General features: G+C 48.9%; 7 protein-coding genes across 16 annotated transcripts; 4 read left to right on the top strand and 3 right to left on the bottom strand.

The window, feature by feature from the left end:
* Positions 1–42,955: 42,955 nt before the first annotated feature.
* Positions 42,956–59,691, top strand: PDRG1 (p53 and DNA damage regulated 1). Of its 3 annotated transcripts, none has more exons than XM_084854551.1 (5): positions 42,956–43,217; positions 46,059–46,134; positions 56,501–56,575; positions 57,649–57,729; positions 59,171–59,691. In XM_084854551.1, the coding sequence occupies exons 1-5, from the start codon at positions 43,131–43,133 to the stop codon at positions 59,251–59,253; spliced, it is 402 nt and encodes a 133-aa protein (XP_084710677.1). In that variant the 5' UTR covers positions 42,956–43,130; the 3' UTR covers positions 59,254–59,691. The 3 variants fall into 3 exon arrangements, with proteins under 3 accessions (XP_084710677.1, XP_084710676.1, XP_084710678.1); XM_084854550.1 differs by having other exon boundaries at positions 57,646–57,729; XM_084854552.1 differs by lacking the exon at positions 56,501–56,575.
* Positions 59,692–61,075: 1,384 nt separating this feature from the next.
* Positions 61,076–102,060, bottom strand: TTLL9 (tubulin tyrosine ligase like 9). Of its 4 annotated transcripts, none has more exons than XM_084854544.1 (14): positions 101,955–102,060; positions 98,822–98,868; positions 95,908–96,000; positions 88,975–89,086; positions 87,557–87,742; positions 76,786–76,926; positions 75,202–75,292; positions 73,938–73,978; positions 73,751–73,838; positions 72,212–72,270; positions 69,188–69,384; positions 63,961–64,074; positions 62,569–62,690; positions 61,076–61,940 (listed from the first exon to the last, which is right to left on the bottom strand). In XM_084854544.1, exons 1-14 carry the CDS (start codon positions 101,967–101,969, stop codon positions 61,870–61,872), a joined length of 1,377 nt encoding a protein of 458 aa, XP_084710670.1. In that variant the 5' UTR covers positions 101,970–102,060; the 3' UTR covers positions 61,076–61,869. The 4 variants fall into 4 exon arrangements, with proteins under 4 accessions (XP_084710670.1, XP_084710671.1, XP_084710673.1 ...); XM_084854545.1 differs by having other exon boundaries at positions 76,858–76,926; XM_084854547.1 differs by lacking the exon at positions 62,569–62,690 and having other exon boundaries at positions 61,367–61,940; positions 76,858–76,926.
* A 63-nt stretch (positions 102,061–102,123) lies between these two features.
* Positions 102,124–134,875, top strand: DUSP15 (dual specificity phosphatase 15). 2 transcript variants are annotated; one of them, XM_084854548.1, is made up of 10 exons: positions 102,124–102,278; positions 103,259–103,326; positions 106,305–106,341; positions 107,636–108,714; positions 113,739–113,772; positions 118,186–118,268; positions 121,224–121,273; positions 124,968–125,042; positions 127,651–127,825; positions 131,937–134,875. In XM_084854548.1, the coding sequence occupies exons 4-10, from the start codon at positions 108,694–108,696 to the stop codon at positions 132,150–132,152; spliced, it is 654 nt and encodes a 217-aa protein (XP_084710674.1). In that variant the 5' UTR covers positions 102,124–102,278; positions 103,259–103,326; positions 106,305–106,341; positions 107,636–108,693; the 3' UTR covers positions 132,153–134,875. The 2 variants fall into 2 exon arrangements, with proteins under 2 accessions (XP_084710674.1, XP_084710675.1); XM_084854549.1 differs by having other exon boundaries at positions 102,140–102,243.
* A 6,554-nt stretch (positions 134,876–141,429) lies between these two features.
* On the top strand, positions 141,430–160,303 carry LOC146349049 (interferon regulatory factor 4-like). Its single transcript, XM_084854542.1, has 8 exons — positions 141,430–141,925; positions 142,218–142,407; positions 146,192–146,271; positions 150,884–150,998; positions 152,754–152,870; positions 155,098–155,493; positions 158,005–158,123; positions 159,175–160,303. Exons 1-8 carry the CDS (start codon positions 141,752–141,754, stop codon positions 159,310–159,312), a joined length of 1,329 nt encoding a protein of 442 aa, XP_084710668.1. The 5' UTR covers positions 141,430–141,751; the 3' UTR covers positions 159,313–160,303.
* Positions 160,304–164,209: 3,906 nt separating this feature from the next.
* Positions 164,210–166,710, top strand: FOXS1 (forkhead box S1). The gene has a single exon (XM_084854543.1). It carries the CDS (start codon positions 164,372–164,374, stop codon positions 165,815–165,817), a length of 1,446 nt encoding a protein of 481 aa, XP_084710669.1. The 5' UTR covers positions 164,210–164,371; the 3' UTR covers positions 165,818–166,710.
* Positions 166,711–190,874: 24,164 nt separating this feature from the next.
* MYLK2 (myosin light chain kinase 2) lies at positions 190,875–227,308 on the bottom strand. Its single transcript, XM_084848441.1, has 12 exons — positions 226,627–227,308; positions 220,796–221,307; positions 217,048–217,436; positions 210,182–210,287; positions 209,714–209,807; positions 207,896–208,005; positions 202,200–202,341; positions 200,737–200,807; positions 200,389–200,517; positions 198,383–198,535; positions 195,657–195,789; positions 190,875–193,993 (listed from the first exon to the last, which is right to left on the bottom strand). Exons 2-12 carry the CDS (start codon positions 221,203–221,205, stop codon positions 193,913–193,915), a joined length of 1,818 nt encoding a protein of 605 aa, XP_084704567.1. The 5' UTR covers positions 221,206–221,307; positions 226,627–227,308; the 3' UTR covers positions 190,875–193,912.
* Positions 227,309–239,408: 12,100 nt separating this feature from the next.
* TPX2 (TPX2 microtubule nucleation factor) lies at positions 239,409–278,521 on the bottom strand. Of its 4 annotated transcripts, XM_084854538.1 has the most exons (18): positions 278,466–278,521; positions 262,489–262,546; positions 262,212–262,366; positions 260,601–260,720; positions 259,372–259,504; positions 256,917–257,045; positions 255,197–255,289; positions 254,747–254,880; positions 253,028–253,182; positions 252,106–252,277; positions 250,779–250,932; positions 249,999–250,218; positions 248,888–248,992; positions 248,207–248,383; positions 244,092–244,238; positions 242,764–242,875; positions 241,228–241,394; positions 239,421–240,111 (listed from the first exon to the last, which is right to left on the bottom strand). In XM_084854538.1, the coding sequence occupies exons 3-18, from the start codon at positions 262,306–262,308 to the stop codon at positions 240,001–240,003; spliced, it is 2,226 nt and encodes a 741-aa protein (XP_084710664.1). In that variant the 5' UTR covers positions 262,309–262,366; positions 262,489–262,546; positions 278,466–278,521; the 3' UTR covers positions 239,421–240,000. The 4 variants fall into 4 exon arrangements, with proteins under 4 accessions (XP_084710663.1, XP_084710664.1, XP_084710666.1 ...); XM_084854537.1 differs by lacking the exon at positions 262,489–262,546 and having other exon boundaries at positions 239,409–240,111; XM_084854539.1 differs by lacking the exon at positions 262,489–262,546 and having other exon boundaries at positions 239,427–240,111; positions 250,779–250,917.
* Between the last annotated feature and the right edge of the window lie 6,017 nt (positions 278,522–284,538).

Here is a 284,538-nt window from a genome sequence, read left to right as displayed (position 1 = left end):
CATTTTTCTTCACCTCAGCATTTCCCACTGCCTCATCTTGCTGTTGCTCTTCAAGCTTCTGGTCTGCCCTTTGCTGCTGTAGTTCCCCCATTCTGTCCAAGAACTCTTCGTGTTCTCTTATTCCCCGGAGGGTCAACAGTCGCCGCTCCAGTCCACTTACTTTTTCCTCCAGCAGCGTGATCAACTTGCACTTGTTGCAGGTGTAGGCCATGTTGTTCTCAGGCAAGAAAACAAACATTGCACACACCTTGCAGGTCACCACCACTGGAGAGTCTTGTCCTTCCATAGCCTCTTTTCCCTTTTTGTGTCTAGCTTTGTGATTGTTCTAGACTAGCCTGTGCCTGCTCCTCTACTCAGTAGAGGTTAAAAGCAGAGTCCCACCGGTGTGAAAGTGTGTGTTACAAGACAAATAAATGGAAAAAAGTTAGTTAAAATAAAAAATAAAAATAATTTTAAAAAATGTTAGGGGCCTCCCCCTTGACCTCCCCTGCCGAACTCCCCTGGCCAACTCCTGTTTGCTCCCCCTGCTCGCTCGCTCTGCTCGCTCGCTCTCTGGGAGCTTGCCTGCCTCTGTAGTCCCTGGACCAGCTGGAGCAGCTTGCTCTGCTCTGCTCTGCTCAGCTGGGAGGCGGGAAACAAGATTCATCTGGCAGTATCTGTTCTTGACAAATCTATGTTGGCTTCAAGTAATCACTGCATTGTTTTCAAGGTGGTTACACATGGATTGCTTTATCATCTGCTCCAGAATTTTCCCAGGGATTGATGTCAGACTGACTGTTCTATAGTTCCAGGTTCCTCCCTTTTGCCCTTTTTGAAGACAGGGACAACATTAGCCCTCCTCCAGTCATCTGGCACTTCCCCCGTCCTCCTTGATTTCTCAAAGAGAATAGACAGCGGTTCTGAGAGTTCTTCTGTCAGCTCCTTTATTACTCTAGGATGCAGTTCATCTGGCCCTGGAGATCTGAACTCATTCCAAGTAATTAGGTATTCCTTGACCATATACCTATCCATCTCAAGTTGCAATCCCGCCCCTGCAGCCTGTACTTCGCCTTTGCCAGGGGGGTCATAGACCCTCTTTTGGGAGAAGACTGAGCCAAAGTAGGAATTGAGCACCTCTGCCTTCTCCTTGTCATCTGTTATAATTTTGCCATCCTTATTTAATAGTTGAACCACCATTACTTTCCTCTGCCTTTTACTATGCACATATCTGAAGAAAGCCTTTTTGTTACTTTTAGCCTCCCTTGCTAACCTCAGCTCGTTCTCAGCTTTAGCCTTCCTGACGCCATCCCTGCAATTCTGTGCTACCAGTCTGGACTCTTCCTTTGTAACTTGGCCTTCCTTCCCCTTCCTGTATGTGTCCTTTTTTGTATTCAGGTAATCTCTAAGCTTCTTGTGAAGCTACATTGGCTTCTTCTGTTGTTTTCTGCCTTTTTTTCTTGTTGGAATGTTTTGTAATTGTGCCTTGAGAATTTCCTTTTTTAAAAATTCCCACCCATCTTGGACTCCTTTTCTCGTTAGAGTCGCTTGCCATGGAACCTTACTTATCACTGTTCTGAGTTTATTAAAATGGGCTTTCCTAAAATCCAGGGTACGCCTTTGGCTACACTCAGCTTTTGCTTCCTTCAGAAGCAAGAACTCAAGGATAACATCGTCACTTTCCCCCAGAGTTCCCATAACTGCTACTTTATCCACTTAGTCTCTCTGTTGGTTAGGATCAAATCAAGGATAGCCAATCCTCTAGTTCCTTCCCCCACTTTCTGTAGGAGGAAGTTATCAGCAACACAAGTCAGGAATTTCTTGGAGGGGCCATGTTTTGCAGAATTGTCTCCCAACAAATATCAGGGAAAATGAAGTCCTCCATTGCTACTATCTCATGCTTCCTTGAAACATTGGCAATTTGCTTTTCAAAAGTTTCATCCTCGTCTTCTCCTTGATTGGTTGGCCAGTAATAGACTCCGACCACCATGTTCCTTTTATTCTTTGCTCCATTTATTTTAACCCAGATGCTCTCGATGGGGCTGCCAAGCTCATCCTCCTGTATTTCTGTGCAGATATATGCATTTTTTACATATAGTGCAACTCCACCTCCCTTTCTGTTCCTCCTGTTCTTTTTGAGTAAGAGAGGCTCTCCCCACCCTTTCTCCTTTCCCCTGAAAGTCCGAATGCACCTGCATTTCAGGAGCAAGCCTCATTGACCACAATGGGAGTTACATCCGAGTAGCTTGCGCTGGGAAAGGGGGGAGGAGAACCCAAAGAAGGGAAACCAGACCCCATTTTAACCCAATCTGTATAAGGAAGGGTCAAAATAGTTACTTCCTAAGGCAATAAACCAAACAAAGGAGAATGAGAGCCTCCAACTGGGCTTTAAACTGTGCCATGTCAATTGAGGGGGATCTCTGTAAGTTCTGATATGGGCATTCAGAGGGCAAGCCTCATTCAGCACAAGGGGAGCTACTTCTGAGGAGACACAAATGGGTTTGTTGTGGGAAAGACAGCAGTAAACACAAAGATGGAAACCAGCCCCCATTTTAACCTGCAGGATTTTTATAATGAAGGGTCGAAGTACTTTCTTCCTAAGGCAATGAACCAAACAAAGGAGAATTAGAGCCTAGAGATGCACTGTGCCTTGTCAATTGAGGGGGTTCTTTGTAAGTTCTGTGGGCATTCAGAGGGCAAGCCTCATTCAGCACAATGGGAGGAAACACCACTTGACCTGGGTCACGGTGAAAGGCCTGGGCAGGGCTAGCATACCGGAGGTCAATGCAGGGGTTGGGGCACACAGCAACTATACCAGGAAGAACCTGAATGGAGGAAAAGAATCAGACTTAAAGCAGCCTCAGGAAATCCTGTTTTTCCCTGATAAGCTCTGGGGTGGCTGCTGGATGGCTACAACGTCATGTATCCCTAATGTCCCCAACATGCAGCCGGCTCGAAGTAAATTGCTGGTGGAAACATCCCCTGGTTGGTGCCCTACAGACATTTTGGACTCGGCCTCAGCCAGCATTGCCAATGGTCAGGAATGCTGGGATTTCTAATCCAAAACATTTTAATTATTTATTTTTATATTCATTTATATTTGTTTGCCACCTTCCTGAAGCAAACCAAGGCAGTTTATAAAAAATTCACAAGATAAAACAATCAAATAAAAACACAATAAACCCCTAAAAGCAGCCTTAACACCCACAGTAACAACAGAAGAAGATGTGTCTAGGCCCTCTTTCGGGATGCAGAGAGAACGGAGACCACGTAACTCCAACGGGAGCGCATTCCAGAGTTTGGGAGCAGTGTGGTATAGTGGTGAGAGTGCTGGACTGGGAGCTGGGAGATAAAGGTTCTAGTCCCCACTCAGCCATGGAAGCTCACTGGGTGGCTTTGGGCCAGTCACAGACTCTCAGCCCAACCCACCTCACAGGGTTGTTGTTGTGAGGATAAAATAGAGAGGAGAAGGATAATGTAAGCCGCCTTGGGTTCCTTGCAAGAGGAAAAAAGGTGGGATATAAATGCAATAAATAAATAAATAAATTGGGAGCAACACCCAGCTTGGGGAAGGCTCATTTAGTGAACCCAGGAACTTGACATACCACATTGTGAACTTTGTTGTTGTTGTTGTTCAGTCGTTCAGTCGTGTCCGACTCTTCGTGACCCCATGGACCATAGCACGCCAGGCCTTCCTGTCCTGCGCTCTTTCCCGGAGCGTGCTCAAGTTCATATTCATTGCATCCGTGATGCTATCTAGCCATCTCATCCTCTGCTGTCCCCTTCTCCTTTTGCCTTCAGTCTTTCCCAGCATCAGGGTCTTTTCCAGGGAGTTTTCTCTTCGCATTAGGTGGCCAAAATATTGGAGCTTCAGCTTCAGTATCTGTCCTTCCAATGAGCACTCAGGGTTGATTTCCTTTAGGATGGACTGATTTGACCTCCTTGCAGTCCAGGGGACTCGTAAGAGTCTTCTCCAGCACCACAGTTCGAAAGCATCAATTCTTCGGCGCTCAGCCTTCCTTATAGTCCAGCTCTCACAGCCATACATTACTACTGGGAAAACCATAGCTTTGATTAGACGGACCTTTGTCGGCAAGGTGATGTCTCTGCTTCTTACTATGCTGTCTAGGTTTGCCATAGCTTTCCTCCCAAGGAGCAAGTGTCTTTTAGTTTCATGGCTACAGTCACCGTCTGCGGTGATCTTGGAGCCCAAGAAAGTAAAATCTGTCAATGCTTCCATTTCTTCCCCTTCTATATGCCAGGAAGTGATGGGGCCAGATGCCATGATCTTAGTTTTTGTAATGTTGAGTTTCAAACCAGCTTTTGCACTCTCCTCTTTCACCCTCAACAAGAGGCTCTTGAGATCCTCTTCGCTTTCTGCCATTAGGGTGGTATCGTCTGCATATCGGAGGTTGTTGATAATTCTCCCAGCAATCTTAATTCCGACCTCTGATTCATCCAACCTGGCATTTCTCATGAAGTACTCTGCATATAAGTTAAATAAGCAGGGTGACAATATGCAGCCTTGTCGTACTCCTTTCCCAATTTTGAACCAATCGGTTGTTCCATGTCTGGTTCTGACTGTTGCTTCTTGACCCTCGTACAGGTTTCTCAGGAGACAGGTAAGGTGGTCTGGTACTCCCATCACTTTAAGAATTTGCCACAGTTTGTTGTGATCCACACAATCAAAGGCTTTAGCGTAGTCAATGAAGCAGAAATAGACGTTTTTCTGGAATTCTCTTGCTTTCTCCATGATGCAACGAATGTTGGCGATTTGATCTCTAGTTCCTCTGCCTCTTCTAAACCCAGCTTGTACTTCCGGTAGTTCTCGGTTCGCATACTGCTGAAGCCTAGCTTGTAGGATTTTGAGCATCACCTTGCTGGCATGTGAAATGAGCGCAATTGTGCGGTAGTTTGAACACTCTTTGGCGTTGCCCTTCTTTGGAATTGGAATGTAAACTGACCTTTTCCAGTCTTGTGGCCACTGTTGAGTGTTCCAGATTTGTTGGCATATTGAATGCAGCACTTTAACAGCATCATCTTTTAGGATTTTAAATAGCTCGGCTGGAATACTGTCATCTCCGCTAGCTTTGTTGTTACTAATGCTTCCTAAGGCCCACTTGACTTCACTCTCTAGGATGTCCGGCTCAAGTTCAGTGACCGCACTATCATGGCTATCAGGGACATTCAGATCTTTCCTGTATAGTTCTTCTGTGTATTCTTGCCACCTCTTCTTAATCTCATCTGCTTCTGTTAGGTCCCTGCCTTCTTTGTCCTTTATCATGCCCGTCTTTGCACAAAACGTTCCCTTGAGATCTCCAATTTTCTTGAATTGATCTCTAGTCTTTCCTATTCTGTTGTTTTCCTTGATTTCTTTGCATTGTTCATTTAAGAAGGCCTTCTTGTCTCTCCTTGCTATTCTCTGGAACTCTGCATTCAGTTGGGTATATCTTCCCCTTTCTCCCTTGCTTTTCGCTTCCCTTCTTTCGTGAGCTACTTGTAAAGCCTCATCAGACAGCCACTTTGCTTTCTTGCATTTCTTTTTCTTTGGGATGGATTTCGTTGCTGCCTCCTGAACAATGTTACGGACCTCCGTCCATAGTTCCTCAGGCACTCTGTCTATCAGGACTAATCCCTGAAATCTATTCCTCACCTCCACTGTATATTCATCAGGGATATGATTTAGGTCATACCTGAACAGTTTAGTGGTTTTCCCGACGTTCTTCAATTTAAGCCGAAATTTTGCAAGAAGCAGCTCATGATCTGAGCCACAGTCAGCTCCAGGTCTTGTTTTGACTGACTGTATGGAGCTTCTCCATCTTTGGCTGCAAAGGACATAATCAATCTGATTTCGATATTGACCATCTGGTGACGTCCATGTGTAGAGTCGCCTCTTGTGCTGTTGGAAAAGAGTGTTTGCTATGATCAGCATGTTCTCTTGGCAAAACTCTATTAGCTTTTGTCCTGCTTCATTTTGTACACCAAGGCCATGCCTGCCTGTTATCCCGGTGATTTCTTGACTTCCTACTTTAGCATTCCAATCCCCTATGATGAAGAGGACATCTTTTTTTGGTGTTAGTTCTAGAAGGTGTTGTAGGTCTTCATAGAACCGATCAACCTCAGCTTCTTCGGCCTCAGTGGTTGGGGCATAGACTTGAATTACTGTGATGTTGAATGGTTTGCCTTGGATTCGTACTGAGATCATTCTATCATTTTTAAGATTGTACCCCAATACTGCTTTTCCCACCCTTTTATTGACTATGAGTGCTACCCCATTTCTTCTAAGGGATTCTTGCCCACAATAGTAGATATGATGGTCACCTGAATTAAATTCGCCCATGCCTGTCCATTTTAGTTCGCTGATTCCCAAGATGTCGATGTTCAATCTTGCCATCTCATGTTTGACCACCTCCAGCTTACCTTGATTCATTGATCTGACATTCCAGGTTCCTAAACAATATTGTTCTTTACAGCATCGGATTTTCTTTTCACCACCAGACACATCCACAGTTGAGTGTCCTTTCGGCTTTGGCCCAGCCGCTTCACTCTTTCTGGCACTACTTGGAAATACCCTCTGCTCTTCCCCAGTAGCATATTGGACACCTTCCAACCTGAGGGGCTCATCTTCCGGCGTCATCTCTTTTAGCCTTGTGATACGTTCCATGGGGTTTTCTTGGCAAGAATACTGGAGTGGGTTGCCATTTCCTTCTCCAGTGGACCACATTTTGTCAGAACTCTCTGCCATGACCTGTCCGTCTTGGGTGGCCCTGCACGGCATAGCTTATGGCTTCACTGAGTTACGCAAGCCCCTTCGCCACAACAAGGCAGTGATCCATGAAGGGGCATTGTGAACTTGGGTCGATCCTAATCTTTTCACTGTGCTGAGCTTGTGCATTTTGTTATACTCAATGGACTTATGTCACTCCCTGATTTTAACCTATTAGAAATAAGCAAAGCCCAGACAATTCTCTGCAGTGTGCATTTGTGATTTTATTTTGGCTACGAGTCCTGAGCAGCCCTAATTATTCTGCCCTCCTCGGTGTTATTCTAGAGGCATATGCTTTTGTTTCCCCATTCCTGGGTATGTGAATCAGTTAGTGTGGCAGGAGCTGTCAGGATCAAATGCTTCCCCCTACCACCACCACCTTCATAATGCAAGATGTTATTAGGGGTGAGTAATAAGAAATGACAAAGTGTTATCAGCTTGACATCAGTGTGTGTGTGTGTGTGTGATCTCCAAGTGTGAAGCGTGTGTTTTGGGCTGCTGACCACCAGCATTAACCAGCCAAACGCCCATCCTGATGGCAAGCAGCATGTGCATGTGGAGAAAGGGCACTGCCTACTCCAGCCTTCAGCATCTTGGTGCCCTCCAGGCATTTGTTGTTGTTGTTCAGTCGTTCAGTCGTGTCTGACTCTTCGTGACCCCATGGACCATAGCACGCCAGGCCTTCCTGTCCTCCGCTCTCTCCCGGAGCGTGCTCAAGTTCATATTCATTGCATCGGTGATGCTATCCAGCCATCTCATCCTCTGCCGTCCCCTTCTCCTTTTGCCTTCAGTCTTTCCCAGCATCAGGGTCTTTTCCAGTGAGTTTTCTCTTCACATTAGGTGGCCAAAATATTGGAGCTTCAGCTTCAGTATCTGTCCTTCCAATGAGCACTCAGGGTTGATTTCCTTTAGGATGGACTGATTTGACCTCCTTGCAGTCCAGGGGACTCGTAACAGTCTTCTCCAGCACCACAGTTCGAAAGCATCAATTCTTCGGCGCTCAGCCTTCCTTATAGTCCAGCTCTCACAGCCATACGTTACTACTGGGAAAACCATAGCTTTGATTAGACGGACCTTTGTCGGCAAGGTGATGTCTCTGCTTCTTACTATGCTGTCTAGGTTTGCCATAGCTTTCCTTCCAAGGAGCAAGCGTCTTTTAATTTCATGGCTACAGTCACCGTCTGCGGTGATCTTGGAGCCCAAGAAAATAAAATCTGTCACTGCTTCCATTCCTTCCCCTTCTATATGCCAGGAAGTGATGGGGCCACATGCCATGATCTTCGTTTTTGTAATGTTGAGTTTCAAACCAGCTTTTGCACTCTCCTCTTTCACCCTCAACAAGAGGCTCTTGAGATCCTCTTCGCTTTCTGCCATTAGGGTGGTATCGTCTGCATATCTGAGGTTGTTGATAATTCTCCCAGCAATCTTAATTCCGACCTGTGATTCATCCAACCCGGCGTTTCTCATGATGTACTCTGCATATAACTTAAATAAGCAGGGCGACAATATGCAGCCTTGTCGTACTCCTTTCCCAATTTTGAACCAATTGGTTGTTCCATGTCTAGTTCTTCCTGTTGCTGCTTGACCCTCGTACAGATTTCTCAGGAGACAGGTAAGGTTGTCTGGTACTCCCATCTCTTTAAGAATTTGCCACAGTTTGTTCTGATCCACACAATCAAAAGGCTTTAGCGTAGTCAATGAAGCAGAAATAGACATTTTTCTTGAATTCTCTTGCTTTCTCCATGATCCAGCGAATGTTGGTGATTTGATCTCTAGTTCCTCTGCCTCTTCGAAACCCAGCTTGTACTTCTGGTAGTTCTCGGTTCACATACTGCTGAAGCCTAGCTTGTAGGATTTTGAGCATCACTTTGCTGGCATGTGAAATGAGCGCAATTGTACGGTAGTTTGAACACTCTTTGGCATTGGCCTTCTTTGGAATTGGAATGTAAACTGACCTTTTCCAGTCTTGTGGCCACTGTTGAGTGTTCCAAATTTGTTGGCATATTGAGTGCAGCTCTTTAACAGCATCATCTTTTAGGATTTTAAATAGCTCAGCTGGATACTGTCATCTCCGCTAGCTTTGTTGTTAGTAATGCTTCCTAAGGCCCACTTGACTTCACTCTCTAGGATGTCCGGCTCAAGTTCAGTGACTGCACTATCATGGCTATCAGGGACATTCAGATCTTTCCTGTATAGTTCTTCTGTGTATTCTTGCCACCTCTTCTTAATCTCATCTGCTTCTGTTAGGTCCCTGCCTTCTTTGTCCTTTATCATGCCCGTCTTTGCACAAAACGTTCCCTTGAGATCTCCGATTTTCTTGAAGAGATCTCTAGTCTTTCCCATTCTGTTGTTTTCCTTGATTTCTTTGCATTGTTTATTTAAGAAGGCCTTCTTGTCTCTCCTTGCTATTCTCTGGAACTCTGCATTCAGTTGGATATATCTTCCCCTTTCTCCCTTGCTTTTCGCTTCCCTTCTTTCGTGAGCTACTTGTAAAGCCTCATCAGAAAGCCACTTTGCTTTCTTGCATTTCTTTTTCTTTGGGATGGATTGAGTTGCTGCCTCCTGAACAATGTTACGGACTTCCGTCCATAGTTCCTCAGGTACTCTATCTATCAGGTCTAATCCCTGAAATCTATTCCTCACCTCCACTGTATATTCATAAGGGATATGATTGAGGTCATACCTGAATGGTTTAGTGGTTTTCCCTACATTCTTCAATTTAAGCCGAACCCTCCAGGCATCCTGGACTACAATTCCCAGGATCTCCCAGCCCCCTTTACTTCTCCTGGGAACAGTAAAGAAATGCACCCTTGGGCTGACAGCTAAACCTGCCTCTGCTGTGCACCAGACTCTGTGGCAAAAGGCAGCTGTAATATTCTTTTTCAGCAACCGGATGTACGGGGAGAAGCTTTTGAGTTGTTGTTGTTGTTGGTCAGGGGTGGGGAACCTCTTCCAGTCCAAGGGCCAAAATCTGTCTTGGAGAAGCTCTCGGCGGCTGCATTTCAGTGGTGGGCAGAGCCAAAGGCAAAGCAGCAGGTTCCAAAGAACCAAAAACACCAGCCTAGTCGAGCTTCGAGCTCTGACTGCCAATAACGAAGCCTTAGGAGAAGGCTTTCAACCTCTAAGCATGGAGGAAAATGGCACATATGCTGGGAAGCCACCAAATGATTGGTGGCTGAGGGAAAGGGGGTGTGGTGATCAGGGGAACGGAGGAGGGGCAGATTTGGCCCTAGGACTGAGGTCCCCCCCCCAATGACAGACAATTCAGAGTCAGAAAGTCTTGCTGACCTACTCCAAATCACCTATAGATCTACCAGTAGATCCTCACCTACCTTCTGCCTACCCTGGCACTAGAAGGTGCTGTGGCCACTACCAGGACCCCTACATGTCAATCACAGGCAATTCCCAGCTTCTAGTTTCCTTCTAGCATAGCAAGAAATAGAACCCAGCAGGACAGGGCAATGCGTGAAGCATTTTATTTATTTATTTACAATATTTATATACCGCTCTGTATCTAGAACAGATTTTGAAGCAGTGAACACAAGAGATAAAACAGTAAAAGGGCAAAAAGATTAAAACACCAGATTAAAAGTATGATATTTTAAAAACAGAATACCAATAAAAACTGTGACTGATCAATTAAGGAACACCTCCTGGAACAGTGCTGTTTTCAGGAGGTGCCGGAAATAGCACAGCGTTGGTGACTGCCTGACCTCCAGGGGCAGGGAATTCCAAAGAAAGGGGGCCACCACACTGAAGGCTCTTCTCCTGGTGGACTCCAGCTGGGCCATGCATCCATGTGGAACTACCAGGAACAAGCCCTCCTCAGTGACTGGGCAGGTTGGGAAGGGAGAAGGTGCTCTCTCAGTGGATTTACCTCTGAAGAGACCTGCATAGGATTGTGCTGTAAGAGAACCCAGGGGTCCCCAGTTCAAATTTCACATCAGCCTGAGCTTGTTAAACTGCCGAGCTTGAATACAGAATCTCTAGCGGTGCTTCTCCTCTGCAAAGCGGCATGGGGGAGGGTATGATTTGCAGTTGAAAAGGATTGGGAGGGAGGGAGAAGCATGCTTAACCCCTTCTTCACCAGTTGCTTTCCCCCTGTAATTGTGCCCTCTCCTACCCACCCAGGTTCGGTCACAAGGTATGAATGTGATGTGGATTGCTGACAAGAATTCATTGGGCCAGTTCGCAAGTCACCTCTGAGGGGATCTGTGCATATTTAATGTATTTTTTTTTAACTTTCGGGGAGATTTGTACAAATTTGCTAATTACTGTGAGTAAGCACAGTTGCTACTGCAAATTTATGCAAATTTCCCCAAATGTTTTTTTAAAAAAGAAGTTAAATTTGTGCAAATCTCCCCTAAAGTGAAAAAAATAATGTTAAATATGTGCAAGCCTCCCCCCAAGGTGGGGAAAAATAATGGTATATCTGTGCAAATCTCCCTGAAGGTAAAAACAAAAACAACATTAAATATGGAAATCTCCCCAAAGGGTTCGGACATTGCAACAAGCACCCTGAAACAAAAAAGGGTGACAACCCACCGTGGGTTGTCGTGCCATGTGAGCAAGATCATTGTGCTTCATAGGAGTGTTATTCATTATAACTATGGGTTGTTGTTGTTCAGTCGTTCAGTCGTGTCCGACTCTTCGTGACCCCATGGACTGTAGCACGCCAGGCCTTCCTGTCCTGCGCTCTCTCCCGGAGCGTGCTCAAGTTCATATTCATTGCATCCGTGATGCTATCTAGCCATCTCAGCCCCTGCCGTCCCCTTCTCCTTTTGCCTTCAGTCTTTCCCAGCATCAGGGTCTTTTCCAGAGAGTTTTCTCTTCGCATTAGGTGGCCAAAATATTTGAGCTTCAGCTTCAGTATCTGTCCTTCCAATGAGCACTCAGGGTTGATTTCCTTTAGGACGGACTGATTTGACCTCCTTGCAGTCCAGGGGACTCGTAAGAGTCTTCTCCAGCACCACAGTTCGAAAGCATCAATTCTTCGGCGCTCAGCCTTCCTTATAGTCCAGCTCTCACAGCCATACATTACTACTGGGAAAACCATAGCTTTGATTAGACGGACCTTTGTCGGCAAGGTGATGTCTCTGCTTCTTACTATGCTGTCTAGGTTTGCCATTTGTTCTATATATGCTATGAGCTTTAAGTGCAAAATGTGTTCTTGGAACAGGGCTGGGGAGCTTGTCACAGGTGAGTTGGTTATTTGTTGGAAGTAAACAGTGCATTGTCCCTCATGTGGGGATGTGTCAGGAGCGCCCTGGCAGCCTCTTTCAGTCTATTCCAATAGCTAACTCAAGACACAGACAAAAGGATTCTTTTCAAGGCTGTAGTAAAAATGTAACCTAAAAGCCATTGTATGTGTCTTAAGCAGCACATAGTACTGTAAGAGCTGCGCATGCCTGGAATGAGCAGACAGTAACCCTAAGATAAGGTTGCTAAGCAAACCGCTGGCAACCAATCAAAAGTAACACGCTGGCTAAGGAATGCAAGCTAAGTGATAAAACTGTAGCGCGGAGGTTGCCCAGGGTCGACTCTGCTTTGAGCGTGAGCTCCTTTGTCGAACTGTTTGCAAACAATAAAATCGAGTTGGACCCAGCCTGAAGTTGACTCTCCTCTTTGGGGCAAATTGGACTAGCCTCCAGGGGGCGAAACTAGCATTTTGTGCAACAAACTGGCGAGCCAGCCAGGAGTCCCTTGGACCACCCTGGGGTCAAACGACAGAACTGGCAAAGGTGCCTGTGGGGCGCGCCGGACCGCCTTTGAGGTCTGCCACGGCACCAGAGAACGGGGGTCGGGACACCCAGGAGGTTAAAGGCATGGACTCCATTGATTGAGTCAACCAGGCTGAATGGGTCTGAAGAGACGGCACTAGGGTGTTGGGCAGAGTAAGTACTTGATTTCCCTTCTGTCTTTCTGTTTGAGTTGCCTTCGGAGCGTCTGAGGTTTGTCAGACTCTGTGTAAACGTCTGAGGTTTGTCAGACTCCGTGTAAGTGTCGGAGGTTTGTCAGGCTCCGTGTATGGTTTCAAATAGAGGTAGGCACAATGGAGGCGGGTAGCTCCCGTTTAGAAAGCTCTGCCACTCCCTTGGGATGCATGCTAAAGAACTTTAGCAAAGTCAAGCGTCTGAGGTTTGTCAGACTCCGTGTACTAAGATGTCGAAAGGCAAGCTGGTTACACTCTGTCAATTGGAATGGCCAGCATTTGGAATTAGTTGGCCAGACATAGGATCCTTTGGTGTAAATCTTGTAAATGCTGTATATAAAAATGTGGTGAATAATGGGCAATGGGATCAATTCGCCTATATTGATAGTTGGTTAAATTGGTGCGGAAAGAATCCCCCTTAGTTACAGAAGTGTAAATGTGTAAATGTGTTACTGGCAAAGGACCACAGGGGCAAGAGACCCCGGGTGGTGTCTGAATCAAGTAGTAAGAGATAAATTTGCCTCAGGGAAGGTGAGGTTATCAGCATTTGGATGAGTGCCAACCAAAATCCACTGAAGGTGAGAAAAGGTTGAATATAAAGTTCAGTATTGTAAAGTCATGATGGTATGCTCCGAGGTGAAGCCCAGAGCCCCTGTTCTCCCTGATTCAAGCCCCACAGAAGGAGCTTGAAGACTGGGAGACCCTGCCCAAGGTGCCCTGAGCTCCCCCTGGTCTGATTCGGTCTGTTAGGTTGGGAGGAGAGGTTGTTGGGGGAGGGAGGGGGCCCTCCAGAGACAGTTTGTCTGCCACCGTATCCAAGTTTGTTAGAAGAAGCAAAAGCAGTTAAAAAGGTTGCAACTTCTGAAGAAAGAGATTTGTTTGACGACTTAAAGACTGTGGCAAAATCAAGAAATAAAGACAGAGCAAGTTCTTAAAATATTAGGGTCTGTGTAAGCTTATCTCTGTCAGCCTGCTCAGAGCAGAGCCAAGGGGGACTTGCCTAACCCCCCTTCGCTGTGGCTGGTTTAGCCTTAGCAAGCAGAGAGGCTGGAAGGTGTCTGTGAGGACCTGACAAAAGAGTGAGATTTGCAAAAAAAAAACAAGAAAAGCATCACAGCTGGAAAGCTGAGCAGCACTGCTCTGTTCTTATCTGTGGAGGAATCTAGAAGAGGTGTAAGGTTACACCTTCCCCATTCGAACTGATGAAGAGACACAGAGCTTTTGTTAAAACGCATCCCTTCTTTATGGCCCAAAGCCTTCTTTGTTAGAGGCACTCTGCACATGGACTGGAACTTTGGCCAGTTAAAGACTTGCCGTAAAAAGTACTGTGAGGCTTGTCATAGCCTTAAACTCCCGTTGTTGTAGATTGTGTGTTTGTTTGTGATCAGCTCAGTGTACAGTTTGATTTGTGATTTCAACACTCAGATAAAAAGCTGCATTTGACTGAAAGAACTGGGTATATTTAGCCTTGAGAAGAGAAGACTGAGAGGAGATCTGATAGCACTCTTCAAGTACTTAAAAGGTTGTCCCAGAGAGGAAGGCCAGGATCTCTTCTCAATCATCCCAGAGTGCAGGACACGGAATCATGGGCTCAAGTGACAGGAAGCTGGATTCCAGCTGAACATCAGGAGAAACGTCCTAACTGTTAGAGCAATACGACAATGGAACCAATTACCTGGGGAGGTGGTGGGCTCTCCCACCCTGGAGGCATTCAAGACGAGGCTAGACAGCCATCTGTCAGGGATGCTCTCATTTAGATTCCTGCACTGGGCAAGGGGTTGGACTCGATGGCCTTGTAAGCCCCTTCCAACCCTACTATTCTATGATTCTATGATTTCCAAGGCTTTGATTTCATTTACCCTAATGAAGCATACAGATACAAATTGCTAGAGATTCATAGACTACAAAGGAAACAGCCTTCAAAAAGTTCAAAGAGAAACTACGAAAGTTAGTTTCCCTTTAAAAAGGGGGCAGCAAATTCTCTTAACTTAAGAGGTGAGAGAGAGAGAGTCCCCCACTCTCCCGTGATACTTCTAAGCCCAGCTGTGTTTCTGAAGCCTAAGAAAGTTCCTGCCCCATGTGTTCCAGCTCTTTCTCAAAATCTGAACTGTTCTGACGTTCCATTTGCTCAGAGGCAAACCTGACACTCTGCCAAAACTCATGCAGTATGGAGTTGCCGATGCAAAAATGGTGGCTTGGAACTCTTTCCACATATGAGAACGCCCTTCCCTTGATTTTGATGGGCCCTGACCATGCAGTCAGAGGAGCAGTATAATGGGTAGATCTGCTCCACCATGCCCTACTATACAAAACAAATGTTTTCCAGTCATGGTGTTAGATTTTAATGATATGAAAAAGGTATAAAAGAAGGCAGAAGAAAGTAGCAGACAAAAAGGCTTAAAAAAAGAAAGAAAGCTTATCCCAAATGTGTGTCGTTGAAGATCTAAGCAAGCGAGTCTCTGTCGAAGCAATGGCAAACAGCCTAACTTGCAGAGAAAACAAAGAGTTAAAAATGGTGCATGGCACAGAGAATTTGAAACATGATTTGCAGAACAGGCAAGCCAAAAGATAAGTGTGCCTGTTACAAGAGGGAGGCTATAGTAGCCATAAAAAGGGGTGAAGCCCCCGTATGAAGCTTTAACAAAAATATTACCCACTAGAAGTGGACAATTAAAATAAAAAAGGCTTTTCTTAAATTGAAGCAAGCCTTAATATCACCGCCTGCTTTAGCCTTATCAGACCCCAGATCATGAAGTTTTTAGAGCTATGGTGCACATGAGAGCACATAAAAAAGTGCCATTCCTGGAAAAAGGAAAAGGCAATGCTGGCAGCCACCATGGGCGGAGATATAAACAGCAGCTTGAGAGCACAGAAGTGACCAGAGGGGGGGGGGCAGAAAAGGAAAGGGCCAACCGGGGCTCAATAAATGTGCGTATTGCCGAGAGAAGAGACATTGGAAGAAAGATTGTCCAGAGCTGAAAGAAAAGAGAAAAGAGACTCACCCTGAAGGCTGCCAAATGCTGGCAGGGTCCTCCAGTGGGGGGGAGTCTAGCTGAAGGGCCACCACCCTACGAACAAACGCTCGGGAGAATCCCAAGGTAAAAGTAAGGGTTGGTGGCGAAGACTGTAAAGCCCTAGTAGATACTGGAGCCACATTTTCTATGATCCCTGTGAAGCCCCCCCCTGCAAGAGAAAGTGGAAAGCATGTAACTATAGAAGAAATTAAAGGGAAAAAAAAAAAAACTAAATTGCCCCTGTGTAAGCCCCTCCTCACGAAGACTGGAAATAACATACTGGAACATGCCTTTGTAGTTTCATCTGCATACCTGGTTGCCCTCTTGGGGCGGGACTTGTTAACAAAACTGCAAGCTAAAATCTTCTTCCGTGATAATCAGATTGTAGTACAGCTGCCAGCAATGCAGGGCTCAAATTATCGAATGGCCCTTCAAGCAATCAAGACTGTGTCAGAGGCCAAAGGGACTGAGATTTTAGAGAATGTTAATCCATGTGTGTGGGCAGACAGAACCCCTGCCCAACCAAATGCATAACACAAATTAAAATCTTCTTTAAAAAGGGAGAGCCCTGTGTGCGTGAGGCAGTATCCTCTGAAAAAAGCCACCTGTGCAGGCTTGAAGCCGCTCATTGAGAAGTTCAAAAATTATGGTTAGCTAATAAAGGGATCATCCCCCTTTAGCACCCCGATTTTGAGTGCGCCCGAGGCAGATAGCACCTCCTTCAGGTTGGACCAAGACCTGAGAACAGTGGCTGACTGCCCTTTGTGCCTCAAAAATGATTCAAAGATGTTTGAGCCCCCAGCTCAAATGAGAAGTCGCCCATGCGCTTACTATCCTTTTCAGAGATTTCAAATTGACTTTTCAGAGTTGCCCCAGACTCATGGCTATCGGTACCTGCTAGTAATGATAAAAGCAATTGACTGCACCGCTCAGACAGTAGCCAAAATCCTGTTAAAAAGTAATCCCTAAGCTCTTGTTACCTAAAGAGAGTGAATCAAATCGGGGGGCCCATTTTGTTGGACAAGTGACGCAAGTAGTGGCCCAGGCATAACAAACTAACTAGAAGCTACACCCCCCTTGGAAACCTCAATCTACAAGTCAAGTTGAGAAGATGAACCGCACCTTAAAGACAATGCTCATTAAAATTTGTTTAAAGATTAAGTTGAAAGGCCACAGGCCTTGCCAATCACCTTGACTCGAGTATGGTGCGCCCCCAAGGGAAGTATTAAATTGACACCTTTTAAACGTTCCATAAGTGCCCACCTCGGATATTACCTATGGCTGATAGCTTAAATGTGAATTTAAAAGTAAAAGCTTTAAGATTCAAGGTTATGTTACTGCTTTGCAGTCTGTTTTGTTTTCACAGGTTTGCGACACCGCACCAATCCTGGCCTTTAGATGCTCCAGTGCATAATCTCAATCCCAGCGATTGGGTGCTAATCCAGTCCTAGAAAGATGAACCACCTACCAAGAAGCAGAAGGGTCTGTTTCAGATCCTACTTACCACTCCCATTGCTATGAAAGTCGCCAAAGAAAAGAAGTGGATTCATCACACTGAATAAAGGCATCACCTGCACCAGAGAGGGTCACACTGGAAGCTGACCCACCTGAAGGTCACCGTTGGAATAATGAACCCCTGAAAGGACTCAAGTAGCTCTACAGAAAGAGGGCGCTCTCGTTTCAAGGGTTCCTGATGAACGGAACAAAACTGAGTTCCAAAAGTTCAAAAAAACTGTGTTTTTGTTGTCAACATTCTAGTAGCTAGAACAAGGGCGTCCCAGGCCTCACTTGCTGTTTAGAGAAAACCGTCAATGCCACAGCGATAATAGTTTGCGCCTTTAAGTGCGTAGTCCACCGCGGGACCAAAGAGAGTATAAATTTGAGAAAAGCCTTTTGAGGGGGGAATTGTAGTAAAAATGTAACCTAAAAGCCATTGTATGTGTCTTAAGCAGCACATAGTACTGTAAGAGCTGCGCATGCCTGGAATGAGCAGACAGTAACCCTAAGATAAGGTTGCTAAGCAAACCGCTGGCAACCAATCAAAAGTAACACGCTGGCTAAGGAATGCAAGCTAAGTGATAAAACTGTAGCGCAGAGGTTGCCCAGGGTCGACTCTGCTTTGAGCGTGAGCTCCTTTGTCGAACTGTTTGCAAACAATAAAATCGAGTTGGACCCAGCCTGAAGTTGACTCTCCTCTTTGGGGCAAATTGGACTAGCCTCCAGGGGGCGAAACTAGCATTTTGTGCAACAAGGCTTTAATCCTTTTACAACTTAATGACTCTTTCAGATGCTAATCACCAGCGACTAAGCAAGGAACAACAGAGTAGCCTATGCTCCGAGTAGGCAGTTGATCCCCATTTGAAGGAGAGTCACTTGAAGACCCTGAACTTATGGGCTAGGGAGAGATCCTCCCTCTTTCCCTTGGGTCCTCGGGACGCGACCATTGCTTGCGCGCCAAACGAGCGCTACGCCTCCTTTCTGCGCCCTCCATCACTCGTCGCTCCCTGCGTCTGCGTCGAGCATCCAGCAAGTCCCCCTCCAGCACTCTCTCGCTGCCAGGGTTACTCTCTCTCTCTCAGGAATGCTGGCAGGAGGAATCTCTGCCAGCTGCTGTGCCTGTGAGGGATGAGCGGGCTCCTCTCCCACGGATTGCTGTTCCTCCTCAGAATCAGAACGGCTCTGGGGTTCTTTCAGCTCAGTTTCCAGCCTGACATCATGCACCTTTGTAAGGGTGCTTCTGAAGTTAGCTGTAAGCCTGGCTGCATTAGGGAGAAGCCCTCCTAAGTTTTTGGGCAGGAGCTATGACTGAGTCTGAAGCTCCTGGTTACGTTCAGCTGCATAGATGTATGTTCGAGATGAGGAACTAGAACTAATCTTGGCCAAAATGTTCTAAATAGTAGGATTTTGACCTGGCTGAGCAGAGAGGTCCTGGGAGAACAAGAAGCCTTCGAAACACGATGACTTAAATTCTGCCAACCATGCCTGCCGGACAGATAAATCTGTCAATGATCACTGTTTGGGTGGTTGGTTTGTTTGTTTGTTTATTTATTTTACTACATTTCTATGCTGCCCCATAGCTGAAGCTCTCTGGACAATTTACAAAGGTTAGAGAAGAATAGGACTTTAATTTAAATAAGAAATATGCTAGCCACAATTTCTACTATGTTTCTTATCACCCTAATTGTACTGTATGTAATAATGTGTCTTGCTTGTTTTACCATTCCAAAGTTTTGTTCTTCTCTAATACTGTTTGAGCTGTAAATTTATATATTTTGTAGTACCACTTTCTGTTATTTGGCTTGAGGGGTGTTTCAGAGACCACAACCCATAAATTAATTCTTGAAGCCCAAAACACTCAGCTGGGATTCATAGATCTGTTGCTGAGAGGGGTCTGTCCATATAGCAGCTGTTTTCTGCCTTGGTCAGGTGAGTCACAGACACACCTGTTCAGGTAAGTGAAATAAGCTAGGCAGATGGAGTGGGAACGTTTTATCTGCCATCTCAGTTCCAGACATATAGTTGTGACAGAAACAGGCCTAGGACTTAACTTCTAGAAAAAGAGATCATAGAATAGTAGGGTTGGAAGGGGCCTATAAGACCATCAAGTCCAGCCCCTGCTCTCTGCCAGGGATCGCTCTCTCCAGAGATGCCAGGGATCTCTGGAAATAACACCTTCCCAGGAGTGGATTTGTCCATGGAAGGACTTGTGAGCTTGGCTCTAGTACTGCTCACAAATTCCTGAGCTCAGCATGTGCTCAGAGGCACCCTGTTTCTTAATTATTAGCATATGTCTACTTGCCTGAGCCACTATTTTGCACAGGCAGACCTCAGGGTCCTAGTAAAAAAACAAAGTGAATCCTGCAAGCCTGACATCTGCCCACCCATGCCTGTTCTAGTGGATTAAAGATGACCCAGGGCTGCCCTGAGCTGCTGTTCTGTGGCACATGCGACCCAGAGGCTTTCCCCAGGGTCTGTTGCAAGGCCACAGAGGATGCTGGATGACATCTAAGTCACAGACGGCATGGCATGACCTGACTCCCCCCACCCCACCGAGTCCCCTGCAGTATTGCCCATGATTCCAGGCTGCATTTCCTTTTCCCCATGAAGGTGCAGCCAGGAAAAACTGCAGCAGCATTGGACTGATGTCAAGTAAATGTCCTCATTTCCTATTCATGACTTCCCAATGCATCTGCTGAAATATTTAGACCACCGGTAACACAGTAACCCTGACGTGAACGCTGACTCACCCTCCTCTCTGAAATGTCCAAATTCCAAACAATGACGCTTCCGGGGATCCCATAGAGGCTGGGAGCACTAGCGGAGGGCACAGGGACTCAGCAACACGTGGAATGACGTGGCTTGTCAGCTTCACGTGAGATCTGTTCATTGACTGGGTGGCTGAGGGACAAGGCGCCCCCCTACGGTGGCCCTCGACCTGGGGGAGTAGCTGCTGCCAACCCCTCTTCTAGCACCAATTCTTTGGGCAGCTTTGGGCAAATCATTCTCCTTCAGCCTCAATTTTCCACCTGTAACATGGGAACGCTGCAGCTTAGCCTCACCAAGTTATCACAAGGACGGCCATGATGAAGAGCGGAAGAGCATATTGATATTTGACCCTAGACCACCCTTCCTCAACCTTGTGCCCTCCAGATGTTTTGAACTAAGAACCCCATCAACCTCAGCGTGAATGGCCCATGGTCCGGGATGATGGGAGTGGTAGTCCAAAATATATGGAGGGCAACAGGCTGGGGAAAGCTGCTCCAGACTAGGCCCAGACTATGCATTAGGGGTGGAAAACTTACATGGGCCACCTGGAAACTCTTGGGGGTGCACCCCTCCCTGCTGTCATTGCCATTGCCGTTGCTGAGCCACTGATTTTGCTGCCAAAATTCAGTAGCACCGTGGGGTGAAGCAGCAATTTCCCTTTAACACAAAGCATGGGGGGAGTGCACTCCTTGTTAGGAAGCAAAATTGCGCTCCTGGGAGGCTGCCAGGAGGAAAATTCTGCTCCCCAACAAGGAACGCACTCTGTGTGTGCCTCGTTTTAAAGGAAAATTGCAACGTTCCCCCTTATTTTGGACTTGCTGCTGCTGCTTTTGCAAAAATAAAACTTATATATATATTTTCAAGGGAAAAAGCAGATTTTGAGTGGAGAAATGGTATGAGGGACCAGGTTCTTAACCCTGCCCTCCGTTCTCCAAGAAGACTCTCTTGGTAAAGAGGGTCTTCATCAAGTGAGACCCCCTTAACTGTCAAGGACAAGGACTGAGCCTGGGCCTTTGTGGAGCTCTTCCTGGATGCTTTCTTGCTCACCCTGTTTCCTTAGTGGATGTCTGGCACACTTCCCCTGCTCTCTGTAGATGCTATATGAAACAGCACCACCATCCCCACTCTAAAATAACTTCCTCTGCCCCACATCAGATGGGCTGACTGTCAGCCTTTCGTTACTGAACTTTCCTGCTCAGAACTGAGAATTTCTGTGATACACCTCACAAAAAAAAACAAAAACTCAGGCCGCTGGCCCTGCCTAGGTTGAAAGGATGCCCCCCACCTTGTTTTCACCAGATCTCCTCGATTGCCTCGCTGTTAAAAACAAGCTCAACTTTTTACTGGGCAGCCAGGCTGAGGCTGGCTCTGAGGCACTCCTGCCCTTTCCAGGCCTCCCTGGCTCATTGCTTCCTCCACTGGTGGAAAGAGGCTGTCAGCCCTGGGACAGATTCCCAAGGCATCGCTGAACGATGAGGAAACACTTACTCCAGTTATGGCTTCCTTAAGCAGCTGCCTGGCTTAAGGAAGCAGCCCAGGGTGCCCTGATAAACCATTTCAAAAGCCTGCTCTGACTCCTTTTATCCCCGATATGTGGTCACATGAGTAACATAACAGGAATGCAATGGAGGCTGGTGGCTCCAATGTCCGTGGGGTGGTGGATCCACGCCGGGCTTCAGTCAGAACCAGGCAAAGCTCGACAGGAGCTATGGAAGGTGCAAAGCAAAGCTCCTTGGAGAGCTCCTTTAGAATTCTGACTGAAACTTGGAGTGGAACCACCGCCCCACTGACATCAGAGCCACCGTCTTCCAGTGCAGGAATGGGGTGGGGTGGGGACCAGACCAGTGGATGATGCTTTAAGGAAGGTCACACTAAAGATTCTGGTCTTTCTTCCTGGCCTTCTGGGTTATGCAGATCCATAAACAGAGTGGCTGCTTACGCATTGCCAAAAAAAGAGGAAATGCGTCACCAAAAAAAAGGAGATGAAAGAGGACAGCAATTTGCATAAAATTTGCAGATGCTCATTTAGAGGTACAGCTGCAAATTCTGAAATAATAATTATCACTTAGACAGAAATACAAAACTGGTAACCAGGTGACTGGTGGGCTCTGCTCCTTCTGTTGCCCAAGCGTCGGTGGGCCTCTTCAAGGCCCTTTAGCTCTCTCTCTTGATTTTTCTTTATTTTTAAAGCTGACTTGACAGCCCTCCAGTTAGAGGAGACGACACCTTCAAAATAGGGGACAGATCTCTGGCAGCCCTCCAAGCAGAGGACTGTAAAGTAGGGCACCTGGCCACCCCTGGCTGGACTATAGATCATTTATGTTATTTTGGGAGTCTTTTCAGCATGAGACTATAGCTTCTGCAGTAGTCTAGTAGATGATTCTTGAGTACCAAGCTGACCTTGTTGGTCTGCTTATTCATTTCAGAAGACTGTCCAGTTGCTGGGGGACGTGGGCTAGAGGGTGCTGTTGCACTCATGTCCTGCTTGTGAGTTTCCCACAGGCAGCCAGTTGGCCACTGTTTGAACGGAGGGGTGGATTAGATGGGCCCTTGGTCTGATCCAGCAGGGCTCTTCTTATGTTCTTATATCCTCTGTAAAGAAGGACACCTGGCCACCCTACCTTAAATGGATGCAGCCATTACTTCCTCTTCCAAGTATGCTTTGGTGCAGCCTAGATGTTTTGCACTGCGACAGCAGCTAACCAAAGGAATGTGCAAAGAGCTTCCTAAAAACTGGCACTTCCTGCAGCTGTGACTTCTGCCAATTAATATATTTTCATCATCTCTCCTCTCCCAGTCCATTTGGGAGGGGTAGAGGAAAGGGCTGGCATCAATCCTGACTGAGGAAGAGTTCTGTGAATCTTGAAAGCTATTTTTTTATTATTTTATTGAAGGTGTTTCTATTCTGCCTTTCTGAAACCAAGGAGGTGCAGAAAAATAAAAATTAATAAATAAACGAATCAAATGAAAACAGAGTAAAATGTTAAAGACAACATTAAAAATGATAAGTATTTAAAAAGACATGTTTTGCCCTGCTTCCTGAATGCAGAGAGAGTGGAACCAGTTGCAGCTCCAAAGGCTTGCTAGCTTGCTGATTTTTAAAAACAAACTGCTTTTTGGTCTTTATTTGGTCCTAAAGACTGGATTTCCCCATGTGAGTATTTGGGATGCATACCTAAGGTCCAGGAGTTGGCCTCTCACCCTGGCCAGCCAGGTGCTGCTCCTGGGGGGCTTGTAAGCAGGGTTAGTTACTTACTTACTCCCTCACACACACACACGCACCCTGTTTGCCCATCAGTATTTGGCTTTTCCGCTCTCCCAATACATGCTCTTCGGAACATTATCGTCATCATCATCATCATCAATCTTTTTTCTACACATGCACAAAAATCCAAGATGAATGGTGCAACCTGCAATAGTATACAGTCGGTGTTTGTCATTCACTTTGGTCAAATATGTATTGCAACACCAGTTATCAATTTTTTTTTTCATTTTTTAAAAAGTACTGATACACTCCTTTTCACTCCCAAAGTGGTTTACAAAAAACATTCTTAACTACTAAAAAAATAAAATAAGCTACTAGTCCCTATGGTTACAAAGATCTGTTTGACGGGTGTGGCCAATGCTTGCTGAAATCTCAGATGCCAGAGAGGTGGTTGCAAAAGATTTCTATTAGGTTTGTGTGTGTGTGTAGGGGGGTGTCCCCCACTATACCCCACTTCCAGGACTAGAAAAGACCAAATAAATTATGCAAACTTGCAGACTAAACTATGCAAATTGGCAAAATATATGCAGATTTTAGAATTGAGCTTTCCTTCACACAAAACCTCCGCATTCCCAACCTCCTCAGCACATCAGCAAGGTGTGCAATGCCCACAGCCCTGCCTATAATCCAGATGGTCCTTGCCCCAAGAAAATAACTTCAGGGCTCCAGGCGCTTTGCCGTGGAAGAATGGAAACGTCTGGCAAGTCTAAAGGCTGCCTTTGTCTCCCTTTTCCATTTCCTCCAGAGGGTATATGGTGAGTTTTTCAGCTGATATTTAGAGACACTCCGGATTAGTGAAAAAGTTTTCTTCTGCTGGTAGTTCAGAACTTGTCTTAGAGCAGCTTTTATAAGAAGAAAGTCCAGCACACAGGGGTTCTCTAAGGGTTCTCTTTCCCCAACCTGGTGCCCTCCAGATATTTTGGACTTCAAGTCCTATCAGCCCCAGCCAGCATGGCCAGGAATCCTGGGAGGAGTTGTCCCAAACATCTGGAAGGCACCAGGTTGAGGGAAGCTGCCTTACAGAATCCCTGTGTGCCAGATTTTCCCCTTCTTCGAAATAAAGAAGCTTTCATTCAACAGGAGAGGCCCTTGTCTTCCATTGAAGGGATGGTCTGTTTAAACTAAATAACTTTCTGGCCTGGGCCAGATTAGGGGGTGCTTTGTGTAAGAACTGCCTAAGTGGATCCTTTTTGAATGATTCCATAATGGCACTGCTGGTATGTTGTCTTTGCTTTGGCAAAGAGAACTCAGCATCCTCAGAATCTCAGCAAGTTTCTGGTCCTTATGGAGCGCGAAGAAGGTTTGGGCTGTGCCTGTCAAAATCCTGGAAATTGGCCCAAATGGGAGAATCTCCAGTGGCTTCTTTTTATGTCTCATGAAAGCAGAATTCATGCAAAAGCAAGCAACTGCACAGACGTTTTCCCAGTTTTAAAGGAAATGCACCTTCTGGTGGTGGATGCAAACCGACCGTGCATTCACATTACAGATGCAGAACATGCACAAAGGCACTTTTAGTATCCTGCATGAAAATACCCTGCTCCACGGTCTTCAGATGGCCAAAACTTGTTTCAGCCCAGCAAATAGGAGTAATGGCTCTGCGTGTTCCCGAGGTGGACAGCGAGGTGGTTGGAGAGTCAGACAACAGGATCGTGGCGGAGCTGAGTGGGCCGTCTCAGCTGGAGGGGGGAGCACTCTGTTCTGTACTACTCTGCTATTCGTAGTTCATCAGGGTTAGCTACGCCCGCCCCCACCGCAGACACACACAAGGCCAAGGCTACGGCCCTGTAGCAAACCTAGGAAAGGCCCATGCAGAGTGAAAGAGGCTCCCCGACTCACCCACTGGCTGGAGGAGCTCCAGCCGGCTCCTTGGCCAAGGAGCAGAAGATGACAGGGGGCTACCCCTGGCATCACCGATGGGGCCCTGCCCGGTGTTGTTGTCTGGCCCGTGGGGAGGGGGCCAAGGCAATCTGGCATCCAGAGCTCAAATGGCTCCCCACTCCTGATCTCAGCGATGGGTGCACACCAGCTGTAGTTGTTCTGAAAGGAGTGGAAATCCCTCTGCATGCACCCAGAGGCACTGCTCACCTTGCATTGTTAAATCATTATCAAGATCTAGGACATTAAAAGGGGATCAGGGTTGGAGTCCTCCTTGATCCACTGAAACAGAGATACTCCCGCCCAAGCAAGCAAGGCAGATACTCCCAGTTGCTGGGGAACATGGGCAGGAGGGTGCTTTTGCACTCATCTCCTGCTTGTGGGTTCCTGGTCGACTGATGTCGAGCTGCATCAGTTCCTCTTCTGAAAGGCTCTGACAGTTTAGGGCCACCTTCTCCAGCCTGGCCCCCTCCAGAAGGGTAGGACTGCAACTCCCATCCTCCCTAGCCAGCATGGCCACTGCTGGCTAAGGAGGATGGGAGGTGCAGTCCAACCCTCCTGGAGGGCACGGCTGGGGAAGGCTGGTTTCGGGTGCCGACCCCGAGCACGCGGCTGTGGCGCGACGGGCGGCGGGACACTCCCTTGTGGGCCGGTGGCCCGCTCTGCGCGCCGACCGTCCCGCGGGGAGCCCGCGGAGTCTTCTTGAGGGGCCCCTGCTGCTGCTCCTCCGCACGGCCGCCCCTCTCAGCAGGCGACGCGGAGCGGCCTGAGGCCAGGCAGCAGCAGGAGAGCCAGTGTGGCCGCGGGAGGGGCACGAGGGCGGCGGCTCCCGAGCGGCGTTACGCGGTGAGGCCCGCGAGGCGCTTCAGGGGTGCCACGCTGCCCACCGCAGGGGCGGGCCAGGTGTGGCGGGGCAGCAGGTCCATAGCTGCCACGGAGGGGGCGGCGAGGATGGGGCGGCCCCGGGGATTGGCCCGGGGAGGCAGCTGCTGGCCCGTGACTGGTCGGAGGGGTCCCTGGTGGCGTAGCCCGGCCGTCCTCAACCTGGCCCCCTCCAGGGGTGTTGGACTACAGCTTCCATCAGCCCCAGCCAACGTGGCTGCTGGAAGGGTGGGTCCCAGCAGGGCTAGGGGCAGAGCTGGCGGGGGCCCCGGGGCAGAGCCACAGCTCTCCCCACGCAACACTGTTACAGGCCTGGCAGCGTCAGAGATGCGGGGCGCCGAGGGCTCCTCCGTGCAGCTGCGCAGCCTCCCTTGACCAGGCTGCCCCCCTGCAGTTGGCACACGGGGGCTGGCTAGGGGATGTGAACCGGACGGGCAGTGAAAATGGCAACGGGAGGACATGGGGGGGAGCAACAGGCCCGCAGCAGAGCTGGTCTCACCCCTGCTGCCAAAAGTGCGCTCAAGCTGATCCAAGAAGGGGGCCTCTGGGGCTTGGGGCGAATCCCACCGCCCCTCCCTTCTTTCTAGAAATGTCAAAGGACGTGGCTAGGCAGCGGTTGGCCAAAACCTGCTTATCTGCACCTTCCAGGCTGACCCTCACGGCAACTGCATCCACCGTGGCACAGACGCATGGGGCACAGAAGCATGGAGGCAGCGAAGGGTTTGGTGACCCAGGAACTCACTGCAGACCTGCAGATCTCAGCATGCAGGTCAAGGACGAGCTGTGTGTGCTGCATCAAGACCAAGTCCACGCGAGCACTCTGCCCAAGGCAAGTGAGAGCAGAGCTAAAGAACCACTGGAGCTCATCCACTCCAACCTCTGTGGACCAATGGAGGCGATAACCCCTGGAGGGGCTAAGTACTTCCTCACCTTCATTGATGATTATTCCAGGTTCACAACAGTGTACATCATCAAGCATAAGGATCAAGTACTGAGTAAGCTGAAGGAGTTTGTTGCAGCAACCAAGAAAAAAATTCCAAAAGGCATTGGGCGCCATTCGTACCGACAATGGAGAAGAGTACATCGGAAGAGAGATGGAAGCATATCTTTGTGCCCAAGGCATTGCGCACCAAAAGACAGCTACTCGCCAGAAGAGAATGGCATGGCTGAGAGGCGCAACAGATCACTCCTAATCATGGTAAGGAGCATGCTGTCAGATGCAAATCTACTATTTAAATTCTGGGGAGGGGCAGTATCTATGGCAGCCTACATACAGAACAGGCTGCCATCCGGGGCCACTAGTAAAGTACCTTTCGAGCTGTGGCATAGAGCCAAGCCAAAGGTGGGCCACCTGAGAGTGTTGGAGTGTAAGGCCTGTGCCATGAGGCTGAGGCCAGGTACCTTATCTTGAGATGTAAGCCTCTTATATTGCAAGTAGAGTTTGTTCTTAACCCACCACTTGAGTGTATTTTGCCTACATCCGTGGCTACTGACTGGGGGCTGATTCAGACTTCATTTTGAAGGTGTGTCCTCTATTTGAAGGACTGCCTGGTCCAAGTCCAGGTTAAAGATAACGAACCATCCAAAGGACCTGCTAGACCTTAAACTGCTCACCAACTGCCCCTGGACAGCAGACTGAGTAGGCACACAGGTCCTCTTTTTTGGCGATTTGTAAATGGCCACCTATTCCTCAGACACCCTTCTGGGGGCAACTGAGGGAGGGAGAGGCCACCCCTGGGAGCTAGATGGTGGCCGCTCACCAAGCCGTGTTGTCTTCTCCTTGAGTCAGGATCTGGCCTCCAAGCGTGCGTGTCATGCACACGTGTCCTGTCGAGCCTGGATCCCTGGAATCTGCGGGACAGCTTCTTGCTTGTCCAGTGGAAGCATTTGCCAGGTGTGGCTGCCGGCCAAGTTGGGAGCGGTGTAGGGATCAGCATGGCCGCTTTCAGGCGTGACAAAATGCTAATGCCGAGGCAGTCCTTGAAACATCAGCAGAAGAGCCAGATTTACCATTGGCAGGCCGTCAGCCAGAGAAGGATGGAAACGAGCAGCAATTTGTCCCCATCAGCCCCTCTCCAAAACACCAGCAGTAGGGAAGAAGCTAGGAGCCTGAGTTTTAAGGACAAGAAGAGCAGCCCTAATGCATCACAGGTGAACTAGCCCCATATATTACCATCCTAGACAGTTGGCTGGGGCTAGATGCTACAGAGGAAGTGCGTAATTGCCTCTTGGGCCATTACAGTGCTTGTGCTACTGTCGATCATGATCTAATTGTGTTTTCTGTTAAAAATGCACAAGGGCTTTGGCCACAGTAGTTGCAGAAGGTGATGGGACGAAAGCAAGCAGCAGCTGGCTGGGCTATTGCACACAGTGCTGCTATTTGACGTTCCAATTAGCACCGGTTGTGTCTGAGGTTCTGTACAGAACCCTTTGGAGTGCACAAGCCCCACAGACCTTTGGGGTTTATGAGGAACAAGTGACCTCTGGAGCCATCACATCATCCCCCTTGTGTGATGAAACACAACCCTGAAGCGAAATGTGGGCCCTTTTCCACTCTTTTGGATTTGATCTTACACACAAGACAACCCGTCTTGCTTCTATTTCCAGAGGGAATCCGTGTATTCTATTGCAGAAAAAACATCTTGTGGCACCTTAAAGACTAACAGTTTATTCTGGCATAAGCTTTCCTGCTGCTTGCAAATTCCCAAAGAGGAATCATGAGTCTTTGTCCATCCTTCTGTCACCCCCAACACCATTTTTTCCCAGAAATAAATTTGCCTTTCTAGATGCCAGGCCAAAGGTACATCAAGCCTGCTACCCTGTCTCCAGCCAAAGCCAGCCAGATGCCACTGGCAAACGCCTAAGCATTGTAAGATGCAACTGCCACCTTTGGTTTGGCCATCAGCACAACTTGGGGTAACCAAAGATGTACGACATCTGAATGTGAAGGATTCATTTTTAAATGTATTTTATTTACTAGTAATACTTATATACTGCTTAATGTAATAAAATCTCCAAACAGTTCACATATAAATGTTTAAAACCAGATTTAAATGCACAAAAGAGCAATTCCAACTACAATAAGAATACAAAACAATACAAGGAACAGTAAGATGGAGCTGCATATGATTAACTGCAATTATTCACAAGCCAGAGAAGGCCTGGCTGAACAAGGGCATTTCAGGAGACATTTGAAACTTAGATTTTCTGCCTCCCAAACTGCACGGGGGAGTGTTTTCCAGAGGGCGAGTGCCACCACCAAGAAGGCCTGTCTTCAAGATGTTAGATGGCAACATTCTGTTGGTCGCAGAATGACCAGCAAGTCCTCCTCTGAAGATCTGAAAGATCAGCTGAGTATATCTAGGGGAAGGCGGTGTCAGGAGCGCCCTAGCTGCCCCTTACAATCTCCTCCAATTGCCAACTCAAGACACAGACGATGAGGATTCTTTCCAAGGCTTTATTCCTTTATTACTTAATGACTCTTACAGATACTAATCACTAGCGACTAAGCAAGGAACTGCACTGGGGTAGATAGCAGATTAGCCTAAGCTCCAGGTAAGGCAGTTGGTCCCCATTTGAAGGAGAACCATGGGAAGACCCTGAACTTATGGGCTAGGGAGAGATCCTCCCTCTTACCCTTGGGTCCTCGGGACGCAACCGTTGTTTTAGCGCCAAATGAGCAGAGCGCCTCCTCTCGGCGCCCTCCAGCTGTTGCCGCTCCCTGTGTCTGCACCGAGCATCCAGCAAGCCCCCCTCCAGCGCTCTCTCACTGCCAGGGTCACTCTCTCTCCCAGGCATGCTGGCAGGAGGAATCTCTGCCAGCTGCTGTGCTTGTGAGAGATGAGCGAGCAAACACGGATTGCTGTTCCTCCTCAGAATCGGAACTGCTCTGGGGCTCTATGGGCTCAGTTTCCACCCTGACAGGTGGTCTGCTAGATGCCCTGGTCCTTTTTTGCTCTCATGATGTCAAAGAGCCACTGATAGACCTGTCTTCCATGTGTCTTATTATTGAACCCTTCCTTAGCGACACCTGAGCTAATACCTACTTCATTTGGTGGCAATGAATTACCTGTGCTAATTATGTGCTGTATGAAAGAAGGCTCCCTTTTGATTGCCCTGAACTGCTTGCTGTTCAGTTTTATTGGGTGGCCCCAAGTTTTGAGAGAGAAAACAGCATCAGCATTTCTCTCTCTCTGCACCATATATAATTCAATAAATACTTATCATCCCCCACCCCATCTTTTTTCCTGCACTTATGATCGCGGATAAAGGAAAGGGAGAGTAATTGATTTTGCCCCAATGATCATGTCTGGAAAGGCCATCTGGGGGCAGGCAGGCAGACTGGCCTCCAAATGGTGCTTAGGAGGACTGGTTCCTTCCTTCCCACCTTGCCACCCCGTGTTGTGGTCTGATCTAGGTGCTCAAAAGAAGAAGGAAGGTTAGAAACATGGGTAAGAAAACAGAGAAAGGAAGCACAAGTTACATGGAAAGGATATGAGTAAATGCAGTTACATGTACTTAGCCATTGTTTTAATTGGGGTGAGGACGGATGAGTTACAATTAAATCAAAGACCCCACAGAAGAAGCATGTTGGAACCAAAGAGCTAAGAGAAAGGGAGAGCTGGCTCCTTTTACATCCCCCAGACAATGTCCCTAGACCCTGGATCTCAAGGTAAGGGAATCCCCCCAAACACACATCTTTGTCCCATCTCTTACCTACAATCATCACTCCATGCGGCAGGTATTGGGCATAGGTAGGTAGACATCCAAGAGGACAGTTCAAGAGAGCTGTGGCAGAATCAAGTGTGTAGTCATTCTAAGAGGCAAGGTTAGGTTGCTCTTGCTAGTGAGAACACAGCTGCACAGGAGTGGAACCGGCCCTTGGTGGATCATCTGTGCCAGTCAAATGCACACAAGCAGCAATTTGTCATAATCTCTCCACAATACATTAGCAAAAATAAAGAAAAGAAAAGAAAAGAAAAGCCGTTTTGCACACTGTGTTGCAGCAAAGTGAGTTTGCCAAGAAGTGTACGGGCAAAAGAGAGTCAGCACCAATCTTCTATATATCTGTATCATTCACATGCTTGCAAACATACGTTGTTGCATTCACATGCAATGCATTTAGTATACATCTAAACATAAGAAGAACGTAAGAAAAGCCCTGCTGGTTCAGGCCAAGGGTCCATCTAGTCCAGCATTCTGTTCACACAATGGGCAACCAGCTGCCCACCGGCAACCCACAAGCAAGACATGACTACAGCAGCACCCTCCCGCCCACGTCCCCCAGCAACTAGTGCCTCTGACACTGGAGGTAGCACAGAGCCAGCAGGACTAGAAGTCATTGATAGCCTTCTTCTCCAGGGATTTGTCCAGTCCCCTTTTAAAGCCATCTGAATTGGTGGCCATCACTACATCTTGTGGAAGTGAATTCCATAGTTAAACTATGCACTGTGGGAAGAAGCCCTTCCTTTTCTCTGTCCTGAATCTTCCACAAATCAGCTTCATGGGATGAACCCCTTGGGTTCCAGTATTATGAGAGAGGCAGAAAAATGTCTCCTTATCCACTTTCTCCACACCATGCATAGTTTTGTACACCTCTAATATGTCTCCACTTACCTTTTTTCTAAGCTAAACTGTCCCAACATTGTCTCCACACAGGAGAGTTGTTGCAGCCCTTTGATCATTTGGTTACCCTTATCTTTACCTTTTGCTCTACAATATTCTCTTTAAGGCACAGCGATCAGAACCATACACAGTTTTCCAACGGCGGTTGCACCACAGATTTGTATAAAGGCATTATAATACTGGCAGTTTTATTTTGGTTCCTTTCCTAATGATCCTGAACTTGGGATTTACCTGTTTCGCAGCAGGTGCACACTGGGTTGGTGTTTCCATTCAGCTATCCACAACCAGAAGATCCCTTTTCTTGGTCGGTCACCACCAGCTCAAATCCCTTCTGCTTATAGGTGAAGTTAGGATTTTTGGCCCCAGCATGCAACACTTGCTTACATTAAACTGCATTTTAATGCCCATTTCCCCAGTTTAGAGAGAGCTTGTCCATTTTCATTTCATGCACCCTAAAAATTTGGTGTTGTCAGCAGATGTGGCCACCTCACCTCTCACCCTAACTCCTCATCATTTATGAACAAGTTGAAAAAAGAGCAGACTGTGCTCTAAAGAAGATGGTTCAGGCCAGAGTATGAAATCTGATCTCATCAGTTGCGCTGCTGTCTCCAATGCTCTCTCGATGACGTACCGCTAAACCAAAACCCAAGGAAGCAACCCGGTAATGAGCCCATCTGTCTGACATGGCTGGATTGTTAGAAAGAGCAGACCTCAGTGTGCATCGCCCAGGAGGTGGTGGTGAAGCAGTGGGAATTGCATATGACAAAGCATAAATTATTTACAGATGCAAAGATATGTGGACTGGCAACCAGCTTTGCTCCATGTACCTGCAAAGGGACAACTCTTCTGTTCCAATCCTGTGGATACTTAATTGGGAGTAAGCCCAACTTAACTGCGTGGGACTTACTTCTAAGTAGATGTGCACAGGCTTGTGTGTCAAAGGTTGACCTGGAATAATATTTCTCATGCACACAAGCAAATCACACAACATGAATTATCTTGGGGGATTTGCTGCTGTAAGATGTGGTCATGGCCACTGGCTAAAATAGTTTAAAAGGGGCTTCGATAAGACAAATTCATGGAGGACAGATTCAACAATAAGCAATGAAAGATGGTTGGGATCTCCTCATAGAATAGTAGGGTTGGAAGGGGCCTACAAGACCATCGAGTCCAACCCCCTGCTCAATGCAGGAATCCAAGTCAGAGCATCCCCAACAGTTGACTGTCCAGCCTCATCTTGAATGCCTCCAGTGGGGGAGAGCCCACTACCCCTCTAGTCATTGGTTCCATTGTCGTATTGCTCTAACAGTCAAGAGGTTTTTCCCGATGTTCAGCCGGAATCTGGCTTCCTGTAACTTGAGCCCATTATTCCGTGTCCTGCACTCTGGGATGATCGAGAAGAGATCCTGGCCTTCCTCTCTGTGACAACCTTTCAAGTACTTGAAGAGCGCTATCAGATCTTCCCTCAGTCTTCTCTTCTCAAGGCTAAACATGCCCAGTTCTTTCAGTCTCTCTTCACAGGGCTTTGTTTCCAGTCCCCTGATCATCTTTGTTGCCCTCCTCTGAACGCTCTCCAATGTGTCTGCATCCTTCTTAAAATGTGGTGCCCAGAACTGGACACAGTACTCCAGATGAGGCCTAACTAGTGCTGAGTAGAGGAGAAGTGGTACTTCATGGGATTTGGAAGCTATGTTTCTATTAATGCAGCCCAAAAGAGCATTTGCCTTTTTTGCAGCCACATCACATTGTTGGCTCATATTCAGCTTGTGATCGACAACAATTCCAAGATCTTTCTTGCTTGTAGTGTTGTTGAGCCATGTATTCCCCCATCTTGTAACTGTGCATTGGGTTCCTTTTTCCTAGGTGCAGAACTTGGTATTTATGCCTATTACATTTCATTCTGTTGTTTTCAGCCCAGCGCTCCAGTCTATCCAGATCACTTTGAATTTTGTTTCTGTCTTCCAAAGTATTAGCTATCCCGCCCAATTCTGTGTCATGTGCAAATCTAATCAGCATTCCCTGCACCTCCTCCTCCAAGTCATTCATACAAACGTTGAAGAGCACTGGGCCCAGGACTGAGCCCTGCGGTACCCTGCTGGTTACCTCTCCCCAGTTTGCGAAGATCCCATTGATAAGCACTCTTTGAGTCCGATTCTGTAGCCAACTGTGGATCCACCGGATGGTTGTATCATCTAGCCCACTTTGAGCTAGTTTGCTCATCAGGATATCATGGGGCACTTTGTCGAAAGCTTTGCTGAAGTCGAGGTATACAATGTCTACAGCATTCCCACCGTCCACAAGGGAGGTTACCTGATCAAAAAATGAGATCAAATTCGCCTGGCAGGATTTGCTCTTGACAAATCCATGTTGGCTTCAAGTAATTACTGCATTGTTGTCAAGGTGCTTCCAGATGGATTGCTTTATCATCTGCTCCAGAATTTTCCCAGGGATTGATGTCAGACTGACAGGTCTGTAGTTCCCAGGTTCCTCCTTTTTACCCTTTTTGAAGATAGGGACAACGTTAGCCCTCCTCCAGTCATCTGGCACTTCCCCCGTCCTCCATGACTTCTCAACGAGAATAGACAGCGGTTCTGAGAGTTCTTCTGCCAGTTCCTTTATGACTCTAGGATGCAGTTCATCTGGCCCTGGAGATTTGAACTCAAAGTAATTAGGTGTTCCTTGACCATATGCCTATCGATCTCAAGCTGCAATCCCGCCCCTTCAGCCTGTACTTCGCCTTTGCCAGGGGGGTCATAGACCCTCTTTTGGGAGAAGACTGAGCCAAAGTAGGAATTGAGCACCTCTGCCTTTTCTTTGTCATCTGTTATCGTTTTGCCATCCTTATTTAATAGCTGAACCACCATTTCTTTCCTCTGCCTTTTACTATGCACGTATCTGAAGAAGGCCTTTTTGTTGCTTTTAGCCTCCCTTGCTGACCTCATTTAGGCCATTGAGTCCAACCCTCTGTTTAGTGGAGAAATTCAGTTTAAAGTATCCCTGTCTGATGGCCGTCCAGTCTCTGCTTGGATGCCTCCAGCAGCAGAGAGCCCACCACTTCCCTAGGCAGGTGGCTCCATTGTCTGAGTGCTCTGACTGGTAAGACCGTTCCTGATGTTCAACCAGTTCTTCCTTCCTAAGCCTGTTATTTTGTGTCCTACAGTCTTGGATGATAGAGAACAGATTGTGGCTCTCTTCTGTGTGACAACCCTTTAGGTACTTGTCAAGTACTATCATCATATCCCCCCTCAGTCTTCACTTTTCAAGGCTAAACATACCCAGTTCCTTCCATCTTTCCTTGTAGGACATAGTTTCTAGTCCCCTGATCACCTTTGTGCCGTTCTCTGAATTCGTTCCAATTTATCTGTGTCCTTAAAGTGTGGTGTCCAGAACTGTATATAGTATTCAAGGTGAAATCTGACCAGTGCAGAGTGGAACTATTACTTCCCATGATTTTGAAATTATACTTCTATTGATGCAACCTAAAATTACATTTGCCTTTTTTGGAGCCACATCGCACTGCTGATTTAATTTTTGTGAACCACCCAGAGAGCTTCGGCTAAGGAGCAGTATAGAAATATAATAAATGAAATGACATTCAGCTTGTGATTGACTACAGCTCCAAGATCCTTATGGAACTGGATGCTGCTGCTTGATTCAATAGTCTGGAATAACCTTAGGGTTATGGAAGGCACAGCTTAGAACACGGAAAGTTAGTGCTTGGGCCAGTACATTCATCCTACCTATTTTTGTTCTTCTGTTTGATGTCCTCTTAAGTAAATGGGAGTCAACAAGTTAGATGGAACTACCCATAAGGCAGGCATGCAGTTGGTGGGAAAGCTGTACCCAAAGAATAGAGATGAATGGATCTTTGTCAGACGAGTGGAGCTCTGAGCATCTTGCATCTAACAAGTAGTGTCCCATGACAGTAAATTCTGGGTTCCGTGCTGTCCTTCATCTTGGATGAAAGTGTGAAGAGTATGCTCAATGCACTTCCAGATGATGACACAAAAATGGGAAGAACTGCATAGCCCACAGAGGACAGGAGTAAGATTCGATATTCAAAGGGGACAGTTCCTGTTGCTAACAGGTGTTTAAATATGTTAAACACTCTTCCTACGCCTCATCTTCAGTATCTTGCCTCTTCTCTGACTTTCCTTCTGCATTTTTCGTTAAAATGCAAACAGAAGCCAGCCCTTGGCTCCTGCACCACTCCTGTGACTGCAGCAGGGGTGTAACCTAATTCCTCTGCTCTTCCTTCTGCCCATCGGAGAACCCTTTGTCACTAACACTCCCTTTCAAGACCATGCAGTGGGTCTCCTGTTCTCCTTCCTGATTATTTCCCATGCTTCTGCTTTCATCTTCCCAGGCCCTTTTCTTCTCCTGATGTATTTATTGAGTTGGATGGTGCATGTGGAAACCCAAGGGGATACAGCCATCTATTTTCAGTCTTTTTCCATTTCCTCTTAGTGCTCTTACCCTCTGTCATTTTTCCTCTCAATTTCACTCAAGCCATTCTGCAATTTCAGTGCTAATTCAGTTTTTCTGTTTTGAGTCTGAAGGGCAGCTTTCCCCAAACTGGAGTAACACATCTGGAGGGCACCAGGTTGTGGGGGGCTGGTCTAGGGGGTGGCAACCTATTAACAATGGCCTTGTAGGCCCCTTCCAACCCTACTATACTATTCTATTCTATGAACTCACTGCATGGCAACTGCACCTACATCCAGAAATAGTTGTCCATAGTGCTCAGCCTGTGTGATGCGAAATGTGACTTTTTAAGCACAGGTGGCATTTCAGAGTTCAGTAATGGGCAGGGCAGAGATTTAAGTGGGAATGGATAAAACGTTCAGCAAGAGTTAAAAGCCTGCTCTTGGGTATACTCAAGCTTTACTTTTTTTTGGTGAGTTTTAGGGATTTGTATCCCACCCTTCAATACAGTTCCCAGAGCAGCTTACAAAATTTAAAGCACAACAGCAGTGCAATCCTGTGCATATCTGCTCAGAAGTAAGTCCCATTGAGATTTTGGTATTGCAGCCTAAAACAAATTAAAATCATACAAAATATATTTAAAGCAGTAACTGTACCAATAGCTGTTATGAACACAGGTCAAAGAGGTCAAACAAAGGGTTTTCTGCCTAATAAATAAGCTCATTTAATTGTTTATTACAATTGTCACTACTTTCATTTGAGAACTAGTATGCTGGACTGTGCATTGGACATGGACCAGAGAGACCTGGATTCAAGTCCCTGTCTGGCTCATTAAGCTCATAGGGTGGCCTGGGGCCAATCACAATCTCATGGATGCTAAGTTTTATTTTATTTATTTGTTACATTTATATTCCACCTTTCCTCCAAAGAGCCCAAGGCAGCATACATGATCCTCCTTCTCTCCATATTTTCCTCACAACAACCCTGTGAGGTAGGTTAGGCTGAGAGTCAGCGACTGGCCCAAAGTCATCCAGTGAGCTTCATGGCCAAGTAGGGACTAGAACCTGAATCTCCTGAGTCCCAGTTCAACACTGTAACCACTACACCACACTAGCTCCCTGAATTATGCTCCTAGGAGAAAGGGCGAGGTACCAAGGTAGGACTAAATAGGCCTTTGGTCTGATCCAGCATAGTTCTTTTATGTTGGTATTGTGATTCAGAATTAGTTTAACCACCAGTCATATCCCCAGATGTTGCTCCAGCCTCCAGGTTGAGAATCATTGGCAGCATTATCCTACCAGCAACTGTCCCCCTTCTCTGAGATGGCTTTATCTGTTGCTCCACAGCAGAAATGTTTCCCATTTCTCATCTGGGTCCAAGCTCCAAGCATGCAGAATACTTTTTCATCTGGAGGACTCAGGCCGCAGCTAAAGTCTCTCCTTCCAGCCAAGAAGAGCCTGCAGTCTCCTAATAACTACTGGCTGGCTCTTTGGCAGGGACAAATCTCTGAGAAGCCACAATTTCTCACCGTTATTGCTTTTGTGCATTTAGCAGATGCTGCTCATGAACCAAGCGCCCCTGTTTAATTACATTAACGTAATTTAGGACTTCATGCAGCAGAGTTGCCAGTTCATCAAAAGTTCTGCTGACTCGTTTCCACAGAAAGTTCCATCCCCCCCCCCCATTTGGGGCTGCCAAATATTCAGAAGCCGCTTCTACAGCAAATAATCCATCACAGGGTGTTCTGGCAAGAGAAAGCTGTCGGTGCAAGGCAAAGAAGAATGGGGCAAATTCTGTGCATATGTGTCTGGTGCTGAAGAACCCCATCCAGCATTATTTTCTCTTGTTACATTTTGGAGCTTAGCGGGAAATATATAGGGTGGGGGAAATGAAGATGAGAATTGTGAGCCCTCACACAAATGCAGAAAAAAGTAAATGAATTGTCCAGTGCATTCTTCAAGTATCAGCACCATGGAGTGGAGAAAGGCCTGGCTTTGGATGTCAGAAGTCCAGATTTCAACCCTGCTCGACCATGTTGGATAAATAAGAGAAGATCTGCAAAGTACTTTTTACACTGAAGACTTCTATGGGAAGTATAGAATCATGGAGATAGAAAAGAACGTCTTATCCAAAACTCTGCTGCAAGAAAAAATTATTCATGCAAACCAGGACAAAGCATGTTGCTATCAGAGAGCTGATGTACACTGCATTAAGGTACAAAAAGCACAAAGAGCTCCAGGTGACAGGAGAGGGTGACCAAGCCTTACTGAGGCGTGAGGAGGGAATCCAAGGGTCACCTGTCAATAGAACTTTGGGGAAATGGCCTTCCTATCTTCTACTTGGATACTGAGAAGGAGCAAACACCATCCGCTAAATCCATAGATGCCAACTATGGCCATATAGTTGACATCTATTAAACATGTGGCCATATTATTTCATTCATTCTATTCATTTATTTCATTTCTACGCTGCCCAATAGCCAAAGCTCTTTCGGTGGTTCACAAAAATTTCAAAACATAATACAAACACTTTAACATACAAAATGTAAAAACAATATAAACAGCTAAAAACAGTTACAATGAGATAATGGGACATGATAAAACAACTGACATTAAAACCTGCATCATACACCATCAAATGCTTGGGAGTAGGGGACAGTCTTAAGCTGGCACCAGGTGGACCTCAGTGGGGAGATAATTCCACAGTTGGGGGGGCTACCACCAAGAAGACTCTGTGCCTTGTTGCCACCCTCTGAGCCTCCCTCAGAAGGCCTTAGATGTGGACCATAGTGTCCAGGTAGGTTCATACTATCAGTTTCCTCAAAAACGTCACTTGCTTCCCAGCCCCTTCTATATCCAACTCCATTTTTTTAATTTTAGAGCTCTCCATGGACTTGCTCTATCTTATCATTCTGCCCTCATAATTCAACATATCCTAGGTGTTCGCATTTTGTTCCTCCAGTTTATTTATTATAAGACTGACATACTGCTGCAATATACTAAAATCTCTAAGCGGTTCTACCACCCTCAAATGCTTGAAGATCTCCTACTCCCTTAAACAACTCTGAACATGCTCCCTTGCTGCCCTTTATGCCTGGAATGGCCCCCCAGGCACCAGTGCAAACTTCCTCCCACCCACACACCCCTTTTCTTTCATCATATCCCTCCTCAATAGCCACCCTTTTGAACTGGCAATTGAAATTAAGCCTACATACAGGCATTTGGTCCCATTCATATCACTGTTTGTGGTCTCCTGCATTGTCAGCATTGTAAGCGCATTTGGGACAGAGACCTGCATTTAAGGGTTGGGGTGTTTTTGTTTGTTTGTTTTGCTTATGAAGCTCTGCGAAGTGTCATGCACATTGAGGAGGCTGTACACATCAAACATCTTTTTGATGTGGGCAGGGGGCTGATGGACCAGCAACATCGGCTCCATCTGTATACTGACTCCCACCAGGTGCTTTAAGCAACAACACCAGCAAAGGCGTTTTTGGCCCACTTCTCCCTAGTTGAGCAGATGCCGCAGCAAAGATTTTGACTGGGCCCTCTGCTGTGTTGCTGCGCACCTCAGCTGCTCACTCAGCTCTGTGACATGAACTGCACCCCTCTCCTCCTCCTCTCCACCTGTGAACAGCATCAGAGGCTCTGTTGGAGTTATGTAACTCAGTTGCTCACTCCTCTTCATCAGTGTCGGCTCTTGCTTGAGAGTGAACATTTGTAGTGCAGAAGGGGAGAATGTATGTCCAAGTTTCCCATCCTCCAACATTTCAGAGATGAAAATAACAACAGGCTTGTAAGACCAGTCTTCTCATCTCAAGGATTTCTATCCAAGCTTCCCTGTTACACATTGCACAGTTACATATTGTTCTGTCTGTTGTGTTCACTTGGCCTCCAAGAGCTTATCCTCCACAGCTTAGGAACGAAAAGAAGGTGTTTGTTCTTTTAGGTTAGATATGCTGGGAAAACAGAATTGTCTTGCAATCTGTTATCAAGAGTTCAAAATGAATCTCCCTGGCATATGGAATGGCAGGCTGTCTGCTGCATGACACTTCTAATGTTTGTGCATGTGTGTTTACAATTATGCACTGGAGACAAGATGCACCCACCTCCATCCCGGTCTGATATTTAGATTCTAGCCACCTTGGGATGAGAGCTGAAACATGAGGAATGAACGACTACTCTAGCAACACACACTAGCAAAACATGGCTGGCTGGGGGACGCTGAGAGTTGTAGGCCTTTTTTCTGCCTAAACATGCATAGGATTGCGCCTTAATGTTCCCAGCAGACAAAAAATAGGGACTGGGATTTTCTGTAGAGAGGGAGAGGAACAGTTGGCGCATATCATCATCACCATCACTCTCTCTAAGAGCAAGTGTAGGTGGTGTGCTAACAGAAATGGAGCCAAAATAGGGCCACTGAGAAACAAGAAGGTAATATCAGCATGCTTGGGGGCGGGGGGAGTTCTTCAGAAGCGCAAAAGATCTTTTAAAAATACACCTAAGGGGGCAACTCCTCCCCAAACAGTCCATTGAGGAATAAGCACGCTCTGTAGCCACATTATGTAAAAAGGAAAACAGTTGGAAAAGAAAAACAGAAAGCTAAAGTGGGTGGGGATGAAGTGGGTGGGGATGGTGAAATGTCCTGCTTGAGCTCCTTACAGCTTACATGATGTCTTGGAGAGGGGCATGGCTGGCTCGCACCCTGAATAGAAACACGCTGTCCTCCTACACCTTGCCACTGTTCTGCCAGGCACCTGCTCACTGCCCACTCAAACAAATGCGGCTATTTGGCAGTGGCAGCACCTGCAAGCATCATATGAGCAGAGTGGTGCATGCGCCTCTCTGCCTTCTTGCTTGGTCAGTGCAATTCCCAAGGACACACTGACCATTCAGAGAAGGTGAGTCACTTAACCTGGACTTGAAGGGTTAATATGTACCTGCGGGAGGCGGGCGAGGGATCTCTGGGAGGTCTTTCTGCCTTTTCTGTGTCTCCTCCCTCTACTTTCCTGCCTTCTTCCTCCTGCAAGGGATGCTGACCACGGGGGCTGCGCAGCCAACTTAACTTGAGATATAAGTTCATTATATCCCTGGTAAAGTCTGGCGGGGGGGGGGGCGGCGGCTGATTCGGACTTCAGGTTCATACCCACTGCATGCGCTGGCTACCTCACTCTGCCTAATGGTGAGACTGGCCCTGCTAATGTCATGCGTATCTGGGTTTCACCGTCCTATCTGTTATGGAAGTATGTAAACCATTTTGATACACCCTCAGTCAAACTCATAGACTCATAGAATAGTAGGGCTGGAAGGGGCCTATAAGACCATTGAGTCCAACCCTCTGCTCAATGCAGGAATCCAAGTCAGAGCATCCCTGACAGACAGCTGTCCAGCCTCATCTTGAATGCCTCCAGTGTGGGAGAGCCCACCACCTCCCTAGGCAATGGGTTCCACTGTCGTACTGCTCTAACAGTCAGGAGGTTTTTCCTGAGGTTCAGCCAGCATCTGGCTTCCTGTCACTTGAGCCCATTCTTCCAAGTCTTGCCGGGATGACGCCGGGATGATGGAGAAGAGAGCCTGGCCTTCCTCTCTGTGACAACCTTTCAAGTACTTGAACAGCACTATCCTACCCCTTGAGTCTTCTCAAGGCTGAACATGCCCAGTGCTTTCATTCTCTCCTCATAAGGCTTAGTTTCCACTCCCCTGATCATCTTCATGGCTCTCCTCTGAACCCTCTCCGGTTAGGGTAAGTGAACAGTGAGTGAACTATAAAGCCCAACCCTCTTTCACAGGTGTAAATGCAAATTGGGGAGATGATGTACAGTTGCCACCGTCTTCCCCAGCCCTGCACCTATGCTTTTAACGGCAGCTTGACATGCAGAAATGTAATATAAAGGTGTTTTCTATTTTTTTTCTGGCATGGAGATAATTGGCAGGAAAGGCTTTCAGCTGCTGGATTTCTGGCAGCTGTTCAAGGCACAAGAACAGGAAGAGTTTAAAGAGGAAAAATTGCAACCATCATCCTAGGAAGGAAAAGAGGACTGGGGAAGTCCCCTCTGCAAGGTTTAAGTAGGGAAAGCAGCAGCCTTCGTGCTCCCCCCTCCCCCTTGAGGGCCAAGAGGGAGCGATCCCCTGCCTAGTCCTAATACCTTCCAAGGCTTTCTAGCTGAAAAGAGGGATACCTTTGTGAACGTGCAGTATCTCCAATCCCCACTCAAGCACTGCTGCTTGCATGACACCTCCTCCCCATCCCAGCTCTTATATTGCTGAAATTTTATATTCCTGTGACCTGCACTGATTTCTGGAGCAGCAGTGTGTTCACAAATTGGCCATTTCCCCTTTTAAAACAAAAAACAAAACTCAGGGCCCAATCCGAAGCATGTGTAGACAGCATAAGAGTCCCACAGCCCGCAGCATTTCCCAGGCAGCTGGCTGCCAGGGGAATGCTGAGAGCTGTAGGGCCTTTTTCTGTCTAAACATGCGTAGGATTCCACCTGTAACAATGTTTACAGCACCGTCCTATACCTGTATTGGGGTGCAATCATATGCATACTCAGAAAAAAGCCCCACAACTCCCAGCAGGGCTGGCTAGGGCGTGCTGGGAGCTGCAGCCTCTGGGGGCTAACATGCTTGGAATTGCACCTTCAGTCAGCCCTGCTGTGCCCCGTGGGACTTACTCCCGTGCAACCTGGGTCTCACAAGGAAGCTGGGCCGGGCACTCCTCACGGCCAGAGCAATGCGCGGCAGCCCGTAGGAACTAACTTAGCAAGGTGCCCCGGCCGGACAGGCAGGTGCGGGAGGTGCGGGGGAAGCCCCGCGCCCCGCAGAAGGGGGCCTGTGCGTCGAGGAAGGGCCGGCCCAGGGCCAGCTGGAGCGCGCAAGCCCGTCGGGACGTCCGGGCGGAGAGAACACGAAGCAGCCGCCCCTTCTCCCTCCGCCCGCTCTCGGGCGACGCAGGCCTGGCGGGGCAGCGCGAGGCCTAGCCGGTTGCCTTGGTTACCGCCCGCCCGAGCAAGCCGAGGCGCCTGCGTCGACTAGGCCTCGCCGCCTTCGATTTCTTTCGGCTTCCGTTCTGGTCGGGCGGCAGCGGCGGTTCTTTCCCCCCGCAGCGATGGGAGAGCAAGACCCGCACTTCGTGCTCCGGTACTTGGCCGAGGTGGAGGCGCTGGCCGAGGAGGTCATGGCCCGGAGGCAGCAGGTAGGCCGCGAGGGGCGGGCGATCCCCGCCCCCCCCGAGCTCGCCCCCCGCCCTCTTCCTCCTGCACGGCCTTGTTGCTTCCCCGCCCTGCATGAACTCATGGGACCCCCCCCCCCCCGCAGCTTAGCATTCGGGCTGCGCAAGGGGGGTTCTGCGAACTCGCGCACTGCAGCCCTTGCAAGAGGCACGCGAGGTGGGCCGGTGCCGTTACGGCGCGCGATATGGGGCCGGGGGGGGTGGAGAGGAGATGTGGCCCCCGGCGAGGTCACGGCAGTGGCGGGGTTTGAGCTGAGGCCTTCTCGACGCCTGGCGCAGCCCCTGGCGAGCAGCGCGCTGGGTTCGTTGGTGGGGAAACTGCCGGAGTTGCGTCCCTTCAGGCTGCAGGAAGGGGCTTACTGGTGGGATGCTGCTGCTGCTGTTCAGTCGTTCAGTCGTGTCCGACTCTTCGTGACCTCATGGACCACAGCACGCCAGGCCTCCCTGTCCTGCGCTCCCTCCCGGAGCGTGCTCAAGTCCATATTCGTTGCATCGGTGATGCTATCCAGCCATCTCATCCTCTGCCGCCCCCTCCTCCTTTTGCCTTCGATCTTTCCCAGCATCAGGGTCTTTTCCAGTGACTTTTCTCTTCGCATTAGGTGGCCAAAATATTGGAGCTTCAGCTTCAGGATCTGTCCTTCCAATGAGCACTCAGGGTTGATTTCCTTTAGGACTGACTGATCTGACCTCCTTGCAGTCCAGGGGACTCGTAAGAGTCTTCTCCAGCACCACAATGGAGATGCTGCCTCTAGTTAAAAACAAAACAGACATAAAATGGCTGAGTGGCTGGGTGACCAGCCAGATGGGCGATAAATAAATTTTAATAATAAATAAAATAAAATGTTACACCTAGAAAAGCGGGGGATGCTCCAGCGGGATGCTGACTGACACTCTAGGTTTCTGTGTGTAGGGATTTGGGTGGGGGGCAGAAGGCGGCTCTTTCCGTCTGCTGAGCTCCTACCTGCACTCTGAAGCAGGGCAGCTCAGACAGGTTGCTTCCCTCATCTGCAACGGCGGTTGTGCTTGCACCTGCTCTCCACCATGCTTCAGTCTCTGGGTTTCCTCTGACCCCCGCCTCCCCCAGCAAGACTCCCAGTTTTCAGCCCCACCTCTTGTTATTTTTTTCTGCTTTTCCCATTTCCGTGTAGGGGAGTTAAAGGTGCTAGTCAGCTCCCCTGCTCAAAAGGGAAGGATACTAGGCCAACACTTTCCCAAGCTGTCTTTGTAACTAATACCGTTCTGCAAATAGTGCCTCATCTACCACCACCTGTTATTAAAAATTTTGGCCACCTGATGCGAAGAGAAAACTCTCTGGAAAAGACCCTGATGCTGGGAAAGATTGAAGGCAAAAGGAGAAGGGGGCAGCAGAGGCTGAGATGGCTAGACAGCATCACTGATGCAGTGAATATGAACTTGAGCACACTCCGGGAGAGAACGCAGGACAGGAAGGCCTGGCGTGCTATGGTCCATGGGGTCACGAAGAGTCAGACACGTCTGAACAACAACTTATTAAGAAGCCCTCCCATTATTATGCTCCTATCAAAACAGCACCTTCAGTCATGTTCCTGAGTTCCTGTTAGTAACTGTTTGCAGGGTCTCTCTGCTCTTTTCTCTCTCCTCCCACAGTTTCAAGGTGGTAGAAGCATATAAGCAGGGCTCTGAATGCACTGTATTTGAGAGAGAGAAAGGTTGTCTGAATTATTCACTATGAACAGATGTGTGCAGAATTGTAAGTGTTGCAAATGATTCAGATGACCTGTTCACCACAAGAATGTATGGGTGATCAGGAAAGCGTATTTATTTATTGCACCAACCTCATGACTTTCAATTTTTATTTGTTATTCAAATTTATATATTGCTTTCCACAAAGGTATCAAAACATAGAACACAATGGCATAAAAACAATAATAAATATAATAATGAAAACAACACCATACAAATCCTATGACCACTGGGCATTGTCTAGACAGCCATAGGATTTTTTTGGTTTCTGGAAACCGCTCTCCCCTCTCCCTCCGCCATCTCCGTGTTTGGAAACGGAGCGTGGAGACAAGATTAAAGCGGGGGGATCCCATGGGCAGGGAGGGGAGGAGGCTGGAAACTACTTTAGACAGCTTCCTGTCTGGTCTCCAGTCCCGTTCCCTCCCCTTTCCCGAAGCCACGGCTAGATGCACAAAAAGGCATGTCTTGCCACAAATGTAGGGTGGGCAGGGCGCGGAGGAGAGGATCCTCTCCATGCTCCAGCTGCCCTGGATTGGATAGTCAGCCTCCAATTTTGGAGGCTACCAACTATCTCAGTAGAATTGCATCCTTAACCAGCAATAAAATGGCGCACTCTACTGTGTGCTACAAACCACAGCTGGCTGGGTCACACTTCAGGGAAACCCTGTAAAAAGAGATGAGTTTTAAGACAGCTGAATGTCAGAACTGTGGGAGCCTGTCTCACGTCAACTGGTAAAGTGTTCCAGAGGGTGGGTGCTGCAACACTAAATGCTCTACTGTTAAGTGCTCCTGATGCTCACCTCGAGAGCATGTGGCGCCCTCAGAAGGGCTCCCTTTGGTGAATGCAGAGATCAGGCAGGGACAGGATACTGTTGTGTGTGTAGTCTTTTTTTTTGTTTTTATTCTTCTGTAAACTGCTTTGGGATTTGTTTCAAAGGAGAAGCAATATATAAATATTGTTTAATAATAACAAAAACAACTTGTATTTTTAATCCACCCAATAACAGACATTCTAAATGCTTGTGAACTGGCCTTTGATGTCATCTTGTTAATAACCTGAAGGTTTAACCATTTCTCTTTTAGATTGTGGATCTGGATCACAAACGGAATCAAAACCGGGAGGCACTGAGGGCTCTGAGTCAGGAGCCAGACTCTTCAGGTGAGGGGCCCTTTTTGAACATATGAAGCTGCCTTATTCTGAGCCAGATGCTGGTCCATCAAATCTAAGGTTGTCTACTCTTAATCGGCAGCAATTTATTTATTTAACTTATAACCCACCTTTTTTCCCCCCTTGCAAGGAACGCAAGGCGGTTTACGTGGTTCTCCTCCTCCTCCATTTATTTCACAACAACCCAGTGAGGTAGGTTAGGGTGAGAGTCAGTGACTGGCCTATAGTCACCCAGTGAGCTTCATGGCTGAGTGGGAGCTAGAATCCAGATCTCCCGAGTCTCAGTCCAACACTCTAACCACTCCACTACATGGTTCTCCAGTGTCTTAGGGAGAGGCTTTTACCAGACAGGCTGCTTGCTGCCTGGGATCCTTTGAACTGGCAATGTGAGGGATTGAACCTGGAATTCCTTGCGTTTGAAACATGTGCTCTGTTTACTAAACCTATGGTCTCTTGACATTTTTAATTTGTGTTGGGGGTCTATTGAAACCCACTGCTTCCCAAAGGCATGGTACCTGACCGTTTAAGAGCCCTGGTGCATGTTCAGGTCCCCTGTGCCTCGGGAGGGAAGGCTTCACTGGGAGTGGACCAGAGCCCCTAATAAACATTTATACTGAGCCCTTGTGTTGTGCTGTGTAGCTTGTTTTGTAGGTTTCTTTGTTAGAGCAGAATATAAATATAGCAATTCAAAGGTATACCTTGTTCAAAAGGAATAGACTTCCTGCATTGAGCAGGGAGTTGGACGCAATGGTCTCATAGGCCACTTCCAACCCTACTATTATATGATTCTATGACTCACCCAACAGAAAGGGAAGGGGAGTAGCATTATATGTGGAGAATGTTTACGCCTGTTTGGAAATCCATGATTCTGAGGATGGAAGCATAAGAGCCATGCTGGATTAGACCAACGGTCTATCTAGTCCAGCATTCTGTTCCCACAGTGGCCAACCACAGTTGCCAACTGGGAACCCACAAGCAGGACACGAGTGCAGCAGCACCCTCCCACCCATGTTCCCCAGCAACTGGTGTACATAGGCATACTGCCTGTGATACCGGAGGTAGCACATAGCCATCAGGACTAGTAGCCATTGCTAGCCTTCTCCTCCCGGAATTTGCCTAACCCCTTTTAAAGCCTTCCAGATTGGTGGCTGGCACTGTTACAGTTGTGAGTTTGTTTGCGCTGTCTGTAGTTCAGTACTTTGGGAGCGTTCACTTGTCTGTTTACCTCTTAATAGCAAATGAAATACTTTTCAACGAAGTGTACACCTGATTGTTTTGTGGGTTGCAATCCAGGTTTTGTACCTAACAAGAATTAGTACAGGAAAACCATTTTTGATCCATTTATTTGTATTAGAAATATGCTTATATTTTTAATCACATCACATAAAATAACTTGCATATAATGACATAAAAACATTTATATTGTTAAACGGAGCTTTGCTAAAGATCCTTAAATCTTAATAGCTTAAAAATGAGAGATCTCATTCTAAGTACCAAGTTCCTGATTCAATACTGAATAGGCAATCCAGCTGACTGGTACAGAGGCCTGATGAACTAATAAGAAGCTCCTGCATTCTAAAATCAGCACATATTTATACTCTTTTTATATAGAAATTACCTCATAACTAATACCTACTGTCCCATAAATTAGGGCTCTCAGTCTTATTTCATTGTTATTAAACATTTTTTTAAAATTCAAACATAAAAGGTGTATATGTATGTATCTTTCAGGCTAGATAAGATAAATTCTGAATTATAACTTTGAGAAGATAACTCTTAACCCAATATTTGCTAACTAAACCCGAGTCTAAATTTTTCTTGTCATCTAATATATCAGGCTTTTGATGTGTATACCTTACACAATAATTTTGCTCATTAATTGATAAGCAAAAACTTGAAGTACACTTTTAACCTGGAATATTACAGTCTCACACTTGTTCATTACTCAGACTTTTGGCCCAAGTGATAGGCCTTTAAATCAGCATTTTCTCTTTGGATACTGTCCAGGTCAACTTGACAGTTATCTTCATTCTAGTTACCCAGAATTCATTGTGAACCTGCTTCTGTCTCTGTGTTGTCTTCTCTTTATACAGTTTAATACAATACTTCTTATTTACATTTTCAAAATCTTAATATATCTATCATTAACATTTAGCATTTGCATTTCATAATAAGACATCTTACATTGTTTTAAAACAGGTGGATTAGCATTTTTTCAGTAGTCTTCCCAACAAATCCAAGAAAGCAAAGTCAGCTATTTCTAAAATCCATGACATGACTACATCTTGTGGTAGCTTACTCTCCTGTAAGCATTTGGATAAAGACAGAGGTAGTGAGAAACAAGAGTGATATTGTTGTGGCAGTATGTTACAGACTGCCCAGTCAGCTGGAAGACATGGATTGTGCTTTCCTAGAACAGATGGCAAAACTTTCACAGAGCCAAGCCATAGTAGTACTGGGGGATTTCAGCTATCCTGATATTTGTTTGAAACTTAACTTTGCTAAGAATGGAACATCCCAGATTTTTTTTTTTTTACTTGCTGACAGCTCAGTTACTCAGCAAGTGGAAGAGGGAACCAGAGGATCTCTTGTCATGGACTTAATCCTGACCAACAGGGAAGAAAGTGAAAGTGATAGGAACCTTTTGGGATAATGACTGCTGTGGGTTTTGCATGGACAGCTGGTGGGCCACTGTGTGAACAAAACGCTGGACTAAATTCTAGTTCCACTGTGTGAACTAAATGCTGGACCTTGGTCTGATCCAGCATGGCTCTTCTTATGTTCATCTTGGAATTTGTGATAGAGAGGCTGTGAAAACTGAGAAAGTTGGGTAGAGAATGCTTGGAGTTGTAGCTGAACACATCTGGAGGTTAGGGAAAGCTGCTCTAGACACTGCACAGTAGAGATCTGTGCATGGATGTGTGAAATTCATGGTTAGTCCTTGTATTTTCTTTGTGCTATGGTTATTGTGCCTCTGAGCTGAGTCTTCTAATGCGGCTGCTGTTATCCCTACGTTCTGCTCTTACCTTATTATTTACTGCTGGAACTATAGCTATAGATTCCTATTGTAGGCCCTTCCCCAAAGGTAATCCAGAATTAAATCTAAGTTAGCTGCTACTGGCTAGACCAGCAATGATGTGAAGCATATTGGGGGGTTGGACTTGATGGTCTTACAGGCCCTTTCCAACCCTACTATTCTATGATTCATATGAAAGAAAATAAGTCTTCAGATGATGGCAAGGACAAGTTTATAATTGGGAATAATTTCCTCCTTGGATAGATGACTAGAGCAAGTCATGCAGTCACCTCCGTATCCCCTCATACACAACAGGAGAATCTAAGATGGCCATTCTCAGCCTGAAATAAGAAACAAACTCAAAGTTATAAAAACAGCTAATTGTTGCAGATGTTAACTACAGAAGTTGAATGCTACATGATTATGCCAGGAAAGAAAAATCTGTAAATTGTCAAGGCCGCTTGTATTCCTTGTTAACAGTGTTCCCAAGTTTGCATTTAGAAAACTTAGATTCAACACTCAGAATAAATAGTGTAAATTAATGTGCACATTTCTATTCATCTTTGAACGTTCCAGACCTCTTGATTGTGGGGTTGAATTTACTGTGTTTTAACAAATCAAGTGGAAACAAAACACAAGCTTAAGTTCTCAAAGTGCTGCTGCACCAGGTTCCAGCTCCATGTAGTTGTCTACGTGCCTAGAATTGCAGAACGGCTCTGCCTGTAGCCTGGCGTGCTTTGGCACCCATTAGGTTCCAACATAAACATCCTGGATGCTCATGTGACCCACTGTCTCCTTCCCTCTGGATGTGAGTGCTCTTTTGCGTTTACCATCCGCCTCTCCCTCCTTGGGCAAGAAAGGTATGACGGTCTTGGTGGCTGCTCCACAGTTCTGCAACTCGCTTCTCACAGAGACCTGCCACAGCTTCTGGAAATGTTACAAGACCTTTTTATTTTGGCTAAGCTGAGTGTGTTGGTTTTCCCATATTTGTTAGGTTTTGTTTAATTGGCTGCATGTGTTTGAGCTATTGCTATCTGCCCTCAGGCTTTAAGATGGGGTGAATGGAAAAAAAGTCCCCTGAACACCTTGAAATTTGGTGCTGAGTCCCAGGAAATTTTGAAATATTCACCTCTGTGCTGGGCTATTTACTAATAATATGAAATATTTTTTCCATACCTGTTTAAATAAACCACGTATAAGGCCAGAAAAAATGGAAGTGGTCTTCTGTTGTCTGCTATCCAGTTGATGCTGAGGTTTTCTTGCACAACCCTGACTGGTAGCTATAATGGGAACCAGTCTGATCCCTGTGTTGAACCTTGAGTCATGAGTTCTTGCTGTGCTGCTAGTAACTGCGCTCGTTGTTGTTCAGTCGTTCAGTCATGTCCTACTCTTCGTGACCCCATGGACCATAGCACGCCAGGCCTTCCTGTCCTGCGCTCTCTCCCGGAGTGTGCTCAAGTTCATATTCATTGCATCGGTGATGCTATCTAGCCATCTCATCCTCTGCCGTCCCCTTCTCCTTTTGCCTTCAGTCTTTCCCAGCATCAGGGTCTTTTCCAGAGAGTTTTCTCTTCGCATTAGGTGGCCAAAATATTTCAGCTTCAGTATCTGTCCTTCCAATGAGCACTCAGGGTTGATTTCCTTTAGGATGGACTGATTTGACCTCCTTGCAGTCCAGGGGACTCGTAAGTCTTCTGCAGCACCACAGTTCGAAAGCATCAATTCTTCGGCGCTCAGCCTTCCTTATAGTCCAGCTCTCACAGCCATACATTACTACTGGGAAAACCATAGCTTTGATTAGACTGGAGAAGGAAATGGCAACCCACTCCAGTATTCTTGCCAAGAAAACCCCATGGAACTGCGCTCAGCACTTCCTAAAAGCTATAAGCAGAGCAGGTTACTACAGGAAATGGTGCAAGGATTGTGCCATTCTGTGATAACTTCTAGTTACTGTTACTCTTCAAAACTGCTGTTTCCTCCCTCCCTTCATATCTTATGCATGCCCATCATATCTGAATGCTTTCTGATAGCACGTTAAGTTGGGTGACTAATGTCTGCCACGAGTGGCAGCAGTGACTCCTCTCTGGGGGAAGATCATGCACAGCTAACGGTCTGCTTCCCTTGCAGACTGTGAGGAGTTGTTGTTCAGTCGTTCAGTCGTGTCCGACTCTTCGTGACCCCATGGACCATAGCACGCCAGGCCTTCCTGTCCTGCGCTCTCTCCCGGAGCGTGCTCAAGTTCATATTCATTGCATCCGTGATGCTATCTAGCCATCTCATCCTCTGCCGTCCCCTTCTCCTTTTGCCTTCAGTCTTTCCCAGCATCAGGGTCTTTTCCAGGGAGTTTTCTCTTCGCATTAGGTGGCCAAAATATTGGAGCTTCAGCTTCAGTATCTGTCCTTCCAATGAGCACTCAGGGTTGATTTCCTTTAGGATGGACTGATTTGACCTCCTTGCAGTCCAGGGGACTCGTAAGAGTCTTCTCCAGCACCACAGTTCGAAAGCATCAATTCTTCGGCGCTCAGCCTTCCTTATAGTCCAGCTCTCACAGCCATACATTACTACTGGGAAAACCATAGCTTTGATTAGACGGACCTTTGTCGGCAAGGTGATGTCTCTGCTTCTTACTATGCTGTCTAGGTTTGCCATAGCTTTCCTCCCCAGGAGCAAGCATCTTTTAATTTCATGGCTACAGTCACCGTCTGCGGTGATCTTGGAGCCCAAGAAAGTAAAATCTGTCACTGCTTCCATTTCTTCCCCTTCTATATGCCAGGAAGTGATGGGGCCAGATGCCATGATCTTAGTTTTTTTAATGTTGAGTTTCAAACCAGCTTTTGCACTCTCCTCTTTCACCCTCAACAACAGGCTCTTGAGATCCTCTTCGCTTTCTGCCATTAGGATGGTATCGTCTGCATATCGGAGGTTGTTGATAATTCTCCCAGCAATCTTAATTCCGACCTCTGATTCATCCAACCCGGCATTTCTCATGATGTACTCTGCATATAAGTTAAATAAGCAGGGTGACAATATGCAGCCTTGTCGTACTCCTTTCCCAATTTTGAACCAATCGGTTGTTCCATGTCTGGTTCTGACTGTTGCTTCTTGACCCTCGTACAGGTTTCTCAGGAGACAGGTAAGGTGGTCTGGTACTCCCATCACTTTAAGAATTTGCCACAGTTTGTTGTGATCCACACAATCAAAGGCTTTAGCGTAGTCAATGAAGCAGAAATAGACGTTTTTCTGGAATTCTCTTGCTTTCTCCATGATGCAGCGAATGTTGGCGATTTGATCTCTAGTTCCTCTGCCTCTTCGAAAGCCAGCTTGTACTTCCGGTAGTTCTCGGTTCACATACTGCTGAAGCCTAGCTTGTAGGATTTTGAGCATCACCTTGCTGGCATGTGAAATGAGCGCAATTGTGCGGTAGTTTGAACACTCTTTGGCGTTGCCCTTCTTTGGAATTGGAATGTAAACTGACCTTTTCCAGTCTTGTGGCCACTGTTGAGTGTTCCAGATTTGTTGACATATTGAATGCAGCACTTTAACAGCATCATCTTTTAGGATTTTAAATGGTTCGGCTGGAATACTGTCATCTCCGCTAGCTTTGTTGTTACTAATGCTTCCTAAGGCCCACTTGACTTCACTCTCTAGGATGTCCGGCTCAAGTTCAATGACCGCACTATCATGGCTATCAGGGACATTGAGATCTTTCCTGTGTAGTTCTTCTGTGTATTCTTGCCACCTCTTCTTAATCTCATCTGCTTCTGTTAGGTCCCTGCCTTCTTTGTACTTTATCATGCCCGTCTTTGCACAAAACGTTCCCTTGAGATCTCCAATTTTCTTGAAGAGATCTCTAGTCTTTCCCATTCTGTTGTTTTCCTCGATTTCTTTGCATTGTTCATTTAAGAAGGCCTTCTTGTCTCTCCTTGCTATTCTCTGGAACTCTGCGTTCAGTTGGGTATATCTTCCCCTTTCTCCCTTGCTTTTCGCTTCCCTTCTTTCGTGAGCTACTTGTAAAGCCTCATCAGACAGCCACTTTGCTTTCTTGCATTTCTTTTTCTTTGGGATGGATTTCGTTGCTGCCTCCTGAACAACGTTACGGACCTCCGTCCATAGTTCCTCAGGCACTCTGTCTATCAGGTCTAATCCCTGAAATCTATTCCTCACCTCCACTGTATATTCATCAGGGATATGATTTAGGTCATACCTGAACAGTTTAGTGGTTTTCCCGACGTTCTTCAATTTAAGCCGAAATTTTGCAAGAAGCAGCTCATGATCTGAGCCACAGTCAGCTCCAGGTCTTGTTTTGACTGACTGTATGGAGCTTCTCCATCTTTGGCTGCAAAGGACATAATCAATCTGATTTCGATATTGACCATCTGGTGATGTCCATGTGTAGAGTCGCCTCTTGTGCTGTTGGAAAAGAGTGTTTGCTATGATCAGCATGTTCTCTTGGCAAAACTCTATTAGCTTTTGTCCTGCTTCATTTTGTACACCAAGGCCATGCCTGCCTGTTATCCCGGTGATTTCTTGACTTCCTACTTTAGCATTCCAATCCCCTATGATGAAGAGGACATCTTTTTTTGGTGTTAGTTCTAGAAGGTGTTGTAGGTCTTCATAGAACCGATCAACCTCAGCTTCTTCGGCCTCAGTGGTTGGGGCATAGACTTGAATTACTGTGATGTTGAATGGTTTGCCTTGGATTCGTACTGAGATCATTCTATCATTTTTAAGATTGTACCCCAATACTGCTTTTCCCACCCTTTTATTGACTATGAGTGCTACTCCATTTCTTCTAAGGGATTCTTGCCCACAATAGTAGATATGATGGTCACCTGAATTAAATTCGCCCATGCTTGTCCATTTTAGTTTGCTGATTCCCAAGATGTCAATGTTCAATCTTGCCATCTCATGTTTGACCACCTCCAGCTTACCTTGATTCATTGATCTGACATTCCAGGTTCCTAAACAATATTGTTCTTTACAGCATCAGATTTTCTTTTCACCACCAGACACATCCACAGCTGAGTGTCCTTTCGGGTTTGGCCCAGCCGCTTCACTCTTTCTGGCGCTACTTGGAAATACCCTCTGCTCTTCCCCAGTAGCATATTGGACACCTTCCGACCTGAGGGGCTCATCTTCTGGCATCATCTCTTTTAGCCTTGTGATACGTTCCATGGGGTTTTCTTGGCAGGAATACTGGAGAGGGTTGCCATTTCCTTCTCCAGTGGACCACATTTTGTCAGAACTCTCTGCCATGACCTGTCCGTCTTGGGTGGCCCTGCACGGCATAGCTTATGGCTTCACTGAGTTACGCAAGCCCCTTCGCCACAACAAGGCAGTGATCCATGAAGGGGCATTGTGAACTTGGGTCGATCCTAATCTTTTCACTGTGCTGAGCTTGTGCATTTTGTTATACTCAATGGACTTATGTCACTCCCTGATTTTAACCTATTAGAAATAAGCAAAGCCCAGACAATTCTCTGCAGTGTGCATTTGTGATTTTATTTTGGCTACGAGTCCTGAGCAGCCCTAATTATTCTGCCCTCCTCGGTGTTATTCTAGAGGCATATGCTTTTGTTTCCCCATTCCTGGGTATGTGAATCAGTTAGTGTGGCAGGAGCTGTCAGGATCAAATGCTTCCCCCTACCACCACCACCTTCATAATGCAAGATGTTATTAGGGGTGAGTAATAAGAAATGACAAAGTGTTATCAGCTTGACATCAGTGTGTGTGTGTGTGTGTGTGTGTGTGTGATCTCCAAGTGTGAAGCGTGTGTTTTGGGCTGCTGACCACCAGCATTAACCAGCCAAACGCCCATCCTGATGGCAAGCAGCATGTGCATGTGGAGAAAGGGCACTGCCTACTCCAGCCTTCAGCATCTTGGTGCCCTCCAGGCATTTGTTGTTGTTGTTCAGTCGTTCAGTCGTGTCCGACTCTTCGTGACCCCATGGACCATAGCACGCCAGGCCTTCCTGTCCTCCGCTCTCTCCCGGAGTGTGCTCAAGTTCATATTCATTGCATCGGTGATGCTATCCAGCCATCTCATCCTCTGCCGTCCCCTTCTCCTTTTGCCTTCAGTCTTTCCCAGCATCAGGGTCTTTTCCAGGGAGTTTTCTCTTCACATTAGGTGGCCAAAATATTGGAGCTTCAGCTTCAGTATCTGTCCTTCCAATGAGCACTCAGGGTTGATTTCCTTTAGGATGGACTGATTTGATCTCCTTGCAGTCCAGGGGACTCGTAAGAGTCTTCTCCAGCACCACAGTTCGAAAGCATCAATTCTTCGGCGCTCAGCCTTCCTTATAGTCCAGCTCTCACAGCCATACGTTACTGCTGGGAAAACCATAGCTTTGATTAGACGGACCTTTGTCGGCAAGGTGATGTCTCTGCTTCTTACTATGCTGTCTAGGTTGGCCATAGCTTTCCTTCCAAGGAGCAAGCGTCTTTTAATTTCATGGCTACAGTCACCGTCTGCGGTGATCTTGGAGCCCAAGAAAATAAAATCTGTCACTGCTTCCATTCCTTCCCCTTCTATATGCCAGGAAGTGATGGGGCCACATGCCATGATCTTCGTTTTTGTAATGTTGAGTTTCAAACCAGCTTTTGCACTCTCCTCTTTCACCCTCAACAAGAGGCTCTTGAGATCCTCTTCGCTTTCTGCCATTAGGGTGGTATCATCTACGTATCTGAGGTTGTTGATAATTCTCCCAGCAATCTTAATTCCGACCTGTGATTCATCCAACCCGGCGTTTCTCATGATGTACTCTGCATATAACTTAAATAAGCAGGGCGACAATATGCAGCCTTGTCGTACTCCTTTCCCAATTTTCTTCTCCAGTGGACCACATTTTGTCAGAACTCTCTGCCATGACCTGTCCGTCTTGGGTGGCCCTGCACGGCATAGCTTATGGCTTCACTGAGTTACGCAAGCCCCTTCGCCACAACAAGGCAGTGATCCATGAAGGGGGCAGACTGTGAGGCTTTTGCATTAATGAGGGAAAGATGTGGGATGCATGTGCGTGGCCCGTGATGGTGCTTTTGTGTTCGTAAGTCTTGGGCCAAGCCTTTGTGAAGGGTCTTTGTCCAAGGGGAGACTTACACTGTCTGCTTTACCACATTTGCACTGGTGACACTGAGTTGTGGATTATTTCTCATCCCAAGGCAGCTGTTAATTCCTCCTTGCCCCCACATCTACAATGTGTGCTTGAGTTCCAGTCATCCAGTTGGTGATGTTGGGGTAGGACAATTATGAGAATACACCAGTATAAGGTAGAGACTTGGACCTGAGCCTGCTACCTCAATGTCTTGTTTATGCTTTAAATAAGTTTGTTTCCTTGCTTTCAGATAAAGTCATGGTTTGCTTTGGGAATATGTTTGTACAGCTTCCAAAACCAAAGACCAAGGACATGTTGCAGAGAGGTGAGATTCCTGTGATGTGCTTGCAAAGTCTTAACATTTCTAGGGCTGAGTCTCACAACCAGACTGGAATGCTGAGGGCGTTGGCCAAATAGGATTTGCTTGGTGTTTAAGCAGCATGAGTCCAATTGACAGTTCAGCCCCAGCTTTACCTTGCCATTTTTGGCAGCTTTGTGGTGAGGTGGTAAATGTTGGCTGAGTTGCAGGTTTGGTGTGTGCTGAAATCCCATTGGCTTCTAAGGATTTGTCAGAAGCTATCCCTGCACTTCTCAAAACATTTCCTGTAATTATAAGAACTGTCAACTCGCTTAGCCTTATATAAAATGAAAGCTGAGGTTCTCAGGATGCCTGCTTAGTGGTTAATTATCCCTGGGAGCTGAGAGAGGAAGAACAGGGACAACTGGCCACTAAAGAAAAGATAAGCAGAACAGAAGATAGACAAAGTCAGCCAGCCACTCCTTGTTCACCTCCAGATTCTCTGCCTGTCTTTGAGGGAGCATCAGAATTCTCAACGACCAGAGTGTGGCTTAAATGTGGCTCCTTCTCATGTGACACGTATAGTGTCTAGCCAGACTGTTAGAAAGCTGCACCTGTTCAAAAAGAGCCAGTAGTTGCATATGTGCCTGTTGACCTGCTGCAGTTGTGCATAAGAGGGAATGCCTGATCAAAAATTGCACTCCTGAGCATCTTTGCTTTCAGAGGCCTGTTTCTGACCATAGTATACAAAGTGTATACACTGAGGGGCCTACTGAGCAGATAATGTCTGAGGCCTGAGACGACTGAAGCAAATCAACCAAGTTGTACACTGCCCAGAGCCCCTGGGCTGTTACCCAACTTACCATGTGAGAAAATTCCAGCCTGCCCTGTAATATGATAGTGTGTTCACAGAGTGGGGGAATTGAAAGGGAGATGGTATCTTAATGCTACACAGCCAACACATTTTGGAATATTGAGAAAGAGCCTTTCTACAGTCATGGTTGTCACTGAAAGACAAAGCATGAAAGAACATGAATGCCGAGTTGGGCAGTGTTTTAAATCTTCCAGATGACTTGTCATACTATCCACTTTTTCAGCAGATCAAGAACTCCTAGATGAAGAGATAGCCAAATTGCGGAAAGAGCTAAAAGTCAAGGTCAACCGTCTCCTGGAAGCTCAAGGTATTTGCCAGATGGGCTGAAATAATCTGAATCTGTTCTGGATTTGATGTGGAACCTGAGCTCTTTGCAGTGGGTTGGGTCCAGGTCATGTGCCTAGGCCTAGAGGCCTCCTTGTTGCTTCTGCTCTTCATGCCATCTCAATAAGTGAGGCAAGATCTGGGAACTGAGGCACAGTGTTTTGGGATGAGCAGAATTGTAAGTATTGCTTGCCAGTGTTGAATCTTTGGGAGTAGGCTGGATTCATGACCCAAATAATGTCTACCTTCTGGGGCGTGCTCCTCCCCAGGCTGAAGAAGGGGAACTGGAAGTAAATAGAAGGCCGAGGTAGGGAAGGATAAGATAGACAATGTAAGGTACTCATCAGATCTTGGACCTTCCCTGTTATTGGGGAGGGCTGTGGAGGAACCTGTTCTTATCAGGTGGCAAAGAATGGGAATGACTCTTTGTCCTTCACAGAATGGGGTAATTGTAGAATGCTTCTGCTGAACATAGTGATAGAACTAGTAAACAAGGCCAAACTAAATGAGATGCATGAATGACTTGTAAAAAGAAAATAGCAGGTGCAGGGGGTTCTATTGGGACCCTGGTGTGGGAGTTAGGGGGACTTTAACCCTTTGCCCTGTGCTGTGGTCCTGATCCAGATCAGGCCCGCTGCACTTGCTATTTGCATTGGAAGAAAAGCTCTCATTTGCATCTCATTTGATGCAAAGGCAGGCACTAGGGCCCAGATCTGGATTGGGACTGCAGCAAGGAGTAACAGATCTCAGGGTCCTGATCCAGACTGGGAAACCAGCACCTACCATTTACTTTAAAAAGCCATTCATGCACTAGCTAACTCTGAATGGTGTCTCATCTATTTTGGCTCTCAGTGTGGTTCCCACTTGAACATGGAGTGACACAATCCTGGTCCCTTCCCCTCCTACCCTGGTGGATGGCCCCTTATTGCTAGTACCTAAGCAAGACTTCTTTACTGAGCAAGGCTTTAGCTGTGTTACTTCAGGGGATCTCTCCCCCCACCTGCCCACCTGCAATCAAGCTGCAGGGCCCAGTGGTAATGGAGACCTTTGTGCCTTTCCAAAGTAGGCTCCTCCCCTCATCACTTTTCCATCAAATAAAAATAAGAGTCTTCTGAGTAGCCTTTGGCTTAATGTTCTGGTCCTGATGCCCAACTGAAACCTTCCAAGTGTATGGAACTGCACTGGCTCACATTCTTCTCTTGTTCCCCTTGCCTCTCCCTCCCAACTATCCTTGGGCCAAGGATTTGTGCTTTGCTTCTGCTAACTTTGTGAAGTGCCAGGCACACCGATGGAACATCTAGTTCTGGATGATCTGGGCAAGGGAGCCAAGCCACACCTTGTTAAGGAAAGCACAGTTTCCCTAGTGATTTGGCTAGTGCTTCCACAAGACAGGACAATTTAATATCTCCTTACTCTTTCCTAAGGTAAGCCGGAGCTGAAAGCCTACAACCTGAAACCCCTGAACGCTGAAGAAATGTGGTTCATGAGAAAGGTGCTGGATGGCTGAAACAGTCTTTTTATGTGGACTTAGCACCTCCATCTTGCACAGAAAACATGGAGAGAATTGCTAACTCTACAAAAGGCAACTTCACTCAGACACATGCTCCTGAAGCAGGGTGTTTCCTGAGCTGTTCACCATCTGATTACTGGCATCTTCTGTGGCAGGGGCTCAGGCTGCTGGTGAGGTTACTGCAAATTTGGATGGAGAAACATGCTCAAGTTTTCTGCATGTTTGACAATCTGGCTGGAGAGCAAGCATTAAAACCTAAGGAGCAGGGCAGCTGTAATGAGTCACAATTTTGTCTATGTGGGATCGGCTGTTGAATTCAGACTGCTGGAAATGAAGTGTAGGAACAGAATAAGTGTCATTCCACTGTTCCAGGACACAAATGCAGTTAAAATGCGTGTGGCTTTGTGATAATAAATTGTACACTCAAATCCAAAATGTGCGTGGCTGTGTAGTGAGTGATGGAGAGCGTTCTCTTGTTCAGCTTGCGTGTGTTATGATTCTTTGCCTGAAGTCAGCAATTCTCATCTGTTAAAACTCTGGGCACCAAGCCCAGATTGCCTTAACTGCCCCGTTGCCCAGCAGTCTCTCTTCCAGCACTGTGTGAAGAGAGTTGCAGGCCATGTGGGTAAAAACACCAAACAGCACAGCTGGGAATGTTTGCCTCATCCCTCGGCTTCAGCTAAACATCTGCTGGTGCTTCTGCCAGCTTCAAAGGGGGCATGCCTTCTGGGGTTGTGGATGCTGATAATTGATTTGTGTTGAGGTAATCAACATTCCTGTTTGCATTAATTACTGGGAGTGGGGAGAAAGGTAGAGACCCTAAAATAGCAGCTTACAAATGAGAAGTTGTGAGCTCTGCTGATCCCATTTGACCTGAACGTCTTTCCGCTTGTCCCTTATTTCCGCCAGTAGGTGGCGCACTTTCCCACTCCCAGTGTCAGCCTGTGAGCGGCCGCATCAACCAGCTGCGCCACTTTTGGGGGGGGGGGGGGCGGCGCTCCCTTCGGGGGCTTAGGTTTAACGAGGTATTACAGAAGAGTTAGCTTGAAACCATTTGCATCCTGGCCTGGACGCTTCTTCAACGCGCTTCCTTAAAACCTGCTGTGGTCCTGCCTCTCTCCTCAGTCCATTCCCATCCACATTGTATTTATTTCATGTACAATCCTGGCACGCTCTCCAGGCGTGTTACCTACTTTTCTGATGATGAAATCACATGAGTTGTTGAGAACAGCTGCTGTAATACATGCAAGCCCCGCGCCCCTCGCGGCAACAGGAGCCAAATCTCTCGGCCTCAGGAATGCACCAGCTCCCCTGGGAAAAGCAGAAGCTGCTGTAGTAGCTTAGGTTGGCACTAGGGGGCAGCTGCCACAGGTGTGACTGGCTGAGGTCAAAGGGGGCCAGTGCAACCCTGTGACCTGCATGGGCAGACTCAGGTGGCCACTTTGGCCTAGGGAAGCCCTCGGGTAGGTTGTGTGGCGGCTGCTCTTGGGGCTCTAGCCTTTCTATGTCCTGAAACTTTCGAAGTGACCACTGAACCAGGATGCGGAGAAACTCGGAACTACTGACCCCAGAATGGCAGCCCAGGATGTGGTGAAACCATTGTTATCAGGGAAAGCAGAGGGGCATGGATGCAGATCAGCCCATCCTGCTAGACGGGTCTTCACCCCAGTTCCACCCGCAAGGTGCCAGTCGTATTCTTGGTGCCATCATCTTTGTACTGTGTCTGCCACAAATCTTAAAACTATTAGTTTAGCTTCTTTGTTCAGAATGGTGGGGAATTCATTCTGTATGTGCAAGACTCTGTTCAGGCTTATCTGTTCAACCTTTAAATTGTATTTGAGCAGAGCCATCCATTGAAGCCTTGTGCTTTGTTACAAGACATCCCCAAGTAGTAAAATCCATTAATCTCTAGCTTACTATAAAGTGGAGGTCTTGGCCTAGATACGTGCATTTAATGTGTTTTGTTTCAACATCCTCCCTAATGCTACAGCCATACATGTGCATAAAGAGCACATTTCTTTAGGACCAGCAGGCAGGCCAGGTTCTCTCGTCTCTTCCCACCCTGATGCCTTGACATCATTCTCTAATCATGAACCAAAGGAGCAGTTTTCTGGATTCACAGCAGTACTACATTAACTTTTATTTATGCTTCTTGCAATGTATTTGAATGAGGTGGTAGGCAGGAGTGTCTACCGGTGGGCTGCATCACTGTCCAGCTTTCAATGTGGATGTTGGCAGCTGCTTTGCAGTCACCAGTTGGCAGAGCAAAAATTGTATTGCCCCCCCCAGCCTCTCTCTTTTGGTGCAGTTAGAGTTAAGTACTGCTTGAGCCTGTCCTGGTGAGTCACTGATAAGCTCCTTGCCAGAGCACTGACGTTGTGCAAGGGACCTAACCTTGCAACATGTCCAGGTTAAAAGCCATTCTGGGCCTGTCTTTGGCCTGCCTGGTGGGAACAGGAATCTTTTTCACAAGGATGATCCCAAAGCCCTGGTAGTATGGGAAATCCCAGCAGCCACATGCTGAGACAGTCTCAGTTTAGCTGTGCAACAAAGGAGGAGCCTGTATGCACCTGACCTTTGACCATTTCTCTCCAGCAACACTGTGGCTGAGTGTTAAACTTTCTGCAGTGTCTGAAAAGACTTGAAAAGCTGCTTCAGCTGTTTCTTCCTGTCATTGTTGTAGCCTGGAATGAAAGAGATAACAAGGCATTATGTGTGACTTGTCCCCTCCGTAGAGTAAGTAGATAATCGGCTGCTCTAACTGAGCTGTGCTTCAGTTGGTTTGAAAGTACACCCAGAGGAAACCCTGGAGGCACCTCTCACCCCTTAGTGCTACCTGACAGTCTGTGATAGGCACAGAGCTTGATGGAAGTAGAGGTGGGGCAAGAGAGCCAAGTCTCTTCCATTCAGCATCAAGCCAAGAATGGACCACAAAATTGTGCTATGTTTATTATGTGCCTTTTAGGTATTTTCCAAGTGAAATGGATGGAGAGGTTGAGGCGTGTGTGATGGTTTAGAAGAGCTATACAAATGCAGTTTTAAAAAAATCTTATGATCATATCACTCTCATCTTTCAACAATACTGACTGAATCAGGGGCACTCGCTTAGGACAGCAAGGTTGATTCAGAAACAAGTCTCCTGAATAGCTTGTCAAGACCTATGCCCACCACTATCCAATGATGGGGAGTTTGCATGCCTCGTTTCAGATGTCTAGGGGGGAAAACAGAAGAGCTGCAACCTCTAGCATGTTCCGGCACTCCACCCTGACAAGAGTCCTGTCAATGCCTCCCAACGGCCATCCAGCTGAATACCTAGATGTGTGTTTGCCACAAAGCCGTTCATTGGTGTATCCAGATTCCCATCTCCTCTGCTGACAGGACCGTCATTCCATATAAGATCAAAGCCCCCAACACGCTTCTCTTTCCCCGTCAACCTGCAGGAACAAAGGCAGTACCTGATGGCTCCACTATGGGTAATCTGCGTTATGTCCCAAGTTGAGAATTGGTTGCTCAAAGGGCCAAATTCTGTAGCTAGACTAAAATATGAAAACACTTTCCATCCTGTAAGTGTTCCATGTGTGATGCCACGGCCTTAGCAGCCAGGAGGGCTCCAAAGCTGAGCTCGCTCTGTCCGTCCTGCCCTTCCATGCCTTGTTTGTGCTGCTTGCTGCACATCTCCCCCCTTGGCCTGCTGGATGGATTTCCTTCCTCTCCAATCCATGACCCTGAATTCCATCCAAGGGCATGTCAAGATTGTTGGCTGGGAGGACGGACATGGATTTAGTGCTTTTAGACTCCACCCTTCTTCCCATCCATATTGGGGAATACAGGAACCAGAATGGGGTGCAGTCAATGTGGCTGTAGTATTGCAACTGTTGTAATGCACGTAGTATGTATCATTTCTGTTGGCTTCCTACGCTTTCTGTTCAGTGCACAGCTGAGAATGCAGAAAACTGCTTCTCAGAGAGGATCACTCTGAAACAGATTGGTCCATCTGGGAGGGGCCATAGCTCAGTGTGACAGAGCATGTGCTTGTTATGCAGAAAGTCCCAGGTTCAATCCCAGGCTTCAGGAGGAAAGAATCCTGCCTGAAACCCTGGAGAGCCGCTGCCAGTCAGTGGTGACAATACTGGACTAAATGGGCAATGGTCTGACCCAGTATAAGGCAGCTTCCCATGTTCCTATGTTTATTGATCCAGGACTTGCCTGAGAAGATTTGGTTGCATATATTGCCTTCCTAGAATGCTACTAGCCATGAGTCCTTTAGAGGGAGTGGTTCAGGAACATAAATTTGGCTTCAGGAGAAGGCCAGGAAGAAGTCATCCCAAACAGGAGGTTGGGAATGTTAGAGAGGGGCAAGCCCCATCATGCTCATCCCAGGAGGATTGGATCATCATCCCCTGTGGGAAGAGGATAAAAACGGGAGCAGAACGGTGTAAAACGCCTCTCTTGATCTTGAGCTCTGGGCCTAATTTTCTGTATACGGGCCTTAGAGCACACAAGAAAACTGTGAAGTGGGAGCCCTAAGCAGAGCTCGCTTACATGCCTTGCGCATGTTGCCTACTTATTCTCATCAGCAGACTCCTGCTGCACCTCATGGAATAACGGGAAAGGCAGATGGGAAATGTTAATAGGTCTAAACAAAATGGAAAGCACAAATTGTGCCCCCCCCCCCAGAATGGCTGCCCAATGTGTTCTGCTCACCTGCCCTCCATGTCCACTATATTCAGTGTGTCCTCCAGGAGACGGGTCTTGAGTTCGTAGTCTTCCTGGCTGCTAGCAGTAAGGGAGGGGGAAGCGTTAACCTCTAGCAGCCACCTGCCAAGGGAAGGCAGAGCAGAATATCAGAGGCTGGAAGGAGCTACGCTGTCCATCTGCTTAATAAGCCTATTGCTGAGAAGGCAGATTTGAAGAGCCCTGAAGCTGGATCAGACCAAAGGTCCATCTAGTCTAGCGTTCTGTTCACACAGTGGCCAACCAGCTGCCTATGGGACTTGGTGTTGCTCTTTGCAAGAGTGGATCCATGCAGAGTTGGCACAGGGTGAGGCAGCCTCCTGAGCTCATAACCCATCCTTACTGTGTAGGCACGGTTGTCTGAAGCAGGTTGAGTCGTGCATGTGGCATAAGCCCACTTCACCCAGGCCAGACCCTCTTCAACATGGTGTCCTCACATGTTCCTCTTTTTATCATAGTAGTGAATGGTGTCCACTCACTCAGAGGGGAGGAAAGGGGTGTATTTGGGGACATAACTGGGTTGTACCCGTAGTGCGATTAGTTCCTTGGTGTCAGCAAGTTTTGCCCTCTCCCAACAATTATCCCACAGAGCTGAATGGAGCCACTAAGAATGCAGCCCAGTCTAATCTTCATCATCCTTCCCTGGATTCTCTTTCTTGGTCACGCTGCAGCATGATACACACACTAAAAGCCTGTTGAGCTCAAGAGGCAAAAAGACTTGAACTTTTGCTCCCTGCCATTCTGGACTTGTCCATCTTTTACTCCCACCTCCTTCCCTCTGTTCTTGAAATCAGAGGGTAAAGCAGAGGAATTAAAATGGCAGAGGAATTAAAATGGGCATTAAAATGGCAAATGTGGTTCAATGTAAGCGGCTGTAAAGTGATGCCTATTGGGGCATAAAATCATAACTATGTGGTGATGGTGTCTGACCTGTTTGTGACTGACTAAGAAAGAAATCTTGGGGTTGTGGTGGATAGTTCAATGAAAATATATCAAGCCAGAGTGTGGCTGCTGTGAAAAAGGCAAATTCCATTTGGGGCATCATTGGGAAAAAAACTGAAAATAAAACTGCCAGTATCATAAGGTCCTCATAGAAATCTATGGTGTGACCACACTTGGAGCGCTGTGTCACTCACTATACCTCAGAAAAAATATTGTAAAGCTGGAAAAGATGCAGAAAAGGCAACCGAAATGACCAAGGGACTGGAGCAACTCCTCAATGAGGAAAGGTTACAACGTTTTGGTCTTTTTAGCTTAGGAAAGGGGCGGCGGCGGGGGGGGGGGGGACATGATACAGGTGAATACAATTATGCATGGTTTGGAGGAAGTGGACAAGGAAAGGTTTTTCTCCCTTATAATGTGGTTGTCAAATAAAGATGATTGGTGGGAGATCCAGAATAAGAGGAAGGACGTCTTCAAATAGCACATAATTAAACTGCAGAATTTGTTCCCACAAGATTTAGTGATGGCCACCAACTCAGTTGGCTTTAAAAGGGGATTGGACAAATTCATGGAGGAGAAGGCTACCAATGGCTACTAGTCCTGATGGCAATACGTTACCTCAGGTTCAGAGACAGTGTGCTTATGTACATCAGTTGCTGGGGAACATGGGCGGGAGGGGGGTGTGGCAGTCATGTCCTGCTTGTGGGCTTCCCATGGGCATCTGGGTGACAACTTTGGGAACAGAATGGTGGACTACAGAGGCCATTGTTCTGACCCAGCATGGCTCTTCTTCTGTTCCTGTGTTATCATGAACGCTTCGTCCCATGTAACTCAATGAGCAACAGTGACAGCCAAGCCATACCCTGGCTCAATAGCTGTGCTCTGGGTTCTGTTTCTCAGTCACGCAGAGGGTGACAGAATATCAGGAACTGCCTGGAATATGTATAGATACAGATTTCTGCCCAGAGACACTCTGAGAAAGAACCAATAAATAAATCAAGCAGCTGGACTACAGTTACATGACAAGGTGCCTGGATTTGTGACTCAGACTACGCAAGTTGTCTCAGCCTGCTCCGTGTAGCTCTGAGCACAGCAGACAAGAATGCAGAGCTAGGGCCTGGCTGCTCCAGACTGGGGCTGCTTGGCGTCTGGCTTATTGGCTCCTTTTAAATAAAGCTGTCCCCAGAGCAGTAGTGGAGGCACAAGAGCAATGCTGACAAGCCACTAAGGGTGCTAATTGAGCCACAACACTGGGGGGGGGGGAAGAGTGCAAAAGAGTGAGACCAAAAGGGCAATGCTCAAAGGAGCACGGCAGATTTCAGTTTGATTGTGCCAGATGTCCCTGTCAAGGAAAAAAAATGTGGCTGACATGCAAGGAGGCATGATAAGGCACATCTCTAACTTGCAGATCATTTCTCCCCTTGTCTTCCAGTTTCTCTCACTTTGGATAATACAATTCATTGGCAAGAAGCACATAACATTTAGCTCTCTCCATGACCGGCAATTACCCCTACAAACACAAGGTTTCAACCGGTGTAATTCTCATGGCACATCCCAAAGGGCCCCTGGTGATAGAGCTGAGAATTCCTTTGAAGAGCCCTATTCTCCACAGCTGTACAATTTACTCTTTTCCCAGGGAGGGGAGAGGGCAGCAACACATTTAAATAAAGCCTTAGGCTGCAACCCTACACCCACTTTACCTGGGAGTATGCCCTACGGAACTCAATCCTATACACGCCCCACGGAACTCAATCCTATACACGTCTGCTCAGAAGTAAGGCGCATGTAGGATTGCGCTGGAAGGGTATAGCAAAGATATGCTCAAAGTCCTCCTTTCATTATGTGCCCCTTCTTTAGTTATCCTGTTCATTGTGTGGCCCCGGTTCAGTTCTGTGTCGGTGTGAACGCAGCTCTTTTTACTGAAGCATCTGAAGGGACGTTTCTCATTCCTCTCTTTGATGCTGACACATTTCAGCACCGGCTGCCTTTGTGGTGGGTGACAGCAACTGTTCTTCAGGTGGCTTCTTGAGGTGTTCCAGAGCCAGTGATGCAGCAGGGTCATCCTAGACCCTCGGCCTAATGGTCTCATGGGGACCGCCTTTGCATGGCCATGGGCATCACTTCAGCTGTGAACCACACCACTCACATTTCTCTTTGCCCCCAGCTACCACTCCATGCTTTACAACTACTTCTGCATGCCTGATACGTTAAAACAACAAAAACAAAACGGTTTGCCAACCTTGATTGGAACCCCCCCCCCCCCCACAATTCTCTGAGCTGTGCAGTTTTGTATTTTCAACTCACTTAAATCATAATACCATCCTGTCTACAGGAATAAAATGGAGTTTGCTTTTGCTGCCCTGATGCCCTGCCACTCTCTGGGTGGTAATTCCAGGGCATTTTGGGGCCCTGGACTTTGGCCCCAAGATCCAGCCCTGGTTGGATCACTGTACAGAGCTCCATGTGCCTGAAAAGCTTGCTATCCAAGTGAAGTCTCAAGAAGCTGAATGTGGGAAATGTTGTGCATGCTCACTCGCTCTCTCATAGCCAGTGGCAGCATTTCTAGCCATCTTTGGTTTGGTCTTTGATGCTTCCTAGATTGAGAAGACCTCTGCCTTCCCACTACTGGGTGGAACCCCTGGAGATTGCAGCATTTTCTGTGGTAGAGAGTATGTATATGCAGCAGTTTTAAAGGCTGTCAGCGGTTTGTCCTATGTGTAGGGAGGCACTGCAACTGGATGGCAGAGCACAGGCTTTGTTTGGGGAAGGTCCCAGGTTCAATCCCTGGTATCTTCAGATAAGGACCTTAGTCAGCAGGGCTAGGAAAGAACCTGGCTTGAGACCTTGGAGAGCTCCTGCCTATCAAAGCAGATAATAGTGGGCTAGACAAGACAGATGATTGGCCTGCTTCAATGTAAAACAAGATTATCTCCATGCCTGCAGTCGCGAACTTTAGCTCGTGTTGGTCATATATCTGCTTCTGCCCATCAGCATCACAACAGCTGTAACAAACCCAAGGCCCAAACCGTTTCTCTCCTACGTTCCCTCATGTCTGCCCAAAGTCTCCTGTGTCCCCAGTCTCAATGGCAACCCAACATGTAGGCTTCACTTTGCATAACTCCATCTGAAGATTTTGCTCCTTTAGGTGATCCAGTCTCCCAAGAAAGCCAAAGGAGATGGTTCCCATTTATACCTATGGGCCAGCTTTGCTGGGCTGTTATGACCAGTTCCTCTGCCTATGTAAGGAACCACAGGTATCCCAAGGAAGGCTTATTCTCCACTTGAAGTGCTGGGTTCCCCTTTCCTCTCCCAGCCCCCTTCTTGAATCTTCAGAGATCAAAAGAATTGAGTTTTCCCAATGCCTGTTGTGTCTCCTCCTTAGTCGCCATCCATAAATTGCCAGGGGGATAAGCCCTGTGGTTTGCAGGTGAGCTGAAGAGAGATGCTTCGCTTTCATACGTGAATTACTGAAAGTACCTTTAGACAATATCGAGTGTCAGAACTAGTTAGAAAACCTATTTTTATTGTTTTGTTGATGAAATTTCATATTTCTTTCACTCTCTTACTTGGAAGTTAAATAAATCTGTATCTTTGGACCTCTGGAGCTGATTAAGTCTCCTTGTCTAGGCTCCGAATTGGTCTTACCTGCACCGCCTTAGCCATTTTTCTCACGTGGAAAAGCTTTTAAGGAATGTTTCAACAAGGGCTAGGCAATGTGTGGCTGTGCTGGCTAGGGCTGATGGGAGTTGTAGGCCAAAACACCTAGAGGGCTACAAGTTGCCCAACCCCCGTTTAAAGGAAGCCTGTAAGGAGGACTATTCTTTCCACAAGTGCATACCACAAGTAAGAATTCTCCATGTGTTCAGACTAAAGTATTAATGGTGGATGGTGGTAGCACTACCCAGGAGTAAATAACACAAACAGAGTCTTGCAGCCTGTCCTACTCAAAGGAGGGTGGAAGTGCACACACTCATAATCGCAGCAAGGATCATTGTATTTTGTGTGGTGGTGGGAACAGCGACGGCAATGCATCCTGAGGATCGGCTGTGGGTATCTGTGAATACTTTATTCAGAACTTCTGGAGGAACGTATTCTCATAACTCTGCAATCTTTCCCCTACTTTCCTCAAATTGTCTGTGGTCACCATCCCAGTTCCTGCCAACCTGCCCTGCCCATAAGCCAATGTTGGACTACAGAATTTGGACTACAGAATTCACAACCTTCCCCCCACCCACCCCGCCGTCCCCATCCTTACGGTTTGAGGTCCTGGTCAATCAGGATATCGTAACCATAGAGCTCAAAGCAGTGCTTGTCACTGATGATCACTTTCTGGACACTCTGCAGGCTCTTGATGAAAATGTTGTCCATCTCAGAAAAGAGGATCTCCACATCTTCTGCTCCATGCTTGGCTGTCAGGTATAGGCGGAACTGCTGGATCATCCACTTGCAGCCCTGCCAACAAAGACAGCCAGAATAGTGTACTATAGTGGGTAGAATGTTGTTCTTGGACTGGGGAGACCTGGGCTCAAATCCCCATTCAGCCAAGCAGCTCCCTAGGGTATTGTGTCTCAGCCTAATCTACCTCACATGATTACTGTGAGACTAAAATGGAATATCGCCCATGTACATCGCACTGATCCCTATGGATGAAGGGTGACCCAAACAACCACGAACTGCTGCAGATGCTGCATATATAGGCCTGGCTGGCCATCTAGGTTTTTGCAGGGTTGGAACTGAATTTTCATCACAAGGCTGTTTCTGTTTTTGTGGTGGGCCAGCAACTGAGAGTACTACTATAATGTCAAGCGTGTTAGGCACTGTATGGAACAAAGTACTAGTGCAATCCCTGCCCCCCAAAGTATTACAGTGAAGATTAGACTGACAAGACACAGCAGGATGCAGATGGACAAATGGGTAGCATGGGGTAGGGTGGGGGTGTGAGGGTTGTATATACACAAGTCAGGTGAGGACAGGATGATTCAGAAGATGTTTTCTTGCAGGAGAGGTACATGGCTCACTGAATGGAAAGGAAGAGTCTTCCCAGCATACTGAGTAGTATGACAAAGGGCCCAGAGGTGGAAGAAGGCAGAGAAAAACAGGGCTGATGGCCATTGAGCTTGTGTGAAGGAGAGAGACTGAGGACTGATTCTTGTGGGAGAAGCATGGCTGCCCCCAGCCAGGGGCTCCATCCCATGCTCCCCCAGGAATATAGGCATGCATATGCCAGCTGTAAGGAGCAGGGTCAAACAAGGCATACATCAATGTTGCCACTCCCCTAGTACAAGAATCTGTATGCAGATGAGGTGCAAAGAGGAATAGGAGGAGATAAAAAGCCAGAAGAGAGATGGAGGGCTTTAAAAGTACTAGGAGTTGGAAACTGACACAGGGAATTCTAGGAAGCCAGTGCAGAGAGAAACAGAGATGTAATCAGAGCCATAGCAGAGAAGGGTGACTAAGCAAGGGAGTTCTGAAGAATCATAGAATAGTAGGGTTGGAAGGGGCCTACAAGGCCATCGAGTCCAACCCCCTGCTCAATGCAGGAATCCAAGTCAGAGCATCCCTGACAGATGGCTGTCCAGCCTCATCTTGAACGCCTCCAGTGTGGGAGAACCCACTGCCTCCCTAGGTAGTTGGTTCCATTGTCGTATTGCTCTAACAGTCAGGAAGTTTTTCCTGATGTTCATCTGGAATCTGGCTTCCTGTCACTTGAGCCCATTATTTCGTGTCCTGCACTCTGGGATGATGGAGAAGAGATCCTGGCCTTCCTCTCTGTGACAGCCTTTCAAGTACTTGAAGAATGCTATCCTATCTCCCCTCAGTCTTCTCTTCTCAAGGCTAAATAGGCCCAGTTCTTTCAGTCTCTCTTCATAGGGCTTTGTTTCCAGTCCCCTGATCATATTTGTTGCCCTTCTCTGAACCCTCTCCAGCTTGTCTGCATCCTTCGTAACGTTAGGTACCCAGAACTGGACACAGTACTCCAGATGAGGCCTAACCAGTGCTGAGTAGAGGGGAACTGGTACTTCACGGGATCTGGAAGAAGGAAAGCCTGGTAGGGGTTACACAAAAGGTCAAGGGTTTCCTGATGCTGGTGGACTTAAAACTCCTACTTGGTCCCTCCAGATGGGAATCCCCAGCTCTTCTGGCTATAGATGAGCACATGGAGGTAATGGTGGGGGGCAGTCTTGAAGTGCTGTTGCCATGCTCAGTCGAAATCTACCTTTATTCCTCCTGAAGTGAACTCTTCAAAAAACTCATTCTGCACCAGCGTCATTTAGAATGGGGAAAACCTGGCTGTGAATAGTACACGTTGGCTTACCTCCTATGACAGCAGTTCCCAACCTGGTGCCCCCTAGATGTGTTGGACTACAACTCCCATAATTCCCAGCCAGCATGGTCATTGCCCATGAGTTAATCAACTCATGGGCCATGATTAATCCAAGGTAAATCAATCTATGATATCCCGTATGCACTTTCCTCCCACTTCCAATGCCCAGATTGGTTTTGTAATGGTTTTAAAATGTCTGTGACATCTTAAAAAAATGAGGTGGAAGATAAAAATTAATGTGCCACTTGAAATGTGCATTTGCCACTTTTACAAAAAAGATGGATGACCCTCCTGACATTGGGAGGAGGAGCAAGACTGGAGGCTAAAGTAGCATTTGACTCGCTAGTATATATATGTGCTGGGCAAGTTGTGAAGTCAGGATGAAGCTGGACTCACAGGTGCAGAATCTGCTGTGAGTCCAACACATCTAGGGGGCACCAGGTTGGGAGCTGCTGTCATAGGAGGTAAGCCAATGTTACAATGTTACATGCAAAGCACCTTGTTAAAATGTTACATGCAAAATGTTAAAATGTTACATGCAAAGCACCTTGGAGAGCTCCTTTAGAGTTCTGACTAAAACCTGGAGCAGATTCACCACCCCACTGGCATCGGAGCCACCAGCCTCCACTGGTTACATGTCTCTTTCATCCCAAGTCACTGGTCTTGTTGTTGCTGCTATTGCAGCCACACAAATAATGAGCAAGTGTTTGAACCATGGTCTCTCACATTCAAAACACCCCTGGATAAGTTTGAGCTGCCAGCTTCCTGAGTCACTTCTCGTTTTTGAAATATGTGGTTTGATTGTGGGATTGCTGTAGGTTTTGTTTTTGTTGCAGTATTTATACTGCTTTTGATTTTATGTATTTGTTTTGCCTACTGTAAGCCACCCACAGAATGTTACATTATGCAGCAGCATACAAATCTTGGAAGAGAAATAAATGGAACATTGCTCACCTTCTCGGGATCATAGTCAGGGGCCGTCTTCTGCACTGCTACATTTGTTAGGTGAACATCTGGCATGAAGGAGGTAAGGACTGTATACATGGACAGGGATGCTCTCAGCTTCTGAAAGATGAACCTGGCTCCTAAAACAGTCTCATTTAGTTCCAGCTTCCAGTTCATTTATCCTCCCACCCACCTAGTTGGACACCTGGACACAACCCAGAGAACCATGCATCTTGCCATGAATGTCAGACAGCTGAGATTTAAAGCTGAAGGTGTTGTTAGAGTCCTCTGAGGTGGACTTCCTGCCCTTCAAGGCCGCCCAGTTGGGAGCTAGAGGGCTGATCAAGGCCTGGATTCACACATACTGTTATTGTAGGTATATGCCGAAGATGTTTTGTACACTTGGCAATGTCAAATGCAAACAACAAACAGGGACAAACTTATATTTGCAAATAGGTGCACCTGACACATACAATGTTTAGGAAGCCACGTTTGGCTGAGGCTCTCTGGGTCTCAGGGTCCTTCTAGTGGCAAATCTGGGCTTATCCTGCATCATGAGTGAAAAGGCCCAAGGGGCCAAGCTATACATGATGTTAACTGCCTCACTGAAAGTTGTGGGTCTCTTTTTATTAAGTAGTGAGGCAGAGGGGGCAACAGGAATGGGACTGCAGCAGTGCACAGGGAGGATTTTTGCTAAAGCTTCCTCCCTTCTTGCCATGGTCCTGTCAAAAATCACCTGTCCCGAAGCTGCTACTTGCTGCAGAAAGGAAGCTCCTGTTGGTGGCAATGGGAGCTTCCCTTCTGACCCAAATGGTGGGTTGGGGTGGAGCAGGGAACAATTCTTGTTGGAACTGTTAATTCCCCTTCCCTCATGGTCCTGCCCCTGCCCCCCCCCCCAGCTATTTAGCCACGGTTGTAGCTCAGTGGCAAAGCACAGGTGCCACATGGCATGCCAAAGGTGCCACATGGTGCCACGTGGCATGCCATGTTCAGTCCCTGGCATCTCCAGCGAGGGCCTGCATGAAACCCCAGAGAGCTACTGTCTGTCAGTGTAGCAGAGGCAATACCAAGCCAGATGGACCAGCGGCCTGACTCGGGACATGGCAGCTCCCCAGGCAGTGACACAACTGGCGTCCCGTACAGCAGGGATGGTAGCCTTTCAGATGTTTATTTATTCATTTCATTTCTCTACCGCCCAATGGCCAAAGCTCTCTGCAGTCAGACTGCAGTTCCCATCATCCCAGACCACTGGCTGTCCTGGCTGGGGCTGATGGGAGTTGGGAGTCCAACAACGTATTGAGGGCCGTAGGTTCCCCATCCCTGATGAGCAGTGGCTGTGCTGGACTGCAACACCTCTGGAGAGCACCAGGCTGGGGAAGGCTTCCCTTTGCTGTCTGGCCAGGTCTGCACTCAGGGGCCCTGCAGTCGGCACAGCTGGCTTCCTGCCCTAAGCCCACGGGCTTCCTGCTTTCCCTCACTCCAGCCACTGGCACAATACATTCCATTCTGAAGCAGCCTGTGGGAAGGGCGGCATCCAGGTCAGGATACAATGGTCATCGATGGTATTCAGAGTGAAGCGTGTATTGGAGAAGCGAGCAAAGCCATCTCGGTACAGCCAAGCTTTGAGTGGGATGTACTGAGAGAAAAGGAAACTGGTGATGAGAGGCAAGGCCCTCCCAGCTAGCCATCACATTGACCAGGGTGGGGTGGGGGGCGTGCAAGCTTGCTCACTCACCGACATTACTAGGACATACACCCTCAAGTCAAACTTCCGACCTGTGAACCAAAGAGAAATAGCTTTATAGTGCCTTTCCCTGCCTGTGCTATTGATTCCTCATGCGCCAGGAGCATGGCATTGGCATGACATTTAGCTTGTAATGCCTTGGGGCACAGATCTGTCTCTGGGGTAAGTACATCACCATGTACAATGACAGCATCATGATAATGACGACGATAGAAGGAAGAAAGTATTGAAACAGGGAAATCCAAAACCCTGCTGGGAAACACCCAGGAAGCCATAATAGAAAAAAATCAGCTGCAGCACCCATTCATTTGTATGCCACTTTTCCACAAGAATGTGCCCAGACAGCTCACAACTTATGAACAGCGATAAATGTAACAATTCACAAAACACAGTCAGAATGGTTAAAAATGACTATAGTGTCAATAAGTAAATACGTAAGAAAAATGGCACTCAATCCGTACACTGTTGAATAAAAATGAACTGACCTAATTCAACACAGAAATACCTGACAAACAGATCTCCATTCCACAGAGGCAATTTAGGGTTCTCTACAATTAGCATCCAAACACTGGTTGGCAGCCACACCCCTCTCTTGTGGATGGAGGCTCATCAGTAAAGTAGCTAAAAGCAGGTTAAAGCAGAAACTGAAGGTTTATTTATTTATTCGAATTGTATCTCATCTTTCTAGCAAGAAAATGGCTACTCAAGGCTGCATAACTGCTGCAAATAGTTATACAACAAAGACTACAGGTACAGACACTTGTAGAAAAGTCAAAGATAATCAGGAACATTATTATTACTATTACTATTATTATTAATTTAATTCTATGCCACCCAATAGCCAAAGTTCATTCACAACTATAGAACTGTAATAGCTTGTTGCCCTGTCTTATCCAGTGCAGAACAGCTTATCACATGTAATGAGTTGCAAAAATGATTCCCCTCAAACTGGGTCTCAATTGCAGGCAGTTGCTTGCAGACATTGGAGCATATTTCTGACTTGTCAAACGGGAGTGATCTGCTAGTCTCCTCGCTGAGGGCAAGAGTGGGCACTATCCCATGAATGTCTCCTTTATGCCCAACCCCTTTTTTAGGCTAGCTATTTTAAGCAGAGTGGAGTGAATATAATTTCCACTGGAGCGGTGTATGCATGAGCTCCAAGAACTGTTAATTTGCCCCTCCTTAGTGATGAAGACATCGTTAGCAGGGAAATCATATTTTGGACTGGTACAGAGGCTGTGGGTGAGCAACTTACCACCTATTAAATAAGGATTCTCGATATAGCGCTGAGCTACATAATTCTCTACTGGAATTTCATCTTTCTGGTCATCGAGGCGAGCACCATCCTGTGAAAGAAATTGGGTGACATGCTTAGATCAGGAAGAACAGAAGCAACATCTAAGGGAGGTTCTCCTTAACTTTGCTCTTGCTAACCCTCAGGATCAGGTTGATTGCTAGATTTGGGGCCTGGGAAGGAAGTTTTCCTGCAGTTCAGATTTACTGTTGCCTCTGGTGAGGGTTTTGCCTTTGTTCACAGTTGTGCTGCTTGTTCGTGGCATGCACAGAGAAATACAGAATCACAGGAGGGACCAAAAGACCATCTATCCAAATTGGAGGAGTGCCTCCCATACAGTTACCCAAACATCTAGACCACGATGTGCACCCCACCAAAGTGCTGCTGAACAATAGATCTGAGCCACATGATATAGTAGAAGGCATAACCCACACCCAATTCAAGGTCATTAGGTTTCCCCACCGGAAGAAAAATTATTTACAAACCCCAATTATGGAGATCAATCATGTCCTGAACGTGAAGGACCAGACCTTCAAGGACTGAATGACTACCACATGTGTGGCTCAAAAGGAATAGCCCCATTATGTGGATCTTCCGATATGACAATCAGAAGATTCTGCCTGTCTGGTGGGATTTAAACTGAACTAAGATCCCGGGTGGGTGTGCTGCCCAGAGCAAGTAGTGGTATGCTCAGCACCCTCTCCAGACTTGAATCCCCAGGTATCTCTGGCATGAGAAGCTATGACAGCATATAGAACAGGGATGGGGAACCTTCAGCTTGCAGGCCAAATGTGCCCCCTGGGGGGTTCTCCATCTGGGCCACAAGCTTCTTTTGCTGTCACCTCTGATCTACACTATAGAATTTCACAAGTCTATACTGTCCAGTGGAAGCCAAGACTATGACTTTGTTTGCACGTAATGATAACCCATAGTTTGGGTTGTTGAATTCTAGGTTATCATGATATGTGAACACAGTTGCACTAACAAACAATGATTTGTTAACCACAAACAACCCAAAAAAAGAATCCATGGCTTGTTGTTGGGTTGTGAACTTGGGCTGTTTAAACCATGGCCTGTCGTTACATGTGAATGCAGAACTGTGGGTTGTTTATGGGTTGTTTCACCAGGCTACAAAGGCTAAGGGATATAAGCAGGATATAAGTAATAAAAACTTCAGCCACTCTACATGCCAGAACTACAATGTCACAAAGGCATTTGGGATATAAGCAGAGAGTGGGCAGAGGAAGGAAATTGAGAACCTAGGAATTGAGAAAACAAACCATGGTTTGTTCAGTTGTCTGCCAGACAAACCCTGGGTAGGGCAACAAGCCATGGGTTAAATAAACCATGGCGTAGTGTTATGTGTGAACCAGGCCACAGAATCTCATGGGGCTGGAAGAGACCAAATGCTCCCAGGTCCACCACCTCACCTGTGGTGGGATGACCCACACTTTAGCCCCATATATTGATCTAACTGATAAGCAAAGAGCAGGAGAAAACAAGGGGTCCTAGCCCCTAGCAGCCTGATGGAAAGGTGTTGCTCACCGAGCAAAACTTTAAAGTGGGCTGTTCCCAACTAATCCCTTCCTGAGAGGTGAGAAGAAGGAGGCATCTCACCTTCCTCCAGTCAATCACATCCTTGAGTTTCCGGAAGAGAAAAATGCCTCTCCCTTGAGACCGGGCAACCTGCAGGAGAGGGAGAAAACCATTACTCACCCTTCATCCAACTGGTCTTTTTGGCCTGCAAAAAGCAAGCACCGATGAAGTGCTGCTTGCTCACATACTTCACATATGTATCTTCAAAGGCATAAAGGCTGGAAGATTCCTTTCCCCAAATGAAAACAAAGATCCTTAGGAAGCTGAATTTTGCAGCCAATACCAGTTTCTGGGGCTTTTCTCCAGAACTGCTGCAGACACACAGGCTCATCCTTGGGTGCAAGATGGTTAATAGGAGACCCAGGCAGTCGACTTTCCTGCAGTAGCACTGGCCATGGCTTCATTGGTCTGGTCACTGGTGCATTTGGATAAAACAAACAAACCTGCCTTATACCAGGTCATACTTTTTGCCCATCTAAGCCTAGTACTGTCTACTGACTGAAGGGTACTTTTTCAGGCAGAAAAAAATAATATTTAAAACCTTTTTATACTGCCCTTCATTTTACTTAGGATTTCAGAGCACTGTACAACCAAATTAAATTACAACATAGATACAATAATGGAACAATACAAAATGCATAACAATTAAAAATACAACTAATTAAAATGCCTGGGTTAATAGAAGCATGGGGGAAAACCTGATCTTTAAAAACAACAACCCCAAACCGGAGATGCCAGGGACTGATCCTGGTACTTAATGAGTGCAAAGCATGCACTTTACCACTGAACTACATACATGTAACCTTCAATCTTCTACCAGTGAGCTCTGGTCCCTCCCTTATTCAGAAATAATATCCTTGTATTTACAGCATGTCATTTCCTGTGGAGGTATGGAATATCCTTACTGAAATAATACCTGTAGCTCAGAGGACCCTCTGAGCCTTCTCTACTTAACAGATGCTTTCCGTGGCTCCATTACTGAAGATCTTGTAAAACAAAAAGCATACTAAAAAAACCCTTGAGCTCTTTGGGAAGAAGACAAGAAAGAGGGGCCTGATGTGTCTCAAAACCAGCCATCCACAAACCTCCCAGCTGCAGCTCAGTGGAACGCCAATGCTGCTTGCCTTCTCCCTGCTGTGTTTCTAAAGCTGACAATGCTATTTTATTTAGCAATATAAAAGGGAATGCTTGATGGTGTGCCATGATATAAAGGTTTTACGGGCACAAATTTCGGATGGTGGCATTACTCATGAGTGGTGGTGCCATGGATGAATTATGCCGGCCATCCCCAAGGAGAGCCAGTAAAATCTTTACGGCACTGCATGTTACTACTATACAGTCTGTCTCTTCCACATTTCAGGCAAAAGTTTCCTTTGCTCTTGCAAGTATTTGGGAAAGTTTTTATTAGGACTTGTGTGTTTATTTCACAGCCATTTTCCTTGTAAATCAAGAGCTGCTGGAGTTACCCTTGAAATATTTGCAGCCGAGAAAATTATTCACAATGGAATGGCATTCTTATCAATCCATCAGCTGTTTTGGGGGCATTATAAGAACACAGGAAGATACCTGCTGGTTCAGGCCAAAAGGCCATCTAGCGTAGTATCCTCTATTCTGTTTCCTATGGCCAGCCAGGTGCCTCCACAAAGTCCACAAGCCAGGGGATAAGGCAACATGTTGTCTCTCCCCAGTACCTGAGGATTCTGTACATGAAAAATTCCATTTCACTGTCTAGCCACTAACAGACCTATTTCCTGCCATGAATTTGTCTATTCCCCCTTTAAAGGTATCTAAGCTATTTGCTATCACCACATCTTGTGACAGTGAATTCCATCAATTATGCCAGCCTTCCCCAACCTGGTGCCCTCCAAATGTGTTAGATTACAACTTCCATAATCCTCCAGCCAACATAGTAGTCGAACACATCTGGAAGGCATCTGGTTGGGGAAGGCTGGCATAATTGATGGAATTACGTTCCATAAATTATGCCAGACCTTCACTGCCTGAAGGTCTCCCCCTTTATCTGCCCTGAATCTCTCACCAATCAGCTTCCTTGGATGATCCCATTGGGTTCTAATATTGACCTGGTTCACATGACATGCCAGGTTCACCATGGGTTACTTAGTAACCCATGATGAGCTGCGCCATCCGCAGCTGCCATTATGAATATGCATCCCGCAATGGGGTTGTGCTGTGTCAACCGAACCGGACTGCTGTGGGAGATTCAAGGGTTAAACAACACTCACATAACCCTTGGTTTGTAGTAGGGTTATTTGAGGGTTGTTTAACCCTGTAACAACCCACAGTGGTTAGGTTCAGACAACACACTGCAACCCCACAGGGGTTGCATATTCATAGTGGCAACTGCATGTGCCTGGCATGCACCATGACTCATTGTGGGCTAAATAACCCACGGAAAGCCTGGTGTGTCATGCAAACTGGCCCATTGGGAGAGAGAAATACAGTACATCTCCCTCTCCACTTTCTCCACACCATGCATAATTATATGCTCCTCTGTCATGTCCTCCTGCAAGTCACTTTTTTTCTCAGCTTAAAAGCTCCAAGCACACTCCTCAAAGAAAGGAGGAAGGATGAGCCTGAGGAAACATAGGGTGCAGGAGGTTCAGAAGGAAGAGGGGAGGATCCCAATGGATGGAGAGAGAGGAAGAAACAGAAACTGGTCCATGGAAAATAATCATACTTCGCAGGTATTTGGCATTTCTGAGTGTTCAAAACACTTCACATACATTCTGCCAGTAATCCTTACAACTGCCATGTATGGTAGGTCAGTACTGTTACCCCATTACTGTAGATGGAGAGGCTCGGGCTCGCATAAAGCCACCTCGATGAGTTCACAGCAGAGGGGAGGCTTGAACCAGGGAGATTTGGATTTTCAGTTCTGGGTGTGTCAAGACAAGACAGGGGAGGAGATCTATGACTGGATCTCCTGTGTGCTTTTTAAAAAAGGTAAATGCAGCTTTAAGGGTGGGTGCGATTCAGATTGATCCATGGTGTGTGTGAGTGTGTGTGTAGGGGTTAACCCTCTCCTCTTGTGTGTCATTTCCCCAGTTGAAACCATCACCTGAGACTACCTGGGGCAAACACCAGCTTTGGGAGGATGATTTCAACTGGTTAAATGGTGCTCCCCTGGTGCCACAGTCCCATCTGAATCCTCTCACCCCTCTGCCTCTAGACTTGCCATGGGAGATCTTGTCACAGATCTTCAGGCTTCTTGTCTAGTTTGGCCCTCGGTCTTAGAGGAAAAAAAAGTGAGGCAAAGCCAGTATGGAAGAAATGTTGGGATCAGCACTCTCCCCCACCTCACACTCCCCTATAAGGCCCCATTGCCACACATATTCCCACCATCTGATGGGCATTTCTTAACTATAAAAAAGCAGCAGCATGGTAAAAGCCATGGTATTACACTGGTATTACCTGTGGCTCTCAGACTTCACTCCTTGCTAGGCGTCCATCATGTATCTGGGCGGCCTGATCCCAACCTGATTCACCACCTGCGTCTCTGGCATTATGCAAGCCTGTCTGTCAAAAGCTGTGTGCAGCCCTCTGCATTTCTGCAGCCTTAGCAGCCCTCTTTGAAACCGACACAGAAATCCCAGAATTCTAGTTCCCCCAGGTGATAAAGCAAGCTTTCTGAGCCTTGCAGGAAGTGAGATATTGGGCTGTTAAAACGTCCCCTGCTCAGGCTTGTATATTACCTTCCCAGTTTTAAGATCTGTGTATTTTTTCCCAGCAGAACATTTTGTAAGGCAAAGAAAAAAATATTTTTATTGCAGGCTCTTTCATGAGATATCCCCCCCTCCCCCCAGCATTTCAGTTGTAGCTGTTTGAAAGCAGCACATTGCTCAGCAGTGCAAGGAGGCCTTAGGGCCACGGTGTCTTTCCTGTGTGCCTGCCATAAGGGGGGCTGGGAGAAGATCAGCAGATACTGTCCCACAAAGGTGGGTGGGGCATGGCCTCTGTGCTAGGCCTACTTTGCAGCAGGTTACTGTGCTTCTCACCACTGTGGTGTGAATGTCTGGTGGTGAAAGGAAAATCTGATGCTGTAAAGAACAATATTGTCTAGGAACCTGGAATGTAAGATCAATGAATCAAGGTAAGCTGGAGGTGGTCAAACATGAGATGGCAAGATTGAACATCGACATCTTGGGAATCAGCGAACTAAAATGGACAAGCATGGGCGAATTTAATTCAGGTGACCATCATATCTACTACTGTGGGCAAGAATCCCTTAGAAGAAATGGAGTAGCACTCATAGTCAACAAAAGGGTGGGAAAAGCAGTACTGCGGTACAAACTTAAAAACGACTGAATGATCTCAGTACGAATCCAAGGCAAATCATTCAACATCACAGTAATTCAAGTCTATGCCCCAACCACTGAGGCCAAAGAAGCGGAGGTTGATCGGTTCTATGAAGACCTACAACGCCTTCTAGAACTAGCACCACAAAAAGATGTCCTCTTCATCATAGGGGATTGGAATGCTAAAGTAGGAAGTCAAGAAATAACCGGGATAACAGGCAAGCATGGCCTTGGTGTACAAAATGAAGCAGGACAAAGGCTAACAGAGTTTTGCCAAGAGAACACACTGATCATAGCAAACACTCTTTCCCAACAGCACAAGAGGCGACTCTACACATGGACATCACCAGATGGTCAATATCGAAATCAGATTGATTATGTCCTTTGCAGCCAAAGATGGAGAACTCTATACAGTCAGTAAAAACAAGACCAGGAGCTGACTGTGGCTCAGATCATGAGCTTCTTGTTGCAAAATTTCGGCTTAAATTGTAGAACGTAGGGAAAACCACTAAACCATTCAGGTATGACCTAAATCATATCCCTGATGAATATACAGTGGGGGTGAGGAATAGATTTCAGGGATTAGACCTGATAGACAGAGTGCCTGAGGAACTATGGACGGAGGTCCGTAACATTGTTCAGGAGGCAGCAACGAAATCCATCCCAAAGAAAAAGAAATGCCAGAAAGCAAAGTGGCTATCTGATGAGGCTTTACAAGTAGCTGAGGAAAGAAGGGAAGCGGAAAGCAAGGGAGAAAGGGGAAGATATATCCAATTGAATGCAGAGTTCCAGAGAATAGCAAGGAGAGACAAGAAGGCCTTCTTAAATGAACAATGCAAAGAAATCGAGGAAAACAACAGAATGGGAAAGACTAGAGATCTTTTCAAGAAAATCGGAGACATCAAGGGAATGTTTTATGCAATGGCGGGCATGATAAAGGACAAAGAAGGCAGGGACCTAACAGAAGCAGATGAGATTAAGAAGAGGTGGCAAGAATACACAGAAGAACTATACAGGAAAGATCTGAATGTCCCTGATAGCCATGATAGTGCGGTCACTGAACTTGAGCCGGACATCCTAGAGAGTGAAGTCAAATGGGCCTTAGGAAGCATTATTAACAACAAAGCTAGCGGAGATGACAGTATTCCAGCTGAGCTATTTAAAATCCTAAAAGATGATGCTGTTAAAATGCTGCACTCGATATGCCAACAAATTTGGAACACTCAACAGTGGCCACAAGACTGGAAAAGGTCGGTTTACATTCCAATTCCAAAGAAGGCCAATGCCAAAGAGTGTTCAAACTACCATACAATTGCGCTCATTTCACATGCCAGCAAGATTATGCTCAAAATCCTACAAGCTAGGCTTCAGCAGTATGTGAACCGAGAACTACCGGAAGTACATGCTGGGTTTCAAAGAGGCAGAGGAACTAGAGATCAAATCGCCAACATTCGCTGGATCATGGAGAAAGCAAGAGAATTCCAGAAAAACGTCTATTTCTGCTTCATTGACTACGCTAAAGCCTTTTGATTGTGTGGATCACAACAAACTGGCAAATTCTGAAAGAGATGGGAGTACCAGACCACCTTACCTGTCTCCTGAGAAACCTGTACGAGGGTCAAGAAGCAACAGTAAGAACCGGACATGGAACAACCAATTGGTTCAAAATTGGGAAATGAGTACGACAAGGCTGCATATTGTTGTCCTGCTTATTTAATTTATATGCAGAGTACATCATGAGAAACGCTGGGTTGGATGAATCACAGGTCGGAATTAAGATTGCTGGGAGAATTATCAACAACCTCAGATACACAGATGATACCACCCTAATGGCAGAAAGTGAAGAGGCTCTAAAGAGCCTCTTGTTGAGGGTGAAAGTGGAGAGTGCAAAAGCTAGTTTGAAACTCAACATTACAAAAACGAAGATCATGGCATCTGGCCCCATCACTTCCTGGCATATAGAAGGGGAAGAAAAGAAAGCAGTGACAGATTTTACTTTCTTGGGCTCCAAGATCACCGCAGATGGTGACTGTAGCCATGAAATTAAAAGACGCTTGCTCCTTGGGAGGAAAGCTATGGCAAACCTAGACAGCATAGTAAGAAGCAGAGACATCACCTTGCCAACAAAGATTCGTATATCAAAGCTATGATTTTCCCAGTAGCAACGTATGGCTGTGAGAGGTGGACTATAAGGAAGGCTGAGCGCCAAAGAATCGATGCCTTCGAACTGTGGTGCTGGAGAAGACTCTTACGAGTCCTCTGGACTGCAAGGAGGTCAAATCAGTCAATCCTAAAGGAAATCAACCCTGACTGCTCATTGGAAGGACAGATACTGAAGCTGAAGCTCCAATATTTTGGCCACCTAATGCGAAGAGAAAAGTCACTGGAAAAGACCCTGATGCTGGGAAAGATCGAAGGCAAAAGGAGAAGGGGGCGGCAAAGGATGAGATGGCTAGATAGCATCACCGATGGAATGAATATGAACTTGAGCACACTCCGGGAGAGAGCAGAGGACAGGAAGGCCTGGTGTGCTATGTGTCAGGGTGGACACTGAACCCATAGAATCCCAGAGTAGTTCTGATTCGGAGGAAGAGCAGTCGCTCCTGGGAGAGGAGCGCGCCCCTTTTTCCCAGGGCCCGCAGCTGACAGAGTTTCCTCCCACCCACATTCCTAGATTAGAAAGCAGTCCAGGGAGTGACCCAGCACCGATAGCAGAGTGTTTGGATGCGCGGCACAGACACAGAGAGCGGCGCCAAATGGAGAGCGCGGAAAGGAGGCGTAGCGCCTGGTTGGCGCTCAAAGAACGGTTGCGCCCAGAGGATCCAAGGGAAAAGGGGAGGGATTCTCCCTAGTCCTTATATTCAGGGGTCTGCCAGTAATTGCTTTCAAACGGGGACCAACTGTTCTAACTTAGGGCATAGGGATGCTGCTGCTCAGATCTAGTTGCTACCTGTAGAGCTGTTAAGTTATAAAAGAAGAATAAAGCTTTGAAAAGAATTCCTTTGTCTGTGTCTGGACTTGGCTACTGGATTAGACTGAGAGCCCTCCAAGGAGCCCTTGACACTATGGTCCATGGGGTCACGAAGAGTCGGACACGACTTAACGACTGAACAACAACAAAAGCAGCTTTTATATCTGCTCCCCCACTTATCCATATAACTAGGGATAAGCAGGCCACTGGATTGGCAACTAGACTGCCCAGTGAACTGATTAAAGACAAAGGAATACAGGGGAAAGAGGCCATCTTCCTCTCTCTTCCCCCTTACTGACCTTCCTGGGGGCGGGGGACGAGTAGAGGGGGAAAGGACATGGCAGAAAACATCTAGCCCATTCAGCCATTTCTGACCAGCAGAGAAGAAGCAAGCTAGGCAAAAAGGATACTTTTAATTACTGGAAGGGAAGGGGAGACAGATGAACCTAGTGGCCATTATCCATGGGCCACTTTCAACCCATGGGCTACCAGCTGCCTACCAGCACAACAAGGATGAGCAGCCAAGGAACACATTTTATCTTAAAATTACTTTGGTGGGGTTACGAGTGCTGTTAAGAGTGATAGTGATTACAGTAATTTGGGGTGCAATCCTATGCATGTTTAGACAGAAAAAAGTCCTACAATTTCCACCATGCCCCAGCCAGCACAGCTGGCTGGAGAGATCCAGGGCTTGTAGGACTTTTTTCTGCCTAAAAATGCATAGGATTGTGCCCTTAAGAAGTGGAGGCTGGGTCCTCAGACAGAGAGAGGATTTTTTGTCTTACAACTAACCAGCCCTCCTCTCAGTCTCTCTCTGAGATTTCACTCTCTTTCCTTGCATCTGTACCCTCTGTGCATCTTACAAGCCTGCATCCTCCTACACCCAGACACACTGGTCTAATTAAAAAGAAAGGCATATAGCCAAAGATTCAGCTGGTTATTTCAACTCAAATGTGTTTCCAACTTCAACCTGACTCATCTCTGCATATTGTGGCCTTGCAGCTCTCCTCCGTGGCCAGAGGGCAAGATTGCACATGATGCTAAAGGCACTGGGTTGGATCCAGACTTAGCCATACTTAGAGTAGACCCACTGAAATCAATGGGACTTATACATGAGCCATGACTAACTTGTGTTGCATTGATTTCAATGGGTCTACTCTAAGTTTTAACTAAATCTGGATTTAACCCATAATTAGACCCCTTCCTTTCTCAGCTGTGATCCTGACAAAAATCACCCCCCACCCCATCCCAGGTGGATATTAGCCTTAGAAAAAAGCTCCCATTTACACCATGTTTTCCATCCCAGTTTTTCTTCCCCACTTGGTCTCCTCCTCCTCCTCCTCCCATCTTCCTTCCCCCTCATTGTTCCCTACCATCTCCTGTTCCAGCCCTCCTTTCCCAGACCCCGTTGCTTCCCTTGGTATGCTGCCTACTCCCTTAGGCCCCCATGAGGTTGACCCCTCTTCCTTTTCTAGGTCCTTCTACCTGCCCTGCCCTTCTGAGCAACTCAGCCAATGGCAGCCAGAGGCCCTTCTGACCACTTGACCCCTCTGTGACAGGCAGGCAGCTGAATCAATCACTGCCAAAGGTGTCACTGCTGCTGCCAGTACCAAAAAATCCCTTCCTGATTACCATATAGATAGGTCATCTCATCCTCTAAGGTCAACACAGCAACAATGAGATGTTCTGGATTAATATACTGTGGGCATAAAATGTGGTTTTCAGCTTGCAGAATTTGCAGTGCAGAATTTACAGCTCCTTGCCATTAAATTCAGCCTAATCCCGACTGCAGCAAGGGAACACTGAAAAGGTTGCAACTTCATCTGTTATCGCAAGGCCTTCCTAGGATATGCAGCAGGAAGAAGATATTTAACCAAATATTTTAGATTCATTTTAACTTATCTTTATTTACCCCTTCCTATGCCCTGAGGAAGGGGTGGCCTAGAAATGCAAATATATTAACCAAAACATGAGGCAAGTTCACTTCCTACCACCACCTCTGGAGCCTTCTGCAGCCTACGTCCTTCCACTTGTCGGTACAATGTTGATAATTGTAACCTTTTTTAATATAGTCTCATTTAGCCTATCCCGGTTTTCTCCCCAATGTTAATTGAGGATGTGGGCCCAAATCGGTTTAATGTAAGATTTCTTGCTGGCAATTAACGCAAATTATCATTTGTAGACTTAGATAATAGCTGGCTGTTATCCTCCTGGCAGTAATTCACATGCTCGTTTGCATAATTACCCCCCATTCCCCCACTCAGAAGCCCGCCCCGCATTTGCTGTGGAAGGCAAAGCGGCTGGTGCCAGCTTTTATCTACCCAGCAAATGACCTGTCCTGTTGTGAGCCTCGCAGATGGGTGTGGAGGTAATTATGCGCTGTGGTGTAGTATTCATGATGCAAAATGTCTCTCATCATCTGGCAACAGCAAAGCCTTTCCTTGGCTGGGCTCAGCATCTTGCTAGCCTCCAAAAGGGGCAGCTTTTTTTCCTGCTCCCACAGGGAGGTGAGTGAGTGGAATCAATTATAACATTCAGGAAAATCCGATTTCTCTTAAGGTCTCATAAAGGGGCAATCGAAGCTCCAGGGGATAGAAGAAGCCAGCAACCAGTGCCATTGTTGATTTATTATACTCCTACGCTGTTCTGCAAGCAAAGGGGTGAGTTCAAAGCATCTTTGGTGGGGTACCCAGGTAGTCTCCTGTCCAGGCAATGCTAGGGATTAGAGTCAGACCCCTTTAGCTTCACTGATGGAACTGCTATCATGTGTCTTCATACCATTCTCCAGGCTACAGCCCAGTTTGGCAGGTTGGATTTGGGAAACTTGGCTCCCCATAAGAAGAGCCCTGATGGATCAGACCAAATGCCTATCTAGTCAGCATCTGGGTGACCATCTGGTTTGAACAAAAAGGAAAACCAAAGTAAGTCTCTAGCTCTGATGATTGTGGAAAGCAACTTCTGGGCCATTTCTGATGGAAACCAGAGGGCAGGATGGAGCACAGAGAGCTTCAGCCACATGGGGACCTACCTTTATTATGGGGGGCAGCATAAGGAACAACAGACTACCTAACCTGATACTAGAACTGCAAGATAGCATCACCGATGCAATGAATATGAACTTGAGCACACTCCGGGAGAGAGTGGAGGACAGGAAGGCCTGGCGTGCTCTGGTCCATGGGGTCACGAAGAGTCGGACACGACTGAACGACAACAACAACAGAACTGCAACAGCTGCAGGCAGAGGATTCTGCCTTGGCCCCACTACCTGAGATTCTTTGCACTAAACTTGCATCCCTGACTTTTGTCTGCCAGAACAGTGCTGGGGCCCTTCTCATGTACCTCATTTATGTACTTCATTTTATGTACTTCATTTTAATCAGAGCAATTATTGGGCTCTCTCTTTCTGCGTTCCCTCAGTCAGCAGTTCTCTTACTGGTTTCATAATCCAGGTGATTCCAGGGTTCTTGCGAAACTCTTCTACAAACAGATGGTACTCTGAGGGCATCTCAAAGGTCTTGGGGAAGAAGTCACACTTCATGGCCTCCAGCTTCCCAGCATCTCGCTCCAGCTGCTTCCGAAACCGTTTCAGGTTCTTCACTATGTAATTCTTCCGAGTCAGCTGAATATGCACGAAAGATCATAAGAGCAGCCTCAATAAATGCTAATATAAAAGTACATCAGCACAGGTCAGACTATTTGTCCATCTAGTAGATACTGCATATCCATGACCTGAACTGGCCCTGGTTCTCCAGGGGTCCCAGGCAGAGAGAGGTCTTTCACAGTTCTAAGCTACCTGACCCTTTTAGCTGCAGATACCAGGACTTGAACCTGGGACACTTTGCATGCAAAACAGCTGCTCTAACAGAGTTATGGTGTCTCTTTTTGTGTGTGTGTGTGTGTTGTTGTTGTTGTTGTTTTACCAGAGAACTAGCATAGTACAAGGCTTAAGAACATAGGTCCCCATCCACTTCTTGCTTCAGCCATGAAATTCTAAGGTAATCTTAAACTAGCCACCATCTCTTGGCCTCAATCCCAACTCTTCTGACTGATCTTTAATATGGGGAAAAGGTAATGCCTACAGTATAGTATCATTTATTGAAATTATTTTCACTCCCTCTTTTTGCTCACAAGGGTGATGTACAAAAGGTAAAATCACAATCTATATTAGAAAACAACAACAACAATCAGATCAAAATATGAAGAACATGCCCAGGGGTAAAAAGTAGCCAATTCACCAAAACAAATGGACTTAATCTGTTTTTGGAGGACCATCAACAATAATTGTATCTGAAATGTCTTGGACTCTAGAAATGCTGTATCAATGCAATCTATTATTACTTTTCACAATTCAAAGCCAATATATTAGACTGCCTCTGTATAATGTGTAATTTGCGCTATAGACATGGGGTGAAATCCAATGCATTTTGTCCGCTGATGGAACTGCTTCTGTTAGTGGAACTGGCAGGGGGGAAGATTCCCCTGGCCTCCCTGAAGCCTTCTGTATGCCCTCCAAATCTGCTCCGGAGAGTTAGGGACTCTCTGAAGCAGATATAAGGGGACTGCAGTGGGGAGAAGAAGACTCACACAAGAGGACTTCCTCCCACTGTCCCCATTTCCACAACCATAAGGGCCAGAAACTTGTTGTTTTCTTTTTAATGAAAGAAAGTCTGATTCTCAGAAAAATGAATGGGCTTTGAGCAAGAGACTGTACAAATCCTCAAACATGGTGATTTCACGGGGAACAATATTACAGAAGTTGCTTTTAATGCAAAAAATATGTCCTGTGGAAAGTTACTGATAGTGTCAACCACAGTCTGGCCTGGCCGACACCAAAGCCTCTCGCCCTCTCACCTCATAGTGATTGCGGAAGTGGCTGATGCGCACATGCTCATCCATGTAGGTGTGGTCAAAGTTCTCCTGGAGCCAGCGAACGTCACACCAGTAGAAGTCCCACTCGCCTTCCCTGTCGAGAAATGTCAAGAAACATCCAGCTGGGCACAAACACAGCAAGTCAGCTCCCTTTTACTCTCTCTCTGCACTGCTTTTATGGATTTGTCAATTAACTGGCTTAAAATGTCATAAACATCTTGGGCCTTTAACTTTAAGAGCAAATGTTGCTCCCAGGCCTGCTTTAGTCTGAAAACATCAGTTTTCTGGAACGATGAAAAACCATAATTCTGTGACAACGTGTTTATTGGAAACGATCAAATGAGAAGGCATCAAATGCCCTTTGAATAAAATCATTTCAGTTAGTTTTAAAGGTGCAACTGGACTCTTTTAATGCATTTTTAAATAAAGACTAACATGGCCATCCTTGTGTAATTATCAAACTAGATAACTATCCGATAACAGGATGTTGGATGTTTCAAGTGTTCGCAGAACCAAGATACTTCTGACTCTGACACCTGTCACCCTTCAGTTCCATCCTCCCTTACTTGTTCAATAGCCTGGGAATTCTAGTTCTGTGAGGGGAGGCAGGATGGCAACTAAAGATCTCCAAAAGAGTTTTAGTTTTTATTCTTCCATTGTGTGTCACGTCTTTTTAGATTGTAAGCCTGCGGGCATGGAGTGTCTCTAGGTAGGCCCTGAAGACTTGCCTGTTTACTCTGGCCTTCCCCTGATTGTTTTACTGGACTGTTCTGGACTGTAGCTGCAATTGTGTTATAGGCTTTCCACATTGTCTAGGCCAGGTGTTTTAAGCTGGTGTAGTTCTTTTTTATGTTCGTTGTTCTTATGAATGCTGGCTGCTTTATTACTGTATCATGATGATGATGATTTTTATGGTTGTAAGCCGCCTTGGGAGTGCTCCTGCCCTGAAAGGCGGCCTAGAAATATTTTAAATAAAGAATCAGTGGAGGCTGGTGTCTCCGATGTCAGTGGGGTGGTAAATCCACTCTGGGTTTCAGTCAGTACCAGTCAGAACTCTAAATGAGTTATCCAAGGTGTGAAGCCTTGGATAGCAAAACACCTTGCATAGCTCCTTTAGAGTTCTGACAGGTTCTGACTGAAACCCAGAGTGGATTCACCACCCCACTGACATTGGAGCCACCAGCCTCCACTGTAAATGTATAACAGTTGCTGGGGAACATGGGTGGGACGGTGCTGTTGCACTCATGCCCTGCTTGTGGGTTCCTGGTTGATAGCTGGTTGGCCACTGTGTGAACAGAATGCTGGACTAGATAGACTCTTGGTCTGATCCAGCAGGGCTCTTCTGATGTTCTTATTCAATAAATAAAATTGTTTAACTGAATACATGTAAACCACTCCAGGAACCTTTTTGGAACAGTATAAAAATACTTTAAATAAATTCACAGCACCTCAATAAACAACTATTTCCAGGATTCTTTGGAGGAAGCCATGACTGTTATGGTGGCATAAAACCAATATAAGCTTGCTTACTTTCCCCAAGTGAGAAGATAACAGGAGCTAAAGCAGGTTAAGGATCTATTAAATCAGATGTTTTCCGAATTTCAGCCTCCAGATAACCCTTTCCACATGAAGATTTTGCTGAGGAGCCCTGCTTGTCTGCCAAGGAACTTTTGTGCCTTGCAGAGGAAGGACTTGGCACAGTATTTCAGCTCACATACTCGGCTCACAAGGGGTGTGCTGTTGCTGACCAGGCCTCTTAGCCTCCCCACTATTCTGCATCAGCTGAGAATGCATTCAACCAACAGAGAAAAGGCATGATGGCAGGAAGCTGTCAGGAAAATCTGTCTACCCTAACTGCTTTTATCACTGAGGAACCCTAAGCTCTGAGTACAATGACAATCTAAATTTGATGAGCATTTTGCTCTGCCATGAGGAACTTTCTATAGGCCAAAGTTGTTTGTTATGTTAATGACTATGCTATGCAACTGTATTTCATATTTAAACTGGAAAGTAGGTTTAGTACGGAAGTCAGATAAGAAATTTTTAAAGTGAAAGTTTCTGCGGGGAGATCAAGTACCGTGGGACGATGATAGCACAGTTCCAACATGAGCTCAGGACTCTCTGCCTAAAACATGCACAAAGGACTTGGAGGAAAGTCTTCAGTGTGCTAGTAAACACATGTGCCTCACCACTGGGATGAGGCCGAACATTACAACGGCTGTTGCTAAGAATTTGCTACATCCTCAGGTACACAATGGGGCTTTCTACAGGTCAGAACCCATGAGATCCCCTTTCTTGGGCCTTAAAAGGATGTGGTATGCTCTGCAAGGGAACTGATTCCATTATCAAGCATGATGCCTGTTGGTCTTGGAATAGTGCTGGCTTCTTGGCCAAACCTAATATCCACTTATTTATCTGAATTTTTTTTTCATATCAATCATTGCTTTTTAAGCCATTAAAATTAGAAATTACAGTATTAATATTTAATCATTTCATTTTGTGCTTATTGAACTCTGGAAATAATATTTGTTTTAACAATGGTAAAGTTTTATTTTTCTTCTTCTGGTGTATTATGGACAGTATCCAGTACTGTCTGCATGCTAGTGAGACCTACTGTAGCCAGCCAGATGGGCAGCTAATAAATCTAATAAATAAATACTGTGTTTCCACTGGATTTCAAGGTTCCTTTAAGAGATGCTAGTTCCTGTTGCGCTTGCAGGAGATCCCAAAAGCACAACAGAACCAGCAGAGGCACCACAGCAGTAATGGATATTGCCCCTTATGTGTACAGCTGTTTTGCTCAGCTATATAATTTGCTTTCAAAATTCTTAGTAAAATTTCTCGGTTCATTTCTTTGGGGAGGACCTAGATAGGGAGGGAAGGCTGTTTCATCAGAAGTCTCTCAACAGCAATGAGAGACCTCAGGGTAATCTGGAACAAGTTGAAAGTCACTAATAAAAATTGAAGAGTTTGTGTGGACGTGGATGGCCTGAAACAGGAAAAGTTGGCTAGCAGCTTTATGGTAAATACTGCATTCGCTGTACTACTTCATTATTCACTTTAAGGAATCAACCTTCCTGGAATAAATGAAGAGATCCAGAGGTCTCGGAAGTCTGCACATTTTTGTGACATTTTGGTTGGCCTAATCAAGGTATTACACAAATATAGCCTTTGGGGAAAAAATTATGGCCAGCACTGCTACTTTTACTGGAAGTAAGTGATCTAAGAAAACTCTCCTCATCTTTCTTCACGTTATAAGACAGGCAGCTCCGTTAAAGTCACTTTCCCTTCCTTCAGCTAGCAGCGACGTGGTGGTACATTATTTAATGGCACTTTGAAGATTGCTCTTAAGGGACTTCACACTGGCAGTAACAATTCAAGTTAGCAAAAGCTTGCCAACCCCAATTTCATTTTCAGACACAATATGCAAGGTGGGATTAACACAGAGAGTAGTGCTAGAGTATGTCAAGAATGAACTCATGTTGAAATCAATGGGAGGACTCCAAAGTGATTTGAAGACTGCAGCTTTAGGCCCCAAACCTCTCTTGTCTTGTCTCCGTTGCCTTAGCAACAGGCAATGGTCCCCTGCAAAAGCAGAAGCTCCATCTTGGGCAGCAGGAGATGGAAGGAAGGTTGACCCATCTAGCATAAACTAACACTAGTGCAATGTCATTAGCACTTCCTAGGCAAAGGGGAAAAAACAGTGATTTGCCACCAAATTTTGGCAGCAAACTGCCACTTTTCCCCTTTGCCTAGCAAGCACTTGACGATGTTGACCTAGCGTTACTTTATGGTAGTGCTGTGACAGCACTGGATACTGGCTAGGGTGCTGAGGACTAAAAACCAGATCCTGGAAAGCAGGTGGACAGGGCAGGGTGGGAAGGGGAAGGATGTTCTAGAGAAGGTATGTGTGAATGGGAGAGAGAGAGTAGAGTAATGAGAGGGCTTTTGTGGAGGATGAGGCTATCCATGGCTACTAGTCTTGATGGCTATATGCTACCTCCAGTGTGAGAGACAGTATGTCTATGAACACTAGTTGCTGGGGAAAAGCAGGGTGGGGGGGTGGGGTGCTGCTGCTGTTGCATTCATGTCCTGCTTGTGGCTTTGCCATGGGCCGCTAGTGGGCCACTGTGTGAACAGAATGCTGGATTAGATGGACCCTTGGTCTGTTCCAGCAGGGCTCTTCTTATGTTCTTATTGGGGGAGGGGGTATCTCCACAACCATAGAAGGAGAAAGGAATGGTGGCTTACCTGGATTTTCCTAGGAATCGGCTTTGGTCCGTGCAGGGCTCCACAAATGGGTGCACCATACCAGTATAAGTCACTTCACAGAACATACTTGGGGTGTGTGTGGAGTGAACATCTTCTGACTGGCAAGGGCTGCTCAACCAATAAGAGAGGCTCCCCTACCCCCATCCAGGCCCTCCCCCCTTTCTCCTTTGATAAAATCCTGGGAGGTTTCCTCCTGTGTCTTGACAAAAATCACTCTCCTCTCTCTCTCTCTCTCTCTCCCCCCTCCCCTGCATTAATTACTTCCTTAAAGCAACAATCATTAAAGGAACACAGTGTTCTCTCTCCTCGAAGCCGCCGATGCTGCAAATAATTGCAGCTTCGCATTAATTAAACGCATTATTTCAATGCATGGGAATCTCAGTAACTTCCAGAGTGTGCAGTTTGGGAACAAGGCTCATTGACCACAATGGGAGTTACTTCTGAGTAGACACACACATGTTTGTGCTGGGAAAGACAGAGATGGGAAACCAGCCCTCTTTCTAACCCAATGCTACGCAGGTGTGAATTAGTTACTTCTGAACAGCAATAAACCAAACAACAGTGAATCGCAGCTTCGAGATAGCGCTATACAGCCTTTAGGGAATTAGTGCTTTAAAATGTGCAATTTCGATTGTTGAGGATCTCTGTAAATTCTGAAGAGTGCATTCAGGGGACAAGCCTCATTGCCCACAATGGGAGTTGACACTAATTGGTTTGTGCTGGGAAACACAGGGACGGGAAACACCCCTTGGTCATGGTGAAAGGCAAAGCTCTGGGCAGGGCTACCATACCCAGGGTAAATGCAGGGGTTGGGGCACACAACAACTATACCACGGAGAACCTGACTTAAGGAAAAGAATCGGACTTAAAGTAGTCTCAGGAAATCTGGTTTTCTGCGAAAAGCTCCAGGGTGGCTGGGGGATGGCCATGACATCACGTGCCTCGAAAGACCTCCAAACAGAGCCAGCTTGCAGCAAATCGACTGTGGAGACACCCTCTAGGTGCGGGGAAAGAATTTTTGCGGAAAGGAGACTGGAGAAGAGTATAGCTAGAAATGGATGTCTGGAGAGTTGGAGAGTGCAGACAGAGAAGTGTGTTTGTATTTCTGCACAGGACTTAAAAAATGGTGTAGTTGGGAGGTGTTTACTGAGGAAAGGGGATGCAGTTTGAATGTCATGCAACAAGCAGGAGCTTTGGGGAAAGCTATGAAAGCCAAGGAGGCCTGGGAAAAAGGCACCTTTTCCCCTATTTTTGAGAGGTAAGCCCTTTCTGTGCTTGCTGGAATAAACATCCACTGCAAGTATTCCTAGAGGAGCTCCTACTGCTTCATAGATAGACAACACAAAAATTATTTTGTGCTCTGGGAGCTCACTGCATTCCCTGGTTTTGGTAACTATGGGCAGGGAAGCCAATGCTTTTCTATGGGATTGAAACCAGAATGGCTACTGGGAGCTCTGGAGAACCCCTAGTGGGCAAAACATGACTCGGTTGTTCTCAGTGCTGATTATATATATTAGGGTGCTTCCAGATGGAGGGATCCTAGCGCTACCAGTCGAAAGGCACTATGTATCTATTCTTAATAGATTTGCTGTGATAAGAAAAATGATGGAACAATGATGGTAAAATACAGTAGGGTTACAAGTGGAACACACACGCATGGTTTTCCGAAAATTTCTGTGAATGAGGCAGGTGAGGGTGCGGTAAAGGCCTCATCTGGAAGCACCAGGAGAGCAGGGGCAAACTTCTGGAAACCATATCAATGGCCAGTCCAGGGATGGGCAGACTTCAAGCTTCTAGGATCTCAGGGGAGGCTGGTGGCTCTGATGTCAGGGGGGTGGGGATTCTGCTCCAGATTTCGGTCAGAACCAGTCAGAACTCTAAAGAGCCTATCCAAGATGTGAAGCAGAGCTCCTTTACAGTTCTGACTGGTTCTGACTGAGACCCGGAGTGGATTCACTGCCCCACTGACATCGGAGCCACCAGCCACCACTGCACCATCTACTTCGTTTTTCCCCCAGGAACCTTGCGATCCACCAGCTGGAGCCAAGTGCAAAAGCATAGCTTAGAAAGAGGAGTGGATATACACTTCGAATAAAGGAATAGGGCATGTCTGAGTGCATCTCAGCCCAGGAGATTTTTTTTTCCAGTACCTGTCATTTCAAACAAAAATCTATCCCAAATCTAACCCAAGGTTCCAGCATCCTGATTTGGGGGGGGGGGTGTTTGTTGCTACTGTTAAACAATTGGGAGTCAGAAATCCTTGGTGATCTACTACAAATCACCCAGAGATTTACCAGTAGATCCTGATCTACATTCTGTCCACCCATTGGCCAGTCTCCTTCTTGGAAGCTAGCTGTGATGTAGTTTTCTGGTAGTACTTCTCTGTGCATATGCAGTTTGAAGGAGCCTTTTTTGCAGTAAACAAAATGGGGAAGAAAAGTGGCTTTGTAAGCTTCATTAGGTAGGGCTTCAGTTTACCCTTTGATTTGAGATAGAAGTCTCTACTGATATGAGAATCTTGGGGTGTTGACTTCTTGCACCAGGAACCAAATTCTGTGTTTCTGCCACAGTTAAGATTAAGAGAGGAACGTCTCCCAAATGTGTCATCCTGCCATCCCTGCACAATAAGAACTCAAACCTTACTCTTTCACTTCAACCCATCCTGGCCGTTGTCGGAGGACATCTAAAATGGTATTTGTGAGGGCACACTTGAATCGGATGCAAGCTCGGGGCTCTCTGTAAAAAAGAAACATCCATCCCATTACACACAGGGCTGCGGATGTGCCGTGTATATTGTGAACAATCCACTTAATCTTTTTTCATAGTGACCTTGCAAATGAAATCATTTATTATTTTTAAAAAGATGTATATCTCGCCTTTCGGACTGACAACAGGCTTGAAGGTGGCTGACGATGAGAGAGACTAAACATATTAAGATGTTTTTAAAGGGTGAGGGTGACTGATGATGGCTTTGCCTGGATGAACATGCAAAATGTCTACTCTCCAGTCCTGAGACGTTGCTGCTGCTACTGTGGCTGTTCCAACAGCTCCAGAAGAAATGCCAGTGTGAAGCTGTATCTGCACTACAAACCTATAGCAGCTTTATAGCAGATTAACTGTCATGGCTTCCCCCAAGGAATTCTGGGTCTACTACCAAAGCCTACTATGTATCATTTATGCTGCACTTTTCATTTGTGGAGCTCTTTACAATCTTTTGGAAAGCAGGTTTCCCAAAAAATATTCTTGGTTCACTAGATCACACTGGCTGCCACAACCCTTCCTTGGCCATCCATGTGAAAGCAACATGGCACTGAAAAGGAAACCAGGAAAAGAAGGAACTCCAGCTGCCATAAAAAAGGGCTTGATGGCCTGAGTGATCTGCACAGTATAGCCAGGATTCAAAGCACTTCAGATTGGGTATTCCCAAGGGGGCTGAACAGCATGGTTCCGAAGTGCTTCTCAGTTTCCAAAGAGGTGTGACATGCAGATGAGGGGTAACATTTGAGGAACACACATCTACAATTCCCTTGGGTGCATATGAAAGTAGGTGTATGGTTCTTTGGATCCAAGCACTACCTCCTAATCACTTAGCTATCCTTTCATTCTTGACAGGGGATACTTTCACAATTGTTTCCAAAATAGCGTCCAATGATGGAGCCTCCTCATATGGGGAAGGCTTGGAGGGTTCACAGCTCAAACTATACACTGGAATGCATTTCAGTGCAGATTGAAGCTGCTCAGGTTTGGGGGCATGGACTGTTATACAGTCCTACTGATAGGAAGGAATGTAGGAACCTGCCTTATACTGAGTCAGACCACTCGTCCATCTAGCCTAGAATTGTCAACACTGACTGGCAGCAGCACTCCGGCGTTTCAGACAGGAATTTTTCCAGTCCTACCTGGAGATGCCAGGGATTGAACCTGGGACCTTCTGCATGCAAAGCTTGTGCTCTACCCACTGAGCGATGGACTCACCCCTGACCTAGGCCATCCATCAAATACACGGCTGAACAGGAATTTCAGCCCAGTCTCCCATGGGTTCTATGGAGTTCTCCATTTAGTGGAGCTGGACTTCATATGCATGTATATACCTCCATGTGCACTAGAGAGAAGACACACCTGCCCACACACTCTGAGATTTAACATGTCTTATGTTCTGTTAGTGTTATGTCTTTCACTTTCTCCTACTTTGGACCACCTTCTGTGTTCCTTATTTTGTCTATTTGCCTAACTTTCATATTTCTTCAATCCTGTAACTGTCAGGGTTGGATCGGAGCCCAGAGAGCCCCAAAGTAGTTCTGATTCTGAGGAAGAGATAGAAACCATGGGAGAGGAACCTGCGCACTGTTCAGAGGAGAAGCCAGGGGGAGAGCCCCTCCCGGTACACATTCCTGAGAGTGATAGTGACCCTGGCAGGGAGAGGGAGGTGCCACAGCAGTTTCTGGATGCTAGGCGCCAGCACAGCATCAAGCGTGAGATGGCGGGTGCTGAGAGGAGGCGCTCAGCCCACTTGGCGCGATGGCAACAGCGGCGCCCCGATGCCCCACGGGAAAGGGGTGGACTCTCTCCTCCTAGCCCATAAGTTCAGAGGTTTCCCGCCTTCCCCTCCAAATGGAGATCAACTGATTCCTAAGGTTAGAACCCCCAGGTAGGCAACCTCCCCCAAGTAGGCAAACTCCCTCAGTAAGTGGGAATCTCTCATTATAGCTGCATTTGTACATTGTACGTCTTTGTTACTTTCCCATTAGTCCCATGGTAAGGAAGGGCCATAGCTCAGTGGTAAAGCAGGTACTTAGCATGAAAAAGGTCCCTGGTGCAACCTCTGGCATTTCCAGGGAGGACTGGAAAAGACTCCTGTCAGAAACTCTGGAGAGTTGCTGCCAGTCACTGTAGACATTACTGAGCTAGATGGAGCAATGATCTGACTTCGTATAAGGCAGCTTCCAGTGTTCCATTTGTCATGAACTGTTGTCCTTCCATAGCATTTAAATGGAGAGTTCAATAGCTACTGCAGTTGTCCTTAGTTTTGCTCTAAGGCTTGTAGGTAGCTATGTTCTTGGCCACCTATGGTGGGTGAAAACTGCCTCCAGGTGACTAGACAAAAAAGGTATAGTTGTGCTTTTTTCCCTCTTTTAGGTCACATATGACTGACAAGATAGGAATGTGCATGGGAAAACAGGCCAGTAATATTTTTTTTTGCAAGGCAAGAACTTTTCTGGGGTTTACTGTGGGACTAGTTTACTCCTGTGAAATACTTGACAGTGAGGGGAAAATGGACCTATCTGAAGCTTCTGCATATTGCTTACACCAGATGAATTTTTCTTTTGTTTGTGCCTAAAACCTACTCCATGTTACATTTCAGCTTTTAAAAGCTACAGGAGAATCTTCACTCTTCCTGCCTCAAAAAGTTTAGAGGTTTCTGTTTCTGCCTGCAGTACTTCCCCCAGGAACAGATATTCCTGCAGCTGGTCAATAAAATTACCTCCCTGCTCTCCTGTTCATGTAGAAACAGGTAAGGATTTTCAAATTATGAAGAGGAGGAGGAAACACCACTCACCGTTCTTTCAGTTTTTGGTAACCATAAGGCCCTTTGTAGTTTACGTTCTGCAATGAGATAATTGGAGAAGCAAGTAAAATAGGAATGAAAAATAAGAAATACAGCCAAAAGCCCCCCCTCCTCTGTCATGGCAGAAAAATACCCAGATGTCCTAAAATGTAATACAAGGAACAAGGTGACTGAGGGCGCAATCCTATGCATGTTTAGACAGGAAAATGTCCTACAATTCGTAACATGCATGCCAGGAGTTGTAGGACTTTTTTCTGTCTAAACATGCATAGGATTGTGCCCTAAGAATGTGTTGCTAGCTCCTAAAAACTTGATACTGATGTTCAGAAATTTTAAATATTCTACTTTGCTCTGACTCTTACATCACTCAGTCCCTAAAACAAAGTACACTGCTGATGAGGTAATCTTTGGATACAAGTTCTTTCTCTTTCCCCTTACCAGAGAAAACCACAAGTTTAGCAAAACCAGCTGCATTTATCATGCAATACAACTCACTATTTATTTCCTTTTCCTTTTCCACTGGGTGTTGTAGCCTGGTGTGGTGGAGACGTAGACAAAGAGTAAGGACTGAGTGTGGCGCCCTCACACCCCACCAATTTATCTGCTAAGCTGTTTTCAATAGTAAATTATCTAATACTCATGACATATTGTCATCTTCATTTGGGTGGCCTCAAAAAAGTATCATCATGGACATTTTGCAATATGTATCTTTAATTGGTTAATTAATTTATCAGTTGGCCGAACATCAGGCAGTTAATTGGCTGAGAAATCTGTAATCTGTTGGCAGTGAAGTTGTTTACTCATCATCTATGAAAATAAAAAAATATATGAAATAAGGGAAATCCCCTCCATCTCACCAAAGAGCATTCTGCCCTTAGCACACACACGCAATTTAACCAGGCCAATATTTTATCACGAAGACATGGGATAATCCAGCTCAGCAAAGCTGAACAGGACTCAATATTTTCATCACAGGAACTGCCACCACTGCATTCCACAGACATCAGCAAGTGTCTTTCCGCCTGACCAGTATTTTGCGCATTAAGAGAGCCATGCAAGCGCTAGCACGGACTGCTGAGATTCGTGCAAATCCATGCTTGGGAACCAAATACTCCACAGCCCAGAGGCTGCACAACCACTGCTACTGCTGCCCTGTTTCTGGCACAGAGGTCTTACAAATGGTCAAAGCAGACACAAAATGTCTTGGCCGGGAACAGGTCACTTCTCACAGTGGTTGTGTGGCCTTTGGTCAAGTGTTGCCCAGCCAACTCCCAGGTATGTCCTGAGTTTGCTGGCAGTTGGATGCTTAAACTGGCACTTGAGGTGTGTGTTGCATCAATGCAGTGGAGAACTTCTGGAAGACTGCACTGTAAACACATATTTATCTTCCTATTTGTCATAATTACTCCACATCTCCCCTCACTGTAGCGCTTTTCTTGTGAAGATGACACATTTGTTTTGTTGATATGAGCTGCCCTTCCCTCAGAGATGTCATTTGCACCGTGGGAGGAAACTTACAGGAGCAGTTATTCACACACCCCTTGCAAGGCAAACAGCAGTTCAGGGGAGTGCAATTCAAACTGAGAAAACAGAATGGGGGAAAGGGTTAACATTTCTCTTCCCCCAGTGCTGAGGCTCTGATCCCCCATGGGCCCCCTCTGTGGCTATCAACATTTTTAAAGGAAAAACTGCAGAGGTCCTCCTGACCACAGATCTCTGGCATCCTGCCGTTTTTTGATGCTTCTATTTCAGCCACTCCAAGTGCCGAGTTATGTTTTGAACTGTTCAGAACGTATTGTTATGGAATATTGTAGGGCACTTATGTTTTTTCTAGTATATCTTTAACCAAAAGAACAAACACTCTTGCGGCTTTTAAATCACTGGAGGACAGGATATGCTTAATAACAGAATACAGCCACACAGAGAAGAGCCTTCAGCAATGTGGCAACACAGAGGGTGGGGTGGGACTCATGAGATGCTCCTCTGTATAAGAACTGGGGGTGCAGCTATATTCCATGTCCTCATTTCCACCCGTGCAATGCTGGAGGGCATGCATTTAAATGTGAAAATCAATGTAGTACTTTCTTAGACGTAGTACAGGACCATATGGATGGACCCCACTTATTTGGCTTGATCACTATCGTACCACAAACCTGTTTGACACTTAACAGAAAATGAATGAACCTTCAAATGCTGGCAGATACATGACAACCTAGGGCGGTGCGGGGATGGCATTCATGTCCACCCTCCACTGTTGTTTATAATGCATTTTGATGGAGAGGTGGGTTGGTTTTTGTGTGTTTTTTTGCTTTCTATTCCCAGAATAAAAGCTGCCTTGATTGCCATTTTTTGGTAGAAAAGTGGGGTATAAATCAAATACATAAATAAATAAATAAATTCTTCAGCTGTCCACGCTATAAACTCTGGTGGGTGTGAGTTACATATATTTCCCGGCCTGTACAATATCTGTTAACTCATGCCCACCACACTGTCATGATTGAGGGAGGGGCAACTAAATTTTCTTTTCAAGGCAGGCAGCTGGAGAGATTGTGGGCACAGGGCCCTCCTGATCCTGTTTTAACCCAGCGGGGCTCTCTCTGCTTCCTGCAAACCTGCCTTCCCCAACCTGGTGCCCGCCAGATGTGCTGGACTGCAACCCCTATCATCCTCATCCAGCATGGCCATACGCCCCCCAGATGTGTTGGACTATGACTCCCATCCCATCATCCCCAGTCAGAATGGCCACAGTCCCTCCAGATGTTTTGGATCGCAACCCATCAGCCCCCGCCAGCACGGCCAAACATGGCGCTGCCCAGATGGGTTGGGCGGCAGCTTTCGTGGGCCGCGCTGGCTGCGGCTGATGGGAGCTGCAGTCCAGCACATCTGGAGGGCACCAGGTTGGGGAAGGCTGTTATGAACTATTCCTGCTCCCCCTCCACGCTCTCTTCCCCGCTCCCCCGCGTGCGTCTCCTTGTAAGCCGCATTCTGAGAAACAAACGCCTGTGCGCGCGCGTGGGGGGGGGCTTAGGAAACGTGTCCCCCCCCAGGGATATCCGCCCCCCATAACACCTTTCCGCCCCCCACCCAGGGCTCCCCTGCCCTGCCCCGCCGCGCCCCCACCCACCTTATTCTTGGCCATCGCGCTCCCCCCCCTCCAGCGGCATCAGCCTAGCGCGGCCGCCGCGCCGCCATCGGGCGCGTCCCGTCTCCACGGCAACCGGGGCAGGCCCAAGGCGGGTGGGCGGAGCCCTGGGGAGGGCCTCGGGGCGTGGGCGGGGCCTGAGCCGGGGCGGGGGATAAAGGGTTGCCAGGGCCAAGCGGGGGCGCCTGAGCTTGGCGCCCTGAGGCAAGAGTGGCTCTGCGCATGTGAAGAGTGCTCTCCCCTCGACGCTGTCCGGGTTCATGCCGAGGCGGTAGGAATATTAGGCTGCATGTGAGAACTCAGCAGGTAGCTGATATGCAGAAGAAGCAGACAATATCTGACAGCTGACAATAGCATTATTATTATTATTAATAATTTCTATGGTGTTTTAGAGTGCAGTCCTATGCATGTTCAGACAGGGGGGGGGGAAGTCCTACAACCTCCAGCATACTCCAACCAGTCATGGCCAGCTGAGGAGCCCTGGGAGTTGTAGGCCTTTTCTTCTGGCTAAGCGTGCATAGGATTGTGGCTTTAGAGACTAGGAGAGGACTGACAAAAGGAGGTGCTTCACACAGCTCAGAAATCGTGGAATTTGCTGCCACAAGATGCTGTGATGGCCATGAACTGGACAATTTTAAACGGGCGTTAGACAAATGTATGGAGGACAAGGCTATCGATGGCTCCTAGTCATGAGGGCTATACGTTGCCTCCAGGATCAGAGGCAGTATGCCTATGTACACCAGTTGCTGGGGGATGTTGGCAGCAGGGCGCTATTGCACTCCTGTTTGTGGGCTTCCCACTGGAGCAGCTGGTTGGCCGCTGTGCAAGCAGAATACTGGACTAGAGCACCATTTGGTCTGGTCCATCACAGTCCTCCTATGTTCTTACGTTAGCTGCAGTCAGACACACAATGTATCGGAGGTCAGTGAGGCTATGGCTCCCAAGCAGGACTGAGCCACGGTGGCATGTCTTCCACTCTCCTCCTCTCTATATCACCCCCCATCGTAAGGCTCAGGAGTGTGTACTTTGGGGCCATGGTGGAGCCTCTCAGCAGAAGTCACTAGGGCAGCCAAACAACCTTTGCCAGTTCTTCTGAAACCAGGAGCCGATCCAAAAGCAAGTCTTGTTGTATAGTCTTTGTAGTTTCAGAAGAGAAGCCAGCTGGGGGTGTTCACAAATGGCTCGTATCTGAGACTAAAGATATCTAAATAATAATTATATTTGTTAATTATTATTTATTTTTATTTGTTTATTACATTTATATTCTACCTTTTCCCCTCCTTAAGGAACCCAACGTGGCATACATAATCATCCTCTCCATTTTATCCTCACAACAACAACAACAACAACAAAGGTAGGTTGGGCTGAGTCTATGACTGGCCCAAAGCCACCCAATGAGCTTCCATGGCTAAATGGGGACTAGAACCCAGATCTCCCAGCTCCCAGTTCAGCACTGTAGCCACACCACCACACTGGCTGTCTTATTATTGGAACAGGTCTGCTGAGTTCTAGACTTGAACATTTGCATTCTGTTTTGCCAGGAGAAGATGGCAAACTGCTTCTGTCTCATTATATTTTCTACCAGCCATTCTCAGACCAGAAGGCAGGGGTCTACTTGGCTGGATTATGTACCAGCTGGCTGAGAATGAATGGCAATGCTGTCTGGGAATGATGGGACTTGCAGTCCAACAGATCTGGAGGGCACTAGGTTGGGGAAAGTTGTGATGGCTCGCTAGTAGCACAGCTCTTACCCATCTAAATGAAATGTTGATTTAAGGAACATGTTGGTGGGTATGGGGAACAGCAGAGTAGGTGTACTTCAGACAACTGTTTTTAGTCATTAAATTTAGACAATTTCAACTTGGTTTTGTGCACGACAAGAATGTCTTCCCACACCACAAGTTAGATGTCATATGTCTCTTACAATTACAGTTCAGATGTAAATTGGCCCTAAAAGCATTAGGAAAAAGCACAGAATTATCAGAAAACTACACAAACATCATGTCTAGGCAAAATGTAGAGCTGCCACTGCTGAACTGAATCTTGTACAGTATTCAGATCATTTTTGTGCATAAACTCTCCTAGCCATAAAACTTAACCACAAAGTGAGCTTGGGTTAGTCACCACCTCTCAGCCCAGTCTATCTCACTGGGTCACTGGGAGAATAAATGAGATGCAAGCACCCTGTCCTCTTTGGAGGAAGAACAAGGTACATATGTCATAAATACCGTAGGCATGATCCAACCCAAATTAGGCACTTTTAGATTGTATTAGAAGCACTTTTAGATGCTTTCCTGGGAGTAAGCTCTACATAAAGTGCTTCCAGATGGGGCTTTGATTGTGCAATTGCCCTGCCTCATTCACAGAAATGATGACGATGCTAATAATAATGATAGCAGGTTGCAGGTTTGCTAGATCTTTTTTTACCAAATTCCTGTGGTCCACCAGCCGGAGCCAAATGCAAAATGGTGATGGGGACAGAGCTACCCTGAGGGCCAGCCCTACCATTAGGCAGAGGCTCAGGTGACAGCTCCCCAGCCCTTCTTCCTGACCACTGTGTGTGCCATGCAGCCTGTCCTGCACCCCCTAAATCAGCCTGCTGCCCTCATGGGCTGGCCCCCATGTGCCACACACCAGGATGACCTGCTTTTACAACAGGGGTGTCGAGACTGTTGTGCCCAAGGGCTGAATTCAATTTCAGACACGTTTTGGGGGTCTGCATTCCAGTTGTGGGCATGGCCATAGGCAAAAGGGGCAGGGCCAAATTCCAGAAATACCAGCCTATTTTAGCTTAAAGCTCTTCCTGCCAGTAACTAATCCACAGGGAAGGCATTTCTACCTGGGTTTTAGAGTGAGAAAAAAAAAACTGCAAAAGCTAGGGAACCTCCAAATGATCGATGGTTGGAGGAAAGAGCGCGGGGCATGAGGAAGGGGCCATGGCCACCTTAGGAACCCTGGAAGACCAGATTGGGCCCCCAGACAAGCCAGATTTGGTCCAAGGGCCTGAGGCTGCACACCCTTAATTTGCAAGTACAACTCTACCTCTGACTGATTACGCATCAGAGATTCTAACACAAAATTCTGACACTGGCCAGAAGTGTTGCACAAAGTCCTGGTCAAAACCAAAATAAATTAATGCTCATATTTTACAGGTGAGGGATATGCCCTTAGGACAAGGCCTGCCATGACAGATTCCCCCCTCCCCCCTTCCAAGTTTACTTGTTATTGTTAAAACTATTGGGAGCCAGAAACCCTTGCTGGTCTACAAATACCACCCAGAGATCACGATGTGCCTTCAGCCTCCCCACCACTACACCAACACCAAAGATGATGATGGGGAAACTAAGAAACCAAAAGATGGATGCTGGAGAGAGACGTACACAAGACTGACTGCTGAGCAGTCCAACAGTTTGCACTTGAAAGGCAGACTGGATGGACCAGGCATGGCCAGGCAGCCAGAAAGCAGCAGACAGGCAAGAAGGCACTGGTGTTTGTTCCCTGCGTTGCTTCCTAGTGAGGCACCCAGGTAAATGCCAGGTTGACAAGACCAATGTTGAGTGGTTAGAGCAAAGAAGGAGCTGCACCTACCATCTTCAGTCACTGTAATGGCTAGTGGTATTCGACTGAGGAGGAGGTGTAGCCAGATATGAATATGCACTCAATTTCTAAAATGAGAGGTGTTGAGAGTACTTCTGGACATGATGCTCCCTGACCTGGAAACCTGGCCAGCTGCTGGTCATGGTTATAGACGAGTGAGGAGGAGGAGGCAGCACACGTGGGTTCCAAGGATTGTTTCCTGGCCCTGGTAACGGGAACGGGACTAAGCCCTGTTGACTGAATCTAATTTTTGCCCCTGAGTTATTCCAAATTAGCTTGTTCTCCCCCCCAAATCCCCCCCCAAATGAACCCCACTATTGTTGAGAATATTGCAACCTCATCTGCAAGTTACTGGAAGGGGGCAGTGTTGCATTTAGTTCATGGGAATTCAGACCACAGCTAGCCTTAGGATCTCCATAGCCTACAGTGTGGTTGCCTGTGATTTGTTCCTTTTGCTCCTCCCACCCCCCACCCCCAGGTCTCTCTCTGACCTTCCCAGATTGCTGGGAGTGGTTGTATTTACTCTCTGTCTCTCCTGCGAGTGTTATAGAATACAAATGGATTGAACAAACTGTTCTTTGGGGCTATACGCTGTACCTCCGTAATATATGCAAGCATATTGTGAGTAAACGCCGTTACCTTTCTTCATTTAAGAAGGGTGTGGTCTCCTTTTTAGCGTTGTGTATATGTGGGACTGTTAAACACTTTGGTTTTTTTCTGCTGCCTTTCTAACAGGAGGCATCAATACTAAATAATTTGCATCAGCTATAAGGTAAGACAAGACAGCACTTTCAGGTTTGGGTGCTACCATGTTTATGATTGCCAACTCACCAGGACAAACAAACTAGTAAACCAACCTGGCCTGTTCTTCTGTACAGAAATCAGCCAGTGGCATTTGCTGGTTGTTTGTTTGTTTGTTTTTAACATTTATATACCACCTTATTTGCTAAAAAGCCATCAAGGCAATATGCAACAATTTAAAACAATAACACTTTAACACAATAAAAAAGAAGAACCTTAAAAACAGTCATACAACATAATTGAAAAGGCTATATTAAAAACCTTTTCAGATCATGGTGATATTTACACATCATCACTTGCTAATTCCGGCAGATCACGCTGCTGTTAAAGGCACAGGAGCAGGGGCCAGTTGAAAAGTTGGTAACTTGAGTGCTATTAAGGGTGGCAGAGTAAAAGATTGGCAAATCCCACCATGGGGAACATCTCCCTGGAGAGTTTTCCTGTGTAAGCCCCACTGACATGATCAGGAGGTGCACAAGAGAACCAGGAGGGTCAAGTCAACATGGGAGGCTGCCTTCAAAGTCGATTGTCCATTGCACCTAGGATTGTCTACTGTGACTGCCAGCATGGTCTTTCCCATCCCCTGCTACCTGATTCTTTTAGCTGAAGGTGCCAGGGATTGAATCTGGGCCCTTTTGGATGCTAAGCAGGGGCTCTCTACCACTGAGCTCTTCCACCTGGCACACCAAAATATCTTGGGCAAACCTTGGAACTGACAAATCCACCAGAGCAGTCTGCTGAGCAGTGCCCCTTGGCAGTGAATGGGAGCAGGTGATATGCCGGCAATCTGATAAGCAGGTGATATATGTCCCTGCCGAATGAGGTGAGGTGGGTAGCTATGAAGGAGAGCCTTTTCAGTGGTGGCGCCCTGGCTGTGGAATTCCCTCCCCAGAAAGGCTCACCTGGTGCTTATATTGTGGTCTTGTCAGTGCCAGGTGAAGACCTTTTTATTTTCCCAGGCTTTTTAGCCCCTCAGTTTGTGTTAGTGCCTTTTTAGATCTTTGCACTGCTCCTGACTTTTATCCTGGTTTTTACTTAGTTTTTAATTCTGTTTTAAACTTAAGATTTTTATATTACATTTTTCTACGTTCTTGAATTTTATGTTTCTAAGTTTGGTTTCATGAATGCCCAGAGTGTTTCAGCTATTGGACAGTATAGAAATGTAATAAATGGATGGATGGATGGATGGATGGATGGATGGATGGATGGATAGATCTGGCCTTTGTGTAGCAATCCAGCCCTTCAATGCACTGTTCTATTCACAGTCAGTTAGTGAGTGGAAGAAGCAGAGTAACAGGATGATCTTATGTATGCAGCGTGGAAGGCCAGGACAGTCACACATGATCCCATTACTCGACTACTGTTACTCTTCCTCTTGCTAAAAAGACACAACGCGCCAACTGCTTCCAAGTTGACTGACTCTCTGCCGCCCGAGGTGGCCTTGCACTTGCAGAGTCTATTTTTGTGAAGTGACATCCAGGGATGTAACCAATTCTAGACAGCCTTTTGCTGCTTGTACATTCTGCTCTCTGGGAACATTGTATTCTGCAGACCTCCCACTCTTGCCGGCTGCACACGCGCTGGTCTGAATCACAGGTTTCCAGCATCCAAGAGAGACATCTCCCCCGCCTTCTGCCTGCACGCATCACATTCAAGGCCTGCCATGTTCACCCATCATACTGTGTGGTGCATGGTGGGACGACAACTCCCTCACCTCTCCCCCAGAGTCTGGGGACGTCCCAGGAATTGGCAGGGCTGCTGAGCTGAGAAGTGGCAGGATGGCTTATGCTAAGGAACAGAGGCTGGAAGGCAGAGCCAACTGCATGCCTTGACAGTCCTTACTTGTCACAGAGCCAGGAGGACAAAAGGGCTTGTTCTCTGAACACTGGGGTTTGTTGTGGAGCTGCAGCAGCAGCAACTCCGCTGGGCCTTGGCACACCCCCACGATTACGAAAGAGGTGGAGTTTCTCCTCGGCTGTCAGGGTGCCAGCCACAGAAAACGACCAGGAAAAGGCATTTCTAGGAGCCGTGTCTTTGCCATCTTGGAGGACAGAACCTTTCCCCAAAGAAGGAGGAAAAAGTTTTGCAGGGGCAGCGATTTATTTCTCCCCACGAGACACACAGCTACCACAAGGAGATCTCTTTCTGTGCCACTCCAAAGAGGTGGGGGAAAAACAGATCCAGGCCTAGAGGTGTACATCTTACCTGGGTGAGCCTACCCAATATCTTTTGCTGGGCATTTGGATGAAGAGGGGAGAATTGCACCCAAGGACACCTGCTCTCCTCCTTCTCCTCCTGCTTGCTGAGATTGCTTCAGACCGTCATGGGCAATGGCATGAACAAGGTACGGTGGATACGGGGACATGGCTGAGAAAACTTGCTCTAGCAGATAATGCTGCTCTGGGTATAGTTGCGCTTTCAGCCGTGTTTATTGAAAGGCCCTAAAAATGTTTCAGTGAAACTTTGGAAAGTTTTTAGGGTGCAAGGGATTGCTGCTATAGGGTGCATTCCACCCGTTAACACACCTCCACCTTCCTTCTGTGCTGATGATTAGGTTAGCTGAAGGATGTCATTCCCGCCCCTCCTCCCCATCTTCACTGCATACTGATGGGCGCAGTGTTATTCCAGACAGTCTTGGCGGATGCTTCGTGGGGACCAGGGACTAGTAGTTATTCCACATTCATTAATCTGGAGCAAAAATGCATGGCCAAGTGGATGCCTCACTAGTGTTTGGCTCAGTCCTTCTACAGTCCTTTTGCTGAAGGTATTGAGCCATTTGCAAGGGCAGCCCAAGTAGCAAGCACTTTTATTTATTTTTATTTAAATATTTTTATTCTGCTCCTCAGCCAAAAAAGGCTCCTGGAGTGGTTTACAATCACCCAGCAAAAAAGACAGCCCCTGCCATAGGCTTGCAATTTAAAAAGTCATGACACACAAGGAAAAGGGGATGGGGATGGAAGAGAAAAAAATTAAGTGCCTAACTGTAGTCCAAGCACAAAGTTATGATGCACAGATGATAGCAGACTGCTCTTGATCAGAAAAGAAAGGCTACGGCCAGCACACATGCTGCAACTGGTGAAAGGTGCTCCTAGCCACTGTACTGTTCCTTGAAAATCCAGTAGCAGAGATGGGTCAAACGGTGCCATAAGCTGCAGCCTTGCTCCCTGAGGGGAAGTGTGACCCCCATCTAGAGCAGGCAGCTAACCCCAAATCACTCAGCCTGCTAGCCATCCTCACCTCTGTCCCCTAGACGAGATTCAGGACATACCTCCTCGACTGACTTAACTCTCCCCAGGGGAGGCCTAAGGTGATTTCTGCCAGAGAGCACGCTCCACCTTCGCTAAACTGCAATACCTTGGAGGAAGGTGGACTTTAAAGTCCACGACTTTAAAGTGGCATCAAGCTTACTTTGGTTTATAGTGTAGATTTGTCCTCCTCTACCTCCATTTGTTACTGTGGTTATACAGATACACTCCTGACAGGCATGGGTACCAACAGGGCCAGGAAGCAATCCATCTTCAAATAGGTGCTGGAGCTTAAGAAATGGAGGTGGGGGCATGTGGTGTTTGCAAACTAGTTTAAATGCTGTAACTAAACAATGAAACTGGCATCTGAAAGAAGTTGTAAGAGAATGTTCCTCCTCCTCCGTATCCTATGTGCTTGGCACTCTGCCAGCGCATGAGAACATTCTACGGGGGTGGCGAGAATGGCGAGGAAAGTGGCCATTAGTGCAGGGCTTGCAGACAGGGAGCAGTTGCTCAGACACAAACTCCAGGACGTCGGAGACGTTCCAAAGCTGATCTCCCTTCCCTCAGATGACTGCAAAGGTGGATTTTTCTTGTGTGTGAGCAAATGCTTTTGCTGTGACCAAAATATTGCCCAGAGTATTACACTGAGGGTGTGAAAGGAGAAATTCCACACTCATACTTGCACTCACACACTCACCCCCCTCCTGACTAAGAACGTGTCAGCCCTGCAGATCCCTGCAATCTCAGTTCAGCACTTTAACATATAGCTGGAGGTGTGGGAAACAAACAGCCCAGGAGAGGTCTGGTACTTTTTTACCAGAGTAGCAGGAGAAACAAGGGTCACACAATCAGACTCAAATGCAGTAAGCTGGTTGAAAGCTGAACACTGCTATGTATGCAGAGTAACCAGAGTAACCCAGGCAAATGGGACAGAATATAACGACTGAACAACAATCATAGACAGGGGTGGCATTAAAGATAGGCATGGCTGGGCACCTGCCGAGGGCCCACCGCCCAGCGGGCGCCTGCTGCCAAGAGCCCCCCGGACTTCCGCCCGCTTGTTCACCTCCTCTTGCTCTGGGCCAGACAACAGTGGTGGTGTGAAGGAAGAGGAGCAGATGCCACAACCGACTTGCTCCTTGGCTCCCTGCCTGTCCAGCAAGAAACAAGTGGTACCTGTGATGAGAACGAGGAGCAATAGCAGCTGGTGGCAATGGCAGTGAGAAGGCCGACTCACGGAGGGAGGGGGCCCATGGAGGGGGGCTTGCCCAGTGCCCCCCCAAAACCTGGAGCTGGCACTGATCACAGACATGGGAAGGGCATCGTGGCTCCCACAACATCTCTGCCCTTTCCACGCTGTGTTCTCGTGCAGCAAATGGAGGTGTTCAGCTGGGAACTGGGCGCTCCGTGCTGTACAGTCTTCCTGCCCTTTCTATCTCTGTGCTTTTCCATCTGGGACAAGCCCACAGGGATGCAGAAAAGTTGACTGTGCAGACCAGATGGCTGTGGCAGGTTCCCATGCGCCAGGATGAACCAGCACCTCCAAAGTGCAGGGGGATCAAAGAGCACCAGCAGGAACGGTGTGGCTTCTGGAGCCTCCGGTGGAAGAGCAGAAATGTTGAAATGGTACAGAATTTCTCAACTTTAGATGCCGTCTTCTCCTCCTGCTGTTTGTCCATTAAAAATCATCTGCCCACTATCCCTCAGCCACACCCTTGGATGCAGCGGAGGCTGGTGGCTCCAATGTCAGTGGGGCAGTGAATCCGCCCTGGGTTTCAGTCAGAACTCTCAAGGAGCTATCGAAGGTGCTTCCACACCTTGGATAGCTCCTTTAGAGTTCTGACTGGTTTTGACTGAAACCTGGAGCAGATTCACTGCCCCATTGACATCGGACCCACCACCCTCCACTGCTTGGGGGGGGGTAAATATGAGGGCCCCACATCTTTTCCCCTGCAGGTGGGAAAGCAGAAGTTGGGAGGAAAGGTTAGGCAGCATCTCCACCCGCTGCACATTATGCTCCTGCTTTCAGCCTTCTGAGGCTGCTTTTCAGGACTAAAAAATGCTTGGGGAAAGAAACACAGGACTCTTGTGTTGCTTACTTTTTGTGTTTTATTTTCTTTCAGTAAAAATTATACCACTCCTTCCTCATCAAAGGCAATCCCAAGGAGGTGTACATAAAATTATAAAGACAATATAATATATCTATAAGAAATAAAGTGAGGCACAAAAACCATAAACCTAGCAAAAAAACAAAAATGAAACAATCATTCTAAACCCAATTTAGATTGTACATTCAACTCAATTTTTAAACTATTTTCAAAATGCCCAGGCAAACAAGAATATTTTAATTTGATGCTAGAAAGAATGCAAAGTAAACACCATTTTTATCTCCATTGAGATGGTATCCCAAAGCTGGAGCACCACCATGGTGACTTTGTTCAGTTTGGCCCCTATTCCCCAGATATTGCAGTTTTCTACATGAGGCTGTTAATCCGCTGGATCTGCTTTCAGTTTCATTACAGAATTGATATCCGAGTCACTACGGGTCTTGGCACTACGGGTCAAGTATTTCCTGCTTTTCTGCAACATAACCTCTAGGTGGCACTGTGGTATAGCAGAATAGCGCCAGTATACAAGTGAAAGAAGTGGTTTCTTTTGCTTTTACAATTAAATACCACATTTTCCCTGCTCTGAAAAAACTAGCTGAAAGTGCTCTTCAGATACAGAAATGAAACTGGAGGGTCACAGTGTCATCTAAAGAACCTGTTATCAACCATAAGTAAGGAATGACGAGTGCACGATAAATGCCTCATGTAGAAAAGCCATTGTGCTATCCCAAGTAGCTGCAATCCTGACCCCAGGATCACAGGGGACCCTAGGGCACAACACTGATGCTAAAAGGCGAGAAAATATTTTAGATAGTAAGTTTTTAAAAATAACTCATGTGCGGCTCTCGCACACCAGTGAAGCTATGTGTGATCCAAGTGCTAAGGCTCAACATCCTTGTAGACATCAGGGAAAAACTTGAGTGCCCCTCTCAGGTCATGAGGGCCAGTTGCTTGGAGAAACACAAAACCACAGGCGAGCCCCGTAGAGCTGCAGTTTCTTCATGAAGTGTGGGAAGACCCCTCCATTTTAGCTCAGGGCAATTCAAATGATCAGGGGGCTGGAGCAACTCCCCTATGAGGGAAGATTAAAACAGCTGGGATAGCTTAGCTTGGAAAAAAGGCGAGTAAGGGGAGACGCGATAGAGGTGTACAGAATTATGCATGGTGTGGAGAATGTGGATAGGGAGACATTTTCCTCCCTCTCTCATAATACTAGAACCCAACAGGGTCATCCCATGAAGATGATTGGTGGGAGATTCAGGGTAGAGAAAAGGAAGGGCTTCTTCATGCAATGCACTGTTGAACTATGGAATTCGCTACCACAGGATGTAGTGATGGCCACCAATTTGGATGGCTTTAAGACAAATTCCTGGAGGAGAAGGCGATCCATGGCTACTAGTCCTGATGGCTATGTGCTACCTCCAGTATCAGAGCCAGTGAGCCCATGTACAGCAGCTGCTGGGGAACATGGGCGGGAGGATGCTGTTGCACTCATGACCTGCTTGTGGGTTTCCTGTGGGCAGCTGGTTGGCCACTGTGTGAACAGAATGCTGGACTAGATGGACCCTGGGTCTGATTCAGCATCAGGGGTCTTCTGATGTTTCAGAGCAGCATTTAGCAGCCAGGGAAGAGCTAAGGGTCATTCAAGAGGAGCTGTACTTTGGCATCTCTTCACTAGTACTTTATCGGGCTTTAAATGTAGTTAGCCAATTTTCCAAGGGAAAGACAGGTTAAAAACCTAAATAACTTAGGCGAACGAGTAACGGCAGTTCTAGTAATGGCAGCAACAAGGATGGTGAAATGGGAGTGATGGTGATCGACTCTGGCCTTGGAGGTCACGGGGACGTGGTGGGGTGGCATGGGGAGGGGCAGGAGTGAGCACGTAGAGCTGAAGCTGGGGTGCTGGGAAAAGAGCTAGATCTGATTCTCAAGGTTCCCCTTGCTGGCCAGAACTGTTCCTAAGACCCAGGAACTGCAGTTCACAGGGGCATTTCTCTTTGTGTCTCTCACAGGTTCTCCCTGGACTGTTCCTTGGGAACTTCATAGGTGAGTGAGCCACAGGGGAGAAGTAGAGGCTTGTGTTACGGCCTGGTTCTGCTGTAAGGCTGGCACTTTTGTGACAGGGCTCCTGTGCTTTTAACTGATGCTTGGCAGGCAGAAATACGGCAGGTGCAGCTTTCCCCACTGCTGTCTTTCTCTGGCAGGGAAGGCTGCACCTTTTATAATTCTGCCTGTTGTGACGATGTGAAAAGCATGGGAGCAATGCTGGGGGCGGGGTGGGGGGAGAGCAATCCTACATTGGTGTCTTCTTCAGCATGTCTGAGCAGGGGATGCCACTAAATAAGTGCTACACAGCAGTACAAGCCACAGTCATTGTCTCCTGCTCAGCCTGCCGGCGCATTTTCAAGTTGCTAGCCTCAGCACTTGCCTTGAAAAGCATGTCCAGCGCATATGGGGGTGGTGCAGAAAGCAGACTCGGATCACTGCCAGCTGCTTCTCCTCTGTCTGAAAGAAGACCTGGGCATTCATCCATCTGGACTTCTAAGAACCACTTAAGAAATGTTGCATTTTCATACTTGCCTTTGGAAAGCACACCCTGGCAGGAATAGCCAGATGTTGAGTCCCGCCCAGAGTGATCTGCATGGAGGCGCTTCAGCTCTAATTTTATTTATTTATTTGTTTATTCATTCATTTCATTTCTATGCTTCCCAATAGCTGAAGCTCCCTGAGCGGTTCACAAAAATTAAAGCCACAAAGTACAGCATAAAACAATATAAAATATGAAAGCTTAAAACTATAATATAAACGTACAACCAGAGGAAAACCTAGCAGAAATGCAGAGATTGAAAATACAGATTTAAAACAGCAGAGCTAAAAGATTAGAATGCTAAAATGCAGGGAAAATAAAAAGGCCTTCACCTGGTGCCAGAAGGAGTACAACAAAGGTGCAAGGTGAAGCTCTCTAGAGAGCTCATTCCGCAGCCAGGGTGCAACAGCATAAAAGGCCCTCTTCCTGGTAGCCACCCACCTCACTTCCTTTGGCAGGGGCTCCTGGAGAAGGACCCCTGAAGATGATCTTAGGGTATGGGCAGGCACATATGGGAGAAGGCAATCCTTCAGATAACCTGGCCCCAAGCCCTTTAGGGCTTTGAATGTTAATACCAGCACTTTGAATCGGGCCAGGAAATGGACTGACAGCCAGTGCAGCTGGGGAAGTACCAAAGTAATGTGATTTTGTTGGCCAGTCCCTGTTAACAGTCTGTCTGCCCTGTTTTGGACCAGCTGAAGTTTCTGGACCATTTTCAAAGGCAGCCCCGCATGTAACACATTGCAGTAATCCAGCTCTTGGGAGTGTTTGTTTAGCTGCCCAATACCCATGTACCACACAGGGCCCATACATGGCAGTGGACTGCGAGTCCACACATCTGATGTGGGTGTCGGGTGCTGCGGAGCTCCAGACAGGGGTCCTGCCAGTCCCACACCAACTCCCTTGTCTCGCTGTTTTCCAGACATCTTTCGGGGATCTCTGGGTCCTTCGGAAGCATATTAGGGGCTCATCAGTGAGAAGATCAGTAATGGTGGACACTGTACAGTGGTGGGGAGGGATCTTAGTTTAGCAGCAGAGCAGATGCTTTGTATGCAGAAGGTTCCTAGTTCTATCCCTGGCATCTCCAGTTTTAAAAAAGTCAGGTCAGCACTAGGCTGGGTGGTCCAATGACTCCAAATTAGGCAGCTTCACATGTCCACGAGCTTCCCTGGAAGGCAGTGCACCACCATCACTGACCTTCCCTTAGGACAGTTGGCTGCCAGGGACATTCGCTGTGCTCCTGGGCTCAAGAGGTCACTGCAAAGTGAGTACTGTGGCCCCAGGGACATGCCTTACAACTGGGGCAGGGAGCCGCTGGCCCACAGAGGTTCCCCTTCTGGCCCGTGGAAGCTTGATCTCCTTCCACGAGCTGCTTCCCTTCCCCGCCCCAACTCCTGCCCCCTGGCCTGGAGGCTACCAGGGGCTTGGAGAGGAGGTGGGGAGAGGCGCCCCCTTGCCCTCTCTGATCTGTGATTCCCCTGCATGCCACTCCCCCCCCCCATGCATCTTCTGCAGCACATAGGAGATCCTCAGCAGATCAGTGCACATGGTCCAGCCCGCCTCTTGCTCCCCCCGCCCCATTTGCCTGGTCCCTCTCTAGGCATGAGGATCTGGCAGGGGGACCGAGTGCAGGTTGCATGGTGCGCATTGTGGGATGGGGCTATGTGGCCTCAAAGCCCGCTGTGACAGGCAGTTGCTGTCTCTGTGGTTGTTTCATTAAATATTGACAGAGCCCCATTAGCACATTTGGTGTCTTAGCATTGCAGCTCATGCTTTGGACTCCTTGGAGTCACAATCCTCCCCTCCCCCACCCCAGTTCGGAGACTGCAGCTCACAGTAGCACTCAGCCACCTGGTGCCTTCCAGAGCACCAGCAGCTGAAATTGTCTGTCAAAAGAGGTGCCGAGGTCTCAGGCATCCTGCTGTGCACCATCCTGCAATGCTCCATGCGGCAGCAGCCAGCTCAGGCAGTAGGTTTTGGGTGCTACTGAGTAGGAGACAGACCTGATGGATGGGGCACAACCTGCTGGGAAGATCTGCTCATCAAGATCCAGTGTGTGAAATGGTCTGTATGCTGCTATCAACCAGCGGAGGCTGGTGGCTCCGGTGTCAGTGATGCAGTGAATGCGCTCCGGGTTTCAGTCAGAACTCTGGAGAGCTCCTTTAGAGTTCTGACTGGCTCTGACTGAAACCCGGAGCGGATTCACTGCCTCACTGACATCGGAGCCACCAGCCTCCGCTGCTATCAACAGCATAGTAACACTGAATTCCTGTGTCGGTTTGGAGGCCAAACCGCACCTCCGGGAGAATCCCAAGGAGGCTGTGTGGGCTGGAGGCAGAACCTCCAAAGGCTGGATTAGGCCCGCAGGCAAGAGGTTCCGTATCCCTGACCTGGAACAAGGGAAAGCCAAGAAATGCCTAATGACCTGGCCTTGCCGTGTTAGGGGCTAAGCTGGCAGCCTAATAAGCTAAACAAAGTCCCGAGTTCAGATCTCACCTCGTTGGGTAGCCTTGGGAGGTGACTGTTTCTCAGCTCCTTTCTCCCCCCGCTCCCAAATATGGGGCTAATAATACTAGCTTGCTTAGCTCAGGATGTACTGTAGAGCTGGCCGTGGGTGCAGGCGCAAAGTAAGCAGCGCTAGAATGTGTCAGCCCAAGAGGTTCACCATGACTTCTTCGCTGCCCTTTACGCAGTGGTTAAAAGCCGAGTCACAGTGCCCATTATGTAACAAGCCCAAGTGAACTGATTTGAATTTATCAGTCAGAAATGGGTTGTTATTCCACTGCTGTTTCTGATTTCCAGGGGTATTAAAATGTCAATAACTCAAAATGGTAATAGTTCTTCTGGCCTCCTTGACGGAAAACAGCAACATATATATTTGCCACCCAAATGCCACACAGTGACTCTGTCTGCCCAAGCCAGTTTTGTAGCTACCTGGTCCAGAATAACAGTCTTTTTGTACAGCTCTTTTGCGGGGGGGGGGGGGGTGAGGAAGGGGGTGGGGGGGATCTACAGTGGACCAGGACTAACTTTACAGGGGAGCTGTGAGAAGGACTGAGATAATGGGCTTCTCTACACCAGGCTTTTTATCCCTCAACTTTACTGGGACTTCTGCTTCCAGATTCTTTGTGGAATTAAGATCATCCCTTTACACACGCTTTCCCCTTTTATCCCCAAGGATTTCATTTCTCTGCAAGTTCTATATGTTTTGTTATACAGCCACTAGATGGCACTGTGGTTATAGTGCAACTCTGTGATTACATGGAAAGATTGAAATGGCCATTTTTAAACACTGCATTTTCCTTGTTACAAATAAAGCCGCAGAAATGGTCACAAAGCATGGGAGAGGCCCTGAAGGTTGACAATATCATGTAAAAGACCTGCAAACTTCTGTGAGTAACCAATCTCGATTGCAGGATAAAAGCCTGGTGTAGAGAAGCCCAATAGTTGCAAAGTGTTTTGAACTTTCAAAAGGTGACGGTAGATATAATTTTTAAAAATAGCATTCGTTGCACGTCTCTCAGGCACGGAGTAAGCCTGGCTTCCCACATGGCAGCTGCAAACTGCCCGCTGACTTACTAATGGGAGTTGTAGTCCAACACATATGGAGGGCACCAAGTCTGGAAGGCTGGTTGAGGGGTTGCTGTAGCCATTGTCCTTGTCTCAGCACACAACAGCTCATTCCTTAGCTGGCATTTGTCACCAAAGCCAGGACTTTGTGCATATACCTACGCATGTTTTCAGCATGCGATTCTACATGCTCTGCCTCGTCAGCAAATCAGCAGTGCCTGCACACGCACATAATCGTCCACGGACAATGAACAAGGATGACTGAAACAATCACACTATGTTCCTCCCCCACTTCCTTTTAGATGCCAAAGACCTGGATCAGCTGAGTCGGAACAAAATCACCCACATCGTTTCCATCCACGAATCCCCACAGCCATTTATTCCGGTAGGCCCTTGTTTTCAAGCTGAATTTGTCCCTTTTAAGCCTCCGTAGTGGTTTGTCACCAAAATTTGGCAGCAAACCCACCAGTTTTTTGGATGCTGCCCTGCTGCTGAATTTTGTGTTACACGCCCCTGAGGTAGGAAGTTTGTGGGGTGGCCCTGCCATGTGACGATGTGAAGAGATGGCCTGAGTGGGGGAATTCTGGGCAGCGGTGGAGGCAACAGAGCGGGAGACAGACCTGATCTTTGGGCCCAATCCACTGATAAGTTCTGCACAAGTTTCGTTGAAAGCTTTATAGCACTTTATAGTTGGGAAACAGGTGGTGGATTCTTTATTATGTAGCTCCATCAGTTATCTTTGCACTTTACAGAATGTAAGAGGACAGGTCCCTGCCCCAAGGAACTTAACAAACTAAAATTCAACACAGGAGAAACAACAGAGGAAGGGAAGGGGAGTAGAGACGGGGGTAAACAGAGAAGCAATATGTGGCAGTTTCTGTTGCACATAGTCAGCCTTAGCTGCAGGCTATGGCACAATAGGAGAGGTGCGGGCAGCATTTGGCTTACAGGATGTACTTCTTTTTTCACTAGACAGAATCCTACCCCCTTCCAACTGGAGCCAGGTGCAAAACACTGGGCCAGTTCGCACAACATGAGGGTGGTTAACAAGCCAAAGTAGCTTGTTAACCGCTCCTGTGCATGCTGCCTGATTGACCCAATTGCCTTCACCCAATGCGGCTTGTGGTAACCCAACCTGGTGAGGGTGGCTGGCTGGAGTAGTTAACAAAACACCCAGCAATCCTAGAAGAGGCAATGGGTTCTGGGTGGTTTATGAAACACCCCGGCCACCCACCTTCACCAGGTTCGGATGTCATGTCAAGCTGCACCTGGCGAGGGCAATTAGGTCAATCAGGCAGGATGCGACCATCACACACAGGGTGGCTAACAAGCCACTGTGGCTCATTAACCACCCTTGTGTTGTGCAAACCCAGTGGTCAGAGTTGTACGATCTCCGCAGCCCACCGTGGCTTATTTATTTACGTCACAGTGGGTTGTGGTGTGCATTGGCTGCCCTTTTGAATATTCAAGCCACAGCGGGCAGTTGCTGTGACTTACTGTATGATGCGAACCCAGCAAGGGTGGATTGTGTAAGGGTTAAACAACACTCGCATAACCCTAGAACAGCCGATGGGTTGTTTTAGGGTTGTTTAACCCTCACAGATGCCACCCTGACAGGGTTCATGCAACACAATAAGCCATGGCAACTGCTCACCACAGCTTGAACATTCAAAAGGGCAGCCGGCACATGTTGCAACTCACTGTGGCTTAAATAAGCCCTGGTGGGCTGCAGCAATCATGTAAACCAGCCTGCAGGCTCAAGAAGGCAGACCTGGAATTGCAGAGCAAGATGCCTCGGAGCACATACTCAACCCAGGAATGTGTTTTCAGGACCACACAGCTGAAACTCCCACACAGACCCTTTCACCAACAAACCTATTCCTGTTCCCCACCCCAATCGTTCTTGCTTTCAGCAGCTTAATTTGGGAGCGTGGGTGGGGGAATGGCCTCTCCTTGTCACTTTGGCTAAATGATTGGGATTCAGAAACCTTTGTGGATCTACTGCAAATTACCCAGAGATCTACCAACAATGAGCCAACAACGTGATGTGGCTGCAAAAAAAGGCAAATGCTATTTTGGGCTGCATTAATAGAAGCATAGCTTCCAAATCCCAGAAAGTACAAGTTCCCCCCTACTCAGCACTAGTTAGGCCTCATCTGAAGTACGGTGTCCAGTTCTAGGCACCACACTTTAAGAAGGATGCGGACAAGCTGGAGAGGGTTCAGAGGAGGGCAACAAAGATGATCAAGAGACTGGAAACAAAGCCCTGTGAAGAGAGACTGAAAGAACTGGGCATGTTTAGCCTTGAGAAGAGAAGACTGAGGAGAGATAGGATAGCACTCTTCAAGTACTTGAAAGGTTGTCACAGAGAGGAAGGCCAGGATCTCTTCTCCATCATCCCAGAATGCAGGACACAGAATAATGGGCTCAAGTTACAGAAAGCCAGATTCCAGCTGAACATCAGGAAAAACGTCCTGACTGTTAGAGCAATACAACAGTGGAACCAATTCCCTTGGGAGGTAGTGGGCTGTCCCACACTGGAGGCATTCAAGATGAGGCTGGACAGCCATCTATCAGGGATGCTCTGACTTGGATTCCTGCATTGAGCAGGGGGTTGGACTCGATGGCCTTGTAGGCACCTTCCAACCCTACTATTCTATGATTCTACCTGATGGCTATGTGCTACCTCCAGGATCCGAGGCAGTCTGCCTATGTGCACCAGTTGCTGGAGAACGTGGGCGGGAGGGTGCTGTAGCACTCCTGTCCTGCTTGTGGGTTTCTCATGGGCAGCTGGTTGGCCACTGTGTGAACAGAAAGCTGGCCCAGATGGACCCCTGGCCTGATCCAGCAGAGCTCTTCTTATGTTCTATCAGCTGTAGATCCTGATCTACCTTCTGCCTGCCCCTGCAGTAGCACATGGAAACCAAGGCCTTGTGCTGACAGTGGCTTTTAAAGAGGGTTCTGAAGAAAGTAAGAGGTGGCATTGATCTCTTGCAGAGAGATCTGAACTGTCTCACAAAATGTCTAACATTTCTAGAAGTCCCTGGAGAAGCTGGGACAATTAAACCTGTGTGAAGATGGTAAAAATAATGTAGACCAGGGGTAGGCCACCTGGTGCCCTCCAAATATTTCACTACTATTCCCATAATCCCTGAGAACTGCTGGCTGGGGCTGATGGGAGCTGTAGTCCAAAACATCTAGCAGGCTCCAGATGGGCTACCCCTGGTGTGGACAGGGCCTGGAATCACCCACACTGCCCAGAGCTTTTTGCAACACATGCCCAACTCTGGGGAAAGCTGGGGACAGAAGTCCGTTCTCAATTATCCCTTTGCTTTTCCAGGGAATCACGTACCTCCGCATTGCTGTGCCAGACACACCAGAAGCAAACATGTAAGTGACCATCAGAATAAAAGAGGGGGATAACAATTCAGTGAACAAGTAATCCATCGATAAACTGAGACTTAATTCAGCACGACAGAGGTACTGCTGGTCAGAGATTCTGGTGATCTGGGAGAGGACATGCAACCTGCTTGGAATGGGGCTGCCCCAAAGGAGCAGGTGCCTGAAACTACTCCCGGTCCCAGTGCACAGGTGGGAGGGGTGGTCCAGTGTGCTGTTTTTACCGGTTTCAGCCTTTCCGAGAGAAGACAGACCAAGCACCAAGTCATTCATGCCGTCGTTCAGCCTTTCCCAATCTGGTGCCCTCCAGATATGTTGGACTGCAACTTCCATCACAGGGTGGGTGGAACGATGGGAGTTGCAGTCCAACACATCTGCTGGGCACCAGGTTGGGGAAGGCTGCCTTAGCTACTTCCACACAGACTGTCTTTTAAAAGGAGCGCCTCCAGCAACACCAGACAGGCCGCTTAACAAAATCAGCCTCGGATGGCCTTCTCTCTGTCCCATCAGCCAGGACTGCTAGACTGGTGGGGACGAGGGAGAGGGCCTTTTCTGTGGTGGCCCCCACTGTGTGGAACTCCCTCCCTAAGGAACTCCGTCATGTCCCCTCTTTAATGAGATTCCGCCATGCATTAAAAACGTGGTTGTTCAGGCAGGCATTTGGGGTGGGTTAGGGTATTCTAGGAAATGTTTTTATTGTAGAATTTTATTGTTTTAAACTGTTTTATTATACGTTGTACATCGCCCAGAGTGGCTGGGTGACCAGCCAGATGGGCGATTAATAAATTTAATTAATTAATAAATAAAATAAAACAGTTTGGAAACTAGAACTAGTCCAAAACCTGCGTGCTGGATTTTATCTGGGGGTGACTGGAACACACAAGTCCAGTCTTGTTCTGACTACGTTGGCTGGCTGTCCATTTGTTTCTGGGCCCAGTTTAAAGGGCTGGTGTTAGCTTCTAACGTCCTCCGTAGCCTAGGGGTGGGTTATTGCCTTCTCCCATATGAACCAGTCCTGGCTTCAAGGTCAGCGTCAAATGCCCAGCTCTCTGTCCTGTCATCATAGGAGATTAGATTAAGTAGTACAAGAGACAGGGTCTTTTTGGTGGTAGCACCAAGACTCTAGAATGCCCACCCTGTGGAGATCTGTGGTGCTTCTTCCTTGTATTGTTTCAGGCATGTGTCAAAAACTTATATTTCAATCAGCATTTCATGTTTTCTCATGATCTGGTGCTTTTAAGGGTCTGCTCTGCTTTTAATTTTAATAGTAATTATTATTAGTAGTAGTCTTATGAGTTTTATTTATAAATAAATAATATTTCTTGGCTGCCTCTCAGGACAAAAGCCCTTTCAGGACAAAAGCCCTCCCAAGGCAGCGTACAGTAAAACTCACGTAATAAAAACTGATGTGGTAATAAAAAATAGTGAAAATGGCAACAGCAGCAAACAGTCTAAGAAACAATAGACACGAGCATAAAAACAAAAACTTAACAACAGACAACTGCAGCTGCAACCCAGTCTGATAAAACATAATTGGGAAGGCCAGAGAAAAGGAGTAAGTTTTCAAGGCCTTCCTAAAAGCCTGCCATGATGGGGTCTGGTGGACCCCACGATGGCAGTTTCTTCCAGAGGTATGGGGCCACTGCGGAAAAAGCCCTCTCTTGTGTAGTTGCCCACCTAACTGCTCTCACAGGTAGGCAAATGAGGAGGGTCTCTCTTGCTAATCTTAAAGAGCGGACAAGCTGTTCAAGGCTTTAAAGGTCAAAACCAGCTGTCGGGTTCCCCTTATGAACTGGACCCCCTGAGCAACTATTTAAGGATCTCTTGCCTCCCTCCGTAAGAGTCTCACCTTCCTTTTTTTACCTTCCCCTTTCCAATAATGTGCAGTTTAGGCTGTAGCTGTGGCACGATTGGCACGCTAGACACAGAGTTTAACCACAACAGTTTACTGGTAAATTAAAGCAAGCAGATAACAACTAAAGGTATTTACACAACAGAGATGAGTGATACAAAAGGCATTACGAGAAAACAAAAGTTGCTAAACACAAGTTCCTTTAATTCTGTTTTCAGGGGATGTGTCCACTTCAACTGAAACCCAAATTCCAAATCTTGATGGAAATGTTCAGAGCTTGTTTTTAAACTGGGGTTTGTGAACAACTGTGACCTTTGATTCTTTTTGCAAAAATGGATTTGTTAAGAGGGAGTTGATGCCAAAGGGCTCTTTATTTGTTACATTTATACTATGCCTTTCCATAAAAAAAAAATGCCCAAGGCAGCTAACAACAATAATATCCACAATAAAAATAACTAATCCAAGGATGTTTCTAGACAAAAGCCTTCTTGTAGGTGTGTGTTGTAGTTTTCAGTTTTTTTAAAAAATCTGGAATTAAAATGGCCCCGCCACACTGAAGAAGGCATCATGGTTTTTTTGTTTTGTTTTTGTGCCACATCCCGCAATCTCCCATCCACACATGTGGGAGGCGCAAGATAGGATGCAGAAATAGCTGCCTTTTTGTTCCCTCCCTTGCACACATCACCATCCACCACATCTTCCCTCCCCTCCACTAGCAATTTCCTCCCCCAACGTCTTTATTCCGTAGTGGACATGCACACAGGTGAGTCTATTCACCTGTGTGTGCACCTTTTAAATACACACACATGCACCAGAAGTGCAGAACTGCAATAGACCAGTAGTTTGCTGCCCTTAGGCCAAAATAAACCTGCATTTTTATTCCTTTTGCTGACGGTACTGTTTTTTATTATGCAACTACACACCTACCCAGAAAGAATTTCCCTTCACGTTGCACTGTTTCTAGGGGAAAGTGGAAGTGTTTTATTTAAAATAAATGCCAAAATTTATTGAAATTTGAAATGACAGAATGCTTATACTTCACCATGCAGGTATAACAGAGTTGTGCAAATACTCCTTTAAAAAAGTTAAGAATTAGAATAGGCACTCTCACACTGAACAGGTATAAATATAGTCAAAGTAAGAGATATCAAAACAGCTGTCCTCCATGAAAGCACTCTGCAATTCTGGGGCTGTTATCAGCCATTAGAGCGCTTGTGAAATAAATGAGAAAATTTATGGAAATTTGAAATGACGAAATGATGGAATGTTTATAGTTAATTATGCAGGCATAGCAGAGTTGCGCAGTTATGCCTTTTTTTTTTTTAGAAAAGACAATCCCATGTAGAATGGTTATAAATGTAGCCAAAGGAGGAGATACCAAATCAGTTTTCTTCCATTTTTTGTGCCCCTGGCCAAGTCCTCAGCCATTAGAACTCTTATAGCGTGGATACCAATGGAAACAAAAATGGCAGAGCTGCAGAGAAACAATCCTGCAGAGGAGTTCTTGGAACACACCTCCCAATAACATCACATCACATCACAGCACACACCACAACCACACCCCTAGCGAAGTGCTGGAGGGTTGCAGTATCAAATATCTACACCTGCTGATGTTTGTGCGATTCTTGCATGCCATGAGAAATTAATGGATTTCCCCCCTAATTAGAAAATCAGATAAGAGCAAACTAAAAAAATGGCAGCCAGTTAAAAGCATAATTAAATTAGAAATAAATTCAGGGAAGCAATCCTGTGATCCACCCAAGCTGGTAACATTTCTTGAAATTCCTGGCTCTTATTTGGAATGTGTTGCTCTGCTTTGTTTCTACCCTCCAGCAAGAAACATTTTAAAGAATGCATTCATTTTATCCACTCCTGCCGCCTGCGTGGAGGAAACTGCCTTGTTCACTGGTACGTTAACTGGTGGTGGTAGCACATAGTAGCACGTGTGGTGGAGAGAGAGGGGAGCCAAAATGAAGCTGCATTACACAAAGTGAGATTTCAGCGTTTCAGACAGAGAAGGCTCTTCCACAGCCAAATGTGGTGATGTCAGGGATTGAACCTACAACCTCCTACGTGCAAAGCAAATGGCTTTAGAAACATGGGAAGCTGCATTATACGGAGTCAGACCCTGGGTCCATCTAGCCCAGTACTGTCAACACTGACTGGCAGCAGTGGTGCTCCAGGGTTTCAGGTAGGAATTTTTCCAACCCTGCCTGGAGACGCCGGGGATTGAACCTGGGACCTTCTGCATGCAAAGCAGGGGGGGCTCTCCCACTGAGCTACAGCCCCTTCCCTGCACGTTGGACCATTCAAAGACCCAAGACCACAAGAGAGCAATACCAAAGAACCTTCCGGTGGGAAAACAGTTGATGCCAATGACATTTTTACTGCCCACATGAGCCAAGAGAGTGACAGTCGTTTGGGGGCAATGGTGGGGTGCGAGCATAAAAAAGGTAAAGGTGTCCCCAACAAGTCATGTCCGACTCTAGGGTGTGGTGCTCATCTCCATTTCTAAGCCAAAGAGCCAGTGCTGTCCGAAGACGCTTCCATGGTCCTGTGGCCGGCATGACTGAACACCGAGGTGCACGGAACGCTGTTACCTTTCCCGCCGAGGTGGTACCTATTTATCTACTTGCAATTTCTTGCTTTCGAACTGCTAGGTTGGCAGGAGGGGGTGCGAGCATAGCTGCACACAATACAGCATGAGAATGCCCCCCACCCCACCCCCAAAAGTTTGTGTGAGTTCAGCAGAGGAGGACTTCAAGTGAGGAGGGAGCATTAATTCAAGCAGCTCCATGGAAAGGTGCACATGCCCCTGTGAGGTGTGATCCAATATACTGTGGGTACAGTTGCCCTGCCTTCCCTAACCTGGTGCTCCCCAGATGTTTGCCATGCTGGCTGGGAAGGATGAGAGATGCGGTCCAACACATCTGGAGGGCACCAGGCAGTGGAGGCTGGTGGCTTCGATGTCAGTGGGGAGGCGAATCAGGTCCGGATTTCAGTCAGAACCAGTCAGGACTCTAAAGGAGCTATCCAAGGTGCGGAAGAGCACCTTGGAGAGCTCCTTTAGAGTCCTGACTGAAACCTGGAGCGGATTCCCCCCCCCGACATTGTAGCCACCAGCCTCCATTGGCCCCAGGTTGGGAAATGCTGTTATAGGCCCTAACAGAGCCATTTTGAGCTGTCTCCCTGCCTCCCCTGCCCTGCAGCACATGTACAGCCTTTGTGCTGAGCCATAGGAGTCCATGTTACCCTTCCACACATGTGCCAGAGATTGCTATCCCCTTTTTTCTGGCCAAGCTCCCACACCTTTGGCAGAGCTGTGATGGAAACCGAGGAGGTGTAGCTTTTCCCGGCGTGGAACTACAGTGATGGGCAGTGCTTCACCTGTCAAATGTCTGCCCCTCATGGTCTATTCATGGCACAGGAACTTTGCGAGAGGAAAAATGACAGCTGTAGTGCAGCTGGTGAGCCACTGTGTGAACACAATACTGGACTAGACGGACCTTGGGCCAATACAGCACCAGGACTCTTCTTATGCAGAAGTGCTGAGTTTTTGTTCATGTAAACACAGCCCAAGTCAGAGAGAAAAGCCTTGCTTGAGTTTGTTAAGAAACTAACGTGAACAGGCCCAGAAAAAACTGGATCAGGTAGTGCCTTCCCCACCTCAAAGGAAGAACAGCAGCAGTTGTTTGTTACGGTGGTTCAGCACATGAATGAATGAATGAATGAATGGGTGTCTGGCCTATTGGTCTTCAGCACCGCCAATCAATGTTACAAGAGGTGGGCACATTGATTTATTTCTTTACTACATTTTCATCCTGCCCTTTCTCCAAGAAGCTCAAGGCTGCATTGCTGGGTCTTCCCCCTCCATTTTATCAGCCCTTTGAGGTAGGTGAGACTGAAAATGACTGGCCCAAACTCATCCAGGGGGCCTTATGGCTGAGTGAAGATTTGAACCCAGGTCTTCCCAGCCCCAATCCAATACTCTAACTGCTATACCACAGTGAGTTTCTGGTGGCCTATTGGCATTCAGCTCTGGATTCTGTTTGGAAAGCCCTGGATCAGCCATGCAATACATGCCCCTGAGCATGTGCAGCCTGATTTCCCGTCACTCAATTTGAATCTCCCTCATCCGGAACAAGGGCCCAGTTCGCAGGAAGTGTCTTCCAGGCTATCTTGAGTTTTCGTTTAAGAAATTAAGTAGGCCTCATGCTCCAAAAGAGTCCCTACGGAAGTACCCAAAACATGGCCTGAAGGCACATGAGGCAGCCACCTTGCTGAAGCTACGCAGGTCTGGGTCTGGTCAATCCTTGGCGGGGAGACACCTGGGAACGTCATGTAGCCACCTTGAGTTCCACAATGGAAGAAAGGTGGGATAAAAAAGTAATAATAAATAAATGCCCAGTGTTGGTTTTCTGTTGTTCACGGGAACGCAGGCAGAGTGAGAGGGTCTTGCAATAGCAGGCAGAGAAAGATGGCAGGGGGTTCTGATTGCTTCCCGTTGTGCCTGCAGCCTTGCCGGGATCTCTCGCAGCACCACCATCGTCCTGGCTTATATCATGGCAGTGACGCAGCTGAGCTGGCGTGAAGCACTGGAGGCTGTCAAGGCCGTGCGGCCTGTTGCCAACCCCAACCCAGGTTTTCGCCAGCAGCTGGAGGAATATGGGTACAGCCAGTCAGCACAGAAGGTGAGAGCAATCCACCCAGAGTGTGCGTGTCTCCGTTAGGGATTTTGCTAGTTATGTTCCATCTGTGTTTCGTGGACTGTCAGGTGTCTTCCATTCTGTCATCTGCTCACTGACAGAATTGGTTTTTTTTTAATCAGAATGTCACTAATTCACATTAGTCCTAATTAGGTCATACGGATTAGCCCTAATCCACATTAACTGGTGTGGGTTAGTGCATATGCACAAGTGCACATTAGCACTAATCCGCATTTGTGCTAAATCTCCCCAGAAGTGAACAAACGGTCCGCAGAATCCGCGTGACTCAGAAGACACCAGTCCACTGCGGAATCTGCAGTTCAGAGTTCTCAAAATCCGAACTCATTTAAATTATTGTGGATTTTTCCAACATCCCTAGTCCCTTTCTGGCCTAAATCTTGAATGTGGGGTGGGGCGGGGCGGGGGTGAGGGAGACAGAAGCCACTCAGGGTTTCCTCTATTCCAAAGTGCTTGCAACCTCTGAGAATATCTGGTAGCAAACAGAGGTTCAGGAGCAACTTATTCCCACAAGTAGTTCCCCCACAGCAAGAGTGAGGGACAGACATGCAGGGAACAGATTTCAAGTGACACAAAAGCCAATCATGATGTAACTGAGAGTCCTGTGCCATGTTAAGAGACCCGGCTCAGGAGTGGAACTAGACATAGGAAAGGACGTGGGGCTACTGTTGAAAGTGGTAAGCCTGTGCTGAGTTCCTTCTCCTCACCACCATAACATGCAGTTGAGGAAATGCTTGGCATGACATGTTATGAGTCTCCCCCCCACCCATGGCACATCACCGTGGGTCAGGAAGGTGGGTCAAGAAGGTGGTGGGATGATGATGACGATGTCGTCTACACCATCTATAAAGTTGCTCAGGATTCATCCCCTTAGTTTGCTTTCCCACAGGTGCACGGAGGTGCAGTTCAGCGTATGCGAGTGTAAAGCGATGCACACTGGGGCAGAAATATAAGCTGATGGCATCTGAGCTAACAGGGACTGACTAAGAAAGAGATCTCGGGGCTGTGGTGGGCAGCTCAATGAAGATGTCGACCCGGTGTGCGGCTGCCATGAAAAAGGCAAATTCCGTGTTAGGCATAATTAAGAAAGGAATCGAAAATAAAACTGCCAGTATCAGACTGCCCTTATAGAAAACTGTAGTGTGAGCACTCTTGGAGTACTGTGTACAGTTCTAGTCACCGCACCAAAGAAAGGATAATGATCAAGGGGCTGGAGCAACTCCCCTATGAGGAAAGGTTACAACATCTGGGACTGTTTAGCTTAGAGAAAAGGCGGGTAAGGCAAGACATGGCAGAGGTGTACAAAATTATGCATGGTGTGGAGAATATGGATAAGGAGACCATTTTCTTCCTCTCTCATAATACTACACTCCAGAGTCATCCCATGAAACTGATTGGTGGGAGATTCAGGACAGAGAAAAGAAAGGACTTCTTCACACAGCTCAGAGTCAAACTATGGAATTCACTACCACAGAATGCAGTGATGGCCACTAGTTTGGATGGCTTTAAAATGGGGTTGGACAAATTCCTGGAGGAGAAGGGTATCCATGGCTACTAGTCCTGATGGTTATACTCTACCTCATGTATCAGAGGCAGTATGCCTTGGTACACCAGTTGCTGGGGAACATGGGCGGGAGGGTGCTGTTGCACTCAAGTCCTGCTTGTGGGTTCCCCGTGGGCACCCGGTTGGCCACTGTGTGAACAGAATGCTGGACTAGATGGACCCTTGGCCTGATCCAACAGGGCTCTTCTGATGTTCTTATATAAATTCTGAAGTGGAGATGCTCATTGTGACAGTCCCCATAGCCACGCCCCCCAAGTTGTAGGCAGCTGTGTTGTTCCATATCAACAAAACTATTGCAGTGGTTTTCATCTCCACCAGGAGCAGGTCTCTTGTAAAGCGGATGGTCCAAATTGCCCGTTCAAGACCAGGCCGCCCCAAAAGACCCTGAGCTACAACAGGGAGAGCTTACAGCTATGTCTTGTTGCTGGGAAGATCCATTTCCCACCAGCCACTGTGAGGACTGCAGCTGAGCTCAAAGGGAACGGGGAATTCTGAGCAGAGCGGCGGATGATGTCAGTGCCCCTGGCGACCAGGCACTTTGTCCCCGAGAGCCCTGGCACCACGAGAGGCTTAATGGCAATACATGATCAGCTGAAGAAGCAGGACGCTGCCTGGCGGTGCGTCAGACCCAGTGGAGGCTGGTGGCTCTGATGTCAGCGGGGTGGTGCGTCCGTGCCAGGTTTCAGCCAGAACTATTTAGGAGCTGTCCAGCACACTTTGTTTCGCACCTTGGATAGCTCTTTTGAGTTCTGACTGAAACCCAGAGCAGATTTGCTGCCGCGCTGACATCGGAGCCACCGGCCTCCACCGCACCAGTCAATCCACTGGACCATCTAACTCCGTATTGCACCGAATGGAAGTGTCTCACCGGGGTTCAGACAGGGGTGTTTCTCAGCCCTACCTGGAGATGGCAGGGACTGAACCTGGGACTTCCCGCATGCCCAGCAGGCTCCGCACCACCGAGCAAGCACCCGTCCCGCTGCACGAGCACCAGTAGCATGATGCCGATGAGGGCAGATCTGAATGAAAAAGTTCGGAGCTGAAGACAAAAGTACGCTGGCAGTTACTCATCAACTTTCTATGCAGTGTGCTGGAGATTAAAAAAAACAAAGGCAGAAGATGAAGCGCGAACGGCAGGCGAGGGCGAGTTCCCTTGTCCACATGATGCCATGTCTCTTTGTGTCCCGGAAGAGAGGAGGGGTGACTGTGGGCGCAGGCTGATGTCGCCCGTGGCAGATGCCTGGTTTATTTAAGGCCCCTCTGTACCTCCTGCTGCAGAGCTCTCTGAACGGATGGCAGTGAAACACCAGGCTGGCAGGGCTGGGAGCTGGAGTCGCTGGCTTTAGGCAAGCACCTCGGAGCAGATGCACAGGACGTCCGACCCCCACACACCTTCACCGGGCTGGTGGTGCTCCAAGGTGCTTTGCAGGTGATGAAAAGTGCTTCTCACCTTAGCTAGCTCCTTTAGAGTTCTGACTGAAACCTGGAACAGATTCACCACCCCACCGACATCAGAGCCACCAGCCACCACCGGTTCAAGCATGCCTGTATAGTCCTAAGACCGGGGTTGGCATCATGGTGCCCACAGGCACCAGTGTGCCCTGCCACCTTTCTTCGTGCTGGTGGTGTGGTGGAGCCAGGGCTCACAGGGTCAAATTGCCAGGAGCTTTGGATTTAGCAGGGAGGAGGATGCCATCTACCACCCCCTCCTTCAATTTCCCTGTCCCCTCTGAGCTTAGCCGCATTCCTCACAGTAGGTGGGCGCGGGAGCGGATTTTCCCTGCATGAATATATTGTGAGCAATCGCCTTGTAATGCCAAGTCTTTTGGTGTGGCTTGGTCTTGAGTGGGCGGTTAAGACCTATTTGCTTTACAAAAGACCTGCTCCTGGTGGAGATGAAAAGTGCTGGGACTGCCTGGTTGTCAGGGATCCACTCAGCTGCCTGCATTTTGGGATGCTTCTTGGGGAGGTGGCTATGGGGATTGTCATGATGACTGCCTGCACCTCAGAATTTACCACTACTTGGTGCCCATAGAGGTGGCTGGGGGGGCGGGTGAGAGAGAGAGAGAGAGTCTATAGGTAATGAGCTGGGGTGAGAAAGCGTGTGTGTGTGGTGATCCAGAGAGAGGGGAAAAAAGACCCGAGAGGCTTCTGTTGGTGCTGAAAACTGTGGGTTCAAAGGAGTTGTTTAGTATGTTGGGGCTCAGACCACACCTCTGTCTTTGGGCACATTTGTCCTTTGTGACTAGCCATGCCGCTCGTTGCACCCATTTTGTGATAGTGTCCAGGACTGTTTCTCAAATTGCCAAACAAGCACTTAGGCCCTAAGAGCTTGCCTACCCCTGCCATAAGGGCTAGGAACCTGCCTTTTTGTGTGCAAAAAAGGGCCAGATTCTCAGCTTGCATCACGTAAATGTAGACATGCAAGAATTCGCCCAGCCCTCTTTTTTGGATGTGATCCTGTGGCCTGGATTTCGCTGGAGTGCTGACAACTGTCCCTTGTGTCACTGACAGATCCACCGGCGACTTGGGCGCAAATACGGAGCAGCCCCTTTTAACGACGACGACGACCTTAGAGGCCTGCTCCCATCTGGCAAAAGACGCAACACCCCCGGGGCTGCTGGGACCATGCAGACGCTGGTGCCAAAGAGCAGAAGCACAAAGCACACAAATCCATTTCTGCTGCGCGTCAAGCAGACCTTCTCCTGCCTCCCTGGGTGCCTGAATTGAGACCTCCTTTGAGAAAGCACATTGCACTGGCCGAGGCCAAAATCTAGCAATGATACTGTATCCGCTGGCACTATGAGAAAGATTTGGGCAAAAGAGGAACCACCCCACCGGGGGCAATGCCAGGTCATCTGACTTGTCTGCCTCAGTTCCTTTCACAGAGGTAACTGTTAGAGGAGCTGGCCCAAAGGAAGCCCATCGCAGACCAATTTAACAGCCTGTCTGGAGTGTTTCTGACCCCAAAGGCCTCAAGGGCAGTGAATCATCTCCAACCTTCAGTGGCAGGCCTGGGACTGGGAGTCATCTGCCAGTCAAGGACTCCCTCAAAGCTGATTCTCAGGCAGGAATTTGGCAGTGAAGCAGGAATCCTTCAGTAATTGCTGTTTAGGATCAAGAAACTAAAAGAGAATGAAAAGAAAGAAAAGTCTAATGGAGATGGCACTCACAAGGCAAAGAGCTTCCCTGTCCATCAGGTGTGTGTGTACGTATGAGGCAGAGAACAGAAAATAGCAAGAGCAAGTAGAACAAAATAGTCATGAGCAAATGGGTCCATCCAGTGGAGGCTGGTGGCGCCAATATCAGTGGGGCGATAAATCTGCTCTGAATTGAGTCAGAACTCTAAAGGAGCGATCCAAAGTGCTTGCCCCACTGACATTGGAGCCACGAGCCTCCACTGGGTCCATCAGACCTGATACATGCACCCAACTTGGAAGAGTTCCACAGAAGGGAGAATTATGGCCAGTGTCACTTTTCCCACTATAGCCGGATTATGATGAGAAGCTGCACCTGCCAAAATTCTCTTCCACAAATTATTTTAAGGTGTGTTAGACATTTGCTTTGAAGCAGAAGCATAAAGGGGGTATTTATGTCTAAACGCCCCTCTCTTTCCTTGCTAAAGGAAGAAGCATTAGAACCACAAGCTGCTGCTGGAGGTAAGCTGACTGCTTTCTCTTTGGCCCATCCCTGCCCTCTGCTGCACTCATAGAACGAGCAACGTTCCGGGCCAAGGAGGGCAGTCAGAGCACGATGCTGGCTCCCGAGACGAGAAAAGGAAAACAAGCTGACATGCTCTGATTATTGCCTATGGAACTGATACAGGTGGCCTGTGAGAATGTGCTCTTCCAAAGTGCTGCCTTGGGGTCTTTCCATTTTGCGGAATGCAAAAGAGAGACATAATTGGCCCTCCCCCGTGGAACAAAAATGATGTGTCTGCCAGCTCCCTTTCCGAGTGACTCAGCAGCCCAAATTGCTCCTCTCGAGGGAGGAATCATAATGGATGTGCGACGCTAACGATCAGCAAAAAAAATGAAAAATGCTGCTGCCGTGCACTACACTAGTTGTGTAGGCTGCTAAGCCCCATCCTGCTTGCGACGCCATGTCAGGGCAGGCTTCCTGTGTACTTCTCCTTTCCAAGAAATTGGCAGCTAGAGCAGCTGCCAGCCCCTGGGCAGAATTGGGTTTCAGCTCCAGTGTCAGGAGCCCAGAGGCCTGGTGGACTTCCCCCAGCTAAGCCAGGCTGCGCATGTGTACGTCACTGGAGACTTGTTCCACCCAAATGATTGGGAACCGAAAGAAAGCTGCAAGGCAAATGAGCATGACAGCACTCAGCAGGCCAAAGCTACAAAATTTTCCCTGCTGCCTGCGTGCGTGCATTTACCTTGTGTCCCATGCATGTCTCTTTATGAGCCTCCTCTAAGCACAAAGTCTGGCTTTGCCTCCTATGTGAAGTGCCAATGGGGTCCGAGAGGGTCCTTCTCTCTTGGCCTTTGTGCAGTCAAGGTGCGAGTTTAATAACCACCTCAGAGTGGCTTATTTAACCCATACAGAATACCTGGTCAATTGTGCAGTTAATGATTGGTCAAATCCTGTAAATAATGGTCAGGAATTTAGAGCACCCATGTTTATGAGAACTGTGCCAAACAGAAATTCTAAAATCTACTGACGGGCAATGCCATTATTAAAAGTAACGCAGCAGAATCTGCGTGACTCAGAGAAAGCCAGTCTGCTGCAGAATCTGTGGGTCGGATGCATTGAAATCCGAACTCATTCGAATCTGGTGCTGATTTCTCTGACATCCCCAGTGTGCATGGGATTACAGCCTTAAGGGGCGGGCAACATGTGGCCCTCCAGATGTTTGGACCTACAACTTCCCTCAGCCCTAGCCAATGCAGCCAATGATGAAGGATTATGGGAGCTGTAGGCCAAAACATCTGGAAGGCCACCAGTTGCCCACGCCTGCTCTACTGGATGCTATGCAGGTTTCATACTGCATCTAGGAATGCTGGGAGAAAGGAACACACCATGGCTGATTCTCCCATTTTTGAAAATAAAAAACCCAGATTACTCAGATCGGTGAGACCCTGGAAATCTGCTGTCTCTTCCAACATTCTGTCTGAAGACTGTGAACAAAATGCATTGCAAATGTTGTGACTTCAACATCAACCCGACATTTTTCTCTCTCCCCACCCCACTTCCCACTTCACTTAACCTGATAAAGAGCCCTGAAGAACTCAAAAGCCTGTTCGGTGCTTTGTGGCATTTTGCTTACTTCTTGTAAGGGTATAGTCCAACTGTGGGCTTGGGCATGTTTCTTATGGACTGCCATGGCTTTCTTTTGCTTTGTGTGTCATACAAGAGAGACTGATGTTACTTACCAAAAAGTATGGATATTCAAGAAGCAGAACAGTTCTTCTTGGCTTTTATCGCAGGGATAACCAAAACAGCGACACTTCTTTTAAAAAATGCAATTCAATAAAAAGATGGGTAAATATGATAAAAGAGAATGCTCAGGTTTTACCTATGGGAAGAATTTTGTTGTTGTTGTTCAGTCGTGTCCGACTCTTCGTGACCCCATGGACCATAGCACGCCTGGCCTTCCTGTCCTCCACTCTCTCCCGGAGCGTGCTCAAGTTCATATTCATTGCATCGGTGATGCTATCCAGCCATCTCATCCTCTGCTGTCCCCTTCTCCTTTTGCCTTCAGTCTTTCCCAGCATCAGGGTCTTTTCCAGAGAGTTTTCTCTTCGCATTAGGTGGCCAAAATATTTGAGCTTCAGCCATGTCTCTCTGTGGGTTGGTGCATGCAGGCTGAGGACCAAGAAGTCCTTGCTCCAGAGAGCATAATGATGCAGTTAGAAGGGGGGGAAGGCCAGGGGAGGCTGCATGCAGTCTATGTGTTGCCCATCCAATTTAAGGTGCAGTCATATGCATGTTTAGACAGAAAAAAGTCCTAGAACTCCCAGTATTCCCGAGCCAGCCATGCTGGGGAATGCTGGGAGTTATAGGACCTTTTTTCTGTCTATAAACATCCATAGGATTGCACCTTTATATGTACACACACACACACACACACACACACACAATTTTCCTGGGAACTTCAAAGCAACAACAACAAACATACAATTTAAAACCAACAACATAGTAACACAACTCTATTGCTCTTTAACCCAACACAAGGACCTAGAATATTTGACAATGCTTGACCATGGTCAAGAGGCAACCAACCAACCAAATCAACTGACAATATTTGCTCAAGCAGCTGAGATGTCCCAATTCCAGAATTATAGGAAACTTGTCCAAACTTTACTCACTGAGCTGCCAAGGCCTGGGATGCATGGCAAAAATGTCAGTCAACAACTCGGGGTGGGGGGGAGGTTTGTGTATCAGTGCTTGTGTGATTGCTTCATCACGCACCACAACCAGATTCCAGTTTCTCAGTTCATACCCGTACCCACACCTCACTGTGCGGACACAAAGATTTCCAATAATTCACAGATTCTGACACACGGTAAAACACATTGCCAAGCACAGGAAAATTTGGCACACAAGAAGTGGTCACATGATTGCTTTAGCATAGTCAGACACAACCTGTCCACTGCAGTTGTTCTGGCATGCATCTGGGGTTGTGTTGTTTTGGTCCAGTGCGAAGAGTTATTGACACTGCTTCATATTCAGGCTTGCTCATGTACCTTTCAAGGGCGTGGCTGGATGCGTCTAATTATTTGCACCCTACAGCACACCACCTGCATTCCAGCAACCGGATTGAAGGATCTCCTCTCTCCTCCTCCCCCTTAATTCCACATCCAAAGATTGCCCCAATCCTTATAGAATATTCTGGCAAGGACCCTGAGCTATGGAGAGATTGTGGAAGAAGAGATTGTGGAATGATTATGATTCCATAATCATAAAGATTATGGAGAGATTGTGGAAGAAGAAGAAAGAATATCTTTCCTTTCTGTATGCACCCTAGGGGCTTTGTGCATTATGCACAGCTCCTTGAAAGGACACAATGCGTATATCACACAAAGGCCTCCCAGCCTTTTACTGTGCAACACCAAACCTTTCTTTTCTTTTCTTTACATCAGCAACACGATAAAACCAGATTAATAGACACATACAAAATAAGCTGTGTGCGCGTGTTTCAAATTTTCTTTTTTTAAACCACTATTAAGGATGTACGAAAGTCACCTTTTCGAAGGGTGACATTCGTGGGTGGGAGAGGTGCTCCATCCCTCCCCCTGAAATTCTCTCCGGCCGGCTCCACTCCGCGGCAATTCCACGGAGCCGCCGGCCGGGGCTGCCTGCAGCCGGACATCCGGCCGCTGGGCAGCCTGCAGAGGGACGCAAATGGCGGCAGCCATTTGCGTGCCTGTATTTTGCCGTGATAGGCTACGTAAATATTTACGTAGCCTATCACGGCAAAAAAACAAACAGCGAACACAAATAGTGACGGCTACGGCGGCCGCCATTTGCATTCCCTTCTTTTTTGGCCGTGATAGGCTACGTAAATATTTACGTAGCCTATTATGGCAAAAGAAATGAGTGCAAATGGAGACCGCTACGTCATTTGCGCCCCTCTCTTTTGCCGTAATAGGCTACGTAAATATTACATAGCCCATCACGGCCAAAAAAAAGGGAACGCAAATGGCGGCCGCCGTAGCCGCCGCCATTTCTGTTCACTGTTTGTTTTTTTGCCATGATAGGCTATGTAAATACTTACGCAGCCTATCATGGCTTCCGCAGGGACACAAATGGCGTCCCTGCGTTAGCTGTGATAGGTTACGTATTTACGTAGCCTATCACGGCTATAACGAAGAAGCGAATGACGGCTGTGGACACGGCCACCATTCACAAAGCAGTGCAAATGGCAGCAGGTAGGTGTCCCGTTACGTGTGCCTTTTGCGGGGCGGGGCGGGGGGGCAGGGGGCTTCATTCTGCCACTGATTTCGGGGGGGCGAATGCACTGGCATTCGGCCTCACTGAGATCTGTGGCGGAATTCTCTGACATCCCTACTAAAAGCCTCCGAGACGTGGGAGCCCCCTAGTGGACACTCCTGTCCCCATCAGTCAACGATCCCTCATTGATCACTATTTGAGTGCTTATCTGACTGGTCAATAAAAGCCCCTTTCAGATTACGTATCTTTACACTTTTGGGACCATTTTGGATTAATACTGCGTGCCTTCATGAAAACACAGGCAGGAATCCTACTGCCAGACCCAATCTCCCTGCTGCTCTTAAGCAATTACTGTGCAATACGTACATACAAATTCAGAGATGCCCTACGACCAGGGCAGGAGAGCCCGAGGCATTTATATTCAAACATCATTGTATGAAACATGTTCAATTATTCATTCCGGCTAATTGCTGTGTGGAGCCCGAATGCACATAAACGCTCGCACGTTAATCGCTTCATCAGCCTGAGAGCGGTGAGAGGAAGTGATCCGTTTTGACCAGGCAGTCCAGCTTTTGCTCCACCTCTAATGATCAATCAACTTGCAGCAGCTGAGTTTTGACCTCTGACATCCATGCACATGGATCCAAGCGGTGCTTTTAAAGGCACTTCCCAATGGCCCCCCACAACGTTTCCCAGTGTTCCCAATTGTCTCCTACAGAACCCGGGCAGGAGCATGAGATGCTGCCATCCAGACAAGACCCAGGAAGCTGCCTTACACCCAGTCAGACTGAGGGCCCATCTTCTGCAGTATTGCCTGCATGTCAGGCCAGGCTCCCCATCTGTAGCTTAAGGAAATGTTGATTGGGAAAGGAGTACAACAAGGCTGTATATTGTCACCCTGCTTATTTAATTTATATACAGAGTACATCATGAGAAACGCCGGGTTGGATGAATCACAGGTCGGAATCAAGATTGCCGGGAGAATTATCAACAACCTCAGATACGCAGACGATACCACCCTAATGGCAGAAAGCAAAGAGGATCTAAAGAGCCTCTTGTTGAGGGTGAAAGTGGAGAGTGCAAAAGCTGGTCTGAAACTCAACATTAAAAAAACTAAAATCATGGCATTTGGCCCCATCACTTCCTGGCATATAGAAGGGGAAGAAATGGAAGCAGTGACAGATTTTATTTTCTTGGGCTCCAGGATCGCCACAGACGGTGACTATAGCCATGAAATTAAAAGACGCTTGCTCCTGGGGAGGAAAGCTATGGCAAACCTAGACAGCATAGTAAGAAGCAGAGACATCACCTTGCCGACGAAGGTCCGCATAATCAAAGCTATGGTTCTCCCAGTAGTAACGTATGGCTGTGAGAGCTGGACTATAAGGAAGGCTGAGCACCAAAGAATCGATGCCTTCGAACTGTGATGCTGGAGAAGACTCTTACGAGTCCCCTGGACTGCAAGGAGGTCAAATCAGTCCATCCTAAAGGAAATCAACCATGAGTGCTCATTGGAAGGACAGATACTGAAGCTGAAGCTCAAATATTTTGGCCACCTAATGCGAAGAGAAAACTCCCTGGAAAAGACCCTGATGCTGGGAAAGATTGAAGGCAAAAGGAGAAGGGGACGGCAGAGGATGAGATGGCTAAATAGCATCACCGATGCAACGAATATGGACTTGAGCACGCTCCGGGAGAGAGCGCAGGACAGGAAGGCCTGGCGTGCTATGGTCCATGGGGTCATGAAGAGTCGGACATGACTGAACGACAATTGGTTGATGAGGTTTATTCCTTTTACTGTTGTTTTTCATGTATTTGTTTGTATGCTTTATTTGCATTTTATTGTTAGCCGCCTTGAGCAACTTTCTTTTGCAAAAAGGCGGGATTGGAAATAAATGATTTAGGGCATAATCCTATGCATGTTTAGACAGGATAAAGTCCTACAACGCCCAACATGCCCCATGCTGGGAACAGTAGGACTTTTTTCTGCATGAGATCCCAGTCCGGTCTTCTGGAGTTCCCCTGATGGCCACACCCCTTTCCACCAACCCATCATTGGGTGGTCCTCCACCTTTGGTGCACGTCCCACCCATTCTGAAATGCAGAAATGCCTCTCCGAAGCAGAAGCTACTGAAAGCAGGAGCTTTAAGTGATAATATACAAGGTTCTTTTAAAAATTGACCCTGCCCTTTTAGCCCCATCCACAACTGCAGTGCAGCCCCTGAGGGCTTTTTCTCAATGGAATTTGGCCTTTGGGCTGAAAGAGGCTCAACACCCCTGCTCACACCCTGACAGGTAGCTCCTCTTCGTGGACTCAGGGTTTCCCTCCCACTTTCCATGGACTTACCAGACAGAGATCCCCCGTGGCCTTTCAGCATGCAAATCATGTGCCCTATTACTGAGCTAGAGCCCTATCCTGTGAAAGCTCATTCTCTGCTGATATTCATCAGGTGCAGCTTCCCACCTCATTGCACCTCTATGCAGGGAAGGGCTTTCCCTCCTGATTTCTGTCCCTTATGCAGCTGATGCAGACAAGAAGAGGGAATCTGTCCATCAAGGTAGCAAGCCCACTCATAGTTAACTCTTTACCTGCTGTATCCGGATAGGACATTAATAACTACTGGTTATCTCCTGTCCCCAAGAGCAGAGTCTTTCTCTTCTCTTCAACCCAAACAATTAGGGAGCCAAGCACATCTGTTATTTTAACATGTTTTGTTTTAATTATGGGGTTTTATTCTTTCATCTTGTTGTTCACTGCTCCAAAATCTTTGATGTGGAGCAGTATATACATATTGAAAATAAATCTTTTTAGGCCACCAATGAAAAGGCTCCATCCTGTGAAGCCACCCAAGATACAATAGGCTGTAGCAGGACACAGAGCAGGGGCCAGAATATGATCTCTAACAAGTTGTCAGGAAGCTCTGTATGGGAGAAGGTGGTTCTTCAGTTATCCTGGTCCCAGGCCACTGAGGCCCCAGAAACTCAACGGAAGGTAGCACATCTGATGTAAAATGCAGTGGAGTAATATCTTCTGAGTGGCCAGCCCCAGTTCATGCATGGAACCTTGGACCAGCTGTAGCTCCAGAACTCTTTTTCAAATGCAAACAGTGCACTACACTGCCATCCAGTGTGGGTGTCACTGAGGCATGAGTGACACTAGCCAGGAAAGGGGCCACTGGCATCCCAACCTCAGCTGCTCAAAGGCCACCAGGTTACTGAGGAGCAGAAGCATCAACTATCCCATAAAGGAGGGGCGGGCAATGTGTGGCCTGCAGCTGTTTTGTGGCCCCCGTTGCTGAATGTAATGCTGTCGCCAGAAAACAGCGATTCTCCTTTCAAACAAGGTGTTCAGCACTCCATCCCCACCATGCTGGGAAGAATAATCATGCTCCCAGAACGCTCCCAGGAGCCCTGAAGGGTAGCCGAGAAATACTTTACATAAAATTAAACTAAAATATAAAATAATTAAGGGTGCAGTCTTATGCATGTTTAGACAGGAATAAGTCCTAGGACATTTTCCAGTCTAACTATACATAGGATTGCACCCTAATTAAATGGCCAATAGCTGTCGAAACTGCGACCCTCGATGAATCTGTCCAGTCCCTTCTTCTTCTATATTATTATTTATCGCCAGAGCATAGCAGCGCTCGTGCGCAACAACTCCCCGTTTGCAGGGCCCTTGCGCGGGTGACCGCGTCGTTTCTGGCGGGCGCTCCTTCCTGCGGCCCGCGGGCGCCTTGCGGGCCCGGCCCGGCCCGGCCCTTCCCCCGCCTCCCTCGCGCTGCGCAAGGCCGAGCACGCGGCGCCGACCCGGCCCTGCTCGGCAGCCGCATTCGCCACACGGCGCCCCGCGGGGCTGAAGGGAGCCCCGCTCGCCGCGCCGCTTCCCAGAGCGGGAGGGCGCGACCCGGAGCCTTTCACCTGCTGGCCCGGGCAGCTCGGGAGGCGCGCTGGCGGCCCGGCCCGGCCCGGCCCGGCCGCCGAGCTCTGCCCAGGCGAGCCCCGGCGCCCCGGCCCGAGGGAAAGCGGGAAGGCAGAAGCGAAAGTGAAACCGCCCGCGCCTCTTTCGGTTTCGCCCGGCCGAGCGGGCGGCGGCAGGCCGGCCAGGGGCGAGCCGCGGTCGTGGGAGGCCGCCGCTGCCCGAGGAGCCTCCGCCCTGAGCGCAGCGGCAGCAGCAGCGAGCGCCGCGGGCGTGGCCGCGTCCCCGTGGGGCCCCGAACGCTGAGCGGAGGGCAGCCGCCGGGCACCTGGGTCGATCGGAGCCGCTCCGGACTCGGAGGCCAGGCGGCACCTGCGCTGGCGGCGGGCGCGGAGCCGAGCCCGGTCCGCAGGTGGCCCTGGCCAGCGCCCGAGCGGGCGCCAGAGCGCGGCCGCGGAGGCGCGCGTGCGCGGCGCGGGGAGCCCTTCCTCCCCCGGGGTCGAAGCACATGGCTGAAGCGGGGCCCCCCATGCGCCTGAAGGAATGGCTCATCGCCCAGGTGGAGAGCGGCCGGTACCCGGGGCTGCGCTGGGAGGACGGCGAGAAGAAACGCTTCCGCATCCCCTGGAAACACGCCGCCAAGCAGGACTACCGGCAGCAGGAGGACGCGGCGCTCTTCAAGGTACCGGCGCGGCCCCCGAGGCGCAGGGCGCGCCCGGGGACGCCCAGGCCCCCACCCTCTGCCGGGATTGCCCCGCCCGCCGTCATTACCCCAGTTCCGTTCGCCACCTCCCCTGGGCAAGCCGCGCGCTGCGGCGACCACCGGCAGCCTGGGCTGCTTTGCGCGCTCCGCGGCGCGCACGGCCGGGTGGGCGGTGCCCAGGGATGCGGCGCAAGGGGGCCCTCCTGGAGTGTCCAGGCCAGGCGGCTGTCAGTTCGCGAATGCCCTGTTGACTCTCCTCTCCCCTTGGCAGGCCTGGGCCATCTACAAAGGCAAATACCACGAAGGGCTGGACAAGGCCGACCCCTCCGTCTGGAAGACCCGCCTGCGGTGCGCCTTGAACAAAAGCCTCGACTTCAAGGAGGTCCCGGAGCGGAGCCACCTGGACGTCTCGGAGCCCTACAAAGTGTACCAGATCATCTCAGAGGTGTCCCAAGAAACCGGTACATCTGAGAGCCCCCCGGTGGGGGGGGGTGCCGGTGGGGAGGTCTCTCTCCCTCTCCCTTTCCCTCATGATGCAAAAAGCAGGGCCCCCTTCTCATTACCCCCCACACGCACACACTGAATTGTATCTGCCAGGAGCATGGTCATCACAGCAACCTTGCATTTCATGATGACATCCAAAGTAGGGTGGGTCTGTAGCTCAGCCGTAGAGCTAGGGAAGGACGAAAGTCCCTTACCTGGTCCCGCAGCTTGCTTCGCGGTGGGGGGGAGGCGCTCCATTCCTCCCCCCGAAATTCTGGGCAAGGGAGAGGCGCCCCATCCCTCCCCGCCGAAATTCTGGCCGGGGGGGAGGTGCCCCGTCCCTCCGGCCGCAAATCCTCTGCTCCTGCTGGGTCGCAAACGGCGGTGGCCATAGCCACCACCATTTGCGTCCCTGCAGTCAGCCGTGATAGGCTACGGAAATGTTTATATAGCCTATCATGGCTGACTTTGGGGGGGGAAGCGCATACGCAAATGGCGCCCATGGGTGCCACCATTTGCATTCCTTATTTGGGCACGTGTAGTCTACGTAGACTATGGTGAAAATAAGGGCAATGCAAATAGTGTTGCCCTTATTTTCGCTGTAGTCTACGTAAATGTCTACGTAGACTACACGTGCCCAAATAAGGAACACAAATGGCGGCGCCCATGGGCACCGCCATTTGCGTACGCTTCCCCCCCCCCCCAAGTCAGCCGTGATAGGCTACGTAAACATTTATGTAGCCTATCACGGTGTTTTTTGAAAATCTAGCCATGATAGGCTACGTAAATCTTTACGTAGCCTATTACGTTTGTTGTTGTTGTTGGTTTTTTTACACTTGGAAATGGCGGCAGCGGCAGCCGGTCAGAAGACCGGCCGCCGAACCACCGCCGCACCGCTTCCGGGAGCTGCCGCCACCAGGGACATTCGACCAAGGTAAGTCCCATCCCGGGGGGGGCGGACCATTTCTCCACCAGTTTCGGGGAGCCGAATGCATTGGCATTCGGCCTCCCGGAGATTCATGGAGAAATTCTCCGACATCCCTACATAGAGGTCCTGCTTTGCATGCAGGAAGTCTCAGGTTCAATCCCAGGCAGGGCTGGGAGAGTTCCTGCCTCAGACCTGGATTGCTGTGGCTGCCAGCCAGGGTCAACAACACTGAGCTAGATGGGCCCAGGCTCTTACTCAGGATAAGGCGAATTCCAGTGTTCTCGGCCACCCACACCGATTTTAAGCATCTCCCAAACTCTACGTCCTGCTATGTAGTCCAGCTTCTTTTCAGTTTCTCCTGTTTTCATCAGGCAGGCATTTGGGGCAGCAGAAGGAGCCGCTCCAGCAACTTCTGGACCCTGCAGGTTTCTCCAACATGGGCCTGAAGCATGCCTGTTCTCACTGGCCAGCTTTGTGTAGAGCCGCCATGCCTCCTTCCAGGAGCTGAAATCTTTTAAGGTCCCAGGGCCTTAGAACCCTGAATGAGGAATGGACATTTGCGTGGCGCAACTGCCCCTTGGAGGCTGCCTCCTTCAAGATCCCCTAGCAATGTCTCTGGCCCAAAGGTTCATTTTTGTGGAAGGCAAAATGCTCCTGTGCCAGTGATCTTCATTTGCCCAAAGCTGGAACTAGCTGGGAATCTGGTGCCTTTCCATCTCTGGCCATTAGCCCAAAGACAGCTGCACTGAGCTCCCAAAAGCTCTCCACATTTTGGTCCAAGGCAGTAAGTGGTCTTTCCGTCCAAAGCAGCTGCCAACGTCCTGGACTGAGCAGCTTCCTATCAGGGTTGGGGAATGGATTATGGGAAGGTGTGATGCATCGTCCTGCCACCCCGTCCCTTCTTATTCTGGAAGTGTGAGGCAGGGTGCCAGAGATATGGGAGGTAAGAGGCAGTACAGAAGGGAAGCCCAAGGATTTCCTCAGACACCGTCCCTGCTTCTCCTTGGGGGAGGGGACAGAGCTCACTGGTAGAGCCCAGAAAAGGATGAGGAATGGGGGGTGCTCTCAGGGTAGCCAGGTGGGTTCTGTTCAGTGCTGAGCATCTGCGAGGGGCAGTTTCCTCATGTGCTGGTGGGCTCTGCAGAATTCAATACCTTGAGATTTTCAGCTTTAGTTTTCTTTCTTTTTGTAACTTATTTTTTAATATAAAATTTCAACAAAAGAAAAGGGGGGGAGGAAAATGTGACTGCATAGATTTGATTATATCCATTTCAATGCATATACATGAAGTGTGAGTTTGTGTATGAAAATACAGATTTCTAAGAACTATACATAAATGTCAAGAAAAGCAGGTCAAATATCCGAATAAGTATCTATACACAGGTGGTGTGTATACACCACCCATTCAAATGTTGAAAGCGTTGTAAGGTCTTTAATCCATTGCATTGTAGGAGGTGAGTGTTTATCCTTCCAATGTTGTAATATTAGTCTTTTAGCTGTCAGAAGGGCACGGAGAATCCATTTGTGCAGGCCGTGCATTAATTTCCAGGAAGCATGTAGATAATTTAAAAGAACGTGTACATCAGTAAATATTAACCAGTGTTCCAATACGAAATTTATCCGCATAATGACCTCCTCCCCCAAAGGGGCATCTGTTGGGCATCGCCAAAACATAGGCTTAAAAGAAGCATTAGCTCTGTTACACTTCTGGTTTTCTTACAAATGGACGTTCCTAGTCCTTATAAAAACAAGCAGTTGAGAGCACGTGGGAAATGTGCAGTTAAGTCTTTGAAGCTAGAGGGAATGGGCAGGGGGGTTCAGGGAGACAGTTTTGCAATGTCACTAGTTTAAGAGCACAGGAAGGCCTAAACCTGAATTGGCATGATGTGCCGTGAGGTCCAGAGTCTTGGGGAAGGGACACAGCTCAGTCGTAGAGTCTCTGCTTTGCATGCAGAGGGCCCCAGTTTTGATCCCTGGCATGTCTAGGTAGGGCTAGGGAAGAATCCTGCCTGAAACTCTGGGAAGCTGCTGCCAGTCAGTGTTGGTAATACTGGGCTAGATGGACCAAGGCTTTGACTCAGTATAAAGCATCTTCAGATGTCCATGTGCTTAAGGGAGGAGTCATCGCTTGGTGGTAGAGCCCTTGCTTTACATTCAGAAGGTCCAAAGTCCAATGCTGGGTATCTTCATTTAAAGGGATCAGGGAGCAAGACTTCTTTTTGCCATTCCAGAGAGCTGCCATCAGCCAGAGATGGCACTGTGGGGCTAGGTGGATCTGGTATAAGGTAGCTACCTTGGTAAAGAGTAAATGATTTGCATTAGGTGACTAAGGGCGCCTTCCTATGCATGTTTAGACAGAAAAAAAGTCCCAGTGTGGCTGGCTGGGGATTGGGGAATGGTGGGCGTTGTAGGAATTTTCCTCTCTAAACACACATAGGATTGCACTCTGAATGTTCTGGTCTTTTATTGTGTTAAGGTGTTATTGTTTTATTTATTTATTTATTTATTTATTTATTTAATAAATTTATTAAAGTAAATTTATTAAATTTAAAGTCACCCATAAATTTATTAAATTTAAAGTCACCCAGCCACTCTGGGCGATGTACAACAAAACAGTTAAAACAATAAAATTCCACATTAAAAACATCATAAAAAACACCCTAACCCATCCCGAATGCCTGCCTGAACAACCACGTTTTTAATGCACGGCAGAAGCTCATTAAAGCTTTTTTAAATTGTTGTACACTGCCTTGATGGCTTTTTAGCAGATATGGTGGAATATAAATGTTAATCATAAATAAAATAAATAGCAAAAAATGCTTTGCTGTCTTCAGGTAAGGAGCCCCTCCTGGAGCCAAGCCAGCCCTCACTGTCTGCACATCAAGAGACCAGAATGAATTCTCAGCCAAACAGGGTAAGGGCACTGTTTGTCCGCATTGATGTCTGGGCTCAGGGATACATCCAGCTGGTTCAGTGAGGTCCAGAAGGCCAGTCCACCGGGCATCACTGTGCAGGTGGGATGAGCATCTGCAACCTTACCTGACAAAAGGAGACTTCTCCAGTCACGTGTGCCCTGGCCACCTCCCAGTTCGACTGCTGTAACATGCTGTAGGCAGGGCTGCCCTTGAAAGGTGTTTGGAAACTGCCACTAGCACAAAGTGCTGCTCCCGGGGTACTGATATGAATGAGGCAATCAAAACGTCTTACGCCCATTTTGTTTGATCTGTGCTGGTTGCCAGTTTGTTTCTGGGCCCACTTCAGGGAGCTGGTTTTAACCTGTAAAGCCCTAAATGGGACACCTCCTTCTATATGTTCCTCCCCGCACATGCTCCAGCCATAATCTGTTCCAGAATCTTCACCTGTCTGAAGCCCGAGGGGGGGCAACAAGGAGTAGGGCCTTTTCAGTTGTGGCACCCACCCTGTGGAATGCCTTCCGAGCTGAGATTTGCTAAGAGACTCTGCGGCTGCCTTTTCCAACCTGGTGACCTCCAGTTGTGCTGTGTTGTGATGCTGGGAGTTTCAGTCCAACACATCTGTAAGGAACCAGGTCGGGGAGGGTTTCTCTGCGTGGTTTGGTGTTTGGCCACAACCAGATTGCTTAAAAGGGCCTTCAGCTTTTCTCTCCTCACTATGAATACGATAAGGCTGTTTTCCTGTTTTTGTGCCTTCACTTTCATTTTTGCAGCTTACGTGTTGCTGTTTCTGTTGATTTCGGAAATCGTTAGTTTTTATGATGTTAGTATTCCCTGGTGGTTCTTAAATGTATTTTGTGGATTTGGTTTTATTGTGTGCATATTTTAAAGTTGTAACCCATTTTGAGTTTTGGGGGGGAGGGGAAGCGGGGATATAGGATGCCTTAAATAAATAAAAATTGTATATTCATTGGACACTGCTGCTTCCCCCTTAAATTGCTGTAGCTGCATTTAATTGTTGCTGCAAATCTTGGAGTGCATGGGTTTCCAGCAATAATTAGTGGTTGCTGTTTGCAGTATTTCAATTTCTTCATTTTTTTTATAGTTACTGGATTTATTGAGAGTCACTATAACTTTATAGTAGAAACAGGGAACCTTTTTTTGCCTCAGGGCCACACTGCCTTGCGGCTGGCCTTCTGGGCCCCCATATCTCAATGGGTGGAGCCAAAGCAAAACATGGGTGGGATCAAAGTTACAGTGGACCAACTCTCAATCTCTCTCTCTTTCTTTCTCTCTCTCTCTCTCTCACACACACACACACACACACACACACTGGCTTATTTCCACAGTGGCTTATTTCCTCCCCACTTCTGTGAGTGCAGTTAAATGCTGGAGGGATTAGCATAATTGCCCTCAGCAGTGAGGCTTGTTGTGTTGTGCGAACCCAGCGAGGGTGGCTTGTTGCCACAGTAAGAAGGCACCTGGAACCCAGGGGCTAGTGTAGGGCTCTAGGTGACGTATTACCCATGACAGCAAGCTACCCTGGTCGGGTTCATACAGCAAGTCACAGTGCCAAGGGTAATTACGCAAATCCCCCCGGCATGTGACCAGTACACTCAGGGTGAGGAAATAAGCCACTGTGGCTTACTTCCTCCTCCATGACTGTGCAAACTGGGCCAGTGCATCTTCTATTGTATTGTCTGTCTACTTAATTGCCATTTTGCTACTGATCCCTTGTTTCTGTTTTGAACGTCCAACCTAATCGTTTCCTATAATTAGTTCTTCCTGTAAAAGTTATTGTTGTTCTCATTGTTATTAAATACCAATGTGTTTGTTAAAATACTATGGACTTATTAAAACAGAAATAATCTGTCCTGAACACTGGTGACCAACCACTGCCTTTGTAGCAGTGCTGAGGCTGGGTCCTGATTCCTGGGAGAAGTTTACAATTCAAAGATGCTGCTCACATCAGAAGCAGCATGCAAGTCGGGGCGCTCACTTCCTGCAGACCTGGCTGCTGTCCTGAACAAACTGCCCCAGAATCTTCTGCTCTGTCACAGGGGCAGAAAGGAGGGGCATGTAGGGCACACTCAGTGTGGAGGAAGAGTGCTGGTGCCCATGGCCACTTAGAGCAGCTAAAAAAACCTGAGCCAGCCTGCCTGGTGTGACCTAATGGAGACATTTTGAGCGTATTTATAGCAGCTTGATAAGCTTGTTAGAACAACCACACAGCACAATTGTACTGCACAGCATGAGAGATCGGACAGTGGAAAGTTTTCTGCAGAGATAAAGATCAAGCTATCTGAAGATATTTGAATTGTTCCAACCTGAAGGTCAGGATGTGGTTAAGATTTGTTAATTTCGTGCTTCAGATATTGAGCAAATCTTGTGAGTCTTTTAAATTGGTCTGGCCTTACATTTGAGGTTGCTTTATTCTCAGGCTGCGATGTCTGTCAATCTGTTAGACTGATCAATTAAGATTGAATCAACTTAGAAAGGGCGCCCCTGATTAACTGGGAAGCAGAATCAGATAGATAGATAGATAGATAGATAGATAGATAGATAGATAGATAGATAGATAGATTCAGGCATATTTAATAATACTTGTGCTTATACCACCTTTCCCCAATCTGGTGCCCTCCAGATATCTTGGACAGCAACTGCCAGCATCCCTTTCTGTTCACACAAGCATTTGGCTCCTGACTTGTGTGTTTTGGTGTTCTAGGTTAGGTGATTATTGTTGCACGCTTAGCATGATAGCATGCCTGGTTTGTTGGTGCCTCTTTTATTCATAGTGTCAGCCAGCGGTCTCCAAATGCTTTGATCGCGCACCCCATCAGTAAACGATTTTTGAACCCCCCCCCAATATATAAATGTACTACTGTACTAATATATTGTGTATATTATAAAACATACACAAAAATAGAATTAAAGGATGATAAAGATGAAATAAACAATATTTTTAAAATTATTTTTTTCTTAATGGTATTAAAACATTTTTGCCCTCATTAAAAATAGTATTAATATTTTTTATTGAGAGCAATGTGATTGAATATGCTTCATTATTTTTGAAAATCTTGGTTTAACACTTTGTGCTACAGTGAATTGAAGATCTGGTTCTAAATTCAGTTTATTTCTATACTTGGTTTTAATGGCTGTCATAGCTGGAAAAGACACCTCACAAAGATACGTAGATCCAGATGGAAGAAGTGCATCATTGGCTGTAAATCCTGATACTCATTTTTCAATCCCATCCACCAATTATGCAAAGGTTTTTGTTGAAATTCAGCTAGTAATTCAGCTTCCCTGATGTCAGTCAGTTGTTCTTGCAAATGAATCGGAAGGTGTTGCATTTTTTGATTTTTAACAAATGAGTTCAAAACTCACTGAAACTCTTCATTTGGAAGATTTTAAACAGGTTAGAAAATTCCATTTCCAAGTTTTTAAGAGTACAGATATGAGAGTTTTTATAGGTGACGCACATCGTTTTCGGCAACAAAATCACACGTGTTGTGATAGAAACATTTCCAAACATCCATTTTCAAAATGCTGTCTCCATAGCACAAGTTTCTTTCAAAAGGCTCATCATTAAAACGTCACCTTTACGGTGAAGGAACAGATCAAGTGTGTTTATTTTTTCAAAAATATCTGCTAGGTAGCACACTACTGACAGCCCCTCATCATCACAGAAAAGGTCTGCAAATCTGGAGCAAATTTGTGCTCCTTTGGCAGGATGGCAGCTGCTCCAGTGCCACAGCCAACAGGCAACTGCACCTTCCTCTACTGTGCCTGGCAGAGACTGGTGCAGTTGCTGTCGGTGGCCGCTGCAGAGGCAGGATGGGACTGGAGCCGAGAGAGAAACTCCCTGGAGCTTCCCTCTTGGCTCCCGTCCCTTCCTGCTGCCACCATCATGGCACACAGCAGCAGTTCGTTGGGGCAGCAGGAGGCTGCTCAATGATCAGGCGGCTTGTGCCCCCCAACGGATCGTCTTGCGCGCACCCCATTTTGGAGACCACTGGTGTAAGCTGTCCCGTGCTCCATTTTGGAGGAAATGCAATATATAGCAATTCTAAAGGCGCAATCCTATGGCTGCTAGACAGCGGCTAGACGGCCACAGGATTTTTTGTTTTCCAGGAACTGACCTCCGAGCCAGCGCTCCGAGTTGGATTCTCAGAAAATCCCTTTCCCGCTCCCTCCCCCCACCGCCTTGCAGGCGGTGCAGTTTGTCCCCGCTCTGCACTCGTAAGAGCAGTGCAGAGCAGCAGGAAATGGGGTGTTCCTGGGGGTGGGGAGGGGGCAGCGGAAGCACGGGTACGATGTGTCCTATGCACCATCCAGCCTCCCCCCCCCCGCTCTGAGCCACCCTGGCTAGACAACCAAAATTGACCATCTAGCCGCAGATGCAGGGCGGCCAGAGTGCAGAGGAGACGACACCCCCCCCCCCCCGCGCTCTGCCTGCCCTGAATTGGATAGCCAGTCACCTCTGAGTTTGGAGGCGGCCGACTATCCCCATTGGTTTGTGCCCTCCATAATAAATAAATATTCAAAGTCCCAGACAGTGGTGCCTTGCTCCTTCCTTCCAAATTTCACCTGTTGTGTTGCCTTTCTTCCCAGACCAGGACATCCTCAGATTCACACCAGGACAGCAAGGATGAGTCAGTGGCAACATGCCATACTTCTCCGGGGTCGCCCCAGGCCTCCCAGAAGCCAAGCCCCGCAGAGCACCTGGGTAAGGAGGGAGGGTGGGCTTCTCTGCATTCCCAGCTGCACAATGTTTGGCGCTGTCTTGAGTAAACACTGCTGCCCTGTGACTGTCCCTCCCTTCCCTAGGAGAAGGCACTAGGGACCAGGCTTGAAGCTGACCCTGTGTCTCAAAGGGAGCCTTTTTGCAGGCCCTCCGTAGGGCTGTTAGGGCAAAACCGTTCCGTGTGTTCAGGGAATGGATACAGAGGGAGTGCTTCTGGACTTGGTAGCCCCACCCCGATGCACTGCTGACCACACCCCTCCGATGAGCCTAACCCTGAGGGCACTAAGTATGTGCACCTGTATGCATGAAGGGCATGATCAGAACCCAGGGCCACTCTGAGTCACAAAGAAGGGCCCTGTGCATGTTGAGCTGGTGCCCTCCAGATGTGCTGGGACCACAACTCCCAACACATCTGGAGTCGCAGGCCTGACACATCTGGAGGCAGTGGAGGCTGGTGGCTCCAATGTCAGTGTCGCGGTGAATCCCCTCCAGGTTTCAGTCAGAACTCCAAAGGAGCTTGCACCTTGGAGAGCTCCTTTAGAGTTCTGATTGAAACCCAGAGTGGATTCACTGCCCCACCGACACCGGAGCCACCAGCCTCCACTGCTACAACATCCAGGATGCTGGGAGGTGTAGTCCAATACATTTGGAGGGCACCAGGGAAGGCTAAGTCAGAGGAATGAGTAAACCCTAAGAAGAATGATGAACAACCTTCGCATAACCCTACAACAAACCACGGGTTGTGTGAGGTTGTTTAACCCTTGCACAACCCACCCCCGCTGGGTTCAGATGACATGACAAGCCACGGTCATGGCTTGAATATTCAAAATGGGTGCACACAGGCACTGCGGCCCACCGTGGCGTATAAGCCACGGTGCACAGTTTGAATGTGTGAACGGCCTATTGAGTTACATTGAGCTTATTCCCAAATCAAGGAGGCCCCAAATCATGGCTGCCCAGATGTTCTGCCTCAGCCTCCTTTATATGCAGACAGCCAGGTGACTCAGGCCAATCAGCAGTGACCCCAAGATTCTCTCTCCAGGCAGAGAAGAGGAGGAGGAGGAGACCTCGCCCCAAACCTGCAGCTGGTCTCACTTGGTGGTTTTATGTCGCTGTTTAAAAGCAGGAGGACAGATCAAACTCTGTGAGGCCCCATAGCCAGGGATGGGGAAGTGCTGGCCCCCAGATGCTGGTGGACTGCAACTCCCATCAGCCCCAGCCAGCATAGCCAGTGGTGAGGGTTGACTGGAATTGCAGTCCCAAAACGTCTGGGGTGCCAAAGTTTCCCCATCTCCGCCCCATAGCTTGTCCTTGCAGAGGAGAGCCTCGAACCCCACCTTTCCTGCGAGGCCTTCGGCGTCACCCCTTGATCCTCATCTCCAGCTATAGCCCAAGCTTACATATGTATCTGCATTTACTCTCAGACATTCCTGGCTACCCTTGTCTCTCCCAACCTTGCAAATCTGTTGTGAGCCCAATAGAGCAGGATATATAAATCAAAGCAAGAAATAAAGTGTAAGCTTCTTGGGGCAGAGACTTGTCTTGTTTCTTGGTGTATGAAACTCTGTCAAGGGTCATGTACAGTGATGAAGCTGATGCTCTGAGCAACTTGCAGGTGGGACAAGAGATGGCAGGTGCGAGGGGGATGCGACTGCTGTGTCTCATCCACCAATTCATGCTGAATAGAATGAACAGATCCACTGAAGCACTCTGGTATGTTCTGTTCCTCTCACGCAGAGTACCAGGTGAAAGGGTATTTCTACGGCTGGAGCCCCGCACAGTTTCGCTGCCACCCCAGTCCGTGCTTCGTGGGCCCCAACTCCCGGTGTGCTGACAATGACAACATCAACTCAGGTAGGGGAGGAAGAAAGGATTCCCCCCAAATAAGCTGCTGGCTGCCCAGTTTGAGGGCACAGTGCACGATGCGCCCAGGCTCACCCATCCCTTCCGCTTCCCAAGGGTCGCCCTGCCCCTCCCACAGGGCTGGGCGGGGGAGCAGAGCCACTCGGGGGAGGCACTTGCCACATGCTTCCAAGGCCCATTCCCTGGAGCTCTGTGACCCTTGCCATGGCTCGCCATCTGTGCAGCAGGAATTGGATGTGAGGAGGGTGACCCTCAAGGCAAGATCATTTGGTTTGGACCAGTGGGGGCTAGGGATGTAAGAACTCGCCCTAGTTCGGGTTCTGCAGGCACTCGCCGAAGCAGCGCCCCCACTCGCATCCCCCCAAACCTGCGCTCGAGCCATCCACGAGTTTGGTGAATTCCCCAGTGCTCACCGCGAACCCGTTTGGTGAGCGCCGCCATTTTCGCGCCTTTGATTTCTGCGTAAAGCTGGAAGTTAAAAAATGCGCGTATTCAAATATGCGCTGTTTGGAGCTGGGAAAGCTAAATAAGCGCGCTATTAGAGGGATTATAGCATATTTAGCTTTCCCAGCTCCAAACTGTGCATATTTGAATATGCGCATTTTTTCACTTCCTGCTTTACGCAGAAATCAAAGGCGCAGAAATCACGGCGGTCACCGAACAGGTTCGTGGTGAGTACTGGGGAGCATGAGTGGGGGGTGAACAAGGACCGTGTCTCAGCAGGCGCAGTTCAGGGGTTGCGGGCGGGGGTTGCCCGACGAATTCCCGAATCCCAAACTGCGCTCGCAACATCCCTAGTGGAGGCTGGTGGCTTCACGGTCAGTGGGGCGGTGAGTCCGCTCCAGGTTTCAGTCCGAACTCTAAAGCAGCTATAGACTCACCGCCCCACTGAGAGCTGAGCCACCAGTCTCCACGGGCCCGGGCCCTTCGGCGTCAGCTGTCAGGTCCGTAGTTCACCATCCTTCAGGTAAAACAAGCTGAAACCTGTTTTAACTGCCTCACCTTTCTCCCAGGAACTCTGGAAATGGCGACTAGCTGCCACACCCGTCCCTGCCCCGCTTCACTTCCCCTTCCCCCCTCCTTGTCTGCTTTTTTAGACAGGAAGTGTGCAGATGGGGCCCTTAAGCATTGTAAGCACAGACCGGGGCCTCGCATGCTCTGCATGTCACTACAGCAACCTTTGCCAATCTGGCACCCTGCAGAGTTGTTGGTCTAGGTCCACAACACCTGGCCAGATTTTTGGACTTGCTGTTTCTTCCCCCTTTGACCTGCTTTTTGTACCACCTCATCTGATGAAGAGTTCTGGAGAACTCAAAAACTTGCACAATTTTGTGGAATCTTGGTTGGTCCTAATAAAGGTATCGTCCAACTGTGGATTCTGGATTGTTTTTTTTTTTTTTATTATTATTATTATTATTATTATTATTATTATTATTATTATTATTATTATTATTCAACTGGGAGACTAGCATGTTGCAAGGAAAAGTGCTCCCCTCCAGCACCATCTTTATTTGGATTTAAATGAGTGGTTGTGTGTTTTGGAGATCAAACCTCACCTCTGCCTTGTAATTAGATTCTGGGGCAAGTTACTTTTCATTTTGTCTCACCAGTTTACCTTCTGGGAAATGAGTGACAGACCATGCCCACCATGGCAGCCATTTTATGAATGGGTAAGCCTCACCCCCATGGCAGCCGTTTTGTGTGAGCATCCACAGCACTCACAATTCCAGATGTGTCCACCGACCCGAAAAGATTGGGGACCTCTGCTGTAAACAGTACAAGCATCTCTACACCAGCCTAAAATCCTCCATTTAAAATCCTGCTTCTGTTTTAAATGTAGGATCACCACGGGCTCCCTTTACACAAGCTTCTTCCCCCCCTTTACCCCCTTATCTGAGTCTTCCATGTGTTTCATTATACAGCTGCTAGGTGGCGCTGTGGTCTAGCGCCTCTTATTGCAGGTTTGCTTCTTTTCACGAGGGAACTCAAGCGCTGTAATTTGATAGCTCATTATCCCCGATCTTTTTAACAATAGAATAAAGGTGCGGGAGACACCCTGGAAGTCCATGACATCACCTAAAGGGCCTGCAAACTTCCAGGAGTAACCAGCCTCAGTAGCAAGATGAAAGCTCTGTGTGAAGAAGCCCTGCGTCTGGGTGCGCTGTAGGTGGGAGACGACCGGCGTTCTGACCTTCGTCCCCTTCCCTTTTCTCTCCAGATTGCTGGCTGCATATCCGCCTTTACTACTGTGATGTGCTGGTGAAGGAGGTCACAACAAGCACAGCCGAGGGCTGCCGGATTACCTATCGCCTGGTGCCTGCTGACAACAAGGGCCTTTACGGTCCAAGCGCCATGGAGCAGATCCAATTCCCCTCCCCAGGCGTGCTGGCTGGGAACCGCCAGGCGTCCAGAGCGGCTGGGGTCTTGGAACAGCTGCTCCCCCACTTGCACCGCGGCGTGCTCCTTTGGGTGGCCCCAGAAGGGGTCTTCATGAAGCGCCAGTGCCAAGGCAGGGTTTACTGGAAGGGCCCGCTGGCACCGCACGACAACCGGCCGAACAAACTGGAGAGGGAGAAAACCTACAAGCTGCTGGACACGCAGCAGTTCCTTCAGCGTGAGTACCTGTTCTCTCTCCCCGTTTAGTCCGGCATCCTGTTCCTCACAGCAGCCATGTCTTTGGGAAGCCCACCAGCAGGACTTGTGGGCCATCGCACCCTCCTGCTCCGGTTCCCCAGCAACTGGTAGGCACAGGTGTGCCGCCTGTGCTGCTGGAGGTAGCACGTAGCCCTCAGGACCAATAGCCATTGAGAGCCTTACCTTTGCTGCATCCAAGGCCTTGGAATATGCCTGCGCCCATCCTGTCCACCCCGCCTGCTTTGTGCCTGTGCGCAGCCCCAGAACTTGTTTACAGTGCCCACGTTCAGACTCAGAATACGTGGAGAAATAATAGTGTCTCAGAGGACATGCAGAGTCCCTTTCCCTCATGCTAGGGATGAAAATGCATGTGCATCTCAGAAAAGATGTATACCCAAATGCACTGGGGGGGGGCACCAGCAGGGGAAGAACTGATGGGGTGGACGTTCAGCCGTAACCCCCGTTGCACTTTCTGAGACTCCCCTGCAAATGACCCCTGACAAAAGACTGTTTTCCTTGCCATTCTTCCGGTTTCAGAACCCAGGGGTGCGGGGGGGGGGGATGCTTAAAAATGTCTCAGGGGGACATTTGCAGGGGAGAATTGGCTTGCAGGGAAAGGGTTAATCACCCTCCTCCCCCCATCCAATAATTCTCCCCTGCAAATGCCTTTTCCCAGCCCACGGTTCCCTCCTCATCACGTGCCATTACACTTTTAAGTTATCGCAGCCCAACTCTACGTTTCTTAGCTTAGGCAGCAGGGCCCTGAGTAGAGCCCTACTAGAAGCTCTCGTAAAAATGAATCACTGCGGGTGGGCTGCATTTGGTGTGCTCTGTGATCCTGCAGAAACACAGCCCAAGCCCACGCTGTGGCCCTGCATGCAGAACTCAGTATTCAGCATCTGAGATATGTGAACATCCTTTTTTAATTGTGTGTTGCTGCTGTTATTTTTTTAGGTTCTAGTCCTTAAGATTTTCAGAGATAGATATGAAAACATGTGGATAATATTATTTATTTATTTATTTATTTCATTTCTATACCGCCCAATAGCCGAAGCTCTCTGGGCAGTTCACAAAAATTAAAACCAAACAACACACAATAAAACAATTTAAAATATATAGAACATTAAAACCACAACTGACAACTAATACTAGGCAAACCTCAGAAAGGGAGAGCATCAGGCATAATTTTTAGTGGCCAGTGGTAAAGCTGCAGCACTTTGCAAGATTCCTTCAGCCTCGCGATTAGCTGAGACAGAGCCAGTTATGCAGAAATACGCCCTTTTCATATTTGTGTAATATATGCAGGTTGCAGAATGCAGCGCTCTTGGCTTTGCGGTGGTGCAGAAATCTGATCAATTGATATTTCTCTTTGTAGAGGAGTTGCGCTGTCCTGCTTATGCGAAAATATTCGCCCCCTTCATGTCCCTGAGCAGCCAGAGGCTATGGGGCAGCCAGGTGCAGGAGTTATTTCCCTTGTGCAGGGAGAGGACTGGAGGTTCATGTCGTCCTTGTAATTGCAGATTTTCAGATTGAGTGTGAAGGCATCTGCCAGTGTTAGTCTGCTTTCAGAAATGACCTGTACGTGCTCACAGGCGTTTTCTTCTGTATGATTACGTTGTGTAGCAGCCGATTTCCCAGAAGCAAAGAGCATGCCCTTGGAGCCCCACAGCCCCTCCCTCCGTAGCCACAGAAAGAACTGGAAACCTGCTCTCCATTGCTGCTTCCGATGCACCTTCCAGTTGCTAAACTGTTTCCCTCCCTCCTCACCAGCCGGGGTGGGGGTGGGGGGCGCTGTGCCTGTGAGTGGTAGCCACCGGCCATCCCAAACCTTTAAAGGCCTAGCAAGGGGTATCTCTTAACTTGGAAATATGACCCCCATAAAGATTTTATTGTAAGGAGGCAAGCGGAAAAGTGCTTTCTCTTCCTCTTTCTACCAGCTATAAATAATTGTGAAGGCTCTTTTGTCCTTGTTTCCTCACAGCAATCTCTTTGGGAATGGCATTGTCAAGTAAAGCAAGAACCATCTCTGGGCCTCTGGTTAGCTAATAGCTAGCAGATGGGCACTCAGGGGGAAAGGTGTCTCTTTACAGGTTTTTGTGTGCTTATTTCCCCACCACACACACACACACACAAGCTTCTTTCCCCATAAAACTTCCCATTCTATAGGCCATCTTTCCCCAACCTGGTGCCCTCCAGATGTTCTGGACTACTACTCCCAGCATTCCTGACCTTAGTAGCCATGTTGTCTGGGGTTGATGGGAGCTGAATCCAAAACATCTGGAGGGCACCAGGTTGGGGAAGGCTGCCCTGGCTGTCCCTTTATGGGCAGGCTGGCCCTTTCCAGGCTTCCCTTGGATGTGGCTGATGGCATTTCTTCTCTGTCTCTGGGGCAGGGGAGCATGCCAAGCTCCTCGACCATCTTGCTTGCCCCCTCCTCAATGTGTCCAGAGAGCTGTGAGTCATAGCTGGAATCTCTTTGTGTGCCACTCAGAGTTACGGGGCTTCCTGAGCCACGGCGAGCCACCCCCCCAGTACCAGATCCACTTCTGCTTTGGGGAGGAGTATCCAGCTGCCCTCAACCAGAAACTCCACAAGTTCATCACAGCCCAGGTGAGTGTCCTGGCAGTGGCTGAGCACGATGCCAGCTCTGGACCACATAATGTGCATGGGTCACAAACATTGCACCTTGCCCCAGTCATGACGCTACTGAAGGGGCGGCAGAACCAGAACCCGTGGTCTGTTCTCACTTCCTGTGGCCAACACAGAGTGTGGAGGGAGAAGGATGCAGGAGTGGATGGACCGAGTCCTTCTGCTTTGGCCTGGCTGCTCTCTTTTCTTCTTTCCCCGCTGTTGTCCCTCTTGCTTGTCCAGTGCCAGTGAGGTGGGGGGGGGAACATGCACACCACGGGGTCAGGGATGGACAGAGAGCACCGTGGCCTTGCTGCAGTTCCACAGCCTTGGCGAATGCTATTCATGAGGACTAGTCACACCCTCCTCTGATTTTGGCTTGGCCTCCTGCAGGACCTCCTGATTGCGATCGTTCTCTCTCCTTTTCTTTCATTCTGCATAATGTGGTCCTTAAAACACTGGCACAGTATGCAAAGCAGGTCACACAAGATGACCTGCTTTGCTTGACCTTCTCATGATAGTGGGGATGGACATCTTTTTAAAAGGGGCAAAGGTGCTGTGAGAGACCCATTTCTGGTTCAGATGGCCATTTCTTGTGTCCAGCTATTGGGCTCTGGTCAAATGATGTCGCAGGCTTTGGAAGCGCTAGAGAAGCCTACAGAACATGGCTCCCAGGGATGAGCGCCGGGCCACTTTCAGCTCTCCGGAGAAAGCCACTTTCTGTCTTCTCCGTGGGTCTCGGCCAACGTGCCAGGTGAATCAGCCACCTGATGCATCGGCCAGGAACCAAATGACATCAGGGTGTCATTTGGCCCACAGAGGGCCAGGGGGCGGTCGTCTGGCCCCCCACCAGGATGGAGTTCCCCATCCCTGAGTTAATGGGACAGGACCTGGGAAACAGGGATGAGGAGAGAGGTGGAAGGACCCATGGGCCTCCAGCAGTTGGGTCTTGGGGTTGGTCCTTCCTCCCCACTGCTAGAGCAGGTCTCTTCTCATTTGCCTTGCAGTGACTTGCCAACTGTTGCTCCCCCAGGTTGAGCCGGTGTTCGCCCGGGATCTCTGTCTCCATGCCCAGCGGCTGGGGCCACGGTCGCTGCAGGACTCTCAGCCATGCAGTTCGGATGCTCCCAGGAATATCGTCCAGATCTTGAAACAGCTGTGCTCACCGTGATTCAGCTGGAAGGGAGGCAGGGGCTTGGCTTGGCTTGGCAGGGGCAAAGCAAGCGTCACAATTCATCTGAAAGAGAAGATTTTGCTGCCCCGGTCCTGGCTGCTGTCCAATGTGCATCTGTCCTGATCGTCGGCCGAGCCCTGGTCACAATTTAGGCCCCCCCGTGGTCTGACCCAGGCATGCTGTCCAGAGTGCCTGAAATCTTGTGTGGATAGAGGGCCTGCGTTAGGCCTCATTTTCACAAACAATAGGTGAGGTTTCTGGGCTGCACCATCTGAGACTGCAGGTGGAGGCTCCCAGATGCTCCTCCATGAGCACAGACAGACACCCAGGCCGCCAGATGTCGGAGCAAAGCCTTCCAACCTAGCTTTCTCCTTGCCACATGTGAGTTGGTTTTTCTACATGCAGGGATTTGGGGGACGGGTCATCTGAAGCGTCACCTGACCTGCAGTCTGAAGTGGTACAGCCCAAACACAAAATTGGCCATCTCCTTTCCTGATTGCGAGAACTAGGTCTGTGTTAGAACCTTTGACTCCTTTGAAACTGGTGTAACAGCCTGATTTCACCCCAAGCCCCGTGTTTTGCATCAGTGCTTCAAATCGACTTGTTTTCAATCTTGGTTGCAGATTTTCACATGCTGTAACCCATCCCGAGTGCAAGGGAAAGGGCAGTGTGTTGCCTGACTGTCCCACCCCCTGCATGCTCACTCAACAGTGAGCCCCTCTGGATGCTGTGCGGCTTCTCCCAGGTAAATCGGAATGGGCTGTAGCTCCATGGTGGAGAACCTGCTTGACATGCAGGAGGTCCCAGTTCAGTGCCTGGAATCGTCCCCCCACTGGGTGGCGGGCCGTGAAAGGCTGCTGCCAGGAACCCAGGAGAGCCATTGCTGTCAGTCAGTATAGGCAATACTGAGTTGGAGGGATCAAAGGTCTGGCTCGTGTAAGGCAGCTTCCTAAACGTGCATAGGATCAGGGAAAAGATAAAAGACATTAAGAAAAAGATAAAGGCTGGTCTTGGAGGAAGATAGTGCAGGCATCCTGACTGGGCATCCCGAGGGGAACAGCTTCATTTTCCTTGCATAGCCTGATGCTTGTGGACAGAACTTGAATATTCTCCGGCTTTTCACAACAGAAAAGGGGAGATTCTCTTGTGCACATGTAACCCGGTTTCTGTCTCTCGCGCACCCCCCCCCCGATTGTCCATTGCTGAGTGTACTTCTTCACGTGTCTGTTCTGAACTTGCTGGCTTCTGAACCAGCTGTGCTATCAAATAGACCACACCAGCTCCCTTCTGTGCGATAGATTTTGCAGTGGGTCAGGTTGTACTTTCTGGCTGCTTCACCAGCTGGTTTAGGGCCACTGAGCGTGTTGAGGGAGGTTAACCTTTTCCCCTGTGCCGTGTCCCTAATCTAAATCACTCCCAAGGCGGCAAATAGCTTTGAGGGTACCTGAGACTGGGAAAATAGCATGGGAGAAAAGGGTTGCCCCCTCTGAAGCACCAGGCCCCCCAACCTGGAGCCCCCCCAGATGTGTTGGGCTACAGATCCTATGAGCCCCATGTTGGCGGGAGATGATGGGCATTGTGGTTCCCATGGGGGAACATTTCGTCCTGTGGACTCCTGCTACACTCTAAAGCGGTGCAGCCCAGATACAGGTTGACCCCCAAAGACCTTGCTGCTCTGGAGGTATTGCAAGTGTTCCGGTTTGGGCACTCCCTGTGTATAAACCAGCCTGGAACCCCCCAGATGTGTTGGACCACAAACCCCATCACCCCCAGCCAGCATGGGGTTGATGGGAGGTGTAGTCCCGACACATCTGGAGGGCCTCTGGTTGGAGAAGGCTGGTGGAAACAAATGGGCAAACACTAACATTCATTTCTTGTATTTGCCACTAGAGGGAGCCATGAGCCCACTTAGCGATTTCCTAGAATAGTCATGGAACAGTAGGCTTGGAAGGGTCCTACGAGACCATTGAGTCCAACCCCCTTCATCTCTAGTGATTCTCTTCTCAAGGGCTTCCATGGTTGGTTAGTTCGCTTGCTTTTTAGCTGCAGAATCCTCTCAGTGGGTTAAGCCCCAATCCAGGCCAACAGCAGGATTTCTCATCCCCATCTATGAAAGGAGGAATAAGGAGTTTAGCCCGGGAAGCTTAAATCCCCATAAGCCGTTCTCATGCAGAAAGGAAAGGGGAGAGGTATTTGTAATGCAAATGAGCATTCTGGACAATGTGCATTTTGCATGTGCATCACAAACCCGATTGAAGGAACTGTTCCTTGGCTCCTTTAATCCCTCCTGTGTAAAAATGCCCGAAGAAGTCTTGCAGTGGTGCAGAGAGCCATGCTGTATGGGGCATAACTGCAGTTTTGTTTTGCTGGTGTGTGTGTGTGTGTGTTTCTTTTTCCTTTTTGAAGCTGCCAGGTATGCTGTGATGGCTGTGGATGATGGGGGTTGCAGTCAACACATCCAGAGGGTGCCAGGATGGGGAAGGTTGTGCTGGCTGGGGCTGGTGGGTATTGTAGTCCAGCACGCCAGGGCAGGGAAGGCTGTCTTCGAGTGCATGCTTTGTGCGTAAAAAGGCTCTGTCCAAATGGTCAAGCCCTGAAACCTATACATGTGACTCTGTGATAACTGTCCTCTGAGGACGCTCTCCATTATGGCTCTCAGGGTTTTAAACTTTTTAATCCCAGAATGTGTCTTGTGATCTTCCAAGAAATAGCTCCACGAGAACTGTGAAGCTGCTGGGTTTTTATTGCTCTTGTATGTTATGTGCATTGCTAAAGCTTTATATCTTAATCGGCTCTTGAGGATGATCTCCTGAAACTAGTTAAGGGCGCATGTTTAGACAAAAAGAAGTCCTACAACTCCCAGCATTCCCGAGCCAGCTGTGCTGAGAGTTGTAGGACTTTTTTCTGTCTAAACACGCATAGGGTTGCACTTTTATACATCAGCTTTGTGACTGAATTTGTTTCTCTTTCTGCAGTCTGTGGATACTGAGCCTTCTTTGCTTTATCGTTTGGACTGTGTGTCATCCATTATTATCGTGAAGTTATTTTAATTCTGTACATTGTGTACTTGCATAATTTGTATATGATACAAGTTTTACTTATGTACTGCTAGTGGTTAATTCTTGTTTCTTGGTTTGTTTTGGAGAGCTTCCTTCATGTTGTTACAAACTACCAAAAAATGAGAAAATGGAAAAGGATAAGCCGGCTGCTGATCAGGGGCGGATAACTTTTGCTAGTGTTTGCTACTTTAAAAGGATATTTTTTTAATTCTTGCATATCCAGTCAAAGAGATTAGGAGTGGATTGCACCACTGCCACAGACTTTTTTAAACTACTATAATAGTAATGCTAAAATATTTTAAATGACTTTTGAAAATTAAAGCTGTTTAAAAATTCACCAAATGGTGTGAACAATTATTGTTGTTTGCTTATGAAGCACAATCAATGCAGACAATGCTTTATGGAGTAACTTTAGGCCCCTCGCGCCCCCCCCCCCGCCCCAGAGGTCTCTCTGCGTGAAGGGGAATTTGTGTCACTCATCATCTTGCTCCACCATGAGACACAGAGAGGGAGCCTGCCGGAGGCAGCAGATTTGGGGGTACCATACAAAGGGCAGGAAACTCAATTTTACAGGCTGCCATCCTAGGCACACATACCTGGAAGGAAGCCCCACTGAACACAGTGGGACCTACTTCTCAGTAATATGCATCAGATTGCACTATTTATCAAGGGTTGAATCCCAGCTTTGTCCTACTTCGAGCAGACCCATTGAAACCAATGGGACTTAAATTCTCAGGTGTTTGGCAGCATATGACGAGGGTCCTGGATTGTCTTTGGCTGATTATTTTAAATTGTTTTTAGATATATGTTGTTTTTGTGTGTGCTGTTTTTTATGTCTTTACATAAATGGTTTTTATACTTTATATAATGTATTTTAAGGGTTTTTAATTTTTGTGAACTGCCCAGAGAGCATTGGCTATGGGGTAGTATAGAAATAGAATGAATGAATGAATGAAATCATGAGCAATTTAAGTCCCATTGATTTCAGTGGTTCTACTCTTAAGTAGGACTAATTCTGGCTCCAGTCTTGTATGTTTGCCACTGCAAAGGTGCCATTTGGATATTCCATCTCAGGCAGCAAAATGCCTGAGTAGCAAAGTGAAATTCAGCAGAGACCAATGCAGGTCTGCATTTAGGTATAGTGGTAATAAGAATCATCATCATCATCTTTAAAAAAAATCAAATGCAGAAGTATAGGGGGGCGGAATACCTGGTTTGGCAGTAATACGTGTCAAAAGTCGCTCAGGATTGTAGTTGATCACAATCCAGATGTGAGTCGGAAGCGTGATGTGGCTGCAAAAAAGGTGACTGTGGCTTGAGGCTGCCTTAACAGACCCGTCGTTCTCAAGTCACAAAAACAAGAGTTCCACTTTACTCTGCACTACTCAGATGCCAGGTGGAGTGTCACATTCTGGGTGCCGCGCTTGGAGAGACTTCCCAGTCGGTTGAGCAAAGCGCACTCTGAGCCAGTGCGGGAGCGAGCCCCGAACCATTGACGGTGCCCCTTCTCTGTGACAGAAGTGCCCCCCTGAGTCTGGGTCCTGAGCAAGAACAGGGCACAGTGGGGAGCAGCCGTGGCTGTGGACACCAAATACCTTTTGGGCAGCATTGAGCTCACCCAGCCTAGTGGGGTTTTCTTTTCTCCTCCTTCGGGGACTAAAAATTGAGCCGGAGCCTGTGTGTCCTCGCCGCGTTCTGTGTCCTTGGTGTGCCCCCACAGCGCGGTCTGGGAACGGCTCTGAGCTGGTGGCTGAGGTGGCGTTTCCTCCTCCTCCTCCAGCGGGCTGTGCCTGCCCTGTGGGCTTGGAAAGGCTTGAGAAGGCGCAGGAGCGGCTGCTGCTTCCCCTTCTTTGGGTCCCTGTGGGCAGGGGGTGGAGCTGGTCAGCCCCCTCTTTTGCCTTTCCCAGAAGCAAGAGGCTGGACACACAGCAGAGTTTAAGCCGAGCGGCGGGCCGGCGATTCCACAGGACTCGCTGCTGCGTGGGGCTGGAGAGAGGATGCAGCTAGACTCTCCCAGGCCGCCTCCCTCCCGGACCGTCCTGCCTCCTGCCTGCGAGCCGGCAGGAGGCAGCCAGCTGGCCATGGGGCTCTCCGGGTACTCTGCCCTGGAGCCCTTCCTGGGCCCCCGCTTGCAGGCCGCCTCGGACGGGGCCAAGCCGCCCTACAGCTACATTGCTCTGATCACCATGGCCATCCAGAGCACCCCGGAGAAGCGGCTCACCTTGAACGGCATCTACCGCTACATCATGGGCCGCTTCGCCTACTACCGGGACAACAAGCAGGGCTGGCAGAACAGCATCCGTCACAACCTGTCGCTCAACGAGTGCTTTGTGAAGGTGCCCCGCGACGACAAGAAGCCCGGCAAGGGGAATTACTGGACGCTGGACCCCGAGTGCTACAACATGTTTGAGAACGGCAGCTTCCTGCGCCGCCGTCGGCGGTTCACACGCAAGCGCGGCCCGGCGCGGCCTGCAGCCCACGGGGAGGGCCCTCAGAAGCTGCCCAAAGGCCAGCCCAAGCCCACCGGCCAGGCTTTCGCAGGGAAGGCAATCAAGATGGAGAATGACCCTTCGCCGCCAACAGCTCTGAGCCATCTCCAGAGCTCCTGCCGGGAAACGCCGGGCACTGAGGAACCTCTGCCCTCGGAGGTGCCCGCCGCTGGCCAGAGCAGCAGAGACCTGGCCCTTCTGTGCCAAGAACAGCTGGGCCCTGGCGGCCTGGCGTGTACCAAGGCCTACCTGCCGAGGCCGAGGCAGCTGTGCTCACCTCCACAGGGCCTGTTGGGCTCCAAGGCTCAGCTCTACGACCGAGGGCCTTGCTACCCGTCCCAGATGGGTTATGCCCAGGGGAAGGAGGCTGTGCTTGGGGAGCCACAGACCAGCCCCCTGGGCAAGGGGATGGCACAGCCGCCCGCCCAGCCCAGCCCAGATGTCAAGGAGCTGCTTCAAAGCACCCCGAAGGCACCTCTGGGTGCTCCCAAGAGCGGGCCAGAGGGCAAGGAGGCGGCCCAGACCTTTGGCCAGGCGGCACTCTCCTTTCCGGCCCTCCTGGGCCCTGCCAGATCCTCCCAGCCCTGCAGCCGCCAGCCCAGCCCAGCTTGCCTGCCCGCCTCGGAGCGCGAGGGCTACGCCAAGCCATCGGTGTTGCCCATCTTTGGCTCCTATCCCAGCCATGACACGCTGAGTGGGAACTACCAGTGCCGCCTGCAGGCGCTGAACTTCTGCGTCAACGAGCACGGCTGTGGCACGGCCCTGGAGCACCTCTTGGCAGCTCCCCCGGCGTCAGCCGCTGCAGCTCCCATCCAGCCCCCCTCCTTCATGCAGCTTCAAGGGGAGCAGGAGGCCTGGGCCGGGACGCCCTTCTCCCTCCAGGGAGGGAATGGTTACCAGCTGGGCCTCCCGCACTGTCTCTACAGGACACCTGGCATGCTCTTCTTTGAGTGATGGCCGGGCAGGGGACGGCACCTTTGGAAGGAGACGGGGCGCGTGACAAGGCCCTCACCTCTCCACCAGGGCACGACGCCCATGTAAGTTATGGACTCCTGCCTGGCAGAGCCAAGAGGGGCTCAAAGTGAGGGAGGCCACAACAGCATCCCATTGCCAGCCACTTCTGTGCCATCGGAGAAAAAAACGTTATCTCCCGCCTGATGGATCAAACCATGTTTTATTTTTTGCTAGCGGAATAAATGCACATTCCACCCCTCAATACAGATTCCATTTCTCTGGTGGCCTTGATGGGAACTGAGCACAGGGGTTTTCCAGGGGCTGGGTGGCAGGGTCAGGGATGGAATCAGATCTCGCGTTTTGGTACGTGGCTCGTAGGAGAGCCAGGATGTTTCAAATTGGACAGCTCCTGCCCAGCCTCCAGCTCCAGCTTCAAGAACCACGTTGCATCCTGGTTGGCAGCTCACTTTGCTGGCCGGCGCTTTCACCTGGGGTGGTGTGCCCTGCTGGCAGGCCCTTTTGCCCCAGGTGGGCAGAGTGTCATCATCCTGGCCCGTTGCCAGAAGAGACAAAAGTAAAGTCGGGGGGGGGGATGTGCTAGGTGGTTTCGACCGTGTCATTTCCTTCCTTTCTATAGGCTTGAGAAAAAGAATGAATCAATAGATGGAATCCATAAGGGGGGGGTACTCTGCATGTGCTCAGCGGCACCCAGGCCTTATATTAACTTGTTTAATATGAACGCATCCTGTCAGGGGGAGTGAGGGGTGGAGAGAAGATACTTTGCATATTCTATTTATTGCATTTATATCTCAGCTAATCCTCCTTGAGCACCATTTTCTTGGTGGAAATGCGGGGTACAAATCAAATAAAATAAACCTGCCTTTTGTCCATTGAGCTTGAGATGATGCATATGGTTCTTCCTCCCATTCTGTCCTCACAACTGCCCTATGAGGTAGGTTAGGCTGAGAGATAGTGACTTGCCTAGGGTCACCAGTGACCTTCAAGGCTGAATGGGGATTTGATCCTGTATCTCGCCAGGTTTAGTCTTACACTCTTCACATCGGCTCTCCGAGGCACTGTCTCTGCACATGCTCAGAATCAGATGCACTTTGCTTGCGGGTCCAGAATGGCTGAAAACAAAAGCTAGAAGCTCTGCGCACAGCCCTTGCTCATCCTGACTTTCTCTTTTGGGTTGGGACTCTGTGTGTGTGTGCATGTGTGTGTGCATTTATGGTGGGGAGTTGGGGTGGGGAGGAAGCAACCCAGCAAGATGGCTATTTGGTCCAGAGACCACCGACTATTGGTTCAAAACATGCTCCTGCAAAAGATCTACCAACTCATTGGACTGATAGCATTTTTTAGCTACATCTCATGTTGGCATTTTAAATCCATTTTAATTTTTAAGCAATGAGGAAGGAAGGCCTTGTAAATCTGTCCCCACAGAAAAAGACCTTCATTCCAACAGAGAGGTCTAACTCCGAATCAGTGCAAAGAGCAATATGTCTAGTCTCCAGCGCAGTGGGTGGGTTGGGGCGTGGGGGGGGAGTTGGCCTTGTTGCAGAAGGTCTTTTGTTCTGCAGAACAGGGGGCCATGTAGGTTGCAACTCCAAGATTCACCACGCCTGTTTTATCACCAGCTGCATCGGTATTAGGTTTTTAAAATTTGGAAGGCGAATCTCTGCTTTGCAGCCTGGCCACCCAGTTGTGGAGTTGGCAGGGTGTTCCTGTTTAAAAAAGGAATAAAAAACAGCAAGCCAGGCTCTTTGGGGTGTCTCCAGCACTGGAGTGGTAGAAAACACTACCTCAAACTAAAGGGGGGAGCAGAAGGAAAATGATCCCTAAGATGGCAAAGGATTGCTGCAGAAGATATTTATTTATTGCATTTCTATCCCGCCTTTCTTCCTCTTGCAAGGAACCCAAGGTGGCTTACATTATCCTCCTCCTCTCTATGTTATCCTCACAACAACCCTGTGAGGTAGGATGGGCCGAGAGTCTGTGACTGGCCCAAAGTCACCCAGTGAGGTTCCATGGCCGAGTGGGGACTAGAACCCCGATCTCCTGGCCCCCAGTCCAACACTCTCACCACTACACCATGCTGGCTCTCTAGTGTGGGCTGTGTACCCACACACACATTAGAAGTTTGCATGGCCTAGGATTTCCAACTTATTTACCAGTTGCTGATCTTGTGTGTTTCATAGCTAAGATGCAGTCCGCCGCGAGTGACGGGTCCGTGCCATGAGTAACGTCACTCGCTCCAATATCTGCAGATCACATTAGGCACAGCTTGGAGCAGGCTGGCTGTTTTTTGCCCAGGCCAATTTCAGTCCTTTGTAGTGCCCCTTGCAGTCAGACGAGACGGTTCTGTGGTTGCAGACGGAGCTGTGGTCCGACTCAGTTTAAGGCTGCTTAATATGTTTACACGGTTGCTAAGGTCTCTCGTCTGGTCCCGATCCTGTGTTTCCTTGAACACACCAATGGCAGATGTAGCTTTTCCTACCACTTATCTCCATGCCAGGGGAGACACTGACTGTTTAATTTCCCTGTTGTAGGGAAATTAATAAATACACAGGAATGGGGGGGGGGAATAAAAAGGAGAGGGCGCCATCCCCAGTTTTGCCTGAAAGACAGGGAGTGATTCTCAAGATATCCATCCACATCTGGATTGCCAGATGTTGGGAGTCAATGGCAGGCAGGAAGTGAACCAGCTCACTATTTCCTCCTGCAGTTTGTTCAGTGGCATCAGATCTGCCCTAAGCCAGCCTGACAGACTCCATAGCAAGGGTGAAAGGAAGCCATTGTCTGGGTCAGCCCTGGGGGCTTCATTTCAGCAAGGTCTCAGATTTGCAGCCTTGAGCAATGCAAGAGCCCGCCCAGCCTCAGCACATGCAAAATGGGACATTCAACTGTTTGCCTTCTTAACAGGCCTTCAGCAAGTGTGGGTGGAGTGCTAGACCCAAGAGAGGCCCAAGTTCAAATCTCTCTCTCTCTCTCTCTCTCTCTATCTTAACTTACAGGGTAATGGTGAGGATAAAATGAGGATAATCCTATGTAAGATGGCTGGAGCTCCTCTGAGGAAAGTAGTGATACAAACGTGATAAATAATGGTCAATTTATTTATCAGGAGTTTATGGGATTTCTATGTGCCCAAGGACTTCTTTCCATCCTCAAGATTCAGAGAATATTATCCCTTGGTGGTTTTCCTGGAGCAACAGTATCTGTCTTGACAAACAAGGCATTCCAGGTTGATTCAGTCGTCTGCACACCCCTCGATGATTTGGAGGGGCGGTTATTCAGAGGTTAGTCAAAGCACCCTTTGGAACACTGAGTCATTGACAATGTGAGTGGTATTTATCCACAAAAATTTTTTGCTCATCTAAAAAGGAGCCACCAACTAACCAGGCAGTCAATTTTTAAATGTTTGCAATTATTTTTAATACAGTTACCTATAAAAACTGCAGACAGCAAAAGAAAACCAAACCAAATCTGTTTGCTAACATAAGAAGAAATACTCCAAGCATATCCACTTCCACATTATGAGGGTGCAATCCTATGCGCATTTAGGCAGAAAGAGGTGCTACAGCTCCCGTGCTGCCTGGGGAATGCTGGGAGTTGTAGGACTTCTTCCTGTCTGGACATGCATAGGATGCACACTAAACGCGCTTCAGTCCTAGTGCCATCATGACTACGGGAATAAAAAGGAGTTTGCTTCTGCTGTCCTGATGCTAAACACTTTTACTTCGGAATAAGCACCATGGTGTTGTAGAAAAGGCGGATCTATTTTTAAAGTAAAAAAGACTAAAATGAGCACTTGCCACAGCGTATATTGTCTGGCCAGCCAAGCCCTGACTGTAATTCTTTCTCCTTTAAAACAAAAGCATGGGTGCTGCGTACATGCCCCCAGGGGCCTGGGGCTGCCACTTGCTGCTGTCCCCATGCCTTGCCATTTGAGGTCCCCCTGCACTGCAAGGGCCCTGGACTTCATCCCCACACTCCAGCCTCGCTGCACTACTGGTGGAAGGCTTTATTTTTGCCTTTTGGAGAGGTTTTGGAGACGTTTATTGGGATGGATAGATAGCTCAGCCTTCCCCAACCTGGTGCCCTCCAGACGTGTTGCGCCACGTCGGCTGGGGGCTGGGGGTCAGTGCACAACACGTCCGGACAGCACCGGAGCGGGGGAGGCTGGCTCGGCTTCGCCTCCACGGCCACCCCAGAACTCTCAGAATGAGCTTATGCGTTGCTGCCCTTCTGCCAGGGTCCAGTCAGCTCCGCCGCGAGAGCAAACGTTCTGTGCAGCCTCCTGAAGTTGCTGGCCAAGGGCAACGCCATGTTATCGACGCGCCCGCTGCAGGCGCTGGCGCAGCACAGGCTCGTGCAGCGTCACTGAGCGGATCCCACGGAGAACAGCCTTCGGCGACGGCTCGGAGGAGCGCGGGAAGGGCCGCCCGGGCGGCGAGCCTCCCGGTGAGGACTGGGACGTTCTGCGGAGCGCACGAGGATGCCCCTCTTCTCATCGGGGAACGCCGGGACAGACGGGCACGCGCGGGCCAACGCAGCCCTTCGGGAGCGGGGGCCGCTGGGCTCCCGAAAGCGGCGGGCCCGGGCCCCTGGGGCACAAGCCTGCGTCACGCGTGCCTGTGTTTAGCATCTGTGTATGTAAGCGAGGAGCGAATGGGGTTTATTTAAATTCCACACAAGGCTCATCAAGAATGAACCCGTCCGTCAATTCGCACCCTGCCCCAGATCATCCCAAACCAGTGGAAAGTTTTTCCTAAGCGTCATGGCCGCGCCCCGAAAGGTGGGGGCGGCGCCACTGCGCGCGGGGCGGGGCGGGGCGGGGGGGGCGGTTGACCTCTCCCTCCCGTCCCGCGGGAGAGCTGCCCCCCTGCAGGGCGGTGCTTGGACTCATAGAACCGCAGGGCTGGAAGGGGCCTCAAGGCCCCCTAAATTCAACTACAAAAAGCTGCCATTGGTACCAGTGGTCACTCAGGGCTCCGGGGAATCGACCGGGGGCCCTGGAAGGAGATGGGGGCCCAGAGCCCCGCGGGCCCGGGCTTCGCAACGGCCGTGCTCAGGAGCCTCATCTCCACTCAGGTCGCGCCCGTGCGCTGCTCGCTGACCGCGTGGCTGCTCGGGCACGGCGGGAAGGAGGCGCTTGGGGCCCCGAGCGATGCAGGCGGTGGGCCCCGCTGCCGCCAGGCTGGGCACACGGGCCGGCGCTGTGAGGGTGGCCCCCCGCCGGCCGGCCCAGCTGCAGGAGTCCCGTGGTCGGTTCCTCTGTCCCAAAGGCGGGACGGGTGCAGGGGCTCCCCGGCGCCCCCAGGAAGAGCGGCGTGCGCGCGCGGCTTGCGGGCAGGGCGCGGCGCAAATGCGGCACGCGGCCCCTCAGCCCCACGGCCGTTTTCTCTTTCAGCGTCGCGCCTGTTGCGCGGCGCTTCGCGCATCTCGCCCCGTCACCTTCGCGGCGGCCTAGCGAGGAGGGTCGCGGTCATTCCGCTGTGGCAGCGGAGGGCGACTTGCCCGCAGCGACCTCTGGGCAGGGCGGGGGCGGATCGGAGCTCGGGATTCAAGCCCGGCTCGCGACTCCCCGGAGCCACGGCTGGTTCTCCGCCGAAAGCGGAGCGAACCCCCCCTGCCGGGCCTGGCGCCAGCCCTGGGCTCGGCCTCGTCGGCGCCGAGCGCAGGAGGCTGCCCGGGCCCGGCTGGGGCGGCGGGAGAGGAGCCGCGACTGGGCCACCCGCGTCCGTCGAGGCCTTCGGCTCGCAAGAACACGGCCCCGCGGGCGCACGAGCGGGGGCTGCCCCGGCGCCTCGCTCCCGTTCCCGCGCAGCCGAGCCGCCGCCTGGCCCAGCGGGCCGCGACACGCGGCCCATCGCCGAAGCGGCGCGCCCCAAGCTCGGGGCCCAGTCCTCGCGCTCCCCGTCCCTCGGCACCCCCGTCCCTGCTCGTCCCCCGCCCGGCTCTGCGGCGAAAAACAAGATCTTGGGACGGGCCTCGGGCTGGCGGCTGAAAAGGAGCCGCCTGCGCGGGGGATGCTTGGCCTGCGCTCCCTCCCCCTCGCAGTCCCTGGGGGCCCCGGAGGAAGCCAGCCCGGATGAGCTGTGCCCGGGGCTGTCTGGTTCCCACAGACCCGGCCCGGGCCTCCGATCGCCCTCGCGCCGGAGGCTCCAGAGCAGGGCTGGGAACGCAGGCCCCGAAACGCAGCTGCCTGCCTCGCTGGTCCCCTCGCGCTCAGCGGTGGGAACGCGCAGCATGGGAGGCAGCCCGGGAGCGGAGGCCTCGGCTCCTCGGGGAGCGGGCCGTGGCGGAGGAGGGGCCGCGCTCCGGCGTGGGGAAGGCCGCGGGCCGAGGGGGGCGCCGGGGCCGCGGGCTGTGTGCGGCGGCGCCCCGCTCCTCGCGGCAGGCCCCCTCGCCGCCGGGAGCCTCGCTCGTCCGCTCGAGGCGCTTGCTCCGCGCCTGGCTTCGCTTCTGCGTTCTGGCCTCCTAGTGCAGCCTCCCCCAAGCCGGCGCCCGCCGGAGGCGCTGGACTGCAAGTCCCATCATTCCACAGGATGGTGGGAGCTGCAGACCAGCGCGTCTGGCGGCCACTAGCTTGGGTGCGGCTCCTCCGGAGTGTAGATGTTTTCGACAGCTGATTCGCGTAGAACCCTTCGAAGCTCTGGGCAGGGCGCGTTTCCCGGACACCTTGGACCGTGCGACCGGGAGAATGCAGAGCTCAGGCCGCGACCGGGATGGACAGCAGCCACATTGCGTGCCTGGCCTAGAGACGATTCTTTCTGAACTGCGGGGGGGGGGGGGCGGGGCGGTGCTGGTCGGGCACAGAGGGGCTCGCCTCGGGAGCTGGCATGCCAGCCGGGGCGCACACGGCTTGCACCGCTGCTCTAAGCGGGGAGGTGCGGACAATTCCGGCGGGGGGGCATTTGCAGAGCAGCCCATAATCCACCCGGCCGGGGGGGGGGCGGTCAGATGACCCATCTGGTGACTGAGCACTGATCTGGTGTCACCCGCTGATACAGAAAGGTTCCATCCCAGGTCCGCAGCCCGGCCCACCAGCAACGGTAGGCATGTTTGGGCACCTGCCACGGGGCCGCAGCCCAGTAGGGGCCCCTGGCAAGGGCCCCCTGGACTCTCTCCTCCTCCCCACCATTGCAGCCTGCTGGCCCCCTGCCTCCCGCTCTGGCCCAGACGGCAGTGGGAGTGGGGAGAAGCAGGAGACGCCGCTGCCGCCGTCTTGCTGGCTGCCTCTCAAGCAAGCGAGTGGGAGCCATGATAACCGGGCAGATGAGCAGCGGCAGCTCATTCTGACGGTGTTGTTGAGAAGGGAGGGGCCCTGAGGGAGGGGCCCGTGAAGGGCGCCTTGCCCAGGGCCCTCAGAAACCGGGAGCTGGCACCGCTGCTGCTTTTCCGCACGGTGGACAACTTGTTGCCAAGGGTGGCTTCCAGGTCTTCCCTCCCTCTTTACACACCAGACTACCCAGCTGCCCCCCCAAGCCGTGTGGCTAGCCCCTCCCAGGCCAGAGCATGGTACGCCTGGCAAGGCAGCAGCGACTTTCCCCTCCCTGCCTGCTGGGGTGGTGGCGTGTGCGGGTCCCAGGCCCAACTGTTGGAGCTTGGAAGCCACATGCTGGTCTATACTGTCGCTCCCTTCCCATTTCCCCACATGGTGAGTAGCATCAGGCACTGCACTGGGCTGCTCAGTGTGGTTTCCTCTGGAGGAGAGAGAAGAAGCACTGAAGACAGGTGGCATTTTTGCAAGATTTGCTTTATGGATATACAAGACAAAGCCAGTGGAGGCTGGTGGCTCTGATGTCAGTGGGGCAGTGAATCCACTCTCGGTTTCAGTCAGAACTCTAAAGCAGCTATCCAAGGTGCAAAGCAGAAGTGGAGGCAAAGAACCTGTGCTGCTCTGAGATCACAAGTCCCCTGCTCGAAATCCACTTCCTGCCCCCATTTCCCCTCAGTGCTCTCTCTGTCTCTGCTTCCCCTTTGTACCAGCCTTCCTCAACCTGGTGCTTTCCAGATGTGTTGGACTACAACTCCCAGAATCCGCCAGGGCTAGGGGAATCTGGGAGTGGCAGGCCATCTGGAGGGCACCAGGTTCATAGAATCATGGAATGGTAGGGTTGGAAGGGGCCTATAAGACCATCGAGTCCAACATCAATGTTGGGGAAGGCTGTTCTATACCAGACAGAAGACAGAAACAAAATTCAAAGTGATCTTGATAGGCTGGAGTGCTGGGCTGAAAACAACAGAATGAAATTCAGTAGGGATAAATGCCAAGTTCTGCACCTAGGAAAAGGAAACCAAAGGCACAGTTACAAGATGGGGGATACGTGGCTCAACAACACTACAAGCGAGAAAGATCTTGGAATTGTTGTCGATCACAAGCTGAATATGAGCCAACAATGTGATGTGGCTGCAAAGAAGGCAAATGCTCCTTTGGGCTGCATTAATAGAAGCATAGCTTCCAAATCCCGGGAAGTACTAGTTCCCCTCTACTCAGCACTGGTTAGGCCTCATCTGGAGTCCTCTGTCCAGTTCTGGGCACCACACTTTAAGAAGGATGCAGACAAGCTGGAGAGGGTTCAGAGGAGGGCAGTGAAGATGATCAGGGGACTGGAAACAAAGCCCTGTGAGGAGAGACTGAAAGAACGGGGCCTGTTTAGCCTTGAGAACAGAAGACTGAGGGGAGATAGGATAGCGCTCTTCAAGTGCTTGAAAGGCTGTCACAGAGAGGAAGGCCAGGATCTCTTCTCGATCATCCCAGAGTGCAGGACACGGAATAATGGGCTCGAGTTACAGGAAGCCAGATGCTGGCTGAACATCAGGAAAAACGTCCTGACTGTTAAGAGCAGTATGACAGTGGAACCCATTCCCTAGGGAGATGGTGGGCTCTCCCACACTGGAGGCATTCAAGATGAGGCTGGACAGCCATCTGTCAGGGATGCTCTGTCTTGGATTCCTGCATTGAGCAGGGGGTTGGACTTGATGGTCTTATAGGCCCCTTCCAACCCTACTATTCTGTGACAGCAAAGGGCTGTTTCTTCTCTCTCTCATACACGGTTCCTAGCATTCCATCACACTGAAGTGTGACCAAGGAACATAACCTAGGATAGGACCTTGTACACTGGAGTAGGTTTGAGTTTCACTGGCCTCCCATCCCCCCCCCCCAGTACTCATTTGCATTTTCCAAAACAAGTGAATGCATGCCATTTGTTCATGCAAGATAAACTCACACACTGAGAGGCATCCTTACAATATACAAGCCCTTTGGTCACACACACCACTGCCAATCATAATGACAGGGATTTTCTTTGTGTTTAACATCAATGCAGCACAAAGCACTCCATGAACAATACCTCAGTAATCCTTGCAACAACCCTGTAAGGTGGGACAGTTTTATCATCATTGCCAATGGTGGTGTGGCAGAGTGAGAGAGAGGCTTGCCTTACGCCTGGGCCTCTTTCAGCCTAGGAGCCAAATTCATACTGGGAGAAGTTCTTGGGGGTCACATTCCAGTGGTGGGCGAGGCCAGAGGCAACAGGGGCAGGACCGAAATTACCAGCATATTTTAGCTGAAAACTCTCACTGCCGGTAACTGCGCTGGAGGAGAGGCATTTCATGCTGTTAGACTGCAGAGGAAACTGCACAAAAGCAGGAAAACCAGCAAATGATGGGAGAGGGGGTGGGTCCATGGGGAGGGGGTGTGGCCACCTGGGGAAACCCTGAAAGGCTGAAGTGGGACCCCAGGAGGGCTGGATTTGGCCCCCCGGCCAGAGGTTCTGCAACCCTGCCTTAGGCTACCTGGTGAGTTCATGGGAGAGGCTCTTAGCAATCTGTATGAAGGAGAAAGGGAGCCTTGCTTCATGCTGGTGGGGTGGGTGGGGGAGGAACGGCCTTGTTGTTGTGGGGAAAGCCTCTTTGCTCCTTTTGGCATAGCCAAATAGAGGAACCCAAATAGGCAAGCTTTGCCGTAGGACTGAAGAACGTGCTGTCTCCATGAAAATCCTTGTTCTCTCTGTCAAGGTTCTCCTTGAGGGATTTTCGTGCCAGCAATTCCCCAAATGAAACATCAGCAAGTTGCTGTGCGAGGACTATACCGCCTCAAAATTAAATGCCTGACTTGGCCCTGGGTTTCCTTTCTGCCTGCAACAGGCTGATTCAGGCACACATGGTCACTCGCTGCTCAAGGGACGCAGTGTCAAGAGACAACCTGCACATCAGCTTGCCAACTGACCAAAGGAAACATTGTCTTGGCCTGCTCTTGTGCCTTCAGCAATAGTTTGATGTGCAGATCTCATTGGGAGAAGCTTTTCTGAGCAGGCAGATGAGCATTATTGCTGGCTAATATGAGGCACTATGAAAGGCACAGCTACAGAGTTCAGCTGAAAATGTGGCAACTCTTAAGTAAGATACAGAACAGCTTTCCATCCCCAGTGCCCTCCAAATGTGTTAAACATAATCCAGTGCATCTGGAGGGCACCAGGATGGGGAAGGGCTGTATAACTGCTCTAGAGTTATGCAGGCAACATAGGTCCCTGCACTCATGGAGCTTACAATCTTAAAGGGAGGAAGGGGGGAGGCAAGCATGAGGAAGAAAGAATGTGGCCAAACGTTGATACACATACATAACACTCAAGCTTCTAAGTGAGATGGACCTGAACTAATATGACACAGGATGGTACCTCTGAACATATACAGAGTGCTATTCCCTCCCCACTGCAGCCTTTCCCATTATCTTAGAATTTAGGAGTGGCGCTTTCTTCCAGGGCAGGTGGGGCACAGCTTCTACATAAACTGAGCCCTGGCACCTCCCATTTGAGGTCCCCTTAAACACGATGTCTGAGAACACTGTCCAAAAGAGTTCAAAATGTTCCAAGTTTATAGTGCATGGGAGTGCACATCTATCAATGCTAACCCATATACCTGTATCCTGTACCTGACCAATGTCTGGTTTACTTGCACCACAAAAAATGTGCCAGCCACAGAGGAAGGAAAAAATCATTTGGAAACAATAGTGCACACACCTTAGACACAGGAGCACATATGCAGACACGCGCACACACCGGCATTGCCAAGAATCTCTTCAAGACAACAGCAGGCTTTGGCTCCTATTCCCAACCGCCCGCCCACCTCTTCCTTCTTCCTCTTGGTGGGTGGTCTGGACAGAACAGGAGCCCACATATGTTCTCCTCGCATCTGGGTGGAGGATGCAAGGGACCAAGAAGGGCTGGTTCTGGGCTAGCTATGGCATGGGAACCGCCAAGGGCTTTTGCCACTGCAGACTGTGGTGGGCCCGGGTGACTGAGCCAAGGTAAACAGGAGACTTGAGGAGCAAAGTCCTAGCTCCCCCTGAGCCCTGGTGCTGAGAGGAGGTGCAACTGAGCAGAGCAAAGGGAACCGAAGTGGGGCGGGGGGAGGAAGAGAAGTCCTTTTTCTCCCTCTCTCATAATACTGGAACCCAGCGGGGACATCCCATGACGCTGATTGGTGGGAGATTCAGGGCAGATAAAAGGAAGTCCTTCACACAGCGCAGAGTCAAACTGTGGAATTCGCTACCACAAGATGTAGTGATGGCCACCAATTTGGATGGCTTTAAAAAGGGGTTAGACAAATTCATGGAGGAGAAGGCTCTCCGTGGCTACTATCATCTATCTATCTATCTATCTATCTATCTATCTATCTATCTATCATCTATTACGTTTCTGTACTGCCCAATAGCTGAAGCTCTCTGGGCAGTTCCTAACAAAACCATAAAATACAGGATGATAAAATACAATATAAAAGTTTAAAGCTACAGTAAAAAAAATAAAAATAATAACCAAGTAGAACTTAGCAGCAGTGAAAGATTTAAAATACAATACCGGATTTAAAACAAGACACTGAAAAACTAAAATGCCTGGGAAAATAAAAAGGTATTCACCCTTTTATTTAGCATACTTGTCCTGATGGCTGTGTGCTACCCCCAGTGTCAGAGGCAGCATGCCCATGTACACCAGTTGCTGGGGAACATGGGCGGGAGGGTGCTGTTCCACTCATGTTGTGCTTGTGGGTTTCCCGTGGGCAGCCAGTTGGCCACTGTGAGAACAGAATGCTGGACTAGAACAGCCTCTGGACTGATCCAAGGGCCCTGCTGGCTGTGGATGGTGGTATTTGCAGTCTGACCCAGCTGAAAGCACCAGACTGGGGAAGGGTGACCTACACAGTTCAGATACTCTTATATTTTGGAACTGTTGTTGCTGCTGTTATGCCCTTTGGGAGACCCAGTCCAGGCCTTCCAGCTCCTGCAGTTTCGGGCAGACTCCGGTCCATTCCTCCTGTGGTTCTGTGTGGTTTGCTCCTGCTCCCTCAGGGCCCAAAGGACTGAGCTGCCCTCCTGGCCTCAACTGCGCTGCGGCCTGTCCGGGGCCATTTTTAGCCTGGAGCCAGCCTGGGTTACCACACGTCTGAGAGATGTGAATCAATAAGCCAAAAAGCCACTCTAGCGGGCTGGGAAACTCCCAAGGGGAAGCAGGTCAGGACAGAGGCGAACGAGAGTAGCTTCCAGCCATGCCCAGCCTGACGAAAGCAGAGGTCAACTCTGGAAAGAGCCTAGAAGCCCAGGGCACTTTCTCCACGCCTTCCTTTATCTCTGCAGCCAGGCCTGCCTGTACACTGCTTTCCGAACTTCTGTCTGCCCCCCGCCCCAGAGCCAGCTTCGTTCTCCTTCCTGCTCTCCCCACTGAACCCTGGAGGTGGGCGACAGCATTTTGGGCAGAGCCAAACTCCTGGGAAGCAGACAGGAAGGCGACGTCAGCAGCTTCTGGTGGAACTCAAACCAGATGCGGCGCTCTGGCTGCTCTCAGTCTCTCAGCCAGGGCCGCAGGGGTGGTCAGCCGGCAGGAACTGGTCAGGGGACTGTCAGCAGGAAACGGTCTCTGAGGAAACTCCCTCAGCTCAAAAGGAGATGGAACAAACTTGCTGGCACCGTGGAGTGCCTCTCTCTGCCCGCTACGCGCTTAGCAACCTCACGTCACTCCCTGTTGCTTCCTGGACGGCCTCCCTGGGTGCCGGTGGCTGTGAGCTGGAGAGCCAGGGAGATTTCTGACCCACAGAAACATGAGGAGGGTGCACCACCACCCGGGGCCTGCATCTTGGAAGCCCAGGCCCTGGGAAAGCAGCAGCCGGCCGGTCTTCTCGTTCTGTGGTTTGCACGGCAAAAACTAACCTCTGACAGGGAACAAAAGTGCCTGGCCATCCCCTCCCAGCGCCAGGGGCCTTGCTCGCCCTTAGAAGATCTGGGGCCCATCACTGTAGGACACAAAGCTGCATACATCTGCATATGCTAATTTATATCTAAATCAGTGTAGGCTGGTGGCTCTGATGCCAATGGGGCGGTGCATCCGCTCCGGGTTTCAGTCAGAACCCCAAAGGAGCTAGCCAAGGCGGATCACTCCTTTAGAGTTCTGACTGAAACCTAAAGGGGGTGCATTGCCCCACTGACATTGGAGCCACCAGCCTACACTGATCTAAGTATGCACATTTAGAGAACTCACAGACAGTACGGCCAGCCAATTAATTTTTCATGAAAACCCCCACAAATAAATAGATACATTTGTGTGTGTGTTGCAGCATATGGTATGGGGAGTTAACCCTCCCCTCTCCAGCTGAAATCCCCCTACGTACCGTCCTCTGCATGGCAATTAAGCTGAGAAAAAAAACCCTTCCTTTGGCACTAATAAACACTCATAGGAAAGAGCCATGAGCCCAGGCTCCACAGCGCCCTTACTCAGACCAATCAACCTACGTAATCTGGACCACAGAGCACTAGAAGAAAAGTGTGTGCTGTGGGAAAGATGCAGCTCAGATAACTTAAGCGAGTTAGTCAAGCCACATGCTGCAGAGGACAGCGTAAGGGAGAAGCATGATCCTGGCCGTGTTGCCCTGACTTGGTCACTAACAGCGCATGCGAACTCCTTGGTATGATGGAGGCAGCAGGCCCCAGCTGCCCCTTGGGCGTTGGCTCACACTGGCTTGCAGCATGGGAAGAACCTATGAAATTCGCTTTCCCATTCCAAAGGTGGGCCAAGAGACCTGGATGTTTTACGTTTCCATGGAGGTGGGAGCAGCTCTGAGAGTTTGGAACTGGCACTTGCAGGGCTGCTGTTGTTGCTCTGGGATGGAAGTTGCTGCCAATCTGGTACAGATTGTACTTGTTCTCGCAACCCATGTGATACCTGCTCTCTCATACTTCTGTGGGTTGGGGGAAAGTGACAAATTATAGTCTTTATAGTGTGTGCATATAGTATCTTATATGCACATACTTTATAGTGTGTGCGTATAGTATCTTATATCTTCAAGATCTTCTCGTTAGAAGGAAACTGACTTTGATTACTTATTTATACAAATATTTCTATACATCTTTTTGGCCGCATACTCAGTGGTGTAGTGGTAATGTGGAAATGCAGGAGCTCATTGTCACAGTCTCCAAGGCAGTCCAAAAATTTCAGGCAGCTGTGTCAATCCATATCAACAAACCAGTTCTAGGAGTTTTCATCTTCACCAGGAGCAGGTCTTTGGTAAAGGGAATAGGTCTTAATTGCCCATTCCAGACCAAGTCATCCCAAATACTTTGCATCCCAACATGGAACAATATAGTGTTGCTTGGAAAATCCATTCCCCCCACAGCTACAGTGAGGATCGCAGCTAAGCTCAGAGGGAACAGGGAATTCTGAGGGGGTGGCAGGTGACATCAGAGTCCCTGCTCATTAAAAAGTGTCGGGGCTGCGTCCCTGCAAGCCCGGCCCGCACTACACCACTGCCCATACCAGGTCCCCAAAGCGATTTCCCACTGCCAGGGGCACATGAAACAATACAGTTCGGGATAGGGTCTCAATGGAGGCAACCTCCTCTGGAGCCTGTTGTCTGTTTAGATCCCTTAAAAGCGGGTAGGTCAGTTCCTGCCGAAGCAGATGTGCTGCCCGCGCTCAGCTGTTGCCCTCGGCAGCCTCCCATCCCCACGAGAGAGCTCTTAATGCTCCTTCTGCGCCCAGACGTATCCGCTGGCAGGAGGGTTTGTCCCAGACAGGGGAGCCAACATCTCTCCAGTCCTCCCTTGCTAGGAGGTCAAGCAGAAGTCTCAGCGTCTGGTCTCCCCCTCTTGGACAGGCTGATCTGGCTGGAAAACGCCGCTAGAGAGGCCAGGTTGTTTCTGGTCCCTGACTCACGCTCCTTCCTCTGCTGGAATCCGATGGCGGGAGGAGAGGAGAGAGAGACTGGCTCGTGTTCCACCAACGTCAGTGAAAGGGAGCCTGAGATGTGTTGAAAGTGACAGGCCTAGCTGGGCTGCCAAGTCTGGCTGTGCCGGCGGCCTTCAGAGAAGCTGTGTGACGTGGGTGGGGCGGCGTGGGCTTCCCATTTTTACTTTGCTCCTCTGCAAAGGTGCTTGAGTCACAGAGCGCTGGAAAAAGGGAGGACATGAGGAAAGGCAAAGAGGTAGGTGCGGCCGTAAACATCTTCTCCACCCACAACACGCACACGCCACGCACACGGTAGACCTTTGCACTCTTGGAAAGAGATGGTTTAGGCCTCCCATACACTGCTGGCCTTAGACGAGTGGTATTGTGCTAATACGGATTTTGCTTCTCTGGACAAAGCGTCTTTGCCTGCCTTTGCTTTTTGTCAGTCTAAAAACTGCAAGACAAGTGGCACACGAAAAGGCTGCACGCATGATCCGTGATCCCAAACACTCCTTAACATCATACAGAGAGCCCTCTCGGATCCGCCAAAGGTCCTTTGTGGCCACCCAGATGCTTCCACGCAAGCCACAACCAGGGTTTGACAGCAGTAGGCCTCTCCCTCCCTCATTCCCCAGCAACTGGTATTCTGAGGTAACCTGCCTCCAAGCGTGGAGGTACCATTTCACTAGCATGACTATTAACCATGGATATCCCCATCTTCCTCCATGAATTTGTCTAACCCCCATTGATTGATTGATCAATCGATCGATCGATTGATATGCTGCCCAATAGCCAAAGCTGTCGGGGTGGGTCACAAAAATTAAAACCACAAAGTACAGTAAAGTAAAGCCATCTCAGCTGATAGCCAGCAAGTTCCATAAGGCAATTCTGCAACGTGCAATGAAATACGTTATTTAGTCTGCCCCAAGCGAATTTCATTGAGTGACCCCACATTCTTTCATTATGAGGAAGGGAGGAGAAAAATGATCTGTCTCCATACCATGCAGAATTGCATCAACCTCTATCATGCCCCCACCCCCAGTTGTCCTTCTTCTATAGTAAAAAGCTGCCAAATGCCTTTCCTGGGAATTGCTGCCAAAAGACATTTCTGGCTAAGATGAAGTTCCCCGACGGCCAGTCTTGGCTTGGACTGAGATTTAAATGGTCCCTTGAGTGGGCTAATTATCATTGCAGTGAAGATGCCAACCAACCCCTTGCAACAACGATGCAGTTGGCGCTAGGCACGGCAAGCAAACACTCCAGTTCCTTCCCCACTTTCACATGGCTGTAGTCTTTCTTCCCTTCCTGGCCTATTGAATCGGACACCTCCTTCCTTGCTTGGGACTGCAGACCTGATCTCCGATTACTCACTGAGCGCGGTGGGTGGCGGGAGCAAACAGATTGCGCAAAGACAGGAGGCTTGTTCAGTGCATGGCGGAGAATTCCCAGCAGACCAAACACTTTTGGCCATCTCATGGTGTAGGGCAGAGCTGGGAAATGCTGGAGAAAGATCGCTGTCCTGAACTCTTGCAGGCAACTTGGGCTCCCCCTCCCTAACATGAACAGGATGCAACAGAGCTGGAGAAAGTGCATTAAAGGGGGGCAACTGAAGTGATTACAGGGGTGGAGCACCTTCCCTATCATCAAAAGCGTAAAGAACTGAAGGTTTCTTTAGTGGGGGGGGGAACTACATGCATTTACACAGACAGCTCACCATGTTTGCGAGGACAAGCGATTGATTTTTATTTGAGGAATTTATCCCCCCCCCCCCCCGCTGCCCCTTCAATAAAATTCCCAGGCATTGCTTTTCCTGATGAGAAGGGAAGAGCAAAGACAGACAGGTCGGGCTTACCCTCTGCCAGAATTAGGACTAATACAAGGAGGGACTGCTTCACAAGAACAAATAGTTACCTTGTGAAACTCGCTGCCACAGGGTGCTGCAGTGGCCACTTACATAAATGGTTTTTTAGAAGGTGGGGAGAAATAAAGACACGGCGGAAAGGCAGGGTAGCCAGTTGCTGTGACGGAATTGCAGCTGTGATGCAGTGGTGCAGTGGAGCCAGGACTGGCAGGGTCGAAGCCCAGGACTTTGGCTTGGTCTTGAATGGGCATCTGAGAGCCATTAGCTTTACAAAAGGCCCGCTCCTGGTGGAGGGGAGAACTGCTAAAACTTAGACTGCTGACATGGATCAACACAGCTGCCTGTGTTTTTCGACTCTCCTTGGGAGTGTGGCTATGGGGACGGTCATGATGAGCGTTTGCACTTCAAAGTTTACCATAACACCACTGCTGTGATGTTCGGAGGCAGCGTACCTCTGACTACCAAATGTCTGGGGATCAGCCCCGAGAAATGGATATTCACATCAAGACGCTGTGTTAGGGATGTGTCCTGAGGCATCCAGCTGGCCACCATCAGTGACCAGAATGCTGGCCTAGATGGACAATGGTTCCAACCTGGCATTGCAGTTCTTCCATTGCCAGGCCAGCAACATCAACCTCTCTCCTCCTCCCCATTGCAAAGCAGGAGCACCGTCCACACTATGCCTCCACAGCGATCAGCCAGTTCCCTAAGCCAAGAGCAGGAGCAATCAAGTCTCCTGCCCTCTGAAATGGGTCCCTCCCCTTCTCCCATGTTTCCCTCCTAGAACTCTTTCTCTCTCTCTTCAGCTCCAATGCTGTTATGCTTCCTTCTCCATGAGGCCTCTGGTTTAACCCCAAATAAAGCCAAGTCCAAGGCTGCAATCCTGTGCATGCGTACCTGGGAGTAAGTACCATGGAATATAAGGGGACTTACCCTTGAGTAAACACACATTGGATGAATCAGTGGAGGCTGGTGGCTCCAACATCAGTGGGCAGTAAATCCGCTCCAGGTTTTTGTCAGAACCAGTCAGAACTCTAAAGGAGCTATCCAAGGGGAGCACCTTGGGTAGCTCCATTAGAGTTCTGATGGAAACCCAGAGCGGATTCACAGCCCCAGTGACACCAGAGCCACCAGCCTGCACTGAGATGGATTGCATTGTAAGTATATATAATTGCATTGCCTTGCACTCAACCACACCTCTCCATTGGAATACAACAGTGTTCCCTGCTGTCCGAACATTGATTGTAAGCTCCTTGCAGTCAGGGGCTTGCCTTTTTCTGCTTAGATACAGGGGCACTGTACATAATATGCAAATAATAATCAGAACAAGATGTATTTTCAGTAAGATGGAGATGATGACTCAAGCAAGCAAAACCTCAGTGTGCAAGGGAGAGAGTACATGTACTAAGCCCTGGAAACAACACACCCATCTGAATCCATTTGCTGAGACACAGCCCTTGGACAGAGCCAAGGAGAGCTCCTCAGTTGCGGCTAGGAAGCCACTCCACGCCCCTCTGCCTCTCCTTTGCCCACTGTGTGTTTTGTGCAAGCCACATCGTGCATGTCCCACCCCACGCTTCTTGTGTGCCAGGAGCAGCTCCAATGTGCAATGTTCTTGATGCATCAAGTCCAGCCTTACACATGGTGTGCATGGCAGCCAGCGCTCAGGTTTAGTGCCAGCTCCCCATCCTTGGACCATGAAAAGTCAAAATCAGGCAAACAGCTTTTCTGAACTCATGTAGGATGGCTTTTTCGTCTGAGGGGCTTCCCGGAGGACGCTCCTTGCTCTTCTAGTCAAAGGGCACCCTTGTGCAGCTCTGTCTTTCCTCCTAAATGGATTTCTCTGTAATGGATTGAGTTGAATGGGACTTACTCCGAGGTAAACATATACAGGGCTGCAGCCTTAGTGTATCTGACAGAGGAGAGCTTTAGCCCAGGAAAGCTTTTGCCCCAAGAAATCTGTTAGTCTTTATTTAAAGTGGCCCAATTTTTGTCTTTTTGCTGGAACAGATAATCATGGCCACTACTCGCAATAAGTATAAACAGATAATGGATTGCTGGTGGGGGGGGGGTGTTGAAGATCCAGGTCAGACTGAATTACTTCTAAGTAATTTACTCCATTCTAAGGTTTAAGAAGCTGCCTTCTAGTGAGTCAGACCGTTGGTGTACTTAGTCAGCGTTGCCTACTCGAGGTAGAGATGGTAGATCTGGTCTCTGGGTGGTTTTCAGTAGATCTGCAAGGATTGCTGACTCCCAATTGCTAAGCAGCATCAGAATGACTCCCCCCCACCCACAATTTTACTGCTGAAATGAAGAAAGATTGGGGTAAGCAGGAGCAGATTTTTGGGATGGAAGGACTGTGAGCTCCGTTCAATTCTGGTACTCAAAAACAAATTCTTGGGCTCCCAGTTCTTTAATTCTAAGTGTATGTCTTGTGCATCACATTCTGGTTGGTGGAAAATAGCATCTATTAAAAACAAAATAGAACCTGCTGGCCTGAAGTCTGCCCACCCCTGGTCTACACTGGCAGACAGCAGCTCTCCAGGGTTTCCTTGGAGATACTGGGGCTTAAACCTGAGACCTCCTACGTGCAAAGCAGGGGTTCTACCACTGAGCTACAGTTCTTCTCCTCAAGGGCTTGAGCTACAGTACCTCTCATTCTAGAAATTAAGCACCGATGGGCATTTATGAGCAATACGACAATGGAACCAATTACCCAGGGAGGTGGTGGGCTCTCCCACACTGGAGGCATTCAAAACGAGGCTGGACAGCCATTTGTCAGGGATGCTCTGACTTGGATTCCTGCATTGAGCAGGGGGTTGGACTCAATGGCCTTGTAGGCCCCTTCCAGCCCTGCTATTCTATGATTCTATGACTCAAGATCCAGGCAACTAGCATACTACTGCCATTTTGTCCCCGCACCTGAATAATTTTTAATCTAGGAAAGTTGCTTTTATTGGTCCAAGCATGACTGTGGAGTCAATGCAAGCAATAAACCACCACAGAAATCTTCTTTAAGCAGGCCAATGTTCTCCATATCCAAAAGCATGCACATTTTCCCTAAAAGATGTTGTTGCAATAAAAATGGCGTGTTGCATGCAGTGTCACCCTGCAGAAAGCAGCAGCAGTTCCTCAGCAGGACCCCTTGCAAACAGTGAAGTCCAGAGAATGAGCCATGAGATTAGGGGTGGGGGTGGGAGAGAGAAGCTCTCCAGTGCTTCCTGGAGGAGTAGGCCTGAAACTGCCCAGGGAGGGAGAGAGTAGATGACTCTTGAGAAAGGAGGAAAAACACACACCTTATTCCTCACTGCTGCTTCTGTTGCCTGCAGGCACATACTGCTAAAACCCACAAAGACCTTTTATCGGTGGAGGCTGATAAAAGCACCTTAGAGAGCTCCTTTAGAGTTCTGACTGGCTCTGATTGAAACCTGGAGTGGATTCACTGCTCCACTGACATCGGAGCCACCAGCCGCCACTGCCTTTTATAGGTGTGCCTGTAGGCATGTAGTAAAGGTACTGCTAGAAAAGCCACCCCCGAAAACCGACTGTTAGGAATGGATCAATCTCTGCACATCTGGAAAGGGACTGAACTGGTTCTATACCAGCTTTCCCCAACCTGGAGCCCTCCAGATGTGTTGGACAGCTCCCAGCATCTCCCAGCCTGACATGCTGGGAGTTATCGTCCAACACATCTGCAGGGCGCCAGGTTGGGGAAGCCTCTTCCATACCCAAGGGAAGCAAAGCATCAGCAAGCTGCTCGGGATAAAAGCATTTTTGTGGAGAAGAATGGGTTTTTCAGTCTGCAACAAGAAAGACAGGAAGGAAATGTTGCTGGAAGAGGCAGCTGGAGAGAAAGATCACGCCCAACCACAAAGCCCCAAGTCTGAACACCAAATGGGTCTCATCTTGGGAGATAGCAGGCCTCCCTGCTGGGCTTCTAGTCACCACGCTCCAGGTTGCTGGCTAACAATACAGGAACTATTTCCCCTCTCTCCCTGTCTTCTGTGCAGGAGGTTCAAGGTCTGGCGGGCAGGGTGGAGGTGGGGGGAGGTAGCTGCTTTCCCCCAGGGCACTTCCAGAGCTGTGCATAGAAATAAATTAAGCTACTAATTCTGCATTTAGAGAGGTTGAACTCTATAACATGTATATATTAAGCTGGATCCAGGGTTAGTTATACTTATAACTCTGAAATCACTTAGGTCCTATTGATTTCAATGGATGTCCTCTTGTTGTTCAGTTGTTAAGTCGTGTCTGACTCTTCATAACCCCATGGACCATAGCAAGCCAGGCCTTCCTGTCCTCTGCTTTCTCCTGGAGTGTGCTCAAGTTCATATTCATTGCATCGGTGATGCTATCTAGCCATCTCACCCTCTGCCGTCCCCTTCTCCTTTTGCCTTCAGTCTTTCCCAGCATCAGGGTCTTTTCCAGGGAGTTTTCTCTTCGCATTAGGTGGCCAAAATATTGGAGCTTCAGCTTCTGTATCTGTCCTTCCAATGAGCACTCAGGGTTGATTTTCTTTAGGAAGGACTGATTTGACCTCCTTGCAGTCCAGGGGACTCGTAAGAGTCTTCTCCAGCACCACAGTTCGAAAGCATCAATTCTTCGGCGCTCAGCCTTCCTTATAGTCCAGCTCTCATAGCCATACATTGCTACTGAGAAAATCATAGCTTTGATATACGAATCTTTGTCAGCAAGGTGATGTCTGTGCTTCTTACTATGCTGTCTAGGTTGGCCATAGCTTTCCTCCCAAGGAGCAAGCGTCTTTTAATTTCATGGCTACAGTCACCGTCTGCGGTGATCTTGGAGCCCAAGAAAATAAAATCTGTCACTGCTTCCATTTCTTCCCCTTCTATATGCCAGGAAGTGATGGGGCCACATGCCATGATCTTAGTTTTTGTAATGTTGAGTTTCAAACCAGCTTTTGCACTCTCCACTTTCACCCTCAACAACAGGCTCTTTAGATCCTCTTCGCTTCTGCCATTAGGGTGGTATCGTCTGCATATCTGAGGTTGTTGATAATTCTCCCGGCAATCTTAATTCCGACCTGTGATTCATCCAACCTGGCGTTTCTCATGATGTACTCTGCATGTAAGTTAAATAAGCAGGGCGACAATATGCAGCCTTGTAGTACTCCTTTCCCAATTTTGAACCAATCGGTTGCTCCATGTCTGATTCTTACTGTTGCTTCTTGACCCCCATACAGGTTTCTCAGGAGACAGGTAAGGTGGTCTGGTTTTGTTGTTCAGTCGTGTCCGACTCTTCGTGACCCCATGGACCATAGCACGCCAGGCCTTCCTGTCCTGCGCTCTCTCCCGGAGCGTGCTCAAGTTCATATTCATTGCATCCGTGATGCTATCTGGCCATCTCATCCTCTGCCGTCCCCTTCTCCTTTTGCCTTCAGTCTTTCCCAGCATCAGGGTCTTTTCCAGGGAGTTTTCTCTTCGCATTAGGTGGCCAAAATATTGGAGCTTCAGCTTCAGTATCTGTCCTTCCAATGAGCACTCAGGGTTGATTTCCTTTAGGATGGACTGATTTGACCTCCTTGCAGTCCAGGGGACTCGTAAGAGTCTTCTCCAGCACCACAGTTCGAAAGCATCAATTCTTCGGCGCTCAGCCTTCCTTATAGTCCAGCTCTCACAGCCATACATTACTACTGGGAAAACCATAGCTTTGATTAGACGGACCTTTGTCGGCAAGGTGATGTCTCTGCTTCTTACTATGCTGTCTAGGTTGGCCATAGCTTTCCTCCCAAGGAGCAAGCGTCTTTTAATTTCATGGCTACAGTCACCGTCTGCGGTGATCTTGGAGCCCAAGAAAGTAAAATCTGTCACTGCTTCCATTTCTTCCCCTTCTATATGCCAGGAAGTGATGGGGCCAGATGCCATGATCTTAGTTTTTTTAATGTTGAGTTTCAAACCAGCTTTTGCACTCTCCTCTTTCACCCTCAACAACAGGCTCTTTAGATCCTCTTCGCTTTCTGCCATTAGGGTGGTATCGTCTGCATATCGGAGGTTGTTGATAATTCTCCCAGCAATCTTAATTCCGACCTCTGATTCATCCAACCCGGCATTTCTCATGATGTACTCTGCATGTAAGTTAAATAAGCAGGGTGACAATATGCAGCCTTGTCGTACTCCTTTCCCAATTTTGAACCACTCGGTTGTTCCATGTCTGGTTCTTACTGCTGCTTCTTGACCCTCGTACAGGTTTCTCAGGAGACAGGTAAGGTGGTCTGGTACTCCCATCGCTTTAAGAATTTGCCACAGTTTGTTGTGATCCACACAATCAAAGGCTTTAGCGTAGTCAATGAAGCAGAAATAGACGTTTTTCTGGAATTCTCTTGCTTTCTGGATGTCCTCTAAGTATTACTAACTCCGGGTCTAGCCCGTTATGTAAAGCAGGGGTGGGCAATTTGTGCCCCCCAGTTGTTTTGGCCTACAACTCCCATGATCCCTCACTGTTCGCTATGCTGGTTAGGACTCATGGGACTTGTTGGCCAAAACAATGGGAGGGCTACAAGTTGCTCACCACTGGTGTAAAGTAAGCCATTTTTGCATGTATGGCATAACGTATCATCTCATTTTGCCGCTGCTAGGCCATGAGCTCTGCAGTTTGGATGACGAACCGCCAGCCCCTGGCCAGTGGAAAGCGTACTCCCCTTCGGAGATTTTGCCCATATCCTTGCAAGGCATAAGAGCTAGAAACTTGATTTTGTTTCAAAAGAAAAGAATAGACGCCAAGATTCTCACGCTGCAGAATCCTGCGTCTGATACCAGATTCTCCACATGTGGTGTGCAACTGCAGAATCGTGAAGCATAAGAAGGCGTGGGCCGCCTCCTGAATGGCCGTGGGGAAGCTGCTGGCAGACCGCAGGATGGTGCTTGGAAATGCGATTCCATACATAGGAGCACGTTGGAGAGCAACTTTAGCGTTCTCACTGGTTCTGACTGAAACCCGGAGCGAATGCACTGCCCCACGGACATCGGAGCCACCAGCCTCCACTGCCAGCAGTCTCTGCGTAACGCAGCCTACAGAGAGCGGCCTCTGATAAGGCCGAGGGGTGGGCCAGAGGCAGCAGCATTCAAGGCCAGAGGGGTGGCGGGTGGGCTTCCAGACAAGGCTTTTGTCGTGCAATCGTGCTGCCTCTTTCACAGAATCTTACAGGGGGCCCAGGCAGCGTCCTCATCCATTTGCAGCTCCCGCCACCCCCGTGTCCTCCCACTACTTCTTCTATCTTTATACCAGAAAAAAAAACAGGGTGCAATCCTATGGCTGCTAGTCAGTGGCTAGACAGCCATAGAATCTCAGCACCGATCCCTGAGAACCAACCCCGCCCCCCGCACTGCCTTGTAGGCCCTGCGCGCCAACCTCGTAAGAGCATCATGGAGCAATGAACATGGGGTGTTCCTGGGGCGGGAGGGCAGAAGTGCTGTTCTGACGCTTCCTCTGTGTCGTCCAGCGTCTGCCCGCCCCCCGCTCCAACTTCCCATGGCTAGACAGCCGAAACTGGGAGGGGACAATCCCCTGCATGCTGCTCCTGCCCTGCATTGGATAGGCAGTCGCCTCCGAGTTCAGAGGCAGCTGCCTATCCTGGTAGGATTGCGTCCTTAAGGAAAAAAAGACTGAATAGCTGCATGATAACTTTTGATTGGCAGCGCTAGGACCCTCTGTCTGGAACCACCCACGGAACATTATTGGTTCCTCAGGTCTCAGCAAAAACCCTGCAGTGCACCGAAGCACCCCAGAGCTTAAGCCAGCAGTTCCCTCTGCATACGAGTAGGGGTGAGGGAGATATTCATTCAGTTTGCATTTTAATGCAAACTTACCTAATTGCAAACCAATATGCCAACTGAAACTTGCTTATCCTTCAACCTTCATACTTGTCCAAATTCTGCAATGGAACGCTCCGATCAAAAACCTGTGTACAAAAATGGCCACCTTAGGGAAACATATACACAAAAAAGCATAAATTCATGAAAATAATGTTCAAAAATGCATTGTATTGCTTGCAAAAGATGTGTATATTAGGCAAAAATGGCATACAAAAACGCATATGAATTTCCATGCAAACTTTAAAAAGAAAAACATTTTCTAAGTCTGGGGCAAATCCAACTTCAATTGGAAAAATGAGAAACTGAAAGTGAGTGATTTCTCCATCGCTGCTTAGAAGCAGTTGCATAGAACAGCCTCCCCCAACCCGGTGCCCTCCAGATGTGTTGGACTACAACTCCCATGACCCCCAGCCCTGCTGCAGAGCCCCTGGCCTCGCCTTGCCCTGCATCCCCCTTCTATGCACAGTACTCGGCACCCAGCTGTGTGATCAACCTGTGCTGAGTCAAAGCAGAGCTTCCTCGTGAAACACAAACCATCGAAGCAAACACCTGGCGCTTGACCTGTACATTTATTTACATCCCGCCGGGCGCGCGGCCCTCGCCCCCAGGAATTACGCGGGCACCCGGAGAAGGCGGCGGCGGGGGGCGCTTCTGCAGGCACATCAAGGATTGCTCAGCCAAACATCGTAGATGGCGATCAGATCTGATGCTGGTTCTTGCTGGGGGCAAGCAGCGAGGAACCCAAGCAGTGAAGCAGCGCTTGCGCTTGAGACAAAGCCTCACACGTTCATAGGAGCGGGGCCCGCTGCTCCTCGCCTCCCCCTCCAGCTCCAGGGCCAAGCTATAACGGGCAGAGTCACGCCACTTCATCCGTTCCCCCCGGGGAACGTGCTTTCTGCTAGACCACCAGGAGCGAGGAGGGTCAGACATCTCATCATTTGTTCTCCGGGGGAGGGCTGCTGGGCCTGATCCCAGGAGCCGTGCCCGCCGCTCCCTCATCAGCCGCGCCGCCTTTCGGGCGGCTTCTGGCAGGCCGCCAGCGCTGCGGCCAGAACGGGCCGAGAAGGGGGCGCGGGGCCCTCCTCCCCAGTCACGTGGGGACAAAACGTCCCCGGACCTCACGCGCCGGGCACCCCCAAGCCCCGCTCCGCTGCCGCTCGCGGGGAGGGCGGCCGGCCGGGGAACCGTGCCACGCTACAGGCCCCGTGTCTCTGCGCCTCGGCAGGGGGCAGAAGGGGGGACGCGGAGCCGCGGCTGCGGGCGGGCGGGCGGCCGCCCACAGAGCCCTCTTCGCAGCGAGTTCCGTCCTCGGCCTCGGCCGCCTGCCGGGAAAATGGGTTCAGGAATGACCCGCGTTGCTCGGCTGTGGCAACGACGTGCGCCACGGAGTTCCGAAACGGGGCGCCGCGGGCATTATGAGTCCGAATAAACCGCTCCGGGGGGGGGGGGCGATGGCTACTCGGGGCCACCGGTCGAAGGGGGCGGCGGGCGGGGCATCACGCCCAAAGGGGTCTCCGCAACACGCGCGGCTTCGCTGCCAGCTCCGGCGGGGCCGCTTGCTCGGGCCCGCTCCCCACCGGGGCCTGACCCCGGGCTAGCGGGGGCGCATCGCTGCGCGCGCGCGGCAGTTCCTGGCTGTTGGTGGCCGGCTGTGAGGCAGCCCCTTCGCGGGGGCGGGGGCGGGGCGCAGATGGTCCACATCAGGCTGGCTCGCCTCGCGCCGTGCTCGTGTTGTTGCCCCCGCCGGCCCGCCCCTTCGGCGGCTCAGGGGGGCGGAGAGGGCTGCGCAACGCGCCCTTCTTCCCGCGCTGGCTGCCCATCCGCGGGATGCGCCCGCAGCGCGGCTGTTGGCCTCCCGCAAGCGCCGCCCGCCCAGAGCCGAGAGGAGCTCCGGCGCGGAGCGCTGCTGCTGCTGCTGCTGCTGCGGGAAGAGAGGGAGAGCTTCCCGCCCAGAGGCGAGCTTGCTTCCCCCAGCGGCCCGCTGCTGGTGGGGCGCAGAGGCCCACGTGGCTTCACCTCTTTGGTTCGGAGGCTATGGGCGGGGGGGGGGGAGAGCTGTTTGTGTATATGGCTTCTGACTCTGGAGAGGGGCGCGACGTAACTCCTCGCGGATGCTGGGGGCGCCATGACAGGTAGATAGCAATGGACTGGCTCTTCGCTCTCCCTGGAACAGGGTGGGGTTGATGGGGTCTTCGCAGTAGGGCATTCTAACTATCTGAAATGATTCGAAGGCCACCCTTAAGGGGGACACCTCCTCGTGTACGTGGGAAGCACAGAACGGAGACATCTCAGGAGGTGTCAAGGTAGAAAGTGAAGGCCCATTTCAAAGCAGCATTTAAGCCAAGAAGCCATTTCACAGAGCAAAAAGGGGTGAGGGATTCTCAGTCTAAGAAAGAAGATAAAATCTGGACTGCAACTTTTTGGCACCTATTTTTGCTCACTCGGGGAAAGTGAACGCCCTGGCATACCGCTTGGGGACTGGAGCAGTGCTCTCTACAGCATCATGGAGTCGAGAATTCAGATCGCAGAAGGGAAAAACCCTGGTGCCCAGGAGCGGGGTGTGTGTCACAGGACAGATCCCAGTTGGTACCGGTCTGGCAGGACAAAACAGTCACAGCAGGAACCTTGGAGTGCAGCAAAGTCACAAGGAGGCGACAAACCTTTACACCAGGGGATTCAGTGGGAAAATCAGGATGGGACAACAGAGGACACAGATGCTGGCAGCGGTTTGGGGCGGTCCCTTCGAAGCAGCAAACATTCGAACATGGGCATGGTGAGGTATGAAACTGTAGCGCTCTCTGGATGAGGGAGGCGCACAGCAGCGGGACACCCAAAGAGCAGCGTGCGCAGGAGGCCCAGGCGGCGACAGGGATGGGCGCAACCTCCCAGTGGGAACTGCGCAGGGCCTTGATGGGCGCCCGCCAGAGGAGAGAGAGCAAAACTCATGTGCATGGATGGAGCCTGCCCTCAAAAGTTCCAAGCCTGCACCCATGGGCTCTTCACCCCCAGCTCCCTGGGAAGCAGCAGGCACCATCCTGTCCTCTGTGGCGGATCCAGTCTCCTGGCTACACAGTCCCCAGGATGCAGGGCACCACAAACACAACACAGTTCAAGTGTCCCGTCCGGGGTTTCCCCCTCTCATTCCCGTGCTGCTCAGTTCCGCCCTAAGTGTCCAGCCCCACCACGCTCAGACCCCCAGTGTGGTCAGGGACCCCGAGCTGGTGATCTTCTTGAACCTGTTAGCAGCGCAAACGCCAATGAAGTTTTTCTGTTGAAAGAAAGAAAGAATTAAAGAAAGAAAGAAAACAGCAATAAAAAGGAGAATTATATCAAGGCTGGAAAACGTGCATTATCAAGCACTGAGCAGGGGTTGGACTCAGATGGCCTTGTAGGCCCCTTCCAACCCTACTATTCTATGATTCTAGGTCACAAGTGTTCCACTTTTAAATAAGTCATTAAAATTCTGCATCAAGAAGAGCAGCATTCTGCAATCTGAATAAGTTTGCAAATCAAACAAGTTTGTATTTTTAATGTGTTTTGCAGAATTTAGTCAGCTTCTTTTATCTATGGCAAGAATTTCAACAGGTATTTCCAACACATATCAAAGCTAATTGCCCAGACGTAGGGACTAGATGGTTTTTTTGTTTTGTTTTTAAAGCTGAGATTCTCAGCATGCTTCAGATCACAAATACCGCATTACATGCTTGTGCAATGCTATTGTTCATAGGTGGAATAAATCAAACCCAGGTTCTAGGGTTTGCTGGAGATATGGTTAAGGGCACTCTATGCGGTAGTGCCATAGGAATGCTACTATTTGTATTTATATGTTTATGTTAAAGCTGATGCAGTCCACCTCTTTCATAGCAGGGAGGAGCTGTCGAGATGGTATAGAAGAAAACTAATCCCTAAGTCCAGAAACTAGTGGTTGAAGACAGTTGTAACATTTTTAGAGCAGTGGGGGCGATTTGGAATTGTCCTCACTGCATTCAGCCCAAAATTTCTCTCCAGGGGGGAAAAAACACTCAGTTCTGCCAAGTTTGTAACAGTAGCTAGCTGTGCACAGTACCAACTGGCTAGCACCATTGAAGTCATCAAGAAACATCTATCCATCTGAGGAGCTGTTTAACACTTTGAAAAAATAATCCCTTCTTTTTTATTAGTGGGGCCAGTTCACTCGACACAAGGGTAGTTAAGCTGTGCCCCGTGAAGGTAATTATGTAAACTGGGCCAGCATGCAACCAGCATGTGCAGGGTGGTTAACAAGCCACCATGGTTTATTAACCACCTTTGTGTCACGTGAACCGTGTCACAGAATAAGTGGCTACATGTATACATGGGGCTTGAACATTGTTTTTAAAAGGCAACCAGCCTGCTTGAAGTACAATGGGAGCAGCAAGGCTGATGGCTGAATGGCCTTTGCTAGTATGCATGTCAGTCATTACAGTGGCAGACCAGGAGGACATGGGCCGTTCCTGCAGCTAAGCTAAGGGAGCCTCTGTGAACTTCCCCTTCCCCTTACATTTCCCTGGATCCCAAGGGTGCGTCTACCTCGTACCACGTAAGGGTGCAGGAAGAGCAGCTGTGAGGTAACTCACAGAATCACACCATTAGAAGAGAACAATGGATTGTATCTGATGTTAGTCTAAACTATGTCCCATCCATTCCAATGAGCTTACTCTAAGTAGGACTAACACTAAGTAGGACTAACAACCCAATATGCAATTAAAACTGTCCAACTCCACCTCTGTCCCCAAAGCCAGAACTGTCCCCACTATGCGCACAGAGAGAGAGAGAGAGAGAGAGATCATGATCCCTGCAGGGCAAAGGGCTTGTGGAATGACTCACGCAAGTGAGCCAAGCCACATAGAATGTAACGGCATCCGAATAGGTCCCTTTCAGATACACCCCATCTGACTCTTCTGTTCCATTACCTTCCAGCGCCTCCGCATTACATACTTCCGGAGCAGGATCTGGGATTTCAGACGCCGGTTGACCCGTTTGGCCTTATCCGCCAGGTTGTTGAGCCAGGGGTGCTGGAGGCATTGTGCCGCACTCATGCGCCCACTGTGGCATTGGTGGGAAGAAAGAGAGAGAGAGAAGTTACGAGGGAGTCACTGTCTAGAAATGCCGTTTCCCAGAGCCTTGATCACTGTCTCTCCACATGCAAAATCCTGCATTCAAAAGAGGGCAGAATTCTGCAGTATGATTATTCCAATCTATATTCCAACTTGTTTTGCAGGATTTCCCCAATGTCTTCCTATGGAGAAGGAACAAGGTGATGTCATAGTCATCAGGGCCATGGACAGCCAGCTCCCACTGGTTTGACAATGTTGTTTTTATGTTGTTTTGTTATCAGTTTACTATATTTGATGGTTAACCACCATGAAACTGAGTGAAAAAAAGATTTTAATGGGTTTTTATGGATATTAATATTCATAATTAAATTATGGATATAAAGTTTTTATGGATATAAATCCACAAACAAACAGATAAATGAATGAATGAATGGAGACCTGGCTTTTGAGAACCCCAACCTCAATTTCCCTTCGCAATTCACTTCCAGGGTCTGGATTTAGGTCCTGCTTTCTATAGATAGAGCATAGCAGCTAAAAGGAGGAGTCGAAAAGTCCCTTGGTTTGAAACTTGCCTGTGCCCTATGAGCTCTCAAAGCCACCGTAGCCAAGCTACTATATTTTCTCAGCCTCCATAAAATGGCGATAATAATACTGACCCACCTGGCAGGGTTGTTGTAAGGATGATAAAGAAGGTCAAAGAAGCACGATGTGAGTGCTAAGTACAATGACTATAATCTAGGTATTTTGCCTAAGGATGGAGAGAGCTCTGGGAAATAGCTGGAGTTCATATTTTCTGACAAAACCTTGTTTGTTTCGTCGCCCCAAGAGTCCTAGGTGCCATCGGAAACCATCACATCTCCTGCTAGAGCATAATTTGAAGATCTGCCACCTCATAAGAACATAAAACAAACCATGGTGGATCAGACCAATGGCGCAGCGAGTCCAGCATTCTGCCCCACAGTGGCCAACCAGATGCCACAAATGGGAAGCCCACAAACAGGACATGAGCACCCTCCCTCTAGTGTTCCCCAGCAACTGGTGTACATAGGCTCACTGCCTCTGGTACTGGAGGTAGCACATAGCCATCAAGACTAGTAGCCACTGATAGCCTTGTCCTCCTCCCACAATCCATCTTAAGACTGTGGGCATTTCTACATGAGGCTTTTATGCCTCATCTTTACTGGGGCTTATGCTTCCAGATTCTTTGCGGAATTAAGATTGCCTCCTTTATGCGTATTTTTTTCAGGGGGGGGGGTGTCTTTCTCTGCCTTTCTATATGTTCCATTACACAACGAGTAGATGGCACTGTGGTATAGAGGAATTGTGCAATTACACATGGCTTTATAACTCCATTAAAAAATGCCACACTTTCCCCGTTAGGAAAAAATCAATGATAATGGTTGCAAAGCATGGGAGATGCCTTGGAGGAGGATGACGTGGTGCAAAAGATCTTGGAACTACCACGACTGAGCAATCATGAGCGCATAATAAAAGCCTTGGGCAGAAACTCTCTGTGACTAAATGCAGACTCCAGGGCATGTATGCCCACTTTTTTCATTCTAGCCTGATGAAGTGTTCAGGAGGACTCAGAAGCTTGCCCTCTCTTTCGTGGCATTTTGGCTGGCCTAACAAAAATATTGCTCTATAACGAAATCACCATTTCAGAGAGCCATAAGTATCTCACCCGCCAAACCTCCCCCAGTCTCAAGATCTCAGTAGCAACAGAAATAGGATACCCTGAGTGTTTGGGGGGAACACTCATGGGTCTCCCTCCACCGCCATGCTGTACAAAGAAAAATAAAATAGAAACTTTGGAAGAAACTGAAAAGTTCCCCTCTGCAAATTATTTTCTGTCCTAATCAAGAATGGATATTTTGCTCCCCAACTGCTTCTCTAGAAAGAATGGGCATGATCCAGCCAAAATCAAGCAGTATGGGATCACATGGCATTCAGGGGGAGAAAGTTACTCCAATGGCCATGCTAGCTGGGAATGGTGGGCACTGAAGTCAAACGTATCAGGACAGCACCAGGTCAGGGTAGAATGCGGTAACCCAATAAATCTAACCAACAGCATCATAGTAGGCATTTTTGCTCTGAAGCAGTGGAGGCTGGTGGCTCAGATGTCAGTGGGGCAGTGAATCCGCTCTGGGTTGCAGGTCTGACTGGTTCTGACTGAAACCTGGAGCAGATTCACCGCCCCACTGACATCCAAGCCACCAGCCTCCACTGCTCTGAAGACTCTCCCACTGTCTTTAGTAGGGCTTACACCACGCTTGATTTTGAAAAGCCAGTCAATGCTGCAAATTCCCCCCAAAACTTCAGGTTATTGAAGGCCAAGGGAGCAAAATGTGTTCCCTCACCCCCCACGCCTCCACATTTTCTGGAATCTATCTCCGTTGTGACAGTGGAGGCCAGGTTCACCTCTCTCCTAAATACTCTTTTTCGACATGCCTCCTGACAACTAGAAAATTAAATAGCGGGTGGGGTGACAGAGTCCTTTTGCTCTGTGGATGACCTCGAAGTTAATCACTTCCTACAGAGGATGGAGCGGAGTTTTCTCGGTTCCTCCGCTAGGTCCAGACCTTTTCTCCTTGATAATCAAGTTGGAGACAAAGTCCTTGGCTTCGTCAGAGATGCCCTCGAAGGCCTCCTCGTCGAAATACCAGTTGGCCGCCAGGACGTTGTTGAGGGTTTCCGTATCGTTGTCTCCCAAGAAAGGGGAGAGTCCACTCAGCCTGAGAGGGGGGTGAGGGGACGGGGCAGGGGAGGGGAAAGGAGAACATGGATCAAAGCTTGGCTGCACAAGAAACCTGAGTGGCCACGTAAGGACATTTCATTTCATTCATTTCATTTATTATATTTCTATACCACCCCAAGCCAAAGCTCTCTGGGCAGTTCACAAAAATTAAAAACCATTAAAATACATTATATAAAATATAAAAAACCATTCACATAATGACATAAAACAAATCATACACACACAACAGCGTATATCTAAAACAATTTAAAACAATCAGCCAGAGACAATGTGGAGACTCTTTATACGCTGCCAAATGCCTAAAAGAAGAGGGCGGTTTTAACCTGGCACCGAAAAGATGACAACGTTGGCGCCAGGTGGGCCTTGTCAGGAAGATTATTCCATAAATGGGAAGCCACCACTGAAAAGGCCCTCTCTCTTGTTGCTGTCCTCTGAGCATCCCTCAGAGGAGGCTCCCGGAGGAGGGCCTTAGATGCAGAGCGTAGCGTATGGGTTGGTCCATGCCAGGAGAGGCGTTCTGTCAGGTACTGTGGTCCTGAGCTGTGTAGGGATTGCCCAGGGAGGGAATGAACAAACCCATTATAGGAGCAACACCAGATGATGCTGGGATGTAAATGCTATACCATGTCTCGTGTACAAGCCCAACCGCCAAACAATCAGTGGTCAGGGGAAGGGGAAGAGGGCATGGCCTTCCGGATTGGGACCCCTAGAGAGCCCCAGCTTCTGCACCCTGGATATATTCATTTGTTGCCCTGCTAGACAAAGCAATCCCCTCAGCCCTGGTGTCCTGTTTCCAATGGCAGCCAGCCAGGTGGATGCCTCCTGGAGCTCACAAGCATGGCAGAATCGCAACAGCAGGCTTTCTTCTGCTGTTTGTGTTCTGCAGCTGGTATTGAGAGATATACTCCCCCCAAACGTGGAGGCTCCATTCTTTGCTAGCAACATAACTGATGGACCTCTCAATTCTTTTTAAAAGCCATCTAAGCTAGTGGCCATCACTACATCTCACCCATCTCGGGGAAACAACATTTCTAGAGGCCCCAACTTAGCAGCCTATGCAATCTGAGAGGCAAGCCCGGATGAGGCTGGCAGAGTTACAAGAAGATCCGAGGGTGAGAATCACCCTCCTGGGACAGACGAAGGAGCCACTGAGTCCAGGAAGCCTGTTTCAAAGCAGTGGCCTGATGCCTTTTTGGAAGCTCAGAGAGAAGGCTTGGAAGCATGGGGGCACCTTCGCTATTTCTTCCCAGCATCTGGTATCATTCAAAAATATACTGCCTGTGTCCATTGAGTTCCATTCAGATGTCTTAGCTAAGGGTCATGGAAGGAATTACCCTCTATGGATTTCCTTAGAGCCATCTAAGACGGGATGCTGGGGGAGCAGGGGCATGCTGCTAGGCGATTTAGGATGCATCCTATGTTTAGCCAGAAAAAAAGCCCTACAGCTTCCAGCATTCCCTAGCCAGCTATGCTGGCTGGGGAATGCTGGGAGCTGTAGGGCTTTTTTTCTGGCTAAACACGCATAGGATTGCGCTGTAAAAGATTTGGGACTTGATCTTTCCCTTGGCGTTAATGGAAGGCTTTTTCCTAAGCTTAATTGCCGGGGGGGGGGGGGAAGAGCACACAGGGAAGGGAGGGTTAATGCTTCTCCAACTGAGATTCCCCAGGAAATCATCCTCTCCCCCCACACACACACACCACTCAGCTCTCTGACACATTCCGGGGTCAATTTCGAAAAGGGCTCAGCACAAAAGGGCGCTCCCCCCCCCCCGAGATGACCCCCACCCCACCCCGCCCCAAGGCCAGAGGCTGCCCCTGCCTCTCACTCACAGCATGTATGTGATCACTCCCGTACTCCACATGTCTGTGCTGTAGGAGACTTGCTCATAGCTGACCACCTCGGGGGACAGGAACTCTGGGGTGCCAAAGTTCACTTTCAGCTTCTCTCTGGGACTGAACCTGGGAGGGTGAGGAAAAGTTGGTGTCCGTTCTGGCACGTGCGAGGCACACATGCGCCCATGCCCATGCGTGCGTGCGTGCCCATGCACAGGTGTGCACGTTTATCCCGCCTTCGCCTTCCCCGTGCTCGGTGCCAACCCGTCAGTGCCCCCAGGAGGGCATGTAGAAAGGGGAGAGACTGCTAGGGCAGGCTGGCAGCAGCCAGGGGGGCTTCATTACCTTCGGGCAAGTCCAAAGTCAATTATCTTCACCATGTGACCCGTGGCGGTCACACACAGGATGTTCTCGGGCTGCGGGGGAGAAAGCGTGCCCTCACGTGAGTGCCTTGGGAAGGCTCGCCAAAGGAGCCCCTGGGGGTGAGGTGCTGGGGGTGGGGTGCTGGGGGTGCCATTTTCCTGGAGAGGGGCCAAGAAGGTAGAAGGAAGCCCCCCCACACACACAGCCACATGTGTGGAAATGATGGGCTGGCTGGAGCTGGCTCAGCAAAGGGATTTTGCTGGGGATCTCAAGGCTATTTCACACATGCAAACCCATTGCTCACCCATCACTGGGTGGTTTTCTGCTGAACATGTGAACAGCCTCTGTTGCAAAACCATTGCATTTCTGGTGCTAGGAATGCTCTTTGTCTGTCTGTGGCAGCCTCCCCCAACCTGGTGTTGGACCACAACTCCCACCATCCCCAGCAAAGGCATGTTGGGTGGGGATGATGAGAGTTATAGTCCAACACATCTGGAGGGCACCAGGTTGGGGAAGGCTCATTTGTGTGGTTTCAGCTACAGAGGATGTTTCACATGAAGCACAACTTAGAGGCCAGGGCAGGGGGGTGGGTTTCTCTCCCCACTTCTTTTTCTCATAATACTGGAAACAGATTGCTGTTTTTTAAACCTGTTACCGTATTTTGAATCGTTGCACTGCTCCTAGTTGTATTTTGGTTTTTATTTTTATTTCATACTGTAGTTTTAAACTTTTATATTATATTTTAGCGTGTTATATTTTAGGGTTCTAATTGTTATGAACTGCCCAGAGAGCTTCGGCTATTGGGCAGTATAGAAATGTAATTAATCAATAAAATAAAAAAATGAAATGAAATGGATTGGCAGAAGACTAAGGATAGAAAAAAAGGAAGTACTGCTTCTTCTTAACTTTTGGAACTCGCTGTCACAGGAGGTGGGTCTGGCGCTGGCAAAGGTGGCTCTAAGGGGGGCGACCAAATTCAAGGAGGGCAGGTCTATTGGCGGCTGCCAGTCCTGACAGTTCAGGGGGAAGTCCGTGTTCAGATGCGGGATGGCCACTGTGGGAAAGCAGAGACTGGACTGGCTAGATCCTTGCTCTGACCCTGCAGGGCTCTTCCTGTGATCACCTGATGGTGCTTTCGTTGCGGGAAAACGGAGTGAGGATCTGAACTCTCTGGCAGCTGTTGTGAGTTGGAGCTTGGGGGGGCAGGGGGGAAGACAAGGTAGTCCTTAGGTGACACCTGTGTCTAATTGGAGGCAGGAAGAGCCCAGCCACTTGGGGGAAGAACTGTTCCTAGAAGGGCGTGGGCTTCCACTTCCATGGGCAGGGCTTCACGGGCCCAGGGTCCTCTCACCAGCTCACCCAAAGTTATGCCTCCCTGCTCGGCCCCTCCTCTGACGTTGCCCCCATGCCATGACCCCTATGCCGGGCCACCTGGGGCTGCATACCTTGAGGTCCAGGTGAAGCACCCTCATGTGGTGCATGAACAGGATTCCGTCACAAATCTGCCGGACAAACACCATGCAGTCCACCTCGGTCAGCTGGTAATCCTCGTCAATGATCCTCTCGAAGAGCTCCCCGCCCTGGACGCTGTGCACACAGAAGGGGCTGGATTAGGCTGCTGGAAAATGGTGTTCCTCTTGCCCAAGTGAGGAAAACAAAAGGGAGCACAAGCTTGCAGAAGGTGATGCAAGCAGACAATGAGAGATGCCAAAAAGCATTTTGGAGAGCATATTGCTAGTAATATCAAGGCCAACAATAAGGAATTATTTAAATATATCAGAAGCAGGAAGCCAGCTAAGGAGGCAGTTGGACCGTTGGATGACAATGGAGTTGGATTCCTGCACTGAGCAGGGGGCTGGACTTGATGGTCTTATAGGCCCCTTCCAACCCCACTGTTGTATGATTCTATGATCTCTAGGCAAGGCTAAAAGACCTTATTTTTCTTTCCACTCCCCTCCCCCGCACATCGGTTAGAGTTCTCAGTCCTGCCCAGTCCCTGGCAGCTTTCCCGTTCTCCTCCAATTCCTGTTTTTTCCTGTGCCATTTTCAGTTATGCAAACTGGCTCAAACTACTGCTTTTTACATCTTCCCCTCCTCCAAGAAGTTCAGGGCCGCTCACAGGTGGTTATCTTCATTTATCCTCAGAACAACCCTGCAAGGCAGGTTAGGCTGAGAGATAAATGAAGGCCAAGATCATCCAATGAGACCAGACCAAGACCATCCAACAAGCTTCCTTAGTGAGTGAGGATTTGAGCCTCACTGCAGCAGACATAATACACTGCAGCACACCAGCTCTCACACCAGTGAGACGAACCGCCTTATTTGAAACTATCAATGTGGCGTCTGATCATCAGCGGGAAAAGAGCCATGCAAAAGCCACCCGTCCCACCCAGTGAATTTCCTGCTTAGAATTCCCCAGGCATTGCCTGCATCTTTTTCAACCCTATCTTTGCACTCATAAGGACTAGAAGAGTGCCATTTTAAAAACAAGACAGAAACCGAGATTCCTGTTAGGCCAAATGCTGCTTTTCCTACAGAGTGCTGTACTTGGATGGTGCATTACAGAAGGACTGCAGAGCCCTGCTCTCAGGTCCCCTCCGATTCAGTGATTTTGTGCTGCTGTCTCCAGGGCAGGCCCAAGACATTTGGCAGAATAGCAGATGACCCCACTACTCAAGTCAAGATGCACAGTATTTATGTATTTTATTAATTTGTTACATTTATTACCCAGTACAATAACAATCCCCTTCATGGATCACTGCCTTGTTGTGGCGAAGGGGCTTGCGTAACTCAGTGAAGCCATAAGCTATGCCGTGCAGGGCCACCCAAGACGGACAGGTCATGGCAGAGAGTTCTGACAAAATGTGGTCCACTGGAGAAGGAAATGGCAACCCACTCCAGTATTCTTGCCAAGAAAACCCCATGGAACGTATCACAAGGCTAAAAGAGATGACGCCGGAAGATGAGCCCCTCAGGTCGGAAGGTGTCCAATACGCTACTGGGGAAGAGCAGAGGGTATTTCCAAGTAGCGCCAGAAAGAGTGAAGCGGCTGGGCCAAAGCCGAAAGGACACTCAGCTGTGGATGTGTCTGGTGGTGAAAAGAAAATCCGATGCTGTAAAGAACAATATTGTTTAGGAACCTGGAATGTCAGATCAATGAATCAAGGTAAGCTGGAGGTGGTCAAACATGAGATGGCAAGATTGAACATCGACATCTTGGGAATCAGCGAACTAAAATGGACAGGCATGGGCGAATTTAATTCAGGTGACCATCATATCTACTATTGTGGGCAAGAATCCCTTAGAAGAAATGGAGTAGCACTCATAGTCAACAAAAGGGTGGGAAAAGCAGTACTGGGGTACAATCTTAAAAATGATAGAATGATCTCAGTACGAATCCAAGGCAAACCATTCAACATCACAGTAATTCAAGTCTATGCCCCAACCACTGAGGCCGAAGAAGCTGAGGTTGATCGGTTCTATGAAGACCTACAACACCTTCTAGAACTAACACCAAAAAAAGATGTCCTCTTCATCATAGGGGATTGGAATGCTAAAGTAGGAAGTCAAGAAATCACCGGGATAACAGGCAGGCATGGCCTAGGTGTACAAAATGAAGCAGGACAAAAGCTAATAGAGTTTTGCCAAGAGAACATGCTGATCATAGCAAACACTCTTTTCCAACAGCACAAGAGGCGACTCTACACATGGACGTCACCAGATGGTCAATATCGAAATCAGATTGATTATGTCCTTTGCAGCCAAAGATGGAGAAGCTCCATACAGTCAGTAAAAACAAGACCTGGAGCTGACTGTGGCTCAGATCATGAGCTGCTTCTTGCAAAATTTCGGCTTAAATTGAAGAACGTCAGGAAAACCACTAAACCGTTCAGGTATGACCTAAATCATATCCCTGATGAATATACAGTGGAGGTGAGGAATAGATTTCAGGGATTAGACCTGATAGACAGAGTGCCTGAGGAACTATGGACGGAGGTCCGTAACATTGTTCAGGAGGCAGCAACGAAATCCATCCCAAAGAAAAAGAAATGCAAGAAAGCCAAGTGGCTGTCTGATGAGGCTTTACAAGTAGCTCACGAAAGAAGGGAAGCGAAAAGCAAGGGAGAAAGGGGAAGATATACCCAACTGAATGCAGACTTCCAGAGAATAGCAAGGAGAGACAAGAAGGCCTTCTTAAATGAACAATGCAAAGAAATCGAGGAAAACAACAGAATGGGAAAGACTAGAGATCTCTTCAAGAAAATTGGAGATCTCAAGGGAACGTTTTGTGCAAAGACGGGCATGATAAAGGACAAAGAAGGCAGGGACCTAACAGAAGCAGATGAGATTAAGAAGAGGTGGCAAGAATACACAGAAGAACTATACAGGAAAGATCTGAATGTCCCTGATAGCCATGATAGTGCGGTCACTGAACTTGAGCCGGACATCCTCGAGAGTGAAGTCAAGTGGGCCTTAGGAAGCATTAGTAACAACAAAGCTAGCGGAAATGACAGTATTCCAGCCGAGCTATTTAAAATCCTAAAAGATGATGCTGTTAAAGTGCTGCATTCAATATGCCAACAAATTTGGAACACTCAACAGTGGCCACAAGACTGGAAAAGGTCAGTTTACATTCCAATTCCAAAGAAGGGCAACGCCAAAGAGTGTTCAAACTACCGCACAATTGCGCTCATTTCACATGCCAGCAAGGTGATGCTCAAAATCCTACAAGCTAGGCTTCAGCAGTATGCGAACCGAGAACTGCCAGAAGTACAAGCTGGGTTTCAAAGAGGCAGAGGAACTAGAGATCAAATCGCCAACATTCGCTGCATCATGGAGAAAGCAAGAGAATTCCAGAAAAACGTCTATTTCTGCTTCATTGACTACGCTAAAGCCTTTGATTGTGTGGATCACAACAAACTGTGGCAAATTCTGAAAGTGATGGGAGTACCAGACCACCTTACCTGTCTCCTGAGAAACCTGTATGAGGGTCAGGAAGCAACAGTAAGAACCAGACATGGAACAACCGATTGGTTCAAAATTGGGAAAGGAGTACGACAAGGCTGCATATTGTCACCCTGCTTATTTAACTTATATGCAGAGTACATCATGAGAAATGCCGGGTTGGATGACTCAGAGGTCGGAATTAAGATTGCTGGGAGAATTATCAACAACCTCCGATATGCAGACGATACCACCCTAATGGCAGAAAGCGAAGAGGATCTCAAGAGCCTGTTGTTGAGGGTGAAAGAGGAGAGTGCAAAAGCTGGTTTGAAACTCAACATTAAAAAAACTAAGATCATGGCATCTGGCCCCATCTCTTCCTGGCATATAGAAGGGGAAGAAATGGAAGCAGTGACAGATTTTACTTTCTTGGGCTCCAAGATCACCGCAGACGGTGACTGTAGCCATGAAATTAAAAGACGCTTGCTCCTTGGGAGGAAAGCTTTGGCCAACCTAGACAGCATAGTAAGAAGCAGAGACATCACCTTGCCGACAAAGGTCCGTCTAATCAAAGCTATGGTTTTCCCAGTAGTAATGTATGGCTGTGAGAGCTGGACTATAAGGAAGGCTGAGCGCCGAAGAATTGATGCTTTCGAACTGTGGTGCTGGAGAAGACTCTTATGAGTCCCCTGGACTGCAAGGAGGTCAAATCAGTCCATCCTAAAGGAAATCAACCCTGAGTGCTCATTGGAAGGACAGATACTGAAGCTGAAGCTCCAATATTTTGGCCACCTAATGCGAAGAGAAAACTCCCTGGAAAAGACCCTGATGCTGGGAAAGACTGAAGGCAAAAGGAGAAGGGGACGGCAGAGGATGAGATGGCTAGATAGCATCACGGATGCAATGAATATGAACTTGAGCACGCTCCGGGAGAGAGCGCAGGACAGGAAGGCCTGGTGTGCTATGGTCCATGGGGTCACGAAGAGTCGGACACGACTGAACGACTGAACAACAACAACAACAATAACAATAGTGTGTCAGGTTTCCTTTTGCCCCCACTGTACTTTAAACGCCAAATCAAACACAGACAAGAGGCTTCAATCTTCAGCTTTTAATCCATTACTTCAAAGGGTCATGCAGAAGCAAATTCTCAGTTACTCTCAGTCTACAAGGAAATGCCTTCAGGGGGCTCAAAAGATAGCTATGAGAGTTGCCTGCCATTTGAAAGGAAGGCAGTCTCACTAGCCTAACTTAAGGGGTGTGGGGAGGTCTCTGTCTCTCTCGTGAGGTTTCTGGGTGCAGCTGTTCACACAAGGCCAACCGGGCAGACCGCCTAAGTTCCGCCCTGGCCTTCTCCCTCTTGGCTCTGCGTCTGCGCCTGGCATCTATTAATTCAGACTCCCCAAGCCCTGCCTCTCCCTGTTTGCTATCTCTCACGGCAGGGGCGTGTGTGAAGAGGGACCCTCCTCCTCCAGCCGGACCTCTGAAACCTAAGCAGCCTGCCTGGCCATGTCTGGACTAGCCTGGGAAAATTCCTCCCCCATGTCTGACGGTTCTTCTTCAGAATCTGAACTACTATCCCACTCCCTGCGCTCAGAAATACTCTTGACATAATATCATATAAACAATTCTCTGCCCTTTCATAACATCCCAAATCAGCTGCCTCCATCTGCTTAATGACAGGGCTGGCCCTGGCTGTCTCCCACAGACATCCTCAATGGAGCACTCACTGGGCAGAGGAATGAGGGAGGATGCTGACCAGGTCAGATCATGGACCATCTTGCCCAGTTTTGTCTACTCTGACAGGCAGCAACTCTCCCAATCTCAGTCAGGAGTGTTTCTGATCACCTGCGATTCATCATCATCATCATCATCATCATCATCATCATCATCATTATTATTATTATTATTATATTTATATCCTGCCTTTTTTCCTCTCATAAGGAACCCAAGGCGGCTTACATTATCCTCCTCCTCTCCATTTTAGCCTCACAACAACAACCCTGTGAGGTTAGGTTGGGCTGAGAGTCTGTGACTGGCCCAAAGTCACCCAATGAGCTTCCATGGCCGAGTGGGGACTAGAACCTGGATCTCCCAGCTCCCAGTCTGCATGCAAGGCATGTCTTCTACTGCTCAGCTATGGCCCACCCATCCTAAAAGCCCCCCAGGCTATGTCTCTCTCTCTCTGATGACTCACAACTCCATGAAGAGCATGATCTCCCTTGGGGTCTCGATAGCATCATACAGCTGGATCAGGTGCCGATGGTTTAGCTGGTTCATCACATCGATTTCCACCTCAGCCATCTCCTGCAGGGCAAAGGCTGTGTCATCCATAGTGGGGACTGGCTAAGGGACAGGTTCTGCTGGCAGCCCCACTCCCACCCCAAGCCACGCTCATGTGGGGTTCAGCCATAGCTGGAAAACGCTGTCGGGTTTCAACCAGAACTCATGCAGTGTTTCACCAGAGCTCGATATGTGGTGAGAATCTGGCTAAAATCCCAGAATATTTTTTCTGGTGCTCTGTTTTTGTCTCTTCCTGCCCATTGTCCCTGTGTTTCACCCTCACACCCCAGGGCAATCCACGTACAGAGCGGTCCCCAAGTCAGCATTTTAGGAAGGCGGCAGGCAAGCATAGGAACAGCGAGGCACAGCGAACATAGCAGCCCCTCCAAGTTACCAGAGGTAGCAGCTGCTATCATGGCAACCCAAGGTTGGGAGCCTTTAGTCAGGGGGAACTGAAACAACCATTTCCCCTCCATTGCAGAAAGAAAACACATTCTCTTTTGCAGCTGATTTTCATGTTCTGAACTGGATTTTAAAGAGGGGGGGATGGGTTCTGATCACAATGCACAAAACATTTGGATTCAGCCTTCTTTTGGAAGGCTGAATCCAAATGTCATCTCCATTTCATCCTCACAACAATCCTGTGAGGTTGGTTAGGCTGAGAGTCAGTGACTGGCCCAAACGCACCTGGTGAGCTTCATGGCCAAGCAGGGACTTGGACCCATGTCTCCCCAGTCCAACACTAACCACTACACCACACTGGCTTTGTCCGTCTAGTCTCGGGTCTCGGGCAGAGGCGGGTCTTTTCCGTCCCTGCTACCTGATCCTTTTAACTGGCGATGCCACCAGGGACTGATGCCACCTGGGACCCTCTGTGCGCGACACGGGCGCTCTGCCCACTGAGCCACAGGTCTCTCTAGCTCAGTTCCACGAATCATTAGAAGGCCCTGATCCCTCTCCCTGACTTGTCCATCAGACGCAGACTGTAACGCCCCCCCAAGGAGGGTCTGCCCTACTTCTGTGTTATTTACGACACGTAGCACAACCTTATATAAACTCTTTGCACGTTTAATAGCAGCGGAATCGTTACAGCATGAACAGGGTGAGTTCAACCTGTGCAATTTCACTTCTTTAAAAAGAAGAGAAATCATGGCAAATGGTGACATGAATCCCTCTTCCTGGAAAAAAGCAAGACCGGCAGCAGCCACATGTACTCCTTGTTTCAGGGCCCAGCAAGAGACAGAGGCTGCGCCCACTGAGGCCCCTTCACTGTGAGTGGCAAACAAGCCCTTGGTACCGCAGCCATACCAGAGAATGTGGCACGCAGCTAGATGCCAAAGAGCACGCCCAGCGCATGCCGGGGTGCAGAAACGCAGGCCTGGGAGCCCAATCCAGCCCTCCAGGATTGCCAGAAGGCCACACCTCTTCCCATGGCCGCACCCCCTTTCCCAAGCACGAATCTTTCCCCAGCTTTTGTGCAGTTTTTCCCTCGTTCCCAAAGGCCTCTCCCAAGCCTCACTTACTGGCAGGAAGAGCTTTAAGCTAAACTATGCTGGTATTTTTGGTGTGTTGGCTCCTCCCCTTTCACCTTCAGCCCCACCCGCCACTTGAACACAGCCCCCCAAGACCTTCTCCAGAATGGAATTCTGGGCTGGAAGAGGCAGAACATATGGTGCTCTGGGCACGCTGCCGCCGCCACCTCCACCCTCGTGGGATCCGCCAGAAGACCTACCCTGTCCTTGGAGCCCTGCTTCTTAATAATTTTCACAGCAAGCTTGAGGCCAGTCTCCTTCACCGTGCATATACGGACTTCCCCGAACTTCCCTCTGTGGTGAGAAAGGGAAAGACACAGGTAACAGGGTTGCAGGAAGAGTGCTGTCAAGCCTTCCCTCAGAGTCCTGCTCAAAGGCTCACTTTCCCCTTTAGGTCTTTGATGTTGCCTCTCAGGCCTCCTTGCCAAGGATAACCAAGATTTAAGTATGTGTCGCTTGATCTGCCTGTATTTATCCCTCCTCTCTTCCGGTTTCCCCCACTGTCTGAGTCTATATTGTAAACTCTTTTTGCCTCTTAAACTCTCAGGCGCTGTGTACGCCGGTGGCATAACAGCAGCAACAATATCTTCAAATTGACATCAGAAAACAGCAACCAGCCAACGAGGGGATGCCACAGGCCAGAGTTTGCCTGCCTTCCCCATTCTTACCCTCCTAGCGTCTCCTTGGTGTTGATGTTGTACGTCTCCTTGAAGTCTCCAGTTCTCAGCTGGACGATGCGGTGGGTGAAAGGGGCCGGTGGCGGAGGAGTGTCATCTAAAAGAGAGGGGGTAAATGAAAAAGCCTCCCCCCCCCATGGTTGCTGCTGCTGGACGCCTCTGTGACTTCCACAGCAGCGGGACCCCATGGCTTCCTTGGCCTGAGCATCTCTAAGGCATATTCAGAGGGTGGCACCTACTGGCCAAACCGTAAAAGTGCATTTCAACAACGCCATGAGGGACAGTACCTTGCCCACTCGCAATCAGGATTTATCTTTCCCCAGAGCATGTCCGGACCATGGCCAACCCAATCTGCACAAGCAATCCAAGCAGTGGTTTGGGGTATGAAGAGTTTTAGGCGCGCTAGTAGAGGCAACCTGAGAAGTCTGCCCCAGGAACCCTTGCAACGTCACCCAGGATCCGGAGGTCCCAGACTGGATGCAACGGCACACGGCACCCAAGATTTGCATCCTTCTTGGGCTGTGTGGTGCCCATCTGACCCTGGGCTGGGCAGGTCTAATTCAAAGGCTTGGCAGACCTACTTCTGGGCTTTTGTTCAGGTGCAAAAGTAGTGCTGGTCCCTATTGACTACAGGGACTGGAACAGGGCCAGCAGGGGATGCCTTGTGCTGACTGAGGAGACTGGCCGGCCTGCCCTCCTACGAAGCAGGGTGAAGCCCCCAGTTCAGGCAGCAGAGCCGGAGGAGTGGCAAACTGTGCCCCCCCCCTCCCGCACGAAGGCCTGACGCCACCTCCAGAGGGTGCTCCGAAGAGCCCCGCCGGTTGCTCGCTCTGCGCGGAACAGAGGATGGGTGGCTGCTCTCAGCCACCCTCCCTCTGGCTGGCACTGAGAATCCTCTCGGCACCAGCCAGAGGGCAGGCAGGCGGGCTCTCTGTCAGCTGGCGCAGCTCTTCAGAGCTGGCAAGAGCCAAATGCCTGGTTCTGAGGGGTCCTTCCTCAGAGCCAGGCATTGTGGGAGGGGGTGTCCCAGGAGATCGCCTGTACAGGTGGTGGGAGAGCTTGTGCCAGCCCTGTGAGGAGGCCAGTGGCACCTGGGAAAATGAAGGCCTGTCCCAGCTCAGGACACCCTCCACATTCCTGGCTGGGGTCCTCTTCAGTTCCAGGCCAGGAGTGTGGGAAGAGCATATCTGACCACACTGCCTCCTCTGGGTCATATCAGTTGAACACAGATTGATAGTGAGCATAGTTCATGAGTTGCAGAAGGATTTCTGGGAAGTCAGTGGCTGTTTTAGCCCACCCGCTTCCTAAACCCACTCAACTCCCACCGGCCCAGCTTGGGGTTCTGCCCCAAACACATCTGGCACCATCCTCCCCCCCCTCCAGCTGGTACCCCTCACTCTTCACAGCCTGCTTATGGTGAGCCTGTAGACAAAAATGTTATTACATTCCAAGGGTCTGTGGGATACAGCAGATCGAGAGCTTAATTTTGGAGCTGACAGATCTGGGACCAAGTCCCCCACACCCCACCCTACACATTCCATGATATGGAATATGTGGTCTCTGGTTCATCACCATCTCTCAACCTCAGATCACTATCCATAAAATATCGACAAGAGTGGCCTACCTCACAGGTTTGTCGTGAAGGCAAGCACAATAAAGATAGATTCTAGGTTGTAGACCCCTCTTCTCTTTGCAAGACTTCCTTCTTAGGCAAGCCTCTCACAGACCACCCTGTCCTCACCTTACCTACTCTGCAAATGGCACCTGAAGATTCCCTGCCTCTATCCAGTGCTGGCCCAGGACTTTCTGGTGTCTGAGGCAGAAGATACCAGTAGCACCGTGTCTCCGCAGCCCACACACACACACACACACACACACAATTAGGGATGTGCAAATCAGCAAAGCTCAAGCTCATAGAGTTTCTCCAAATTCCACCTCAAAGCTCATCCTGATTCGTATCTGTATCAGATTGCAAGCTTCTTTTTTTCTTTTTGCACAAAAATTCATGTGTATTTTTGTGCACGTTTCCCCAGTGTACACATTTATTTTGCACATTTTTGAAATGTACACATTTTTCTCCCGTTGATTAAAGCCTGTTTGTATACATTTTTCAAAAGTATGCATTTTTCATGCACATTTTTTAATCTATGCATTTTTCAAATACTTTGGTTTTTTTACTCCGCCAATCACATTGCAAGCTCAAAAATGTACAGACCTCGACTGCAGAATGCATTTGGGTCCAGGAGGTGCGAACTGGGTAAATTTGTTCCCAGTTAAAACTGAACTAAACCAAATTTCTCATATATCCCTAAGCATAATCCACCAGGATGTTCTCTTGTACAAGCTGAAAAGGATGGTGCTCTGCTCTTGCACAGCAACTGTTCATTTCAACGGGGCTTGTACAGGTGGATGGTTGCCCACGGATGAGACCCAAGAGCCTCACATTCTGCTGCTCTTAGTTCAGCAACCAGACCCACACAAACCCCAGTGCATGCTTTACATCCGCCCAGGAAAAAGCAGGACACGTGAGATAGCGCATTAAACAAGGAAGAATTGGAGAACTCTATAGGGAGAGTCAGCAAGAGCTGAAAACACTGATGCTGTTGAATCTTGAGCAAATAGTATTATATAAATTAGTTTTCTTGGGGATTAAGCGAGACTGAAAACGCATCTACACAACAATTTCATATGCACTAAGAACACAAGAACTGAGGCAAGTTATCTCAAGAGATATGTAGACCTTGCACCTTCAAGGGGAATCCAAACGACGGTAAGAACGGATTCTGCCACCTGAACAAACTATGTATTTATGCATAACTATTTATTTTTGCATTGAAGTTCCGAGCTCTTGCTAATTTTTATCGGCTGCCTTTCCACCCAAAGGTCTTCCAAAAAAAGAGAAATTTTATGAAATTATTTTGATGAAATAGTTTTCAGAATATAATTATGCAGGGGAGGGAGATCTTTTACAAAATGTTTGAGGACGTGAGGGCCAACACTGAATTAACTTTTCTGAAGCTAGAGGGAAATTGAAACTGCATGGAACTTCAGGAAGCTGGTATAATTTATATTGCATTTATAGGCTGCTTCCAGATGAGGTTTTATTGTGCAATCACCCTGCCTCATTCACAGAATTGGGGGCGGGGGGGGGGTTTCCATCCAGACAAAAATATATTCTACTTGTAACCCTCCTGTGTTTTCCCACCACTTCTTCCATCTTTTGCCCTACTGGAGAAAACCCATTAAGGAAAACAAAATGGAATTGCTGCACAATGCCATCTGCCTGATGGCGCCAGGAGTCTTCCACCTGGAAGCATCCATATTTATTTGTATTCAGCTTATAAGGGCAGAGTCAGTGGAGGCTGGTGGCTCCAATGTCAGTGGGGCAGTGAATCTGCCCTGCACCTTGGAGAGCTCCTTTAGAGTTCTGACTAGTTTTGACTGAAACCCAGAGGGGATTTACCTTTCCATTGACATCGGAGCCACCAGCTTCCACTGAATCCTATGCACCTTTCGACAGAAAAAGGTCCTACAACTCCCAGCATTCCTCAGCCAGCGTACAAAAAATAGCAATTTAAAACAAAAACAGACTGCCTCTGTTAGCCATACTGAGGGTGGGGGGAGGGAAGAAACACTTAAGTAGGGAGCTGAATCCCCTTTTCCCTAAATAATGTTAAGTCCTGCACATCCCTTCCTCTGGCATCAGAGAGCATGGCGCAGTGGGTAGAGCACCTGCTTTGCATGCAAAAGGCCCTGAGTTCAGTCCTGGCCCTCAAAGGGTCAGGTATCAGGGGATGGGAAAAACCCTTCTCTGCTGCTGCTAGTCAGACAACAAAGGGCTAGATGGACAGCTAATCTGACCTGGTATAAGGCAGCTTCCTCTGTGAGACTTCAACAGACATGACCCACGTGTTTGCAAGCTGATCTTTGCAGTCATGAGGGCTAGAAACTTATTTTTTAAAACAACAACAACAAGGTTCTAGAGGTGGTTTGGCAGGCTGGTGGGAGGCCTGATTCTGCTGGGAAACAGGTGTGCAGGGAGAGTCACAGCAGAATCGCCTGATTCTTCTGGGAAATGGGAATGCAAAGAGGACATCCTTCCGTGCCCATTTCCCAGCAGAATGAGGTTCCTGCTAGCTGGCCACACAGCTGATGGGAGGGATGGCGGGAGCCCGATTTTGCTGCACACAGGGCGTGCTGGGAAGAGTCTGTTCCTCGTACACCCTGTGTAGCAAGGCAGCAGCATGCACAAGGTGGAATTGGGGGCCCCCCGAGGGGGCAGGCTGTGGTGGGCCGCACAAGCAGCCTCTGTGGGCTCCATGCGGCTCTCCAGAGTTTCAGGCCAGATTCTTTCTTAGCCCTGCCTGGAGATGCCAGGCATTGACCTTGGCACCTTCTGTATGCAAAGCAGGGGCTCCCCACGGAGCCATGGCCCTTCCCGACACACTGGACCCTCAGAGCAAATCGTGCTGATTCAGGTTTGGCCTTTTTCCCCTTTCCATGGGGAAGAGGCAAGGAGGGGGTGGCATCACAACACTGTCTCCCTGAGCTCCCCTGCATGTTCTCCTCAAGACTCAGAGGTTTAATGGACCCTGCCCACATGCCCTCAAACACCGCTTTCCATAAGGACTAGGAACGTCCACTCTTAAGAAAACTAAAGCTGAAAATCTCAAGGTATTGAATTCGGCACAAGGACATTTCAACTGCAGCCGCCCTAAACAGAACCCCCTTGGTTACCCCAAGAGAGACCACTGCCACATTCTCCATCCTCCTTTCCTGCCCTCCCCACCTGCCCCCTGCCCCTTTTGGCTTCAGCTCGCCCATCCCCACCAGTGTCTCCTTGCAAGTCTCCCTCCTTCCCCCTCCACCCCACCACAAGGTCACCCAGCCACCAGGAGACATGCTGCTGTCCCATCCATCCATCGCAGCTGGTAGAAAGACCTCAGCAACAGCTGAGGCACTCGTTCTCTGGCTCCCCACTTTGCCCGCCATGGCACTTCACTCTGATGCTGGGACAGGGGCAGCAAGGGGGAAGGGGGTGCATGCCAGATGCAGGGTGGAGCGCAAAGGTTCGTCCTGGCAGAAGGCAGCTTGGCCAAGGCATCTCTCCCCCTGATCTCTGCGAAACCAGAGCCAAAGGCACCAACTGCACAGCACACCTTCTCAGGCAGCGGTCAGCACCCAGAAGCCCATGGGCCAAAGCCAGACTACCTGTTGGACAAATGCTCAGTGGGCCAGGAGCAATACTTGTCAGAAAGGGGCTCAAAAGCTCTGTGACCGCACTTTGAAATCTCCTCTTAATGTCTGTGCGACTGGAGCGTAGCAGCGCACTGAAAGCTGCTGTGTGACAACCTCATGTTCCGGGCTAGGAAAGGACCATTGTCCGAGACCAATGCTGAGCTGCGCGGACCTGGCATTCTTCAAGGACTTTAAAGGTTGTCGCAGAGAGGAAGGCCAGGATCTCTTCTTGATCCTCCCAGAGTGCAGGACATGGAATCATGGGCTCAAGTGACAGGAAGCCAGATGCTGGCTGAACATCAGGAGAAATGTCCTGACTGTTAGAGCAATATGGCAATGGAACCCATTCCCTAGGGAGGTGGTGGGCTCTCCCACGCTGGAGGCGTTCAAGACGAGGCTGGACAGCCACCTGTCAGGGATACCTTGACTTGGGTTCCTGCATTGAGCAGGGGGTTGGACTCGATGGCCTTGCAGGCCCCTTCCAACCCTACTATTCTATGAATCTATGATTCTATGAACTCTGGTCTGACCTCACATGCAAACAGTTCTGCATGAGCCAGAAGGGCCGGTTCTTGAGTGTGTGATGTTTCCTCCTCATTATGTGCAGAGGGCAATGGGAGAGCATACACTTGGCAAGGAGAAAGCCCATGGCTTGATCCCAGGCCTTATGACAAACAGTGCTTTAGGGCGCAATCCTATGCATGTTTAGACTGAAAAAAGCCCCACTATTTCCAGCATTGCTGGGAGATGTAGGACTTTTTTCTTTCTAAACATGCATAGGGCCACACCCTTACTGTAAATGCAGTATATTTGTTTGGTACCTGCTGTTATTATCCCTGGAAATGGTTATATCTGGAAATGTATATGCCCCAATTTACTATTCTGTGTGTTTTTTCCATTGCATTTTATCGTTATGTATTTTATCACTGCAAGCTGCCCAGAGAACAACGTTATTGGGCGACTTTATGTAAATATAGTAGATAAAATAAGATAAAGAGCTGGGAGAGACCCCTGTCGGAAACCCCGGAAAGCTGCTGCCAGTCAGTGTAGATCAGGGTCAGGGGAATCTGTGGCCCTCCAGATGTGGTTAAAGTACAACTCCCATCACCCCTGATGACTGGCTGGGGCTGATGGGAGTTGGAGTTCAACCACATCTGGAGGACCACAGGTTCCCCAACTCTTGATATAGGCAATGCTGAGCTAGGTGGACCGATGGTTTGATGTGGTATATGGCAGCCTGTTATGGTCCTATATGGCCCCTTGGCAGAGCTGGGCATCCTCTGCATCTGTGCTTTAAATTCTGCACCAATATAGCCCAAGCTCTTTGCCCCCAAAACCTGGTTCCTGCAACTGATATACATTATACCAATGTGCATATATTTCCTTAGCTTGCATCATCTATTCCTGCTTTCTACCGACCCCAGCACACCCCGGAGATAAAGCCAGCCAGGCATTGCCCACATACCCACTTCCACAGTCTTAAGGACTAGAAACTTGCATTGAACATTTGTAAAAAGCTGGTCTGTGCCCAGAATGGATCTCAGTAGGCCCTTCCCCTTCTTCCCTGCTCTAGTCTGGGCCAATCTGGCTGCTAATGCCAGAGGCCCCAATGGCCTTACCCAAGATCAGGGATGGGTCATCCTTGCCAAAGTCTGGAGTGAGGTAGGGGCTGGTCGGGGTCTCCGGTGGAGGAGCCTCAAGGTCTGCAGGGGCAGCCACATCCTCCCTGTTTTCAGAAGGAAGCTGCTCAGCTGGACGGGGCTCCTCCTTAGAGATCCTGGCCCCAGCATCCCGACTTGTGCTCTCGGGAGCTAAATGAGGTGGCTCCGCCAAGGTCCTTTCTCCCTCTTGAGCAGCTGGGCTCGGTTGCTCTCCTGCTGGCTCCTGGGCCGGGCCAGGTGGCTTGGCTTCTCCAGCGGCTGGGTCTTCTCTGTGGGTCACCACCACCGACTCTTTAGGACTCTGCCCTCCACGAACAGCTGAGGCCTCTTCGGGAATATCTTCTAAGCTGAAACGTTTGGGACACAGCTGAGATCTCCAAGAAACACTGAATCCCAACAGGCTTCGAGGGCAGGGCAGCTTCCTTACTGCGTAGAAACCCCTCATTTACATCCCTGATTTGGGCCTGACGGATTCAGCTGACCTTGGCGCCTCAGCAACACCCTCATTCTTTTCACTCTCTGTACAGTGGAAGCTGGTGTCTCCAATGTCAGAACTCCAAAGGAGCCATCCAAGGAGCCATCCAAGCTCCTTTAGAGTTCTCACTGGTTCTGACCAAAACCCGGAGTGCATTCAGCGCCCCACGGACATCAGGGGGCCCAGCCTCCACTGCCTCTGCTTCTGCTCTTTGGCATTTGCCAGCATCTAGGCCTGCTCAGGCTTCCAGAAGCTGTTGTGGAATCAGCGGCAGCAAGAGGGACCCCACATGCATCAGCCTCCCCCTTGCAGCAGTGCCAGCTTTGCAGACAAAAAGAACAATGTCTTCATCCCCAAGGAAACGTCGAACACCGACCTCGTGCAGGGGGGAACTGCTTCACAGATACGGCAGCCCTTGGGTCATCTGTTTGCTGCACGTCACCAGGTCAAAGAACTATAATGGCTCAAACAGATACACAGATACTCACAAATCAACGACTAGCTGTGTATCCGTTGGAGCTGTTTTACTTCCTTAACCTGGTAAGAAATGTTTTTATATTATTATTACACCCATACAAACGCAATATTAAAAATAATTCCCTTTAACAGAAAACTCAGGTGGTGAGTGCCAACAAGACTGGAGCCAAAAGGGAGCCTCTTACAAATGCAAAGGTGGTATCAGCATGTTTGGGGGAACCCTGATGTTTGCAGAACTACAAAAAAATCTTTAGGAACGTACAATGGGATGGCGAGGGGGAGGGGGAGCAGGGGGCAGGGGGCAGGGAGAACGGTCCAACAAGGACTGAATATGCTTGGTAGCCATGGAATGCTGAGTGTCAGTTGGGAAAGATAAAGTGGAGTGGGGTGTGGAATCCCCTGCGTGAGACTCTAAGAGCTTATAGTATGCTAGGGGAGAGTGTGTCTGGCTGGCAGTGGAGGCTGGTGGCTCCAATGTCAGTGGGGCAGTGGATCCACTCTGGGTTTCAGTCAGAACCAGTCAGAACTCTACAGGAGCTCTCCAACCATGAAGTGCTGGCTGGCACTCTAGGACCAATCCTGCTAGGAAATGAGGATATACTGCAACATTTTGTTGCAGGCCATGTACATATGTGTACATGTATACATTATATTATATCTAGGGAGGGAGGGAGGGGGAGGGAGAGAGAGAGAGAGAGAGAGAGGGTTGAACAGAACTCTCTTAGATGGGTGAATAAATTCAGCTGCTTTACTTATTTGTGAAGCGATTCTCCCTTGAGAAAGACAGGCATCCAAACCGGGTTGGGAATTAAGCTGGGACTGTTAACAGTTGTCTTTCTGTGGGAGCCTCCACAGTGACAACAGAAATCCTTGAGACACCTTGCGGAGCTGACCGTCCTCGCTAGGCAGAGGGTGATTGTTAGGAAACACACTTTGGCTTGGCACATGCTGAGCTGACGCGAGAGCTGCCTCTGCTGGTTGGGTTACCAGCCAAATGGCTCCAGACACCCATGAGCTGGGAACAAAGACCATGCTGGGAGTTGTAGTCCCACCACTGGCCATGCTGGCTGGGAATTATGGGAGTTGTAGTCCCACAGTCTCGAGGGCACCAGGTTCGGGAAGGGTGTTCTATGAGACTGGAGTGGATCTGGGTTTTATAGACACAGATCTGCTCCTATCGCATCTGCTGCATCTCATCACAGATTCACTTTTGGAGAAGAAGCGAGGCAGAGCAAGGCTTTCTTCGTGGTGGCCCCAAAGCAGTGGAATGCACTCCTCCGCAAGCCATAAACAGTGGTGCGTTTAGACAATTCCACAAGGCATCTTTCTCTCAGGTGTTTAAAAAATGGATAAAGGGTAAACCCAGGATTACGAAAAAGCTTCTGGCTGGACTTGCCCCTCCAAGCAAAATGTCTCAAGGCATATTCAGACATGTCAAAATTCTTACACAGAAGTCAGTTCCATGTAGGAATTTGTGTGAATCCCATGCATAGGTCATCACACGTGACAGTCATGGAAACCTAGGAAGCTGCTGTACGCTGATTCGGACCGGTGGCCCATTTCGTTCAGTGTCGTCTTCATTGACCGGCAGCAGTGCTTCAGGGTTTCAGGTGGGGGTCTTTCCACATCCAACCTGGGGTGCTTCCAGACAAGGCCCTTATGGCACCGCCGCCCTGCTCTATTCACAGAATTTTACAGGGTGGGTGGGGGCTGGGGACAGGTTATGTCGCCTTCCACTTGGAACCCTCCGCGTTTTCCCACCGCTTCTTCCATCTTTGTGCCTGTTGCAGAAAATCCATTAAGGAGAAAAAGACAGAGGCGCACAAGGCCTTACGACCAGTCATGCGAGGAGCCCTCCGCCTGGAAGCACACCTGGACATGGTGGGGATTCAGCCTGATCAGGTCAGGGTCTCTGCCACTGAGCTACAGCCGTTCCCACACACTCAGCCAGTCAGCGGAGCCCGAGAGCCAATCTGCCACCGAGCCGCCGGCTCGCTCCTGATCCTCCCTAGACGTGTAGCCTTCTGCCTGCCTGCAGCATGGCCCGCAACTGACTCTCAGCTTCCCAGCACCTGTACACTGCAAGTGTCCACACAGCAAATGACAGAGAGAACGATAGGGTGGGCAGGCACCCTCCTTCACTGAGGACAGTCCTTTATTTCGGAGAGCGGGCAGAGAGCAGTCCTCTGTTTGAAGGTGTCCTCTACCTGAGGGATAGTCCGGTCCAAGTCTGGTTGAAAGTCAACGATCCCTAAGGCGGGAGCGCCGCAGGGGCCTGGCAGCGGCCCCCTAGCAGCACCTGGACAGGAGACCAAGCAGGGACACAGCTCACCTGGCGAGCCTTCCTCGCCACAGGGAGATGTGCTGCATTCCTGTGTAAGGACAGCCGTCCTTTCTAAATTTGCAGCTATCCACAGAAATGTGCACATGCAAATGTTCTGCAGACCGGCGGCGCCCTCTTTTGTCCTCTTTTTTGGCAACGTGTCGGCAGCTACCCTACACGCCAGATCTGCCCAAGTCACTGTGATGACTCCCATGCTGGAAATCCGCCTTCTGACAAGCAGCCCTGCCCAAAACTCTCGCCCGGCTGTGTGCTTTGGGGTTTGCCTTCTAGCTCAACTTCAAATACCCCCAGGACGTGTGCAATTTGTGCCCATTTCCATGACCAGCCCTGCAAATGGACCACAGCCACCCCACAGACGCATCTCTTGTAGCAATCCCAAGGCGAACGGCGGTACGGAAGAGGAATGTTACCTGTGCACGGTTGCTGGGCAACTGAGGCTTTGTTGAAGATGGATCTGCTTCGGATTGGGACCTGTAGCGTGGGCTTGGCTCTCCTCTGCCCCCTTGGCCTCCCCTGGGGTCCCCCCTCCTGCTACGGCTTGACTTGGCTCTTCTGGGGGGGCCGGGCTCTCCTCCACCCCCTTGGCCTCCCCTGGGCTCCCCCCTCCTGCTACAGCGTGACTTGGCTCTTCTGGGGGGGGCGGGCTCTCCTCCGCCCCCTTGGCCTCCCCTGGGCCTTCTCCTCCTTTCACAGTTTGGCCTGGCCCCTCGGGTCTCGCTTTCGTCTCTTCTCTCAGCTCCGCTGCTCCCCCCACTGCAGGGGCCTCTCCTCCCCCTCCGCCAGTATCATGAGCACTGCAGGAACCGCCGTCCTTCTCCATTGTCTGCTGCCCTGGATGAGTCTCCTTGATGGTTCTGTGCCCAGCAAAGGTGCCCCAGCCTTGGTGCGTGGGGGACCTCCTCCCTGCTCTTCAGCTCAGCTTCTGCAGGACAGACAAGACAAAAAAAGCCCAGTCACCAGACGTGCACATTCCCCCATGTGGCAAACCACAAAAATCAAACTGATGAAGGTTTTGGGAGATTGCAAGAAATCATCCTTTCTACTAAGGGTGGGGAACCTCTTTCAGCCTGGGGGGCAAATTGCATTTTAGAGACGCTGGGGGGGTGCATTCCAGCGGTGGGTGGGGCTCAAGGCAAAAGGGGTGGGCCCAAAACAAAGAGGGTGGCGCCAAAATAGTGCCAGCAACTAAGCCTTAAGAGATGCATTTCAGCCTTTTTGAATGAGCGGGGTGGGTGGGGGGAGACACAAAAGCCCGGAGACCTCCTTGAGACAGGCAAACCATTCCTTCTCCATCCAGCTACCTTGTTTCTCTTCCCTGAACAGGTATGCCTGTGACTAGGGATGTACAGACTGTGCAAAATCCGCTCTGTCTGTGTTTCGCAGATTGTCAGGCGCCTTTCGTTCCATCATCCGCCCACAGACAGATGTGATTTTTTTTTCGTAGAGTGGAAAAATACGCAAATAATTACGTAAGTATTTACATAAGTATTTACACAATTTACCTTAGCACATCACATTTAGCTAAGTATTGTCCCCCATTCCATTCAATGTTTCTTCAGCAGAAACTTGCAAATGTTGTTTTCCTATGCATGTATATGTGTAAATTTCAGGAAAGTAAAAAAATCATTCGAAAGTCCATGGACTCTGCGGGCTTGAGGTGGTCGCTCTGCAGTGGATTCTGCAGGTCGGATTCTTAGAAATCCAAGCTCATTTTAGTCTGTCTCGAATTTCTCCAGGATCCCTACCTCTGACTCACCTGACTTAGAGAGAAAACTGCAGCTGCCTGGACAGACCCCACCCAGCAACAGATGTGTAAATCCCAGCTCAGTGTTCTGGGCTTCAAGAAGTAATTGATGGGATGTGGTCCCTGAAACACCCCTCAAGCCAAAGAACACGAAGTGGTACCACAAAATAGATACTTATTGCTCAAACAGTATTAGAGAAGAACAAAACTTTGCAATGATGAAACAAGCAGAACACATTGCTACATACAATGCAGTTAGGATGATCAGAAGCATAGCAGGAAGAGCAGCTAGCGTAGCAAAATGAAAGCCCTGTTCCTCTCAGCCATCAATGCAGTCCAATGTCCCTGCTGGCTGGGTATTACAGGAGTTGTGCTCCAACACATCTGGCAGGCCCCAATCCACCCATCACTGCGGTGCTGTGGAAAAGAGGCACGTCACTTGGGTGCAGCTCCAAAGAGGAGAAAAGGACCTTCTGGGAGGGGGGCCATCGTATCCCCACCCACCCCGCCCGTTGACTGAGGCCCCTGCTGTGGCTTTTTTGATGAAAGGCTGTTTACAATCCCTGATCATTTGAGGAAGCGCCTTCCTGGCGTTCCTCGGTCTCATCCTCCATTGGGCTACTTGGCTTGGACAATCTTTCATCGGGGATTACTTCCCGGCCTTGTTGTCTCCCTGGGCTCACTCTCAAAATGGCCTGCCTTATGCTTTCTGTCCCATCCTGTGGATTATTTGCATCTCCGCCAGGCAAAAAAACACCCCTGTCACTATATCCTTTGGCCCTGGATTTTAAATGGAGGGACACAGGCCCTCCAAGTGGGAGGGAGAAGCCTAGCCAGGAAGAAACACTCTAGCCCCAGCTTTCTCCCTGACATGCTAGTTGTCTATGCACAGGGAGGTTCCCCCCTCCTGCGGGAAAGCATACAATCCCACCCCCTAAAGTGGTATAGTCCAGCAATTGCTGAACCATGTAGTGTGGATTATGCCGATTGTATGATTCAGCTTTCAGGTGTGAATTGTAATAGAGTGGCTACTTACGCATTGCCAAAGGAGAGGACAAGAGAGGGCACCAATTTGCACAACATTTGCATATGCTAATGCATATGTATAGATGCTAATTTCAAACAAATAACCATAATTTAAATAGAAATACAATGCACGTCGCTATAGTGTTAAAAACGGTGATTGGGGACCTGTGTGCCTTGCTCAGTCTGCTGCCCAGGCGTTCACTGCAGATGGGTGCCTTCAAGGGCCCTCCTCTCATTTCTGATGGTTCTTTATGACAAAGCTGGACTGGACTGGACAGCTCTTCAAACAGAGAGTGCCTTCAAATGGAGGACTGTCCTATGCAAAGTAAGCCACCTGGCCACGCTAGTCATGAACATACCGGCGTGCTGCCTTCAAAAGTAACTTGCAAGACAGCCACAACTTCCCCAAAGAAGCCAACGCTAGCTGGGGCATATCACTGCCTTGGCAGCCTCTGCAAACTGGGGGTTCAGATGCCGAGGAGACCCAGTCCCTGGTTCCTAGCATGACAGCAACAAGTTCACACCTTTTTGTTACAGACGAATCCATCGAAGGTGACTTTTGCCCCTTTCCCTGTTCACAACCATGACTGTGGATTCCAACCCTTGATTCACACATAACCAGCCTTCGCCAACCTGGCAGTCTCCAGATGTGTTAGACTACAGCTTTCATCACCCCCAGCCCATATGGCCACTGGATGGGGATAATGGAGTTGTAGTCCAACACATCTGGAAGACACTAGGTTGGAGAAAGCATAAGGGTAGGAAATATTCTCGCTCGAAAGTTTAAACATACATTAGCCATCAAAGTCATTACTGTGACAGGACAACTAAAGTGTCTGCAGGAACAGCTGATCTGCATTAAAATGATCAAATACAGCCTGGAAGAGGTCCTGGGTGGACCTCTGGAATGCACAGAGCTCCTCTTTCTGTGTAGAGCTTTGTGTGGGAACGCCTCCTATCCCAGCTCTGCCCACAGGAATACCAGGCGTCCATCAAATCTCATTCCGGGGCTGCCCTCTCTCTGTGTCTGGATGGCCACAGCAACAGCCTCGGGAGCAAGGTAGGGGGCACCTGTATGGCCGCAGGCTGGACTGAGACCAACCGCGAGGCTGGGCCAAGGGTGGGAAAAATTTGCTGCTGTCATGCTAACCAGGCCGATCATCCATCTGGAGGCAGCTGCGACGGGGAGGAGCGTCCCAACCTGAACGCTGCTCCAGCTGCAGCATGCAACAATGCCGCCCATCAAGGGTGCGCAGCGGCTGAGGAGAGACACACATGTCCCGTGAAGGGAGGGTGGTGGCTCCGATGCCAGTGGGGCGGGAAATCCGCTCCAGGTTTCAGTCAGAACTCTAACAGAGCTCTCCAAGGTGCACAGCACCTTGGAAAGCTCTGTTAGAGTTCTGACCGGTTCTGACTGAAACCTGGAGCGGATTCCGCACCCCACTGGCATCGGAGCCCCCAGCCTCCAGGGCGTCCCGCATGAGTTTTCTGGGGTTAAAGCACCCAGCTTTTTCTTGGTCCTTCATCTAGCAGCTGACCTAGCAGATCACTTCTCAAGCATGCCTAATTGTTAGAGACCATCCTTATTTGAACCAATTAATGGTCTTGAGTTGATTGATCACCTGCCTTTGATCCATCATCCCTTTAATTCTCACCCCAAATTGTAAGCAAACTAATCAGCATGTAGCTGCTTTTGCTCATATTCTTCCTTCTCTCTTCTTCTCCCTCTCTCTTCCTCTCTCTCCCATTGCTTTCTGCTCCACTGTTGAAATGTAGACCGTAAAGTCCATGAGGTCAGGGGCTTGCCCTTTTCGCTTATGAATTTTTATAAAGGTGCTGTGCGCATAGATGATTAAATAATAAACTACTGTTGTTGGGATAACTTTGGCCATACAGTAAAACTCTAATAACTGCAACCAGTTAGTTAAACAATCAGTTCAAATACATTAATTTGCATATCACAAAAGCTCATTAAATTAAATTGGAAATTGCAAGCACCTCATTTAAATTAATTTGTGTATTACAAAAACTGCCATATCGGGCCCATTTTGAGCTACGGAAAAAGTGGGAGATGAACAAAAGTAACCATTCCTTGTTAGATGGCGAGGCCATCTTTAATACATCTTCCCACCCCAATCTCCTCTTACAGGAATATATCAGAAGCAAAATCACTTAAAAACAAACAGAACTTCCCCTGGGTTTGCAGCCCTATTGATTAAAAATAACCTCCATCAATCCACTAATGCCCTTATTCATCAATAAATTAAACCATTTAGGGCTTGCAGGCCTGTCTGGGATGTCCCTGATTTTCACTGTCTCCCCTTTCTTTCAGGCTGGCCTGCAACCATGTCCTTCCAGGGAGCACATGACTGCTATTTCAGAATATTCTGTGGCCCAGAATTGTCACGCTGAGCTCTAAAAAAGGCCCAAGGAACAGTTGCTCCAGTGCCTAAAAATTCTGAACTCATCCACAGACAAGCCCCCAGTTTTGCAAAACGTTTCACAGCTCTCCATAAACTCTGGCTTTGTTTCCTGTGCTGTCCGATGATGCACCCCATTTCAAGGGATGTTACCCTCCCGACTTAGAGGGAGCTGACAGCACACTTTACAGGGCATGGCTTCAGAGATACGCCAGGTGCCAGCAGAAGCCTGAAGCCTGGCTGCACTGAATCAAAAACCCGGAAGGGATCCTCAAAGGCCATCCAACTTAACCGCTTGGGCCTTGTGCCTATATAATCCAGACCACAAGCATAAAGCAGATGTGCTGTGCTACAGGAAGGAGCCTGCAGGGCAAATCGCTCCAGATGGCTGGAGGAAGAGTCCCTCTCCCGTTGCTGTCAGCAAGAACCTGGCCAAGATCTCCCCTGACTTGCCCTAGGGAGGTCTTGGAAATAGCCCCCAGCAGAGAGACCTTGACCCAATGCCTATCCAGGCATCAGCCACAGACTGCAATCTCCGAGCTGGACGCTCAGAGCGGGGGAGACCCCGACAGCCCTGGGGATCTCCTTGGGCACTGGCTTGTCCTGAGCAATGGAACAAGGGGACCTGGGGTGCTTGAGACAGGTGATCCAAACACCGCCCGCCCCCGTGCGCGGCAGTGTGCTTCCGCGGCTCCTGATCTTATCAGCGAGGCTTCTGCAGGGGAGGGCCCTGGCCGCATTGTCCCCCTCTCCGTCTCCTCCTTTCACGGTGCCCCCAGTCCACCGCATTCTGCCCCCTGGTAGGGCCTTCTCTGCTCGTGGGCCACAGAAGCCACCCGGGCGAGCCATGCCTTGCCAGACCGGAGGTTTCCTGGACAGGCAGCCCTTCTTCGGTGACCCGGGCAAGGGATCCCACCAGAGAATCCACAGGTGGACTGCGAGTGAAACTGCAGGCTGGAACACCTGGGGCCCTGCCTGCCTCGGGGAGCATCCCCCCAGAGAACCGGCCTCCCCTCACTACCCTTGGGAAAAGCAGACCGGCAGTTCTTACCTACTGTCACCGTCGCCGAGGGCCGCCAGCAGTGTATTACAAGTAGGACGGAGCTGTCCCCCTTCTATACTCGGCGTAACGGAGCTGGATTAAGTGCGGGGAGAGAGAAGTATCTTTTACCCCCGGACTCAGGCTGTTATGAGCCCGTTGCGCTCTGCCTCTGGGCCACCTGTTCCTGTTGGCCTCCGTTCAAAGGACACTCCATCCTGCTGCCTGTCTCTCTCCTGCGCGGAGGAGATGGGAATTCAAACAAACAGAAACCAGATGACCCGGCCACCCTTGCTGAGCCCGCCGCTTGCCCACAGCTCATGCCAGAGGGGTCTTGACAAGGAGCAGAGGCCTCCCCACCTGCCCTCTCACCCCACCAGCAAGTCCAGAGCCAGCAGCAGAGCTGGGATTGTTCCGGGTTTGTGTGCGCATGCAGGCGGAGGCTGTCCCGTAACTGCCCGGGGAGATGCGGCAGCTCTGGGATCCTCAGGCGAAGGGGCCAGAGCCGCGATTGTTTCAGCTTTGGGTGATGCCAAGAGGCAGGCGCTGCACTCAGAGCAGACGAGAGCATGCCGGGGAGGGCTCCACACTGCTCGCAGGGACCGCGGTCTACGTTAAGACCAGGAAGGGAAAGGGGTGGTTTGGATGGGGAAGCCGAGGATCAGCTCAGGCAGCCGTTCCCAAGTTCTGTGTCACAAGACATACGTGACAGGAAACGGTCACCAGCTCCTGGAAGCAGGGCCGGCCCTCCCATTAGGCCGGGCGAGGCAGCCACTTCAGGCAGCAGATGCCGGGGGGCACAGAGCAGTGGGGAGGAGCTGGAGGCCAGCGCAGGGGGTGCCACGCAGCCTGCCGCCTTCAGGGGCAGCGGAAAAGGCTGTCCCGCCACCAGGGCTGAAGTGCTGTCCAGCTCCCAGTCCAGCTGGCTACTGTATGTGGAATGGGGGCGGGGAGCCCTCTCGTCCCTTGCCTCAGGCAGAGAAAGGGCCTTGGCTGGCCGTGCCTGGAAGCCCAGCGCACCCGCCGCAGGGGAGGCTGCCGCCCTACCACAGCTGTGGAGGACCTGCTGCTTCGTGCAGAAGCTGCCTCTCACTCCCTGCCAGGGCAGGAGCAGAAGCGCTTTCAGCCTGAGAGCCGCATTCAAGCTCCGGGGGTCACATTCCGCTGGCGGGCAGGGACAGAAGCAGAAGAGGCAGGGCTAAAGGCAAATGGGGGCAGGGCCCCAAAGTGCCAGCATATTTTCGCGTGCAGCTCTTACTCCGAGTAACCCAGCCTCAGGAGAGGCATTTCAACCGTTTAGACTGGGGAAAAACCAGCGGAGAAGCTGAGAAACTACAGAATTATTGTGTTGGAGGGACTCGGGCCATGACCTGAAGGGTTAATATGTACCTGAGTCAGGCAGGAGAGGATCTCTGGGAGATCGCATGGCCTTTTTCCTTGTCTCCTCCCTCTGCTCTCCTATTTTTCTTCTTACTTCCTCCTGCAAGGGATGCTGACCTTGGGGCTGACCTCAGCCAACTTACCTTGAGATGTACGTTTGTTATATCACCAGTAAAGTCTGTTCCTAACCCACCACTTGAGTGTGTTGTGTCTACATCCATGGCTACTGATGGGAGGGGGGGGCTGATTTGGACTTCAGATTGGCGGTTGGAGGAAAGGGGGCAGAGCCAGGGGAAGGGGGCATGGCCATCTGGGGAACCTCATGAGGGTGGACTAGGACCCCAGGTGGACTGGATTTGGGCCCTCATCCTGAGGTTCCCCACTCCTGTGCAAGAGCCAGGTAATCCTACCTCAAGTCCCCTCTCTGCTGGGCATGATTGGACCATCCATTCTCCATGCAAAGATATGGCAGAGTCTCCCGTTGCTTCTCTGTAAGAGTCATTGGGCTGGCTTTGCCACTTCCTGATCCAGAGGCATGTCCAGCAGAGAGATTATAGCAATGGTAATTGGAAATGGCGGCATCCTTTAGTCACACACACTTCTAAGTTGGGCCTTTTCTGGTTTAGGGATCATACAAAGAACGTAGGAACCGCCTTGCTGGATCAGACCAAAGGCCCATGTTGGCCAGCTTCCTGCTACCCACAGTGGCCACCCAGAAGCCCACAAGCAGGACAAGAAGGCAACAGGCCTCCCTGGCTTGCCACCCAGCCAGGGGTATCTTCCATCTAAGCTGCACATAGCTATCATTGATTCAGATTTTTAAACCGGCAAAGGGCCTTGATTAATGTCAGGCTTTAACCTAAACATAACATAACCTAAAAGAGGCCCCCCCCCACCTGTCACCCTCCAGATGTCTTGGACTGCACTTCTCAGCATCCCCATCCAGAGGGGTCCAACACATCTGGAGGGTGCCAGGTTGGGGAAGCCTGCTGAAAAGACCGGCTTCCCCCGCTCCCAGTCTGACACTCAAAGGACAACTGAGGAAGCCCACGGGGTGATGCTGTTTGTACATCGTGTTCTTATATAACAGCACATAGAAAGACATTGCTGTGAGATTTCCTAGCTACAGAACTCCCTTTCCTTGGAGGCCAGCCAACCCCCGGCTGTCTTCCAGAAGGCCTGCAAGATCTTCTGCCATAGACAAGACATACAATGTATATCTTGTGATGCACAGTCTGGCTGGCCCATGAAGCTGCAGCACATATTCCAAAAGATACATCCTCGAATCTCTTGCAGTGCTGCAGAAGCAGCCAGGTTGCAGCCTTCAGATCATGCATAGAGTTTATTTTGCAGGGGGGCGGGACTGAATTCCAGGTCAACCAAAACATCTTTGGAGTGAACTGAACAGTTTCCACATCCCATGCCTGCCATAGGGACATAAGAGGTACATTATGCCTACGCAGCCTCTGCAAACTGGGGGTCAACCAGCAGGACGGGGGAGCTCCTGGTGACGGGCCTCTGAGGATGAGATGAGTGTACAGGCAGGCTCAGACCAGTACAGGTGATCTTTCAGACCCCAGGTCCCAAGCTGCACAGGGCTTTACAGGTGAGCACCTCTAACCCACTGAATTGTGCTTGAAACAGACCGGGAGATGGCCGGGCTGTTTGAGCACTGGGGAGATGCGTTGCCAACAACCAGTCCTGGTCACTGGCCAGCAACTGTGTTCAGCCCTGTGGAGCCCCCTCCAGCCCCCTCTCTAATGTCTGTTCAGCTTCAGCTCACACATCGCGCTTCCTTATCTCATCGACCCCATTGACAAGGCGGTCCCAGGCTGCTGTTTCCATTACAGACAAGAATTCACAGAGAGCAATACTTTATTAAAATTAGTTCGCCTAACAGGGAGACTGCGCAAATCCCTAGAGAAGTCTGGGGGCCACTGGGGCCTTTCAGATGGGTGGGACTACAAGTTCCATCATCCTCAGCCAGAGTCCAACACATCTGGAAGGCGCCACATCGGGAGAGGCTGCCCGAGAGCCAATCCACAAAAGCAAACCGATGAGTTGCACAGATCCCAGATGGGCAGCTAATAAGTTAAATAAATAAATAATCTATGCTGAATCCGGCACAGCCATGCCAGGTGCAGCCCCATCCTTTTCAATGGGGCTAGAAGACAACAACTTCCCAGTGGACCAGGCTGAGCATCCATTTCAGTGGTAACAAAATCCATCCATCTACTTACCGCTGGGCGAGCTCACTTTCCCTGCCAGGTAGGGCATTCAGCATGCCAAGACAGATGTGGCAAAGACGATTTGTGGAGGAGAGGTCCATCAACAATTTGCCAGAAAGAGAAAATGGAACCTCCATGTGCAGACAGTGTGCATCTGAACCACAAATGCTGGGAAGAGCTATGTCTTCATGCCCAGCCTTGGAGCTTCCAGGAGCACCGGGATCGGAACAGCATTCTGCATCTCATGGGCCTGATCCACCAAGGCAGTTCCTGCACTCTTACAGTAGGTGGTAGCCTTCCAAACAAATTAAATGGAGGATGGGTCTACCCTTGTTTGCTAGTAATGGAACCCTCACGTTCAGCAGCAGTATACCTCTGATCACAAAGGTAGTTGGGGCAAACAGGATGGCCTTGCCGATTCACCATGCCCTGCTTGCGAGGTTCCCAATGACATTTGACTGGCCGTGGTTCAAAGCAGAATGGGGACGAGACGCCCAGCATGGCTGCCCCAGGGGCTCCTGGGTTCTTACACATCAGCTTTGGCTCTCTCTCTATCTCCCAGCACACACACACGGGAGCTTAGGAGCCCAGTATGGGAGGGCGCCACCCTGGCCAGGCCTGGCCCTGCTGGGGAGCCACAGTTAACACCTGCCCAGGAAGGAACTCCTTGTCTGCAAAATGTCAGGCACGGTGCTCTTGGCACAAATGCCGAGGACCAAAATAAGCCTGGAAGATGGACCAGAGCCAGGCACGGGGGTGAAGAGGGTCTCAAGCAGGGAAAGAGCTGCCTTGGGTCGTCATCAGGAGTGTTGCTAGGCCTGGGCCCGTGGGCCCCCGGCCCCAAATCGATTTCCTGGGCCTCTGCATCTATTCTCCAGAGCCCTGAGCGTCCGCTAGTGCTGAGCCACGCAGGGGGTGATTTTCAGGGGGGGTTGCAGCTGGGGAGGGAAGGGTTAACTCTCCCCTCTGTGGGTGCTGCAGTACAGCCCCCCCCATCTCCCCCTGCAGGGCAATTCGATTAGGAAAAAAGCCTCTTCCCTGGTTTTAGGGTGATCTGTGCAAATTAATTGAAGATTTTTTTTCTTTTACATCTGAGATTATTTGGATGAGAAATGTGGGCTGGCTCTGCCTCGTATGAAATTTAAGCAAATCTGGGTGATCCTTTCCACATTTGCATATATAGATATACATCGACGTGCACATATGTTCTGCAGGCTTGCGTCCTGTGGCTCTGGCCGCTGAACCATTCAAGTGCCCAGCAACACCCCCGGGCATCATAGTGGAAAGCAGCAGGCAGGGGAACTGCTTTGACCTTTCCAGACCCCAGCCTCTAGCCCAGCACCTGGCAAATGAGGAGACCCATTTCAGGGGGCTGCAGAGAAGCAGGGATTCCACCCGAAGGTCACTTCTCTTTCCCCTCCTACTGGGAGCAGATGTGTGTGCAATGAATGGACGCGTACAGGATGGAACTGCATGAACTTTGTCCATCCTCCTGGATGCGCACATGCAGCTGGACTAAGCGAGGGCCCAGGGATCACATCCTGTCAGGCTGCCAGCGCAGGCCTAATTAAACAAGTCATCCATCCGCTTCCTTTGCTCTCGTGCCGGGAGTCGGGTTTGCTCAGCGGATGAGCGTGCCAAGGATCAGAGGCTGCAAGGGCTTTGAGGGAGCAGCTGGCCGGGCCCAAGCGCAGAAGCAGCACGAGCATTGGCTTGCGGGGGCCGGTGGGGGCTTGCAGCAAGGCACCAACAAAAGCAGTGCAGGAGCCTAGAGGTTGGGCCCCAGCATCCTTTGAATGTGGCAGAAGCCGAGGCACATGAGGCAACTCTGTGCCTCACATGGCTGGTGAGAGGAGGAACTTAATTGGGGGGTGGCACTGGCTAATGTCCCCTCCCCAAGAGGCAAGTAGTTCCAAAGGGGGGTTGCCTATGGCTTTTCTCACTTAATCTGTTTATTTACAAGTATACACGTTTCAGCATGCAGGAGAAGGCAGGCACTTGGATAGACTACTGCACTAATCTACGCCACTCCCCCACCCAAAGCAAACAGTATCTGCTTGGTGCTCTCCTCTCCCCATCATCCCAGGGCTCTTTTGTTCCAGCCAGCTGAAACACTCAAGAATTCTGTTTGCTTTGCTAGATAGATCCCAACTCCAGCTGGTCTGACTCCAGCATAGCCAAGCGTGAGCCTGTGCATGTCTGTGTGTGATAGCTGGTAGCCACCAGCTATCAATGCTCATTAAAGAAATACATTCTAGCCATTAGAGACATTGAGCTAGCATCTTCAGCTAGCTCGAGAAATATCAACTGGCCATCAGTGAGCATTACTTCCCAATCAAGCATAGAAAACATGGCCCACTCTTCTCTTGGCAGCATATAATCCCAGCCATGTGGTCCAGAGCAAGAGAGGCATATTGTCTTGGACCATAAACTGTATTTAACACCATTGGCCTTCTCCTGCATGGCCTTTTATTTTGCCCTCCCAGGCTCCATGAGCACTTGGTCAGGCGCTGCCCACAGCCTACCGGCTCCAGTCCCTCATTCTGGGGGTCAGACATCGGAGGCGGTGTGGTCAGTGACTAGAGATGGGGGAGGACATTTGTTTGGTTTGCCTTTTAATGTGAATCTGCCTAATTTGCACTTCCTGAACGAATAAGCAAATTGAAACTTAGCCTGTAGTTTTCACATGCCTCCGAAATTTGTGACGGTGTTCACAGATTTAAAAAATGCCTATTTTAAGAAAAGGTTGACAGAATAATGGTAGTGAAAATAATCTACAAAAATGTACTATATTAGGGGAAACCACTTGCCAGAAATGTGTGGATTAGGCAAAATTGCGTACAAAAATGTACACATTATTTCTTTTTTAATTATTACATATATATCTCACTTTTTTCCCTCTTGCAAGGAGCCCAAGGCATATTACATGGTCCTCTTTCTTTCTATTTTATCCTCACAACAGCCCTTCAAGGTAGTTTAGGCTGAGAGTCAGTGGCTGGCCCAAAGTCACCCAGTGAGCTTCATGGCTGAGTGGGAACTACAAGCCCAGTCCCAGCCCAACACTCTCACCACTACACCGCACTGGCTACTAGGAGAAATTCACACAAAAATGCATACATACTTTCTGGCAGATTAACATAGATCGCCAGCTGATGCTGAAACAGGACAGAATGGACTGGAAAAACTCAAAACTGTCAGAAACCACAATTGACAGATTTGCCCATCGCTAGTGGTGACTGAGGACTCCTTCTTCTCTGGATCCTTTTGTGTGCCCCTGCTGCCCCCCTGTTTCAGGACTGGGCCTTGGGTTGGAGCAAAACCCACCTCTCTTCTTCCGCTCCACCCATAAGATTGGCCTGGGGTTTGTGGATTCACACACGCGTTCCTTCAGAGAGTGCAGGATGATGTGTGTGGACGATTCCATCTTTTCCTCACGCCAACGCTGTGAGATGGATCAGGGTGAGAGAGAGGGAGCAGCTTGCCCATGGCCACCTGGGGAGCTTCGGGGCTGAGTGGGAGTTTGAACACAGGTCTCCTCACGCTGTCCACTCTGTGCCGGGGTTGTCAGTGTTTGCATCTCCATAGTAGGAAATTTATTGAGACAAGTCTAAGAGAACCGCTTTGCAGGGGTGGAAAGCATCTTCAAATCTTTCCTTTCCTTCCTAAACCTGACAGGCTGCGCAATTAACTCCTGGTGATAGTTACCATATGGTATCCATTAATCTATAAAGAAGTGTCTTTATAGCCCTCAAAGAACAGTCCTTCTTTCTCCATCTCTGTGGTCCAGGAGGACTGGAAGTAGAGACAAGGGTTCAGTTAGAATCATACTGCCAAGGCAAAATAATTGGGTCCCCATTATACCCAGAATGGCTATATTCTGAGCTTTCATGCTAAAAATCCTCTTTAAAGTTCAAATATGGTAAATGGAATGTGGGTGTCCAACACACATACCAACTTCTTTGCAGGATATGAGATACCAGGTGCCCTCCAGGTGTGTTTGGACTACAACTACCAGCATAGCTGGTTGGGGGGTGCTGGGAGTAGGCTGGAGTGTGTGGTGATCCTATATACATATGTAAATCACCACACACACACACACAGGGAAACCACAGCCAAATCACAGCCTCCCTCAGTGCAAACATGCATGTCACCCCATTTTAATTTTATCTGCCCTGTGATCACAGGATTTACAGACAACTGTGAAAATACTTTTTCCGGGCCTAAATAGAGACTGGGGTGTGTGTGTCTCCTTAAGTGTTTATTCTGCACAACAGGGCCATCTAGGAAGGCTGCTTTTGAGCTAGCTAGATGGTCTGCTCCCTCACTCTTGGCCTAGAATGTTGTGGCAGGTGGTAGGTCTCAGCCATTAGGAGCTGCCTCTACCACACGAACCAGCATGAACCTTGAGATCAGCACTGGGCACCTTCCTCTCAACCCCACCCTTAAGTTCTGGTTGGTGGGAACCAAAAAGAGGGCCTTTCTCCATGGTGGCCCCATCCATACCTGTAAGATTCACTTTGCAGGGAGATTCACTCAGTCCCCTCCTTCCCTGCTTTGAAACATGCTCTGAAGACCTTCTGATTTTGCTAGATGGGTGAAATGCAGGGCGGCTGGAGAGCAGCAGTGAAGATTGCTTCCGTGCTTCAGCCGCCCTGCACTGGATACTCAGCAGCGTCCGAGTTCGGAGGCTGCCAACTATCTTCATAAGATTCCGCCCTAAGCTCCCTAGGCTGGGGATGTTTTAAGTCTGTACTTTGCAAAACACCATGTACATAGATGGTGCTATATTCACAATATAATAATAATAAATAATAATAATGGATATGTATGTTTCTTGCTCAAGGGCATTTGTTTCTTGCAACATCTGTAATTTTAATATGTAAGCTGAAAGTTAATTTATGTACTCCAACCCATGATATAAGCTGTCGCCACAACCATGAAAAACTGTGCATTGTCTTCTCAACAACACCCTTTGAACAAAGTTGAATGAGTTTTATTTGAAATAATAACAACAACAACAACAACAACAACAACTTCTGATTAACATGGATCCCTTTGTTTTACTGGATGCCTGTTTAAAATTGCAGTTGGTTTTACTATAAAGTTTCCTGAACTATTTTTTTTACTGTGTTTAAAGTGGTGCTTATACTGTTGTAGTAGCATTGTGAGCTGCTTTGCAAATGTTTCTTGTCTTGAAACATGAATACCTACAACGCAAACTACTTAGTATGCCCAGACGGAACATGTGAAATGTGTCAGATCGGCAGTCCGCCTAGACCACTGCCACGTCCTTAGCCTGACAGAAGTCGATCTCTGAGGTCTTTCCCAGGACTGCAGCTCAAGATGCTCTGTAACTGGGACCCTTTTGCATGCAACGCTCATGCTGTGGCCACTGAGCCATCGCCACAACCGATGGCCAAGTAAGCCTGGGTCACCAGCCGCTGAGGAATGCGTGGCCCCGACACGCAGCCAGCTCCTCTTTCCCGCGCGGCAGAGGCCAGAGTGCTGCTGCTTTGCCGCATCTTTTCCAGCTCTCCCTTGAGCTAAGAACAGAACAGTGATTCATGCATTGTTGTCAGTGGCATAGCAGCAAGTTAACACCCCAAACTATTCCACGCACCTCATTAGCCCTAATCAGACTGCTCCATGTGGCAGCCAGCAAACAACAGCACAGGGCCACTTGTCTAATTAGCATCGGCTTTCACAAGGCTAAGGAGCCTGGGCGGATTGGGAGGTGCCCTTATAGCACCCATGCGACAGCAGAGTTGGTGCCGAAGGCTTGAGAAGGAAGTCCTGTTCTGCACGAAGGGAGCACACCTGCAAGCCCAAGTTGGGCTGAGGGCCTCGAGCACTGAGGCTCTTGAAAAAGCATCAGACCAGGGGTGGGGAGCCTCAGGCTGTGCGCCAAATCCAGCCCTCCTGGGAGCCAAATCCAGCCGCCTGGGGATTCCCAGATGGCTACGCCCCCTTTGACCATGGATAGTTCGGTGGTTTCCCAAGCTTTGCAGTTTCCCCCCCATTCTAAAATGTTGAAATGCCTCTTCTGAGGCTCCATTGCTGGGAGTAAGAGCTTTAAGCAAAAATAGGCTGCTATTTTTTGGCTCTGCCCCTTTTGCCATTGGCCCCGCCCACCACTGGATTGCGCCTCCCCGACAGCTTCTCCAAAATGGAATTTGGCCCTCATGCTGAAGGAGGTTCCTCGCCCCTACACTGGACAAATTCATGGACATAGGAGCACAGGAAGCGGTCTTATACTGAGACAGCCCTCTGGTCCACCTAGCCCAGTGTTATCAGCACTGACTGGCAGCAGTGGCTCTCCAGGGTTTCAGGTGGGAGTTTTTCCAGCCGCACCTGGAAATGCCGGGGATCGAACCTGGGACTTCCTACATGGCAAGCAGGGGCTCCACTACTGAGCTATGGTTCCTCCCTGGCCAATAGACCGAGCGATGGATATTTGCTATGAGCCCCCATGATGAGCAGTGCTGTACCCCGGGCAGCCTTCCCCAAACTGGCGCTCTCTCGGTGCATTGGACTATGAGTGCTGCAGCCCAACACACCCGGCTTGGGGAAGGCTGCCTTGGGCAAACACCCCAGGCCAGGGCTATGGCATCACCGCTTGCCTTGCCCATAAGCTTCTCTGGGGCATTTGGCTTGCCTCTGTCAGAGACAGAACACTGGGCTGGGGAGCCTCTTTCTTGGACCCAGGAAGGCAGCTCTTCTGTTCGTTCTGAGGTACTTAGGAACAACCAGACGCTTTCTGGGAACATAGAGGCCTCTGACACTCGGCCTAGGTGCTTTGGTATCAAAGCCAGTCTTTAAAGACAGACTAAAATACACGGGCACCCACCACCACCACCACCACCGCACACACACACAGGCTGACGTTTGGAGTGCATGTGTGGTATTCTCTAGCAAGGAGTAGAAAACAAGAAAACACAGAGATAGCTTTGGCTCTGGACAGAGCTGGGGGCTCGGGGGGGCTCTGGCCAGTGCACAGAGTGTCCTGAGAGAGCTGGCACGGAGTCAGGAATGCCTGTTCCCCTGGCTACGCTGCCGTCACAGCCTTCAGCAGGACACACTTTAACCTTTCCGCTCTTTCCACCGGCCTGAGAAAGCTGGTTGGGCAGCCAGGCCTCATCCCCTCCAAAGGGAAACTCAATCCCTTGGCTAAATCGAGCCACTCAGCAGGGCAGCTGATTTCGAGATCCGAAAGGAGATGTGTAGCCCTTACCTGAATCGCAGCCACTGCCCCATCTGTAACCCGAGAGCCCAGCGAGTCCAGGGAGACCAACTCCGTGATGTAGTCAACGGCTTCTCAACTACTTCCACCAGCGCAGGGGACTTCCCCAGCGGGGAAAAGCATTGGGAACGTGTTTTGACAACTACTGAAGAGGGTTGGAGAACAAGTCTATAACACTCGTCCTGATGGACAACACTTGGCTTGCCTCACTCTTGAGGCACTAAAAAAAGTAACACTATTTACAGCCAACACAATCGCAGGGATTGCTGCCCTGCAGTACCCAGGTCACCTGCCTTGTGAATTATGTTTGCTGTCCCCCCGCCCCCCCTGGAATTGGGACAAATGGTTGCTTTGGTATAACTGGTCTTGACATGATTAACTGCAGGGCCGAGGGTGCCTGCTCATAAGAGTGGCTAGAGAAGGATCCCCCAGGCCTGCTTTTGCTGCTAGGATAGAAAACTACATGATGCTGTTTTAAAAGGTAACCATCTACATAAAAGGTGTTTACCCACATATTTGACCATGGACAGAACAGGCTGTTGATCGGGCCTTTAGCCTGGGCAGGCCCAAAGTTGAGCAATCAGAGGTAGATAATCTGGTGCTCTCTGGGCTGTTTGGGACAACTCCCAGCATCCCTGAACACGGACCAGGCTGGTTGAAGCATACATGAGTTATAGTCCAAATCAGCCGGAGGGCACCAGGTTGCCAAGCCCTGCAGCATATACTTTGTATGCAGAAGGCTCTGCAGGCTGAAACTCTACCTTAAAAAAGGAGTGCAGAAGGTAACGGGGGTAGGAAAGACCCCTGCCCAAGCCATTTGAGAGCCACCACATGGATCACATGAGCTCATAATCTGACTTGGCACAAGGTAGTCTTATGTGTTTCAACCCTAGAAATGTGGTTGTGATGAGCGCTATATCTTTCCTCCTGTATCAGAGGCAGAGTGCCTATGTACGCCAGTTGCTGGGGAACAGGGGGCATAATTGCACTCATGCTCTGCTTATGAGCTCCCCACTACGGCATCTGGCTGGCCACTGTGGGAACAGAATGCTGGACTAGAGAGGCCTTTGGTTTGATGCAGCAGGGCTTTTTGTATGCTGCCTCTGCTGACTGGTAGAGACCTGGCCATGCACTGTTCCTTGTTTCCAAACAGCCGCAGTTCAATGCCTAGACAAGAGCAACTCCGTGCCATGGGTATGCCTGTCAAATCTGTACTGTGCACAATGATTTACATTTAAAGCCAGCTGGACATAATCTTAAACAGCTTAAGTTAAATATGTAAATCTTGGGGGCAAATCAAACAGTGCCAAAGCATTCATAAATGAGGGCCAGGTAAGCCTTAATTTGCAAAACGCAAGTTGGCACAATTTTCATCCAGAGGGCTCCCAGCCCTACCAATAGGATGCCCCAACTGGGCCGTGCAAGTGGGCACTTGAACCACTCACCCACACTGTGTACCAGGGTAGCTGAGGGTGTTGCGGGGGCTGAAGTGGGCCTGGAAACATTAAGCTACACTGTTGGATCGATCCATCGCTCTGTCAGTGGAGCAGGGAGGGCTAGCACAGCCTCAGGCATTGCAGCAAAATTAACCCAAGGGAAGGAACCTGCCCTAGAGATGCAGGGGAAGCCTAGAAGGGTCACCGTTGTCCAGATCTACTGAGCAGGCAAAGGGAACAGCAAGGAGGCAACGTGAGCCAGACCACCCTGCAGTTGCAAGGCGGATGCAAGCCCGTTGTTTGAGAAGGTGATCAAGAGTATGTATTGAGGTGTAAAGTTCATGGCCTGCTTCTGGCTGAAACCTAACTCCTCTGGTGCAGAGTCAAGCACAAGAATGGCTTCTGGGTCCCTCTCTATCCCACAGCTGTGCTAAACCTCCAAGGCTTCTCCTATCACTATCCACTAACATCCCAATCCCATCATCCCCGCCCCTCAAGACACACATCAGCCTGACTCCATTTCGTTTATGTAATACTACATAGGTTTATTTAGAACATGGTCCCTATGCAGAACCAGCAGTTAAGAAGAACCCCATCCAGGAAACACAAAACGGACGGGAATCCCGACCAAGGCCACACAAAAACCCAGAGTTCTTCACTTGTCAGTTCAAACTCAAGAGATGTTATTTACAGGGCGGGGGTGGGGGGGGATACTGAAGTGTTTTGGGGGTTAGGTTTCACACTCAGGAAAGGGACAGAAAAATGATACCTCTCCTCCCAAGGAGCAGAGACAAACCTTCTGAGTGGTAACATTTCATTTTGCTCAAGTATACAATAGTTTATTGGTGTACATACAAACAGGCTCACCTGAAAAAGACTGAGCCACTAAAAAATGCAGACAGGCTTTGAAAGTGACAAAACGTTGGAACAAAGTCTACTCCTTTGCCTTACAAAATTAAGCTACAACAAAAACCATCAAGTGGGAGTTTTTAAAAGTCTGTATGAACAATCCCAGTTGAGTGAAGCAGCCCACGGGCAAAGAGGAAGAGTTCCCTCTCTTCTTCGGGCACATGGGCAGATCTTCGCTCCGTGCAGTCTCACATCAACGCTGAAATCGGTCAGAGAAGTTGGGGGACTTTGGTACTGTTAGAGGCTGTTCGCTGGGCTTGACCTCCACATTCTGGTACTTGCGGATGGGGTTGGCTTTGTGCACCTGGGAAGAGAAAGGAAGAAGGTTCTAGCTCTTTTGGGATTATAGGTTCAGCTCGGGCACATGTAGCAATTTGAGAAGCTGCCCTGGGCACCACCACAAATTGGCTGCCACAGGAGGTGTGGCAAAGGACAAGGAACCTCCTCCAAAGACTGGGTACAAGGCAGAGGTGGGGGTCTGAGCCCCAACACACCATGGTCTGACTCTTGTACAACTTCACACAATAAGAGGCTGCAGTGGCCCAATTACTCTCAACTCTAGCTAGTTACCAAACCTGAAGCACCATCTCCCAGCTGCTATTCAAGGGGCTGGCTACAGGGAGCCACTTTTCTGGCAGTAACAGCCATGCTCCCAATCGCTCCAGTTCTGTGGCAGTGTCAGGACCCAGAGAAGATAATTCAGGCTGCACCTTTGTATCTAAAGCTACCACTGAGGGACTCTGGCTGATTATGGTCCCTATAGGCCAGACTTCGCCAACCAGTGCCTTCCAGATGTTGGGGACTAAAACTCCCAGCATGCCCCAGCACATCTGGAAGGCACCAGGCTGAGAAAGGCTGCCATAGGTTCCCTCTTTATCCATCATGGCTTCAACCATGCTCAAGTTCAGCAGATTTCAATGCCTGAATGGGAGTGTGCCTGGGAACCCCATGGAATCCACTGCAGTGGTTTGGCTTGAGATGCTAAATGCAATAGAATATGTATATTTTGCATGAAGGAAGTTCCAGATTCAGTCTGGCATTTCCCATGAAGCTCTAGTAGCAAGGCTCAAGACTGACTGTGCCCCGAGAGAGATACAGGGAAGACAACAGGTATCTTTAAAGTGGGTCAGCTCAACAGTCCTTCTGGACGAGTCTTGTCTACTCTGCCTAGCAGCTGTTCTCCAGGGTCTTGGGCAGAGACCATTTTTCCCCAGCCCTGCAGGGGAAAAGATCCTACAACCAGGTGCCAGAGACAGAACTTGGAAATGCTACCACCAAGGGTTAACACACCAGGGATAAACCTGTTTACTGATAGGTCTGCATTCTTAGGCAAGGATGGGTATCATTTCAGACACAGCAGCTTCATGCCTTTTGGGTTTTTATGACCAGGGCTCACGTCTCTCAGCCTAATCTCACTTACCAGATCTTCTCTGAGCCTGGCCAGCTCCTCCTTCGTGCGCTCCTCCTCAACACGCCGTGCCGCCTCCTGGAGCCTCGCCTTCTCAGCTTCGAGCTCTGCCAGCCGACTCTCAAACTCCTGCCGCTCCCGAGCGCGCCGCTCCGTGGCCAGCTCAAACGTTTCAGGAGCTGTGGAACCAGAAAGAGTTTAGAGAGAAGAAACACCACTAATGCAGTAAGACGGCAGCAGCCGTGCAAAACACGCCCAGGCAACATTGCAATGTGCAAGGAAATCTAGCAGCCTACACTGCTACAAGAAATTTAAATTCTACAGCTGCAGGGTTTGGTAACTTCTCACATTACAATTCCATAAACCAAACAAGAGGATTTTTTCATAACATAAGAACAGCCCGGCTGGATCAGACCAAAGTTCTTTTTAGTCCTTTATCTTGCTTCCCACAGTGGCCAACTGGAATTTCAGTTGCAGAAGCCAAGTTTTGCATGCAACTCTGCAGAGCAGCTTTGAGGCCAGATGCCTTCCCTGAAAGGGACTGGATATTATGTGGGGGGACCGCTCCCCCCACTGCAGTGCACACACGTCTGACCCTAATCTAACCCTATCAGTTTTGAGGCCGTGGCTGTAAAGTCACTTGTGGTCCACGCTCCACCAACTAAGCAATGCCTAATAAGCAGGGCTGCATGTCTACTCCAATTCTGCGGGAGCATAGAAACTAACCTGATCTCCCCCCACCCCTACCACCTACGGTACTGAGCTCAGAATCTAGTTTTGCAAGAATATCAGCTCTTGCTTAAAACAAAAAGGCAATAAACAAACAAACAAATAAATAAAAAAGATTGCTGCTGTCAATGTACACAGAAATCCACAGACAATGCCTGAAGTTTCAGAAACCATGCGCACTTTCCAGCGGCTGAGGGTGGGCCCACTGTTCCCCGCAGAGGTCCTTGCCCCTCTCCATGATTAGCAGGCACTCAATTACACAAATAGGCCCAGCATCCATAACTGGTGCGGAGCACAGAATGGAGCCTCTTGGCCCAGAATGTGAGCTGCCTGGGGGCAGGATTCTCAAAGGTTGTTTACAGAGGCACATCACCACACCAACAACCCTTCTGTGCCACACCCTTTTCAGCTTTACTTGGAACTGCAGTGTGTGGGAAGCAAAGGCATTTCGCATGAACTGCTATGGGGTGAACACAATGCTTAACTGAAGAGTGGGCTCATCTCCTCTTTGGAAGGGCTCATTCCAAGATGGGGCTTTTAAAGAGCAGCCGTAAGCTAAGCCCTTTGCCCTCAAGGAGCAGACAAAGGAAGGGAGGGCTGAAAGCCGTTGTCAAGATCGCTGCTCCTTGCCTGCTCCTTCCACCGTCCCAACTTCACACTCAGTCAAAAGCCAGGGGACCATGCAGCCGGCATGAGAGCAGGCGAGGGCAGCAGAGAAGGAGCTCTCCCACCTCCGGAAGATACAGCTAGCAAGCCTTCTGCAAGGCCGCCCGTCTCTGGATGCAGGGTTGGCATTAGGGCTGGCCAAGAGAGCCTCACCTGAAAGAAGTTTGCTGTCCTTCTTTGGCATAAAGGGTTCCTGGTGCACCACGGTGCTGGGCTGAGCCTTGAAAGAGGCGGCTTCCTTCTGCCGTTTCATCTCTTCCTTGAGCTGTGCAGGGGGTGAGGAAGGGAGGTGGTGGTGGGGGGGGAGGGATTTAAGAGGAACCTCCCAGTGTAAGTACAGGCCACAAAAAATACTGACAGTACAGCAAAAGCAAGGTAGTGTGGGCTAGCGTCCTTAAGGTTGGATTTGATTTTGGAAGAGCGGGGTTCAAATCCTCACCTCTGCCATATATTATCTAAGGGCCAATTTAAACAGACATTTCGCATTGGTACCCAAGTACAAATACACTCCCTGTGAAGGCGCATGTGTGCATATATGATAACATGCATCTTTAAAACACCTATTAACAGTGCTGAGGATGGGACCAGCCACCCACTTCCAAGTATTGTTTTAAATGGGCATGCACTGAGTTTAGCATATGTATACCCCTCAGATGTGATGAAAGGGATGTATATTTTGTACTTGGGAGTTTGATGCTGTAATAAGTGAGGGAGCAAGAGATCTCTTAACGCTCACTTCCCCACTTATACAAAGGCTGCAGTGATCTGTTTCACAGGGTCGCTGTGAGTGTGCTATTACAGAGCCCCCAGTGCCGCAAGAGGTGTTTGAACCCTCATTCGCTATATGCTAGAGGAGACCATTTCACACAGCTGTCTCCAGGGCTGCAAGCCAGTCAACAAGAAGGGCTGGTTTCACAGGCCCCACAGGTCAAGAGCTTTGCTAGCTGGTTTCCTAGTGACTGTAACACAGGGGACATTAAAGGCCTGGGGGAAGTTTTGGCCATGGGGTGAGCTTCTCAGTTTGACCAGGCATGGGTACACACTTAATCCTTTTCCTGCAGGCCATTTGCTTGCTAATCTCTAAAAACACACACACACACACACCCCTCTGCTTCTTTTCTTCAAGGGAGGTGACCACCCACCCCAGTACTTTCTCTCCTTATGAGTGAGCAATTTGGATCTGAAAAACAGCCCCAGGGGAAATAACTGAACATCTTGCCCCACATTAAAGCAAAAAAGGAAAACCACCAGAGTCAGAAGAGACTCTACACGCATTTGCTGCCACTTTGGCTCACAGCAAAGCTTGATGGGAAGATGCCTCTCGGAAGCCTTGCATCCCAAACAGGGTGGGTGTGCAGGATCAGCCTTTGAAGCTGCAGGAGCTCTGGACTCTTCCCCTTCCAGGACAAGAGGGAGAGCTGCCACAAGTACCAGCAGGCCTCCAGCTTCTGCCGCAGAGCTCCACAGGCCAGCCCTCTCACCTGCTGCTGCCACATCTCATGCCTCAGAGCCCCTCGTGTATCGACGGCCAGTTGGAAGGGCTCCGGCTTGGTGGGGCTCTTCACCTTCTTCTCAGGCAGGCTGACGTGGGCAAACTGAGGCAGTGAGTGCGCTTTGAATTTGGGCACCTGTCAACAAAAACGGAACACAGCACAGGCCTTAGCAGAGTGGCTGGAATGAAGGCTGAAGGAGGTGGTGAAGAGGACACACCTGACAAAACCTACCTGGAGCCAGAAGGTGAAAATCACTTAGTTTTCCACAGATATGTTTCCATTTCAAAGGTTCACTACTAACAACGAATGGATGCCAATTGCAAGTGTAATATTGGGCAAGCTTGGCAGTTTCAGATTCAATATTAGGCAAGCTTGGCAAAGTGGCAATTAATGTTTGTCAGGTGATTATCCCTAGTAGCAAGTTTGTGAGAGGATACATGTATATCTCAGCAAGAAATTGAACTAATAAGTAGTGACAGGACAATTGAAGGTGTCCCAACAACCTCAGTGGGGGAGAGTTGAAGTCTGTTGAAACAGATGAGTGGTTGTTAGGCTATCATGCACAGATCGTTGGGTTGCTAAAATTAAATTAGCATGTTAATAGTTTTCAGTACCTTTGTAAAATTTTCTACATAATATGACATTTAAATCACATTGTGTGCTTTAATTGACCCTCACCCTCAAGTATTTTAGGTCGAATACTTGGGACAAAAATTAACATGGGGTACTTTAGCTTTGCTTACTAAATACAAATGAAACAAACATACTAGATTAGATTACTATTTAGGGCATCAGAAAATGTCCTGATGCAAAATGGCCCTATGCAAATTAAGCTAATTTGCATGGAAATTTTTCCAGAAAACCCTCATCACTGCCTGTATGTTACCTGTTTTCTTCTCCAACAAGAAGAAAAGGTGGAAGACAACAGAAGAAGCCAATGTGGCTTCATAAAAAGCTTAGGGATGACCTGAAAACAAAAAAGGACACATATAGGAAATGGAAAGAAGGCCAAGTAACAAAAGAAGAGTACAGGCAGGTAGCACAGAATTGCAGGGATGGCGTCAGGAAGGCTAAAGCTGAGAACGAGCTGAGGTTAGTGAGGGATGCTAAAAACAACAAAAAGGCTTTCTTCAGCTACGTGCATAGTAAAAGGCAGAGGAAAGAAATGGTTGTTCAGCTATTAAATAAGGATGGCAAAATGATAACAGATGACAAAGGAAAGGCAGAGGTGCTCAATTCCTACTTTGGCTCAGTCTTCTCCCAAAAGAAGGTCTATGACCCCCCTTGGCAAAGGTGAAGTACAGGCTGAAGGGGCAGGATTGCAGCTTGAGATTGACAGGCATATGGTCAAGGAACACCTAATTACTTTGAATGAGTTCAAATCTCCAGGGCCAGATGAACTGCATCCTAGAGTAATAAAGGAACTGGCAGAAGAACTCTCAGAACCACTGTCTATTCTCTTTGAGAAATCATGGAGGACGGGGGAAGTGCCAGATGACTGGAGGAGGGCTCATGTTGTCCCTGTCTTCAAAAAGGGTAAAAAGGAGGAACCTGGGAACTACAGACCACTCAGTCTGACATCAATCCCTGGGAAAATTCTGGAGCAGATGATAAAGCAATCCATCTGAAAGCACCTTGAAAATAATGCCGTGATTACTCGAAGCCAACATGGATTTGTCAAAAACAAGTCCTGCCAGACAAATCTGAGAGAGCCACTGTGGTGTAGTGGCAAGAGTGTTGGACTAGGAGCTGGGAGATCCGGGTTCTAGTCCCCACTCGGCCATGGAAGCTCACTGGGTGACTTTGGGCCAGTCACACACTCTCAGCCCAACCTACCTCACAGGGTTGTTGTTGTGAGGATAAAATGGAGGAGGATAATGTAAGCCGCCTTGGGTTCCTTGCAAGAGGGAAAAAGGCGGGGTATAAACGCAATAAATAAATAAATAAATAAATCTGATCTCATTTTTTGATCAAGTAACCTCCCTTGTAGACCATGGGAATGCTGTAGACATCATATACCTCGACTTCAGCAAAGCTTTTGACAAAGTGCCCCATGATATCCTGATGAGCAAACTAGCTCAAACTGGGCTAGATGAAACAACGATCCGGTGGATCTACAGATGGCTACAGAATCGGACTCAAAGACTGCTTATCAATGGGACCTTCTCAAACTGGGGAGAGATAACGAGTGGGGTACTGTAGGGCTCAGTCCTGGGCCCAGTGCTCTTCAACATTTTTATGAATGACTTGGATAATGAGGTGCAGGGAATGCTGATCAAATTTGCAGATGACACAAAATTGGGCAGGATAGCTAATACTTTGGAAGACAGAAACAAAATTCGAAGTGATCTGGATAGACTGGAGCGCTGGGCAGAAAACAACAGAATGACAATTAATAGGGATAAATGCCAAGTTCTGCACCTAGGAAAAAGAAACCAAATGCACAGTGACAAGATGGGGGATATGTGGCTCAACAACACTACAAGCGAGAAAGATCTTGGAACTGTTGTCCATCACAAGCTGAATATGAGCCAACAATGTGATGTGGCTGCAAAAAAGGCAAATGCTCTTTTGGGCTGCATTAATAGAAGCATAGCTTCCAAATCCCAGGAAGTACTAGTTCCCCTCTACTCAGCACTGGTTAGGCCTCATCTGGAGTACTGTGTCCAGTTCTGGGCACCACACTTTAAGAAGGATGCAGACAAACTGGAGAGGGTTCAGAGGAGGGCAACAAGGATGATCAGGGGACTGGAAACAAAGCCCTATGAGGAGAGACTGAAAGAACTGGGCATGTTTAGCCTTGAGAAGAGAAGACCGAGGGGAGATAGGATAGCACTCTTCAAGTCCTTGAAAGGTTGTCACAGACAGGAAGGCCAGGATCTCTTCTCGATCCTCCCAGAGTGCAGGACACGGAATCATGGGCTCAAGTGACAGGAAGCCAGATTCTGGCTAAACATCAGGAAAAACGTCCTGACTGTTAGAGCAATACGACAATGGACCCAATGACCCAGGGAGGTGGTGGTCTCTCCCACACTGGAGGCCTTCAAGATGAGGCTGGACAGCCGTCTGTCAGGGACGCTCTGACTTGGATTCCTGCATTGAGCAGAGGGTTGGACTCGATGGCCTTGTAGGCCCCTTCCAACCCTACTATTCTATGATTCTATGATATAAAGGAGTTAGTACACATTAGAGATCAGGAGTAAGACATAATTCCAATGCATATCAAAAACCATTTGTTGGAGCAAGTCATTATTATCCTTTGCCAGTATATTGCACTCACATGAAAATCATCTAGATGTTACATTGGAATCCTTGAGCAAACAAGGACTCAAAGGATTCTTTGGGCTAGCATGCCCTTTTAAAGAAGGAAGGGGGCAGGGGGAGAGGAGATACTTAAGTTGGAATGGAGTGAGTGACGGAGGGTTGCAACTAGGTAACTATTCATTATGGACAGATGGGAAGAACAGACTTGGCCTGGGTTGATAACCTCTTATATGAGACAAGATGCAGACTAACACGTATTTATCCCCTCATATTTTGAAACCAACAGCCAGCCGCTAGGAAGACTGGAGGAATCAGAAGCCAACCACTTCCCCACAGCTATTTTAGCACCTGCATACAAAGCAGATGGAAAGCCAGTGGAAGTGAGTCTCCCCAATGAACTCTGGGCCACAGATAGGAACCCCTTCCCTTCCTTGACAAAGACATCTTTAAGAACCGAAAAGCAGCAATGCTGGATCAGACCAAGGGTCCACCTAGTCCAGCATTCTGTTCACACAGTGGCCAGCTGCCTGTGGGAAGTCCACAAGTAGGACATGAGTGCAACAGCACCATTCTGCCCATGCTCCCCAGCAACTAGTATACAGAGGAGTTCTGCCTCTAATACTGGAGGATAAGAGGCAACTTTTTTAGAAGCTTGGCAGAATGTGATCAGCCACCAACATCTGACACAGCCTGGGAGATAAACAACTGCCCCTTCTCCTTTACTGTGAGTTGTGCAAGAAGCACCTTTCATTTTGGGCAGCAGGCCACATGTATGAGGAGGGTGGCCTCCCAATCAGAAGAACATGTCCCCAAGCCAGATGCCTTTTCTTTGCACCCACCTCTTCTTTCTGCAGATCTTCAATTTTCTTCTCTTTCTGGAGCCGCCTCTCTTTGTCCCGGGAGTCAAAGGAAAAAGGGCACATCTCCACTTGCCTTGGCTCTGCGGCCTTAGGCTTGAAGGGCACCCCAAAGTGAGGCACTGGCTTGGCTTTAATCACAGGGACCACTTCCTCTTCCTAGAGGAGACAACAGCATCAGAAATGTACTAGGGAAGTGGAGCAAAGAAAGGAGACGGTCTGGCCTGCAGCCCTCCTCCCCAGCCCCCTCCCCCATCGTGAAGGGTTTAATCCTAAGGTTGCAAACTGCCCAGAGAGCTTCGGCTATGGGGTAGTATAGAAATACGATAAATGAGATGAATGACTGGGAGACAGCGGAATGGTTGTCACCTTGGGAAGGCTCACTGTGGCAAGAACAGGAATCCCAAGGCCGATTCAAAGAAGGACTCCAGAAAATCACTCTACCCCCTGGATATTTTCAGCCCAGCAGACTTAGCCAGTGGTCCAGAAATGGCCTGGTGCGAAACGAAGAGTGCCTGCTCGCAAGGCTGCTCTAGCAGAAGGGCCGAGATGGTCATTTAGCCGCTACCCTGCATCACTCTGTGCCACCGCACCTTGGCCAGCTCCTGCAGTCAAGCAACGCCAGGGAGGCCGGCTGATGCTCACTACAGAAATAAGAGTCACCTTGTGTTTCTCCTCCTCTCGAGCCAGGGCACCAACTCTGTTCTTCAGGGCAAAGGCTGGGGACTTGGGGACTGTGATAGGAAGTAGCTTCTTCTCTGGAATGCCCTGCACGGACAACATAGGTTGCAGTGAGGCTTCCCAATTTGTCAGAGAATATTGCAAATGCACCACAATACCAGACATTTCAAAACTAGTCCTCCTTCTAAATCCTTTCCTGGGAACCCAATGAAAACACAGCAAGTTTTAGCTGAAGATGAGACCCAAGAGACACCTTAGGCAGCAGAGTTTGCATGCCCTGCATAAAAGCCTCATCATTCCCCACAGCCCCGGCATGACCAAGAGAGAGTTCTGTTAACATTACAGCTTGATAACGCTCCCTAATAGCATGGCCAACACTTCTTTGGGGTTGTGCATTACAGGGAGCAATTGGTAGTAGGCAGACACGCTGTCTTTCAGGAAGCATCCATGCCCTTACTGACTGACCAGAGCTAGTCTAGTGTGGCCAAGAAACTGAGCTATGAACCTGAACATCCTTGGTTCAGATCTCACCTCTGCCATAAACTCACTAAGGAAAGCCACCCTCTTCCCTTCTGCAATATGGGGTTAATACTGAACCACATTGCAGGGCTGTTGTAAGGATTAAAAGGTCATTTCTGAACACCTGGAAGTGCTATATAAATTCTAAGGCCATCTTCATTCCAGAACCCATGATAAGCAAGGGAAGCTTGCAAGGGAAGCTTGCAAGGGAACCCAGGTCTATGATGCAGTAGCAACGTAAACCATTCAGTGGACAGGTGAGGTGAGCACCTAAGTGAGAAGGGAAATACTACCCATTCATCAATCACCAGCTGAAACTAGGACACAGCAAGGACATTGCATGTCGGAAGCTGGATCCTAGAGGGGGATGATCCCGTAGAAACTTAGTTTTTTCAGCTCTGCTCTGGCAGTGAAGCCTTGAGCAATTGCATTAAACCCCAACTAGAAAGCCAGACTTAACCCAATTTGGGAAGGGGTAAAACTAATATGTAGTTCTATGTTGACAAGGGCTATATAGCAGACCTGGCTCGTTTCCATTTTCCCTTTCAGCAGACAGGCCAGTTGCAAGACTTACCACCACATCCTCCAGAATTTTGGTTGGACATGGCCTCGAATGGAACTCAAAGCGCTCCTCCTCCTCCAGCGGCTTCTTGCTCTCACGCTCCTGAATGCGCTTCTCTAGCTCCAAGTTGAAGCCGATGGGCTTGGTGACCTCCTTCACTGATGGCTTCTTGGGCAAGATCGGCCCACCCTCCAGGATCCGGTAGTTGAGTTCTTGAGCTCTGAACTTGTACCTGTCAAACAATAGAACAGACAATGAGACTCCCCAGTGCCCAGCAGGTAAGACTGCTCTGCGACACTTGGTGTTGAATGTTAACCCATCCACTCCCCAACTGACATGACCCCACACCAGGGGTTGGGCAGAGGAGCACTCAGAGGAAGCTACCTGAGCACAGTCAATTGTACTGCGGAAGAGACCTAAAAGCCAAAGCTGTGTGTATGTTGCAGGTCCACACAAATGTCAGGTATGGTAGTGGGTGCAGAAAGGCTGGAGTAACCCCGAAGGTCCCTTCTGCACCCCTGCTCAGAAAGAGGGCCAACAGGCTTCACCATCACATTTATGTGGCTGCACTAAGCTGCCTTATATCGAGCCAGACCACTGGTCCATCTAGCCCAGTGTTGGCTACTCTTAACTGGCAGCAACTCTTCCGGGTCTTTCCCAGCCCTGCTACCAGAGATCCTTCATTGGAGATGCCAGGTATTGGACCTGGCATCTTCGACATGCCAAGCATGCTCAACCTCAGTCTGCCAGGTGTGCTTCAGATGTGGCCTTTGGACAAAGAGTTCCACTCACTGTTGGAGCTTGGCAATCTCCTCAGCCTCCAGCTCCGCGGTGCTCTTGCAGGTTATAGGTCTCAAGCGGCTCTTGGTTTCAAGGTGGGGAGTTTTTGGGTTGGTCAGCTTGGCCTTCAATGGCCTGCTTTGAGCTGCGCCTACAGAAAAAGACCCTGGAGAAAAGCACAGCATCTACATCCATGACCCAGACAGTGGTATACAAGCCTGAGAATCTTTTTTAGAAATTGAAGAGGTACATGTAGCTAGCTCTCATAAGTGCAAAGAATCCTAATAGCTAAAAATGTTCGGAAAGCACGCAGGGTAGGAAGGCAGCCCTCATGTATTCAGCCCTCACAAGAGCCAGCCACCTTTCCCCTCTTGAAGTTTAAGCCTGGCATCTTCATCCTCCCCCCTCGGGGCAATCCTAAATTCTGCAAATTTACACGCTTTATTCTAGTGGAAGTGGCTGGATTTCTAGCCTTCATTTTTCTAAAGAAGTTAAGCGAATGCCTGTTCCAGATTCAGGCATTTAGAGAAGCTTCACAAATAAATTCCAACTCACTACTACTGTCTAGTCCCCACCTCTCCCACAAGGCCACAACCAAAAAGTAAAAACAACAAAGATTCTTGTGCTGCCTTTAAGACTAAGGATGCAATCCTGTGTATGTTTAGACACAAAAAAGTCCTACAACTCTCAGCATGCCCCAGCCAGCCTAACTAATTTATTCTGGCAGACGCTTTCATGGACTATAGCCCACTTCATCAGATGCCCAGAGCATTAGGGAGAGTTTCAGGTTTATATACGGTACATTTGGTGGAGGGGCAGGGGGAGAACTGTAAACAGTGAGGTTCAAAGGAAATTAAATGCAAAAAGTGCCAACAGTGACAATAACATTATTAACAGCGGTCATTTACAGTGCAGTTGTTGGCGATAACAAACACCGTCACTAGGTAAAACAATTAACACACGTAGTGTGATACAAATCCTTTATCTGGATTCAAGCCTCCGGCAATAGGATTAAAACCTGTCAGAAGTCTCTGGCTGTAATTTCCCTTTGAAGTTTCTTTGCTCCACAATGGCAGTGACAGAGTGTCCTGCGAGTCTAAATTGTTCCCCACTGGAAAGACTGAAATGCAGCTGGCCTGATCTTAATGCACAGTAGCTATGGTTCTCTCTTCCCGGTGGCTCAGTTGGGTGGTACCAAAGCCTAACAGGTAGCAACTCCCAGAGAGCAGGTAAGTGGGCAATTGCACCCGAGTAGCGTGATCCAGCTGAAGGGATGGGGTGAATGGTGTTCCTCCATCTACCACAAAGGGATTCCCAGCTAGCTCATGCGTGGTCTTACCTTCCTCCTCCTTCCTGCTCCTCAGGTGATAACGTGGGGGAGTGCGTTTCTGAAAGTTCTGAACCTGCTGAGCCAATGATACATACTCTGAGGCAACTTCATCGATCTTCCTTTTGTTGCCCTGGGATAAGTTGAAGGGCTTTGGGATTGTTGGTCCCTTTGCCACTCGAGCCTGTAAGAAGATATGGCTAGTAACAGAGCTGTTTCTGCAGAGCCAAAAGCTTCGGCACCTTTACTGGAAAAACAGGACTAGAAAAAACAGCATTTCTCCCAGCGTTGACACATCAGCTAGATATGAAAATTACTTGGCTTGCAAGTCTATTCAATCCTAAAGCATCTTAGTGTACTGTGTGGTCATCTTCAAAAGACTACATTAATTCCATGTATTGGTTTTATATTTTATGCTTTTTAATTATTTGTGTACACTACTCTGAAATCTGTAGATGTAAGCCGTTTATAAATACTTGTAAATAAATCAAATAAATAGAGACTGGAGCAGAACAGGTCTTGGAGGGTAATTACCTGCTTCAGCAGCAGGTGAGGCCTGCATATGCAAACAGCCCCCCCCCCCTTTTTTAAACACACGGTCCAGGATTCTACTCCCACAGTGTCCAACCAAGTGCCTATGGGATGCCCACAATAGGACATGAATGCAAGAGCACCCTCCCACTTGTGTTCCCCAGCAACTGATATACTAGATGGGTCTTTGACCTTAATTAGAGCCATGCTGGATCCCACCAAAGGCAATGCATTTCGAAGCCCAGCACACGTTTCAAAAGGACTGGCCCTCCTACTTTGCAATCTGCATCCCCTCTTCAAAGAATTTGCGACTTGCAAACGTCTTCGTCTGCTGCTTAAAGCCCCGCTAGAATTGCCGCAACTGCCAGCTGAAGGCTCTCAGGCCAGTGTGCTCCCCTCTCACCGGAGATGGTGGGTGCCTCCGTAGGACAGCTGTGAAATCCACCTCCTTATATTCCGTGCCAGGCTGGCTTTCCCCGTGCTGTTTAATCCTGTCATCTGTGCAGAAGTGGAAGTCCACAGCCTTGGTGATGTGGCTCACTAGCTTCACAGGTTGCCCTGATGGAGGAGAAAAAGGGATCCGAGATGTGACAGGAAGCAGCACTGAACTCAGGAAGCATTCCAAGGATGACTAGTCAGTTTGTCCATTTGACTCAAGCTGAAGCAGGAATGTTCCATCCAGTCAAGATGAAGCGGCTTGCAAACAGACTAGAGGAGCTCCCTCCAACCTGGGCCCTCCAGAGGTCCTGGTCCACAACTCCCAGCCAGCCTCAGGACATAGGATAATTTGCTCTAGGTACCATCAAACCAAAGTGACATGACTGGGAAGGACAACAGCACCACTGAATCTGAGGAAGTTTACAAACACAGCAGATGGGAGATGCACAGCTAAGCAGGGCTTCTGTGCTATTCTCATTCAACGAGTTGCCAGATGGCTCACCGCTGTACAGCTTAAGGAACAGAGAAGGTTACTAAAGAGATCAAGGGTCTGGAACATCTTCCCTACGGAGGAAGGGTTTTGGCGATCCATTTTCTCATTGTCCTTCCTCAAAGTCTCCTCTCTGGGGCTCATGCTTGTATCTCGATTGTTAGGCTGAAGGGCAGAGACCTGTGCATTTTATGCATGTACAGTGCCTAGCATAGTTTAGGTGCTTCTATAAATAAGCCACAATGAGAAGAAGAGCCATCCAGGGGTAGGCGAGCAACTTGAGAGGTCTGTAAAGCGGTTCCCCTTTTCACTTAGTTCACAGAGGGAGCACTAGAATTTGGAATCATCCAATGAAACCAACCGGCAACAGGTTCAGGCCAGACACCTTACACAACTTTCGGTGGCCTGTCTAAGCCACAAGTTCAGAATTGTTCCCAGTGGTCCATGGCGCCCACCCCAGTCTTCAGAGGCTGGGACTGATGCCTGCGAGAGGCAGTGCATATGATAATCACGAGTCGGTTCCTAGGAATAACTCACGTCAAGCAGATTTAGCAGCAGCCAAACCTAGTTAGGCACATGCATGGATGGCCAATATACCAGGAAAAGGTGACTTGGGGAGGGAGGGAAGGGGGGAAGAGGGACCCCCATCAACTTGTTCATACACCAACATCTTCTTCAGAGGCCTTCTCATCATCTGCAGTGAGGCGAATGGTAACATGAGAGATGGCCTCAGCTGGGCGCCCCACTTAGAATCCTCTCCCCAGAAAGGCTTGCCTGGTGCCTACATTTATCTTTTTAGCATCAAAAACCATTTTTCCCCCCCAGGCTTTTAACTTTGGTCGTGTTATGCTATGTTTAACCCTTCTGGTGTTTTTAAACCATTTGTAAAGGTGGGACATTAACGAAAGGTCCTGTAAGCTGCCCAGAGAACTTTGGCTAAGGGGTACAATAAAATCAATCAATCAATAAATGTGCTGCTGGATATTTGTTGGCTTAGCAGTTATATTTTTTCCTGGTTTTATTATACTTTTGTAAGCTGCCTTGGGAATACGTGTATGGAAGGGTATGGTCGGGCACAGCATGCTGAGAGATGGGATGTACAAATTGAAAACAAAAAAAATTAGAGCAATAGAGCTGGCAGAAACCTTTGTAAACCACTATCCAGGCACTGACAACACTTATTTCCAAGTTCACCTGGTCCGGCAATGGCCGCTTTTAGAGACTCCTCATTCTTCCTGCGCAATTCGGCCACCTCTTGCTGCAGTTGCTGCATTTTCTCTAGCTCCAACTCCTCTGTGGACTTCCCCTTGATAGATGGATTCCTCTTCCTGAAATAAAGAGTGCCAAACTGTTCAGACAGAAAAGTGGGGCAGACACAGCAGCTTCGATATGGAGAAGGACAATCATAGCTACAAGAGCCAACATGAGAGATGTCCCATCTCTCAGCACAAAACAGGTCCCAAACCTATTTGAAGCCAAGCACACTTTAGAGTGGGCTGAGTGCCAGGGGCCAGACCTCTGCTAGTTGCATCAGGTGCAACTAGGAGCCGGAACCATGAGGATGTTGCTAAGTAAGAAAATATAAGGCTAAAGCTGTTCTCATTAACCTAGGGAACAGGGGCCAACTGATGTCAAGCTACTTACTTTGGCGCTGCAGGTGTGATGGGCACTTTGGCCTTCGCTGGCGAGACATTTCTGTTCAAGGAAATTTCACCCAGCTTCTCCCGGTTATTAGATCTGGAAGGGAGAGAGAAGGGGTTCAAGATCAGGCCTCTTAGCCTCAGACTAGCCACTGTGTCCCTCTCAAGTGCAAGTTTCCTGGCTGTCACCATTGTGCAAATGGGCCCCAAACACCAGTGCTGAAAAGCAATCTAAAAAGTTAACCTTACCTCCACACACGGGCAGGTGCGCAGGGCTTAGATTTCTTGGGAAAGCTGGAGAGGGAACAGCACAGGACTGTTCAGAGCCGATGATCTCCTCATATGCTTATCCTGAGCATGCTATTGCTAACGTGGGCATCCCCTCATCCCAAGGGTACCCCCACCCCATCTCCAGAAGAGGAAAGATGTTCATCTGCTGCAACAGATTTGGGGCACAATGTGCTGGGGAGGTTCTCCTGAACAAGCCCCACTGAGATGAACTGGGCTGCACAAGGAGCACTACTTCATAGCAGATTGTGCTCCAGCTGCACTGAGGAAACAGCTCTATCAGAAGTGCTTCCTTGTCTACACCTTGGCCATCAACTAAATTCTACAGTCAGAACAGGCAAATGCTTAGAGCATTTCAGCCTTCCCCAGCCTGGTACCCTCCAGTTGTAGGAACACAGAAAACTGCCTCGTGCCGAGTCAGACCCTGGGTCCATCCAGCCCAGTAGTGTGGACACTGACTGGCAGCAAGGGCTCTCCAAGGTTTCAGGCTGGATTCTTTCCTAGCTCTGCCAGGAGATGTCAAGGACTGAACCCGGGACCTTCCGCATGCAAAGCAGGGGCTCTGCCACTGAGCCATGGCCCCTCCCCCAAAGGCCATGCTGGCTGAGGGTTGTGGGAGTTGCTGTTCGACAACATCTGGAGGACACCAGGTTGGGGGAGCTGGTGTTTCCAGAACAATTGCAACTCCAAGAATTCACAGGGTGATCCTTTTAGGTCCCCCAATAAATGGGGTGACAGAAAAAAGTAAAGGCAGGAGAGAGATTAGATAACCAGCTGAGCAGTAATTAGGGGACTGGCTGCTGGGCAGGGACGGGGGAAGGAGGAACGGGTCAGGTTCTAGCTGATTCTGACCTTTCCTAGACACTGCCAGCTCCTTCCCATAACCATGCGGGACAGGCATTTTTCAGGGAGGGCCGTGTACTCTACAGGTGCTGCCGCATGACTGCATCAAGGTAACCACAGGTTTTACTCAGTTTGCAGAATTCAGCTTGTCAATTTGCTGCATTTTCCTGCTAATTAAAGGACGGGGCATGTTAAGCACTGAGCCTCTGCCCCCAGTCATGAGAAACCTTATTCAAATCTTGTTTCCGATAATTCAGGCATTTTCCACACATGTGCAGCCTTGAAGGTTAAGAGGTTACTAAAAAAAAGTACACAGACTGCCGAGGTTCTCCAGGAGCTGCGTTCTATGGCCATCACCACATCCTGTGCTTGGACAGAACCACAGCACACCCCAGGTCCCAACACCTCAATCCTTGCACAGCTGTTTCAATGAGGCCTGTGCAGGGCAAGTTCCTGGAGGATTTGGACTCGGATCTGACATATCTGAACACTCCAAGCTTTGTACTTGAAGAGGGCCTGAACAAGGTGGCGGTACGATTACCACCAGCTGATTGAAACTTGTGCCACTCCCACCAACAATGTGTCAGACTTACATTTTCTGTTTCTTGGGAGGAGGTGGCTCTTGCTTGCTGGCCAAGGTGGCAGCACATCTCTCTGCTTGGCTTTTGGCCATGAGTCTACGCTGGGCACTCTTTCGCCGAGCCGAGAGCCTTCTTGCCACCCTACGGAGGCGGAGAAAAGATCAGCTTATGCGCTGAAGCCACTGGATGGAATTAAAGGGGAAGAGACATGGACTCAAGGCTACCAACAAAGTCCACCTCCTGCAAAGATATAGAGCCACTTCTGACCAACAGGTAAAGAATGCGACACTATGATGGCCAGTGAACATTGGAACTTTGATTCCAGGGAAGTGACATCCAGAGATTTTGCACCCCTTTGAGACAAAGCATTGCATGCTCAAGCACCCAGCAAAGGCATGGAGGATAAAGCTACCAATGGCTACTAGCCACGATGGCTATATATTTATTACCTCCAGGATCAGAGGCAGCATGCCTTTCCAGTCGCTGGGGAACATGAGCAGGAAGATGTTATTGAACTCATGTCCTTCTTTCGGGCTTCCCACACCAGTAGCTTGCTGGCCACTGTGGGAACAGAAAGCTTGACTAGAGAGGCCTTGGGTCTGACCAAGGATGGCTCTTATGTCCTTATGACAACAGCAAATAATTTGGTTGTGGAGGGTGGGCATCCAGTTGGTGATGCAAAGCATGGGAAACAGCGATTCAGGAAACAGCTTACTTACTCCAATTCTCCATAAACTGATTTTAATCCTTCTGGCTTTGAAATACGACACAAACTAGGCCTATCCACACATTGCATGACAAAAGGGGTGTGCAGATGACCGCATCGGGGAAAGAAGCTGTCATGGGTTCTCCCCCTGCCCCTATGCAAGTCCTACTACAAGTTGTGGGTTGTAGTGTGGGTACAAGACCACCCTCACCACGCCACACACTGCGTTCGGACAACACACCAACCCACGCTGTATCGTGGAGAATTATTTTTATTTATTTACAACATTTGTATACTGCTGCCCATCCAAACAGATTCCGGAGTGGTGAGCACAAGAAGTACAACGGCAAAGAAGATAAAAGATTAAAACACCATATTAAAATTGTTAAAAACAAAATGCCAACAAAAACCGTGGCTGTTCTTTTAAGGAATTCTTCCTGGAACACAACTGTTTTCAGGAGGCACTGGATGCAACACAGTGCTGGTGCCTGCCTGACCTTCAGAGGCAGGGAGTTTGAAAGAAAGGGGACCACCACACTGAAGGCTCTTCCCCTGGTGGACTCCAGTCGGGCCATAAGTCCATGTGGAACCACAAGGCGCATGCCCTCCAATGACCAGGCAGGTTGATAGAGGAGAAGGCACTCTCTCAGGGATCTTGGTCCCAAGTTGTTTAGGGCTTCATACACTAGTATCAAAACCTTAAACCTGGCCCAGTAGCGAATTGGCAGCCAGTGCAGTTCCCCCCAGCAAAGGAGATGCAAGCTGAAAAGGGGCAGCTCCCCAAAACAGCTGAGGTGCTGCGTTCTGTGTTAGCTCCAGCTTCTGGAGCTGGCAGTCACATGTGCAGCATGCCCGGGGGCAGCAGGGGCAGCCACAATGGCTTCTTCTCCCAGCTCAATCATCCAAACCCAGTCAAAGGCTTATTTTTGCAGAGCAGATGCTTAGAAATGAAAGCATCTCTTTGCAAGAAGGCACCTTTCATGGGAAAGCTTTCCATCCTCACCTGCAAACCTAGACCTTCTCAACATGTGTTTTGTTGGGGTAATGGGAAAAAAAAAAAAGTTGGTGTCCTCCTTAACGTTTCAGCGCTGAATTGTACCCTGGAAAGATGCCCCCCCCCCATCATTTGCATTGAAAGTTCTCACAGGCAATCTGACTTCAGAATTAGGGAATTACAGCCATACTGAAAACTCTCATCATTCATGAGGACTAGAACCTCACTCCCTTTATGAATTCAGTGACCTCATTCGCACAAAATGCTGCATCAGAATTGCAGAGAATTCTGGCTTATCGGTAACAAGCAGAATGCTGATTACCAATATGCCTGAATTCTCTGCAATTCTGGGATAGCACTTTGTGAATTCATAAAGTGAGATGATAGGCTTCTCATGAGTGCTACCACCGCCACTATATCAGCTAGCCTGAGAACAAGCCCACTTTGGATACCCTTGGGCAGGAAGGTGCAGTGCAGTGCAAAACTACAACTTGTATTTATTTCCATTTGGACAGTTTTGCAACTGATCAGAATTACAAACCCAGAACCGAGTCCATGGGCAAGCAACTGAGAAGCAAGGGCAAGGGGAGCAGGGTTTATAGGCCAGCTGGAAAGTCTCATCAGGACATTTCCTGAGAAAACAGGAGGAGGAGCAATTGTGGGAAGATTAGGTCATCAAGGCAGCCACAGTCTAGGTCATAGCTTGCCAGCTGCATCAACACAGGTCCTGCTGGAAGGTGGACCAATTTTGAGATTAGCATTCTTACCTTCCTGGGGCCCTTGAGGGTGCTGATCCCGACGCCTCATTGGATGTGCCATGCCATTCTGCCATGGAGCCAACCACATTTGGTGGCACCCCATTTGCCACTTCCACTTCTACATTTTCACTGTGATTCTCACCTAAAGTTAAAGATACCTCAACTGTATTTTTCAAGATTGATATCTTGCCTTCTCCTCTTCAGGGTCTCACACCAGCTAACAGCTTATGCAATAAAACAGAAGACCCCAATAGTCAGCCACACAAAACCCTGCAGCAAGGCATTGTGGGTTAGCTCTGTAACCCACCTGGCAGAGAAGGAACCTGCCACGCAGCTACCACCAAAACCAGACAAGTCTTGAGGTTGTCATCCGGAAGTGAGGTCATGAACTTGAAGCTCCCAGCACAGATGAAGAGATGAGCACAGTGAGAAGGAAATAGATCCTGTGCTAGCTTCGGCTGGAAAGAATTCACTTGTGTATTTGGGGTTGTAGTTCATCCGATCGTATCTGAGAACCTGCACTGATCATATCTGAGAACCTGCACTGATCATATCTGAGAACCTGCACTGATCATATCTGAGAACCTGCACCTCCCGCACTTGGTGCGTCCAGCATGGTTATGGGCCACTTAATAAGGCCTCCTTTAGGTACATTCAACCCTAGCTGACAATGCACAGCCTTAACATGCCTCTATTGGGATGTGTGCTGTTTAACTTGTACAGAAGTTATCTGGAGTCAGCGGCAAGTAAGGAGGCAGCCAAGTTTGCAGAGGACCCCAAAATATTCATAATGGTGAAAACCCAAGCAGACTGCAATGCGCTCCGAAGAGTCCTCTCTAAACTGGGAGAACAGATGACAAATTAGTGGATTAGGTCACATGCCTCGGGACCATACCCAAGGACCTACCAGGTGGCAGGAGGTGTGGGGGTATATGCTCCCCTCAGGTAGTCAAGTAGCACAGAGAGAGACTGAGCTTCACCCTTTCCCTCCGGTGCAACTGAACCCTGGGTCACATTAAACTTGCTATGAATCTGGTATGGAGGAAACAGAACACAATGGCATGGGGATAAATTACTCAGGTCTCAAGCTGGGCTGTTGCCTGGGCCTGCAGAGACACTGCCAGAGCTGAAGAGAGCCAAGACCCAACTGGACAAGTTCACAGGTCACTGCTGGACTAACACTCTATGTATACCCTCTCTTTGCCCCTGTTACTTCACAAAATACCGTTGCAACTTACTAGATTTCACCATTGGAGAGACAACGGCACGTGGGATGTTAGCCCTCGATGCTGATGCTTTCTGCAGGAAGCCCGTTGCTGGCTCTTCTCTTGGGGTATTCAAAAGGGAAGCTTTGACATCTGCAAGAATCAGCAACAACCTCATAAGCTGAATGCACCTCCCAGTGCTACCAGGTAGGCACATCACTTGCCCTTTCCCTGTCTGAGAGCCAGGTGAGTGTGAAGAAGACCTCTGGAGCATCTCCTTTTTCACCTGCGAGGAAACTGAGGAGTCAGAAAGTGTGAAGAACCAGTGGCTGGATAACCCTTCTGGGCCCCCTGCAAGAAGCTATGCCCCAAGTCCCTTTCCTAAATAACTGAGAGCTTAGAGAAGGGAGAGATAAAATCCTGTGAGGAAGAACACAGGAAAAAGCATTTACTAGGCTTGAGAGCAGTCATGTCTGCTGATCAAAGCTCACAGTTCCCAGATGTGGTGTGGAGAAAGTCTCTCTCTTTTCCTGTGGTGTCTCAAAGCTGGCTGATCAGATATCGGCGCACTCATCCCCAGGTGGAGCCAAGGCAGCAGAACCTCTGTGGGTGGTCAGAGCGCACAGCACAGCAGGCTGGCAGCATCTGAAACGCTAGTGTTCAGGGCAGCACCCCAAGCCTCTTGGGAGGGTCTCTGGCATCCCACACCCTCCTCACTGACCAGGTGTGCCAATTACCTGCACAGAATCACAAGAGTCTGGATCCAAAGTCCACATGCAAGGCAGGAGACCGTCTAACTACCTTTTGCTAACGTTTTCAAAAAGACAGAAACACCAAATACCTACCCACCCCATAAAGGATCCTTGAAGAGATAATGACAGCTTTGGGACAGGGCAACTGAGACTGGGGAAAAGGCTGATCTCCCCTTCCTACCTAGTCACTGCTCTGATTACATTTGCAGTTTCTTGTGTCTGTTTTAAAAAGTTCACACTCAGAGATCAGATCATAACCTTCCACAGAGAGACTTAAAAAAAAAAAAAAGCACATCTGTTTTAATGTATTTGATTTATATCTTGCCCTTACATGTAACATGGTGGAAATCTTACATATTTAGTATGACAGGATGCATTATTAAAGCAGGGTACAGAACAGCCCCTTTCAGTTGTCTTTCAGATATTTATACCCAAGACTTACACATCTGCAAAACAGACGCAACAGACATTTGGATGTTCCTTCTTAATGGGTCTGTGTGGAGGCCTGTGAATATTCTGAAGGGCCTGGAAGTTGACAGACCTGGAGCTGCTGCTCTGCTACTACTAACAGCCTCCAAGACTCCGACCATAACCAATGAAGACCAAGAGCTCAGGCCCCTGCAGTTGCCAGAGTAGCACCTGTAGCAAGGGTGGTTGGGCCAGCACCGTTTTTCACAGGCATTTCTGACAGCAGCTAATGTATGTGGCCGGGGTTGCTTTTCTAGTGCTCCATTACATCTCCTGAACACCATACTGTATGTTGGAAATGTTTACCAGAGAACAGGCACCCAAGCCTGTGAAGCCACCTGGCCAACAGTATGGCAACCCCCTCCCCCCGAGAAACAGCTCCTCATCTTAACCTGACAGAGAGAAGGGTACTCTAGATACTCACCAAACCAAGCATCAACACCAATCGTCACATCCTCATTCATGTCCTGGAAGTTTATACATGTATCTGGGACATCATAAGAATATGTCTCCTGAGACATTTTACCTCCTCCTCCTCTGCTGCAGCAGGTCCTTTTCTAGCAGCTTTGGAGCAGACACCTGCGGAGCAAGATTTATACAGCATTTATAACCTGTCAAATAACCCACAAATGGTAGCTTATTCACCTCCCTCAGCTCTGGCAAAGCCAGCCAATGATCCATGGTTCAGATGGGATTGTTACCTTATCCTAGGTCCACTTCCAAGACTACCTCAACTGGAGTACTTTGTAACCAAAAGCACTGCGAGAGAAGAGACCAAGACGGAAGTTTGAGCCCTGAAGTACTCAACACTGGGTAACTTAGAGCCAGGAGGAGAAACATGGAAGACCACCATGACGTTCCACAAGTCACACTTCAAGACCCCTTTCTACAGCCTCCCATAGCCCACCTGCCCTTTACAGGACCTCTCCTCTGCCGCCATCTGCGGCATGGGTAACTCCACAGGGCTTTCAAGAACCATGAAGTTCTAGAAGGCCCTGCATACTGGGGAACATGGGCAGGAGGGTGCTGTTGCACTCGTGTCCTGCTAGTGGTTTCCTGTTGAACAGCTGGTTGGCCACTGTGTGAACAGAATGCTGGACTGGATGGACCCTTGGTCTGATCCAGCAGGGCTTTTCTTGTGTTCATAAGCCTGAAGCATCTCTTGATGAAGCGAACCCTGTTAACGCACTGGATTTGTGTGTCTGCATTAGTATCTCCAGTATGTACTGGATCTCCAGGCTGCTGTTCCATGGTATTACAGCTGGAAAACCTTTCAGTGCTTTAGTTTTCCTGTCGAAAAATTTCCATTTCTTCAGTAACATGAAGTATGCCAATTGCAAATACACTATTAGGCAAGCTTGGCAGTTTCAACATTGTAATTAACATTTTTCAGGTGATTATCGCTAGCAAGTATGTGAGAGAATGCATATATGACATTGAAACATATATATATCTCAGACTGAAATGGAACTAAAAAACAGGGAAAGCAAAACTGAAGATGCCTCAGCAATCTTAGCAGAAGAGAAATGAAATAGATGAATGTTTGTCAGCATATTGTGCCCAGTTCTTTGGGTTGCTAAAATTAACTTGGTGTGTCAACAGTTTTCAGTACCTTTGTTTTCTTCTTAAATGCAACCAAAGGGAAGTACATGCTATTGTCTTTACATTTTTACAGGTATTCCAATAAAAGATTCTATATAATATAACATTTAAATTGTATTTATTCTGTTTACTTATTTGCTATACTTATGTACTGCTAAATATGATAAAATCCCCAGGTGGTTGACAAACATATTTATTCAATTTTCATACCACCCAATTGCCAAAGCTCTCTGATCAGTTCACAAAATGAAAACCACAAAAATAGAACAGAAAATACAATACAAAATATAAAAGATTAAAGCTACAGAATAAAAATACAACCAGAGTAAAACCTAGCAGCAGTGCAGATACTTAAAACACAATACCAGATTTAAGATAGCAGAGCTAAAAAACTGGAATGCTAAAAATGCTTGGGAAAATAAAAAGGTAAATACATTTATTTTAAATAACTAAAATATTAAATATTAAAATCACATTTAAAATACAATATTAAAAATAATTCCAATCCTGTGAAGTGTCCTTTAATTCCCCCCCTCAAGCACATCAGGTCAAATATTTGTGGTGTACTGGGGACAAAAAATTGGCCAGCAGCAGCCAGCATAGCCAATGGCAAAGGATGATGGGAGTTGTAGGCTACAAGCTGCCCAGCCCTGCTCTAGGGCATGAGAACATTTTCCAATGTAAACTGAAATTTTCCCTGTGCAAATGATCCAATGGAAGATTTCCCAATTCAAAATTTTCTGGGAAACCCACATCCCTGGTACTGGCACACTGCAGCAGCCAGAACCCCCACAAAAGCCGTCGGCTTGAGCAAAGTCGGTGGGCTCGAAGCAGTGGCTTCGCTGGAGGCAGAGGCTGAGTGCATGGCCTCCTCCGTCAGCTGAGGCCTACAGCAGGATTACTGCCGGTTTATGGGCTTTTACTAAGCTGGCTTCGCTCACAGGCGGGAAGCCTGCCCAGATATAAATTACAGCACCATTAGCAGGTGCCACCCTAATTTATAGCCCTCAGCCTCCCCTTGCCAAGTCATGGAAGGCTGCCGCATACTAGAGGAGATAGAAGCCTCTGAGCACATGAACTGGCCAGAGAGGCAGAGCGGGGGCTCTGCCACAAGAAAAAGAAGCTTCCTAGGGCTGAAGAGAAGTTGGGACAGAAATCAAGTTGCCCAGTGGAGGGGGAAAGTGACAGCCCCAAACTAGGGCAACAGAGCTCCAGAGCCTGGCTGGAATCAGATCCCTTCTTAACCCCGTTGATCAGGATCATGTTTCTGTCAACACTACTAACTCAAAAAAAACCTGAAGTGCGTCACTGACGTCCTTTTCGCCCACTCGGCCCAACAAGCCAAGCTGCCAAGGAGGCGGGGCGGCATCGCATGTCAGAGAAGGCTGAACGCAAGGCCTGCTGCCCCGGCCCCTACTCCGAGATGGAGCAGCAACGGGCCTTTCGTCATCCGGAGGCAGAGAGGCAGCTGGAGCCAGAGCAACACATTCGCTGGGGGCCCATGAAGGGAATCCCCCCATGGAAAGGGTTGGTTGCCAGGCCACTTCCGGGGGGGAGGAAAGGGAGGGGGTCACATGTGGGGCAGCAGCAGCAGGCTTACCACTGGAGCGTATGTTGAAGGCTACTGGGTCAACCCCTCAGACCTTGGGTGTGGTCTGCAATTAGGGATCCAGTTCGGGTTGTAGGACTGCGCTAGAGAAACTGTAGTCTTTTGTCAACTCAGGCTATGTTGCAGTTAAGGCCACGCTACAAAACAGACTGCATCAAGTTCAGCCTTCACCTCTGCCAAGAACTCACCCCAGGTAGCCTTAGGGAAGCCAAAATAGCTCAACATTCCACCCCTCTATCTCCAGTGGGAATAACAGCCTAGCTTACAGGGTTGTTGCGAGGACAACACAATGTCAGCCTTTTGGACACCGTTAAGGGGCTATGCCCACATGCCAAGTGTTCCCTTAATTGAGAAATATTCTTACCAGAACCAATAGTTATGAACTGAAGACCTCAGGCCAGCCTTTCCGACATGATGACCACCAGATGTTTTGGGACTACCATGTTCACTGGCACCATCCAGCACGGCCAATAGTCTGGATGATGGGAACTGTAGTCTAAACCATCTGCAGGATACCTGGTTGGGGAAGGCTGCCTTAGGCCAGGCCAAGCCTGCCAGGTGGCTCCTCCCTCCACCCATGCCAAATTCAGCTCATCCACTGCCCCTGACCATCTCCTCCAAAACTCGCCAACTGCAACTGAAGGCGCCAGGCCAGGCCAGGAGGGAACTAAAGATGAAGCACAGAGCGCAAATCCATTGCCCCGTTGCCATGCCATGCCAGGCACGCTTCCTTCTGCCTTCACAGTTACTCTACAGAGATCCAGGAGCACCTACTGCAGATGCAGCTTCATCCCCACCACCACGCTCACACATTAGGCCAGTCTAGAGAACCACTATTTGCCCTGTTCAGCTGGACCCCACCCAAATAAAATACAGATCTTACAGGACAAATGCCACTATCTTGAGTTACTGCAGTTTACCAGCCCATAACTTGAACCGGGCCTCCTAAATAAGCCTGTGAAAGCAAGCAGCTCACCCACCCACCCACACCAAAACCAGCTCTTTGTAGCATAGTCAAGGCCCTTGAGAACCAGCCCTTGCCATTTATAAAGGTGGTTCCTAGATGCTGCTTTATACTAAGTTTATTATTTATTTACAATATTTATATACAGCTCCACATCAAGAGATTTTGGAGCAGTGAACAACAAAGATAAAATAAAACGCCATATTAAAACAATTAAAACATTTTAAAGGAAACAAATTAGAAACATTTTGGTCTATCCAATTCAACGTTGTCTACACTGACTGGCAGTGGCTCTCTGGCGTTTCACACAGGGGACTTCCCTAGCCCTAGCTGGACATTCCAGGGATCGAACCTGAGACTTTCTGCACACCAGGGATGTACTCTGCCACTGAGTCACACTCCTTTCCTGCACGGCTGCGTGGAGGCAAGTCTTACTAAGCACAGGGTGGCAGCTAAGTAGGTATTTAGAAGCCTAAACAGGAGAGCAGCCCTGTTGGACTAGACCAAAAGCCTCTGGAAAGAACTCAAGCAGGGCACTAAGCCAACAGCCCTCACCTGACTGTTTTCTCCTCAGCACCCCAGACTCCAATGCTCTTGCACACCGCCCTCACTGCCATCTCACACTGCAAGGTGATGTGTACAAGGGCACCTCATAGGCCTTAGTGAAGTTCAGCACAGCTATAGACAGAAAACTTTTTAAAAGCTTCTTTCAACTCTTTCCTCATGGGCAGGGCGGTGTCACCTTCTGCCCCTCTGCAGGAAATGGTGAAAGGGTCTAAAACAGGGGTAGGCAACATGGCACCTCCTGACAATTTTCTTGGTGCTCACCAAAGTGCCCTAGTCCTCCAACATTTTAAAAAAATTAATGTATTTTCTTACTAGCTGGGATTTCTGTTGAAACAGGTTTCTGTTCCATTTCTGTTCCAACGGACAACTGTGGGTTCAAAGAAGTTGTTTCATGTGTTGGGGCTCAGACCCCACCCCGGCCTTGTACTCAGTCTTTTGGGCAGGTTCCTTGTCCTTTGCCACACCTCCCATGGCAGCCATTTGTGGTAGTGCCCAGGACTGTTCCTCAAACTGCCAAATGTTGCCTAGCCCTGATCTAAAATCTCACCTTTACAGCTCGGTACCACAATAGCCACACCCAGTCACTTCTAACCTTAGGTGCAATCCATCCCTCACTGCACTCAGCATGTTGAACACAATCTCCGACAATAAACAGAGGCTGTGTAACTGCAGTGAAGGAAGAATTACACCCAAGGATAGAAGTTATCAAATTCTACCCCGTCGTCCACCCCAGTGTGGCTGGCACTCATCTGCACATCCCAGCCCACACTCCTCCAATGGACGATTGTGCAACACCATGCTCAAGGGCATGAGCAACTGATGCTACAAATAGAGCAAACTGGCAGGGGTGCCCCACAGACCACTTGCCCTATTGCCCATTTGCCCCAGACAACGTGCAGCCGTTTTACACCCAAGGGCCCACAACCCTTCACAGCAAAGTATTCAAGGCTTCCTTCATACCAAGGAAGTCCCAGTACAACTCAAGGCTTCCAAGTAGGAAACTCAAAGGTAGATTGAGTATCTCAAGTATCTTAGGTTCTCAGCATCTACTGAAAGGACAGCCGCAGGGCCAGTTCCAGCTATCACGTGTATTCTGTGCTCTTGTCCCAGATCCTATTTTCTTTACCTTGCAGTCCCCCAGTTGGAAAGTTAATTCCAGGGGTGGGAGACTGTTCCAGCTCCACCTGAGCAAGCAACATGTGTGCTAGGAGCTAGGCTATTTGTAAGTGTCTTTTGGTTTAAGTTAACTCTAGACATGGGAGAGGTACAGAAAGTTTGAAGCCAACAGGAAAAAACTGAAACCACATATTTGGGGTAAGAAACGGATCAGTCCGCTGCTGATTTAAATGTAGGCTGATCCATTAAGGTTACAATCCCATCTTGGTAGTCAGCAGCCTCCGAAGTCGAAGGCCGCCAAGTATCCAGTGCTCCTGCCACCCTGCATTTTCCCTAGATAGGCGATTTAGCCCATCTAGGCGTGGCTTCAGGGAGGGAAGTGGGATGCACATAGGACATTGTGCAAAGCAGCTTCCATGGTCTCCTTGCCACCCCTAGGACACTCCCTTTTTGCCGTCTCCACACTCTGACTCCAAGTGTGGAGACGTAGCTGGCATGGGGAGAACTGAGCTGGCTACAAGAGGGCGGGAAGTGTGGTTTCTGGGCTCTGAGGTCAGAGTCCTGGTTCCGACCTTGGATTCCAGAAACTGAATTATCCTATGTCCCCCCAGACTCTGCTAGGGGACGTAAGATTGCGCCCTAAGAACACAACACACATTATTAACCTCAGTATGTAAAAATAGTAATGCTTGTTATATTGAAGCATGAGTTCTGCAGTTTTGTCTAGGTCATTTCAAAGATAGATGGAAATGCAACAACTGTATCCTTTTTCTTTTATTTTTTACTGTTGCCATCAGCTAGCAAAATAAGTTGAAAACTGAAGCCATTAACCCTGCTGTAAACAAAAAAGACAATTATGTTATCTGGGCTTAGAAATAGAATGTAGATTTAATATTCTAATACAGAAACAGGAAATATTCCAAAATCTGAAGAAAAAGGGCCACAAAATGAAGAACCCAATAATGCAACTAACATTGGCCATGTTCTTAGGATATGTTACTCACTTATTAAGACAAGAGTTTTGGCTTAGCCTTACATGCAAACCAGGTAATTCTCTAGAAATGTTGAGAAATTTACCATTATTGTAAGGAAGTCCTTCCCCTTTCTACCCACCCCCAGTTGTTCCAGGTCTTTCTCTCTGGCTAACCCCAAGCCTTCCCCATCTAGCTGCTTTTGGGTGCCACGCAAGGTCACTTTCCTCCTCAACCGTGAAAATCTCCTCCTGATGCAGAACTGTGGGGCCCTAACATAAACATCTGGGAAATCCTGCATTAGAAGGCTGAGATGCAAGTCCTCAGTTGCCAGCCTGGAAGTCTTGTTGGATCTGCAATATGATCCTCAGTTAATTCTGCTTATCCATCATGCTTGATGTTGCAACAGACCCATTTGTGGAACAGGGAGAGAGTCAAATGAGAGCAATAAAAGCTGTGCCAGTATTTCCCAGGCTTCTTAGCCTCCCCCTGCCATGGCTATAGTTAAATATCCGTGTCTCCCTTCCCAACAACCCAAAAATAAATGCCCCTGACACCACATGCCCTGTAACTCAGACCCCACAAGCTCTCAGAGACATCAACATGGGACAAGTTAAAAATAGGTGTTAAAGGGACAGCAGAGGATTTGGGGCTGATGTGTTGAACTTGGTGCAAAGCAGAGCCAGAAAGCCTCTTGATTCCCCAAGGCTGCTGCTCAGTATGCCAGGCCAGCTTTTACCTAGTTTCCCTATAGAGATTTGGTGCAAGATATCAGAGAGTAAAGGGGTGTGCGTGAAGTCATGGATCCACTGTCATAATACAATCCATTCCTGCAAACACTATGCAGCCAAAATTTTGGCTGCTTATTTTGAGTCATAGAATCACAGAATAGCAGGGTTGGAAGGGGCCTATAAGACCATCAAGTCCAACCCCCTGCTCAATGCAGGAATCTAAGTCACAGCATCCCTGACAGATGGCTGTCCAGCCTCGTCTTCAATGCCTCCAGTGGGGGAGAGCCCACCACCTCCCTAGGGAATTGGTTCCATTGTCATATTGCTCTAACAGTCAGGAAGTGTTTCCTGATGCTCAGCTGGAATCTGGCTTCCAGTAACTTGAGCCCATTATTCTGTGTCCTGCACTCTGGGATGATTGAGAAGATATCCTGGCCTTCCTCTCTGTGACAGCCTTTCAAGTACATGAAGAGCGCTATCTTATCTCCCTTCAGTCTTCTCTTCTCAGGGCTAAACAAGCCCAGTTCTTTCCGTCTCTCCTCATAGGGCTTTGTTTCCAGTCCCCTGATCATTCTTGTTGCCCTCCTCTGTACCCTCTCGTGTTTTTCTGCATCCTACTTAAAGTGTGGCACCCAGAACTGGACACAGTTGAGGCCTAACCAGTGCTGAGTAGAGGGGAACTAGTATTTCCTGGATTTGGAAGCTATACTTCTGTTAATGCAGGACAAAATAGCATTTGCCTTTTTTGCAGCCACATCACATTGTTGGCTCATATTCAGCTTGTGATCGACAACAATTCCAAGATCCTTCTTGCTTGTAGTATTGTGAGCCACGTATCCCCCACCTTGTAACTGTGCTTTTGGTTTCTTTTTCCTAGGTGGAGAACTTGGCATTTATCCCTATTAAATGTCATTCTGTTGTTTTCTGCCCAGTGCTCCAGTCTATCAAGATCACTTTGAATTTTGTTTCTGTCTTCCAAAGTATTAGCTATCCCGCCCAGTTTTGTGTCATCTGCAAATCTGATCAGCATTCCCTGCAACTCCTCCTCCAAGTCATTCATACAAACGTTGAAGAGCACTGGGCTCAGGACTGAGCCCTGCGGTACCCCACTCGTTACCTCTCCCCAGTTTGAGAAGGTCCCACTGATAAGCACTCTGAGTCCAATTCTGTATGCAACTGTGGATCCACTGGATTGTTGTTTCATCTAGCCCACTTTGAGCTAGTTTGCTCATCAGGATATCATGGGCACTTGTTGAAAGCTTTGCTGAGGTCGAGGTATATTATGTCCACAGGATTCCCACAGTCCACAAGGGAGGTTACCTCATCAAAAAATGAGATCAGATTCGTCTGGCAGGATTTGTTCTTGACAAATCCATGTTGGCTTCGAGTAATCACGGCATTGTTTTCAAGGTGCTTACAGATGGATTGCTTTATCATCTGCTCCAGAATTTTCCCAAGGATTGATGTCAGACTGACTGGTCTGCAGTTCCCAAGTTCCTCCTTTTCGCCCTCTTTGAAGATAGGGACAACATTAGCCCTCCTCCAGTCATCTGGCACTTCCCCCATCCTCCATGATTTCTCAAAGAGAATAGACAGTGGTTCTGAGAGTTCTTCTGCCAGTTCCTTTATTACTCTAGGATGCAGTTCATCTGGCCCTGGAGATTTGAACTCATTCAAAGTAATTAGGTGTTCCTTGACCGTATGCCTATCCATCTCAAGCTGCAATCCTGCCCCTTCGGCCTGTACTTCGCCTTTGCTGGGGGTCATAGACCCTCACTGAGCTGAAGTAGGAATTGAGCACCTCTGCCTTTTCTTTGTCATCTGTTATCATTTTGCCATTCTTATTTAATAGCTGAACCACCATTTCTTTCCTTTGTCTTTTACTATGCACTTATCTGAAGAAAGCCTTTTCGGTGCTTTTAGCCCCCCTTGCTAACCTCAGCTTTAGCCTTCCTGACGCCATCCCTGCAATTCTGTGCTACCTGCCTGTACTCTTCCTTTGTAGCTTGGCCTTTCTTCCACTTCCTATAGGTGTCCTTTTTTGTTTTTAGGTCATCCCTAAGCTTTTTATGAAGCCACATTGGCTTCTTCTGTTGTCTTCCACCTTTTGTCTTGTTGGAATTGTTTGTAATTGTGCCTTAAGAATTTCCTTTTTTTAAAAAACTCCCACCCATCTTGAGACTCCTTTTCTCATTAGAGTTGCTTGCCATGGGACCTTACTTATCATTGTTCTGGGTTTTTTAAAAATCAACTTTCCTAAAATCCGGTGTATGCATTTGGCTACACTCAGCTTTTGCTTCTTTTAGAGTCAAGAACTTAAGGATAACATGGACACTTTCCCCCAGAGTTCATGTAACTGCTACTTTATCCATTAAGTCATCTCTGTTGGTTAGGATCAGGTCAAGGAAAGCCAACCCTCTAGCTCCTTCCTCCACTTTCTGTAGGAGGAAATTATCAACAACACAAGTCAGGAATTTCTTGGAGGGGCCGTGTTTTGCAGAATTTGTCTCCCAAAAACTATCAGGGAAATTGAAATCCCCCATTACTACATGCCTTCTTGAAACATTGGCAGTTTGCTTTTCAAAAGTTTCATCTTCGTCTTCTCCTTGATTGGGTGGCCAGTAGTAGACTCCGACCACCAGGATCCTTTTATTCTTTACTCCATTTATTTTAACCCAGATGCTCTCGCTGGGGCTAGCAAGCTCATCCTCCTGGATTTCTGAGCAGATATATGTATTTTTAACATATAGTGCAATTCCATCTCCCTTTCTGTTCTTTCTGAACAAGTTATATCCTTCAATTGCTGTATTCCAGTCATGGGAGTCATCCCACCAAGTTTGTTAGATCTATCAAGTCTTAATTTCCCTCCCATATTAAGAGTTCAAGTTCGTTCTGTTTGTTTCCCATACTCTGGGCATCAGTATACAGACATCAAAGACCATGTACTTTATAGCCTGGGTCATAATATTCCTTCCAGTTATGTGTCTTGCTCTCATCTTCTTGTCCAAGATGAGTAGAGCAGTGGTTTAATCAGATGCAGCGATCAAAAGCCCTCCATTTTAAACTTATTTATTAAATTTCTTAATCGCCCATCTGCCAGCCACCCAGCCACTCTGGGCGATGTACAGCAATACAAACAGTTTTAAAACAATAAAATTCTACATTAAAACACATTTCTAAAAATACCCTAACCCACCCCAAATGCCTGCCTGAACAACCACATTTTTAATGAGTGGCAGAAGCTCATTAAAGAGGGGGCATGGTGGAGTTCCCTAGGGAGGGAGTTCCACAGAGTGGGAGCCACCACAGAGAAGGCCCTCTCCCTCGTCCTCACCAGTCTAGATGCCCTGGCTGATGGAACAGAGAGAAGGCCATCCAAGGCTGATCTTGTTAAGCGGCCTGTCTGGTGTTGCTGGAAAACTTCTTTTTCCCACCCTGAGCCTTTACAGTCATGACAATCTAGAAGATCTTACCTGTATTGTCAGACCACAAAACCAGGACAGCTTAACATAGCGCATGTACATAGGCCTTGTTAAGTCCTTGCCACAGGAATGCATACTAAGGAGAGCAAATCAGTGTTCCAGAATTTTTTGGCAATTGAGCCTGTACTGTGCATTAACATGGATTATGCACTGAGGCCTATTGGGCATTGGAAAAACTCAGATCCTACTCGCTGCAATGAATCCTGGGCTTTCTTTGTAGATGGAACTTAATTGCACGCATAGAAGTCTAGATTTTACAATAAGAGACATCGGTGAGAGGATATATAGGCCTGGTTGAAATGACACAACCACCCAGGGGTTTTTCAAATCCTGGGTTGTTGGGAAGTGAGTGAGAATGAGCAAGGGCGCTGGCTCCTGCTTGCAGCAGGAGATGGAAGGACCGTCTGATAGAGAGGCAATAGTCAAGAGACAATAATTTCCAGGTAACATACCATTGTAGAGTTTGTCTCATGCAAGATAGATGTGAACACTTAGCAAACCATTTTGTATTTCCCCTGCCTGTGTAATGACAGAACACTAGCATGCATTAAGTTCAGAAGGTGATGCTGCTGTGTAAACTACCACATCCACCATTTTCTAGTATGCAGGGGCTGCCTCAGTTTATTCAATGGTAAAAATGGCAGTGAGTCAGCAGTACCCACATTTTTAAGACCATTCAGTTCACAGTTCACACACACCATATTCTAATTGCTTGCATGATTTAGAGATATGAAGGCTTAAGGGGGAGATGAATAGGATTTTCTCCCCCAGAATGACATGGGAAAAAGTCTTGCAAATAGGATGAGCGAGGCAGGTATGTTAACTGCAGTACAAGTGGAGCTGGCAACAGAATAAGCAGTGTGGGGTGCTCCTGCATACCATCCCAGTCAGCCACGCCCTCCTCTGAGATCTTCCATTCCTGCCTCCCGTTCTCCATCAGTCAGCAGTCTGGGGACACTGAGTGCACACAGTGCTCATTGGGCTGTTTTGCAGATTTCCCTCACCCCCACCACCTTCGGGAGGGTTTCCCCTAAAGATTTTTTATACTTCTGCAGAATCTTTAAATCCCGCAACCCAAGATTGCAGATACTTCCCTCCTCTGCATGGATGATGTCATTTTGGCTCCATAAGCACTGACACTCACCTCTGAACATCAGAAACAGAGGGGATGATTTAAACTGGGGTGCAAAACCATGTTGGAGAATGCCTGGGGGGAGGTGCATTCCAGTGGTGGGCAGGGCATACTGCCAAAGCAGTGGTGCCAAAATCCCAGCATATTTTAGTTTAAATTTTCTCCTGCCAGTCACTAAATCCTAGGAGAGGCATTTCAGCCTTTTACTCTGAGGAAAAAATGGCACAAAAGCTGGGAAATCAAACGATCAGCGGTTTGGGGAAGGGAGGCACAGCCTTCTCCAGATTCCAGGATGGCTGGATTTGGGCTGAGGTTCTGCACCCCTGATTTAAATAGTGAATTCTGAACAGCATTGTAACATTCATCTTCTGGGTTTGCCTGCCATCTCTAAGCCCAAGTAATTAGTTTCCTTTTGGTTTCTTATAACATTGACAAATTCCTAGAAAGGCTCCATTTCTCACTTCGCTTTAAGATTTCTGGTTTCTCTAGAGCAGGAGACTTTGGAGACATGGGTTCAAAACTGCATTTGGCCATGAAGCTCACCAGGTGAACTTGGACTAGTTCCCTATCTCTATCTCACCATGTTGCAGTAAAGATAAAAAGGCTCAGCCCTATGCCTTCCACTCCGAGTTCCTTGGAAGAAAGGCAGAATACAAGCACGATAAACATACATTTTCAGAGATTATCTTTCCCTCCCACATTTCATGACAAACTACCCATATCTGCAAGACAAAATTGGCACTATTGGCACCCTTACCGAAAGATTTTGTTTTATTTGGCAAACACTTAAGAGATGCGGGGCAAGTAATCAAATAAAACTCTTTTACACAACGCAGGAACATTACCAGCATTATCAACATATCTTCCACCACTGAATGAAAGTGCCTATTAATGCAGGCTATCATCTGCCTAAAATACCCAAGGCTATAATACTTAACACTTAAACCTCTAATGTGGCAATTCTACACACACTGACCTGGGAATAAGTCCTACTGAACTCAAAGGACTTGCATATCAGTAGACATGCACAGGTTTGCAGAGTTAGACTGCAGTTCTAAGAACACTTAGCTTGAGTACAAGCCTCATCAAATACAGTGAAACTTGTTTCCAAGTAAACACAAGATTGAGTTGCCCAACTTAGTTCTCATGGAGATGGCACACGTGTATCTGGGATGTAAAACTTTAAACCACAGGTGTGGGCTCACATGACTGGCAGAATGCTCTTCCATACAGAAACACTCCCTTAACACAGCAAGCTAGAATGCAAGGTAGTAGGCTAAAATGTGAAGCCGCTGGGGGCTATCATCAGGAGGTTTGGGGTGCAGTGTCATCAATATGCGGATGACACGCAGCTCTACCTCTCATTCAAATCTTCACCAAGGCTGGCCGTAGAATCCTTGTCCAAATGTCTGGAGACGGTGAGTGGCTGGATGGGGAGGAATAAGCTGAAGCTCAACCCTGACAAGACCAAGGTACTTTTGGTGGGAGACAAGAGGAGGCTGGGGGGATGTTGACCTGGTGTTGAATGGGGTACGGCTACCCTTGAAAGACCAGGTCCGCAGCCTGGGGGTCATTTTGGACTCCCAGCTGTCCATGGAGGCTCAGGTGTCAGCTGTAAGCCGGACAGCACTATATCAACTCCATCTGATACGGCGGCTGCGCCCCTTCCTTCCCGACCAACTGCTCCCATCGGTAGTACATGCCCTGGTCTCCTCTCATTTAGACTACTGTAATGCGCTCTACGTGGGGTTACCCTTGAAGACGGTTCGGAAGCTGCAGCTGGTACAGAACGCGGCGGCTCGCCTGATTAAAGGCAGCCGCCAGCGAGATCACATCACTCCAGTGTTGAAGAAGCTGCACTGGTTACCAGTTGTTTTCCGGGCCAAATTCAAGGTGTTGGTTTTGACCTTTAAAACCCTATATGGTTCCGGCCCAGCCTATCTTAAGGAGCGCCTCCAGCAACACCAGACAGGCCGCTTAACAAGATCAGCCTCGGATGGCCTTCTCTCTGTCCCATCAGCCAGGACAGCTGGGCTGGTGAGGATGAGGGAGAGGGCCTTCTCTGTGGTGGCCCCCACTCTGTGGAACTCCCTCCCTAGGGAACTCCGTCATGCCCCGTCTTTAATGAGCTTCCATCGTGCATTAAAAAGTGGTTGTTCAGGCAGGCATTTGGGGTGGGTTAGGGTATTTTTTAAAAAAAAATTATGGTAGAATTTTATTGTTTTAAATTGTTTTATGGTATGTTGTACATCGCCCAGAGTGGCTGGGTGACCAGCCAGATGGGCGATTAATAAATTTAATAATAATAAATAAATAAATAAAATGTCTCTCCCCTACACCACATAAGGCATTTAATTATGTGAACATCTGTCTGCAATATAAAGGTGGTACCACTGACACAGGTTTACCACCTCCCTAAGAACTAGGACAAAGCTGTATTGGTTAAATCCATCTTCTTTTTAAGAGCATTGCTTAGAATGCATTTAGGATGTTGTTGTTTTTTAAAAAGCATATCTAAGCAGGTATAATCTACACCAGTCTTCAACTTTTTCAGCGTCTTTAAAAATATCTGCACTGCAGGTTAGCATAGTGGTGTCACAGAAATTCCTTCTCAGAGAACCCTGGGAAATATAGTTCTGTAGGAATTAGGTAGGAATGATTAACAAAGACTTCTTTGCACCTACAGCAAGTGACCCCAGCATTTTTAAAGGAAGACATAAGAGTTCAACTTATATAGAGACAGCATTCATTTATAGTGCAGACATTCCCTCACTCATCCTTTCTCCCCCACCTCCAGTCTTTCTACTTTCTTTTTCTTAAAAGAACACAAATGTTGTGGTGCCACTGAGGGTTCCACTGTTAGTTAGGGCACCATCCACCTATGGGCCCCAACCCAGAGAATAGCAGAGAGCTTCAGCTATTGGGCAGCATAGAAATGTAGTAAACAAATGAATAAACCCATTAGTTGCCACCCACCTGATCACTCCCTCTAATTGCAAACTCAGGTGGTGAATGCCAAAAATGGACCACTGAGGACTGGAGCCAAAAGAGGACCACTGAGAAGTGGAAATGAGATATCAGCATGCTCGGGGGAACTCCAGGGTTCACAAAACAAGAAAACATCTTTTTAAAGTTATGGGGCACAGCTAAGATCATTAACAGATTTATCTTCCAGTCTAGCCTTAGTTTGTTTATTTATTTATTGCATTTATACCCCGCCTTTCTTCCTCTTGCAAGGAACCCAAGGTGGCTTACATTGTCCTCCTCCTCTCCATTTTATCCTCACAACAACAACCCTGTGAGGTGGGTTGGGCTGAGAGTCTGTGACTGGCCCAAAGTCACCCAGTGAGCTTTCACGGCTGAGTGGGGACTAGAACCCGGATCTCCCGGCTCCTTGTCCAACACTCTCACCACTACACCACACTGGCTCTTTTGTTTTTGTTTTAAACAAAAAGCATCAAGTCATCACTTCCACTCATGCTGGGAAGTGGAAACAGAAAACAAAGAATTTGGTACAGCTTTATCCTTCATTATCTTATTTAAAGCACATTTGCTTTACAAATGCAAGAACTAATAAGATATGCATTAATTTTAAAAGTATTAATTCACAGTAATGCATTTTTTCATCCTCGTTGTTTTTACTATAAACAAGCCTTGAGTGCACTAGGGCACATATTAAATAAACGTCTAAATCTACCCAATACCTCATATTTTACCCTGCCTTAATACTGCAAAGAACTATTTGTTACTGTTCATGTATGTGTTGCAGTTTCCTTAGGTTACATATCCATCGGGGAGTTTTACACTGAAAGGCAGACCAGTAGAAAGACTTTTGGGGCACAATCCTACACACGTTCACACATTAAAGAGTCCTACGACTCCCAGCTGGCCAGGGAACGCCGGGAGTTGCAGGGCTTTTTCCCTGCTTCAACATGCGCAGGGCTGCACCCTCAGAAAAGGTGCGCAGACCCATCTTTTTAACCTAGCCTCTCACATGCCGTAGCTTTAACGTTGTGCCGTTTCTAAACACCCTTGCTTTTATCGGGCGAAGGTTTTACGGTCTGAAATGGTCGCACGCCCCTTTGACGGCTTTCCGGCGAGCAAGGCAGCGCGTGAAAGTCAAGAAGAGAAATACATTCCGCGCGCGCGCGCGCGACTCAGCTCGGGGCGGGGGGCTCCGCCAGGCCCAGCACACATGCGCGCCCCCTCCCCCCCGCTGCCTGCCCCGCTGCTGCCGCTGGCGCCGCTGCTGGACACCCACCCTGGCCACGGACGTGGTCAAAAGCTCGCCCGCTTCTTCGCGCCCTTAAAGCCGCCCTCGGTACAGCGACAGCTCGGCGCCCTCGCGTGGGGGCCGCCCTCGCCCCCGCCCCGCCGGCCCACCGCTCCGCAGAGGGGCCGGCCGGCCGGCCGGCCGGGCCGCAGGGGAAACAGCCCCTCCTGCGCCCCGCCCGGGGCGGGCCCAACGCTGCCCCCCCCCCCCGGGGCGCCCCGCGACCCCTACCTCGCCACGAGCCGCCCGAGCGCTCCGCCGCCCCGCCGCAGCTCCGCCGCCGTTGCGAAATTTCAAATTTCCGCCTCGCTTCCAAACTGGCCAATCGCCGCCCGCCGGCCGGAGCCTCGAGCGCGCCGATTGGGCAGCAAGCGGAACGGAAGAGCGGGGGGGGGAGCACTCGGAACCCGGATGATAACCCCGCCTCCGAGGGGCAGGCTCAGAGCGGGCCTTCCTTCTGCAGAGGGCGCTGGGAAACGTAGTCCGGGAAGAGGAGCTCCGGGGGAAGGCGAGCCTAGGGTTGGCCACTGTGGGAACGGAATGCTGGAAGGAATGGACCTTGACCTGATCCAGCAGGGCTCTTCTTATGTTCCTGTTCCCAGCAGTGGCCAGCCCGGTGCCTACAAGCGAAACCCACAAACAACAGCCCTCTCCACTCTTTGATCTCCAGTGCATGGTGCACACAGGTAGACTGCCTCCTAACATGGAAGCTCCATTCCTAACTATCATGTCTAGTAAGGACATAAAAAAATGTTGTTGAATCAGACAAAAAGTCCATCTAGTCCAACATCCTGTTTCCTCACAGTGGCCAGCCACATATTCTGCTAGCTAGTACAAAGCCAGTCATTAAGTCCTCTTTTCCTGTTGCCGTCCCCTCCGCCCCCCCCCGCACACCCACAACTGGTGTTCTGGGGTCCATATCTTGTGAATATGGAGGTTCTATTTTGCTATCATAGAAATGTCACAGACCTACTGCTACACTTTGCCTGTTTTCCATTTTTACTCCAGTGTAACGACCAAGTAGCAATGGTAAGAACAGACCATGGAACAACGGACTGGTTTAAGATTGGGAAAGGAGTACGGCAGGGTTGTATACTCTCACCCTACCTATTCAACCTGTACGCAGAACACCTCATGCAACGTGCTGGGCTTGAAGAAGCCAAGGCTGGAGTTAAAATCGCTGGAAGAAACATTAACAATCTCCGACATGCAGATGATACCACTCTGATGGCTGAAAGCGAGGAGGAGCTGAGGAACCTCATGACGAGGGTGAAAGAAGAAAGTGCAAAAGCTGGGTTGCAGTTCAACCTCAAAAAAACCAAGATTATGGCAACCAGCTTGATTGATAACTGGCAAATAGAGGGAGAAAACGTGGAGGCAGTGACAGACTTTGTCTTTCTAGGCGCAAAGGTTACTGCAGACGCTGACTGCAGCCAGGAAATCAGAAGACGTTTACTTCTTGGGAGGAGAGCAATGACAAATCTTGATAAAATAGTGAAGAGCAGAGACATCACACTGACAACAAAGGTCCGCATAGTGAAAGCAATGGTATTCCCCATAGTAACCTCTGGCTGCGAGAGCTGGACCATAAGGAAGGCTGAGCGAAGGAAGATAGATGCTTTTGAACTGTGGTGCTGGAGGAAAATTCTGAGAGTGCCTTGGACTGCCAGAAGATCAAACCAGTCCATACTCCAGGAAATAAAGCCAGACTGCTCACTTGAGGGAATGATATTAAAGGCAAAACTGAAGTCCTTTGGCCACATAATGAGAAGACAGGATACCCTGGAGAAGATGCTGATGCTAGGGAAAGTGGAAGGCCAAAGGAAGAGGGGCCGACCAAGGGCAAGATGAATGGAGGATATTCTGGAGGTGACGGACTCGACCTTGGGGGAGCTGGGGGTGGCGACGGCCGACAGGAAGCTCCGTTGTGGGCTGGTCCATGAAGTCACAAAGAGTCGGAAGCGACTGACCGAATAAACAACAAAACAATCCACCTATATGTAAACGACAAAGAGTCCTGGGCATCAGAAAGACAGATATGCCACCCAGTCCCAAGCATGTTTATTTGGATGCTGCTGTGTTCCATAGAGCTTACTCCATAGTAAATGGTTTAAAAGTGCAGCCAGTTTGTGGCATCCCATTTACCAAAGAGTCTGCTTGCCACAATACTGCTGGGTTTTGTCTGTTAGAGCTACACCTCTGTATGTATCCTTCAGCTGAAGATGCTAGTTCATGCATCTGACAAAGTCCATGAAAGCTTGTGCCACAATCTATCTGCTGGTCTTTAAGGCAGGGCTATTCAACCTCAGCCCTACAGGCCAAATCCAGCCCACCTGGGATCCCCTAGATGGCCTCACCCCTCCCCTCTAACCACTCATCATTTGGTGGTTTCCCAGGTTTTGTGCAGTCCCCCCCCCATTCTAAAAGGCTTAAATGCCTCTCCTAAGGCTTAGTTACTGGCAGCCCCGCTACCACAGGAATGTGGCCCTCCCAAGCTTCTCTGAGACTGAATTTGGCCCTCGGGCTGAAAGAGGTTCTACACCTCTGCTTTAAGGTGCCACAAGATCCTTGGTTATTCCGAAAGATGAAGTGTGCGCTTTATCTCCCAGGGCAAGTTGCTAGAGTGAGGGAGACATCCTGGTGAAGACACTGTCCCTGAAGCCAAGAGAGTGTGTGTTCTACAGCTCAAGGGCCTGTTGCGGAGAGCAGAATGCAAGGAGTGGGGGAAAGTGCTGTCCTGGAGACAGGGCCTGGAATAACAGCCCTGTATCTTTTTATCCCCATGTAGCAAGTGCGAGCCACGGTCCGATTGTGTAGTAAATTAACTGGGATGAAAGTCTGAAACCGAGAAAAGGTGCCAAGGCAACAGATGATCGCGGCCTGAACCAGAGCTTTGGCTGAAGGGCCATCTTTTTGTAATGTTGCAAAGAGAGAAGCGACGTGGCTTGGTGACAGATTGGGTATGGGGAACCACACGGAGAGAGGAGTCAAAGAGAAACATTTCCCTGTTTTCACAAACGGGGTCATTGTCCTCTCAGAAAATACTGTGCTGCAACTAGCCTGAAACACCAGTCATTGCACTACCTTGATTAGAATTCACAGGACAATTCACTCTTTTTTCATCTGCTGGAAAGGCCCCATAACTCCAGTCCTACACATGGTTACTTGGGAAGAAACTGTATTGACCTCAGTGGGACTAATTTCCAAATAAAGATGCATAGGACTGTAGCCTGTATGTGGACCAAACATCCTGGAGCTTCCCTGTCTTGCTGCTTTGTTATTCCGTACTCTTACAGCACCAGCAGCCCCTGCCTGCCCATTGGATCTGCCCATCACATTTGCCCCCACAGTGCTGTGGCTCTGTGTCAGCAGCTGCAACCCTAGGCTGTTCCGGAACACACACCTCCTTTACCCCTTTCTCATTATAAAAGTAACAGCTCCATCTGCATCCTGATAATGGCAAGCTTTCCAACAGTGAAATTTCAGCAAAAATAGCATATGTTTTGTCATTCCTGTTGTTCCTCTTTCATTGTTGCTGGGCGCCCTTTAGCTTATCAGTCTTGGGTGCTGTTCCCCATATTATGCTGGGTTACGAATCTGACCAACAGCACGGCCCTACGGAGAGGTAATCGGTGGGCTCTATGGGAGATGTGAACTGCCCAGAGAGCTTTGGCTATTGGGTGGTATAGAAATGTAATAAACATGGGAGCAATCCTAAGCACACTTACTTGGAAGTAACTCCCATTGAATTCAATGGGTCTGATTGCTGAGTAGTCACAGATAAGATTGAGATGCACATTAGTATATTTCTTTAGCTAGCAGCTTTCCTGCTTTCCCAATGTACACCGCCAAAGAGCTTAATCAGAGCAAGAGGGCATCTCTACACCAGCCTAAAATCCTGCATTTAAAACGGGGCTTTATGCTTCCGTTTTAAATGCAGGAGGACAACGACTCCCTTTTTCAGGTGCTTCCTTCTCCCCCACCCCCTTCCCCCTCCTTCTCCCTGTAGGGAACAAAGGGCATTTAGTGCAGGAGGGACGGCAGGGTCACTGTGTCATGTAAAGATCAGCCTCGGATGGCCTTCTCTCTGTCCCATCAGCCAGGACAGCTAGGCTGGTGAGGATGAGGGAGAGGGCCTTCTCTGTGGTGGCCCCCACTCTGTGGAACTCCCTCCCTAGGGAACTTCCGCCATGCCCCCTCTTTCATGAGCTTCCGCCGCACATTAAAAACATGGTTGTTCAGGCAGGCATTTAGGGTGGGTTAGGGTATTTTTGAAGGGCCGCGGTGGATTAGTGGTTAAGACGTTGAACTGCAGACTGGAAGGTCGGCAGGACAGCAGTTGGAGACCCGAGTGCCGTGTGACGGAGTGAGCTCCTGTCTTCAGTCCCAGCTCCTGTCAACCTAGCAGTTCGAAAGCAAGAAATTGCAAGTAGATAAATAGGGACCGCTTCGGCAGGAAAGGTAACAGCGTTCCGTGCACCTTGGTGTTCAGTCATGCCGGCCACATGACCACGGAAGCGTCTTCAGACACCGCTGGCTTTTCGGCTTAGAAATGGAGATAAGCTCCACACCCTAGAGTCGGACATGACTGGTTGGGGACACCTTTACCTTTAGGGTATTTTCAGAAATATGTTTTAAAGTAGAATTTTATTGTTTTAAAATTGTATTGCTGTACATCGCCCAGAGTGGCCGGGTGACCATCCAGATGGGCGATTAAGAAATGCAATAAATAAATAAATAATAAAGAGCTCGCAAACGTCCGTGAAGGAGCAATCTCAATCGCAGGATAAAAGCTCAGTGTGAAGGAGCCCAGACTCTGGCATGTATTTGTTGTTGTTCAGTCGTGTCCGACTCTTCGTGACCCCTTCGTGGCCTTCCTGTCCTGCGCTCTCTCCCGGAGCGTGCTCAAGTTCATATTCATTGCATCGGTGATGCTATCTAGCCATCTCATCCTCTGCCGTCCCCTTCTCCTTTTGCCTTCAGTCTTTCCCAGCATCAGGGTCTTTTCCAGAGAGTTTTCTCTTCGCATTAGGTGGCCAAAATATTTGAGCTTCAGCTTCTGTCCTTCCAATGAGCACTCAGGGTTGATTTCCTTTAGGATGGACTGATTTGACCTCCTTGCAGTCCAGGGGACTCGTAAGAGTCTTCTCCAGCACCACAGTTCGAAAGCATCGATTCTTCGGCGCTCAGCCTTCCTTATAGTCTAGCTCTCACAGCCATATGTTACTACTGGGAAAACCATAGCTTTGATTAGACGGACCTTTGTCGGCAAGGTGATGTCTCTGCTTCTTACTATGCTGTCTAGGTTTGCCATAGCTTTCCTCCCAAGGAGCAAGCGTTTTAATTTCATGGCTACAGTCACTGTCTGCAGTGATCTTGGAGTCCAAGAACATAAAATCTGTCACTGCTTCCCCTTCTATATGCCAGGAAGTGATGGGGGGAGCTTTTGCTGGTCCCTTCTTTCATGTACTCCAGTATAACAGACCTGCCTTTTACTTTGTAAAAGCAAAAATATAAAGTTATTAGTTTGCAAACGTTATTTTAGTATATGCATGTCCTGCTGTTCATCCATCACGGACGTCAAGGCGCCCCGATGTACATGGTATGGCAAGGCTTTTTAGCTCTTACGCGTCGTGAGGCCTGTCTCTTGGATATGTTAGCCTGGAATGCGCTGATAGCGCCATATCATCATCATCATCATCACGCCGTCATCGCCGTCATTTAAAAAAAATTCCAGGGATCCTTTTCCCCCGAGCGATGCTGGCATTCAGCCAGAAGAGGGCGCGCACGTCTTTCCTTTTGGTTGCGAGCGTCTAGTTGCGCAAGCGCGTTCATTCCGAAAGAGACCGCCTCCTCCCAGGCCGCTTTACATTTTTTCGCATGCGCACTTCGCGCGATCAACCCCAAGCCTCGCCCCTTCGAGTCGCGCGTGCGCACGGCTGGCTCGCGAGGCAGCTCGCGCATGCGCACTTCCCTTCGCCCGGCCGGTCAAGGAGCGAGGCGGCACCAGCGGAGAAACCGCCGCCTAGCGGGCGGGGGGAAAGCGCTGCCCTAGCCGCCGAAGCGACCGCGCCCTCTCGGCGCCCTGTCCGCGGCGGTTCCTGTCAGCCGCCTCTTTCCCCAGAGACAGCCGGTGGCCGGGCCGGTGAGGAGAAGCGGGGCAGGGGGCGGGGCTTCTCGGCTAGTTTCTGAGGTAAGGGCGGGGCTGGGGAGGGATTGGCAGGAGGCGCAGCTAATGGGAAGGCTTCCGATCTGGGCACGCTCTTCGCCCCGTTGTGATTGGTTCAGCGCTGAGGGGGCGGGG

This window comes from Heloderma suspectum, chromosome 4, assembly GCF_057233095.1.
Source record: "Heloderma suspectum isolate Gila_16-S chromosome 4, 16-S_ref, whole genome shotgun sequence".
NCBI classification, from domain to species: Eukaryota; Metazoa; Chordata; class Lepidosauria; order Squamata; family Helodermatidae; genus Heloderma; species Heloderma suspectum.
This window is presented reverse-complemented; position numbering and strand designations above follow the sequence as displayed.

Excerpts from the sequence above, each read along its gene's own strand:
- PDRG1 (XM_084854550.1), top strand. The coding sequence starts at position 43,131 with ATGGGAGAGCAAGACCCGCACTTCGTGCTCCGGTACTTGGCCGAGGTG. Across the intron at positions 46,135-56,500 it reads TCAGGAGCCAGACTCTTCAG|ATAAAGTCATGGTTTGCTTT; the intron begins GTGAGGGGCCCT and ends CCTTGCTTTCAG. Across the intron at positions 57,730-59,170 it reads CCGTCTCCTGGAAGCTCAAG|GTAAGCCGGAGCTGAAAGCC; the intron begins GTATTTGCCAGA and ends CTCTTTCCTAAG.
- DUSP15 (XM_084854548.1), top strand. The coding sequence starts at position 108,694 with ATGGGCAATGGCATGAACAAG. Across the intron at positions 113,773-118,185 it reads GTTCCTTGGGAACTTCATAG|ATGCCAAAGACCTGGATCAG; the intron begins GTGAGTGAGCCA and ends ACTTCCTTTTAG. Across the intron at positions 127,826-131,936 it reads ACAGCCAGTCAGCACAGAAG|ATCCACCGGCGACTTGGGCG; the intron begins GTGAGAGCAATC and ends TGTCACTGACAG.
- FOXS1 (XM_084854543.1), top strand. The coding sequence starts at position 164,372 with ATGCAGCTAGACTCTCCCAGGCCGCCTCCCTCCCGGACCGTCCTGCCT.
- TTLL9 (XM_084854544.1), bottom strand. Across the intron at positions 73,839-73,937 it reads TGTATGTCCTAGTAATGTCG|TACATCCCACTCAAAGCTTG; the intron begins GTGAGTGAGCAA and ends CTTTTCTCTCAG. Across the intron at positions 64,075-69,187 it reads ATTGACCAGGACCTCAAACC|GTGGCTGCTAGAGGTTAACG; the intron begins GTAAGGATGGGG and ends TTCCCTTGGCAG.
- MYLK2 (XM_084848441.1), bottom strand. The coding sequence starts at position 221,205 with ATGGAGAAGGACGGCGGTTCCTGCAGTGCTCATGATACTGGCGGAGGG. Across the intron at positions 209,808-210,181 it reads ACCAAGGAGACGCTAGGAGG|AGGGAAGTTCGGGGAAGTCC; the intron begins GTAAGAATGGGG and ends TTCTCACCACAG. Across the intron at positions 208,006-209,713 it reads AGCAGGGCTCCAAGGACAGG|GAGATGGCTGAGGTGGAAAT; the intron begins GTAGGTCTTCTG and ends TTTGCCCTGCAG.
- TPX2 (XM_084854537.1), bottom strand. The coding sequence starts at position 262,308 with ATGTCTCAGGAGACATATTCTTATGATGTCCCAGATACATGTATAAAC. Across the intron at positions 253,183-254,746 it reads AGCGGCCATTGCCGGACCAG|GGCAACCTGTGAAGCTAGTG; the intron begins GTGAACTTGGAA and ends CTCCTCCATCAG. Across the intron at positions 252,278-253,027 it reads GGAGGCACCCACCATCTCCG|GCTCGAGTGGCAAAGGGACC; the intron begins GTGAGAGGGGAG and ends ATCTTCTTACAG.
- LOC146349049 (XM_084854542.1), top strand. The coding sequence starts at position 141,752 with ATGGCTGAAGCGGGGCCCCCCATGCGCCTGAAGGAATGGCTCATCGCC. Across the intron at positions 146,272-150,883 it reads TGAATTCTCAGCCAAACAGG|ACCAGGACATCCTCAGATTC; the intron begins GTAAGGGCACTG and ends CTTTCTTCCCAG. Across the intron at positions 150,999-152,753 it reads AAGCCCCGCAGAGCACCTGG|AGTACCAGGTGAAAGGGTAT; the intron begins GTAAGGAGGGAG and ends CCTCTCACGCAG.